The sequence below is a fragment of the Tachypleus tridentatus genome, chromosome 12 (assembly GCF_004210375.1).
Source record: "Tachypleus tridentatus isolate NWPU-2018 chromosome 12, ASM421037v1, whole genome shotgun sequence".
Taxonomy (NCBI): Eukaryota; Metazoa; Arthropoda; class Merostomata; order Xiphosura; family Limulidae; genus Tachypleus; species Tachypleus tridentatus.
In genome coordinates, this window is record NC_134836.1 from 90,609,213 (window position 1) to 90,897,570 (window position 288,358).

General features: G+C 33.8%; 2 protein-coding genes and 1 long non-coding RNA gene across 15 annotated transcripts; 2 read left to right on the forward strand and 1 right to left on the reverse strand.

Moving 5' to 3' along the window:
• Positions 1-1,861: 1,861 nt before the first annotated feature.
• On the forward strand, positions 1,862-152,900 carry LOC143233971 (protein FAM117B-like). Of its 6 annotated transcripts, XR_013018452.1 has the most exons (9): positions 5,727-6,192; positions 124,974-125,131; positions 133,616-133,699; positions 137,038-137,370; positions 138,315-138,380; positions 139,016-139,226; positions 139,839-139,968; positions 145,250-147,215; positions 149,816-152,900. XR_013018452.1 is itself a non-coding variant. In XM_076470917.1 (8 exons), exons 1-8 carry the CDS (start codon positions 1,932-1,934, stop codon positions 145,440-145,442), a joined length of 1,194 nt encoding a protein of 397 aa, XP_076327032.1. In that variant the 5' UTR covers positions 1,862-1,931; the 3' UTR covers positions 145,443-152,900. The 6 variants fall into 6 exon arrangements, 5 of the variants coding, with proteins under 5 accessions (XP_076327032.1, XP_076327030.1, XP_076327031.1 ...); XM_076470917.1 differs by lacking the exon at positions 5,727-6,192 and adding an exon at positions 1,862-1,950 and having other exon boundaries at positions 145,250-152,900; XM_076470915.1 differs by having other exon boundaries at positions 145,250-152,900.
• Positions 152,901-165,126: 12,226 nt separating this feature from the next.
• On the reverse strand, positions 165,127-200,313 carry LOC143233973 (plasma membrane ascorbate-dependent reductase CYBRD1-like). Of its 8 annotated transcripts, none has more exons than XM_076470927.1 (6): positions 185,639-186,092; positions 174,114-174,340; positions 172,918-173,114; positions 169,703-169,872; positions 168,397-168,478; positions 165,127-165,658 (listed from the first exon to the last, which is right to left on the reverse strand). In XM_076470927.1, the coding sequence occupies exons 1-6, from the start codon at positions 185,647-185,649 to the stop codon at positions 165,638-165,640; spliced, it is 708 nt and encodes a 235-aa protein (XP_076327042.1). In that variant the 5' UTR covers positions 185,650-186,092; the 3' UTR covers positions 165,127-165,637. The 8 variants fall into 8 exon arrangements, with proteins under 8 accessions (XP_076327042.1, XP_076327041.1, XP_076327040.1 ...); XM_076470926.1 differs by lacking the exons at positions 165,127-165,658; positions 185,639-186,092 and adding exons at positions 177,043-177,157; positions 200,155-200,302 and having other exon boundaries at positions 165,866-168,478; XM_076470925.1 differs by lacking the exons at positions 165,127-165,658; positions 185,639-186,092 and adding exons at positions 177,043-177,157; positions 193,945-194,271 and having other exon boundaries at positions 165,866-168,478.
• LOC143233974 (uncharacterized) lies at positions 183,803-194,360 on the forward strand. The gene is made up of 3 exons (XR_013018454.1): positions 183,803-183,881; positions 188,100-188,401; positions 194,225-194,360. It is a non-coding gene; the product is annotated as an uncharacterized LOC143233974 (long non-coding RNA).
• Positions 200,314-288,358: the final 88,045 nt, after the last annotated feature.

Consider the following 288,358-nt stretch of genomic DNA (forward strand, 5'->3'; position numbering starts at 1 on the left):
AATAAATGACTTTAACCAATCCAGTGTATGAGAGCAATGATTTCCTATCGCCCCTTTCAATAGCCATGTGACACAGAAATCCATAACCATTGCATTCGGCCACTGGGCTATCATGTATATATATGGAATGGGTAAATACGTATTTCAACAGTTGAATGGACATGCCTTGGCTTTTCCAAATGGAGATCTGTTTTGTTTATGTTGTGTACTATTGTCCGAGACACGTGGACGGATTTTTGGCTGACCTTTGCTTTGAAGGATTCTCACTTGTTACAAGACGTTGCAATTTACTTACTGTTGTAAGGATACAACTCACTGGAGGAGGTGTTTTGCTGTAGTATCTTGGTAACAAAAGCTGACACACATTCTTTTGTTTGGCACTGAACTGCTAATTTTTTACAAACGCTGCGCTTTTTTATTTTTATGAGCACCAAGTTTATCCATATTTATTGTTTTCCGTTAAGTACAAAGGATATCCCGGTCTTGGAAATTGAAAAACCTCAACTTGAACACATTATTAAGATCTGAATGTATGGATATTTTGCATCAGAAAGGGCTGTTACACACATTTCTCAAAGATGATTTCATTTTAGTGGCGTCACAATACCTACGACACACCAAAAAATTATACATTCCGTTTCAAAGTGACTTTATTGAACTGCGGGTTAATTCAGTGAGGGATTTACAACACTAAAATCCAGGACTCTATTCAACGCGGTGGATACAACTGATATTCTAAACATTTTTTGTTTCAATAGCGAAACTTGTGGTTTCTCATACTATCCAAACAAGTAGCTTGCTAATTTGCATACTTATTTACTGACTGTTTTAATATAACATACTCAACCATCTGTTTACCTGAGTCTTTGGGCGTCTGACATGGCACTTTAGGCTGGTTGCAGTGTGAGGCACTTTTTAGGTTAAAAATACGAATACAAATTCCTTCGCGATTAAATGTTTTCATTATTAGTCCACAAATATCATATACATTTAAGTGAAATATAGTTTTTAAAACTATTACTTTACTTGATGGATGAGGGCAATGCTCCAGATTACTTCTGTTGTCCTTCTGTACGAATTTTTTATGGAGGACTTTGAAGTTTCCATTCTCCAATTTTTTTATCTTTGTCTCAACATCGTTTAACAGTTTCGCTTCTTGGATATTCTTATTGAGAAAAAGATGTAATAAAGATCTCCAGTCATAACTCTACTTTGACAGAATTGCGTATCGAATATTAGGAGTTTGCTTTGAACCAAACATGCAGTTGCTAAACATCTTGTACGTGGCGCCAGGATCACTTCTGCATGACACACACAATTGTATGAGTATGTTTGTTTCTTTTGAATTTCGCGCAAAGCTACACAAGGGCTGTCTGCACTAGTCGTCCCTAATTCAGCAGTGTAAGACGAGAAGGAAGATAACTAGTCATCACCACCCACCACCAACTCTTGGGCTACTCTTTTACCAACGAATAGTGGAACTGACCGTATAACACCCCACGGCTGAAAGGGCGAGTATGTTCAGTGCGACGGGAATTCGAACCCGCAACCCTAAGATTACAAGTCGAGTGCCCTAACCATCTGACTATGCTGAAATAGCTTATATAAAATATGATAGATCCTCAGTATAATATAGAGATAATTATCCCCCCTAAAGGAAACTGAAATCAGCATGAACAATTTAATAAGATAAAGAGAAACAGTTGAGTTAATATTACATGTCACTGTCGATGTTTTCATATAGTGATCCCCCCCTAAATAAGGTTAACTGGCAATACAAAAAAAAAACAAACAAAAAACATCAACTTAAGAGATCCCCGTGACAGAAATGAGGCAGTCCTGAGCTCTGGTGGTCGTTCGATTATCTGTACGTCATCAGCACAAGCTAGTGTCAGACCTCTACAGGAGAAAATTGTGCCGTACGGTGACAAATGCCGGCAAAGAATGCAGGTGAGTGGCTATACTGTGATTAAGAATTTCTTCATATATTAGAACCATTGACACTGAAACAAATAAAATAACTTTAGCCTAAGATAAGATTTAAAGTTTAAGAAGTAAAGACAATTGCCTTTTCCTGAATGCGTACTAAATGTTGCCGTTAAAGAGATCCTGGTCTACCTGGTAAAACTGTGACGATGGGATTTTTAGATAGGAAAGACGTTCTTTACTGGTAGAGCAGTACTTAAGGATATTATTTCTGTACTGATTATACATGTATAGCTAGGAATGTGAATGATTTAAAAAAATAACCAATAAGAGTTTTGTTTTCCACGTGTATAACCTTATTAGAATGATTAAAGAATAAAACAAAGAAAACTAACAAATATAGCTTGTAGTGAAAAGATAAGCGAGTTGTGGTTTTGGTTAATTTGTAACCATCGTAACAATGATGAATTGTTGCTTTTCTTACCATTTTTAAATATTTACGTAAAGAAAGTAAGATATTTATTAAGATTAATTAAATGTGTACAAGATAATACCGAATCAAATAAAACCGGAACTGTATTCGTTAAAATTACCTGATTGAATACACACACATACGTATATTGTTTAACGTATGTATATATATATATATATATTAAGAAAAAAATCAAATACTTTATTGACCTCATGCATAGCGAAAAATTGAGGGGGCGTTTTCTCGTGTCAAGTTATCGCGAGGAGTAGTACATGTGTATGGACCACACAGAGAGCTCGCACACTCGAATTAAGAGATTTTCGTGATAACAATTGGAGTTTCTCGCGAACCGCTTCTGCTTTGGTTATTGAGACAGATTATATTCAGATTGTCCACCTGAAGATCCATGGCAAGAACAGTTATGACAAGTTCAAGCCTTATGATACGATATTTACAATGTTTGGAATTCCATTTTAATATATTTTTTTCTCGATTTGTGTTAATCTCGTCCAACTTTACTCAAACATTCGTTAAAATATATTAACATGCTGTTCGCAAGAAATCAAAATAAGCTTCAATATTGGATTACACTAATAATTATATTAATAGCTTAATATAAGTTTATATTGTAATTTTGTACTGTTGCTTCATTTTTTGTATTGTGATTAAAACTTTTCTCAGCGCCTGAAATTGCACTGCAGACGAATGTTTCTCAATACTCTATTATACGCTGCAGAACGAACGACGCCTAGAATAGTTTCGCGAAGTGAATGACGTCATACGAAAGATAATCGGTTGGCTTCTCTCGCTACATAAGCAGTTTGTTATACCTCGTACTATTTACTAAAGTATTTATAGGACCTAATACTTTTATTCCCATTTTTTATTGTTTCACGGCTTCTTTTTTTTAACATATACTTAGAAGGTTTATAATTATTTTACTCGCTTCGTTTTGGAGTTAATTTGTACCGTAACTCATGGCTCACATACTGTTACCTTGAAGTCCCCACTTAAAAACAAACAAACAGAAAACGTTAATGATTTAGTGATATATTATTAGTAGTATATCACTATATACATATATACATTATTAGTACTAATTAATTATTGATCGTTTTAACACTTAGGAAGGATTATAAATGTCCTACTTTATATTGTGAAAGGACAAGATAATCTTTACTGTTTTAATAGATTCCATTCTACATAATTCTTATATATTCTGTTTTTCTATATACTTATAGTTAAATATCCACTAGCTACTCAAAATACGAAAGTTAGTAAAAGCGTCGATATTAATTATATGGCTTGATCATAATATATACATTACGTGCATAAGTGTGTGTATATATATATATAGAACTTTGTTCTTTTATGTGTGCACGGGAATAGCATAGTCAAATCACAGCCGAAAACAGCGTTAACGACAAGAGCACCCAACTGATGAAACAATGTATTTTATTTAATCTTTATAATTAGAAACGTCAGAAAACTGCACTTAAGTATGCTGATTTCTAGGTTGATTTTTATTTCGCTCCAGGTACGTGACTTGCTCTAATCGGAAGTTATTATTGATAGAAAAGCACGTAAGTTAACTTTCATATAACGGAAGAAGTTGATTCAATGGTGTTTCCAAACTTTACAAAGGAAATAATAAAATATTATAAAAGTACTAACAAAAGGAACGTAATATAAATACATTGCACGCATACAAAGTTTACCTTGTTACTTTCTCACATGTTCTCGCAATCCCCATCGTATGAAATAATTAGTTTAATGTTAGTCTCTCGGTGGGGCTAAGTTCATGGATCTATAGTACTAAAATCTAGGGCTCAATTCATCGTGGTGGACATAGCTATAAACTAAAATTTTTTGCTTTAATAGCAAAGCCTGTGATTTCTCGTATTTTCAAAAGAAGTACTTTCCCTAAATCGAGAATTTACGTGTGCTTTCGTAAAAGAAGCAAACGATAATTTAATGGATACCATTTTTTGTGCTTTTCGTTTTTAAAAAATTGATATGAAATTGTTAAATTGATAACAAAATGCTTAACTTTAAAACTTTGACAACTGAGTTATTATACTAGTATAACATAGACGAATGTTCAGATTCTATGTGTATACATAAGCAATTTAAAAAAATTCTTTGTACATTTGGGAGAGCAGAATGTAGGCTAGGCTTACTTTATAAATTTTTGTTGGCAAGGTTAGTTTTGCATTGGAGGACCGAAGAACGAATACTGTGTAATAAAAATTTAATACATATTAAATATGATATTTATAATCCACCAACATTATATGTAAACTATACTTACGTTTTATTCGACCTTCAATTTTAGATTAAAGTATTTGAATGTTTAAAACTTGTCACGTTCCTTAATATTTTGCACACATTTTGCTTCTGTGTTAAAATAAACCTGTCAGTCTTAGCACAATATTCTCGTAGGAGTACCTTTCATGTTTGAAGGAAACGGTAAGGTTTACACACAGAAAGAACCACGTTTGAAAAAAACCTTTCTCGTACACAGCTATAAAGAGTCTGATGTGGCTTTGTTATAAGAAAACATAAACACAATCTATAAAGAGACTTGTTTTCTTATTAGTGAAAAGTTATAGAATGGGAAATCTGTAGGATGTATGGGATTTTGATCATAAATCTCTGTAGCACATATTGCTGTTTTAATAACTATGTGCTGCAAGTAATTTGTTAACTTTTGATATATGTTTGCTTTTAGTAATTAATAACTTTCTAAGGCAATGGTCATTTGTATTAGATGTTTCATGACATTTTATGGTTTAGAATACCGTTCTTTAAGCTGTAAATTTTGCATGTTCTTTATTATTTTCATGCGAATATTATATTGTTATTTTTTAGGTAAACGTTTTTAACTTTCGAGGGTTATTTTCCACTAGAGGATATTTGATATTTACTACAACAGATATATCTTTAGGACATTCATTTCATCTCGTGATTGCATCAATGATCTTCTTCCCCTGGTGAGAAAAGTGGAAACGCCAAGGTCGTCCGAGCATTGTTTATATTGTAGTGCGTTCATTGATAAATGGAGAAGATCACTGTACCAAATACGCATGATACATTAAATGATAAGAATAGACCTTCTGCTGATTAATGTGAAAACATATAATTGACTTTAAAAAAAATCACTTTATTTCATTAAGCTTTCACACTAATGTGAAAATAGTCTAATTTCTGCAGCACAAACCTGTCAATGCATAAGGGTCGACATCCAATAGACGCTGTCACTGGAGCCACGTGATCAGTAGTGCGCCGCATTCACTATCATGTAACTAACGCTAGTTTGTAAATTGACAGTACGGGAACAGGGTTAGGACGAAGTGTGGTGATTTTTAAGGAACGGTTTTGAAGTGATAACACTACCAATTTTTATCCCGCTTGTATGTGCCTACGTAATACAGTTTAATATTATATTTGAAACTTAGTTATAAGTATACATTTCTAAGTATATTAATATAATTTATATTGCTTGTATTTTATCATGTCGAACCAAACACCACAGAGAGTTCGTAGGACTGGTTCTCCTAGCTCAACAAAGCAGGGCCCCTTAAAAGCAACTGTGCCTGTATCATTAATGAAACAGACTACTAACGTTAGCCCAACAAGATCGATAAATAAAAAAACTAGCCCCTCACATTCTCCTACTTCTAATAAAACCAGTGATGGAATAAAGCTTAAAGCAAGACAGTCACCTGATATTATTAGGATAGGTGTAGGCCTATCGGTCGATCGGCGCAGCCCAGGATCACCAGGTTACCAAGGTAGGCCTAGGCTAAGTCTCCAAGTTTTAATTTAATAAAATAAAAGCCGTTACATTTTGGGAACTCGTAATTCTTATTTAGTCTTTCTTATGTTTAAGTTCTGTGTTTATGTGCAAGAGAGCTATCACAAAGATGTGTAACTTTTTTATTAACATATTCATAAATTAGTAAGTCTAATAGCAAAAATCACGCCCAGTGACTGTCACTTGAACTTTAGGCCACATTACTAATAGTGTGTATTTTATGAATCGCACTGTGTTTATAAATTTCGTATTGCCCAAGTCTGGATACTGGTATTAATCTTGTTAAAATAAAACAATGAGTTTTTGTAAAAATAATAAAGAAATATAGCCCTCTATAATATTACAACTTACAGTTTGTTTGATGAATGCTGCCATATAGTATAATTGATTTTGAAGTAAGTTGTATGGAAGTTTAGTTTATGAAGTTTTGAAATAACTGTTGAAGCACCAATAATTATGTAATTGTCAAAATTAACATAGCAAGCTAAATTTTTATAAAATTATGAGAGTTTGTTTTAAAAAACTTGAGAGCCAAAATATATGGGAAGTGTACTTATTTGCTATATAATTTTTTTACTTTAAGTAATTTTTTATGATGAAAAGTCAAATTGGCCATAAGAAAACTACAGGTTAACTTAAATGATTAATAAAATAAATAGCATTTTATCTTTTCTCACATTAAGCTGGTTATTAGTATTAACACTAAATTAAGGATCAGTGTGTAAGGAAAAATAAAGTTGAAATATGCTAAATTATTTTTGTATGAATGTTATTTACATTTTCAGTGAATATTTTGTACATGTAGGCAAGAGTGGAGTGTGGTCACACTTATTAAGTTGTACCTATATATATTTACAATTTTTTATTAAAGGTGTGAAATGCCTTATACCATAATACTATTAACATCCATCATTATGAAAGAATTTTACAAATATTTTCTGATTAGAGATTATTCTCTTCTAACAAGTTTGTAATAGCTTTACATCAAAATATGCCTGAGTTTGTCATAAGTTTAAGTTTTGGCCTGATAACTTTGAATTTAGATGTCTGTATAACCTGTTATAATATGTAGACTTGGTTATGTTCATAATATTTAACACAGCATAACCTGTGAATAGTAAGGGACTATTTTGTACTTCAAGATTGCCCTGGTATATGCACCCTTGATAGGATTAATGTCTTAATGCAAGCATAATTTAGATTTGTTTTTCATATGTATGCAATGTATGATTTCCAATCGTGTTTGAAATACTGTACTTTACATCAACTGTTTTTAATTTCATTATTTTGTTAATAAGCACATATTTAGTAAGAACTTTTAATATATTGTATGTATTAGAATTATTAATGGTTTATTTTTATTAGTATGGATTAGGTAAAATAAGTGTGACTTAGTTCTTTTGTATTTGGGGTTTTAACATTAAAGTGAGTACTTACATAATGTAGGCAATATTGTGTTTATATGGGACTGACCACTTTTTGAGTGTTATAGTGCCTAACAGTTTAGTTATGTAGTTAGTTTTAGATGTTAGCAGTTCTATATGTATGCTTAAAGCATTTTTCAAAGCTCTAGAGATAATTTGTAAATCTAGATTGACATAATAACATAACATTAAAGGACAACAAGCATCCTTTTTGTCCATCTTGGCCATTCTATCCACTAAATTAAACACTCCAAAAAAGCAATTCAAATCATTTCCTTCCCCTTAAACTTTCCTAAATTAATTGCATCTACCATAATGTTGCAAGTGGATTCTTGCTTGCCAATAAATGGCTAAGAAAGTTGACACTGTGAGATTTTGTGGGCCTTTCATAATTTTACTTTTCACAGAAAAGATCATGTAAATGGTTCTCTTTCAAAACATTCTAAACATTAAATTGCACAAAAAACTGTGCATGTTTGTTTTTGTCTTACATAGATATAACTTGTACCAAATTGAAATATTAATTCAAAATTTTCTTGAACCAAGAGGACCAGGAGGACTTGTTTTATACCACTCTGAGTTAAACTAGCATCTCAGCTTCTAAATCAGAGATATTTGGTAACCCCTTTACTATATATGCTTTATACAGATTTAGGTCTGAAAAATTGAAAAGTATCTCTTCCATAAAAAAACAAGCAAACCTGTCTGATGGTAAATTACTGTTAAAAACAAGTAACACACACACACACACACACACACACACACACACACAAGAAATGTTTTATGAGTGCATAAGTGATTATGGGTGAAACTTGAACAGATGTAAATTACATAGGATGACCACTTCATTCAGCTGTGACTTAAAGTGTACCAATTTAGAGGAAGTATTTGACTCATTGAAATTTTGATGTTCTGTTACCTCATACACATATGTTTGTACATGTATGATAAGCAGTGATCATTTCCTAAGTTGGGTAACTTACAAGATGATAGAAGGCATATTTGAACAAAACATCACAATAGAATTAAATATATTCTTTTGTATCTATGTATCTATCCAATAAAAATGTAGAATAATTCAAACTAGACATATTAATGTTCTTATACAAGAAATTTCAAGTTTGGAACTTTATCCAAAAAAATATTTATTTAACAGTAACATATGGATAACAAGAGGCATTTTGGCTCTTCAAGACAGTCTTTACACAGCCACCATTGTAAAAAGTTGAATTTGAACTTGGATATCATTTTTATCCCAAAATTATGTGTTGTTCTCTTGCACTCTTGTATGTGCCTCTACTATTGTTGACTGCAACTCATTCCATTTTGTGACATTTTAAATTTGTGTTTATTAACCTACAACACTAAACTTTAGGGTTTGGTTCTCTTCAGTTGACAGATCAAAAATGGTGCATTGTGTGATTTTGTGCTAAAGAACACCATTCTTCAGAATACAACACAGAAATCAAGAGGCTATTCTCCCATTTACCTTTTAGATAATCTTTTGAACTTCAATAAGATTATCTTTTACCCCTTATTCTCTCTCCCTTGAAAAATAAAGCAAACAAACAAACCTGAATCTATCCCTATTAGATAACTTTCCATCCATGGAATCATTCCATTAATTCTTCTTTGAACTAGCAGACCAAAACCTTACACAGCAGTCTTTATTGCAGTGGAACCAATGATTTGTACAGACAGGTAATTATATCTTTTGATGTGTAATCAATATGATTATAAATATATCCCAAAATTAAATTAGGTTTAATTATTATTAGCAATAGAGCAATGCTTCTATTGCTTGACTGACTAATCTGTTATTGTGTCAAGATTTTTTTGCATTGAGTGAATTCCCATCTAAATTTTGTAAAAGCCCATGTGTGTTAACTCACACTTGATTTCTTGAAATTGGAGGAGTCAAAAAACAAAAATGCATTCATTCAAATACAATAATTTGATTACTGTTTGCATATTATGAGTTTTATGATGGGGATACGAGGGGTTTTGAGAGGGGTTGCCATGAAGCTCTGTAAGTGTAGTAAATGTTTGTATAATATACCTTAAGTAAAGATGTGGGGTCAGCTAGCCTAAAGCCAAGTGCATAAACTTTATCATGAAAGTAGAAATATTGATTAAATTTTAAACTTAATTTATGAATAAACCTATTTTCTGTGATATTACCAACATGCTTATTAAAACACAGACCTCTTTAATGAACAGACACTCTAAATTTAGAATTCAACAAATGTTTTTTAGTTTTGTTGTCTGTACATTTCATTTCACACTTTCAGTACCCAGACTAACAACAGTATTAGCTTATACTTTGGTTGCTAAGCAACAGAACATAAACACCATTGCTGAACATAGTGATACCAAAATGCACTGGCTTTTCTATATTTTAGAAGTTGTTAACCTATCTGAATTTTGTTAATTATTCTGAGTATGCCACAAAGTCAGTTCATGAATGATCTTAATGTTTATTGGCTTACAAAGGAATTTACTGACCTTTGACTGCCTCGACTGCATTTTCTGCTTCTTTGTTGATCAAGCTGCATTTCACAAAATTTATTTATTTCAGTCAGTCATGATATGTTAGTGAACTTAAGCGAGCTTAATTGAAATTGTGATAAGAGCTGGATTTAAGATTTTTTAAAATAATTTATTTATTTATAGCTTTTGTTTAGAGAATGATGGACCAATAAGTTTTGGTGTTGCCTCAAAACACTTATGGTAAAAACAGTAATAATAAGAAATGCTAATTTTTTATTAATTTATTATTTTTGTGACATTTATCAAGTTAATAGTAATTTTGATTACTGGGTGGTTGGAAATATTGACAACCAGTATTATTGAGAAACATTGCTTTTGATTAGTTGATCATTTTCTCTGACATTAATAGATTTAACAATACTAATAATTTTGAATTGATTGATTATTTTTTTTGACACTAATTGATATTTTGGATAATTTAGTTAATCATCCAGCTCTTCATATTATTTTTTTTTACATTAATTGATATTTTTGATAATTTAGTTAATCATCCAGCTCTTCATACAGGTCATTATGATACATACTGTATATAAATGATTTTATGAAATGCCTCAATGATGTATTTATGTCTATAAATTATGGCAGGTGTCCAATAATTGAGCAACCAATATCAAGCCAAGGAGTCCAACTGTGTAACATTAAAAAATTAAGAGTTGGTTATTGTGCCACTTAAGTTTAATAAATGTTTATCATGTAATGATTCTTGTGAGTTGTTGGTAGATTATAATGTAAGCACAAATCTACAGTGTAGGTAGGCTTATTTGTCATACATATTTTCCTGAAATGTTGTGCTTAGTACTAGTGACATCATTAAAGGCTTGGTAACATATTTTAAAAATTGTGGTTTAAGATATTTATAAGTTGTTTAAGAATTGTTTTTTAATATCAGTAGAACTTTAACTTGTAGACATTTCAATATTTAATTGTAACGTAAAGTTGTGTTACTATTTTTGGCCGTACGTGCTGTGTATGTCCAATATGTAGACCATAATCATTATGAATGCTTCATGACATGAAAGTGATCAATTAATGTTTTCATATGCTGAAGGGTTGCACAACCTTTATCACAAGAATAGTATATTAGAAACAAAATACTTCTCTCTCTCTCTCTCTTTATTTTTATTTTTTTTAATTCAGTTGTCATAAACAGCTTCAAAACAAGACTCTTGGCTTTATTCCAAGTTCTATACAGTCTCTGGAAATGTAATTGTAATGCAAGAGATAACCTATCCTATTCTAAAAAACAGTGCAATAGCCTGTAGTTATTAAATTCTGTAGGGCTGATCTAAAGCATAATGTTTCATTAGTGAAATCATGTGAAGAAGAAAGAATGGATTGTATATTGTAGTTACAGCTTGATGCAAAACGAACACATACCTGAAGTAACAAACATATATGTGAAGCTTTAAATGTATTGTGTATAAATGTTTATATGTTCCAATTTTTATCCACCCTATTACCAGATTGGTCTGTTCAGGCAGTGGTTAGTTAGTAGTAATGTTTTAACATTATTGTATGTTTTTCTCTTCATGTATAGATGTAAAAATTCTAAGGTTTGGATATGCATTTGTGGTTGCAAATTAACTTAGGCATAATTTTGTGTTTTTAGTATAAAATGTAGTTTTATTAAATTCTTTCTTGCACATTTAAAAGGGTGGAACATGATATGTAGTATTGTATTTCAGGTGTGCTGTGATTTATCTAATGCAGTACATGTATTGTGTAGGCTTCTTTTATATAAATGTATGAAATTTTAGTTGAAATTATTTTAACTTAAGAGGTTTTTCTGTGAAAGTTTAGAAAATATTTTCCAATATTTAATGAGTTTTATAAGGAAAATAAGCTGCTGTAGTAATTTTGTTACAAAATGTTTATTATTAATTTATAAGTGTTCATATAATTAATTTGGAAATTAACCAGTATATAGTATGATATCACAGTTATAAACACTTTCTTTACAAGTTGCATAATTTAAAAAGTATGTGAATATTATTAATTGAGATATTTTTATTTTATAAACAAATGCATGCATGAAAAAGCTCATGAACTTAGTTGGAATATTATTTTCTGTCATATTGAAGTTATCTGTGTCGGAAGTTCATGTTTCATCATCCATATAATGTAACATTTCAACATAATCATTTTATTCTGATGTCTGTGATATATACCACAACAGTAGCTGGAGTGGCTCATATTTCATTACCTATGGATTTTGTACAGCATTTGTATTAGTATAAAGAAAAGGGCAGTATAGTTTTGTTAATACTAATATTTGATTGAAATATCTTTTTATTTATCAATTATATTTGATTTTTTTTCAGTATTACCATTCAAAATAAGTTTGAGTGTTGTTATACCAGGACCAGAATAATTTTGTTTTTGATAAAATTACAGTACATGTATTTTGCATTTTCCTATAATCACATTATTAATTTAAGTATTAATAAGAATTTATGATAATAAATAAGGAACGCTGTGCGAGTTTTTGCTATCACTATGCCTGTACATGTACTGCATATGCACAATTCTAATATTGTTAACTATTAATGCAAATTCAAAAATATAAAGTAAAGGGAAATGATACATATTTTTATGAACTTACTGAGTGTGTGTGTGTGTGTGTGTGTGACACTAATTGTAATGAAAGGTCATGTAGCTCTTACATGTGCACTGTATATTAACTTACAGAATTGTATTTCTTTTTGTATACTTAATATTATTACTGGTTTTGTTTAGTGGAGAACTGTGTATTAAAATGGTTATTTTTTAAGTGTTTGTGAAAAACATATGGGTTTTTGTTGCTGTTTTTGTCAATCATTACTAGTAGTTTAATCATCTGTTGTTGAATAATTTTTTCTTCTATTTCTTTCAACCATGCTTTTTTTTTTTACAATTCTCAAATAACTTTAGTTAACTTTACTGATACATGGTTGGAGCCAATTACTGAGTTGTTAATAATTAAAGGTCTAAGACAGAATATTATGATTGCATTATTCATTCTACTTTTTTAAGGCATGTGACAGTGAATGAAAATTCTGGACAATGAAAGTGATTTAAATTCTTTGTCCTTGATGCTGTTTTCTTTTATTACTACAGGATTTGCTCTAGGATTAACTAATGTATGTATACCTATTAAAGATAAGGTATGGTAGATTTGAAAATGACAAAAAAATTTGAACCACTAGCAGTTTGAAAACTTGAACATTTCTTCTAGAGTAAAGAAGACAGTTCAATTTGTCAAAATGCAATTAGTTTTTATCATTTTTTTTGTAATGTGCATATGTGCATGTCTGCAGAAACATCAAAATCTAGGTTTATCATGTTGTGATGTTTCTAAATTATGTTGTCAAATTATGATGCTGTGGTTGTGGAAGAAAGGGTAAAAAGGGCCTTCTGGATATTAATTTGACAAGCAAAACATCATCTAAGATGTTTTTACACACCTATGATTTAAGATTTTTACTAGGTGTATTTAAGAACAGTGCATAAAATAAAAAACTTGCAGTTCACTCCAGTGTGTAGTTTTGATCATGAATACTAGGCCTGTTTTGATTTCATTACTTCATTAACCTTTGGTGTTTAACACTGGAAAATATTTTCATTTCAGTTTGCTGTTTAGTTGAGAAAATTTAAATAGTTTATAATACTCTGATGCTCTCATGACATATAGTTTGTAGCTGAACATTGTAAATATGATGTTTCAAATGTAATTAGGTCTGTTACAAATTAAGTGATATTTTACCTCTAATTTGTAGAAGCAGTTACACTAACTGGATCAATTTGTGTAAAATTAAAGACTTAAGTATCAGATAGTGGTGTATGTATATATCTTAGCCTTCTTTGTTACACTTTTGACTACCATTGAAGGGGAGGGGTGTGTGTGTATGTGTAAATTATAAGAATAATTTAGACAAGAAGTGTTTCAATAAAAATATCCATTATGCCTTTACAAGTACTAACTAGTTCATCTGCAGCCTGCAATTACTTCATCAAGGTAAAGTATGACTTCATGCAAGGATGAGTCATTGCTGTTTTATATTATACATCGTGATGGTTTTTAACATTTCATATAAAATTAAGTAATTAGGTCTTTTAGCTTTCAAGTGTTGTAATTACATGTGCATTTTTAAGAGATAATTGCATGAAATCAAAAGCTTAAAATTATAAGTACTTTATCGTAGACACATATTTCAAAGAACAGTTCTGTGTATCTTATACTTTATTCAATATGCAATTTTACAATGTGTCTGTACATTTAGAACTAAAGTGTGTGTGTGTGTGTAGAGGTACTTTTAAGACTTGTTAAGTATTAAAATGTGTTGCAATTTATAGTATTTTTTGTTTTGTCTTTTATTAAAATTAATAATATTCCTGTGTAACAAAATAATATATAAACTGAACAAGACAATCCTGAATATTTTATAATTTAAAATTGTAATTATATCCCACTTGTCACTAACAAAATAATTTTTTATACATGTGTATTACCACAGTCATTTTTACACATTTTTTTAAATTTGTAGAATAACAGTTGTCTTGTATGTGCATTTCTAAGTACTAGTAATATATTTTGACCAAGATGTATAGTACGAGTATATGCTAAATCTGAATAGAATGGTTGATGACAGAGTTTGACTTGATACAATGAACTAAGAGTGCTTTGCATGTATTAAATCTTCATGCTGTTAGATTTTTGAATGAGATGGAGTATATAGTGTGATTGTTGTTATATGCAACCTTTTTTTCCATTGGCTACATGTATGTTTTTCAGTATGCTAAATTATCTGTTTATCTTAATTTTCTCATTCATTCCAACTATCAAGTGTACATGCGTCTCATCATTTCTGCCTGCCATTATTTACTAATATATTTAGAGCATTGTTGGTAGGAAAAATTTATTGATATGGTTTCATATTTTATGATATTTATAACTACAGTTCTGTTGTTGTCAGATTTGCTGTGTGTTGTTTTTCTTGAGATGGTAATTCACATCTGCACATAGTTTAGCTAACTTCCTCACACATCTGACAGGGATTTGCATGCCACTAGCTTTGAGATAACTTTCATCTGACTTCACATGATTAACATGAATTGCTCTGCTGCTTAATAACATCATTATGTTACAAAAGTCATACATTAACAGAAGTGTGATATCCTATATGTTAAGTAACTTTTCATGTGCAATTGCACTTGTGGTGACTTCATGCTTTTCTTCACTGAACAACTCAGATATATTTAAACTTTAAGATTTTACTGAGATTTGCACATTTAATGAAAATTGTTTCATTATACTTGTTCCACATGAATTTATAGGCTAATGTGAGATCAACCTATCCCTGTGTTAGTGATGAAGTTACTTACACAGGAAATATTTCGACATGAGATTTAGGAGGCTTGCTGAGAATGACAGGATGACCATTATTTAAAGAATTGTGGATCCATTATACAGACTGGACCTTCATTCTTCTTGATTTGACGTTGAGAGTGAGGAAAATGACTTTGATCATCTGTTTTCCCCCTCCTAGCATTACCTTTGGTACCTCAGTATAAGGAGAGCTCTCAAACTTCTTTTCTATTTCAAGATTTAATATCTCTGATATTTTCTACCCTTTTCTTTCTCCTGTGTCTTTTGACACTCAACATTTCTTGTTTCATAATTCTAACCCTTACATTTATTTTGTTTTTCTCCTTCTCCTGACATTAGTGTTTATGCTGACATATTTCTAGATCAACTTCATACACATAATCTTGTACCTCACCCTTTTTGTTTGCCCAGCTTGTGTGTTATGGCTTATAACCATTTTGATTTTCCTTTGCTTGATTTCCAGTCTTTGGAATCTTTCTTGCCTGTTTTGGGAGCAGATTCCTTATCAAGTGTTTTGCTCTCTACTTCTAATTTTTCTCATCTTCTATGTGCCTTATTACCATTTTATGTTGCCTCTCCTCCCAACACCTTAATACTGACGTGTTCCATTCCACTCCCTTTACAAGTTGTCAGGGGAATATTATTCTGTTTTGTTTTCTACTGTGGTCCATTCTACATCTTCTGCTCTTTTGATACTTACTTGGTTCTTCTGTTGTTGGATATGTTAGGAAGGGATACTATTCTCTCCCTCTCAAGTATATACCTGCATTTTTACTTTACCCCTGATCTTTATTTTGCCCCCTTTTCTTGGCATGGGAGTCTTTAGTGGTATTTTTGATACACTTGTGTCACAGACTGAGGCAGCTCATCACCAACCCTCCCTGGCTTTTATAGTTTCTTGCTTATGTCAACTGCTTCATTCTACTCCAGTTTCTCAACCAAGTTTCTCTACCCCTTGCCTTTAGTTTCCTACTTCCAACTCTAGATTGCTAGTGATGATCTACTTAGTTTGGGACTTTGGGGGGGGGGGCATTTATTATGGTTTGCATAACCTTTTGGTTATGTTTAAAAGCTGACAGATGGTTTCTTCAAGTTCTTGCTCATGAGCTGTATCTCCACTTCTCTCACACTTCATTGTCACCCAATTTTCTTCTCCCTCCAATGTTGCCATCTTCAATGTTTTTAGGAGGCAGTGTCAGATTTTCTTGACAAAACATTGAGTGTGAGTATACAATCCTCCTCTGGATTTTTTACCCTTGTCTCTTTGTGGTCCCAAATATAACTGGACACTGGTGTTTAGTTATCAATCTTTCTTCTTGGATACGTTAGGATTGTCCCACACTTATGGATGGAAATTATTTTTTTTCTGTTGGCCTTTTTCATTTAGATTGTTGATCACTGAGTCAATGTTTTTGAACATTCTTCCACATTCTGATTGCCCAACCCTCCTGACATTTTGTATGCTTCATTTACCTTAATTGTGTCTTGCAGTTTCTATCTTTTTTTTTTTTTTGGTATAGTTTGGCCCTGTATGTTTTCAACCATGTCATAAGAGCCTTTGATTTACATCTTTATTGACTGGGTTTTATAATTCAATTTTTACATGGACATTTGGTTCACTATCAGGAAGAATCCTTTTTCTTGCACTTCTCTTCTTCAAGAAGTTGCTTATTTGGGTGGCTAATTAATGTTTTCAAATCCTTTCTTACACCCACTTAATATTTTGTATAACAAGAAATTTTTCTTCAACTCTTCTCTCAACTATGTCCAACCCTTTTCTCTTTGTTAGCTATGAAGTTACTGGTCACCAAGATTCACATCTCTCATTCTGTGCAAAAGGTTATTTCTGGCTTCTCTGGAGTCACTTATCCCTTTAGGTCATACACATGTGCACATACTGCAGTAAACATTGCAAGGTTAGTGTGATTCTTTGTTGTGGACAATTCACCTTCCTTTTCCTCTACATTAAAGAAATATCTTGGTGACTGGACCAGCCAAACACCACTTCTTGAGTTCTCTTGCCTCCTCTGAGACATAGTAGCAGATTTAAGGTTGTGTGTGTTTGGGAACTAATAATTTTTGTGAGTTGTACATCCCATTTAATTTTACAAAGAATAAAATTATCTGTGAGCCCCCATTAAGAACATAGGCCCTGGAGTTGAGCTCCCCTCTAGCCTCTAACCAAATACACCATTGTTTAGACCAGAACTTAATCTACTCACCAGTGCTTTTCTCACAGTTTTGGGGGCATCTCTGAATAACATCCTAACTATCGGCACTTGAACATAGGACAAGTGCTCTCTTTACTTCATTGTGCTTCAACTTCTTGCTGTCTGTCAGGCATGTTCTCATCTTCTACTCCTTCTAGTAGATCATTTGGTTATAATCCATTCTGACAGTTCTATAGTTGTTTTATACATCAATCATCAGAGGGGCATTCTGTAAAGGACACTATGTTTTCAGACTTTGGACTTTTAATTGGGCCCAGTTTTAGCATGTCATACCTATGGAATGGTATTGGCTCCCTCAAGCTTTCACGTTTACCACTGCTCTCAACTACAAAATTCTGCTTTTTAATCTTCTGTTCCTCATCCCTCAGCTGGGGCTGTTGATGCTCTCAGCCAGGACTAATCTCATCTTTTTCTCTATGCTTATTCAAATTTCCATTTATTACCTTGAGTCCATGTGTTTCCTTTGGATACTTTTGGAAAGGAACTTATCTTAGTAAGATTTGCACCAACATTTCCAACAATTCATTGTGAGAGTCTAGCTAAGTTGTGTACAGAAGTGAATTATCATCTCAAAATTTAACATTTTTATTACCACAGAAAGATATTTTTCATAGATGTCTTGCTCATATTCCCTCATCTGGTGCACTTCTAATTTTCTTGCCTTGTTGAAGAATGAAGTTACCATGAGTACAAGTGTATAGCAGGTGTTATTGCACATGAATGAATGTCATCATGCAAGAGTACAATTCATGTTAAATTAGGTGGTAGTTGCCTCAAACGTAATGTTCTGTAATTCTTCTTTTTGATAATAGTTTTGGCAGTTCTTTTTTCAGGTGTTGAGTTTGCTTTTATTGGAATATTTTCTTGTAATCCTTCTTTTGATGGGCATTCAGTTTGTTGATCGGTTTTCTCAATTTTCATGGTTGCTCATATCGTTTAGATATTTACATTTAACAAGTTTTTTTTCCAGTCCATATTAATGTAACTTCTTTGCTATTCAACTCAGACAGCTGGCTAATTCAGATATTTTATGTGAAAGTGTAATGTTGGCAGAACTAATGTACTTAGTATTTGTACTGCACTTCTCTTGTTGGGCCATTTTCTTGTTTCATATTGATTTTTTTTCCATGTTTTTCCTAACACTAAATGCATTTTTTAAGGTAACTACATATATTACAAGGTATTTATTATTAATATACAAAGGATATTTTACTCATTTCTTAAACCAACTCAGTTCTGGTGTAACTTGCTGGATGATGACATTTAGGATGCTTTTTTTGCCTACTTTATTCATCCAGGCATTGTATTTCTGTGGTTTATGCCATAAAGTTTGAAGGTAACTGCATTTCTGTTGTATTTGCTAACCTTTCATACTTCTTGGCAAGAATACGTTGTATTTGCCAGTTGATTTATTTCCAGAATTTGTTGCTGTTTATTAAGCAACTGGTTTTACATTATCACTTACAAAGAGGAATTTTGTAGTAGCATGGCTTGGATCTATACCCTTTCCTTTTTTATTTTTTTTTCCTCTTTTAGTGTTTCATAAAAGACACTTTTAGAATTGAATTGAAGTTTTTTCCAAGCATTTTAATTCTCTTGATATCCAGATAAATAAGCTCCACCTAGATAAAGAATCATCTGTTCCAAAAACTTGTGTTATTTTACTTGTATCAACTTTGGATCTGCTTTTAAGAGCTTCAGAGTATCTAGGAACCCTGCAGTAGAGTCAGGGCATCTATTCTTTTAATTTTATAGGATTTGTTTATTTGACCAAGGGTCAGTTTTTAAACTGTTATTTTTGGCTTTTGTTTCATTGGTTTACATACAGTAGTAGAGCTCTTTTCTGTGTTTGATGCTCACATTAATGAAACAGTAGCTTACTAATTTATATACAGTTGACTGAAAGCAAAATATTTTTTACTTTTAATGCTAACAGGTAAATAACAAATATGTAGTTCCTAATCGTGTCAGAAATATGAACAGAAGGTTATATATTGGTACATGATGTGCCCGAGATATCAAACTGACAGTATACAGATAGGAAGGGTATGTGCTTTTAGGATCAATTGAATACTGCAAGTATTATTTTCAACAGTTGTACGCACAATTTACATCATTTAGAATTTGGAATTTCGAAAATTCCAAGTTGTCATCTAGAATACTAAGTGCCTAATTTGGAACTCTTATTAGTACAATTTTGCAGATTTATTTCCAGCTCATTGGTAAAGCAATATAAAAGTGGCTCATAGATTATAGATCCAGTTGTGTTCTGCTGATAAAAATAAAATTGGATGGTTCAGGAACAAAAAATATTTGAGAACCACTGGTTTAACTAATATTATAAAAGAACTTAACCATGGAAGGATATAAGCATTTTGCTGAGTATTATGAGTTCTGAAATTTAAATTTTATTATCTTTTATTTAATGTTTGAAATCCTTAGTTCTCCCTTATTCTGTTTATGTTGTAATTTCTGTGATTTAAAAAGAGATGAAATCAACATATTATAAATGAATATTGGTTATGATTTAATACTGTAGACTGTATTAATATCTTGTAAATGTTACATTTAAAAAAATTATTTTGAAAACACATGTCTTGGCTTTTTTATGATATTAACTTACTGCAGACAAAGAAAAGGTCAAGTATACAAGCAATTGGTTTTTGTTCAGTATGTGGCTTATGGTTTAAAATGTGTATAAGTAACATGAATATGGGACTCTTAAAAATATCCAGTTTATTCTGATTCTCACTAATTCTGTTTCATCTATTAGCTTTCAAGATCTGTGGATACAGATAATAAACACTACAATACTTGAACTGGTGTTTTTTAAATTTTATTTTTTACCAGTTCATAACCTCAAAAGGTCATTTATTCTTCAGAATGTAGTTTTATGGAGAATCTGATAGAAAAATTCAAACAACACTTTTCAACTAAATATAAAATACACATTCAATTTAGGTTGTTTTCAAAATGTGTATATATATTGTTATGTAATTTAAGTACATTAAAATATACACAAATAATTTAGTTTAGGCTTATTATATATATTTTCTCCTTTGTGTTCCTTTATTTTTTTCTTCTTTTGATTAAAACTTTATTTTAGTTGTATTTACTCTTATGATTATAGAAAAACAATGTTTTAATAATCTTCAACAATGAAACAACAACAAAAATACACTTCTTACTTTATTCTCCTTTTGTGACTCCTGGTAATTGTTATAGTTGCATAATTCTAATTAAACTTATTTAACTACTGTTATTATTTATACACTTTTAGTTCTATATATTTAAAGTGGGAAAAAAATGTAAAATATGTTTGAAAATTAATTTGTTTCATATCACAAACACCAAAAAAGGAATATATAAAATTGTAGTTCTTTCAGTTTTAGGTATGCTCAAAGTTCATTCATTGAAATATTTTGCTGGAATATGTCAACTTTTTGTTTTTTGAAAACTAATATGAAATTTATCTAAATTATTTGTTTTGCCAATTTAGAATTCCAAAATTCATTAACACTTCACATGTTCTAAAAGATATATTACATTTTTAGAATTCTAATTTAATAAATTGTTAATAGAATAAAATATTTTTGTGCATTGTTTTTGTAGTTCTAATATAATGGTAATTACAAAAAGCAAATTTTTTTCTTTCATAAATGAAAACATTTTCCTTAAAGTTCCCTTTTTAGGCTTATCCAGTAATCTGCTAGATTTTTAGGAGAGTGACATGGAATGAAAAACTGTTTCAGCTATATAGCATTTTAGTAACTCTCATTTGTTCATTGGAAACTAAACAGTTGAAAGCTTTACTGGAATGTTTAATGCATTTGGGATGATTACAAACAAAAAAAATCACTTAGTAGTGTGGGTTTGTAAAAAAAAATATCATTCACAATCTTTGTTTCTGGCATTGTTAAAGATTATGGAAATAAACTGTTTTTCTATAATAGTAGGATAATGTATAATTAGAGTAGTTTTAATAAAAGAAATGATAACGGAATATAAAAGAAGAGAAAGTACAGTTGATAAGCTTAAATTTTTTATTTCTTAGTTTTATTTCTCTTTTCTATAATAATAATAATGAAGAGTTTTAATAAAAAAAGATACAGTATGATACAGTTGATAAGCTTAAATTTTTTTATTTCTTAGTACATTTTTTTAAATAACTTGAATGTTTATTTTATGTTTAATTGAAAAGTCATATTTGGGCATCCACTATAGACTTTTTAGGATTACATTCTGAAGAGAGTGATTTTTGAGGTCACAAAACCAGTAAAATATAATAAAAAAAAAAAAGAAAATACTGTTGTGTTTTGTTATTTATAATATTTTTCTTAAATAAAATTTGTAGTATTCATATCTAATTAAACATGTATTGTATCTTTGTTATTCTTCTGGAAAGTTAGGAAATGCATGTACATGTACATATTGCATAAGGACATTTACTTTTCATGTGGAGATTTTGTGTACAAATTCACACTAGGCTGTACTTTGTTGAAAACCCTCAATAGCTCTGAATATAAATATGGGGTCGTAAAGATATGACGTTGGAAAATAAAGGAAGAAAGCTTGATGATATTCCGTTGAAGGAGGTGTAATGCACAACTAGCATCTTTGGCATGTCAAGGTTAAGTCAACCAGTTTGACTAGTATGTTGATACTGGTCTAGATGTATATACCTTTAAAGCTTGTAGAAAACCAAGGCAGACAAAGAATGTGATGAATTAGTATGATACATATGCTCTTCAAAAAATGTTTTTGAAAGTTGTTACTCATAAAGTTCCTATATTATAAGCTAATCTGTTTGTTCATTTGTGTAATATTTAAATGTTATGTTAATAGGCCCAAAATTTGTGTATGGTTTTTCAAGTATTTTTGGTTTTCGTTGTCATAAGTAAAGCAGTGTATACATACATACATACAGACACATATGCACACACATGCATACATATAAGTAGTACATGTAAATATTTTCCTGTGAGGGAAGTGTATTTTAAGTATTTGAGTAAACTTAAAACAAGGTGCAGATTGTAAAATGAAGCTTAAGAAGTGCTTGTAAATGTGGAATATTTGTACACTTACAGAACCTCTGCTGGGTTTCTTTGTTTATCTACAGTGTCATATAGGTGTTTCATTTGAGAATAACTGTCTTTTCATTACACAATCTGGAGTAGAAGTCATATTAATTTGCATATATTTTTTATAGTTTAAATAGCAATGTAATACTTGCTCATAGAGCCATTTCTAAGTGATAGAGCTGTTTGAGTTGATAATGGTCGAAAAGATAAGTTGGATTAGTTTTGTGTTTTTTTTACTTGAAAGTGGAAAATGTTTGTAAGCTGTAAAGTAATACATATAAATATAAGTAATTTCAACAAACAAAATAGATTAACCTTGTATATGTGGAATCAGATTATTCACATTATGAAAGAGATCATCCTTTATTTGCTACTTTGTGAATTAAAATTATTTATAATTGTTGGGATCTATCTGTCCATATATTTATCTAAAGTAGAGCTGAGGATTTAATTGTATTTGCTAATTAAGTAAATATTGGCTCCACATTAATTGGTTACTTTTAATTAATTACTTGGTAAAGAGTTCCTCAACCAAGGTAAGTGTAAGCAAAGTTATAATAATATAAAAAAGTTGACAACAAATGTTGCTAGCTGTTTGTCTTCTCTCTAGTCAGCAGCTTCAAAAAAAGAAAGTTGGCATGCCAGTTTTCTTCCCTTTAGTTGACAGTCCAACAACAACATAAACAAGTTAGCAGCAGTTGCTACCTGTCAGTTATCTTCCCTCTGGTCAATCACTCATCATTTGTGACAGTAGCAGATAGTATTAGTAGCTTTACCTTAACAAAAATGGGATAAATAAATGTGGTGGCAATATTTTGATTAATTGGTTATTTTAGTAATGTTTGATATGTTAGAATTTAAATTAACCAGTTGAAATAATTGTAAACAGTAATAATTGGTAACAGACTAATTTTGATTAATTCACCAGTTTGTGCCACTGATCACAGCTTGTAGGTAATTAATTTTATTCCCTATAGCTAATAAAGTGTAACACTCGTATCCTGTACACTGTCTTTTATAGCATACCCACTAAGTTATATACATATTTTATACTGAATAACTTGTTCAGTTTTACATTTGTCTTAAATTTGAAACACACTGTAATAATCTAGCAAATCAATTTCAGTAAGTAAAATCTAAATAAAATTGCTTTTATCCTCTGAATATTTGTGTATAACTTAGTGTCCACATTTATTAGATGTTGTGTATATATGTATGCACATGCATACTGCTAGACTTGGGTCATAGTATTGTTATGGTTGTTGTAGTACATGTACTGTTATGATGATTGACTTGTTTAGCACATGTATTTGGTACATGGTAAATTATCAACCATTTTTCAATGTATTGTATCCATGGAAGTAGAACTTGCACAGCAGAATGTGTAGGGCATAATGAACTGTGATACCAAACCCAAAGTTCTCAATACAATTCAGAGTAATACATTCATCCACAAAATGAAGACTAATATTATTAAAGAGAATTCTAGAACCAATTAAACTTGTATCTTGTTGGACATTTATGCCAAAATTAAATATTTGAAGCAGAGACAAAGGCTCACAAATAACACAAAAGTGTTCAGCTACTCACCCTCAGTATCAATGATTATTTTCACAAAAAAGATTGTTGGTAAAACTAGAATAAGAGGGTCACTCAGTAGAATGCATAGAATGCAGTGTTGATTATATTTGGTTCTCAGAAAAATACGAAAATGTGCTTATAAGCCCATTGTCATCAATAGATGCAGCCCATTCTGAGGAATAATATTTTGCATATGTTCACCAAGTTTCAATGAGCTCTGATTATTTTTGGCTTTCTTATATTTATGTACTTTACACTGGTCTTTGTGAAGTGGAACTATTAAAAGGGTTGAAGTAAATGCTGTTTGGAGTGTAAGCAGTTTTATGTAATTGTTAGGACCTGAGAAACATTTGCTACTAATGGGTATATTCTTTTAAACTGATTTCAGTTTGTGTCAAAGTATTATGGAAATAGCTTCAGATACTTGATCAGACAAGTTTACAAACATGCCACGATGTTTGAAATGACTATGTGACTTGTGTGGATTTATTTTATTGTGAAAAATAAACAGCATTTGTTATTGTAGTGAGAAATTTATCATGTATGGGAAAATTAAATTGTCATAATGTTTTTTTAAGAACATGATTGCACATGAATTTCTGCAGAAATAAAGCTACTCAAAGAAATGTCATATAAATATCATAATGAAATATTACCCATACATTCGTGTTATTCCTGTTTTAAATTGCTACTACACCTGTAGAGCATGTAACACAGTTGTGTTACTACAGTGTCTATAAGATGTGAATGAATGAAAAATTTCAGAAATCACATATTTAATTCTTCACTACTTACAAACAATAAGGAAATAGCCATAATGACTTAACGCTATTGGAGACCAGTTTGTATGTACTGTTAGAAGTATTCTCCTGTTCTTCTCCATTTCTGTGTTTAATAGCCAGTAGAATCAAGAATTTGTGACCGAAGCACTGTGGGAAGGAAAGTCAACAGGTTTATTTCACTCTCTGCTGAGCTTCCCATAAAATTATTCTACTAGTCTCTGAAGAGGAACTTTTTACATATTCATTAAACTTAGTTAGACATGTAGCAATACTATCAAAACATTAACGTAATTGATGTTATGTTAGTTATGTTTTACATGAAGGAAAAACATGATATTTAAATTATCAAGAAGCCTTTCTATCTTCATCATTAAGTTATTTTTTGTATTAGTTTTATTCTTAAAAATTCTAGTCATTATTAATCTTACTTTCCCACACAGTCGTATGTGTGTGTAATGCTAAAGGACACCACCTTTTGAAGAAAGGAGCCTTCAGTCTTCTTCCTGGAAGTATAAAAAAAGGGCTTGCACAGCAGAATATGTAGGACAGCAACGTGCTTTGAAACAAAACCCACATTTCCCAACACAGTTCAGAGTAATGCACTTTAATATCTACCAAATGAAGTCTAAGGTTACTAAGGAAAATTATCCAACGGGAAAAAAACAAAAAATATCACTATGAAGCTCGACATATCCTGCAGTACAATTATAATTAAAATGTATATGAAGTACACAAAGGCTCTCAAGCAAAATGGATGAATCTGAGTATTCAGTGACTATTTTAATGAGAAACTACAATTACAGCGACTCCATATCCATTAAGTACTCTATTGCAGGTTTGGTGGTGGTGATTTTTTTTGTCTTTGGCTGTACTCGTGTGTAGTTTTTGAAGCCAATACTCATGTACAGGGAAGATCTATGGAAAATTTGTCAAGATGTGTTGTCTTAGATTAATCTTGTTGTTTTTTGCAAAAGCTTGTTACATTAAAAATTGCAATGTAAGTTAGCTAATGGCATACAATCATGGCCATTCTATTGGGTGTAATAGATGATTCAGTTATAAGTGGCCTGGCATTGCCAGGTTGGTAAGGCATTCAACTCACAGCCTGACGGTCGTGGGTGTGAATCTCCATTACATCAAATAACTTTACTCTTTCCGCTGTGGAGTTGTTATAACGTGATAGTCAATCGCACTATTTATTGGTAAAAGAGTAGCCCAAGAGTTGGTAGTGGGTGGTGATGACTAGTTGCCTTCCCCATAGTCTTATACTACTAAATTAGGGATGGCTACCACAGGTAGTCCTCATGTAGCTTTACACATAATTCAACAAAGAGTTATAAGTGCATTATGAGATCTGAAACATTGTTCTTAAGAATGATAATTATAGATTTGGAGTTTAATTAGAATAGCTAATTGTATATTATTTAACCATCAATAAAAATTTATTTGAGCTTTGTAAAAATGTGCTTTCATAGAAATTTTTTTGTGGTTATTGAGATGTTACAGAGAATAAGCTGAAATATGGTACAAATGTATTTCTGTGCTTCATTTAGTTTAATGATAAAAGAAACTACTAAGTGATTAGAATGTAGTCTATCTTCAAGGAAGGAAGGGTAGTAGTTATCTGTTTGTCAGTGCATCCTGGGATGGTCTTTATAAATACATTTGTATTTGTCTGAATAACTTTAGTGTGTGTGTGTACAGTTTTTCATATTTTTCTTGTTTATCTTGATTCTTTAATGTGAACTTTCTGCTACCTAATCAGGCTTTTGTCCAGCTTAACTGTAAATATAGCTGATTGCTGTAAATCATAACATAATGATACTCCAGATGATGCTTGTAAAAATGATCTGAGTTCTAGACTTTCTGCTGTCCATTTTTTCAGTGTCTTAAGTTATTGTGCATTTGGTGATGTCAGTTTTATACTATATTCTTAATAAATATATAGGTATTTTAATACTTACCAGTTTAAAATTAGGTTTTTCATAACAAAATATTTAGGAGACATTCACAATTTTTACTGTTTTCCAAAGCATTCATAATGTTCTGTAAGCATGGGTAAAAAAGAAGAGGTGTCTGTACACCTGTAGAAAAAATACAGAAAGGATGTAACTTGCTATCAATAAATAACTTGCAAACTTATGGATCAGTAACATTATAGGCAAATCTTGTCATATTAGGTACCTCTATGTTCCTTTGTACCTAATTTATAAAGAAAAATGTCTGATAAAAGCTCTTCAGAAAATTTCAACATTTTATGTATATGTTTCAATGAGAGGGACATCAAATAATGTACATTTTTTGTACATAAGTAAATGTCAAACATTATGAACAGTTCATTAGAAAATGGTTAACATTCTGTTATAGTAGTGTTATCAGTAATTCTGATAATGTTAAAGATATCACAGTTAAACTTTGTGTTAGTCCTCATTTGTGTGTGAAGTTAAATGTTAATTTTAGTAAGCTTGCAAATAAACTGTTAACAAACAGAATATGGAACTAATCTGACCACAAAATTAATCCAAAATATATAATGATTTTAAACAAATATTGCAACAGAACAAAAAAGAACTAATTTGTTAATTTTAGCTTCTCTCTTCATCAATAAATATGTAACTCATGTAAGAGAAAGCATAGTAATTCTGGAGAATTACAGTTGTGTAAGGCAAGTGCATGTACATTACTAAGTTACACATGCAACAGCAGTTAGTACAAAGTGGGTAAAAAAGGGGAAGTTTGTGTTTTTGAGAATTAATTTTTGAGGGTTATGTTAAAAGAACAACATGATATAGGTTAGAATATTATGTTTAATTTTCACTTTCATGTGTGTTGATAGGAAATGAAACACACATTCCAGTCTGTGATAATAATATTAGTGTTTGTTATGTTTCTGAAGTTTTGGCTTTGCTAGTATTTCCACTTTCAAAATCTTATAATTAATTGTTTTAGTGCTATAGTTTTTGTTTGTAAGGCAAAGTATATGTATTGCAATAGTAAATTGTAACATAGATTGGAATAGAACTTGAAAGGCAGTATAATTTACTATATTTAGCATATGAAGAGGATACAAAAAAAGCAGTTTTATATTAGATGTTGTGAAGTGGGAACATGAAAGGGTTTGAAAATAAATGTACTATTTGGAATTTAAGTGGCTTCATGTAATATTTCAGTACTAAAAATGTACTGTTAACAGTTCCCCTTTCAAGAGAGTCTGACATTAACTGGATGTTATGGAAGTGGCCTCACTTATCCAGTCAGTGAGTTTGTTGAATGACTGCATAACTTAACTGGATATATTTTATGTAGAAAGTACCAACAATTACTATTATTCTGAAGAGAACATATTAATTTGATGAACATAATTTTTTTTTGTTAAGAACCTGATTGCATAATAATTTGTACAGAAATAAACTTGTGCAAAGAAATGCTGTAAAAATCATTATGAAATACTATCCATACATGTATTCTACTTCTGCTGTAAATTACTGCTATACATGGAGTGTTTTTTAGGATATTAAGTGTTTAAAAAACATTCCATATATTTAAAATAACCATTCACTATGTGTGTGTGTGTATTTTTGTGTTATCTAAATTTGCTATATCATTCATAAAAGATATGAATAAATAAAGATTATCAGAAACCATGTGTTTGATTTTCCCCTACCTACCAAGAATAGGGAAACACCCAAAATTACTTATTATAGAAGACCTGTTTGTATATAGTGTAGAAACAGATAGCATCCTTATGTTCAATAGCATCTAGAATTTTTTACTAAAGCATTTTGGGAAGGAAAGTCCACTGAGTTTTTCCATGTACTTCTTGGAATAGGCTCTGAACATAATTTTTTTCATACTCATTAAATCTCATTATACGTGTAGGAAAACTTGCAACAAATTAATTTGTTAGATGTTTGTTAGTTGTATCATTTTACAAGCAGCTTGAAAATCATACTGTTTAAATTTTCAAGAAGCTTTCATATTTTTGTTATAAACTCCTTTTTTCATGTTAATTTCATCATTAAAAATACTAGTCATTACTTATCTTAATTTTCCACACAAAAATCAATGTATGCACATGTGTGCATACACACAGATCAAAGTGTAAAATTTTGATACAGCAGTATATAATATTTCCTTGTGAATTTTCATAATGGAATCTTGTTTCTATTAAAGGTGCTTTTGGAAAATATCATTGAGCTATCCTTCTCCAAGATAATCACTCCTAACTTTCAACACATTTGCTTTCCAGTTAGTCTGAATTGAAGGGTCTTTGCTGTATTGGTTTCAGTTTGATTTACAAAGTCATAATTAGAACCACACGCACGCACACTGTATCAAAAGTATTCGGTGATTGAAATATCAAATGTACAAATTATATAAAAGACACTGACTTTGTAAGTTGCCAGAATCTGCTCTCTAATTTAAATATATGTATGTATACATGTATATTTAGCAGCAGACAAGGATCAACTGGACCCCCAACAGAACTTAAACCTTAAGGTGCTAGTAAGAATATCGGTACTAATTTTATTTTGTGAAGCACAATGAATTTTTAGATATTGCACATGATCTCATTAAAAACTTGATCACCACCTCTGAAATGCCTAGGATTCTATTTATATTATTACTTGTTATTGCCTAGGAATATTTTCATAACTTTCCATGGCACTTAATATATAATTTATTTATGGACTTAAGTTTGGTTAATTTTGGTAGCAAAAGCATAAAGTGGTCATCAGATTTCTGTAGCAGGAGAACATTTTCTTAATTTATGACCTGTTTCTGTAGTCAGTGCTCATTGATAAAGGTAACATCATAAATCAGCATTTCAGCAACTTGATTTTGATGTGCCTACATGCAACTGACACAGCAGACAGTCTTCATTTATCACCTATGTGGATATAATGTGAACATAATGAAGATGGATGATCAGTACTTGCATACTGGCTAACTAAATTAATTGTTGATGTGTTCTTATACACACATATTTATTAGTAGCAAAGATAATTGTTTTACTTTGTAAAATACTTGTACACATACTTTCAAAATAATCAAGCAGAGTCAGATCTTTTTTTTTTAAAATCTAAGGGTTAGTGTTGTTGGGTCATAGAGAGTAGTTTAGACTAAAATAATTAGTGTTATATTTACATCAATAAAGTTCATAACAATTACACATAAATATGTTTTATCATTCTTTTTAATGAATAAGAGCTTTAATGAAGGGAAGTGAATTGTAATTACATTTACTCTGTTTTGTTTAAAGTTCAGGTTATATTTGTGAAAGTTATTACCAAAGTTATTGATTTAATAAAGACATTTTCAGTACATACATGTACATCTGCAAGTTTTATTGACAATAGTAAATTAGTTAAGCATGAGAATGGAGGATTTGGATTTTTCAGATATGTTCTCTTAAGCATGTGATATAAATCAGTGTCCAAAATATGTGTAATCTTTGGATATAGTCAGTATTAAATTAGTTTTCAGAGTTCTGTAGGCATTATCAACAGAATTAAATGCATTAAGAATTTCACAAGTTTGTGCAAATTTGGTTTATATATTCACGTGCTATGGGAAGCCATTTCCTTACCAAATTTAACATAAATAGGTTATGTTTTTATGTTTAAAATTGGACACCATCATTTTCGATCTTGTGACTTGTTCTTTTTTGCATAGTCGGTATGTACATGAAGTGATGGTTATATCATACTGATACTGGTACTATATTTTGACTGCTCTTTCCCTGTTTGTGGTTATCTTTACTGTTTCTAGTATAAAACAATTTTAGGTGTTTTGGTTGGTTTTTTTCTCTCTTTGTTCAGTCTTTTAAAATATAAGACTCATGCAATATCTTCATTACTGTCTCAAGATTAAGAAAATGTTTGCTATTTAAAAAAAAATCATTGATTTATATCCAGGAAATTGTATTATTTCAACCAGTGTAGAAAGATAAAGTATAGATGAGAAATTAAAATGAATAGGAAAACATAATATACTTAGTGGCATAAAATATGATTGTACTAAAGTGTAAGTAACTGTTGAAATATTTAAGCTAATTGGAATAAGTTGCAGGAATAGATGAACTCCGAACACAAATTTTACCAGAAGAGCGGGTATCATCCTTGTATGAAAAACAATGAAGTATAATGCTGTTTTAATTTTTGGATTACGAAGATCAGTATCACATAATTGTTTCTTTCTGAGGAAGAAATATGTTTAACAATGGGTATTCTTTTACCAGCACATAATGTTGTGGTGTTTTGAAATAGTTTTGATGGGAATGCTTAAAGATTTTCACTTTGAATAAATGATGCTCAAAACATAATAAATTTTTTATATTATTTGTAAGTAAAGTTTGGTGAACAACTTTTCGTATACGATTATTAATGTAATTTCACGATTGATTTATTTATACGTGAAATCAGAAGATGTAGAAAGACACGATTTGAGTGACAACGAAATATGACATAAAATTACAGCAGTGGCCATTAACATAATTATAGCGTATTATTATTGTGTTTTTATTTGTAATTTACTGTAAAGCGATTTTAAAGTAACTATCTAGTTCAAAATCTTATACGTCTTCTTGAAATGCGATAAATTCGCAGTGTGACGTACGGGAAGGTAAATACGGTAATATTTCATCCGCTAGGTGGCGATAGTGATATGAATGTAAAAAAAAACAACAAGTTAATAGATTAACATTTTGACAGCATGATCCTTCCGCAAAGTGGGCTTTAAATTAAAGGCTATATCAGAAAAGAACACGCTTCTCTAAGGGTTTGTTTCTTTGTTCGGTGATATTATCAGTTCTTGTAGACAAGTCGTATTGTCGAAAGCTATTGTGTGACATGCAAGACGGATTGTGGAAATTATGGACAACGACGCTTATGATTGTGTACTTGTCCCTTTCTGTGGTTGTTCAGTAGTTATGAAAAGAAGAGTACGTTGGTCTGCCAGAAATGAGGCATGTTTTAGTGCTAAGTGCGGAATAATTTAAAAGAAACGAAGTGCTCTACAAAACTGGGTTCTCGAGGAGAAGTTTTAAATATTATGCAAGAATTATCAATGTGATTCACTTAGGATGTTATACGTGAAAATGTTAAAATATATATATTATAAATAATTCGTAATGAACAGTAAAAAGCCAGTGTCACTCAGCCATTTCTAGAAGTAGTTTTATATTTTTTGCTTACAAAATAAAATATACTGGGAGCTGTTAGTCTTCACGTTTTGCGACAATCTTCTTTAAGAGGACCAGATGGGGTCTCGTACTTAGCGTTACCTGATTGTGAATCCGAGGGTCCGTGGTTCGCGTCCGTTAAAGTGTGCCCCGCACTTTAGGGCCATGAGTGTATTATAAAAATGACAGTCACATCCCACTGTTCCCTGGAACAAGAGTAACTAACCCAAGAACTAGCTTTGAGTGCTGTCAATTAGCTGTTTTCTGTCTAGTCTGTTAGTTTAAAAAATAGTCCTGGTGTAATGTTGCTGGGAAAATTATAAATCGAATACCGTTTGAAGTAACTAAATAGGTCTCATCTGAAAAAGTTATTTTTTGACAGTTTTCTTCATGTAAATCGCTTGCGTATTAAGATGTGAGTTTTCAAATAAATTTATTGTTTAAGATTTTTAATTTAATAACTCGGGATAAACTTATCACCGATTCTACACCACCATAAGAGGGTGTCGCAACACAGGTTTATAGCGGTAAGCTTTTTTCGTGATCGTTGAGTGTGCTTTCATATATGTTAGAGTCAGTTCTTGGGCGACACACGAGAAAGATGCAGGAATCAGTCCACTGGTGAGAGGTTTGAACAATTCAGCTTTCATGTGTTTCTCAAGAGGGGTTTTCCTGTTTTGGTTATAGGGATCCAATAGTTTTTATCTTGCCGCGTTTTACAGGATATCACACTTATAACACGAACTATCAGACGTGGAACAAAAACTCGTACCCCACTCAGTGAAACTAAAATACGGAAAACATTTATGTAGAATATCTTTACACAAGAGGGCCAGTAACTTAAGTCCCTCGTCTGTATACAAAACTTCGAGCACAAGAGCTGTGTGTGTGTGTGTGTGTACGTATGTAACACTGACATCGTATGTTATTATTCAAGTGTTTCACTTTATATAAAGTGATACAATAAAACAAAAACGTAGTATTAGTGTGTTACTGTATGCACAGGTTTGTCTGTATAGTGTTGACTATGAAACAAGCTATAGCGTTTTTAAGAAGGTAAAGTGGGTGAAAAATATGTCGACTTGGTGCGCATGTTCTCTATAGAACTGATGTTTTGTTGAATCTGTTTTTGTTATATTAGTTGTGAGTTACATGTTGAATTCAAGATATAAGTATTAACCAATAGAAACTGGTTAAGCCTAAATGTTTAAAATGTCTCCCATTTTCGCTTATGTGCTGTATAGGCTTTTTGTGCAATACGTTGATGTTTCTGCTTTTAAATTGGTACACTGTTTGTAATATTTTGCTACATGTGTAGCATCAGTATTAAAATGTATGTGATACACTTTGTGTGTGTTGTTTTTGGTTGTCCCGGATCTTCTCTGAGGAGTTTGTTTATGGAAAACATCATAACTTGATGGTGTCAGTGACTTACGGACAGTAATTACGAAAAGTAACACGTTGTACGTTTTCTTGACCCGAGTACATAAATTGAAGTCTTTTTATATTAAGAATGATCTCTCCAAATAATTAAATACTATGACGTTTACGTGGAAATAATAAACGTATTGAGTCTAATGTGATTTATTTTGTAGCTTGCATGTGAAAGATAACCAACAACCAAACGTGACAGTTGAACTTGTGTCTGTTCCTTGAAGATTTATTTGCTTTGCTTAAATTTGTCATACTTTAATGTTTACACACTAAAAAAAAATTCCATATAAGTAGAGTGACTTCTTGGAGTGAAAAGGGCAGAAGATACGGCACTTGCCAACGTTATGTTATTAAGTTAGAAGTGGTTTTGAGTAGAAGATCTTATTCTGTGTTTATTTATTTCCAGACAAAAAACACTAGGACACAGAAAAAGTATTTCAGTTGCTCAATGTGGGTTGTGTCGAGTGATGCAGAGGACATTGTTTTGGTTTGATTGTCTGATGTATAAAAGTATGCAAGTCTCAGTCGTTTCATTGAGGAAAGTCAGTGGCAGACATAGCTTGCCAGAAAAATATATTTTGCACAAATTACTGATTCTTGAAAAGGTATAGTTAAATGTAACCCTACCAAAAAACTAAATGCTTTATTGTACATTTAGCAACCAGTTTAATTTAACGTTATATTGTATTTAAAAATAGACCTCTAATAATATCCTCAAGAAAACACAGTGATATGATCAAGATTCTATATCAGTTGCTAGTTGGTTATGTTACTAACAAATTAAATATTTAAAGTGACAACTAGGAATCAGACCACTGGTGAGAAGTTTGAGCATTTGAGCTTTCACGTGTTTCTCAAGAGGGTCTTTCCTGTTTTGGTTATAAGATTCCAGTAGTTTTTCTCTCGTTACATTTTACAGCGTATCACACATGTAACTGTAAATAATTATTGCTTGGAACAAATGGTGAACCCAGATTGAAATCGTAAAAGACATAATAAAAAGTTTATCTGATGTTCAACAATTTATTTTTACGTTTTCTAATTTTCCAGTTAATTTAAAAGAAATATGTTGAGCCATATAGATGATTTATTTTCTATAAAATGAAAAAAAAAAATCTGTATCATGAGATTGGCGTATCGTAGAATAATTATTAAACATATCTCCTTAAGGCGAAGAGGGAAAATTTGATAAGTTTGAAGAAGAAAGTTGCTCAAAAGTCTTTATTACCACACATATTTAAGAAAAATCACGACAATTTTTTGAGAACCTTAAAGAACCATTCTTAAAATGAAGGGTTTAGTCGATAAATTATAAATTTAATGAGGCCCGTTACGCGTCACAAACTTTATGGGCGCAGCAATTTTCTCAACGATCGTAAAGAAGCATATAGTAAAGGTGAATAACTGACTCTGTAATCTTCAGTTTGTGTTCTGAAGATTTGGCGTTATTATAATTGCTACCAAGTCACGCTTTGCAAATTTGTATTATTTGCTATTCGAGATGCTCCAGAATGTGCATAATACACTTCTGTTTGTGCACTATCCCTTCAAGCTGAAATGCCATTGACATTTATTAAGATTTTTGTATTTACAAATTTAGCAAGTATGCTGTAAGTATAGAGGTAGACTTTTGCATAAAGGACTAATAAACACGAATAAAGATTTGAAGCTTAACGAATTCGATGCTATTTTTACTGATGGATTTACATTTTACTGTTTTTAGGATACGGGTAGTAGCAAGTAATATCAAAGGGACAGTATTCTGCGTGTTTATCCAAACGTTATCCATTCTTTTAAGTAAAGTTTACCAACGAATGCACAAATTAAATCCATTTTAATGCCTGTGCTTAGGATAAGAAAACAGTGACGTAATTACCATTTGTGGCCTGCAAATTTAAGTAAGGTGTGTGTGTGTACATGTGCGCGTTTCATCATTAGGTGGTAATCTATGTGAAAAAATAAGAACTGATAATATCAGAAACGAGGCATCACGTGTTCCGAGTGTGTGAAAACTCTGGAAATATCGAATATTTTGTGTGGCGATTCGGATTTAGAAAGAAAATATATCAAATTCGTTTTTTTCCCATTTTACTAAATCATTGATGTTCATTCGCTGCATAGTATCTCATAAAATGACCTCGAATTTTGTCTTTTTCAAGTACAGATCTTTAGCTCAGCTCCATCTCTACCGATTTGAGATCTCACCACAGCCCCAGCTATTGATTATTTCTCTACCGATTTGAGATCTCACCACAGCCCCAGCTATTGACTATTTCTCTACCGATTTGAGATCTCGCCACAGCCCCAGCTATTGACTATTTCCTCTTGTTCTTTGGTTTTCAGTAAACACCGATGGAAGTAAGTTTTTTTCTCCAAAGGGCACATTTTTGTTGTATATTGTCGAAAGAGAATATAATCTATGAATCCATTTTAGCTTCAAAATAATTCAGGATTTGACAGTTTTCTGTTTGTTTACTCGCTTCTTATTTTGCTCTCCAGTCTTTGTTCAACCCCCCCCCCCAAAGCCATTGTTAACAGGAATGATTTGTTTCTGAACGACTTCATTGAAATGGCACTCTTGCATGTTTTATTTATGTAATACTATAACTGAAATCTCAGTCGTTTGTTTCACTTTAACATTTCCTACACTTTGATGGTGAATTTTATTTATACTAATAATTTTAAAAAGTCGTTTTCTTATTGGCTACAGAGTCCGGTGAAAGTTATATAATAACTGCGTATTTTTATTTTCAGAACTTAGGGGGGGAGCAGTTAAATATATGTTTGTGTAAGAAAAATTTGATGCTTTTGTGGTTCAGATATATTAGCGACTGTGTAATCCCCCCAATATATATTGTGAGGTATTTTTCGGAATACATAACTATTTACCACAAAAGAGAGTTAGCTGATTCTTAATGAAAATTGTTTAATTGCTTTATACCTGCTATGTCGCCAATAACTTAAACTCTTATTTCAGTATATACTCGCTGAACCTGGCTTAATAACAACTCCAGGTTTCGCAATATTTAACTTACGTAAAAGAAAGCGTGACATTCGGCTGTATTGAATGTTTGAGGTTCCTGTTCTAGAAAGGCTCACCTGTCTTCCTCTACATGGAATGAAACATATCACATTTCCGATGTATTTTTTCTTTCCAACAACTTATAACTATACGGCACCACTTTAGTTTTTGGAAGGCGTATATAACTTGGTACAATACGCCCAGTCTCTCTCTCTTTTTTTGTTAGTTAGAGCCCCCGGTTTCAGGGGTCAGAAGTCAAATATTACAAAAACATGCATTTTGACCTGCAGTTTTCTCATTTTTAATCCCAGTGAAATTTAACAGAAAAATATCTGGTGACAACTGCTGCGTACTAAAACAAATATACATGTGATTAATTCTTTTGATTTTATAGCGATCGTGGGTTAATTTACTTTACAAAAATATTGTATTTATCCGCTCTTTGTCTGTATTTCGATCAGTTCAAATGAAACTATGCAAAAACATACATTGTGAAAACCCCAACACATTAAAGCAGACGTATTTGGGATATATGCAGCTTTCTTTTGATTTGAAATAGGTCAAAGGCAAAGAAATCGCAGAGCGTGTAATTTTGAGCTCCGAACCGAGAGATGTTTGCATATGTAAACGCTTCAAGGGGCTGTATACCTGAGAATGGGTTTTATTTGTTCATAACTTACCTCTAGTTTTTGCTATTGTGAATAAATTTATTTATGCAGAAAGTACTCTATATATTATAATATCACAATTTGATATTTTCCAATGCATCCTTTTTATGAAGAAGTCTCAAGTTGATAGTGTTAGCTGTCCCTTAGAAGTGTACATGAAGTATTTAATGTGTTTATGCCCTGCATTGAATACTGTTCTCACTTGAAATTACTGTAATTTGAGAAGCTCATTGAATAAGGTAGATGGAGGAAGCCATATTTCATTCATGTTCGCAAATGTTTTACTTTCTAATTTTGAATTTATCTTTCTCTCTCTATATTTAATGACTTTTAATATGCAACCTAAACCTAAATATTCCATAATAGACGTTTATTGGCGAATTCTCGTTTCTTAATGGCGTGTATATGACAATAACAAAATATATGTAATAGGTTTAGGTTTTTATCATAGTTATGTAAAGTTAGTATATATATATATATATAATAACAGTATTTGGTTGGCACTGAAAATTATTTACTTTCACTTGTATTATTTATTAACAGGCGTGAGGTCACACGCACGCGTAGTCATATGTGTTGGAATTTGAACTCGGTGCTTTTCCATAGACTTATTCTGTTTTTTATCTTAACTTTAAAATACTTATATAGTTCAAGGGAGAAATGTATTCTACACAGATCATCTGTTTTATTATGTGGATCTATTCTTTCGATTATAACTAAAATCCCTTTCAAGTTTTAAATAAATGGTCAGCAATGTTATCGTTCTTTTAATTTTTATATCTGGTTAATATGTGCAGGCTTTTATGTTTTGTTTCAAGGAAAGCAACCAGATTTAGTAAAATGACAACGGGAGTGGGGCTCATTAGGCTTAATGAAGGAGAATCTACGTTAGTTGGAAGTGTATATCTCCAGAACATGAGATTTTGAAATTGACGCATTCGCGAGATCGAATTTTTCTTTTTGATTTCACACCGTAGCACTGTTGCTTTTACTGAAATACAAAACTCGATATTAAAGCATGATTGTAGATGTCACCGTCATATGAAATAAATCGGAACAGAATGGACTTTGTTACAAGTATGGGTATTCTGACAGATGTCAGTGGCAACTTCTTGGGCAAATGATTCTCGTGCTGGTTTCTCAACAGGAGTCTGTACTCAAAATTTGACCGCCAGAACATGCGCACGAAAGAATCGCGAATGTAATTTGAAAATTGTTAGTAGTTTTTGCTTTAATTAAAATTTTAATTCATTGTTTAGTAAGCCAGGTATTTTCTTACATTTAATCTGTTTACTGTTAGATTGTTGAATGTTGATTTTTTATCACAACAAATTTTGTGCTTCAGAACGACCACGCAATTGACCAAAATGTTGTATTTGTTTGGAAAATATTCTTACTCTAAAAGATGCAACTTTTATTGAGATAATATGCTACTCTTTGTTTGGTGAAACGTCTTCTAATAGAGAAGCTGTAACTTGTAGCTAAGGCTATGTCTAATAGTTTATATTTGATGAATTTAGATAAAAAAATTAAACGAATACTGTGCTTATTTTTGAAAAATTTAAATAGTGTTTGCAGTTAAACCCACTTCTAAGGTTTGCGTGTTTTGTCATTTTTTTCTCGCGAAATAAGAAGCCCTGGCATGGCCAGATGGTTAGGGCACTTGATTCACAGTTTGAGTGTCGCGGACTCGAATACCTCGTCCCACCAAACACGTTCGCCCTTTCAGCCGTAGTGACGTTATAATGATAGTCAACCCCCATCCGTTGGTAAAAGAGTAGCCCAAGAGTTGGCGACGGGTGATAATGACTAGCTGCCTTTTTTCTTGTCTTACACTGCTAAATTAGAGACGGCTGGCACAGGTAGCCCTCGTGTAACTTTGCTCGACATTCAAACCCAATCCCAATTTTTCCGAATAACTTAATACTTTTGAACAATATACTTTGATACTTTATTTTCTGTTCCCCGCTGGTACAGCGGTAAGTCTATGGATTTACAACGCTACAATCAGGGGGTTATTTCCCCTCGGTGGACTCAGCAGAAAGCCCAATATGACTTTGCTATAAGGAAAACACACGTGTTTTTTGTTTTTTTTTTCAAAGCTGTTAGAAGAACACAATCCTAAAGTTTTTTTTCTGTAACAGTTTTTATCCTTATTTTGTATATTTAATTCATACGGCTAACATGATGTTTATTTTTATTTCAAAAAAATACTTGCGGTTATTCCGTTAAGTCGGGAAAAAATTCGCTTACACCTTCTGGTGGTATGCTACTTTCAGAAAATTAAAAAGTTCGAAAAAATGATGTTCAGAATTATCTATCGCTCTGTATTCGACCATAAAAGCCTAAGAAGCTATAGTATTATAATACGCAGCTAGTTGAACGTTTTTTTTTATGATACGGTTGAAAACAAAATAAAAAAACGAACGCGGCAAAAAAGTTTAACCTCACAGTGACACACAAAGATGAAAGGGTTAATTTGAATGAATGACTAATTCCAATGACGTGTAAAACAAGACCACCAAAACAGCATATCATATTTCTTAAATAGCAGTTGGTGTATTTACGAATAGAAAGTGATAGTATTATTTGTTGTGTAATGAGTCATAGATACAAATTCCAAAACTCACTATAAGGTGGCACCACTCGCGCAAATGTATTATATTTTTACGGAATTGGAGCGCAATTTGTTTTCTGTTTTTCACACCTATCAAAAGTCTCCCGCATGTTTTATTGGTGTCTTCTTCTCACGGAATATTTTGTTGTCCCTTCAGTGCTAGAAACGGGAAAAATATGGCGTCTCACAGTTATGTTTTTTTGTATAAGTGTACCAAAGAATACTTTTTGTCTCTCTCTGTGCCAGTACAGGCAGATTTCTTCCGGCGGATGGTAAACAAAAGTAGGCATACGCGAGAAATATAGACATTAGTAAGAAAACGCGAAACAGGTTATGAATGAGTAGAGCCATCTGCTATGAGAACATAGTGTCAACGTTAAACTTATTTTCATTTTAATGTATTTTCTTATGGTATTAAATGTAACATCCAACCTTCAACTAAAAACACAATTAACAGTTCGTTCAAAAAAATTCAACACCAAAAATTCTAAATGGTTGCCTTCATTTTTCTTCTACAGAAAATTCCAGAGGAAGTGGCTAACAAAAACAGGCGAAATACTCCCGCCAGTTTAAGCAGAGTATTACTAGAAACGGTTGCTGTGACCAAATGATGCACTTTAGAAGATGACATCCATCTCATGATATACAGTGTGCATCGTAGCTGAGTACACGTTTCTGTGAGATACTACTCGTGATTTTCAAAATTGTTCAATCTATGGCAAGTTTCTGTTCTGCGCTTCTTTTACTTGACACTGTTGACCTTGCGAATCCTAATATGCTTTCATATTTAATATAATAAAGCACAGTTCAAATGTGACTGTATAAATTTGGGTGTGAAGAGTTGACTGGAATTTTACATCGAAATTAAAAGCACAGAATGTCACACCCATTATCAGTGTACTTAGTGTTTTTTGTAAATTTGTTCGCAAACTCCTTCCACAGATTTGGAGCTAGCAGAACCAGTCTTGGAAGGCAAACTTGAGGTGGCCTGTTTGTTTGTTTGATTTTGAAATTTGCGCAAAGATACACGAGGGCTATCTGCTCTAGCCGTTCCTAATTTAGCAGTGTAAGACTAGAGGAAAGGCAGCTAGCCATTACCGGCCACCGCCAACTCTTGGGCTACTCTTTTACCAAAAAGGAGAGTGGGATTGACCGTAACATTATAACGCCCTTACGGCTGAAAGGGCGAGCTTGTTGGGTGTGACGGAGATTCGAACCCGCGACCCTCAGATTACGAGTCGAGTTCCTTAACCACCTAACCATGCCGGACCTGAGGTGACCTGAAGAAGTCATCTGCTTTAATTACAACGTAATACAGTAGCATCTTGTCTGCCATTCACTTAGTAGACACTAAAGTGTTGTCACATGAGGGTTGCTTGATGTGGCGATTTGTACCGCCATAACGTCAGTGAAACGCGCTCTTGCTATGAATCACGAGAAGAATTATGCAATCTGTAGGTTACGACACAGCATAATATATGAACTTTAAAAGCAAGAAATAAAAATTTGTTACTCCTAATTTTGGCTTTATGTACTCTTGAAACAGAACACTTTTCGGGAACTCTGCAAAGTTACATCTAGTATGTACAAATATTTCTAGTTTTTCTGACATAACTTATTAGCATAGTCATTTTAGTAATTCATTGTCTTGCATTTGTGACTTGTTTTATTAGTCAGTGTAGTATTGTACACCTCTTTTGTACTGAGATGTTACATGAAAAACACAGTTCGGTAAGGACAGAAAGGTTATATATTCCCCAGCTTTTACTTGATGCTCTTTAACGGATTGTCTTGGTCTAGCTTTATTATGGTCCCCCTCTGGGGCAGCGGTAAGTCTTTGGATGTACAACTCAAAGAATCAGAAGCTCGTTTCCTCTCGGTGAACACGGCAAATAACCCAATGTGGCTTTGCTGTACGAATCAGACACACACTTCATTACATTGCTGAAATTGCGTCGATATTTTTTTTAATCCGTGTATTGTAAGAAACATGAAGTGTACATTGCATTTCAAAACGTGAATAATATCCCAAGATTTCCCAGTAATCGAATACTCAATAATAACAACTTATAACAGGAAGTAGAACACTTAATGGCAAGGTGTCAAAGTGAAGATGAAACAAACAATCAATGCAGTGTGATAAACAAGCAAATTAACTCCAAAATAAACACTATCAGAATTAAAGACCGAGAAGAAATAAGTTGTCAGACAGATAGTCTGAAGGATGTCATTTTGTGAAAACGATTTTAACGTTTTACGGATCTAATCACTGCACAATTTCGAACTCGCTGCCGAATAAAAGGTAAAAATTTACAACACAATTACTTAAGTGTCTGTGTTGCTCGATTGTTCTGTCAGCTTTAGTACTGCTGTTGTCTATTCGATTTCATTCTTATAGAGAATAATCCAATGAAGGGAATTTTTTTTTTCGCTAATAACACTGACAGCTTGACACAAAAGGCGCACCGTAGGTAATAACTAATTCACCAGAACCAATTTTCTCTATATATACATGGTGAAATCATTTTTTCTTTTGCGTTAAATCCTTTATAGATTTTTCTAGCTGAATACGTTTTAAAGTTATGCCCATTTTGTATGTTTCGTCGAGAGTGGATTTTTTAATCTTTCTTTGGAAACTATTTATTGTGGCCTGTTGACATTCACTAATTATTGTGTTTCTCACTCGTGAATGTGAAATGTTGCATCAAAATTGAAATAAATTGCCGTACAAATTGGCTTTTATTCGATTTATATTTTGATCAGCATGTTTGGTGTCAACTCGTTAGTTTTTTTTTTTTTTGCCTTAAGCGTCTGCTTGCGGCTGTACGTGGCCACGTGCCTGATTGTTAACTACATAATTACGAATAAATAAATAATCGCTTGTGAGTTTTTTTTACCATAGCTGTTCTTCCCTTTAGTCTCAGCAGTTCAAAATTCGGGATGGCTTAGCTAAGATAGTCCTCGAGTAGCTTTTCGCGGATGTCTGAAAGAAAAAAGAAAAGAAAAATCAGTCGTAATAAATCGAATATGAAATTTGTTCAATAGAAAAATGAGCATCTTAGTCGTATTTTAGAATTCCAATAAACCTGTTGTAATCTTCTAGTTAAGTTACATTTGCAATCTCCTCCACATCGACATGTAAACATTTTGTAAATTAGATGTTTAAGTGAAAAATGTAGAAATCAAAATTTAAAAGTACTAGATTTAATTTTCGCAGAATTACGGATCTGTTTTGTTTTTTTATCTTAATAGCTAAGTTTTATTATTTCTTGAGAAATTGGAGTACAAATGTACAATATGTACGGACTTACAAAGTGGACGCGACAGGATGACGGCAGACAACCAAGTAACCATTGCTGGAAGGCTTGAGACGTCTGATATGAAACAATAACATGTATTGCATCAAATTCTGAACCATGTGCATTTAAGTCCCTTCCCCCTGCCTCCCGTATCGAGTGAATAAGAATTAATAGCTAGAAAGACTAAGTATACTTTGTTCTGTGCTAAACGATTTTTTTTTTATGTGCGCTTTTGTTTGCGTTGCGTTAAAGATAATCAGTAGAGACGAAAATTCTTGATGACGACAACTTTTCGTCATCCCTTCATTCACATGTCGAGCTACTCTCGTCAATATCCGTATGGGCCCGGCATGGCCAAGCGTGTTATGGCGTGCGACTCGTAATCTGAGGGTCGCGGGTTCGCATCCCGGTCGCGCCTAACATGCTCGCCCTTTCAGCCGTGTGGGCGTTATTATGTTACAATCAATCCCACTATTCGTTGGTAAAAGAGTAGCCCAAGAGTTGGCGGTGGGTGGTGATGACTAGCTGCCTTCCCTCTAGTCTTACACTGCTAAATTAGGGACGGCTAGCACAGATAACCCTCGAGTAGCTTTGTGCGAAATTCCAAAACAAACAAACAATATCCGTATGTATTTTATATTTTGTAAAACCTGATTTTGTTGTTTAGTGTTTCTAGTTTCGTTGTGAGATTGCACAACAGTCATCTTTCATTTCTGCATCAGTAAATTGTAATTAATCTAGTACTGCTTTAAAATCATTTGTTGGTTTATTTGGTTATTGTGCATATTTTTGGAATAGTCTCGCTTGCCGTCTGCCAGTTTTATTTTTCAGGTGGTTTCGATAACATGCAACACCGAATTGACTAGCAAAACATTTTGTGAAACACCGTATAACACCAGATGAATAGCAATAATGAAATTAATAGCCACTGTTGTTACTATATCGATAAAAAAACAAAACAGGACAACTAAAGGAAAGCTTTAGACATGAAACTGAATTTTCGTTTCATCGTTATAAGTGGAAGTAGTTTATTCAAAAATTGATAACCTTTAATATTTACAGCTCAAGGGATTCAAGAACCTTGTTTAGTTTTGTTTGAACTTGGACAGGTCGTGGATCAGTGTCGTCTCCGAACTCCGAGATTTAATGGTTTGCGCCCTGTCAACATGAAAAACATACTGCACATACCTTGAAGCCATAGTAATGTTTTAAAAGGTACAGTTGTTTGTTTCAGGGATATCTGCTGTGTACAACGCTGGGACGAGCGTTACAGTGACTCGCTGCTATCTTTTCAAAATTAGGCCCGACGTTCCGCAGATAGCCTTTTATGTGGTTTTGCACAAAAAAATAGCTCTAAACAAATGGAACTCAAATTTGAACTAATCATATGATGATCTTCTCATACATGTTGTTTTACACCAGTAGTTAAAATTATATCCTTTACTCAGTTAGCGATGGTATCCTTTTAGCCACATCCTGTGTTGATTAAATTCGTTGTATTAAATGTTAAAAAAAAAGTGTTTAGGCAAAATAACGTTGTATTCTTTGTTTTGTTTTTATGTCGTAAAACTGAAACATTAATCAGTTAATTTCTATAGTTCACTGTCTAGGTAGTTCATCTTCAAGGGTTAATATACTATAGGAGATTGTTTAAATACCACGAAGCAACTAAGTAATTATTCAAATCTTGGGTACTTTAAAAAATATGGGCATTCATCGAAACTGAAAAGTAAGAAGTACAGTTGTATTTTGCTCTTAAGATAGTGTGATGTAAGTATTGTAAAGTTGTAATTTTTGTTGCAATCTTTAACGAAATCATAAATCCTGCTCTGGTATGAAAATATTTGTTTAAACTTTGCGCTCACTAACGCATACAGAATGCAAATGTATTATTACTGCGCTAGTTAAAAACGCAGCACAGACATTTGTACAAAAACTAGTGCATGTGTTGTGAATATAATTACTCATAGAGGTGTAACCGAGAAAAACAAGTTCTGACGATTTCCTGTGTTAGGAAATATAGCTAAGTGTATTGAATGTATGTATTATACAAAACAGTATTTTCACGCGTATACATTATTATTATTATTTTTTATACAGACATTTCGGAAACATGCAGTGTCGAATTGATATTTTTGTGCTTGTTAAAATACTACAATGAAGAGCTAGCATCTCGTAATAGGAAAGATAAAAAAAAAAAAAATGTTGTAGGCCGTGTAAGGTTCAACATATTTTTAGTACGTATTGTTGTATTATGAAACTCAACGTATTTGAAAGGTACTAATTCGCGATTTCCGTACAAGGAGGAAATGATAATGGATTGTCAGTTAGCTAGGTGTGTATGTATACACGCCCTCTCCAAACGTTCGCTTCATTGTATTCGAAGTTTATTGTGAGGACTACTAGCAAAAACTCTTATGTCGCCCATATCCATAAACCTTGTCTATTTTCTCTCAATTCTGTTTTATTCCTCTGTAAAAGCCTTGCGTGTGCCGTGTATGGCTACTCAAAATTATTTGAAAATGTATGTATAATATCTTAGTAGAAGAAAAATGCAGTAATTCCACCCACCAGCTGTGGGCAACTAAAATGGTTAATTCATTTACGAGTTTATACTGTGTGTGCTTATATAATGTTTTACTGGTGCAATGAACTTTCCACCCAGTTACACCATGTGCTTGCAGTGATAAAGCAATAATTCACCACCAGCTGATGGAACTTGGTAGTATCTTCAATTCATTGGTGTGTGGAAAATGGAAGACTTCGGGAATACACTCGATTATTATACACGCATTGAATAAATGAGTGGCTTTAGTTGTACGAAGAATAGCTTTACGTATAGGTTCTCTCACGCACGCATGTATGACAAAGGCTCACTTCATCGAAAATTTTAATTTCTGATGTTAAAAGGTAATGTTGCGTTCCTGCGGAATATGAAAAAAAAACTTTGATTAAATTGCCATTATAAACACCATAAGAGGAATGTTATATGGTCCGGAAACTAACCAACTGTGCATGTTGATTCATTTTTATTCTTTTAATTTTAAATGTTTTCTGCACTTGCTTGTCTCCCAGTGGCTCAGGTACAAGTCTTATAACGGTTCGGGTTTTGAAATCTGCATAAAACACAGCACACAGTATTTTGTGTAGCTTAGTGTTAACAAACAAACCTGTATATAATTAAATATTCAGAAAAGTTGAGTAAACTGTCATCAGTTTGTTCAGTCCTGTTGGAAAAGAAGTATAACATTGAAACAAGGTGTCCAACAAGTCTGGAGCAATAGTCCATTTGCAATTTTTTTTTTTTTTTAGTTTCAGATACGTGACTAATTATGGCATGCTCGAAGCACAAGAAGGTCGAGTGAATTCTGCTGTCAATCCAAACTTGTTTTGATTTACGAAGACAGTTTATGGAATAAATAATTTTAAAATTTGTTGAAATTCCTATGGGCTCCCCGCTAGAGCAACGGTAAGTCTACGGACTTACAATGCTAAAATCAGGGGTTCGATTCCCCTCGGTGGGCTCAGCAAAGAGCTCGATGTGGCTTTGCTAAAAACAAAACAAAGAAATTCCTTTGGTTCCAGGCTTAAAACATTTTGTATTATAAAAGTAGTAATATCAAAGTGTGGCTTATTAAGGCTCTTGAAGGATTAGCAGCTACAATATAGCTAAGGAGCCTGCAAAGTTTGTATGTAACCCTTTGACGACTGGCGAAAATCTCTCAGGTGTCGTCAAAGTATCTGTTTAATGTAATTCATCAATTCAACTGTTAAAACCGGACTTTCAGTGCAGCTCCGAGTAGCGTCTCTATACCCAACGCACGTATCATTGTTTTTGTAATTTTTATGCTAATCCCAAAGCGTAGGTTTACGTTTGTTAAGTAGTTACCATCAAAGTAGAACATAATCATTTCTCGTCTTCTTTCGTGAATTGTGGGGGTTGTATTGGAATTTCCGAGTAGGTCCCGTGATTTGTCAGCACATCACTATTGCAGGTGTTTTCATTCATGGTATAAATGCATAAAAAAATTAATATGAAATAGTTGTGTAGGTATAGGTAACTAAATCCTTAATGTGACTGCGAATGACACTATAAAGTTACAGCAGCTACTCTCAAAATAGTGATCTGCAAGGAGTGGATCTGTATGCTACTTGAGTGAATAACTAATATCCATAAGACACGTTTATATTTAATTTATTTGATTGGCGGGTCTATAGATATGAGGATGGAGGTAGTTTGGCTCAGGAGGACTCCTGGCAGATTAACTTTAAAATGTCTACATCTTCTCGTAATAAGGCAGGTTCAGACTGGTTCTTTCTCTTCTTTTTGCATGACACAACTAAACTGGTCCCACATGGCTATAAACCGAGAATTTCCTCACTGACTGGTTCCGACTGCACAATAAGGCAAAAGTGACACTTTGAAAATATTCCTACAACTTGTCTTCATCCCCGGTGCTACAGCGGCATGTCTTTCGGACGCGTACTGCTAGATACGGGGTTTCGATATTCATGGTGGCCAGAGCAAAGAGTAGCCCATTGTGTACTTTTGTGCTTAAGTATAACCAACTAATCCTACAACTTTATACTATAGTGTAACGCCGAAACAGTGTTCTTCCATTTTTAATTCTGTTTTATGTCGTATCAAAGAGAAAGTGCTGCAGGTTAATAGTATTATCATAGTTAGTTAGGAGAAAGAACAGCTGTCACAATATTGGGGTTAGAAGCTGTGCTATGGGGAACCCAGTCTCAAAGCATAAGCGAATCTTTCAAGCCACCGGTATGTATAGAGTTGTCACCAACTCCCTCTAATTTTTTCAACCCGTGTGCGGAATTAATATATGTTTTCATGTGTAATGTGCGATTTGGGCTACCATTTTTTTTTGAGGGGGGGAGGTTAAACCATCAACCCTATTGAATCATTAAGCTATCCTGCAATGCTACCAGTTGGTTACTCGTGCTTTAGGCCCATACATTGCTAGGCTCATAAAGAAGTTAAAGTACTGAGACTCCCCAACGTCACTGAGGAAACTGGTTAATATCCGCACTCGTTATCATAAACTTCTATCTTGGATAGCGTTTTTTTTTTTGATAATTTGTTCAGTATGCTAGAAATCTATTCAGATGTGTACAGATATTTATCCAGTTTAAGTCACTTTCCTATCACTTTTATTTTTTATATTAAATTTTTATGGCACGCTTGTAAATGGTATGTTATGAAGGATTTGTGCACACTACACGAATACTCATTTGTGTAAAAAAAAAACTCTTCAAGAATAAATTTATTAAAAACCTTTATTTTATTGAGGTCTCTTCAGTGTAGTTCTCATGGATATAAGCTGATCAGTTTTTGTTAAGTTTATTTTTGAGAGAATAGTAGCTGTAAAAATAATGTTTACACTGTGAGTCTTATTTTCCACAGTTATTTACATTTTTTAGAGTCATTTTCTTTAAAATACTTCACATTAGTACGTGTTTTATTGTTAAGAGCTGGCTCCACAGAAGTTGATTGTCATCAAAGGTGACCCCTTATTTTTTTTCACTTACTAGGACTATTCTAACCCACTTTCATTCTGATTTATACCTTGAATAACACACTCTTGTCTTTTACAGTTGTCAAGTAACTTGTAATGAGTTGGTATTTTTTATTACAATCATCAAGTTGGCTTGCTATTTATGAACAGTCTATTTTTCTTCTGGGGTTATCAATTATAGATTAGAACCTTAAAAGAAAAATATTGCGTAGTGTAAGTTCTGAAACCGGGAAAACATTTTGTTGTCCAGTAACAGAAGTTATTTAATGTTTTTGGTTATAATGAACAGGGATTATTTTGATTCACTATAATTGTAAGTATGAAATGTATATGTCAAAAGTTCAACCACGTTTTCCTTACGAGCAATGCAATGTTAACGGCTCGCACTTAAGTGTTTAAAATTAGCTGTTGCCTAGCAACATGATTTACGTTTTTTTAAGACGGAGAAATTTCATTTTGGACATTCTTTTGTTAAACTTTGTCTCGAAGATTATAGTAAATAAAAAGTGAGATGAATGCCTAATTTAATTTATATGAACATTTGTATCCAAATCTAAATGCAAATTTAAAGTTGCAATTTAAAAGGTTTCTGAGTCGCTCCGGAAATTGAAATTTATTTACAAGGAACATGTGGTTCATTCTTAATGTTTCAGCAATTAGGTGGCACTTGCTTGACAGAAGCTAGTCTGTTGTAGGAACAAAGAACATTAGACTGGCTCGTTTTCAACAACAGGAACTATTAAATTACGTCTGTAGATCAGCATCTGTTTCTGTTGTAGCGTGCATGAGAAACCAACAGAATATAACAAAGAAACCTTTTCGTGCCTCCAGTCAACCTACAAAAAGCTACTATATAATTATATATAGTTTTGACTGTTCGTTGGAACTTTTTTAATATACATAATTTCACGTGTTTGCTCTAGTCCTTTAAATAACCTTGTTTCATTGTCTTTTATAAACTCTTCATTTCCACAGTTTCTATGCTGAAAACAAATATTAGTGTACACTAATCACTTAAGTCGCAGCTGCTGCCTTGTAAAAACTAGCTCATCTGATGGAGATGCTGTTTGAAAAAACAAACAACAGTTTCACTGCTACAGACATTTGGCTTTCATATTTAAATGTGTGAAATAATTTATACGTCCCTTGATGAAAACAGTTTATAGGAAACCGCTTTAGTAATAAACGTTGGCTCGTACATTTTCAATTAGAAAAGAAGAATAACATGAACAAAATTGCATTCATAAATCAAAGAACATTCTTTAGTTTAGAGTTTTAACTGTTCTGTTTATTAACAAGATATCAAACATACTTGTATACTCAACATGATTTATGTATTATATCGGTTGATGCTACAAATAATATATCGTACGAAAAGTAAATAACTTAATGATTTTTTTACAGTGTTGGACCGAAATGTACCCATGTTAGGAAACAAATGTGATCTAATAAATAAACCATGTTAGTAACAAGAGGGTTAATGATTAGAAGTTCTGTGATTTTGAGCATACTGATATTTCACAGCAACCCACAGCTTTAACGTGTGACGGATAAGCTCTCGAGAAAATATGGGATTTAATTATATCGTTTTAATGTTAATTCGATAATTTGATTTAATATTTTAAAAAAATGAACTTGGTATTAGGTGACCGTTTCTTATTCTTGAAATGCCGTGTATCTGGCATGGCTCAGGCTTGTAATCTGAGGGTCGCAGCTTCGAATCCCCGTCCCACCAAACATGCTCGCTTTATCAGCCGTGAGGGTGCTATGATGGCACGACCAATCCCACTATTCGTTAGTAAAAGAGTAGTCCAAGAGTTGGCGGTGGGTGGTGATGACCAGCTGCCTTCCCTCATGTAGCTTTGCGCGAAATTGAAAATAAACAAAACTGTCTGTGTATCATGTACAAAATGCTTTTATACATTAATTTCGTTTTTTTATCTGTTGCGTTTTTCAAGTGCAAAATAGTTTTTGCTACATTTCTTAAAGAAAAATCTAAATTTTCATAGCGCATCATTTTTTGATATTAATTAGTGTTTCACTGGAATATAGGGGCGGCATGTCTAGGTGATTAGGACGATCGACTTCAGACATGCTTGCCTTTTCAGCCTTGGGGGCATTATAATGTGACGGTCAGTTGCACTATTTATTGGTAAAAGAATAACCCGAGACAGCCCTCGTGTAGCTTTGCGCGAAATTCAAAAACAAACAAACACTAGAATATAACGTCAAAACAATATTTATTTTCTAACGAATAGTATCCTTTTTTTAGAAATTCTGTATCATTTTGCCCAGCGATTAGTACGCTGGCTATGGAGACGTTTTTATTTTAGTTAGGCTAAACAACCAAAACCCAATTTTTCGCATTAGAGTCTCGCAGATTTATCGATGTGCTACTGAAAAATAACTATGGAAATGAGGGACTGAGGTTTGCATCTCGTTATCGCCCCTAAATAATTACGCTCTTCACCTTTGAGCTGTTGATGCATTATGAGAGTGGCAGTCAACCACTCAGTTTTGACAGGATTCTATCACTTCAAAATTAGAGACGACTAGCGTAGATAGCTCTTTAATGGCTTTGCCTGAAATCTAGTAAAATTAAAACAACGAAACGACCAATAAATGAAGGCACTCTGAATGTGTTTGAGGTCCCTTTCCAAACCGATGTACATTTCTTGAATTGGATTAACTGCACTGAGGATTATAAGACCAAACTATGCAAAAAAGAAATCAGTAATGTTATTTGTATTTCATATTAATCTATAGCATTGAAGTTTTTTGGAAAGTGAAATGTTATATAATAAGGCTAGGTTTTAAAATCGTCATCTTCCATGTCCTCAGTGAGGATTCGATGTTTTTTGTTTTCTTTATAATGTGTGAATGTATGTTGGTATTTTATCTCTGAAATATAAGAAATTTATTGCTTCTATGATTATTTTTTGAATTTTATGTCTCCATTTTTTTCCTTATTGTTTGTTTTACTTAATGTTCTTTTACTACCTTGTTATACTGTGAACCGTGTTATTAATTTGTCTTTATAGAGCTTTATAAATTTACCTATTTGGATTTCATGATGTCAAGGCTATAGAGATATGGTCCAACTTACATAAGTGCTGATTAAAAATGCTTAATAGAAAGACTGAATCTTAATTAAGATTTATACATCTTGTCAATTTTAAGACAAATTCTGCTTTCATCGATTTTGTCGGGGAGGGGAGTAAGGTCTTTTAGTAGAACGAAAAAATAAAAACTTGAACATTACAAGAAATCGTTAGTTAAAGACCATGTTGTATTTTTGTTTGTTTGTTTTCAGTGTTCTTCTGCAGTTTGTACAAAAGGAGTCTTTGGTTTGGCATCTTTGACTGCAATCCATGTGGTTAGCTGCTGAGTTTTCATTCATGGCAATCAATACCCTTGAATGTTTCTTTTAGAAGCAAATTTATCGAATAATGATAATTATTTAGGAAATGTGAACATTGAATAGTTGATACTGAAAATATGAACATTTAATGTTATAAACATTCATTTTCAAGAGTAATGAGGCATTTTAATATTATACTTGCAACACAATAAAAGTAACGTGTATTTAAACCATTTGTACGTGGACTCCGGCGTGCAAAAGTATTTTCTACGTCTGTCTATCCACATAACCGTTGTCTAATAAAAGAGAGAAAGGCAGAAGGAGGAACATTAGATGTCAACTTATTTCATTGCACATTTCTTGACAGTTATTTTTCCAGTATCTTTTTATTTTTCCTTCTCATCCTTTTGGAATTTGTTTCATATAATGAAATGAGCGTGTTATTTTGGTGCATTTGTTACATATCTTAAACAGAATTGAACTTTTTGGCCAAAAGCGAAGGTTACCGTGACACATGCAGTATTTATTTCCTTGGCATACCGAGATGATTCCCCTTACCCAGAGATACAGGAGATGACTTCCACCAGGGGCACAGCGGAATGCCTGCGGACTCGTACCGCCAGAAACCAGGTTCAATACCCGTGGAGGGCAGAAGACAGATTGCCCATTGTATTACCTTTATGCTTAATTTACAAACTTACGGAGACGGAGGGACGGCGTGCGTATACGTTATTCCTCATGCAGGTTTACTGAGTACTAACAACGTTTTCTAGAAATTCATCGCTACTGTTCATCTTCTTGATTGTATTATTAACTATTTTTAGTATATTATCTGATTGATGTCCTCGAGAGATGGCGACCAGGGTTCGAGAAGTATGCACTTAGGCAGTAACTTGGTAAAATGAGGACATTTAAGTTTCTGCTTAATTTCTTATACTATTTAAGTTTGCAGTTGAAATAAATTTCATCTTATTATACTGCTATTGAATATTCTGAGGAACTGGTACATGAAAGAGCCAGTAGCCTATTGACATGACACAAATAATACTTTTATATGCTAATATACTATTGTTGTGCAGTTGACAGCGCATTCGACTTGCAATCTGAAGTTCTCGAGTTCGAAGTACGTCACTGAACATGCTTGCCCTTTCAGCTGTGGAACTTTATAATTTGACGATCAATTCCACTTTTTGTTAATATAGTAGCTCAAGAGTTGATGGTGAGTGGTGCCGACTAGCTGCCTCCCCTACAGTTTGTCACTTCTAAATTAGGGACGGCTAGCAAAGGTAGCTCTCGGGTAACTCTCCGAAATTCAGGAAACACAAAACTATTGTTGTGCGTGTCGAGGGTGGATTGTAACGTACTACGTTCATATTCACCATTCACAGTGCATGACACTCGGAAGAAGTTTTGTCCATCTTGTGCAGTTAATTACATAAGGTGGTCACGTGAGCTCAAGCAGTATCTTCGTGTGTTAAAATAAATATTAGTATTTATGCAAGACCATAAAAGGAATTAGATGATAGCTGTGAATTTGAACAGAAACGGTGCTTATCTGAAGCGTTTTTTGTTTTGGTGGACTAGTGCAGGGTTAAGTATATATTTTTTGTTTGGAAGCCGTCACTTGGATTGGAAGCTTCTCACTCACAAAATATCTGCTGAATCGTAGTGTTGGTCTTTTCAACACATTTTAAATTTGTTAACACAAGTGGATTGCCTCCAGTTAAAAATATGTTGAAAGTAAGGATTTATTTTTTAAAGTTGCTTATTGAAGTTGCTAGTTAGGTCATACGTCGATTTAAGTTTCTCAGCTTTCAGGAGCCACTTAATAGAATTGCTTCTTTAGATACTTCCGTCACTTTTTTGAAATTTAATGCAAGGTCAACTAATTCAAAGGCTTCTTTGATTATATGTTTATTTTTACATTTTACAAGAGCTTGTCTTGCAGTTTATGAGAATTGATTTGAGCCTTATAATATTTCATCCGTCTGTTTTACCCTCGGAAAACTCGCTAATTGAATGAATGGATTACTTCATTTAGGACTGTTGAGTGTAAGGAAAATTGAATCTCGCAACCTGCCAATAACTGAAATTAATATGTGAGGGCGAGTTTGTTTTATTTTTTCACAGGGAGTTTGGGATAGGTTTTTTGGTTTTGGAATAATTCATTAGAACTCCAGTAATTACATTTATGGAACGTTAAGATTTCAATAACTTTTTTGTCTTTCGTTTCTTTCTTAATTACTTAACAAGAAATTTTTATATCCTACTACACGCACACTGTCATAGCATCGTGTTTTTTTGTTGATCCATTGGCCAGGTTGTGAGAGCGCTCAGCTCATAATCTGCGGGACGTGGGTTGGAATCTTAATACCACCAAACATGCTTTCCCTTTCAGCCGTGGGATCTTTATAATTTGACGATCAATCCCACTGTTCGTTAGAAAAGAGTGGCCCAAGAGTTTGCGGTGGATGGTGGTGGTTAGCTGCCTTTCCTCTAATCTTTTACTGCTGAATTAGGGTTCCAATATCCATGGTGGACAGAGCAGAGTACAGATAGTACTTTATGTACCTTTATGTTTAATAACGAGCAACTTTTACTGCCGAATTAGGGACGACTAGCGCAGATATCCCTCGTGTAGCTTTGCGCGCGAAATTTATAACAAACCAAACCTGTTGATCCAAAATTTATTCATTGACATATTTTATTTATATATCAATCCATCGGTCAATGCGAAGCTGGCCAGCTATTTACATAATTCTTTTATATGCAGAGTGATTAAAAATAAAATACTAGATTATTCTATCTTAAGAATTACCACTTTCGTTTTTTTTGTTTTGAAAGAAACTGAATTTCAACAGCAGTAGGTTAAAGTTTTGTGTTTTTCTCAGGAAAGTATTAACACTGTTTAGGGTGTTTGAAAATTGTGTAATTACTTTTCATTACGTCTTCTGCCACTCTCCATCACCACATTAAGCCTATTCCTGAATGAATATACTTCAAACTTCATCTGTCCTCGAAAATGTTCAATGATCCCTTCATTCTCATCTCTGATGGTCGTTATCATACCATAACATTTCCTTGGCTATTACGGTAGACATTTTTTTTTGTGGAAGCTCTATTGCAAAAACATCTGCTGGTGCAGTTTCGAAGAACTTGTTTGCTGTTTCTACTTTGATGAACAGTTTGTGATTTCGCTTTCAGTAAAAGTGTCTTTTGGAGACCTTTGAGAAAGATATGAAGGTTGGTACTCATCTTATGGAGAGGCATAATAGAACATTCAGGCTAAACAACCTTGTAAAGCAGACTCTAATAGAACACTCCTGCTAAACAACCTTGTAAAGCAGGCTCTAATAGAACATTCGGGCTAAACAACCTTGTAAAGCAGACGTATTCTGAAACAATATTCAGAACCTTTCTTTTCAGCAGTTAAGGCCACCCAAAGATTGATAATAAGAAACATAAATTATTTGACGATTGTAGAGAAAATTGAAGTGCTACTGAAAATACACCACAGAACAGCAAAAGGACTAGTAATTGGCTTCTAGTGAACAATTTATGGTTTCTCATGGGTATTAATGACAGAATTTTTTGATTTATCATATCCAGTAAGGCGGTGAGCTTCTTATATTCAGTGGATATTTCTTGCTACGTTTTATTGATTATTAATTCTACCAAAACTCGTCTTGAAAACAAAAGTGGGTAAAGGTGATGAACTTTAGGCTTTAATGTTTTCACCGTTTTCCGCGTTGTTTGTGGCATATCAGTAATCGAATATCACCTCTTATACTTGCTGTTTAGCTTGTTTTTGGATATATTGAGCAATCACTGCTTTTGTTTCAACATATACAGATGGATGTAATCAAATGAGAAGCTTATTTTGTAGATTCCAAGTTGTCAGGTAAGTTAGGACACTTACTGGTAATAGTAAACCAGTTTATTTTGGGTTGACCTTTTAGTCAAACTGCTGGACATCATGATCACTTACTTTATTGAAATCACCAATATCGTGTTAATGATATAGTTTTCAAACACCCAATATCCTGTTTATATTTCCTTAAATAAAACTTGTAATTCTCAGTGTGCCTTGGGTGAAATTTTGTTTTACAACATGACAAGTAGTTTCTAAGATGTAATAATTTTAAGTATAGCATTGTTTATAATCACCGTGTGCTAAAAGCGGAAGTTTGAGAAAAATCGGGTTGATTATATTTTTAATGTTAAATGTGACAAAATAGTCGAGGAAGGTGTGACTTGGAATATCAAAAGAACTGAAACAATAAATACGGTGTATTAGGCAAATTAAAAATGAGAATCAATATTTGCATTATATTTAGTTGAGAATGAAATATTTTTCGAGGAACAAATTATCGTCTTTCACATATTGTTTGCTTCATTAAAGCTGTATGTGCGAGACTGAAGATGTCCGGGTACTATCTATTAGTAGAGATAAGTGATGCTTCTAAATAAATATTTTGTTCGTCTACCATCGCGTTAAGGTAATATTGTATACAGTAACATAATAGTTGTTTCTGTGGTCGTCACGTGTAGTATAAGAATACGAAAGACAAAAGAAAAAGCTCGGCATGACCCAGGGTAGCGGGTTCGAATCCTCGTCGCATCAAACATGCTCGCCCTTTCAGCCGTGGGGGCGTTATAATGTGACAGTCAATTCCACTATTCCTTGGTAAAAGAGTAGCCCAAGAGTTTGCGGTGGGTGGTGATGATTAGCTGCCTTCTCTCTAGTCTTACTCTGTTAAGTTAGGGACGGCTAGCGCAGATAGCCCTCATGTAGCTTTGCGAGAAATTAAAAACAAATAAAAGGGAAAAGGGTACAGGATCTTAAACAGCCAATTATAGTGAAATAAATAATTAAGATGAAATGAAAGCACACACCCTTAATCAAGCAAACATCATATCAGTAAAATATATTAACTTAGAGTAAAAACGAGTCTAAAATAATCTAGCGTTAAAATTTTGTAAATGGCCGTGGCATGGCCAGGTTGTTAGGGCGCTCGACTTCCCGTCACACCTTACACGCTCGCCCTTTCAGCCGTAGTGACGTTATAATCTAACTGTCGATCCCACTGTTCGTTGGTAAAAGAGTAGCCTAACAGTTGGCGAAGTGGTGGTGATGATGATTAGCTTCCTTCCCTCTAGCCTTAAACTGATAAATTAGAAACGACTGACGCAGATAGCCCTCGTGAAGAAATAGAAACCGATCACCAAAAACGTTCTTTAAATTAACTTCCATTCAGTTATTCTGTGTCAGTGGTAACTAACTGAAGACAGTGCAGGGATAAAATTATTTAAAAAATAAATCTCATTTGTTTTGTACACCCGGTTGAGACTTCTTTGAAAATTCTATAATTTTTTTCACCGACAAAACTCAAAATGTGAAACCACAAATTTGTATGTATTTACGTATTGACCCTATGAACTTTCATACCAATCTACAGGAGGTGAGCTAGTATTGAAAAAGAAGAAAGGGGGCCAATAAAAACCGCAAAACACAAAACATCAAATCTGTATGTATTTCCCTATGGACCTGAGGAATCTCCATACCAAATTTGATGGATGTTCATATACAGGGGGTAAAATTGTGATACAAAACGTAAAAATTCCTATAAAAAACAGCAAGATATAAAATGCAAAACTTAAAATTTGTATGTACTTCCGCATGGACAAAATAAACCTCCTTACCAGTCTTGGCGAAAATTCATCGATGCTATGCAATATACGTACAATAACACAACAGATAGTACTGTTACATTTACATATATAGGCTACAGTGGTTTATAAAGGTGTAAAACGCAATGCGTACACCACAATATTTATTCCAAACAATTCCACTTACGAAATTATAAACTCAGACAAGAGGGAATCTTCAACAGTCGCGACATTTGAAATTCTTTCAGGGAGGATTAGAATAAATTAATGTACGAGACCTTTCCCATCCCTCTTTTTTATATATATTAGTATTCTCTTTGTGCCCCACTGATTCCATGCGTGAAGCGCGCGTTTTCTCAATTCAAATTTTACTACTCATCAGCATTTCTACCAACCCGCCCTCAAATTGAAATTCTTTTAGGCATGATTAGGCTAACTTAATCTGTGAGACCTTTAGGCGTGGTTAAATACATCAATAAAAAGGGTTTGATACCCTAGTCGAAAACTGTCATTAAACCTCAAACCAGTCAAGAGATGACGGAGCTAAAAGTTTATGCTTGAAAAAAGGGAACCAACATCAGAACTCAAGTGTTCTGTGAGCCACTATACCGCGGCTGAAAAAACAGTTGAGAAAGGGGGGAAAATAGTCATTTTATTTATGTGTTTGTTTATTTTATGTTATTTAAAACCAACTTTGACATCAATGTTTTATACCTTAACATTATGAAAAACCAAGAGAAATATAACACTGAAATTTCTCTTGAAAAAAAAAGTATTATTCCAATTGTGGTACAAGAACTATTACAAAAATAAAAGCGCATTGTTTTTTTTTTTACTTTTGCGGTATCCAATCTAAAATGTAAATCAAGCGGTTTGTCTCAAATTAGATTTAGTTTAGTTGCCTAAATTATCTTTTTGTCTCAATTTGTTCTTTAGATATGTCATTTTCCAAAATCCACATTGGCTTGCGAAAAGGTATTGTCCGTCAAGAAGCAATTAATTAAACTTTGTACCAAATTTGATCAAATTCACACCAGAGTGAAAACAGTATTTTCGTTCCGGACGTAAGTGAAAATTAACAATGCAGTTTGATCAGTAAAGTAAAAAATCAGTGGAAAATTTTGTAAACGTATACCGTAAATACCCTCGTATAATGTGCACCTCCCTGATTTTTGGGCTCAAATATGAAATGTACGCTATACGCGGTAACGGTATTTTCCCTTCCTATACATGGGAACAATATTTTCTATTTCTGTAAATTTTTCAGCCTTATTGTTATTTCAACACATTATTCTGACTTAATCATCACTAACTGCTGTCGTATCACCGGAAGTTAAAAAAAGTAAAAAAAAACGTTTCTTTTATGTTTTGATTTTGCATTTGGTCGTAAGATAATTTTACTGTCCTCTGTTACAATACATTCACAGTCATGTTCAATCGTGGTCACCCATCCTTGTTTTATGTGTAGGTCATTGTTTAAACCCACATACTGCAGGTGGTCGTACGTTCAGTTCAGCCTTTGTTTGTTCGTTAAATAATACGGTAATTAGTTGACAGTGGTATACACGCGCACGTGCAGTAACTAATCAAGATAACAGTATGCCTTTCGATACGCATAGGTATAGTTGGGTATTTACGGTGATATGAATTCCAGACAAAAAATATACAACGATAAATCAGTAAGTTGCAAGCTAAATGTGTTGTAAAGGTGAATGTTGTATGTCCACAAACATTGTACATGTGTTCTTCAGAATGTGTATCAGTGTAAAGAAACAAAAAACACGTCATTAAGAAGCTCTTTTGACTCGCTGCCGTTATAGCCAGCACTAATAATATGCGTTCTTTAAACTTCTTCCTTGAAATACTTGAAATGGGGTGATGAACTCTCTGCAGTTTCATCGTGTACAGCCACTAATTTTATACACCTAAGAGCGCTAATACTAACTGCCTATTTTCATGGATTTTTTGAGCAGGTCGTTTGATTGAAGTTGATGTGCACGTGGTGAACAAAGAGTATCCTCCTGCGTAGGCGCGTGCAAAGTAATGATTGCTTAGATGTCTTTCTCATGTTTCTTTCTGCTGGTGATGTGGAAGGCATAGACGTTTAAATACGTGTTTGTTAACCAGAGCGCGCTCGCCCAAAATTGATAGATATTTTGTTCAGGATAGGTGGTTGTCATGACAACATGCTTATTTTTTTGTGCTTTTAAAGTTTCAGTTTAAGCAATTTTAGGCTTTGTATGTACGGGAGTAATTTTGCACTAAGGCTGTCGAGTTTTTATTTTATTCAGTACAACAAGAGTCACGAGTTTAGCTCAAGGTGTATATATTCAATTTGATAAAAGGCAGCAGAAGCAGACAAAATAAAAACTTATTTAGGAATATAATATATGTACAGGCTACATCCTGAACTTACATTAATGTTATCTGAACTACTAAATACCTTTCGTAGATGTAAAGATGTGTTTGGAAAGAACGTGTGCTGTCACATTGAGAACTAAGAAAGTCGAAAATATACATATTAATTTCGCTGTCCAGAAATTAGAACAGACACGCTGTTTTCGAAGCTACTTGTCCTGGATGTACGAATTGGACTTCAGTACTGAACGAACTGTTTAAGTATGGATAAAATGTATATGGCCATTTTACATTCATTGTGAGAAATAAAAGGAGTTTCAACTCAGACTCGTGCAGGGTCGTGTTTGGAAGGCCCATGGTTTGAGTGCAGTGCTGTTGAATTATGAACACCAGTTGGTTAGAGAGTGACAGTCTTTTTGTTCGCTTTAAAGTCTGACAAAGCTCTTGTGGCGACGGGTGGTGCTGACTAGCTGCATTCCTTTTGGTCAGTAGTATAAAATTAGGGTCAGCTATATTTGACCCATAGGTGTCTCGGACGCGGCCATTTAACTCGCTTGTTGCAAAGTTCAGGTTTAAAATGTAACATAAAAGGGTACAGTTGGTCCTCTTAGATGATCAGGATTTTGCGGAATGTAATTCGACTGTTCAGAGAGAGCAAGGGATTCAGTTCGTGCTATGAAAATATATCCCACTTGCATCAGTACTCCAGCATCTTGTACGATAGATGGTTTGAAAGCTTCATGGAGCTGTTGACAAACTTTGATTTTTCCCGTCAGAACCTGTCAGGGTAAAGAAAAAAAAATCAAGAGTTACGATGAGACATGAAGTGTTGCTCTTAAGAAAAGTTTTTTTAAAATAATTTTTTGTTTGTAATTCTGTAAAGTTATAACGTCAGAACAGCTTTTAACATAGCATTTTAGGACAACATAGGATCTTTTGGTCCATCTCGATTGTTCTACACGCTAAACTAGAATAACTTTGTAAATAAAAAAACAAACTTTAAAGTCAACCCTTATAATTAATATACTTTTCAAGCTTTTTCTTAAACTCATTTAAATTTACTGCCTCTGCAACTTCTAAAGGCAACCCATTTCAAAGGCCAATCAAACTGTTAGAAAAATAAAACTGTCTTAGCCGAAGACTCCTACTCTGTCAAAATTTACACTTGTGCCCCTAGTCCTACTATTCTCACTGTTCAGTATGAAAAAAAAGATGATGCACCAACACTATAAATTCCCTTCACAGTCTTAAACACCTTAATCATGTCTCCCCGAATTCTTCTTTTTTCAAGATAAAACAATTTGAGAGATTTCAGTTTTTCCTTGTTTGACAACCCAGGCGCCACTTTAGTAACCCTCATCTGAACCTTTTCCAACAATTCGATGCTTTTTCTAAGGTAAGGAGCCAACGACTGAACACAATACTCCAAATGTGGCTTAACAAGGAAAGTATATCCTCTTTAGACTTGTATTCAGTATTTCTGTAGATAAAATCTAGTCCCCCGCTGGTACAGCGCTAAGTCTACGGATTTACAATTCATAAATCAGGGGCTCGATTCCTCTCGGTGGACTCGGCAGATAGCCCAATGTGGCTTTGCTATAAGAACACACACACTCACACAAACAAACAAAAACTAAAATCTGTTTGCCCTTCCACTAGCAACAACGCACTGCTTGTATGGCTTTAGTGACTACTCAACTATTACTTCAAGATCCCTTTCTTTCATAACATTAAGGTTATTCCCATCCAATATTTACTTATAATTGAAATGATTATAACCCACATGCATTATCTTGCGTTTATTTTAATTAAAACCCATCTGCCGTTTATTTTCCAAACTCATTAAATGATCTAAATCCTTTTGTAAATCAGCAGCATCCTTTTCACAACTCGTAACACCTAAGACCTTAATATCATCTGCAAATTTAAGTAATTGATTGATTATTCCTTTATTTATGTCACTGATGTAAATCGAAAAGAGGGTCGTACGACTGAGCCCTGAGTTACCCCACATATGACATTAATACAGTTTCAGTGAACTCCATTTGTAACAACCTTCTGCTTTCTTCCATCCGGCTTTTGTTCGATTGAATTAGTTAACGTTATTCCTTAAATGTATAGAGTTAAGTTTCTTTACAAGCCTTGTCAAATGCTTTCTGAAAATCCAGATACACCAAATCTACACCATTTACCCTCATCTACCTAAGCAGTAAAATTTTCAAAGAATATCAAAAGATTTGTAAAGCAGGATTTGCCCTTAGTGAATCCATGTTGACTATCCATTAAAATGGTTTGTTTGTTTTGAAATTTGCGCAAAGCTGCTCGAGGGCTATCTGCGCTAGCCGTCCCTAATTTAGCAGTGTAAGACTAGAGGGAAGGTAGCTAGTAATCACCACCTACTACTAACTTTTGGCATACTCTTTTACCAACGAATAGTGGGATTGACCGTCAAATTATAACGCCCTCACGGCTGAAAGGGCGAGCATGTTGTTTGGTGCGACCGGGATTTGAACCCGCGACCCTTGGATTACGATTCGAACGCCTTAACACGTTTGACCGTGCCGGGCCCCCCCCATTAAGATGGTGAACTTTGTTAAATGAATTTCAAAGTATCTTTTACCAGACTTTCCGGGCCCGGCATGGCCAAGCGTGTTAAGGCGTGCGACTCGTAATCTGAGGGTCGCGGGTTCGCATCCCGGTCGCGCTAAACATGCTCGCCCTCCCAGCCGTGGGGGCGTTATAATGTGACGGTCAATCCCACTATTCGTTGGTAAAAGAGTAGCCCAAGAGTTGGCGGTGGTTGGTGATGAATAGCTGCCTTCCCTCTAGTATTACACTGCTAAATTAGGAACGGTTAGCACAGATAGCTCTCGAGTAGCTTTGTGCGAAATTCCAAACAAACCAGACTTTCCGAAACATTTCCCAGGACTGATGGAAAACTCAATATGGCATACAAACAAGCGCGTGCAGTAACATATGCGTGTGTTACGTAGCGTATTGTGTACTGTAGTAAAATATATAGATACTAATCTAGTTCGTGCAGTCGCTGTGTTTTAAGATTGCAACTTCAGCGGGCATATATACCAAATGGATTTGATGATTAATAGGTTAATCTACTAAAAAGCACAAAAAACTTTGCGAAAATCAGTTTAATAACCTAATATATTTGTATTTAAAGAAAGCGAGCCTTCGGGTAATAATACACTTGTACGCCATACTACTTTTTTGTATTCATTCAAGGAAAATAATTTCATTCGCGATATTAAAATTGTGCATACATCTGGCTTGGGGCACTTGCATGATATCATAAACTTCTGGGCCAGTAGAAACAAGATAAAGAAACAAATAAGAGTTAAAAGTATACGGGTGAAAAATGTTACTGTTAACAAAAAAATTACATTAATTTCTTGTATAGTTGTGGAGAAAAAGATGACGTTAGCAAAAGCCACCCATTTATTTTGATTATGTAGCACATTTGTAGTATTGTGATTTTTATCATGTATTCGGAGTTCATTGTTCCTCAAGATATTTTTTTAATCTTTTGAATTAACTATAGCATTATGTCATGGTGAAGGGAAAGCTGCTATCTTCAACAGTTTGCCTAATTAGAAAAATGTCATATCACTCTCCGTTTTGTTCTGTAATTTAGTTGTTACTGTTTTGTCCTTCAACATCCAAATCTTTAGTTATTAGCGGCTTATAGAACGGTTCTGACTTTTTCAAATGGAAACTTTTTGCCTTTAGCTCAATCATCTCTTAACTGATTTGAGATTTAATTACTGTTTCGGGACTCAGGAGGTCAAACCCTTTCGACTGATGTGTTTGACCTCATCAAAGGTCCTATAGATTAATCTACTTGAATCCTGTGTGGTTGAGATCCTGGTGGAGTATTGAAATCGAATCGGAGATACGCGGACTGCACTCTTGACATTACTTGCACATAAAAATATTGCTAATAAAGAGTGTTAGATTAATTTACTCTAAACCTGCCCAAAAGAATTTCAAGTTACGCGGCTATTGAATATTCCCTCTTGTTTTTAATAGATGTTATAGAAAAATGTCCTTAGTTGTTTTTCTTTTCTTTCCCTAGAAATTTAGAAGTTTGACCAGAAAATCATTTTCTGACGTGGGTCGAAATTCAACTTTTCCAGTTTCTAGCTTATTGATTGTTTGACAACTGGATACAAGCAAGATCTCTGTAATGAGGTTTTCTGAAGTAATGTTTAATAAAGGGGCCTGAGACTAGAAATCAGGAGTCTCCTGCTGGGCACCATGCCTCAAAACATCAAAAGAGATGAGTGCATTAATAATAACTTATAAATTGGAAAACTAAAGATAAATATTTATCTACATATACCAATTTTACATTGAAGTTTGTTAGCGCACTGAATCGCATCCTACAAGATGTGAATAAGACAAACTAATAGATCCTACTCTTTGGGTTTGGTTCAAATAAGTTTAAACAAACAAAAAATTAAAAATAAGGAATTTTCAAAATATAGCTTATCAGAACATGTGATTTCTTAAAATTGTGCGAGGAATTAGAATTATAATTTTCGAAAATTTGAAAACTTTCGTATTACATAAAACAAGCAAAAGTACCTGCCATCAGTAACTGGAAAAGTTTAAATTAATTTATTAATTTAAATTAGTTCATGGATTTTAAACAGGTTAACTGTCTTGCATGATTGGTTTTACGCAAGAGACAAAGCTCTGATTTATGTGTACAGCCCACCGCGAAAGGAATTGTTGAGCATTTCGGTCATGTTAATATTAGCCGTTCAACAATAAAATATGGTAAATCTTTATTTGTATTGTTTAAGTTACGTCACATTTTGAAATATGAATGATAATATAAGTAATTCATAACAGTTTGATGTAGAATATCTTGTTTGCAAAATTAAAATATAGCTTTAGCATTATCCTTGCCTGTTCTCTTGTCATTCGATAAGTGGATATTGAAGTGTGACCGCGTGCACAGCTTTTCAAACAGAAGACAGGTAAACGCTTGGTCAGATACACACACACACACACACACACACACACACACACACACAATATATCAAAGTTTCAAAAATTACTTATGTACTGAGACTGCTGAGGACATATTTTTATAAAATATTATTAGTTCGACATTAAATATGTTGGAGGAAATAGTTCTTTAACGTTTGTGTTATTTTCTTATTTACCTTAAATCTTTTTAAAGCAAAACTTCGTTTTTTTTAGTACAAAATGTAACTGGATTATAACATTTGAAGAAGGTTAACTGTAACTGTAATACTGGTTAATTAAAATCGTTATTTAAGGCGCATCACAACCGTTTAATTTCGTACAAGAGAATCTCCTTTGGTGAATAGTATAAAATTGACAAATTAGAAAATAAATAAAATAGCAATCTGTGTGAAAAACACTTCTCAATAGGCTTATTGGTTATGTTTTCATTATCTCACTGATACATTGAGCTCACATAAAATGGGGTAACTTGCCATCTGTAGCATAGGCTACTTTTTCATTCTGTTGAAAAAATTATTTGTTTAGTGTCGTAGCGTGTGAGAAATTTAGTGTTGTTGTGATGTATAAAGATGCCTCATGCTAACCATCCGTAGATGCGTTTCACGTGGTTCTGAGCACCCTCTTTCTCTTACTTACTTAATGTATTTCCACTAAGAAATTTTAAATAGAGAAATAAATTGATACATTAATATATGTATTGTGGGAATAGGCAAATATTTATATCTTTACGAAAGGTGGAAGAAAAAATATTATTACTGGTTTCATCGGTAATATGGTTTTGTGATTAGAATTAAAATAAAACTAGATGTACGCTCCCCTGGGTCTACTAAAGTGTTCTGATTCAAGAGTAAATAAAACCAAAATTAAGAGGAAAATTTTTATTTCTTATATTTGGAGCTCTTATACTATACTGTGTTGTGGGCTACAGAGTGCATAATTCTTCTCGTGATTCATGGCGTTTTACTGACGTCACGATTATAAAAATAGCAGAGTAAGCGTTCGTTATGTGACGTCATTTTAGTGTCTACTGAGTGACAGAGAAACAACACACTACTGTATTGTGGTGAGAGTGCTTAAAACAGGTGACTCTTTCAAGCGGTCTTCGACCCTCTCTCAGGGAAATAAACATATAAATGTTTTAGTATAACTTATTTATAGTCCACGAAGTTTAAAATTTGTTGCGTTCAAATAATATAAAATTGTTAGGCATTACGCTTTGGTCCCCCTCCCTCCCAAACAAACACACGCACATCAGCCACAAGTATAGAAAAGATAGCATTGTTTTTGTCTTGTACAGTATTTTTATGACCTACTTAAATGAAGTCGTTCAGAAATAGGAACGAACATTTATTAAATGACCTAAAAGTAGCTATAGCGCTATATTATTACTACATATGTTTTTAAGAATGAATGAAACTGGATAACACCTTGATGATAATCTCAGGATAGATCGGTCTGGCGTTTGTTTGTTTGTTTTTGAATTTCGCGCAAAGCTACTCGAGGGCTGTCTGCGCTAGCCGTCCCTAATTTAGCAGTGTAAGACTAGAGGGAAGGCAGCTAGTCATCACCACCCACCGCCAACTCTTGGGCTACTCTTTTACCAACGAATAGTGGGATTGATTGTCACATAATAACGCCACACGGCTGAAAGGGCGAGCATGTTTGGTGCGACCGGGATTCGAACCCGCGACCCTCGGATTACGAGTCGAACGCCTGAACACGCTTGGCTATGCCGGGGTCCGGGTCTGACATAGCTTCGTGATTAGAGCACTCAAATCGCAATCAGTAGATCGCTGGTTTGATTACCCGTCCCAGTACATATTCGCCTTTTCAGTGGTATGAACGTTATAAGAAACGATAAATCCCACTAGCTGTATTTCTTCTAAGTTATTTCATTTAATTTATCTGCTTAAAACACAATAAACACTATAAAAACTAAAACAGTCAAACAGGAACACTATAAAAAAACAGATTATATAATGGTATCGTATTTTTAAAAACATTTGTAATTTGAACAACTTGTTAAATTAATATACGAGGTTTATTGTACTTATCATTACACATTTCGTTTTGTAGAGATCGGATAAAGAAAAATGTGCTGGGAGAGCTGAGGAGCTATATGAAACTTGTATTAGGTGTCCTCATTTTCAACTTAGTCCATCAAAATACCGTTAAGGCGATTTACCGATATATTTTGGAACATTGAACAAATGTAACATTCACAAATGTTCTGTATTTGTGACTCATGCAAAATAAATAACTTGCAATCGGGACGTGGAACGCAGAATCGACAAGGGTTTAGCAAGCAAGTTATGGCATATAGTTACAGACACGTGTTTACGTAGCCATTCTGCGAATGATTCATGGTTTAAACATACAAGACTCTTGTTTAAAATAAAAATTATCCTGTCGTATTAATAGCCACAAAATTGACATTTTTTTTTTAGCCTATTCCTTTTAGATTATTTTCAGAAGATCCTACAGTAAGTTGTGCAACTAAATTAATAGTCTAGGAAGTAAGGTGTAATGGAGAATTTTATACTCGAAAGGATTTTTTATACTTGTCAAAACCCGATTATGCTCAATAATCTGACAGATACTGTAAATTTAATTTTCATATTTCGTTTCATAAGATGGCTAGATCCCACCAGTAGCTCATTTTTGTTTTTTTGGGCAGCAGCATATTCCATTTTTATATGTGAGAATTTTGTTATTACCAATGAAAAAAACGTGTTTATTCCTGTCCTTTACTCTTATCTGTTATGAAAATATAAGCGCCGAATTTTGATTTTCTGAAGTATTGCTATAGTACATTCCCATGCATTATGTGTCGCTAGTACATTAAGAAATAAAGAAGTTTTCTTAAGGAAGACGGGTTTCAACGCGTATCTCACTAGGTGGTGCTGTGAGCTGACTTTGGCATTTGAGGCATTGCTCTACTTCTGATGCATAAATCTGTAGTTTCTATGGGGAACTCGACACATCGAAAGAGCGATTTATCTAGATGCTATACATTTAGAAGGATAATACGTTGCTCTAACATTATTACTGTGATTTAGACAAATTATTTGAAATAGCAGTAAATTTAGATTTTTCGAGTGTTTTCTTGATGATTTTCCATTCAGAGATTTAATACGGAAAAGTACACGACGATACGTTGTTTTTCCGCTTTTTCTTTCTTTTTTATTTGTAATATTTAGTTTGTAAAATGTATTTGCAAAAGTCTTTGATGTTGACAGATTTCTTGCAATAATGAAACGGTTTCATAGTTTAAAAAGAGCACGCTTAAAATGTATCTTTTCTTGTTTGACAAGAGAACTATTATTACATTCATCTTTGAGATCTAAAAATAAAAAGTTTTTTATTATGAAAATCCAATCCGCTGTTTATCATCGAAGTTGTCTCGAGACACTTTATAGTATGAAATGCGGTTAAGGGTTCTTTTGTACCAAATGATCTGTTGAAAGCTGGCTGAAAACAACTAACTATATTGTATATTTGTTGTATTGATTTTGCTATAAAAGTTACAACAGTAGAATTATTAGTACGTTTGAAGCATTTAGAGGAAAGATGGAATTGTTAACTGGTAATACCAGCTGCTGATTTACTTAATGGATTGTCCCTCACTGGGACAACGATAAGTCAACGGATTTACGACGCTAAAATCAGGGGTTCGATTCCCATTAAAAAGAAAAATCGTGAAAAAGTTTTTTAATCAGAATCATTGTGTTTTAAAACTGGTTGATGAACTATTATACGGAGCTTAAATATAAAGTATAACTTTTGAATCCTGGTACGACAAAAAATATGTAGTCAACAAATAATAGCAATAGTATCTCTGTGTGTGTTGGTGTGTTAGTACATTCATTGCTTAATTTTTAGTTGTATTACATGTTCACTTAAGATTTTATTTTTACACAGGCTTTCAGGTGTACTGTTTCACAGTTATCTCTTGGCTCTAAGTTGCGTGTACTGTAGTGCTGGTTTATTTATTTTTGAGCGTTTAGTTGTCATGTTTTAATATGCGAATCTCTCTGTTTTTACAGCTTGCAGATTTTTTCCTTGGTGTTTACTAAACTAATGCGTATTTTAATTAACATTTCTTATATTTGAATATATGAATATTGCTACAGAGACAAACGTGTATACTTTCGCTCCAGCAAGTGACACAGCGCTATACCTGCAGACTTGTAACGCTAAAAACAGGGTTTCGATGACATTTGTGGGCAGAGCACAGATAGCAAGCACATTGTATAGCTGTGTGCGTAACTACAAACAAAACATATTCTTGCCGCAAAATTGATGGCGTACGTATATTGTGTATGAAGTTTTAGAACAACAGAACAACAAAAAACTTTATCGGTTTTTGGTGGTAAAGTTTGTACAGGAAAAGTAAAAAGAACTAAGGTATAACTTCTATTCATTCAAAGTTGGTAAAACACGTTGTTTTTCCATGTAGTAATTTATGTCAGTATGGTATATACGAGGGCTGTTCAAAAAATACGCGGACTGTTTGAATTGCGCGGCTCCAGTTGGTTCCAGGGGAATTCGCTTGGTGTCGCTAGGTTTGCACAGATCAGCTGATTACGACGCCATTTCCCGATTGCAGATATCTTCATTTGTGTATTAGCTACGCGGTTTTAAGTGAAGTGCGATTTTTTCGTTTGGCGGATTTCAGAATGAATGACCTGAAGGAGCAACGACTCACCGTGAAATTTTGTGTTAAACTTGGGAACTCTGCGACTGAAACTTTTGCTATGCTTAACACGGCTTACGGTGATGTTGCTATGAAGCGTACGGCATGTTTCAAGTGGCATGAACGTTTTAAGGATGGTCGACAGTCCATTGAAGATGATGAGCGTCCTGGACGTCCTTCCACGTCAACTGACGACCCACATGTCGACAAAATCAACACCCTGGTGCGGGCAAATCGACGTCTGACTGTCAGGGAGCTTGCTGATGAGTGTGGGATATCAGTTGGTTCTTGTTACGAGATTTTGACCAAAAAATTGAAGATGCACCGCGTTGCTGCGAAATTCAGCCCTCAGAACTCGTGAGTTTTTGGCCAAACACTCGATCACTGTTCTTCCCCACCCCCCTACTCACCTGACCTTGCTCCTTACGATTTTTTCTTGTTCCCCAAACTCAAAAGACCCTTTAAAGGAAGAAAATTTGAGACGATTCCCGAGATTAAGGCAAATGCGACGAAGGAGCTGGAGGACATTACAAAAGAAGCGTACCAGGACTGTTTCAACAAGTGGAAACACCGTTGGGATAAGTGTGTGCGTTGGGGAGGAGAGTACTTTGAAGGAGTCACAGACCTGTAACTACTAAATAAAGTACATTTTGTTTTATGACGTCAGTCCGCGTATTATTTGAACAGCCCTCGTAAATACATATACATTTCTAATTAAGCATGCAGACACGTCGCTCTTCGTATAACATTAGTATAGAATTACAATATTTCATGGAAGAGCATACCTCATGACACTTTTACAATTATAGTACGAAATTTATTCATCAGGTAGAAAACTAAGCTTCATAATAAGTATTAGAAACACGGCACGAAACTGTTGTAATAATCAAAACCTGGTTGATTATATACCACCACTTACTGTCGGCTTTATGTATATATGCTTTTGTAGCTTTGTGTAATCTAAATATATATATTTAATATATAAAGAAAAAAATGTCTAGTAATTATCACGTGCAGCTGCTCTGATGTGATCAATAGGATATCGTTTAACTACAGGAAAATAAATTAAATTATTTGTTATTACAAGCTATAACTTCTGGTAATTACCACTCCCGTTATTTTTTCTATTTTAACTGTTCTTTGCTTCACCTTTATCTTAAATGTACGTGCCCCCTTGCCTAAACGAAAACAAAACAACTTGCAGCTGTACTAGATAGGTAGTTAACCTATAAACGGTTAGACATGTTTTTGTTTAGTTTAATAGGTAAGTGTATTGTACGTTAATTATATGTCGTATAACAATATTGCCCTCGGCTCACTAACTTTACTAAATAGATCATATTTTGTGACGAATGGGGAAAAATATTTCGACTAATCATAATTCGACTGATGCATTTCACTTCATAGTCACGTGTTTCTAAAATGAAAGGCTGCCTTTATTGTCATACAAATAGGCTTAGGAGATAAATCGAAAAGCTTTTTCTGTCGATATACGTTAACGTTACTCACAAATATTATTCGACAATTTAAGTACTAACTACTATGTATCATTGAGTACAATAGCTATTAAAGTTCTTTTATTAGTAGATTCAAGCAGTCGCCCGGCATGGCCAAGTGGTTAAAGTATTCGACTCGTAATCCGAGGGTCGCGGGTTTGAATCCCCGCCACACTAAACATGCTTGACCTTTCAACCGTGGGGGCGCTATATTGTTTCGGTCAATCCCACTATTCGTTGGTAAAAGAGCAGCCAACAGTTGGCGGTGGGTGGTGACGACTAGCTGCCTTCCCCCTAGTGTTACACTGCTAAATTAGGAATGGTTAGCGCAGATAGCCCTCGAGTAGCTTTACGCGAAATTCAAAACAAACTAAACCAAACCAGATTCAAGCAGATAAATTATCTGATTAAAAAGTTTTCAGAAAACGCTATTCTATTTTTTGAAATTTTCTTTATAGTGGGAAAATTAAATATTTGTGCTTGATTTTTAGTAATACATTCAAATAAAATATCCCTAGTAATCTGTAGAGTACTTCAAACAGATAAAGGTAAACTAAGACACTTCCCTCTCCTGAGATTCTGGTATAAACGTCTTCAGCTTTGAAGTATACACAGACTAGAGAGAAGGCAGTCAGTCAGCAGCACCTGTCGCTACATGGGCTTTGTTTGGCTCCTTGAACCGAAAAATAGAATTGATTTTCGCTTTTATAAAACAACCACAGTTGAAAGTACGGTTCGTATCTGGCAACATCACGTATCAAACTACAAACAGTTTGATCCACAGTTCAACACGTTATCCAGTGGGCGAGGCCTGACCCTTCACATCAGAGGTGTAAGGTTTTTATAAACGCACAGTTCTGTGTTTCGAACAAGTGAGGTCGCTCTCAAGACAGTTCCAGACTTCTAAACAAAAATGAACAATTTTGGTTTTTCCTTAAAAGTAAACTTAACCGTAACATAATTCTTCCATTAAATATAAAAATACACAGTGTCTCACGTTATTTCGACTTCTTAACTACTTATACTAAATCTGAAGCATTAAATATTTCTAGACTTCTTTTTTATTACAAGTTTAAAAAGGAAACGTATAACAAGGACGTAGTTTAGAAATCACTTCTTAACAATACGCAATCTGTACCTCTGTTCAAACGACTGCCTGTCGTGTAACTAGTGGATGGGTGTATACCCAGAATTAGTTTCCTTGACCTGCCCACGTGTACTGCAATTTTCCGTATCAAAGGAAATGTTTTTTATTAGAACGCGATTTAAGCATCAGGTCTTAAAAATAAATCTGTTCAGTGTGTGTACTTTTAAAACTAATCGTTGTGTAGACTTCCTCGGGTACTTAACGAAGTCCCGTTTCTTATACTGTTTCATAGGAACACCATTTACGGACAGCACTTGTATAGTTTATGTACTTGATGGAGTGTCGCATCGACTTCCCACAGAACGAACAACTTAAATCATATGTAATTTCCTTTGTGGTTTCTGTTTCCCACGTTACCAAAATACCCAAAAGGAGACTGATATTTAAGAAAAGCGTTTCTAGTGTCTGCTAAAAGAAACGACAGCAACAAAAAATGGATTTTTGTATAACAGTCATAGGCACTTCACAATGTTATAATGGGAAAAATTCGTAATACAGATGTGAGTTAAACTGAATTTTTGTTTACCCAAAAATAACACGTACTGATTTGTAGGGAAGCATACAAAAGTATAATTAATAATTGTAACTGAAAGTGTACTGCTGGACTGTATTTAACTCGTGTTGTTAACTTTAATATAAAATCTGTAGAGGAAATTTGCTCGAAAGACAGTTTTATTTTGTATATTATTTTATCCAGCTGAGTATTATATTACATTAGTGCCGCCCAGTCACATAAAACTCGATTAACGTTTTCCTTGTAAGCTTTCGTTATGAAGTAATTTCGTCATAACAACGTCATTTAGACGTTTTAAAAGTACATTTTCTGTTACCAAACGGATGTCACGTTGACGAGTGTTATTTCTACATATACACGATGTATCATGAATAACAGATTTTATAGGCTTACCTTTCGTATGACCGTATCGTAAAAAAAACATTTATTATACAGTAGTAATTCAAACAACAATTCTAAAGATATTATATTAGATAAGATATACTGAGCTTTACGCGTGTATTGATGTAATACAATGCTATAAATGCTTATGTTAACACTCCTACGAAAAGTGGCTATTTCATTTAAATACAAATTTATTAGCCTAATATTAATAACCTTTCAAGTTGCTCTGGGGCCTATTAGGCCCCACTTTTCGTAGGAGTGTTAATGCCACTTCAGAAAGTAATTTGTAATAAATCTCATTCCAGGCCTTAAAATATGTTTTCAGACATATCAATATTTCTTAACGATTTTATAGAAACGCTGTTTAAAACATCACAGCATCAGATTAAAGGTAATAATTTAACATTTTTTCCAACCAAACCTTGCTATGCTCAATATTATATTTTAAACCATCTTAACATCTTCGTTCTGAAAATAATGTACAGGGTGGCCCGTAAGTCGCTAGCCACCCATATGTTATTATATGAGTTGAAGGCAGCTGTTACCGCGGCATTTGGAACAATAACCCCTGCTATGTTGAGGAAAATGTCTCGCAGAACATGGCGTCGCATAATATTATGCAGCGAGAATGAAGGACAGCACACAGATACACTGGAAACATAAGATATATGGATCGGTAGGGACTTACGGGCCACCCTGTATTTTAATATAAACAAAATACCGTGGTTTGACATTTTGAAAGTTATCTAAATAAAGATTCAGACAAACCTACATGCATAATTGATTACATATTCCTTATTAATATAATGGAAATATGAAAACTGAGCGTGTGGCGGCGGGTAAAAGTATAGATTTATGAATTAGTTGTTGTTTTTTTTTAATGTCCAGAATGTTATATATTAATGAATAAACAGTTTTTACATTACAGATTAGTGCAAATTAATAAGTTAAGATGTTTCTTACATCTAGAGATTATTGCTGATTAATGAATTTCTTTTCTGTATGTGCAGATTAGTACAGAGTAATGAATTAATGTTTTTTGTTGTATAGATTAATACAGATAAATGAATTAACATTTTTTTTATATGTACAGTAGTTACGGTGTTAAACGTGTAGTGGTAAGTGGTCCAACCCCGATTATTACATCAAGATAATACTGTTGTTATGATACATCTGTAAGGTGTTTTGCTGATTCATTTTTGTATTTCATAATTGTCTTCAACATAAAGTTGAAAAGAAAAAGTGTTGGTTTTGATCTGTTTTTAACAATTTAATTTAAAGTAAAATTAATGTGTTGGGCTACTATGATCATAATAAAATTTCTTACGTAAATTAACTAAATTTTAAGTAATTATAAATAAACGTGTATAGTTGTTTTTTAAAAAAAAGTCTTTAAAGTATTGGAATACGATACCATAATACAAGTTACAAGCTGATTAAGATAAAAATGACACGACAGTTAACATTAAAATTATATGACCTTTGATGCATATAAATCTAGAAACCGTGCATTTGAGTCATAATTCTTACATCTATGTCTTCCCTCTTGTTAAAATTGGTCTTACATCTATGTCTTCCCTCTTGTTAAAATTGGCTTTTTTCTTTTTTTTTAACCATATAATTTTCATTGTCGGCAGGCCTCAGTGTTTTATGTGGTTAATCTTTCTGTAATCATGAATAGTCAATCCAAATTAATATTCTTTTCCACCATTCATATTTATTATTCAGTTTGTGTTGTTGGATAAATAACGAGTGAGTGTTGACCGCCTGTAACCTAATTGTTGCGTGAAAAGCTTGTTTTTAATGTGAAATTGTGCACAGAAAATGAATCTGACATGTACCAGTGGATTACAACCTTGAGATTAATCTCTTAGTATTCTGAATTAAGTGATAAGAATGTTTCTTTTATTACTGGCACACCAACTTTTAGAATAGAAAGATACTTAATCTTAGAAGGGGGTGGGAATAGGTTTTACGTATTTGCTCGTTGCATGAGTTGTCTAACGAACTGTAATGGAAATTCATTAAACAATAGCATATCTTTAAGTTATCCTTTCAAAGGAATTTAAGCGAATAGACATGTGAGATAAAAAGTTCTACAATAGTTTAAAGTGATTAATAGGTTAAAATCGTGATAATGTTGATGTGTAATGACTTGTATTTGTTTTGAATATATATAGTTTTCCATGTATGTGTTTTAGATCATACCTTTCTAAAGTACGATAATATAAATATGATATTTATCAGATAAGAGATTAGTTTGCTCTTTCAGTTTCCACTGTCATGATTCTGTTAATTTTTATGGATGCTGTATCAAGCAGAAACTTTTTTTTGGTTTTTTATGGGATGGAGAAGATTCACGTACATATACGGTAATAATACAACCAGTGTAATAATAATGCACGAGTGATTTAAGAACTAACAAGACACAACAAACCTCACAACTTACGCAGTCCAAAGGACAAACAAATAACCTCGTTTTGTCAGTTCTTTAAACATTATGCTTTGTAATGCTGCTGTGTCACTACTGTTTTTATGAATTTGCACAAAGTACTTATTCTTTAAGAGTCCCAGTCGTGAAAAATAGACCCCCAATTTTTTTTTTTTTGGGGTCAGAGCCTAAAACGGACTGGAGTCTGCGTTAACTGTAATATAATAATACAATCTGAAAATGCTTCTTTTTCTCATTGAGAAAATCTACTCATAAGTGAAATCAATAAAATGCCTTTCCAGAAACACAAACATAGAAGTAAAGGGGGCTGACTGCTTCACCTGTGGTGTTTGTAGATGTTGCTAACCTTTGGAATCATGTTCGAATAAAACAAATCAAATTAAATATAAGTCAAGAAGTGGTGTTGAAAATGGAGAAAGGAAAGTAATTAGAACGACAAGTGACCTCTCTGGTGCAGGTTATAAAAACCAAGGTGTATGATATTGATTCTGGAGAAGATGGAAACGTGAAACCTCTAAAATCATTACTGCTTTATACAGCTGTGTCTTTTTAGTACTTCATAAATTTTAAATCTGAAAAAAAGATTCTGAATAATAGTCAAGATAGTTTATTTACACCAATAATGTTTGAAAATTTGGAGCGACGCTTAGAGGGGTGTCTTTCTTGTGTTGCTGTTTCTTATTAAGTACAAAGCTACACAAAATGCTATCTGTGATATGCTCACCACGGGTATAGAAACCCGGTTTCCAGCGGTTTATCGGCGGACATACCACTGTGCCATTGGAATGATTTTACTGTTCATTCTGATACGCTTACGTAAGCTTTGTAAAACAACATAAAAAAGTTTTCGGTCTTTAGGGATCGAGTACATGTGGTATTGATGAATATTAAAAACATGTTAGACGAGTTATTGGATAAAATTTGCTTGAGAATTTGTTGACAGCTAGTCAACAAAACAGTTTTAAATAAGAAAGGACAAGAATGACTTCTCTACCCCATAATTAAGCAGTTTTGTTTTAAAATGTTCAGCTGAATAGGATCGTGTATGTTTAAATGGAAATAAAATTTGCAGTTATGATTCTTTGTCCATTTTATATCAAATGTAAGTATAATAAATATATATAAATACATATATATATGTGTGTGTGTGTGTGGTTCATTGTCCGATATTCACAGGAGTCTGCTATTTGCGTAAAATGGACAAAGTGCAAATGATTACAGATATAAAAATTCATTAACACATGTAAACCGACAAACCACACGTGCAGATAAGTAGAATAGGTTGAGTACAGCATTCTTACAGCAGGTACAATTGTGCTGAATATAGATGGTGCCATACGTGAGCGTGCCACTTCTTATCACTTAACTAAATCAAACCATGTACAAATACCAAGTACTTGTAATTTCACACACAATTAAATCATTCCGGTAGCCTGTTTTTAAAGAGCTGTAGATAACACGTCAGGTTTTGGGGCTTAATGGGCAAAATTGAGACTAGCTGAACAATATGTGTGCCCTTAACTTTAGCTGTAAAATTACGTGAACCAGCTGTTTTTCTCTTTTGAATCTTTGAAATCTGTGTCCTCTCTAGGTTATCAGCACATGTGCATTTACTACTCTCCCATTATGAAGAGGATGTGTGTTAGTTAAATGGTGTTAGAGTAAGTGCTCTTTGATTAACTAATTGTGGGCGGCTACAGTCACTGTGTATTCACGAAACAGGAGCTGACAGATATTTTGATTCTGTTGCCATTCCAGGCATGACCTTAAACTTATGTCTTCCAGTGATGATCAAAGGTATTCTTATAACGCCCTCCCTGACTCATTTATTTCGATTATATGGCACAGGAAACATTCATAACAGGTCATTCTCTTTAGTCGCGTACTTAGGTTGAAGGCTGTACCACCATATCATGGTAACGTCTTAAAACAGTTTCTCTATAGTTCCGCATCAGAAAGGGCCTGGTATACTTTATGTAAGCACGGTCAATTGGATATATGCTTTTAGTAAACAAAGAAGTAAATATGATGGACTAAAAGTAAATTTTGTATGTTTGTCTGTGGAACAAAGCTACACAATGAATTCTTTGTGTTCTCTTCACCACGGATATCGAAACCCGATTTTTAGTGTCATGATACCAGAGATTTACCGCCAAGTCACTTAGAGCTAAATGAAACATAAATACCACTATCTTATTTATTTTTTTCACTGTTTTTGCTACAGCGGTAATTTCATTATGCTATAAAATTAAGCATATCAAATAACACTTATGCAAATAGTAAATTCAATCTTCTCAATAATATCGCGCCCATTAATTACAAGAATCCATTAATGCTGATGGATAACAGATTAGAGAATACCTATTGGTAACATAAAGTGCTTACCATTAACACGTTTCTGTTAGGCACGGCAAAACATCAGTTACTACCTACCGACGAGTGTACATAATGTAAGAAATGCTTTATCGAGGAATTTCCTTCTTGTAAAGCAACGTCTAAAACTATGGATCATCCTTCAAGCATTAAGGAAATATAATAATAATGCTTTGAGTAAAATCAGTTTTTTCTTAAAGTGATTTGTATGTTGTTAAGCCCAAAAGTACTCGGTAGGCTGTGTTTTGGTTATCCCTGGTATCGAAACCCGAATTTTTGCGTTTTAAACCCTCTGAATCGCCACCAAGCCATCAGGAAGCAAATAGAAAAGCAATTGATTTTGTAGCCAGCTTTTTGTTTTTCTCCAATTCAGTTCTTTCTCGAACTTGCACGATCATACCTGTCTTTAAAAAAAAAAAAAAAGAGAAGATGAGTGAGAATGGTTCTTCTTGTGCCAACATTCAATCTGAACTATCGTTTTAGGAAAGGAGCCTTCAATGAAAGTGTGCGACTAAAATAAATCAAACTTGTTGAGACCGGTTTGAATTCACACATCATGCAAAAATAGTTCAAGTTTGAGTTGAACCTGTTCCATTACCAGAGAGCGTTCACTGACGTCGCCTTCTTAGCCCCTCCCATTAACCAATCGAAATGTGTCTAGTGTAAACCATAACTGTAATTGTATTTATTCTCGAAATTGTGGGGGCCCCCCACCAGTACAGCGGTAAGTCTACGGATTTACAACGTTAAAATCAGTGGCTCGATTCCTCTCGGTGGGTTCAGCACATAGCTCGTTGTGGCTGTGCTGTAAGAAAACACAAACACACAAATTATGGGATTATTAGATATACGTAACTGTTTTCATATTAATTATCTTAAGAGATTAATCATGTTTTAAAAATTCGAAAAAATGGTTTGTGTCAAATTTAGCATATTTCGAGACAGAAATGTTTCAATATTTAAAGTTGATGACGAGGAATTTATTTTTTAGAAAAGAAAAAAGGTTTTAAGAAAAGTTTTATTATAAATGTATGACGTTTCGGCATGACTGGGTACCTGAATATGACGTAATGTTGTCGAAACGAGTTACTTTTATAATAATTTTTGTTCATTACCCAATCATGGGTCGCGGGCTCGAATCCCAGTCACACCAAACACCAATCCCTCTATTCGTTGATGAGTGTCCCAGGAGTTGGCGGTGGATGGTGATGACTAACTGCCTTCCCTCTAGTCTTACTTTGCTAAATTAGGGACGACTAGCGCATATAGCTCTCGTGTAGCTTTGCGCGAAATTCAAACCAAACCAAACCATTACCCTAGTCAACCCGTCTCTAAACTTGTTTCGAAATACCTTACATGGTGAATATGACAGGACAGATAGGTACTGTGTGCGAGAGTACTTAAACTCCTGACACCTCGTTACAAACGATTTACTATTAATAAAATTCAAGTAACACACGCCCATACGAACCAGACGCCACTAGGTTACTTGGTGATTAAGCCAATTCCACATTTTTTTTCTCCATCACTTTAAGACACCATATGCGTTGAAGATTACATAGTAGATTTTCTTGCTGACTAGAGAAGTAGTGGAATGTTCAACAGTTTATTTCACAGACAACACTTCAAAATTACACATTATTTACTCCATTCTCCCCAAAGGTGCTTTATCTAAATGATGTCCGCATGAGGAACCCCATTTTGAGTATAATTCAGGAAACTGGAGTAACGTTTTCGGTTTCATGTTATGTTCAAGTAAATACAGCAGTACGTTTCCGAACATACAGTGCTAAAATCATAAGTTCTATTCCCTCACCTTTAACATTGACACAACTACGTGTTAAGATAGTAATACGAACTTCCATTATGAAATCGGGTAATGCAGCAAACCGGAGTCTCAGAATTAAATTGTAAGGACAAAATGTTAGTAATAATGGGAAAAAATGTATTCACAATGTTTTTAGTTTTTAATGTAAGTCTGTGTATGTGTTTTCTTAGAGCAAAGCCACATGGGGCTATCTGCTGAGTTTATCGAGGGAAATCGAACCCCTGATTTTAGCGTTGTAAATCCGTAGACTTACCGCTGTACTAACGGGGGGCTTTAAATGTAAGAATCTGGAGTTTGTAAAGGAAGTACCACCGGTTTATAGTGTGAGTGTTTCAACAAGTCGATTGCCAAAGCTAATTGTTGGGATAAAACAGAAATAATTATTTAGCGAAATGTAGTTGTTTCTTTGCGATGAGGCAAAAGATTTTAAACAACGTATAGAAGTGTAGAAGTTACCTGCTGCTTTCAGGCCTTTATTGTAAGTAAAAACATCCCACAGAATGTTGAAATATACAGGTCTATAACCAAGTTTTCATTTTAAAAACATTCGTTTTTTTTTTTTTTTTCATAATTACACATAGTGCAGTAGAAACTTTACACTACACCGAGTTTCACATTTAGTTTATTTATCCTTCGAAAAAAGACAGAATGGGCAGACGTTGTGATTGTTATTACTTGTTACTAGAGTTTAGGAAGAATATTGGAAGATAAGTAACTACGAACACGTGGCTAGTACGGAGTTAAATATTAGTGATTACATAAACACCATTACGCCAGTCTGGTCTGTAAGATGTTAGAAATACTGTTTGAGTTATTAATACATAAGTACATATTGATACATAGTCATCGAAACCATATAATGAGTGTAAGTACGATAAAGAAAGTTGCGGTTAAATATGAAATTCGAATCCTACAGTAAGCACGTAAAATATTTTCAAACAATTAGTCAGACTTTATAGTTTGATACAGGAAGCTACGAGAGTCTGCATACAGTCGACAGCACGTGGATGTGACAATTAAATGGCGTACTACGCCTGTGCTGACAAAGCGATATCTACAGTTCGGTAGCTTGTGTAGTATTACGTCGTAGTAAGACTTTTTAAACAAATCTTTCTTTACCAGTCATGCGCAGTTTTCCTGTTTAGAAGAGTAGTAGAATTTCGTCTGCACGCTGCTGCAAAAGAGATGCTTTATATGTATGTGGACATTTGATAAGTGATCGCTAAAGTTAGCGTTTAGATTGATGAAATTTGATATTGTACGAAAGGCCTAGTCGGCATTTGCTTAAGTTATAAAATCTGTAGTTGAAATGCTGTGCATTCTTTTATACCGGGAAACATTTATAAGGCTAGTAAAAATAGTTTTATTAAAATTATTGCGACATTCTATAATGTAATATTACAAACATTATGGATTGTTTAAAGATACCTGCTTATATGGATGTGACTTGTCTGTTGAATGTTTCAAAATTGGAAGTTTAAAAGATAAAAAGACACAGTGGCGGCGCCAGGATATTTTCGTGGGGGGGGGGCTGAGGTAAACTGTGGAGGGGCTTCCCAAAATGTCATCAATATAAAGTATAGATGGTAAATTATAATAATGTAAATACGAAGGTACATTTTAGAAAGGTGCTATTTTGAACTGCGTTTTCAATGCAGTTTTCATTGGAAACTCATACTCTGATTAATAATTCATTATTACAGATTAGAAATAATTTGTTTATAAAAATATGTGTATATGTACTAGAGGAAGCTTACCTAAATTCCACCCAAGGTAATACATAATAATAAAGAAAATCAAGATTAGCTAAGATTGAACATTTAATATACCATTAAGAGTAAAGCTACAAATCAAAAGAAATATAACATAAAGACATAGTTTACATAGCAGAAACGAATTATTCCATGTGAAGTTAATACACTCTGAGGAAAAGTAAGGTCACTATCAGGCTAACTATCTTTCATCATGTTTGTGATTGTGATATTGTTCTTATTATCATAAGTGTGACAGGCACCTGTTACAATAATGTAACTACTACATTACATTAAATTAGGCACCTCTAAATAGCCCAATGACAATTTCAAAATTCATTCTAGAATTGTTTAGATATGTTATTTGGTCAGTTAACATGTAAGGTTATTATCTAACCATAAGTATACCATTAATTGGATTGTAAGTCACAATTTTAAGTGTATGCCACAATCATCAGTACAATTTTGGATGGCTGAGGACACAACACCGGCTAAATGCTTCATAGTTTTGACCCATACACAATACACTCATACATGCATTCTATGTTTTACTTTTTAATAAAAGATAAATGAATTGAATGGGTAAATACCTGTGGAACCTTTGGTTTATCAAGTAAAATCCCTGATGATCTGTTGTAACTTGAAATCAACGTGGTTGTCTAATCTTTGTCAAAGCTCAAGATAGAATGGCATTACACAGGAAGCGGCAATACAGCTTATGAGGTTCAGTGCATTCAGTACGTTGCTATGGGACGCATGACACATACTTCCGTTTTAATGAAGACGTTGAGTTCTGCAGATCTATGTCTTTTTTATGTTAATTGTTACGCAACAACGACGATTGTGTTTTTCATATTTTATGAATATATGTAGGTAACAACATTGGGGAGGCTGATGGCGGGGCTTGGCTCATTTGAGGGGTTCAAGCCTCCCAAGCCCCTCCACTTGGCGCCGCCACTGAAAAGACACTATCACACACACACACACACGAAGAAATTTGAGAAAAAATGTCTGAAGCCTTGGCTTTCGGGTAGATGACAGCCGTTGTGTTTACAAATATGTTGTTTACTGTAACTGGTTTAAGATGCAACTAACACAGAAAACATCGGGTGTTGTCAGTTACGTCCACATACATAATATTAGCATCACAAATCTAGGGTTTTCGATGTGGTAAGTATGAAACCGTAACAAGAGATTGGACCATGTGTTTTATTGTGTGTAGAATTCGTGACAAAAATTATCTGTTTACGAAAGGAAGTGTTTATGGATACATAAAATGTGTCCATCACGCAATTTGTTTTTTGCGTAAAATCTTGTATAACCTATTTTATGTTCCTATTGGTAGAAAATAATTACTCTCTCACTAGAGAAAAGAAATTAAGGAATAATTTGGGACAATAATAAAAAATTAGGGCGAACATGTGCTTCAACAAGTAATACACCGAAATTACTTTTAAGCTAACATTGTATCGAAGATTAGGTTTGAGGGACCGAAGAACTACTGTCAGAAAAATACCTAAAATGATCCTTTTAAGAGTTTTGTTTTATAATGGTTTGTAATACTTAAAAGTAGAAAGGAAATTCTGTGAATAGTTCCATATGTGTTTAGATGTACACTGTTGTTAATGTATTATTACAGTTCGTTGATTGTACACAAGAATTACATCGCCTTTTTAAATGGTAACGTGTAAGAAGGTCCTCTTGCAAATAATTCGTGTCATTGTTTCGTATATCGTTGTATAGTTATATGGTCCCATTTCTTAAGGTTTTTCTCAGTTTTTTATTATACACTCTTTAGAATGGATTGCTTGTGGTGTAAATAATTGCAGGCGTACGCGGAGGGTTGAGTACGTTACACTGAAACGATTTTGACTGTGCATGTAATTTCGTCACTTGACAATCACAGCCAACATAAAGTCACTGTGTAAAAGAACGTATGCGAACTAGATAACGAACGACATTACTTGGTGGATCGAAGGAAGAGAGATACTACCGAAAATAGAACACTTTGGGAAAAAAAGGTTTGTAACAGTTATTTGTATCGAAAAATGTTCATACACTAAATTCATGAAGATATATTTTAACAAATAACGAGTAATTTCAAGTAATTGTCCAATTCGTTATCTGTACAAATGAGTTTCTTACAGTAAATACAAAAGAGAAAAAGAGAGAACATTGATATACTGCTATTTAGTGCTTGCGTTAAATAAAATAGTAAGTACAAGTTTATCAATGTTAGGGTATGATATATTGTTCTAAGTGTCCCTTCTTATTTCACACAACTCAGCTGAGGTTTTTGTCTCTATTTTACCATTTTTTAGCTTCCATATCAACCCTATACAGCCGTAATAAAATCTTGAATATCGCTTTAACACAGTTGCATGCTTGGAATCAACGTTTTGCTGTAAGGTTGGTTCTCGCCCAACATGATGGATAACAATCTGCTTGTAGCTGTCCGTAACTAGGATGTTATTTGGTGAGATTTCCAACGGTACATACATAAGTGGAAATCAGCGAGTCTTTTGGTATTTTAATAAGCTTCGCCGTTGTATGCTAACCATAATACTGTTCTCTTCTTTGCCATCAAACAAACTCTCGTTCATTGTTGACAGAAAAATGTGGAGTCCAAACTGAAATAGCACCCTTCTCCAGCTTTGTTTATCCCACTTTTTGAAGCTTGTCTATTTTCTTTTCGTTTTTTTAAATTTTTACTCAGCAGTAACGTATCCACTTAGGCCATTTCTTGGTAATTCGTATCTTACCGTTCTTGAGTTAAAAAATAAATTATGTACTGGATTATCCTCTGTAAGTTACTTGACATCACTTTCGAAGAGTTTGGGATCTCTATTCCCATCTTGCTGACTGGTAAGTCTGAAGGCTTATAACGCTAATGAAGTAAAAAAAGGTTTTTGATACCCATGATGGGTAAATTACAGATAACCCATTAAATAATTTGATGACTAACAAACTGCTAGACTATCTATTGTTAACAGTACTAGTTTCACGTGTTCTCCACATAATTTCTGTATAGTCACTGAAACATGAAGCTTCGCCCCAGTTTGTCGCATGGTCTAGTCTTCATTAGGGAAAGAAAAAAAAACCAAAAAACTTTGATTTATACGTGTTTGTCACTAGGCATCTCCGTTCTGATGCCAGGGGTACAGTTTTTACGCCACTTCTTGAAACAGTATGGCTGCTTGTACTTAATTGTATACATATTGTGCTGGTGTTGCACTATGATTGATTTAATGATAGCCAGTCATTGTAACCTATATCTACACGTCAGTTTCTCTGGTGCACTTTATTTTTATACAATAGAAAGGGATCTGTCCAATAATATTTGCAATTTATATCGATTTGGTTAATTCTTTCTATAACTAAAGGTGCTTCCGCAGGGTTCCCCCAATTTTTTTTGAGAGTAAATAAAACTGACATTAAGATTAAAAATATTTTTAATTTTTGCTTTTGAAGTTCGTATGTTTTGCTGTATTGTAGTCTACAGAGTGCATAATATTTCTCGAGGTTTCTGGCATGCAAACGTTTTACTAAAGTCGCTACAGTACAAATTGTAACGTTAAGCGTCCCTTATTTGACGCCATTTTAGTGTCTGTTGACTGACTGACAAACAACACACTACCGTATAGTGGTCCGAGTGTTTAAAACGGGTATCCCATACAAGCGGCCTTCGGTCCACTTTCGGGGAAATTATTTTCGCTACTTTATATGTTTAAATTCTTTCCATCTTTTGTACTTCAGAACTTCACGAGAGCGTTTTCTCATTCACATTTAACGAATTTCATGCACGTTGGGACATCATAGAACGAAAAAAGCATTGCTTGGAAATACAGCAGAACGTCTGTAATTGTCATCCTTAAATTGCCCAAGAAGTTATAGTTGGGTAAAAACGACGATCCTGTTCGAGAAATTATGTAATCAATTGTCCTATTTTTTCTTTTCAATATATTTTTACGGATGTAGGTGATAGCATATTTATTTCACTATTACTTTACAAATAGTCCGGCATGGCCAGGTGGTTAGGGCGTTCGATTCGTAATCTGAGGGTCGCGGGTTCGAATCCCCATCACATCAAATATGCTCGCCTTTCAGCTGTGGGTATGTCATAAAGTGACCGTCAATCCTACTATTCGTTGGTGAAAGAGTAACCCAAGAGTAAAAGACATGTTAGAACCAGGTGTTAATGTAATTGTTATAAATCGTTCTATCCAGCGGAGTGTTGTCGCAAATAATTCACACACAACGTGAATTAAATTGTTTCTTTGTACGCTCGTGAATTTCTCCCACAGTTTTGGAACCAGCAAGACCCGAGCATGAATTAAATGTGGGAGAAGGGGTTCAGTCATTGCTCCGAATATGGAATCTGATTTTTAAGTTCCTGGTCCCTTGGAAATCCCCAGAACTTTAGAATTAACTGTTGATAATGGGGGGGGGGTGCTCACTACCTTAATGCCTATGTGAAACATGAAGTAAACCTTTTAACCCCACAGTAAAGCAAAGGTATTTTATCCGGCTGTCTTAAATAAGGGCACTTTTTCTTCTGTGCAGTGGTGCGTGCTTAAAAGGCTTGCCACTTTTCTGCACTGACTTGAAGCAAAAAAATACAAAATATAATTGTTATTTTCCATTGCACATGGTAGTTTTGTAAACAGAAATTCTAAAAATTAACTAAGTAACGCGTAATTTCTAATTGACATGAATTACTTTGCATTCATCTTTAACGAAACCGACTGAAGGAGGACTGGTGATACGACTGATCAAAACTCAGTATCAAAGTTGGTATTCAAGTAGTGTCTTCATTAAAGTATGTGGATAAAAGTGTGGTTAATGTGAAGAAAACGGAGTTTTTTATTTTGTATGTGGAGAATGCTGTTGTGTGTGTGTATAAATAAGGTTGTCGTATATACGAATAAAATTATTATAACAAGTCCTGTACAAGATGTTTTTATGTAGAATATGGTTACATTTGGTTATTAGGGACTTAATAAAAATGTACCGAAAACATATTTAATATAAAAAAATGCCGTAATTTCCTCTTCATTTACCACATTGCTAAACCAAGAGTGTTGGGTGTTTAACAGAAAAACTTGGTGACGGACAGAATGTTCTAAGTAATACCGATTGCGTAGTGTGTTGAAATATGGGTTTGAAATGGCCAAAATTTTACGTGAGCGTAATGGGGGAAAAACGTACGGTTAATGTAAGAGGGGAATTTGGGCTACTTAAGCGTTTTTTTTCTTCTATGTGGGTTTATTTTATTGTTTTTTACCTGTTTACATGTTTTTAAAACAAGAAATAAGCACGTGATAGCTTTGTGGTCACTTTGAAGATGTTCTTGTTGTGGTCTGTTTTTAATTCGTATATTTCAATTTTCATGTTAATCTGTTATTACTCAATTTTTATATTTAAGAATAATAAATTGTTATCTTTGATATGAACAAGATCGTCTCAAACCTTGAAATCTGAGCCCATGAAAATTCGTTACTTTTGTTTCGGTTCTTACGGAACCTTTGTTGTTTTTTTTAATTAATGTACCTGTAGTTTCTATAGATATTTTAAAACATGTTTAAACAGTCGGACAATCACTTAGTGAGCAGTAGTATAAATAATCCAAGTTTTATTAAACAAGGTAAAGCATTGCAAGGTAGTGAGAGAATAAATTTTGTCAATTTTCGATTGTCATCTCTCCTTGCTCGTACATCAAAGAACAAGCCAACATTATGGACCACGCCCACCGAGAGGGAGGGGAGGCTAAAAAATTTTTTTTAGGTTCTAAATTAGTGAGGTGATATTTAAATATATGAAAATTTTGAAAAGCAATTAACAAAATCTCATTCGGGTACCTTTCTCCAACTGTTGTGTAGGCCTTTGCGTATGGTATGAAAAATCATTATTGAGAAGCTAAAATCGATTAAAAAGTAATTCCCTTCCACTTTTGCCCAAGACAGTATGGTTGGTCTAGAAACACTGACAGTTGGAAATCTCCAAGTTCGCACTTTGAACTTTGACACTACAAATAATCACTTTACCAGACAGAAGGCCAAGAAGATAAACTTTCAATTGACATAATTAATCGGCTCATCATGCCCAGGTTGGTTAAGGCGTTCGAGTGGTAATCTGAAGGTTGCAGGTTCAAATTTCCGTCGCACCAAACATGCTCGCCCTTTCAGCTGTGGGAGCATTATAATGTGATGGTAAGTCCCACTATTTGTTGGTAAAAAAAAAAAAGTAGCCCAAGAGTTGGCAGTGGGTGGTGATAACTAGCTGCCTTCCCTCTAGTCTTACAGTGCTAAATTAGGGACGGCTAGCGCAGGGACGTGTAGTTTTGCGCGAAATTCAAAAAAACAAACAAATATAATTTTGTGTGTTTTTGATTTCCCCGGGGCAACAAAACTCGAGAAACAAATAAACAACAAATGTGTATATCAATTAGACTGTTGAAACGAAGGTTGTGCACATGCGTGAAAGTGTGGCGACTACTGACTTTGCATATTGTACCAAAAACGACAGTTTTTGCTTCATTTTTTTCTATCAAAACGCTAAGTACGTAAACTACACATAATTAAACAAATTTTTCATCGTGAAACTCGTTGCATGTTTATCTTTTTCTTTTATTTTTCTATTATTAAAAACGAAGAACAGAAAAACATTGAGAAATAAAATAACTTCAAAAGAAGCAAAGGACAAAAAACATTCCTACAAATAGATTGCCTGCACTGGTGTCGGTTGTTTACCAGGCCGGCAAACTGGTACAGCATTGCTTAATATATTGCGTCTGTGTAATACCGCTTCATTTTTCTCTGGATTTGGGACATAAGGCACATTCGACAATTATTAACCACTGAGTACATTACACCTTGATGTTGTTCTGTGTTTTGAAAACGAGTTGACCAGTGTGTTTATAAAAAAAAAAAAAAAAAAGTTTAGAACACTTTATTAAAGAATAGATTTTTCTCTGTGTATGTACATTAGACTTCAAACATTTATAAATGTGTAAATATTTATTGTGAGGTTTCGTTATTGTTTTATTTTATTTATCCTTACAAGTACTTTTGAATAAATAAATAATGTATACATATTTGCATTACGCTCATTACTTACCATGATGTTTATGCCGGGATTTTAATATGTTCAGATTAAACAGCTGTTACACGCAAAAACCACTGGATACTGGTTTGTTTTTTTGCCGTTTTCTTGTTACTAATCGGTTATCAATAGGGTCTTCACTCTAGTAGTCATCGATTCCGTTTAGAACCTATAGAGGCAATTGTATAAATTTCTAGAGGTTATGGCCTTTGGGCTAAACTCGTGGAGTTTCCGATCAGCAAAGAAAATATAATGAAACTAGTGTACATTGTGATTACAGCCATGGAACTTTAAAATACAAATGTTTAGTCAATCAAAATATAATTTCAAAACAGTCTAACGCATATAAAATCCGATGTATGTCATGTCACTCTTGATTTCTCGAAACAAGAGTCTTAAAAGCCAAAATGCATTTATCCAGAAAGAATACGAGGGCTGTTCAAAAAATACGCGGACAGACGTCATAAAACAAAATGTACTTTATTTAGAAGTTACAGGTCTGGGACTCCTTCAAAGTACTCTCCTCCCCAACGCACACACTTATCCCAACGGTGTTTCCACTTGTTGAAACAGTCCTGGTACGCTTCTTTTGTAATGTCCTCCAGCTCCTTCGTCGCATTTGCCTTAATCTCGGGAATCGTCTCAAATCTTCTTCCTTTAAAGGGTCTTTTGAGTTTGGGGAACAAGAAAAAATCGTAAGGAGCAAGGTCAGGTGAGTAGAGGGGGTGGGGAAGAACAGTGATCGAGTGTTTGGCCAAAAACTCACGAGTTCTGAGGGCTGAATTTCGCAGCAACGCGGTGCATCTTCAATTTTTTGGTCAAAATCTCGTAACCAGATCCAACTGATATCCCACACTCTTCAGCAAGCTCCCTGACAGTCAGACGTCGATTTGCCCGCACCAGGGTGTTGATTTTGTCGACATGTGGGTCGTCAGTTGACGTGGAAGGACGTCCAGGACGCTCATCATCTTCAATGGACTGTCGACCATCCTTAAAACGTTCATGTTACTTGAAACATGCCGTACGCTTCATAGCAACATCACCGTAAGCCGTGTTAAGCATAGCGAAAGTTTCAGTCGCAGATTTTCCAAGTTTAACGAAAAAAATCGCACTTCACTTAAAACCGCGTAGCTAATACACAAATGAAGATATCTGCAATCGGGAAATGGCGTCGCAATCAGCTGATCTGTGCGAAACTAGCGACACCAAGCGGATTCCCCTGGAACCAACTAGAGCCGCGCAATTCAAACAGTCCGCGTATTTTTTGAACAGCCCTCGTAGTTCGATTATTGTCTGCCTGTTACGATTTTAATGACGGGGGTGCAAGGGGGTCGTGAAACATTAGAAGTATAAGTGAGTGTTTGTATAATAAGCTTAAAGATGTAGTGTGGGGTCACCTAACCTAGAGCTAAGTGCATACAATTTATCATGAAAGTAAAAACTTGGATTGTATATGAAATAAGCTATTTTATGTTGCATCACCAACGTTTTTAATAATAATTAAAAAAAGGCCTGTTTAATTAGCGGAGACTCTGATTTAATAAATCTATATAAATGTAATAATACTGTTTTCGACGGATGTTTACCAAAATTGGTATAGCGGTTTATTAGGTCCATAAATTGGTATGGCGGTACGTTAGGTCCGTAAAGGGTTACGTACAAAATATAAGTTTTGCGGTTTGTGTTGGCGTTTTTGCATTTTCGCGTTATTTACCACTACTTTACCTTCTGAGGAGATAGAAACAAATTTACGGTTTTACATTTTGTGTTTTGCAGGTTTTTTATGGGCATTTTTTTACAATTGCATATCAGGGAAGCAGCTTTTCATGTTCTAAGATAATCTTTCATTAAACGTGAATTTACATAACATCCGTCTATAGGACGAATACTCCAGCCAGAAAATTTGTTTGTTTGTTTGGAATTAAGCACAAAGCTACATAACGGGTTATCTGTACTCTGCTTACCGCGGGTATCGAAACGAGATTTTTAGCGGTATGAGTCCAGAGACACTACTGCGACATTGGGGGACCCAGCGAAACAGTAATTTTTTTTTCTTCCAGTTTTGTTGTCTGTGCATCTAATGTTGGACGGGCTACTATTACGTTATCTATAACGTATGCTATTACGTTAATGTACTACTACTTTAACTTTCAAGAAAACATTTAAAATAAATTATTTAATCTGCCATGTGTTAAGCATATATGATTCCATCTATTGTCGGCTCGGCATGACCAGGTGGTGAGGGCACTTGATTCGTAACATGATGGTCGCGGGTTCGAATCATCGTCAGAACATCATACTCGCTCTTTCTACCGTGGGGGCGTTATAATGTTAGTCAGTCTTACTACTCGTTGGCGGTGGGTGGTGATCACTGGCTGCCTTCCCTCTAGTCTTGCACATTAAATTAGGAACGGCTAGCACAGTAGCCCTCGTGTAGCTTTGCGCGAAATTCAGAACAAAGCAAACCATTTATTGTCTTTGTCACAGAGACTTTCATGTCATCATACGTTTAAGGTACCATGGCGGTATTGCTGGCTTTTTATATAAATTTAAAAATATCGTACAACCTTTGAGCCCATTTTTTTACTTTGCAGTGTATTTTATTCATTGAAAATGCAGTTAATTACCGAGTTAAAATAGTAATTGGCACAAATGCCTTGCTTAATCATAAAATATGGAAGTACAGAGGTACCTCGGTTCTCGAATGACTCCCTTCTCGAACAATTAGGTTTTTGAACATATTGTTTGAGAAAAAAATGTTTCGGTTGTCGAACATTAACTCGGTTCCGGAACCAAGCTGTCGTGGCCCGAAATAACCCGACTGATGACCCGAACGACCCTTCGGCCATTTTCGGCCCACGCCAAGCTTGCCCAAAACATTTTATCCGCACCTGTCGCTCAGTCCACACCCCCACTAAAATCTGCTGTGAACGTTCTCATTTTTTTTTCTTTTTCTAAATTTTCTGATGAAATAAGCCACCATGGGGTCAAAGAAGGATAATTAAAGCAGCAAACCAAAAATAAAAATTGTTAGAGCCACAATAGAGGTGAAAAAAGATTTCATAGCGAAGTATGAGAGTGATGTTCGCGTGTCTGACCTTCTTACACAGTTTGGTATGGTAAAGTTTACAGTCTGCACCATGCTGAAAAATAAAGAGGTCATCAAATGAGCTAATGTTGCAAAAGGAGTGACAGTGCTTACCAAACAAAGATTACAAACAATGGAAGAGGTAGAAAAACTTGTTGATTTGGGTAAACGAAAAACAGTTAGCTGGGGATAGCATTTCTGAGATCATCATTTGTAAGCAAGCAAAGCATTTGCATGCTAACCTTCTGTAAAACACCCCTGGAACGAGTGTTGATACAAGTGATGCCTTTAAGGTTAGTAGGGGGTGGTTTGAAAAATTTAGGAAGAGAAGTGGCATACATAGTGTGGTGAGACATGGGGAGGGTGCCAGTTCTAACAAAGACGCTGCTGATAAATTTGTTAGGGAATTTAAGGACTATGTAGAAGCTGAGGCTTTTATTCTCCAACAAGTGTTCAACTGTGATAAGATAGGTCACTTTTGGAAGAAAATGCCAAAGAGGACCTACTTCACCAAGGAGGAGAAGTTACTGCTAGGACACAAGCCAATGAAGGACAGGCTAACTCTATTATTATGTAGTAATGCAAGTGGGGACTTAAAACTTAAGCCTTTGCTTGTGTACCATTCTGAGAACCCGAGGGTTTTTAAGAAAAATAATGTCCAGAAAAGTAAACTAAATGTCATGTGGAGGGCTAATAGTAAAGCATGGGTAACCAGGCAATTTTTTATGGAGTGGGTCCATGAAGTGTTTGCCCCAAGTGTAAAGAATTGCTTCACAGAAAAATAGTTGCCACTCAAGACCCTTCTTGTGGTGGACAATGCAGCTGTCCACCCACCAGGTTTGGAGGACTGGTTGGTGGAGGAGTACAGTTTCATTACGGTGAAACTCTTGCCCCCTAACACGACTCCTCTCATTCAGCGCATGGACCAGCAGGTCATATCGAACTTTAAAAAACTCTAAACCAAAGCACCGTTTCAAAGGTGCTTGGAAGTGACCTCTGACACAGAGTTAACCCTCAGAGAGTTCTGGAAAAATCACTTTAATATCCTCCATTGCTTGAGAATCATAGACAAAGCCTGGATGGAAGTGTTTTTGAGGACCATGAACTCAGCCTGGAAGAAATTGTGGCCAGACTCAATAGCAGATAGAGACTTTGAAGGCTTTGAGGCTGAGCCTGTTTTCGAGGATATTGTCTCTCTAGGCAAGTGTATATGTGAGTGGTGATGATGTGGAGGAGTTGGTGGAAGGCCACAACACTGAGCTTACCACGGAAGAACTCCAAGACCTTCAGAAGGAGCAGCAACTGAGGAAGTGTGTTTAGATGAGGAAGAGGGAAGAGAGGATGTTCCTAGTTCACTAATCAAGGAAATGTGTGGAAAATGGGGAGAGTTACAAAGTTTTGTGGAAATATTTCACCCTGACAAAGTTGTAGCAAACTGCAGCATAAACCTTTTCAATGACAATGCCAGTTCTTACTTCAGAAACATTTTAAAATGCAGGCAGAAACAAACCTCATTAGACAAGTTTTAGTGAGAAATAGGTCCAGTGAGTCTCAAGCAGGTTGTAGCAGTGCAAAGAGACAGAAAAGAGAAAGAACCCCAGAAGGAGAGTTACCTAATGTTTTTATGGAAGGTGACTCCCCTTCCAAACAATAATAACCCTCCTACTCTCCACCTTCCTCACCACCTTTCACTTACGCCATCAGCTCTCCTCAGCACAGGTAAAGTGCAGTTAAATTTTCATTTATTGTTTTTTTATTGTGTATATAGTTTTTGTGGTTGACTTTATGCATGTAAGCATTATTATACAGGTATAAATAAGCGATATTTTTACTTAAAATGCGTCATAATGCGTAATTTTTGGAGGTCTGTAACGGATTCGGTTTTCGAACAGCCTTCTGGAACGGATTAAGTTCGAGAACCGAGGTACCACTGTATCTCTCTCTCTCTCTGTGTGTGTGTTTGTGTGTGTGTAAAACGTGGGATAGTGCGGGCATTTATTAACTGTAAGGTGTTTCCCAAAATCGTGCAGAAGGATGTCGAATTACTAAGTTTTAAGTGTTTTCTAACGATTTCCATTATATTCAAAAGCGTGGAAAAGGTAAGAATTGTCGAACATGTTTTTTATGATATCAAAATTAATAACAGCGTACGACCTATCATATTGTTCATCACGTATAGTTGACGTTTAGGCTTTCTATATCCGTTATTTAATGGTAACATTATTATAGTTGAAAAAGAAGTAAAAATCGTAATTAAGTGATGCATTAATATCTGTAATGTAAAACGAGAGAGGATTATATCATGTTTATTGTTCTTGTTATAAGACATTAGTATTATTTTATTTTCATTGTTACGTTATGTTCCCAGTTTTTCCGGGTTTTAAGAAGTAGTGTGTAATAGCTTCTTAACTATGTCGGACGTAAAATTGTTGGAATAGTTATACAATCTTCCCTATTTTAAATAGTAATCCGAGGTTCACGTGTTCGAATCCCCGTCACACCAAACATGCTCGCCCCTTCACCCGTGGGGATATTATAATGTTACCGTCAATCCCACTGTTCGTTGGTAAAAGAGTAACCTAAGAGTTGGCGGTGGGTGGTGACCGCTAGCTGCCTTGTAGTCTTACACTGTTAAATTAGAGACGGCTGGCGCAGATAGCCCCTTGAGTGGCTTTGCGCGAAATTCAAAACCAAACCCTCTCTTAAAACTATTACTTAAGGACTGAATGAAGGATGTAGCATTAAAAATGTAGTGTAGCTAATCGTACTATCTTGAAACAAATATAATTAATTATAATCATGCGTGCTAGCAAAAATAACATTTAATATTATTATTGCAACAGATCTTATTCTGAAACTGAAATAAACAAATAATAATGTATTTTCTTTTGATATCGAAAAGAAACAAACTCGCGCTTTGTAGAGGTAAATTTTTAAAAAAGTGACGCCTAACCTTGTTTTTTGTTGTTTTTTTACATACGAGTAGATGAAAGCGTGCTCACTCTCATGTAATACCACGAACAGGCACGCGTGCGTGTTTGCGATAACCTTCACCTTGATCTGTGTGACTGTACTGTGCAGTGAAGTAGTAATTGTTTGCTTCCACCCGCGGCAGCCTGCCAGGACATAGTAAAAAAATGTTGCCCAGTTTCGTGCAGTGGTTGCGAAGATTTGCTAGCCTGCATGGCGGCATTTGTTGTATTTTCATTATCCCTACGTGCATACTAAAATTGGTGAGAACGAGTCCTGAAAAAGAGCGCCAGTTGGTCGAATAACTGCGCATGCTCATGCTGTGACATATTATGTGTACGCACCTTAGCGATGGGTACAGTCTCATGGCAGGGCAAGAGACCGTTGAGGGTCCACTTTAGGCTCGTAAAAATGAGGCATCACCACCCTTTTAGGAACGGAAGGAAAAGGGAAATAGACAGCGTATCCGTATTTGTTTCGGTCCACGTAACTGGCCTTGGCAGTCAAAGAAATCCACCCGCCTTTTGCAACCACATAGACTGACGTAGCAAGTCTTGACGTTGGATATGCGTGAGTTAATTTTTTTTTCTTTATTCATGTTAAAATATAAGCAGTAAACAACGCGCGTGCCAGTTTGACGCTATTATTCTTATGCATATATGTTGTGAGTGTTATAAATTGTATGATTCTTTGCTTTTAAGATAAAGGAATGCAAAATAGGGAAAGGAGATGATTATAATTTTCCTCATAGAAGTATGTGTATATGTGTGAGTGTGTGTCATGACATGACCACCAGATGTTTATCAATTACCAGAATATTATTTCATTAACTCTAGATAATGTGGAGAAATTATTAGTTAACAATGTATCACAAGGTTTATTATCAGTAACTCGTCGATCTTACACTCCAGTCGTGATACTTTTGAACTTTCCATCCCTTTATAATTTGGAGTTAGGTCTGGGGTCCATGTTCGAGCCCCATTACTACAATATATAATAATAATAAAACAACAAGAGCTCATCCTATACACTTTGAAGCCGTAGAGACGTTATAAGAGTGAAGGTCATATTCAGTAAGAGTAACTCATGAGTTGACGGTGGCTAGTATCTTCCCTCTCATTTTATTACTTCAAAATTAGGGACAGCTAGCTTAGGTAGTTCTTGAATATTTGTGCGCGACAGTCAAGAAAAATGAGGGTTATAAGGATGCCAGTTAAATCCCACTGTTCGGTCGGATAATAGTGATCGAAAAGTTATCGATTTACTGCTATCCATTTCATATATCAGTTCAAACCTAGGAACGGCTGCGCAGATAGCCCTCGAGTAGCTTTGAGCGAATGTTCGAAAACGAACTTGATATTCCGACGAAAATTAAGAATGTTGCCGTGTCTATTGGTAAACGAAACTAACTGGTCTTTATACGTGCGTTTACCACTGTGTGAACGGAGGTTATTGGGAACATTTTTTAAATTATTTTACTGGTTACAAAAAAAAAAAAGAAAGAAAAAGGAAAACGAAGGATTGAGGAGTTAATTTCGTAAAGTACTGGTTAAGGTTCTGAAGAAAAAAATGTTGGTTCAAGTTAAGTTCACGATGACGTCACTCGGTTTGAAGATCGTGGAGGGTAACATTGCTAAGAAAAGTTGCCATAATTGTAAATCGTCCTTTTGTGTTTGTGAGACCATAAAGCATTCGTAGATTATTTCGTAGCTTGGTGATAATAGTGTGAATGTCGGTTTTGTATTAATTTCTGTCTGTGTATGTTACAGTCATAATCTCAGATAGTACTTTCACGTCACACGAACTTCTGTGACAGCCACCCAATACATGGCGCAGATAGCCTAGTTGCTTTGCACCATAAAACACCAAACCAACCAACCCAATACATACTTTATACCCAATGGATGGACATAACCTGTATTCACTCTTCTAACTGTATTACTTCAAATCAACAGGGTCTTGTATCTGGGAACAGCTGGTATAGGTATTAATATTTTTATTGATAAGCAGAGAGCAACGTTTTGACCTTTCTAGGTCATCTTCGCGTCGAAACGTTGTTCTCTGCTTATCAGTAAGTGTTAACACCCATACCTGCCGATCTGAGATACATTATTTCAAGTGGATTTCTCGTCATCAAGAATTACTTCACCAGTAGGGACTTGCACCTCACGCGATTGTGTGATTTCTGTCCAGTATGGACTTAACTCCAAATACCTTCTATAACGCCTATCTAATACGAACTTGTGTCTCACATACACTTTGTAACTTCCAACCAGTGTGAACGTACGTCCAACGTAACGCTTCTGTAACCGCTTAGAGTATGGGTTTGCGTCTTGCACTCACTTCAGTAATTGTTTACAGTATGGTCTTACCACACATTTATGTAACGGTTATTAATGCATGTTGTCTGATAGCAATAATCCCATGGTTTCTAATCGATACTACTGTCTTCAGCCTCTTGGTATATCATTATGGTGCGATTGGTCTAAATGGATTGGTTCTTTCTGTTTAATTGTTGTACTCGGACAAATACGTAAATCTAACGCTAAGAAACCAGTGGCAAATGAACGCATAGAACAGAGAGCAAGAGGTGTAAAAAGAAAACTGAAAACATAAATAGACTTGTGTTACGATGAGAAAATTAAGACAGTTATTTCCTTCCAGAAATTAGAATAACAGCTTGAATAGGCCCAAGACATAGTAAATAACAGGTTTATTTTCCATTGAAGCTGTTCGGATTCAAAATAGTATATCATTTTGTTTTCTAATCATACGAACAAACCCCGTTGGTGTCTTATTAACCCTGTATTATATGGGTGGATAGCGCCACTGATACTGTCGTACGACATGTACACTTTCTAAGTTGTAAGGTGTAGACACATGCAGATTTTCATATGAATGTTTTTTTTTTCTTTTTGTTTTTTTTTCATGGTAGAGCTGAATCAACTAGGCTAGTCTCTCGCGCGTTCTTAAAGTAAATAAGCTTAATAAATAATAATATTAATGGAGCAAGTACTTAATATAGTCTAAAAATTAAAATAATACTAAAAAAAACATGGTATTATTTAGGTACACGATATATGTCTTATAAATGCATAGCCGTTACGACACATTTTTGTTCATGTTATTTGCTTAAGAAAAACAATAACTCCATTCGTTAAATATTATAAATAATTGTTTTTAAAATTCAGTTTTTATCGATTGTACATAGAAACATTTTTGTTTATTTCTTCACATCGTTTAAGTATGTTTGTCTGGCGTCTTAAGTTGGCATAAAGTAACTGAGGCTAATTTCTTCACAATGTTTTACCAGGTTTACCTGACATCGTAAGTTGTTGTATGCTACCTGATGACGTCAGATAAACCTAGTGAAACGTTGTGAATAAATAAAAGTTTATACAACCGATAACAACTTGTGTGAACAATTCCATTTGATCTTTACATCTGACCAGAGCTTGAAGTTGTACAGAGTTCGTGAAGAATAGAGCACGATCTGGGTCATAATTCCCTCTTCCTATTGATAAGAAATTTGCTTCACAAACATAAACTGCATTAACAAAAGGGAGAAGGAATGTTCGTTACTTTGTAATAATTGTTTTTACTCTTTATTAAGTGGTTCTTTAAGAGATTTTGACCCAATCAGGCTTGAACTATGGTTCATGTTTTCGCACTCTTTAGTTCTAATGTTTCTTGTGGCTATTGAGGAAAGGTAATAGATGTCAGAACTGGACAAACACTGAGAAGATTGGTGACTGACTCATATTTGGTACATTAGGGTCCAAAGTGGGAACCTTTTAGAACACGACATTAAACAGCTCATTTGTACACTAGACACCCAGGACAAGGTCCTGAAAAGAAGATTACATCAGTTAATGCCTGCTGTTTTCATAACATTAAGATATGCTAAACCACTATTTGTGGATTAGCAAACAACAATAAGTAGGAAACGGACTTCATGAGGCCGTTTCTCGAAGAGAATCCCCCCTTCTAGTCTGAAGGCTTATAACACCATAAACCAGCTTTTGATACAGGCGGGTGGAACAGCACAGATAACCATCGTAGTGCTTTACTCTTAGTAACAAGTAAACAAACTATTCCTGACCAGACGACCCATCTCAGCCTTTACAGTTGACAGCGTGGTGGCTCTTTTGAAGTTATGGAGATTAACAACAATGACGTTGGGCGTCTCTAGTGTTTGCTTACGAGCCAGCATTCCGTTGCTGGGTGGTTTTAGTTGATGAGCAAAAGATGAACACCAAGCAGTAAGCTCCGTTCATTATTTTTTGTTTTGTTTTTTGTTTTAAACCTTTTGTTATTTAGTATTTAGTTATTTTAAAGAATTAGACGTTCATTTACTGAAGGTATAGTAAGTTAGTTTATGTAGCACAGTTGTTTGGTACGACATTTGACCGTTGTGGTATCTATCATACCATTTCCATTTTTCCCCGTTGATATACTGTTCCTGTTACTCTTTTCGTAGGAAAAGTAATTTAGACGGATTTGATAAAGAAGTCACTGTGTAAGCTGGTACATCTGTAAGAACTTTGCCAGTCAGCTATGACGTTAGTCGAAATTATGTGTTAAAACTGAGGGAATAAGTTGTTTTTTTTTTTAATGTGAGCATTGTAGTTTAGTGTCTCTAACAGTGACGTGTATTTGATATAGAAGGAAGCTCGTATATTATGGAGACATAATATGATTGAGTAAATAACGGAAAAATTTGGTTAACTCGTCCGTTATTATTATTACTTTTTAAATGATATTTTCTCGTATTATGCTCTACAAATGTTTTGAAATGGCTTTGAGACCACTTTACTAATACGTGACATTTGGTCAGTTGGCAAGTTTTTGTTGTTGTCTAGTAAACTATGCCGCGATAGCAGAAGAACGGTGAAGTCGTTTTGCACAAACTATCTGTTGTGAGCCTAATCTTCGCATGGTGTTATATACAAACTATCTGTTGTAAGCCTAATCTTCGACTAGTCTTATACACAAATGAACTATTTTAAGCCTAATCTTCGACTAGATGACATTGTATGTTGGTATTCCGCGTTCTCTAAACACTTTTCTTCTTTTTTTTTTAACCAACACCTTCAGTTGTTGTGGAAATTTCTTGATGTTTGTATATTTTTTTTTAATGATGGTGATTTATATAGTTACCCTAAAGTAAATGCACGGTAATATTGTTCAGAAGCTTTTCGTTCAACAGATCGGTGCTGTATATGGGTTGTTCAAACATGCACAGACTATTGAAAATGAAAGAGTAACTGTTACCATTCGCAATTTTCCATGCGTGAACGTGGCTTGCTGTTTACCGAGTATACCTTGTTCTTGTCAATCATTGTTTTCAAGAGTGGTCCACATAAACCTGGCTTTGAAAATGTCTTAAAGTTCATAACTTCGATATAAGACATGCTAATCAAACTTTAATCTCTTCATTACAAACTGATAAACTAGATATCCAGTGTCTTGTGATTATTGAAAGGTTAACGTTAACAAGATCTGTGACAAACTCAAGTTATCTTGTGAATTTTTATCGTATTTCAAGATTACTGTGAACTTCAGTGCACCAGAAGCAATTTATTTGTTTTTTTTTAGTCAGAATATACTTTGAAACAGTATTTTTCAAACTGTGGGACGGGCTTGTGTTCTCTTGGAATATTCTTGAAGTAAATCTTGAAGCGAAATATTAAGTGTTAAAGAAACATATATTTTGATGTTTTAAGGTTGTTTATTTCTTGTATTATAATATCTTTTATACATCACTATGCACCACAGTAATTGAATAAGTTTTAACTATTTAAATACATAAGTATTTTTAATAAAAAGTTTACTTTAAACGTATAACCATTTCGGGCTTAAATTCCTATGAATAACTTAGTATCAAAAGTACGTTGTGTAGAACAGAACTAAAAACGATTATTTGTAAGATTGGCCTCTTTTGTTATATATATCGAAACATCCTGCCCAAAATGTTAACACATCTTTTACAGGTGACTGTCTAAGCTTAATGAATCTACGTAGTTTCTACTGTTATAACAAATCCATCAGGAGAGGCTTCTAGCGTTCGATCCTGATAGTTCATCAGAACAGAACTTCTGTCCAGTAAGCTGGTGTTCCGCTTTAGATGTCGTCCAGTCTCGGTTTTCACTTCTCAAACAAACTATATTCGTAGGACGAGGACTTAAAACTCGGTCATTAAAAGAACGTAAAGCTAAATAAATACAGAGTAATAAAAAGTTCTCTTCTGGAATTAGAGGTTGTGCAGATGTTTGCTGCAGGCATGTATTAAGTTAAATAATCCATTTATATTTGAACAGTGTCAGCAACATATTTTTCTGCTCTTTTTCTTGGAGTCTTTGCTAGGACAACTTAATAATAGGGTTGGGCTGGGTTTGTTAGTCAAGACCGGCTACACCCTCTGTGACGTCTATTACTTAAGTTTTAGGTGTTCTTAAGGTTTAACGTGTCATTTTGTTGGAATCATTGGTAGTGCTGACATGACAGCTACATGACGATTCTATATCAAAATCCTTCGCAGTCAATATTGAACGTGGCGATGAAAATCCTATTTGATTATTTTGTTTAGAGAATTAATCGTAGTAATATATTCCACTGCAAAATTTTTAGTTACAAAATAATAATAATAATGATTCACATGAAATACCAAATTAGAAGCAGCCCATAAAGAATTTTAGCCCTAAACGTTTTAGTATAAATTCATTAATATACTAAGTTACAATGTAAAACGAACTCGTGCTCTGCTATAGTCCATATCTTTTAAGACGAGTGATTTAGTATTACTTACAAAATACTTATGACCGTGGGGGCGTAATACTGTGACGGTCAACTTCACTATTCGTTGGTAAAAGAGTAGTCTAAGAGTTGCTCTAGTCTTACACTGCTAAATTAGCGACGACTAGCACAGATAGCCCTCGTGAAGCTTTGCTCGAAATTCAAAACGAAATACTCATAAAATTAATTGATTACTAAGGATCATATTTTGGTGTTACAGTCCACACTGAGATATGGTATAACTGAAGAGCAAATATAAAATCATTTATTTGTAAAAAAATATTTATGTAAAATAATCATATTATTAATAGTAAAAAGTCTAATTATATCCTTGCACGATTTATCTAACTATGGTTTGTATATTTTTTGTTTTTTTCTTTTATAGTGGACTAGTGCATATTGAATTTAGGTTTGAAAATATGCACAACTGTTTTGGATAATAACCTGAAAAAAACATATTAATAGTCCGCGGGCCTAAATGGAGTACCTAGCCCAAATTTAAAATCAGTACACCCCCTTTTCTTCTGCAGAAAAAGGTTTAACCACTTATTTGACATGTATTCATCTTTTGAAAAAATTACCTGAATTAATTCGGGCAAATTATTTCTCGTCCTTTTTTTGTTTTTTATTTGCTCGACTTATCCGATTATTATCACGTACTACAATCAGTAGTCGCTAGATGGCAGTGAAAATGTTTCTGTTGATCTCTATCTGATACATTTTTAATTATGGTTTGGTTTGTTTCGCGCAAAGCTACACGAGGGCTATCTGCGCTAGCCGTCTTTAATTTAGCAGTATAAGACTAGAGGGAAGGCTGTTAGTTATCATCACTCACCGCCATCTCTTGGGCTACTCTTTAACCAACGAATAGTGGGATTGCCCGAACATTATAACTAACGCCCCCACAGCTGAAGGTGCGAGCATGGTTGTTGTGACGGGGATTCGAACCCGCAACCCTCAGATTACGAGTTGAGTTCCATAACCACCTGGCCAACCGGGCCTTTTAATTATGATTCATAAGTACTAGAAAAAAAATCCTGTTTTTCTTTATATTTTCATTAAAATAATATATATTGCGTATAAATCCAGATAGATAGCATTTACTTATCGAGTAAATTTTGTGCAAAATGTTAATAACTGATCGTAATTTTTTTATTCACTGATATTTAAGTATAGGCTACCATGAGAAATGATTGGGTATGAACACTGAAATAGGAAAAAAAACGACCACGTCATATTGCATGAAATAAAACATTTTAAATTGGTTTCACGTGTTTCTGCATCCATTTTTCTTTGTCTTGTATATTATTTTCTTTATTGTTTTATACAAATTCGAATGCTTACTCTTGAATCTGATGTTATACACCAGGCAGAAAATATTCTGTAATTATGTATTTATTTCACTCGCCTACAGAATATAAAAAATCAAAACGGCTAATTTAAAGGTGTATTTTAGAGCTTTGTAAACCAAGCTTTTGACCTGAAGCAGGTGGGAAGAGAATGGAGAGGTGTTTTGTTGCAAGGTGTAGCACGAACTTGATGTTCTTTTCCTGAGAAAACAATGGTTCAAGCAGGTGAATAACGTAATTGAAGACCCCGAGTCGACCTTACGTTAGTTTTGTTATATGCTGACCTCGGGATTCCCTACTATGATACTTGTCACACAAAACGTGTAATATTTTTCAAATACACAGGTAGCCACTAGTATCTGAGTATTTACTTGTTACTTAGTTTTCAAAGTTTGTAGTAATTGTATTCTTCCCTCTCTTTTTAATCCTTCTAAATGTATATTCTTTTGAATACACTCAACAACTAAATCATTTGAAGGACTTACTAACCGTAGAAAATACAAAGAAATGTTTGAAAAATATATTTCTACTGTCACAATTTTCGCTAATGTCACACTAGTGTACTTGTTCGTACATGCATGAAGAGTATCAGTATAGATCTCCTGAAGATGACCTAAGATGGTGTCGAAACGTTGTTCTCTGCTTTATTTTGGTAAAAGTGTTATTACCCATACCAGCCGTTCTGAGATACATTTTTACTTCAAATGGGTTTTTCTTCATCACAAAGTACTCTACTGTTGTATGTCGTTACTGTTGTAACTATTTCGCATGGCGTGGATGTATCTTCACCATAACTGGTATGGAGATGGAGATTCATTGGGTTCATAAAGAGATACATACAAGTTTTTAGTTTTTATTGCCGTTTTTCTTATTTATCATGAATTTACGTAACACTTGTTCAGGGGCCGGGTAGTCCAAATGATGTGTGTGTGTGTGAACTTTCATTTGATACCGACTTTAACTACAATCTACAAAAATTTGTACTTACCAGCTACCAAATAAAATTTCCGATTTAGATTTTCCGTACGCGTTGTTATGATTACTTTCATTTACCGATTTGATGTATTTCGACAATTTATAAAAGTTTGACATGATTTCTTAATGCCTAGCTAGTTTAACACACACACGTATGAGAGACATCTTTTCTGTGACTTTCCTCAGTAAGTAGGTTGTTAATTCCGGTAGTGGTATGTTTTCCGGCTATTTTATGTTTATTTCATAATGTACATGTGCTTTGTTTCGTTTATTTTGAATTTCGCGCAAAGCTACACAAGGGCTATCTGCGCACGTGTACTTGGGCATATACGCCTAAAACGTATTGTTCATAGTTGAACAGGAGAAAAAGTACTTTATTTGAAAACAGTGTAAGAACTAATCTTTTAGATAGCAGGTAGTGTCAGCGTCACGGGTTAATAAGTCTAAGATCTAGTGTTCGATTCGTCGTTTTAGACAAAGCACAGGTAGTATATTGCGTAGCTTTGTGCTATAACAAATAGATAGCGTGAAAATGTCTGTATCTGTAGTAAATCAGTTTTTGTAAAAGCAAAGGTCCAACTGTTGTGAAGTCTTTCTTGAATACATAATTATTCGATTATCTGTTTCTTAGGCTATAGACTGTGAAAGCTCGATTAAAATGCGACACATAATTTGATAGTTAAAACTTGTTTGAGTCGGTTGTATTTTCGATAATGTGTTTCAAGAGTTTGATAAGAGATAGTTTGTACTTGATGTCATCTTTTTTCTGTCGGACACGTTTAACTGTACGAACAGACAAGAGTAGAAAATACTGACGAATTTTACTTTTTTAATATCATTAAGGTTCATAGTTATTTTTTCCCTAAAAAGCCACATGTATTTTTATTTAAATTCATATATTTCTTTGATGTTTCTCAAAGTGTGTTTTGGACTTTTCTGTGGCCTGGCATGGCTTAACGCGTAAGGCATGCGACTCGTAATCTGCGGGTCGCATCAAACATGCTCGCCCTCCCAGCCGTGGGGGCGTTATAATGTGACGGTCAATCCCACTATTCGTTGGTAAAAGAGTAGCCCAAGAGTTGGCGGTGGGTGGTGATGACTAGCTGCCTTCCCTCTAGTCTTACACTGCTAAATTAGGGACGGCTAGCACAGATAGCCCTCGAGTAGCTTTGTGCGAAATTCCAAAAAAACAAACAAGACTTTTCTGTATATTCTAAGTTACACACTGTATCATTGAGGGGAAGATATTTTAGTTAGGAAACCTATGGGATACTCATTAAAGTCGTTAAAATGAAAGTTTCTGATAAAATAGTTAATTCACATAAGTTACATACGCAAAGTGATGCACTTCACTGCCAAACCAATTTTCTAGCTCTGCATAGCCAGGTGGTTAAGGTAGTAGACTCGTAATCTGAGGATCGCGGGTTCGAATCCCCGTCACACTAAACATGGTCGCCCTTTCAGCCGTGGGGGGCGTTATAATGGTTACGATCAATCCCACTATCTGTTGGTAAAAGAGTAGCCCAATAGTTGGCTGTGGTTAGTAATGACTAGTTGCCTTCTCTCTGGTCTTAAACTGCAAAATTAGGGACGGCTGATGCAGATAGCTATTGTGCAGCTTTGCGAGAAAAATGAAACAAACTAATTTTCTTTGCACTCGATGCGTCGCATAGATATATTGTAAATCACTTCTCCGCTTGGGACTTTAAATAATAGATACTACATAAAAAGTAAAAGCCATTTAATATATACTTGGACATACTGAAGGAAATTAATGCTGTAAACATATTCGATTCCGTAACAAGAATGGTATAGTTGAAATTACAATCATTTAAAAAATATTTCACATTTAGATTTTGTCATTGTAAATAGTTTACACCTGATTCGTGGTTATTACCCGCTTCACATACATATTACTTTGAACAACAGGTAAAAAAAAAATGGCCTTGTTTAGAGAGTATACACACAGTTCGTTACCTGACTAGCTTTTTTTTTTTTTTTTTTAACTGGGACCAACATCTATTATCGGGTTGAACCACCTTTTACCTCAGTAATAACTTGGACTCAATTACAAGTTGTTTGAACATTTATTTTGTAGTAAGTTATTCGTCCAAGGGGCTGGTCAGAATTGGTTCACAGCTGCCAGAAGATGAAAACAGTAACAAATGTGTGACATTTGAGCGCTTTCCAAAATGGCTCAATTCGAGTGAGATTTTGTTGTTACATCGATTATTTGCTGTCGTGTTGTTCAAAACAATATTGGACAGCCCCGAGTGCTGTGAGTTGTTTTAGTGTCGTCGTGGAAGCGTCGTTGAAATTAAATATTGTAGGATTAGTTTGATCAGTAACAACGTTAGGCACACACTGGATGGTATTTGCCCTCTCAAAGAGATCGGAAAGACCCCCCTTTTTTTTTTTCGTGTCATAAGAACATTTCTCTTACAATTTCGGTTTCTGGTAGTGTTGAAACTGGTTTTCTCACTACTTTTTCTTAACTTCCAATTCTGAAGAACTTGATTCATGGAATCACCTCACAAATTTTAAGTCGTGTACTGTCAACAGATTTACTTCTTACAAGGCGCTCTTCTTCACATTTGAAATTAACGGTTTCGAAATTGCTTTCGATTGCCGTTTGTTATAATGCTTTTCACGTGGTATGTTTGAAAATGTATTTACTTCACTTTGGATAAAAATCACCAATCAGGTCAATGCCTCGTGTATCTAACAAGCCTCACTAGTCATTTTTTCTCTTGGCCAGTTACCAGGGGTTAGCAACCACAGTTTGTCGAATAGGAGACAATTTTTATATCAGTTGACACTCCCAATAGACTAAGTGTAATGATAAGCGAGTTTGAACAGATGTAGTCCTTTGGTTAACGATCACTCTAGTCTGTTATGCTTCTCTTTAAGTGTTTCAGATCTGTGATTTTACTCATTGTTTTTAGAGTAATTATAGCGTTACTGATTGCACATATTTCTATACTTGGTGTTAACTGTGTATTACATATATAATCAGAATATTTCACGCATGCGATGTTTAGCGTCTTTAGCGTCAAAGCAAAGGGTTCTGAAAAAAGTAGCAATTTTCTGTATACATCACCAATAAAGATACTTCTGTTAAAATATATAAATATAATGACGGTAAATAAAATTATTTGTTATAAGGTTTGAGGTTAGTCATAATTATCAATGTAAAACACCAAAAGATCTGTTTTATTACTGAGTATTACTAGTGAATTGATATTTTTTAAATGTTTTTTTAATGTGTTAAATGGCTTTCGTTTGTATCTTACAGCAAAACGGATGTTATTTCTGTACGTCAAGTTGCCATCTGGCATTGATTTATTATTATTTTGGTGTATCGTGATTAAGGCGCTCGACTCACAATCTGAGAGTCGGGGGTTTGAATCCACATTACCGAACATGCTAGACCTATCAGTTATGGGGGCGTTGTGATGTCGCGGTCATTTCTACTATTCGTTGATAAAGAAAAGTAGTTCAAGAGTTGGCGGTGTGTGGTATTCACTCTTTGCCTTTCCTATAGTTTATCACTGCTAAGTTAGGGGTGGCTAGCCCAGACAACTCTCGTATAGCTTTGTGCGAAATTCAAAATAAATTAAATCTTTTGTTGTTAACTCTCCATAATTGTTGTTCATAGTCTAACAGAATAATCACAGTGGTTTGTTTGAATATTTCTAGTGTTCGCACAAACTTACTCAAAGCCTAATTCCCATCGTTATTCCTTGTCTTGGTATTGTTTGATCGACAAAAAGGATTTGACTGTCACTCTTGCATATCTCATCCGCCGAAATGCGGAGTATAATGTTTTTGCAACAATGGGTTGCGATCTATGAACTCTGTTTGATTCACAGTTCAGGCATACTAACTCTTTGGTCACGCCGTGTACCAGATACAGTGTAAAAAATGTATTTTATAGCAGTGTAGCTGGATTCATACAGTAGTTAAGTTGTCCTTTAATCTAAAGTGTAGAATTGAAGATACAGTACTAGATATTAGTTTGATCGTGGAAAATGAAAACATAAATCGTACTGTTTTGTGATACTTAACAGAGACTGCAATTTTCATTGTTTTAAACTACTCCATGGCTCAGTATTCTGTATATATACTAAAATGATTTTTGGAATCTCACCACGTTGCTACGTCTGACTATTGTGAATTTTTACAGTAGCCTTGTGGTGTAGTTCAGCTTCCATTGTAAAATGCTCCAGCGTTAGGCTTTTCTGTACTCTGTATTGTGTACGAGGACGACTGTTTTCCAGCGCCTGTTTCGATGCTTCGATCATACAAAAATCCACAGAGGACTTCGTATGGAATAGCATGAACACCTATTTCATTTTCCGGCAACTTGTGTTAAGGGACAGTTAAACGGATATGGCAGGTAAACAACTAATGTACACAAGACGTGTATCGATTTTTCAGACTACAGACTAAGATACTGTTTGATTACGTTGCGTAATGTTGCCTGGGGCACATGGATAGTATTTTGCTACTGAACTTTGTGGATTCTCACATGTGACAAGACACTGCAATTTTTGCTTTGTTTTTGTTTGTTACTGGTGGTGTACGACTTGTTATGGGTCTCTTTCTGATGGTCTAGGTGCTCCAGGTTGATCCTTCTTTCTTTGTGTTATTGTACTACTACTTACACGGAATATATTAGTTGTAGAAATTGAAAATCTCCGGTCTGGTTAAGTTTTTATGGTCTCAGTGTACGAATATTTTAATTACAAAAACGTTATATCAAGGAAACTCCAGATAATTTCAAAATGAAGTTCTGATACTGGTGTTCTACCGTCAAGTGTGTTTGTGACGTGATATGTATATTCAAATTTGTTTTCATATTAATTCATTTAACTCTCTGTATATTCTAAAGTACAGTGAAAAAGAGACTGAAGCTAGAAACAGAATTGAATGGCATTGCACATTTTCCCCAATAATATGTAAACACAAAGGTTTTTTATTTTGCAGATTTTGTCGCAGTTACAAAATCAAATATTCTACTGATGAAGTAAAAACAGACTGAAAAAAAGAAACTTAACCAAGTAAATCAGCATGTAAATAACCAGCAGAGAGACATAGTTGTGTTTATCTTTTTGTGTGTGTTATACAGTACAACCAGGTTTAAGTGATGTCCCAAGTTTTATGAAACAAACTTCATGCATTCACAAAGTATTACAACGAATCGTGTAGCTTCGAATGGGTGGTGTATTTTTAACATGGTGAGGTCAGTAGTTCCCAGTCGGCTTCTGTACCGGTTTTCATATGTGGACTGTATGCCAGCTGAATCCGTCAGAACATAATAACGCTTTGTATTTATACTGGAGATAATGAGCTGTTTGCTATTCAGATTTTTATCATGAAACTTGTTGTGTATCAAAATATAAATAGCCCAAGCAACAACATTTATTTCGACCAGCAGTGATTAACATATATAATTTCAGTATAGGTAGTTCCGTGGACGTATTTAATTTATACACAAGTTCAAATGAACGCTAGAAGCATTTTAAAGCTGTGGTTGCGTTAGGCGGACATTTTATTATGTTTTTATTACAAGGGAGGGAAAAAGCTTTTGTTGCTGATCCTCTTTTCAAAAATATTACACTAAAAATTCTATAGATGAAGCTCATTGTAGCAGACTGTGCGAGGCTTAATGGTTTGTGTGTAGTGGTGGCACATCGAGACGTGGTGTTAATCAAATACGCTTCTCACTTTCAGCTTTGGGAGCGTTATAGGAGTGACAATCAATGCCGCTATTATATTGAATGTGGTCTATTCAGGAGGTGAGTACTGCTATGTTGTGCTTATTTTGAAATGAGGAGCGACTGTGTCTAAACCATGGGGTAAAGGGTTTTTTACTATACCGTTTAATCTACTTTGTGTATAAAACGTTGTTCAGTTGAAATAGTTAATTTTTTATATTCTTTATTGTATTAAACACTTTCGTTTGGGAAAACCTCATTAGCAATCACACAGTATTTTAAGACATTTACAGAGGATGTAAGTCAGATATATTCAAAGCACAAATATCATGTGAGATCTCTTGCTGCCACACATTTGTCTGACCTGGATTTCTGCATGAGAGTAGAATTTGGTTCTAAATCAGTTGTTGTATTGATATAAACATCCAAATGTATATGATTAAATTGCCATATTGGTCGCCATTGTGTCACTTGTTTTTCTTTATGGGAAAATCCGTCTTTCTCTATCTCTCTCTCATTTACACACACTCATTCAAAGAATATCGCTTTTTCAGTCATTTTAAATTAATCTAACAAACAAGAATGACTATTATCAGTCTGTATGAGATTTGGTTGTTGCACCATATTTATAGTAATAAAGGTGTTGAATGTTAGTTAAATACACCTACGAAATATTCCAAAAACTTCTGATATTAATGTACTAGGATGTAATTTGTGTGTGTAGATACGTATTTGATTATCACGTTTGTAAATTTAGCTTCCTTTCTACTAATGTTCTTCGCCTGTTTTGGAAATCTCGACATATAGACATCGTAAACTTTGGACATTTCTGGTTTATTTGTTTGAAATTCTGATTTTTATTTTCATTAATATAATCGATATCACGTTTGTGATACCTTGATAAATCAGCTATGAAGTTTCTTCATACGTTAAATGGAACTTAACATTGTTAATTCTTGTTTTACTTAATACAAAACAGAACAATATTCATTCAGCGTTCTTTATATCTTAAAACGAAGTTATTTGTTCTGTATGTACCACATAAACTCTCCTTGTGTATCACTTTTGCTCGTGCTTCTTTACACCAGAATGCCGCGTAGTAACAGGATTAGTCGTCTGAAACAAGTTCACATTCGTTTAACTTTACATCATTACTGACTTTTTACACTGGCAGTCCAGAAGCAGTACAGTTGTAGACGGAGGGGAAAGGGGACTTGTTTTATGATGTAACCCCACACTTGTACTGAATAATTTTATTTTTACGATGTATTGTTGTGACTTGTATCGGCTTGATGCTTAATATAATTATTCTCCTGCATGTTCAAAAATCCTTGGATAGATCTGGTTGTTCTAATTAATCTGCTCGGGATACTTTTCAAGGTCAAAATCTGGGATTTTGAGCGAACAGTTTCTGAAAAATGGTATTGGTGATTTGGAATCAGATCCAGGATTTACATTTTTAGTGACAAGAATATACAATTACTCGATTTATAAAACAAAACAAAACAAAATCATTATGTTCCTGCTGACTAAAACATTCTACATGGTTATAAGAATGTGTTAATTGAGCTTTGTGTGTGTGTGTGTGTGTGTTTATCCTTGGCCGTTTATACGTGTAGAAATGTCGTAGATTGGCCTTACGCCCTGTGCACAGAACGTACTCCACATAAAAGAACCACTATGGCCATTCATAGCACAATCACGTTCGATTTATCCGTCTCCTTACCTCCTGACTCATATTCATTCATCACTCCTAAACCTGGTGAAGTGACAGTCTTTAAGATTATTACTGAATGGCCCTTACTATCTTCGAAGATGACGTGTGTCCTAAACCTGCTGGAGTACCTACATTCATGATGAATAGCCTTACAGATGATTTATGAGTTTGTACCCGGATGTAGTAAAGTCATTTAAATCTTTTTACAAATATGATTTTTTGTCCCTCTAGTGGTTGTAAGAAGTGAACATTTTTTAAATATTGTACCGTCATGTTCTTGTATCCCTTGTTTGTTACTAATTTTATTGTAATTAAATTTCGCACAGACAGATATTGCTTTATTTTAGGTATCAATTTTCCGTGTTTCCTTTACGTTATTCATGACTTTTTTTTCTCTTTTTTACTATATGAAGTACCTCCTTGGCGTGTACGGGGATATGCCGTATTTTTACTGAAGTTCATGCTGGCGGAGATATGAGGTGTCAATATATTTTTGGCGGATCAGTGTATGTTAGCAAGTTGGCCAAGTTTTCTAATTTATCTATTAGTCGCGCTATGTAATTCCGATAATGCTTTACACTCTTACCATCACACTGGCGGGAAAATGTACGACACCCTCGATTTTATTCATAGGTAGGAAAACAACTTAGTGTTTACTTATTGATAAATGACATATATGAAAAAAAAAATAAAACACAGTTTCACCTGGCGTTTTAATCGTTAGAATCTCAGCAGTCTTCACTATTCAGTCCAGTTGCCCCACTCCTTGCATTCAAAGTCAACCTACTGAAGCATTCTTTTGTTTGTTAAAACGTGCAGTTTTTCACTTCTGTGTCACGTTTATCTGAATATTGCTCAGATTTGAATTTTTCATCAGATTCTTTTCAGCAACGCGTTTCCACATTGGCGTGGACAACTCTAAGACGTTTTTGAAACTTTTTTGAAATCTCATAAGTTAAATATTTAACACATCAAAAACTGGAGAAACGTATATAGAATTCTGCAGATGTCACGAGTGCTTGTTGAAGATTGGACACTATGATAACGTTACAAAGGTAACTAAGAACTAGTTAGTGTCGGTGGTTTTTGAATACAGTTGGAACATTGTTTTACGTTAATATTCACTATCGTTTTGTCATAACATCACTTCGTCAGTCGTTTCATTTATGTTTAAGACTCATAACGTAGCTAAAGTAATGTGTAGAATTATAAATGGACTTTTCCCTCTGTTAAAATACTTTTATTGTGAGCTTTAGGTCCTCTTACCACAACCTTCATCGCATTGTTGCCCGGTGTAGGCTTTGGTGAGAGGGCGTAAATAGCCAGGTAATTAAGGCACTCGAGTCATAATCCGAGGGTTCAAATTCCCATCACAATAAACATGTTTGCCCCTTCAGCCGAGGCGAATTTATAACGTGACGGTCAATCCCACGATGCGTTTGTAAAAGAGTAGTCCAAGAGTTTTGGCGGTGGGTGGTGATGACCAGCAAAATTAGGGACGGCTAGCGCAGATGGCTCTCGTATAGCTATGCGCGTAATTAGAAAAAACAAACAAACAAAAATGTTATGGTACAACGATATAGTGTGAAGCTGCTTCTTGCTGTATCTATGAATAATCAAATAACTAATATGAACTTAAGGTTTTCGGTTTTAGGACTTGAAGTATTCTTTTAAACTTGTTCTATTGAAGGCTTGGTCTTAGACCTAATTTACTGTAAGTTGCTGGAATCGTCACACGTGTAAAATTCTTTCTTACTTCTTGATTATGAAAATGAAACCTGGTTTATTTTTCTATGAATTTCTTGTTTCGTGAGATTCGCATATGATACATATGTAAACTAAACTGAAATAGTTATGTTGACAAGAGGATGAAACATTTCCTTTTCCAGCTTTTCGTTGTACGTATCCAAAGATTATATACACTGAATTAAATTAGTCTAAGCCTAAAATGGTACAGAAAACGAAATAGAATTTTAATCATAATTTATATTGCGCTCATCCTACTTATTAACAACAGAAATTGTTAAGTGATATTCATGACAGCCGTTGAAAAATTAGGTTTATACGGCTTCTCAGGTAGGTCTTGATTACTTGAAACTTAAAGGTACTATAATATCTGTTACTATTATGCTAGTTTTAAGTATTACGACCTAACAAACTTTGTTCAAAATATCCGTATACACAGCATGAACACGTGTATTACATTGAAGGATATTTATTAACTGTTTTGTTTTTATTTTAGTTATTTGTATTCTGTCTCTCTCTCTCTAGTATTTGGGTATATTTATTTGTTTTTCCAGGAGGGTCAGGTACACTAGACTTTGTATTCTCTGCTCTCTGGTATGGTTTGTTTTGAATTTCGCGCAAAGCTACACGAGAGCTATTTGTGCTAACCGACCCTAATTTTGCAGTGTAAGACTAGAGGAAAGACAACTAGTCATCGCCACCCACCGTCAACTCCTGGGCTACTTTTACCAACGAATAGTGGGATTATCGAACGCTATAACGCCCCTACGGCTAAAAAGGCGAGCATGTTTGGTGTGACGGGGATTTAAACCCGTGACCCTCGGATTACGAGTGGAGTGCCTTAACCACCTGGCCATGCCGGGCTGCTCTCTAGTATAGCCTGGTATTTCACAAGAGTAAAATGACTTCGAATTACATCTAGTGGTTTAATTCTAATTGTATCTAATTAATTATATAGGTGTGTGTGTGTGTGTGTGTGTGTGTAATACCGTGAACTTCGAGATGCGCAATCTGAAAAACAACAACAACAACAAAACTATTCAGTTTCATAGTTAACCAAAGTATTTATCAAAAGAGGTTTCTTATGAACGTCATTTTTTCATAATATTTCTTCTCTTGAAAAATAAAACCTAAATAATTCGGAAACTGCATTAAGTAATAGGTGTTAAAGCTGCATCGCTTACTTATTCGGTCCACGTGTTCTGTAATGTGTAAAACTGTTCATTATTATAGTAAACAACAATAGGGTGAAGGGGAGGGTTCTTCCGAAAACACCTGAAGCCGGTCGTGGCTCACTGGTTATCGTATACAGTCTGATAAGGAAGGTAACTGGGGATATATGAGAGATGTAACCCCTGTTCGCTAACCTCGGATGGAAAGTGAAACTGCAGTCAAAATTAAAACGTAAAACTTAGCAACAAATCTGGACGCGAAACCGAAATTGTTCTACTAAGAACAGAAACGAAACATCTAAGAAATGGTTTTAAATTTTCATAGCCATAATATTATATATTCCTATTATTCCCAAGTGTTTTACTGTACCTTAAAACATCGTATTACTATTAGAATACATTTCCTAGTTTTGCGTACTGTATAAGAATGAAGTACCACCACGAAATTGAGGAAACGTTCTTGAATCCAATAGACCAAGGGAAGACAAGGAAAAGCTGTATTTGACATTCAGTAATCTAGTCTGTATTTAAATATGGTAAATTTTAATGAGGAGGGCTAGCTTTCGCTTAAAATTACTTTTAATCTACATATATTTATTGTTGTTGCTAATAATAATAGGTTATCCAGTAAAAGTACCTTGTAATTTTTGCCGACATCTTATAAATATGTGCTCAATCAAAAGATGTACTTATTTTGTACACTTCATAGTGTGCTCGCACACACACATCGGAGTTACTTTTAAAGTAGAATAAAACGAGTTTAACCTGGTTTTTCAAATGCAGATGCACACTTATAGAGGTAGTGCTGTCGTCTCCATACATATTGATTCTTCCACATATACAGTATACGCACTTTTATACCCTTCTCTCTTATTTCCCTCGACAACTACACATACGTCGTCCACCTCCTTCGGAAAAATTATTATAGCAATCAATTTCGTAGTAACCTCTCAAGTAAAGCGCTAACCACGAGAAGTGATCGTTATGCGCAGTTTCAGTTTAGGGTTTTGTCCAATCTCAGTCATTAAAAGTTAGCAAGCCGTGTAAAATGTCCGCCTTGTACCTCAACTTCATTTAACAAACGTGTCGCTCACTGGCTTATTTAATTTGTCCATTCCTCTTCGTGGCACTAGATCAGGGAACTCCGTGTCTGAGTTTAATTGTATTTTCACGTGATTTTAAGATACTAGATAACTGATGGAAGAAGTGCACTTAAAGTGCGCGTGTGCTCAAGTACAGAGTTGGTTTCTTTTCTTTTTTTTAGTTTTCTACCATTTTATTCATCTTAAACGTGTTTCCATTAGCCTAGTCAAGAAGTAACTTAGTTATGTGTGTACGCTCACATCGTCTCGCATTCTGACTTATGAAGCTCCTTCCAACTTACGTACATTTCATTTTAAAAGACATCTTGAGAGGAATCTGTTCTTCCGTTTTTGGTTTTACCCTTATGATTACATTGATTTCCATTAAAATCAGAATTTCATTTCGACATCGATAATATGGTTTAAGAGCAGCTCAAGCAGTTTCTTGCATGTTGTGTGGGAGCCAGGTTTGGAGAGTGGTCTTATATGAATAGGTATTTACAAAGGAAAACTAAAGATTACTCTTATTTCTTCGCAGCAGCTGAACTTGTTTGCTTATTGTTTTTTGGCATTTAGAAAATTGTGTGTTTCGAAAGAAAGATTGCTGCAAATGGCGCGAGTTCTGAAGAATCATAAATTTTATACTGACAGTAAGTCTGAAGAATTTATAATTTTATTACATATATCTTTGGTTCGGCCACATTTGAGGTATTATGTTCATTCATGGACATCTTACTTTAGGAAAAACGTTGAAAAACAATTTTGAAAGTGTTCAGAGGAGGTCTAGAAGGATGCTATCTGGGATGGAAGATTGTCATGCGATGACAGGTGAAGATCTCTTGACATTTTCTCCCGAAAGAAAGAAGAGTTAGAGGGGATCTGATTAAGGGAATTGACAGCTCAATGCATCATCATTTTTCACACCTCATGGTGAGAATGGTAGGACTAGGGGATATATGGAATACAATTATAAATATTGACACGGTACGATCCACTTTAATCTCAATCATCCTTATTTTCCTAACAGGGTGGGTGACCTTTGAAAGGGTTTGTCTAGAGATGAGAAGGGTGCAGTTCATTGAGGAGAGACTAAAGGAGGGCTTACTAAATATTTTAGTGATAATGGCTGATCCTGAGTGTTTTATTTGGAAGTTTAGTGAAAGAAACGGTCTAAATGGATCAACAAATCAATTGCTGCCTTTACTATTGTATATAAATATCTAGTAAATATTGACTGCGTCTGTTTCTGTTGGCCATTATTTTCGTTTTGCATGTTTCAGATATAAAAGTTTAGTGGATAGATGTGTGTGTGAAAAAGTATCTCATATTTTTGTTAATAGATGTGTATACCAAGCTTAAATCAAAGTGAGCATGAACAATTTTTGTTGGTAAATAAAACTTTTTATTGTATTTCATTGTTCTGTATACCAGTTAAGGTTTTATATCTATTTGTGAACTACATATGTGTAATAATGTATTTTAGTTACTCATCAGAACCAAACAGTCACCGAAGAAAATTGTTGCTTGACAAAAACCTATTTATTCTCAATTCATCAAATTATTTTGTACCTTTGGGGTCGTCCACATATTGTGTCATTTTCAATAATTCGTGTTTTTCGTTTATATACAAAAGTAAGGTTAAATTTTTCAGTTCTTATGATTTTTTACACAGGGCACTCCCCATCAGTTATTAACGGAATTAAAATCAAGCTTGGTCTTTCGAGAGGTACAGTGAAAAATTTATTAAATTAAAATTTTAAAACCCGGGCTTTGATTCCCGCGGTGGACAGAGAAGATTATTTGTTGTAGAAGTAAACTACACTGAACTAACAAAATTAAGTTGGAAACGTCCTTGTTTAAAATATCCTGTTAAAAACTAGGTCAGACAACATTTAAAATTACACAATATACAGACTTTATTTAAGGCACCAGTCCTTACCTAAGTGTCTCTGTATGGTTTGGAAGATCACAGATTATCAGGAAATAAACAGCAGTGAAATATTTTACCAGTATATATTTTTTCATATTTCATCATAAAAAAAAAACCATGACCTGAAAATTAAAATAAACGCTGGTGCCGACTAGTTATATATTTTTTAAATAATTTTCTAAAACCATGGACCTGAATCTTTATTTGGAATCAACTTCGAATTATTAAATATTATTGACTGTTTATTTATATTTAGTTCATGTTTATTGTTAGAGTATTTAATTAGTTTAATGTTGTTCCAGTTAACAGTGTGATTTGTGAAAGAAGGTTATTCAACTTAAGTTCAGATAAAGCCGATTCATTAATTTTGTTTTTCTGTCTGTAATTTATGTTAATCAAGTATACACTTTACGTTTAAATATATTTTACAAGAAAAAAAAAAAGATATATTAGTGTCAGCACCATTTTGCTAATTTTTGATTAAAATTTTGCTTCTAAAGACTAGGTAAGGTATGGTGCTGTCAGACTTGGCATGGTCAGGTGGTTAGGGCGCTAAACTCGCAACCTAAGAATTGTGGGCTCAAATTCCCGTCCAACCAAACATGCTCACCCTTTCAGCCGTAGGGGCGTTTAAATATGACAGTCAATTCGGTGTTAAAAGAGTAGCTCGTGTAGCTTTGAGCGAAATTAAAAAACAAACAAACAGACGAAGAAACTGTCATTTCCGTTTACCAAGTTTCTTACACAACAGAGACATTGAACTGCAGGCTGACAAGACTGCTTGTATGTTACACACGAATACAGATATTTGCGTATCATGTGACTGGTTAATAAATGTGTGTGTGTGTGTGTAGTATATAAATAATATAAAGTTTGTTCTCATTTTTAACATTCAAGAATAATTTCAATTCAAAAACTGTTTGTAATTTATACTCGTTAAAACTATTTAGGTTCCGGCATGGCCAGGTGGTTAGGCAATCGATGGTAATCCGAGGGTCGCAGATTCCAATCCCCGTTACACCAAACATGCTCCCACTTTCAGCGGTGGGGACGTTATAAAGTTTACAGTCAATCCCACTATTCGTTGGAAAAGAGTAGCCCAAATATGTTCGTCCTTTCACCCTGGGGGTGTTGTAAAGTTACGGTCAATCCTTCTATTCATTGGTACTCCAAGAGTGTGTTGGGTTTTGATGACTAGCTGCTTTTTCTCTAGTCTTACACTCCTAAATTAGGTATGGCTAGTGCAGATAGCCCTCGTGTAGCTTTGCGCGAACTTAAAACAACAAAAACTCTCTTGATGCTTCGTTTCATTTTCTTACAAGGGTTCGTAGTTTGTTTAAAAAAAGTTAGTTTCAAATCGAACATCTCTCGAATGCCTTAAATCACATTCGTACTCTTGCTCTACGCTTCGAATATTATGTACATTTGGTATTCAAGTGTTCGACCTGCGGATATCGTAACACTGTTGCGCGCGAAACTGTGAATATTACAGGTAGCAGAAATATTTTAGATGTGTTACTCGTTCATTGACGTTGAAAGGTTCTAATTTTAATGACCAGCTAGAAGAATAGCATGTCAGTGGAAAACAACCGAACTATCCATGCAGCAATACTTAAAATATTCGAATATAAGAGGGATTGTTCTTATAGTTCTTTCAATTGATTGTCACTATAGAAAATACAAAAAAGAAATGAAGCTAAAGGTATAGGCTGTTGTGAAATACGTGTATGTCAAAGATTATGTTACTTTCATGCTGTGAAAAGTTCATATGTAGAGTCCTGAATGAGTATTATCTTAATTTCTCTCTCATATTAGTGTATTGCTAAATATATTTGGATTTGGCATTTCATTAAATGCTGGTTGAAATGGGACACGTGCTGTCGCGTCCGTTGATTCGTGTTCAATAGTTTCTAGAGAGTGTCTGAAAAGTCTGGAACCATAGATTTTTCTGATTTCAGATAAGTGACTTATAATGGCGTTTTTAAAACATAAGAAGGTCGAATTAATTCAGCTGATAATCGAAACTTGTTTCGAATTAAAAGAGCAGCATGTGGAACACATTCTGCGAAATTCATTGAAGTTCCTATGGTTCTCAGTTTTTCGGAAACTCTAAAGTACTTTAAAAACTGTCGTTTTCTTCTGTTCGTGGTTACTGTGCCTAACCTTTATAGAATAGTTTCAAGTAAGGCAATTATTTATATATAAATTCTTGTCCTTCGATAATAAAAATTTTAAAAGTAATTTTAAATACCCGCACAAAAATATATGTAAATATCAATGAATCAGTAAATATATTCTGGAGATTAAAGTTAGTTTAGTTTGGCTAGCAAAGTTCTTTTATTTCAGTGTTTCCATTTGTGTACTTAAAGAAAATTAATTACTGTAAAGTTCCGCGCAAGATTCTACTGGCCAAGTTTTGTTTTTAAAAAAAAATGGAATGGTGTGAACGCCATTTATAATCTGGCGAAGCCTAGTTATAATTAACTATACTTACCATAAGACACTACTGTTAGGCCAATTATATTTTTAAACACTAAATTCTATATCTGGTGTACTGGACATTTCAAGAATTAGAAGTCTTCTAATTATTGAAAATGCCTATGGTTCTAGATATAGAATTCAATAATATCTTATGACAAAGTATAATTACATATAAAGTAATACTGATTTGATAGTTGCTACACAAGCAACGTAGTAATATGTTAGAGCATTTGACAAGTAGGGAAATGAGTGTGTTGTATGCTCTTTTGTTAGCGTGTCCTGAGGGTAAACTGATATTCTACAAAGCCCTGTTTCATAGTGGCTGTGTGAACTGCTTTTATACAGAAAAATCTTATTTCATCCATGTTGTTCGGGTGTTTTTGTATGGTTAATCACTCTAATACAAAAACAAACACAAGAAAAACATGAAATGGGAATTATTTATCGATGACTTCTATAATGTTTAGTTAATAATATGAGAAGTGCAGGTGCACATTTTAATTTCCAGAAGAATGATATCTAATAAATACACGCGCGTGTGCGTGTGTGATGTAGAGATTTAAATCTGATAACAGTTCTCGAAGAAAGTTTTTTATTGGTCTTTACCCTTATTGGGATTTGTAAATTATTCATAAAACTGATAAAAAAATATCTTACCAAGTTAATCTAGTTCACACCATAACAGTTGTTGTTTGTATTATTTCTTGTTATAACACCTCAATCACTATTGTGCTGCTTTTCAGTGGCACAGCGGTGTGTTTGCGGACCTACAATACTATAAACCAGGTTTCGATATCCGTGGTGGGTAGCGCACAAATAGCCCATTTACTAGCTCTGTGCTTAATTACAAAACAAGCAAACTATTATGCCTGTCGTATCTCAGTCGGCCTAATGAATCCTGATATTAAACGAAAGGCCTCGTCGATACTTGATATGGTAGGTATAGGTATATTGTTATATATATATTTTAAGCTTTTTGAATTAGAATTAACATATACACCGATATTTAATAAACCAAGGTAGAAATATTCTGATTGTATTCACTCGATGTTTTTTTTTTTAAATGAGGTATAATTTAAATGTAAATATGTATAGAAACTTGTTATTGTGTATTATTTGTTATTATTTTTACATTTTGTGCATCTGGCGTTTCTCGGTACCTGTAACTGGGAGACTATATTCATATATATAGTTTAGTTTACCCATAAATACAATTATTTTGTTTTGTGACTTGTCACACTCCTGTATTTATTGGATGTCTGTAATAATTATAGATCTATATACACGATATTGGCAAACGTATTAAATATTATTATGGCGTTGATTTTAAAGCTTTGGAAAATACGTTGTATAAATCAACAATGTTCGTAATTGCTTAGCCCCATCATAAAAAAACACGATTTAACACGAGAAACGAGTGTTATTTTGGTCTGGGTAAATCGAGCGATGGTAACTAATGCAGTCACTCCTTGGTTAGACCTGAAATTCAACCTTTACACTTACGGCTCAAACTAATTTCCAACTATACCAGTTTTTTTTTTTTTTTTTCTTTTCTTTTGCTTTTAGTCTTCTTCTATGGTGTCATACACCGCTCTAATGACTGAGCACTTGCATTTAAATTGTATCCCATGACAATACATGACAATAAAGTGATTTAGATTTTAAGCCAGACATACACACAAATATTTACTTATACGTAAGTTATGGTTTACTCATGTTAGAGTTTGGTATATTACCTTAGATCTTGAAAGTTATAGACAAGTTTCAACAGCCCCCCCCCCCCAACCCTAGCGGCACAGCGGAATGTCTTTGGAATAACGACATTAGAATCCGTGTTTCAATATCCTTAGTGGGCAGAGTACAGATAGCCCATTGTGTAGTTTTATGCTTGATTACAAACAACTAAACAGTTTCAATAGCCCCTTTCAGTAACAGCAGCTAGTTACAACGTTCCACTGTTACGTGAACTATAGACGCAGATGTGTTTTTGAAAGTTCTCGGTGATGATTTACCTGGAAGTACCTAAAGCGTTGAATTGAACATTTTGAATGTTGTTATACTTAATATTATCAATTTTATTGTCACTAACCAATTTTGTTGTAACTAAAGGAAGCTTCGTGCATAGATAAGGAATTATCCAAGTAGATACTGTATCTAATTTAATACTTTATTGTAGTTACGTATATGCGATGCCGTTAAAGAGACGGAAAACAAATAGAATGTATTGATTCGTTAGCTTGGTCCCCTCGTTTGTTTTCGGCCATAATTCTATTAGCATCTCACGGAATAGGGCTAACTTAGAAGATTTAAGCTATCTTAAATCTGTATATTAAGCTAATTATGCTAAATGATTCACACAATAATAGCAATATATGATTAATGAAAAAATTTTAACTTTTACTTTTCGTAAGACTAACACGATTGATTTGTTTGTTTTGATTTTCGCGCTAAGCTACAGGAGGACTATCTGCGCTAGTCGTCCCTAATTTTGCAGTTTAAGACTAGAGGGAAGGCAGCCAGTCATCACCACCTACCGCCAACTCTTGGGCTACTCTTTTACCAACGAATAGTGGGACTGACCCACACGTTATAACTCCCAAACTGAAAGGGCGAGCATGTTTGATGCGACGGAGATTCGAAACCGCGACCCTCAGATTACGAGTTGAGTGCCTTAACCACCTGGCTATGCCGGGCTAATATATTTACAGAATGTTTTAGCTGAATGTGGGAATAGTTGCGTTGTAGTTGAATGCACGTGCTGTGATCAAAGAAGGTCAGTTTATATTTTGTGATACTATCAAAATATTTGACTGATATTCCAAAAATCACTATTGCAGAACAGATTATAAGAAGCGACAGTTTTAGGCGCTAATTGATCAAGGTGTGTTTGTGTACCTTTAATATAAAATAGACAGCAAATGTTAACACATTGATATGTATGTGTGGTCTTAATATTTCAGAGAAAATATACATTATTAATAATTAATATAATGATAGGTATATGCTTTATATCGAAAATGAAATGAGAACATATTGACATGTACTACTAAACTCGTATTTTGAGTGTTTGTGTAAATCATGTGGTATGCTAATGTATATAAGGTAAATAAAGGTTTGTATACTATATATACTGAGATTATACAAAGAAATAACCCAAATGACCTTCAAAAAGAAATGCGTTTTGGGTGTAATTGGTGGTTTGAATGTTCGTGACATACCAACCTTCCCACTCGCATCTGTTGTAAATCCATTGTATGTAATGTACTGGAGGAATCAACCCATCCACCCCAAAATTAGTTCAGTTCTCTGTCTGTGTGAACTTTTGAAACGTGTCATGAAATGAAGCCGCTCATCCGACATTAGGTCCTTCAACCGAGATTTCAGTGAAAGTTCAAGACTACGTGCATATTACTATGCATCAGAAAAGTTCATTCTACTGGATTTTGGGTACAATATTCAACCCACAAGCTGCTTATTTGCAGACAGGCATGAATGCACGCAGTCGGCTGTCATGGTGAATTGAGCATCAAAAGTGGTATGAAGAGCAATGGGAAGGGCAGCAAATGTAGTGATCAATCTAGTTATTTGTTGTTTTCTTTGGAAGATATGTCCGATTTGGATGGAAACGGAGAGAATACTTTGGATGTGAGCGTAATGTACCAGCTACACAAACTTGTGGGTACCATCATGGTGTGGGCTGTTTTTTTAGTTGACCTGGAAGGGTAATTCAGTAGTATTTATTTTATCATGTGTTTTATGAATGTCATGGCATTTAGTGTAATATTTTGGGCAACGCTACACAGTTCCGAATATCCACCCTTCTATGAGTAGGGTCATACATTTTTCAGCAGGATGACGTGTCGTTTCATGACGCCCATCGTCCAACAATGGCTTTTATTAACTCGCAGAAATTCAACACAGTTAAATACAGACCTCGAATTCTTGCAGTATTTGGAGTTTCAAAAGAATTATTGGTTTATTCCACCAGAAAGTTTGGTGTGATTTTTTTTTTTAAGAGTGTAGATTAAATACAGATCAGAGCTTGATGCTATAGTTGTTATGCTTTTGGTGTTATGGTGTATAGTGAAGATATTCTTATACAGTTATTTGAGTAAACTGTACACAAGTGATAAAACCTAAATGAGAATGCTTAGAATAAATACTAAGTAACACTAATTAACAAATACATCTGAACGATTTCAAAATAAACAAGTAGTACTGAAAAAATTCGAGAAGTTTCTAACGCGCGCACATACAAGTTAATATGCCATTCCTTTCTCTCGATAATGTAAATGCAAAGCGTAATTCGTTGCTCTTGCAAAATAAATAAAATGCCATTTTTCATTCACTATGTCCAGGTAACTTTTGGATTTAATGTGGAAATAAAATCAGATTTAAAAAAAAATCATAGTATAGAAATGCTCGTATTGTTTGTGTGAATACTAATATTGAAGTGGACACTTTGCTTTCTTTCAGTGATTGTGCGGTAATTAAAAGTGAATCAAAATAACAATAAATGTCATAATTGTTTGAACCTCATTTTGTGTTCAGAATAAAATGCCACAGGTGTGATTCAACCTCATCCTGTATACAGAGTAAAATGTCACGGCATTGTTTGAACCACACCTTGTGCTTTATACAAGTTGGTTAGTTAAAATAACTTATTGAAAAACGAATTATACCCTGGAAATAAATACTTGTAAACATTATTGGCATGTTATGCTTGTTACAATGTCCCTTTTTATGTAGTTTCTTTATTTGATCTTTTTGAAGGAATGATAGACTCAGTATGTACGTATTTCTTCTGGTTTATTTCAGCAGAGAAGTCAAAGACGTTGAACATTAAGTCCGTTAGTGCTGCCCCCTACATTCGACGAACCGCTTCTCTGGATACCATTTACCTGGCTGGTCAGTGGCCGCGTGACTGCCACTATCACAGCTATTATGTCCGACATATGATGGACAGAGCCACACAGGTAAAAACACTAAACAATAACACATACTCTTAATTTCTGAAGGAAAAAAAAACAACATAATAGAAACAAAGACGGATTAAGGTTACATTAAAATATATGTTACTAAAAACATCGTACAACATTTGAAGTGATTCTGTTTTTGCTTTTAAATTAATAACAGCAGCGTATATTTGCAGCGTAGGGAAAATACCTGTGTAGTTATGTGGATTATAATAATTCATCCTACACAATATTCGTGGTGTTTAAATAACATCTCAAATTCCTATTTAATTTGGACCCTTTTGGTTTATTTCATTATTGTTAAGCGCAAATCTAAATAGTGAGATTAACCGTCACTTATAACGCCCCCATGGCGTTAGGGCGAGCATATTTGATGTGAGAGATACGAAAACAAGATAAAATATCAATTTTTTTGTATTTAATTCAAAAATTACTGGTTGGAGTTAAAATGTGTTTACTGGTTTGGTTTATTTTGAATTTTATCGCAAAGCTACACGAGGGCTTTCTGCGCTAACCGTCTCTAATTTAGTAATGTAAGATTAGAAGGGAGACAGCTAGTTGTCACTACCCACTGCCAACTCTTGGGCTACTATTTTACCAACCAATAGTGGGATTGACCGTCACAATATAACGCCTCCACGGCCGAAAGGGCGAGCATGTTTGGTGTGACGGGATTCAATCCCGTGACCATCGAATTACGAGTTCAATGCCTTATCCACCTGGCCATGCTGGGCCTGTTTTCTGCTGAAGATTACAATATCCAGTTTGGAACTGATCTAAAATACTGAGTGAAATTGCTAATTTTTTTTTTTGCGTGTGATCTCAGCGGTATTTAACGGGGTAACTATAGTTCTGGTGGGGGTTTTGTTGACGTTCTTCTGTGTGGCTCGTATGTTAGTATGATAACGTGTGTCATGGACCCAGAAATGATTTAGTGCATAAATAGTTTAGAAGGACATAATCATGAAGCCGATCAGATAAAACCACTTTGGGGTGTATTCATTTACTCATGCTTACCTTATAATGTAAAACCTTTAAGCAAAAGAAAGATTAATTTAAAAAAAAACACACGATTTATTATTTAATTACTTTTTTATATGTAGGGTTAACAATTTTATATTTTTAATGTACATACATTATGATATATAATTTAGTGCTAGTGATTAGCATGGTTATTTTTAATGTACTTTTAATTGTTCTATTTTGCTTGACTTGTAATCTGAGGGGTTACCGCAGGGGTGTTATGTAACGGTCAATCCTACTATTCGTTAGTGAAAGAGTAGCCTAAGAGTCGGCGGTAGGTGGTGATGACTAGCTGCCTTCCTTCTAGCTTTACACTGCTAAATTAGGGATGGCTAGCACAGATAGCCCTTGTGTAACTTTGCATGAAATTCGAAACAAACAAATCATAACTTATCCAGTTTTACAAAACAAGTTCGTTCAAAAGCAATTTTTGCAGTCATACGTTGTAATTAAAACTTCAACTGTTATTGTGTTAACTCTTATGTATGTTAAAACTCCTGACACATTGTATATCTAATGTGTTATTGAGTAATCTAGATATTTAGAATTGGCTCAATTTATCAGTTTATAAATGGTGTGAGAATGAAGTTGACAGAGGCCACCCCAGGCAGAAGCCAGTAATGAAGTGTAGTACCTTTTGGGAACCATTTGGACACTCCCTTGTGGTATTCAGCTTGATGACAGTCTAGAGTAAAGTTCTGATCTGATATTAAATGTGAAGCTATCAGAAAACGTGCATATTTGATTATCATTTATCCATGTAGCGGTGATTATACCGTTAAGATCGAATCAAGATAAAGCCTGTAGGCAGAATGTGATTAGTTCAAACAGTGATAAATGTCTAGAGATGTAAACTTTCCATATTTGAATGATTATTTGGCATCTAAAAATCAATGCATGTGAGTACCTTGTTTGTTATTCTTTGTTGAAGAGCTCAAATGTGCTCCACACTAGCACAAGGAACGGTCAATTGAGGTTGAACCCAGATGCAACAAAAGTGTATTAATGGATAAAACAACTTATATGAATGTAACTCTGTGTGATATGTGACATGAATTTGTTTTTGCTGTATGCAAATTCCCATCCTCAAAATGAGTCGAAGAACCTCTTAAGTTCTTTCTCGTCACTTTTTATTGAACAAAATAACAGAATCTTGAAAGAATAATAAATATTAATTGTCCTTTGGTAAAACAATAACAACAGAAAACTTGGTCTGGCTAATTTGTTTATTCAGCATAATAAATGATCAATTTTGATATTAAGTTTTCTATAGTTCGTTTATCTTTGAACTCGGAATCGGAGTATGACGTTTGGGGGGAGAGGTAGCTTTCTTAATTATTATATGCAATAAACAGGCTTTACTTTCTTTATTTACCATTTTCTACAATTATATTGTAATATTCATTCTGCTTTTATAACCACATTCACATACCTGACTTTGTGCAAAACCTGTATCTCATGGGCCTCAGTGGTACGGAAGCAAAACGAAGAGTGGCAGGTATATATATAATGAAACGGGGTGTGTGTACTTTGCTAGGTAGATCTTGGGTTTAACGAACAATAAGTAGTATGTATATGTGATCAGACGTCTATTGCTCCTTGAGGCATATTTACAAGCACTAGTTTGTAGCATAGGAATTGAAGGGTTTCTTCTTTTAAATTATAATTTAATATTTTGTGAATATACAACGAACCTCACTGATTTTTTGATGGGAAAACTTTCTTTTTCAAAATGTGCATGCATGTGCATTTATATGACAAAATGTGCTCTAATTTTGTGGACAGACAAAAACTGAGCATTGTTGTAGTAAACTTGAATTACTGGTGTTGAAATTAAAATATGAAGCTATAAGTTAACTCACTTAGAACTCATTTCTAAGAGTATCTGTTAGATGTAGAACATATAGATTTATCAGTAAATACAAGTGGCAGGAAAAAGAGATCATGGCAAAAAATAAATTACGTTTGCTTATGGTTAAAACAAACTTACATACAATATTCATAAGTAAGGCCATGTAATAAATCTTTTTTTATCAGGTTTAATATTTGTTTTTTTAAGTCCACTGAATGCTCAGTTTGATTTTATTATTATTTAATTTGCCATCTTTCTAGCAACTGTTCATCTCTTTCCTGATAAAGTAATATATATTGATGAGGCCAAACATTTATGTTTAATGTTTAGGCAATTACTGATAAATATATTTTTAAAACAATGAAAGAAAAATTGTACCAGTAGAATACAAAATCCATCCACACATGCCAAGAATAAACTCAGTTTCTTTTACGTTGCGTCCCACACTGATATAGCGGTAAGTTTTTGGATTTACAACACTAAACTCCTGTTTGATTTCCCATCGTTGGACCCGGAAGATAGCCTGATGTGACTTTGCTATAAGAAACGCACATACTTTTAAATGAAATAAAAGTAGTTTTTATTTAAACCTAGAGATAAAATTGTTGGTTAAATTTAGAGACAAAAATAGTAAAATAACATTTAATTCTTACATATTGTTTGTTTGTTTTCTTGTTCCTAATAAAACTACACAATGTGCTTTCTGTACAATGCTTGCCATGGGTATTGAAATTCTGTTCTTAGCGTTACACACTTTCAGCCTTACTGTGAATCCATGGAGGTGGGGGTGGTTTTTGCACAGAAATAATTCAAGAAACAACTATTACATACTATTCAGTAAATTCTATATTGTTTTATGTAAATGTTTAATTAATGCTAAGAGTTAAATAGAAAATGAAAAGTGGGAAATTTGTTTTATTCACAGTTGTGTTGAGAAGAACAATGTTGACACTTAACGGAAAGTAAAACTACAGTAAAATCATCTGTTAATAAGTTAATTAGGACTGCAATGCTGTTTATATTTTATAGTTATTGGTTAGAAACTGCACTTAAGTTGGATAATCACTGAAGATAGAATTGAAAGGAAATGTTTATAAAAAATATAACAGCTAAATTCATTTGTTAACCAATAAATGTTTAAAATAAACTTTGCAACTCTCTGGTTAGTATTATTTAATGTAATTTTTTTCTCAATACATTTCTCAATTGTTATCATTCAAAAACTATTATGCCTAAGTTCAGTTGAAAACAAATTATATCCATTGGTCCTTTTAGTGGATGAATACGAGGCTGTATGGCTCAGTGTAGCCAGGTGGTTTGGGCACTTGATGCATAATCTGAGTGCCATGGGTTTGAATTCTCATCACACCAAACATGGTCATCCCTTCAGTCATGGGATCATTATAATGTGCAGTCAATCCCACTATTTGTCTGTAATTGAGTTGTCCAAGAGTTGGCAGTGGTCTTCCACTGCTAAGTTAGAAATTGTTGGCACAGATAGCCCTTGTGTAACTTTGCGAGATAGTTGAAAACAAACAAATGAGGCTGTGATGTGTTACATGAGTTGTAATTTTCACATTTTGAAAAATATAAGATTTCATGTTGAAACTCTTAAATGAGATTATGAATTCAGCAAGATTTTTTTACAAACTCGATACTGTTACTACTATCTGTGACTTTCAGAAGAATCTGGATGCCTATAAAGTTAAATGGTCAATTTTATTAAACTCTTGTACACTCTTGAGTAAAATTAAGAAAAAGATAGAATGAGAGAAGAAAAAATGGCTTCAATGTCTTTTTGTTGTTCACTTAGGAGCATTTAATGCAACTCATTTCTTCTCATGTCTGCAGTTGTAGTTTATTTCTGATATGATCATCAATTCTTTTATTCACATTAAAGGACTCATTTCTGAAATGAAATGCCACCAGAGGGCATTATGATATTGCTTAAATAACTCCAAGCAGTATTCAAGGTTTTAATATTTCACCAGCTGGGTTTGAAAAAGAATTCTATCTATTTCATAAGATAGAATAATGTGCACGCTGGTTATACATGTTTTGTTGTTGTTGTTTTTTTTTTGGGGGGGGGATGTTTGCAATGGATGAGACATGGTCAACATGATTTAAATGAATTATTTCTGTTTTATTTTCAGAAAATATCTTCATGTGCATCTTGGATATATAGTTTGAATCTTATGAAAGAAGATGGCTGACCTCAAAAACATGACACTATTCTTGAGCAGTTTTTGGTGGTCTTTTAAGTTTTGAATTCTTTACTGGTGCTCTAGTTTTACTTGAACAGTCATCAGTAAAAAATGAATTGGGTTTAATTGTGAGAGAATGTTTTTCATCACCTTTTTTAACCAGTTCTTACTATAATGAATGTATTGTGTATGTCAGTATCTATGTACACAACCAAAACTCCTACAGCATGTATTAAATGGCACCACAAATAAAAATCCATAAAAATTTTGCACTTTGGGTATTCAAGAGATTTAGACAATTATAAAAATGGCTTATTTGTAACAGCCATTTCTGTATAACAGGATGCAATTTAAAATAAAAGTACTGTTCTCACAACAAGAACTCTACTCTCACTAGGAAAGGGTTTGATTATGGAGGTATTTTTTAAATGTAGTACTGACAAAATGGAGTTCTTGAGAAAAACTTTTTTATATATATAAAACATTACAGTTTATTATAAGTAAAATTTATGGATATTTTGAGCTCTGTACACCAAATCATTTTGATTCATTGAGTTGTGTATGATTAAAGAGCACAATATGAATACTACCCTCTCCCCCAAAAATCCTTTTTTAAAAAATGTGTATTTTTTTCTAAATGTTTTTTATGAATGGTGTGATTATACAAACAGCTGCTTTTAATTCATAAAGTGTTTAGAAAAATAAGTTCCCTATGTAGTATTACATGGTCTTATAACATGTACGAGTTTTATGTTATGAAAGAATTACATCTATGAAGAGAAATAAACAAGTAAATTAATGTGGGTAGTTTTGCTTATATTTGTTACTAGTTTTCAAATATTTGTTTTTCATGAATTCTTTGAAATTGTTTTTAGTATAACTGTCCATTTGTTATTGGAATGTTTTAAGGCATTTATATGGTCTGGTATGGCTAGTGGTTAGATTCCTTGACTCGCAGTAGATTGTAGGTTCAAATCCCTGTTACACCGAATATGCTTGCCTTTTTAACTGTGGGGGCAGTATACAGCATCTTGCAAAGATATTCACCCCATAACAATAATGTTCAGCTTTGGTGAAATACAAATAATGCAAATAACTTTTTTTAATCTGCTAAATACTTTTAATAAAAATTCAAAACTTTAATGATCAAACATAACAATGTTATGTGTGAAGGAGGTTAAATGTCAACAAATCCTGCAAAAAATAAAAGTGGAAATTTGCTGAGTGCATAAGTATTCAGTTTTCTAAATCAGTTCTTGGTGGAAGCTCTTTTGGCAGCAGTTATTGCTGTGAGTCTTTTTAGGTAGGTCTCTACCAGCTTTGTTCATTGGGATGGTGTAATTTTTCCCCATTGCTTGACTGACACAGGTTTTCCTCCTCTAGCATCAGCTTTCTTTTTTGCCATAAATCTTTCCTTCAGTCGTGACAAGCTTCCTAGCCCCTGCTAATTGAGAAGTATCCCTACCACTATATGTGACAGTTGTGATGGTGTTGACTGAGTGATGTGCTGTGTTGGGCTTGTATGAGACATAACATTTTGAATTTAGATCAAAAGGCTTAATTTTTGTTTCGTCTGGTCATAAAATCTTCTGGCATGTATCTGCAGTATTATTTTCATGCCTTGTTGCAAATTCTATTCCAGATTTTAAATGTTTCTTTTTCAGTAATGACCACTTCTTTCTTGTCACTTACCCATCCAAGCCAACTGTATATAGGGACTGGGATATTATTGTTGTATGAAAACTGACTCCCATCTCAGAAATGAGTCTTTGCAAATTTTTCAAAATCATTGCTGGCTTCCCAGTTGATAAAAGAGTATCTCAAGAGTTGGTGGTGGGTGGTTTTTATAAGTTGTCTTCTATCTTGTCTGTCACTATTAAATTAGGGAAGATTAGTACAGATACTCCTTGTATAACTTTGGTCGAAATTCAAAACAAAACAAACCAAACTGACCTCAGTGACAAGAAGAACCAACTCACTTTATTGATGGTGATTAAGAGAAACATCATCCAGGTAATTTCAGATACAAATATCACAATCTGACTAAATCATTGATAAGTGTGGTGATGTTAAGTGTTAAAGTGAACCTCTTTTTATTCTTTCCCATTTACAGCTTTTTTTACTGCTTTTCCTGAGTATATAGGATAATGGTGAAAATTTTATTGTTTCATATTTTAAGTTTTCTTTAATTGTGGATTTAGCAGCACATTTATGATGAAAAAAAAAAACACCAATGGGCACAAACTGCTTTGCATAGATAGTAGAAGTTTACTCAGTCCATACAGTCCAACTTTGTATAGGAATATTGTTGATGTATAAACACTGACTTGCATCTCAGAAATGGATCTTTACAAATCTTTCAAAATTGTTTATTGCTTTCCCAGCTGCTTACTTTGGAAGGGTTGCCTGATCTGGGTAATTTATGTAATTGGTGAGCATTTTCACCTTCGTTTTGTACTTCAAATTGTATGTTATTTATATTTTTTGTATTTAACACTTTGAAGAGCAGTTTGAAACTAGGCCATCTTTATGAATCATAATGTCATGAAAATGTTACTACAAGGTAAAAGAACTTTATGGTCAGCACTCATTGATGAAAGCTTTATTCCCCTAAGCTTATAATACTTGAGTCACTTTGAAGCTAACTTCTAACTGAAATGATCAACAAAAGGTCTTTCAGAAAATCAAATAAATAAGTGATTGAATTCATTGAAAACAAAATCATAAATAGTTCAATCACATTTTTCTCTTTAACTGAGCACAATACCAATATCAGGAGAGAGAGAGATAACATTTTAACTCCCAAGTTGTTCTTTCCTAATTTGCTGGAATACAGGATCTGGTTAGAAAATTTTATAACTTTCAAATGATGTTCACAAGTAGACATTTTAATGTATTTGTTTTGAAACAATGTATTCAGTATAATGCCTTAACTCTCACAAACACCAATGAAGTACTAAGATCACCTAATCACATAGACTAAAATATTTGTATTTATAAGCAAGCTATAGTTTTTGAAATATATTTGTTTTCTGTCTTAAAATTTGCTTTTGAACTTTGTTAAAACCCCTAGGATAAAATCTATGGTTACAAGTATTTCAGTCCCCCACTAGTACAGCTGTAACTCTACGGGTTTACAATGTTAAATTAGGAGTTTGATTCCTCTCAGTGGACTCAGCAGATAACCCGATGTGGCTTTGCTATAAGAAAACACAAGTATTTCAAAGAAAACTACAACATATTATGGTTTTCCCATAGTTGTTTTTTTGTAATTTATTATGACTAAATTTCTTGAAAAAGTAAAAAAACCCAAAAAACAAAAGTACAATGTACTTGTATGGTTTTTAACTGTTTAATAATGCTGGAACATTTATGTAACTGGTGGACAATATTTTGCAATTTCAGACAGATGAGTGGGATGAATCAGATAGGAAGAAAGGACCACAAAGAAAGTCTACTGGTAATGGAGGAGACCAGTTAGAAATGAAGGTATCATTTGTCCTTCTCTGTGTTTTTGAGTTTAAAAAGGATGATTAATAAAGGTGTGAAAGTAGGTTGGTTATTCTAGTGAAGAACTTTATTCACTTTAAATCATATTACTGCATTAAAATAAACATTCTCTTCTGTATAAAGATGATTTTTGAATATTGTACTATGTGGCTAAACCTGTGCTACATTTCTGAACATTTTTATACCAAAATCCTGTTTTTTTTTAAGAATATTGGTCAGATAGAATAGTTTTTATATATGGTTTTCTGTTAATTGTGCCTTGAGAAAAAAAATTGTATTTTTTTAGAAATATCTTACAAATCACTACATAAATAATTTACATATGTAATATTTAATTTCCTTACTCTTACTTCAACATATTTGCTTTTGTTACATGATTAACATAATCAGAATATTAAATTTTAACTTAAGGCATGCTGTTAAGATTCCCTTTTATTGAAGTATTTTAAATCATGTTGCCAAGGAGACAGTGTCCAACAGTATGTCACAGAAGCTGTACAAACATTTTTGCAAATTTTGGACAACTTTTATTAAAAATGTTTAACATGAAGAAAATGTAATTTTTCAAGAACTAATTGAGATTAATTTTGTATCATAAAGTTAACAAAAAAATTCTTTAAGGATGCATCAAACTACAATACGTGCAAATTGTCACAAGTTCCATCAGATGAACTTTCCCTCCTAAAGCCCGATTGGGATGTATTTGTTATTTTTAACCTAAGTAGCTGTCATTGCTCAAAACTTCAATTCTCAAGCTGCTATGTGTTAAATCTAAAATGAAGTTAAGATCAACCATTATAGGACAAGTTTCAACACTTTCACATTTTCTTCAGTTCAGAATGAAGAGGACGTGTGACATTATTGAAACTTGTTATTCCATAATGGTGAATCTTCTAAATATGTTGTTTATTTACCTACTGTCGTTACATACTGAATGTTTTTAACGTATATCAAGTAATGTGCTTAAACATGGTCACTAGAAGAAACCAATAAGAAACAAAAACATTAACGTGTTTCAAGTTTCCTTATTATAGCATTACATCCAATGTTTTAATTATTAATTCACTGGAAAGTTTCAGAGCTGGTATTTGAAAAAGAAACAATTATCACCTGCTACCTACTGTATTCTTTTAATTTAGGGAAAGAGGTTATTGCAGTAGTATAAGATTTATTAATCAATTTGACATACAAAATGTTTTGTATAATTTAGTAGTTTATGTTTTATATACAGTTAATCTGTTTTATTATTATTATTTTATATTTAATGAGTGATTGTAATTAATGCTAAATGAATTGAAATCTTAAATTATTTTTATAGCTGTATAGAAAATGCACAGAAAAATTAATCAATAAGTAGATATGTGTATATTATGAAGGTATGTAGAGACAGTTTACAGTTTACAACATATTGAGTAAATGTAAATTATTCAGACTGACATGTACAATAGGTACAACATGCAAATATTTTTTTACATACCTACTTGAACATTGTGTTACAAATAATTTTTCATAGTATTTACTGTCTGTGTAAAATTTTTATAGTGTGTAAGGTTAGATGATACAAACATGCATTTAACAGAGGTACAGTAAGTAGATGTATATCATAAACACGTCTCAAACAGAATGAGATGCACGGATACGAGTAAACTTACAAATACAAATGGAGCAAGTAACTTTGGATGTGTAACTACAAGAGATAGGGCCCTTCATGGCTAGGTGGTTAAGGCGTTCAACTTGTAATCTGAGTCGCGGGTTCGAATTCCCGTCACACCAAATGTGCTCGCCGTTTCAACTGTGGAAGTATTATAATGTGACGGTCAATCCCACTATTCGTTGGTAAAAAGATTAGCCTAAGAGTTAGTGGTGGGTGGTGACGACTAGCTGTCTTCCCTCTAGTCTTACACTGTTAAATCGGGATGACTAGCGCAGATAGCCCTCGTTTGGCTTTACAAAAATTCAGAACAAACCAAACCGATCAAGAGGTAGACTTGTATAATCAGATCCAAAATAAGTAAAATTGAGGTGTTGACACACAATACGTAGGGGATATTTGTCTGTAAGTACAATAGGTGTGTTTAGATACCTTGATGAAGCAGATGGAAACATGAGTGCTACTGAGAAGAATACAATCATGGAAAGTAGACTTATAGATACACATGCAGACGGTGGTGTGGTTGAGTCATGGTGGACCAGGTTGCTACTCAGGAATGTCTTTTTAAGAAGTTATGCATATTTGACTTTGTGATTTCTTTTATCAGTACATTGATTAAATAAAAAAACAAAGTAAACAATGTCAGCTTTGTATGAACAAATGGAATATGTGTAAAGCACTAAATAGAAGAAAAAATCCTTCTGTACTTTTAATTTAAAACTGTAAATTGAAATTTTACTGATGAGAGATTGTTCCATCTCATTCATTTTTGAAAACCTTGTAGTGAAGGCACTTTTATTTTACAGTGAAATATATATATATATATTTAACTAAGCCACTGACAAAAGGTACTTTACGAGTAGATACATAAATAATAAAATAATGTAGTGACATAGATGTAGAAGGTAAATGCAGATGTGTAGGTGAAGTAAATAAACCTAGATATTTACAGTCGGGCACCACAGGTAAACTTAACATGCACATGAGATACAGTGATGTCAGTAGATTCATGATGTGCTAAAAACATGTAGGTCCAAGAATTCTTGATAAAACTGAAATAGAAACCCTTGAAAGCAGATTGTTCCTGAAGAAGAAAGGTCCACTTTTCAAAAGAGCTTGGGTTATAAGGGTTTCTATTTCAGTGATGTCAGTAAATTAAAACCTACACAGTGCATATATGCAAGTCTAAAAGATGGTATAGTATGTAATATAAACTGTGCATTCTCCATCTACCTGCTGTAGTTATTTTTGTAGGTTTCCTTCAGGTATTTAGTTTTAGAAATTATTTTCAGACAATTAAAACTTGCATAAATATTTTGAATATTTAATTAAAACTATTTTTGTTTGAAAAAACAAACAAAGAAGCAAATAATGCTGAAGTAAGTTCTTATTAAAAAGTAGTACAGATTTACAGGAAATTGCATTTTCTGAGAAATCTTCATTCATTATAAACTACATATACTGTAAAATATATTTATATTTTACAAACTATAAATATTTTATGGTACATTTCTAAACTTGAAAGACTCCTTTCTTGGTGTAATAAATAACTAGAATAAGAAAACTAAATAATAAATTTCTAAAGCTAGTTTATTACTAACATTATGCCACAATTTTTACTTGTAAAAAAACAAAAGAAATTCAATATCATTTCATTTTGCTATAGTACATCCGCCAAAGACTTCAACGGACCACCAAAAGCATTCATGGCCCAGGAGGCTACAGCTCGCACCTGAGGCTCAGTCCTTTTCAAGGAGACCATTCTGCCATATCAATCTCTACTCCTGCTGGTAACAATAATGGTTCCCTTTGCCCATCATCGCGGTCCACAACAGCATTACCTACTAGCACTTCACCTTATCAACTGTTGTATAGTGTCCCCACACATGGTGGGCCTACAGGGACAGTTGGCAAGCCTCACACAGGCCCAATTCCAATTCCTCACATTCCAAAGACTCCCTTTCCCCGCATACTCAGTAGTGTTGAAGGTTTAAATCAAGTAAGTAGATATGTGCTGTTATTCTTTATGTTAAACTTCTAGAACAAAATAACAAATGTAGCAGTTAAACATATAAATGTATATATAGCAAGTTGACTTGGATATGTAGATAAAGCAATTTAACCTAGATATAAATACTAGAGTGCAATTAGATTTACATGTATAGGTAGTCTAACAAGTATGATAAATGATGCACATTCTGCTGTAAAGTTCTTTAAGGAATGTGTAGAAAGTGTTTTCAGATGCAAGTAACTTTCAAACAGTGTAGAAATAAACATTTTTGGTTGTATTGTCTTAAATCTGTATTGTAAATTATAAAGAGCTGATGCTGAATGTGTGTGTGTGTCACTAGCTTTTGTGCATCAATTTTAAGTGTTGTGAAATTACCTAAATTGTGAAAGATATGATGTAATATATAAAACAGTAAATTGCATTACATCTTTCACAGTTTGGGTAATTTCACAACACTTAAAATTGTGAAAGATATGAAACAATAAATTGCATTGTATGGTCTCTATAGAAGTTGTAGAACAAGATAGTATCATGTGTTTTTGTATATTAATTTTAGGTTTGACTTTAATATTTTATTGTTGTAGCTTTAACTTATGGCATGCATGCACACACACACACACACACACATGAATGCATGCATGCACACTAGACTGGTAATAGAGAACTTGCAAAGTTTTTATACACACACTTCAGTATTGATATACTTCATATATTTAGTTAGTGGAAATTCATGAAGTGCTGATACATTAGCTGTCAGTAAAGGAAACAAAAGTTGGACTGATTTTTGTTTATTCTTTTATCTCTACAGTTACATTTATGACCTCACACACACAGTCTCAAACCTAAAGAGACTGAAAGTTAATAATAGTTTCACATGTTCAAATTATAGTTTTAGTAATTCCTCTCTTTTTACATATATTGCATCGTATCAGGAGATAGAAAGATTAGTTCTCAAGGGAATCTCAGGGAATGACGTTGGAGATGTAGAGCTTGAGAGGGTAAGTGAAATTAATATTGTATAAAAATGAGGAAAACATGAAAAAACCAAATTATAACAATATAGTTTGTATTTTTTGGTTTTCAAACTCTTGTATAATTTTACTTATCTATGATAATTATTTTGAATGTTGTTACTTGTATTTTGCCAAATATTCACCTACATATTTTTAAATAATGTGTGATCATATTTTCTACTAATATTAAAGTAGCTGATACATATTTTTGTGTAATGCCTGCATTTAAAGTGAATGTATGGATACTTTTTTATGGTTGTGCTGTGTTATGGTAATGTAATTTAATATAACTGTTGTTGTTGTTTTGTTTTTTTTCATGTGAAGCTCTAATTTGCCTGGATTTTCTGCCCCCCCCCCTCCCCCCCCACTAGCACTGCAGTAAGGCTACTGATTTACAATGCTAAAATGAGGTGTTCGATTTCCTGGGTGGGCTCAGCAGATAGCCCGATGTGGCTTTGTTATAAGAAAAACACCCACCCTGGCTTTTCTGTTGAAATTATAATAAAATTGGTTACTAGATGACTGTTCACAATTTTTATTTTGGCAGAGTAGAATAATGCTATGTAGGGAACACCAAGCATTATATGAGTTTTTTTGAGATTCAGCTTCATGTTTTGTAGGATCTAGATCCTCCTCCAGATGGCCACCGAGCCCCTATTGCTGATCTCTTCAGATCCACTACAGCCATATCCACACGAAATGTGGACACACAAACTCCCTCTGGTAGAGGAGAGAGTTGCCCTAGTAGTGGTGCAACTAGTCGCAGCCAGTCAGTCTCACCAGTTATTCCATTTTTAGGCCAAATGGACAGCTCTCAGCCTGTCAGTAGAGGTTAGTCAAGTGTATGTTTCTCAGTTGTATGTTGTTTACATGTAGAAAACTAAAAGTTGTGGAAAACTGAATGCTGTATTAGTCAGTTTAGGTTTGAAGAAGGCTTTGTGTGCCTAAATGTTATTGAATCTTCTTAATATGTAAAGACTGAACAGTTAAAATGTTGTGAAAAACAAGTTTTTTTGCTAATTTTTAACAGTGTTTTAACTTTTCACTCTGTAAGTGAATCTTATTGATTTGTACAGTTATTATTGAAAATACTGTTAAATATGAATAATATTAATGAAGTTTCTAAAGTGAAAAAAGTTTAAATTCATTTTATGTTAAAAGATATTGTTACATACACACTTATAACCAGTTTATAAATGAGGTAAGATACTTATCACTTAAAAAAACAAATATTTAACTAAAACATGTTTAAACAACATGTAGTCTTTCAAAAGCTTTTCAAAAGAAATGCTGAAGAAATAACATTTATACATAGATAAAAATAAAATGAGTGGTTAGTTACACTGTTTTTGCTGTACCTTTATTCAGATCTTCAGGATCAGTAGTAACATATTTTATGAGTTATACCTGAATAAATATTGGTCTTTTTTTGTGTGCTTTCAGAGAGTAGTACAAGTGCCTCACCTGATCCAGATTACAGTTTTAAATTTGGCACAAGTCCTTGTATTAATAGGTTCTTGGCCAGAGAACCTCCAGATGGGTGTGAAAAAGTAAAAATTGTAGAGGAACGTAGGTAAGTTTTCAGAAATGCATTTTCATCAGAAACACAAGTTGAAGTAAAATTTAGCAGAATGGTTAATGAATTCTATTTCACAGCTTTCTAACATCATTGTACTTATTTTGTTAGTAACATATATGTTAGATATTCTTATCTGGGTTGTCATAAGATTTACTAGTAGTTCTACTGTATACTGTACATGTAAGGTTTTACAAATAAAAGTGTACTATCTTTTGATGTACGAAACAATATAAATTATCGTGTTGCCTAGTAACAAAGGTTTCTAGAAGGTGCAGAAGTATTTATTGTCTTTCATATTTCAAATTTTAAAGTTTTTCTTACACTGATTTTACAATTGATTTATGTCTTAATGATTGTCTTTATATCATAAAGCAAAAATAGATACACCATTTTTTAAAATGATATAAATTTTACCATGGGCATGATAATTAGATAATCATGTGTGAATTCATGAGTTGAGATAATTCGTTGAAAATTAAAATACATTCAACTGCTGGTATTAGTATAATCTGCAGATAAGATAAAATTAGACACAAGAACTTAATTTTGTCTAGTGGTTTTTCAATAACTCAAGGATGGACACGTAGAGGGGACTGGTAAGAACAGTGATAGCCAAAAGTCATTATCAGAGTTAGTAGTCAGTATCTCATTGAAATACATAGAAAAGAAAATTGAGTTCTTTGAAACCAATTTCAGGTCCATGTGATTAGTCGAAGTAAAAGGTGGACATTTGTTTTGTTCAGTGAAACACATTTGCGTATGCAACTAAAATAATTATAAGAAAGCCACCTTAACATATTTGAACCAAAAAGGAATCTGCTACTGATAAAAGTAAGGTAAACACATATATTCTTATGATTTAACTCACTATCAGATCCACAGACTTGAATGGTCTTCATGACGTATCAAAATATCTAAGCAATATAAGCTGAACAGCAGTTGAAGTATGGGAATGAGTAGTCAAGAAATGTTTGTGATCTTAATATAGCAAAAATATATAGTATTGTCAAGGTGGTGTAAGAAGTGAATTTGATCTGTTGCAGAAGTGTATTCATATACATGGTTTTCTTGAGTGAGGAAACATGCTATATTGATATAATAATAAGTTGGTAGCAATGATTTCCAAGCATAACAAAGAGTTTTAAGTTAGAAGGGGTTTAAAGATAAAACACTTTATTATGCTTGTAAATTGTTGTTTGCCAGCTTATTGTGCACATGGTTTCCTTTGGTTCTTGTGACATGTCCTATAATACAGAACATTAATTATTGGTCTGATTCAGTTTGCTTAAGTAGATTTCTTGACCTCAATATTTCAACCTTTCCACAGCTTGTATTTCTTGGATAATTTTGTGTTATAAAACACTCTATGAGGATGTTCCTAATATCTGATTTAAAATCTGATTGGTACACTTGAAACTGTGGATTTGGTATTACAGTAAATGATGAAAACATTTCTTCTTTTACTTTATTTAATAGTATATTTTTTAAGGAAATAGGATAAAAAAGTTAAAATAATCAAATAGTATCATAACCTGCATTATATACTTTATTATTTAAAGGGTCAATGATGTTAAAATGATTACACTTATCTTACATGCATTTGCAAAATATCTTGTATTAACACTGGGTTTGTAACTAATACATAACGATGCTGTACTTTAATACAACTATAATTAAACATGTAATTTAACAAAACCAAACCTGAAATAACTATGCAGTTGAACAAGATAACATGTATTGAATCTAGATAGTTTATAACTCTTCAAAATACCTAAACAAATTTATATTTATATAAATAAATTAGCAGTGGTAACTGTGTAATTAATTCTACATCTAATTATCTGTTTTACTTAAGTATGTGTTGTTTTTTGCAATAAGGGCTTGGTCTCTGTGACCGATCTTGTAACCGTTTTGTGCTTGTTATAGTTCTTGTACTATTACTTCTAAATTATTAAGTATATGTTAATAACATTTGGCATATTATCATTAAACATAATGTTGCTTTCATTTACAAAATATCAAATTTGTTAGTAAGTCTTAAGGTTTATTAAGCAGTGTTTTTTATTAAGGCCTTTTTATTTCTTTTTGCATGTTGCCTATCCAACATGCAATTTTTATTTAAAATTAAAAATACTTTTTTGCTTCAAAATTTTCATATTTCACATGCAAAATCTTTATATTGTCCATGCAGTTTTATCAAACACTTCTTGAGAAAAAATCTATATCTGTTATTTTCACTTGCAAATCTCTTTATGGGTTTAATACAATTAACTGATCTCATAACTATCATACAAAATTAGGAAATAAATTATGTTTGTTTCATTCTAGGATGACAATAGATTATGACACAAAAACATAAATATTTAGACTAAATAGCTTAAATCATTATACATTTATATATATTTATTACTTTTATTATATTGACTTTTCAGCCATGCTTGGCTAACAATACAGAAGTTAAAGTAATGTAATGTATTCTGTATCCAATAATACAAAACTGATCTTTAGCCTTTACAAAGTGACCCTGTCTTGACTCTTTGTTTAGTGGACAACTAATCTTTTGTAATGTACTGTCACATTTCAGTTATTATACATTATATATTATGACTATTAAGAAACAAGTTATCAAACTTATTTTTCTTAAGATATAGAACAGTAAATAAAGAATTTATAATTTAAAAAATAAACAATTATTTCTTCTAGCTATGAGCTTTGTACTCAGGTTGCTGCATGATGTGGATTGCTAAGCCTTTTAAAATTTTACAAATGAAAGATATAAAATGAAATGTACAGTTAAATAACAAAAAAAATCATAAATTACTGTATCGACACCACAGAATTCAACTATAATCTATCAAGCTTAAATTGCTGTATTTGGGTTTAAAAAAATGAACAAAAAACAAATATGAAATTTCAGTGAGACTGAAGACACATCCCTACCTCCTTGAAATTTGGTTTAAAAGAATTAAGTAATCTCCTAACACATTAAAATAGCTGAGAGAAAACCACTAGAATGAGGTTTTTATTTTATTTTCTAGCTTGTCAGTATTGGTAATTTGAGTTTTTAATGTGTATGAAACTATAGACTTAGTATTTTGACATCACAACAAATCTAATTTCAACCAGTGCTGCATTAAAAATACCAAATGATACACAAAAATCAACGTTTTTTAATATTAATTTTTAATTTAAAAAATTGAATAATGTATTATGTTGAATTTTGATTTGTAATTTACAATTTGGTACCAAACTTATTGACATAAATTCATGAAGTTTTAGTTCAATAAAATTTTGAATGCAAGTCAACAAATGAGATAGCCTTTGACCTGTGACACGTATGGAAAGGGTTAATAGAGCATACAAACTTGTATGTCATTATAACAGATTTAGATTTTAGTTTCCTTATTTTCTCTTGCCTTTGTGTGTATCTTTCACTGTTTATGTATATTCTGTTTAATTCAACACTGTGATTTACTATTGTTTTTGTCTTTATTCTACAACAGGCTTAGACCTTGTTTCAATTGAATGCAATTCCTCTGTAACAGTTTTGTAGATTGTAATATCCAATTTCCACACGTGTAACAAAATACACTAGTTTTCCACATTATTCATCTTGAAGATTTTTTTAAAACAGTATAAATCAACAAGGTTTAATTTTTAATTATAATACTGCTATAAATGATTTTTTTTTAATTGACATCTGACAATTAACTATTGCAAAAATTGTAACACAAGCACTGAAGTATAAGTGAAGTAACACCACCCTGTGTTTACTAACTGTTAACTAGATTTACTCATTTTTGCTCGTGGTGGCAATATTAAATATTTAACTGTTCAAACTTAGCTATTTTGTTTCATATTGAGTTTTCACCAATATATTGCCAAGAAATCTGACCCTATAGTGAGTTAAAAAGAATAAAGATAAAATGATAAACAGTTAAGTACATGCAACTGACTTTGTTGTACCAAATATGTACAATATAAAATCAAGAGTCATAAGTAATTGTGCAGTAAAGCTGCCAGTAAGGAAATTTATCAATATACATGGAAGGTGCACTTACTCCTTATCTGATATCAGACACTTGATGGTAAAATGTTGAAGTTGGGGCTTTAGTTTGTAGAAGCACTTATGATGAAAACATGTAGTAATTAAAACATGAATATTTTAGTATAATGAAAGATAAAAGAGATTTAAAATGGCTCTTTGTAATGAAAAATTTGTTTATTAAAAACATAAAGTTGGAGAGCAAGTATGTGACTTTCAGACTTTTCTTAAACATTATCTGTAGAGACAGTTAATTTATACACAACAGGTTTTACACAGGTCTGATCAACTTAAATTTTAGCTGGATTGTTGAAAACTTCTTGACATTGGGCAAAATCGGTTTTGTCATGGAATATAAAAAAACTTTTAAACTCCTTAAATTTGTCAAAAATATTTTGAATAACATCAGAGGAGTATTAAATAATTCTAAAGTTCTAACACTACTCAAAGTTATATTATTTACCTATGTTTAAAAACTTTGGGAAAAACATTGCTAACTAACAGTAGGTAGTGTCAGTTATCAACCATAATACTTTGAATTTTATTGGTATATCGATGATATGGAGCATGAATGAACTCTCTGCTATTAAAACTGAGTTAGAATTCAATTTCATCATAAATGGTTTATATGTGGACCAATGTATGGTAATTATATGAAATAGTTATGTCAATTACACTTTGAAAATTAAAAGAATGTCCTGCATAAACCTTTCAGAATTGTAATGGCCTGGTGCACTTTTTAAGACTTGTGCAGAGTGGTTTGACATGCATGAGGAACCCTTTAATCATCTGTTCTGGGCTGCTGAAATGGCAGATTTTAAATCAGTAAATATTACTTTGCTGATTAGTTAATACAGTTTTTAAATCGAGGGTGCAGGTTTTATATTAATGAAAAAATATTAGTTTCAAAATAATAAGTATTTAACTTCAAGGACTAAAGGTCTAACGTAAGATGTTTTGAAGAAATATTATTTTTTTATTATTATTATAGTTTCCATTACCAGCGAAATAAAATTAACCATGGCTTATTGATGTGTGTTTTGTTATTAATACATAAATCTTACTACATAGTTGAAAAGTAACTTGTAAATGTGGAAGATTTAACTTCTCTCATTGATACTTTAAGAAACAACTTGATATACTTATTAAGTGTAGAAGCCTTGCAGTTTATAGTAGTTTATGAATAGTTCAATATTCAGTAACCTTTTTCTCTTTTGACTGCTTTTTCAGGAATACATCAAGTTTTGTGGAATCCCAGGGGTATAGACCCATCAAACCTAGTGAGAAATTTGTTCTTTTGCCCAGCCAAAGTTCTGCATTTTATCCACTGTACAAGAATTATGTATCACCTTCAACATCAGACAGTGCTCTGCAGCAGTTGGCCTCATCTTCTCACTCACTGGCTGAGGAGAAGCAGCAATGACCTATCTGAGACTCCTCATGTATTCTACCGTTTCCACACTACTACTTTGTTTTCTTCTTCTGGTGAAACCTGTAATCTTTGTTATGGTTGGCTTTTGAGAAGCCTTAATTTAAACAAATATTCAGTGGTTGATGTGCGTAGTCACAATTTGGGACGAAGGTGTTTCTCCATCTTGCCACCATCAGTTCTTCCTTTGTAGTCATCTGCAGATACAAATAATGGCTGTGAAATGTCCTTTAACAATTCACTGTTCACCCCCTGTTTTTATGGTGACCACATTCTCTTCAGCTTGTGACTGTGATGTTTAAACAACCAAATAAGTTACTGTTATTTTTAACTTTAAGATAAAGGAAAATTGAATCTGTACAACCTTGAGGGTCGTGGATTTTTATTCAAGTTGACAGTCTGTACATTTTGTTATAAATAGTGCCACACTTATACAAGAAAGTTGTATTTATGGTATATTTTACTTTCTCTAAAACCACAAGAGTGAAACACTAAACTTTGAGTTTTTTCACATATTACCTTACTGCCTGCATATGTTGATAACATTAGGCAATCAGTGACTTCAGTTCAGTTAGGAATGACTTTGCATGATTTGTTTAACTCATTGGATTTTAAAGCATTCATATGATAGAAATTTGTTCTGAAAATACTTGAAGTTTTATTTACATTAATATCGGATTTCTATCAGTATGAACTATCATGTTCTGGATTTTTTTTCTGTCCTAAGTGTATATTTCTACATAAGCATAAGATTTAGAGTGAGAATTGTTACTCTAGTTAAGAAAAAAAATACAAATGTTGTTATACATAAGTTTGCAAATATAAGAAAACTAATTGAACATTCTAATTTGAAAAGTATAACAACTTAGAAAAGATAGCATTGATCAAATAAATACAAAATATTGTGTGCATTGTGTGTTATCTACTCTTGTTAAGGCCTAATCCTATGTTTACATATTCTGTCTTGACCACCACATTTTTTATATCGCACATCTTCACCAATTGTGTTATAGAATGTATGACGTAACACTTAATATCTGTGTGTATGAAATGTATATCGAACTTAAAGAAGAAAACAAAAAATCTGTATAATATAGTGTAATACATATCTCTACAAAGAAAAAAGATGTATGTTGATGAACATCCACATACACAAATATATATATATATTATATATAAAGTTATCTCAGGTTTAGCTACTGTCATTAGGTCAGCATTTACACACACATTTTTTAGCAGTTTGTTTATCTTGAACTTGCAATTTGGTGAATTGTTTGACAACACTGTATCCAAACTCTTAAAAGGTGCAGTAGTTTAAAAGATGTTTTTGATAGCACAATTATATTCCTTTTGTTATGATTTTATGTATCTTTAGAGAGAGAAAAAAAATCTGGTTTGTAAAATGTTTTTTGTTTTTTTTCAAGTTTTGAATTACTGGCTTTCATGCATAACAGCTTATATTGAAAACCACATCAGTCTAATGAATGGAAAGAAATTTTCGACTCATTACATCCCTAACTTATTCTGTTAAATCTCTTCTTACTTAGCTCCTCAACAAAAATAGTACAAATTCTCTTAATGTTTTTTTTTTAATATTTTCAAATATACTAATTTCGTACTTCATGTATAAACTCTTGTTGATTGCTTGTGATGATTGTTTTTGTTGTTGTAAGACTGCTTCAAACAGGTCTTTTTTCTCTTTCATGTGATCACAGATTATCTTTCCAACTTATTCATGCCAGGTCAGGAAACATCTCAAGATTAGAGGTAACAATGAGGCAGTATTGGAGGCTCTAATAGTAATAGTTGATTTTTTTTTTCCAGTTGTTTCATTGGGATTTTTTATTTTTTCATACAATATGTTAGTGATTAATGTTTTATATTTGATGAAAAGAGATCAGTTCCAACTGAGTAGGAAAAAAGTTAGTAAATAAACATTTTCCTTCTTTTGTCATGGCATATCACTTGACGATAGATATGTCAGTCTGTATTGGTGTTATTATCTTTACCTTTACTATGGTATTCAACGACTCAGTGTATAACTTTACACATTTTACCACAAGATACCAAATTACATAAATTATCGTTGTGCTTCAATAAACAAAGGTTTCTATTTGTGTAAATTTACAAGTTAATATGCTGTCGTATTTTCACTTGATGGAATCGATGATTTCGAGTCATATTTGCTGTCACTGTAATGACTGAGTGAAGTAAATCTGAAAATTGAAAGATGTGATCTGTAGTGTGACGACAGGTTAGTGATAAAAACAGGGGTTAAAATACATGCCTTAAAAACATAAAAAAATGATACTGTTCAAACACCTTGCCATATGAGTCATTGAGAATTGTTAGAATTAATTATCTATCACTTGAGTCAAGGAGTAGGTTAAAACCACATGTTTCTTAAGTAATCTTATTATGGTTCTAAGTTTACATATTTGACTGTTTACTATGTATGAAGAACACAAATGTAAGTAACTCTAAATTAAATTGGAAAGTAATATGTTAGAGATAACATAATTAAAAAAATACAAAGAATTTGTTTATTTTAAAATATCAGTACCAATAATATTATAAATTCTGTTAATTGTATATGCAGTTAGTTCTTTTTCCTCATTTTAAGTCTAACAAGAATGTTACACACTAATTAAAAAGTGGGACAGCACAAAACCCTCATAAATATTTGATGAAATGAAAAACGTTTTGAGAAAAGTATAGTATTTTATCATGTAGGTAGTGTCAGGAAGAAATTGTGATGATTAGTAAACATGACAGTGCAGTTATTGCACTGTATAAATGAGTTCTGCTCACAGAAAACCATTAAAGTTTTATATTTAATAAATTCTGTTATTTCTGATAATATTCATCCATTATGCTCTTAATAAGTTGGTGCCATAAACTAACTATATGATAATTCACAACTATACATCTCAAATTAACAAATATTAATGCAATAGTAAGAAAGAAATATTTTTTGTTTGCCAAGAAATTTAGTTGTTAAAGAAAATGAGATGTGAAAATTGTCAAAATTGGTTCTACAGGGGGAAAATTTGTCTGAAATTTCAGGCATTTTATTAGAAATTCTAAATGTTTGTTGCCAAGTGTTAAAGAGAAGTGATGTATGATTTAATAGTAGCAAGAAATTTAGCCTGTTATTTAATTAAAAACAGTTAAGGTATTTAAAGCTCTTTCATAGATGTTATGTTTCAAGTTGTTTTCTTTTATCAAAGTGTCACATTACAAATGCTAATGATGTCCACAAAAATTAAACTTTTGACTTCTTTAAAAATGAAAAGTTAGATTCTACTGAAACTGTTTATATCCATGTCATACCTTTCACAAATGGTAGATTATCCACAAATAACTAATGACAACAACATTGTTTATATAAATATTTCAGTATTGAGATTAGAATACAAATTAATATATCTAGCACACAGATTTCAACTTGATTTGTTTTTTCAAGCCAGATTAAGTCATTTATCCTAATTTTCAGTACTAAGTCAGTTAAGGCTTTTCTCTTTGACATTTCTGTTTGTATTACACATAGTGTGCATGTTTGAAATTCCCAACAAATTTTAAAGGTATTTATAGTAATCAACATAAATATATTTTCTTTAGTGTGGGAGGTCTAGTTTAGAAACTTGCACCTAAACAGCAGATTTGTGCCCAAAGTGTTTTATTCACAGTACTTTAGCCCCTGTTTAACGAAACTGATATCTTTTTGAGAAACCTGCAGACACGTTTACGAGTTACTGATTTACTAAGGTATTGTGCAACTACCAGATAATTGTCAATTATGGACGATTTGTGTCAAAGATATTAAGTGTATGTACAAGTCAGAATCTTGAAGTGTTATGTTAAAGTTTTTATTTTGATCTCTATTTTAGATCGTACATACCTTTAACATCGTGCTTTTAATGTAACACATGATTGTAGACTCCAAACTCAACACAAAACCGCTCCACCTCAGTTATGAATCACTTATGAAATTGTTACTGTCAGTGCCAATAGAATAGATGCTGTCGGCAGGGGGAACAAAGTGAATTGTTAATATTAAAGCTATTGACTCAGGGCATGTGAGGTGAAACAAAATATATTTTGTAAAGGTACCATACTTACATGGTTTCTTTAATGTAAGTAGTGCAAGGACATGGACAATAGTGTATTTTGGTGTGTGTGTGATACATACTGACTTGTTTGATTTCTGAAGTTAATTGCTGCTTCAGTGTTCCTCCTGTCATGGTTGTGTCTGAAAAACCATCTTTTACCACCTTAAGTTGTACAGGGAATAAAACATGTAATTTTTACGTACTGGAGGAATGCCTTCAGAACCTGTAACAGAAAAGTTTATTTTTCCATCTTAGGTGACAGTGCACCATGATTTGAGTGACCTTACGAATATGTACATAGTTCTATATGATGGAATGCATGTGTAAAAACTTTGGTCAATGAGTACAAACTTCGGTGTTAATGGCATGTGGATGACATCGGCCCCTGCTTCCATTACTTAACGCACACACCTTACATGATGACTGAAAGCATGCCAAACTCCAGAGAATATGCTACCCTAAGTTATCTGCTATTTATAATAAAGGTCAGTCATGTATTGAACCTCTAAATGTATTATCACAAACAGCAAGTCTGAGAGCTTGCAAGTACAGACTGTTCCCTCCTTCATTTAAGTGTAGCAGAAAACCTAGGGTATAAAATAATTATAGTCACCGTGTCTTGCTGGCTATGTTTTTGTTTTTTGCTACTACTTAAGAACAAGTTAAAATTATGTTAAAGTGTTCATGTTTCAGTTAGTTATTTTATAGCTCTTCTATTTATAGATTTGTGTTTCTTATTTTTCAGAACAATGTTTTTCAAGTGACATGAATTGAATATTAAAAGGAACTTTTTTTAAAATTCATACAAGTTTCAAACGATTTTATATAGTGAAACTATTATTATATTCACAATATTTCACCAGGTTTACCTGATGTTACCAGGCAAGATACAAGAGCTTGTACCTTGCCTTAATGATGCCAGGTAAACCTGGTGAAAAGTTGAAATAAAAGAATAGTTTTAATTGTGTACAATCAATAAAAACTTGTGTAAATGTTTTTCAAGGTTTTATTTTGTGAGTTAAGAAGCAAGAAAATTTGTATTTATTGTTGTTGTTTTTTTATAGATATCTTGCTATTAAATATGTAGTCTTTAAAATTACAGTTTGAGGTGTGATTAAGTTTATTATTGCATAGACATATGTCACTTAGATATGTTGGTAAATATTAAGAATGTTTCATTTTTTTCTGTAGGAATTTTTGTAGTTAATTAATAAACTGTTAATTGTCATTTAGGTTTTCTGCTCGTTCATTGTTAGTAGTGTATTTAGCTTTGTCTGTATGTAGTGATAACCAGTCATATTGTGAGCTGTACAGATAAGGTACAAATTTTCATATATATATATATATATGCCTTAGAAAGAAAACATAATATCTTTCTTTTCTTGTAAGCACTATTCTGTTTCTCATGTATCCTTTAAAATTGATTTAGCTGCTATATCTAGACACACTTTCCTCCTTGGATTGTATGGTATAAAATTTAATATAATTTTTTAAATATGCACTTTGAACGAAAGACCATTGAGCCTTAAAATCACTGTGAGCTATGCTGTGAGACTAAGACAATGTTAGAATTCAAATGCAACTTCTTTATCTTCAGGAACCAAGGACTGGAGTTAATACAACCACAAAATTTTCAAGTGAACATATTTTAGCATACCATAAAATCAGTAATTACTACCAAAATGCTAAAATGCATAATAAAATTAAATTTTGAAAAATTCAGTCTGATACTTTTGTTTTTTATAAAATTACTAGACAAAATTAGGGTTATGAAAGTAGGGTATTCCAAATACCAGAAAGAAAGGTGTAAAAGTAAAGACAAGTTAAATATATAGCATAATTAGATTTCAAAGATAGCGTTTTGATATAGAATTCAATGTTAGGACCATGAAAGGATTACCAGAATAAGATTTCCATGTATAAACACACTTGTATACCGTCCTTTTCTGGAACATTGTCAGTGTAGAAGCCTTTGTTTTTAGTTTTAGTGCATGAATCTCTAATGTGTTTGGTCACAAAGAAAGTTGCATTGTGAGAGTTACTTACAATGAAAAATGTTTTCTGTGTATGTCAAAATGACTAATGAATTCGATTCAAGATGGAATTAAAGTGATTCTGTGTAGTTCGTGTTTTGTTGTTGTTGTATTTGTGGAACAGTTTCTTTTTGCTTAAGCTTAAGAAATATTTTGATAGTTCTTTGAAACCAAATCCTGTTAGAACTCAGTGTTTCCTGCCATAAATAATTACCCCGGTGAATAAAAAGAGAAAAAGAAATGAGAACTGTTTTGGGAAATCCTGTAAATGCCAATCATTGGGAGGTATGAACAATCTCCTGTTTATTTGTCATAAAATGGAATAGTCCATTTTATACTACTAAAATGAGGAATACAGTTTTACATCAATATTAAAATAAAAATGCTCATCTACAAAAATGTGAAAAAGAGAACTGTATACAAAGGCCACCCAATTTTAAATATTCTTTGTACTTTAAAGGAGCATGAACTATTATTCCTATCCGAATTACGAATGTTACTAGAATTAAAACGTGGTTTATTAATGATAAAGAAATAAAGTGTATTTATAGTGATTATTGTGTTTGTTGAACTTCCAAAGTTAAGGTTTGATGCTGTTTTATTTCCATTTCTTAGTTTGGGCTTCACATTCCTGATTTCATATTTTCCCATATTATCCAGTTCGTCTATTATAATTTAACAATTATCGATTTTTTTTGTTTGTGCTTTTTTTTTCCCAAATAGTATTAATTAATGTGTATGAAATATGAGAACTTGTCCATGTATTAATCCAATTTGTTCTGATCTTATGCATTTAGTCTTTTTTTTTCTCTGTATGAATGTTGCATATTTATAGTACTATTTGAAAAACAATGTCACATAAGTTATAGCAAATACTAGTAGGACTAGTATATACTGATTGATACTCATGAAGGGTGAACTGTATGTGTGAAATATGGTAGCTTGAAAAACGATTGATAAGCCTGCTACGTTTTCTAAAGTGTCTGTTGTGTTATTTTTGTAACACCTTTAACCTATTATTAGTTCTTTTTCTGAGTTGTATATGTATTGTAGTTATATTTCACTGCAATATTTTGGTTGTTGCATATATTATGACCTGTATTACCAGTTGTTTTTTGTTGTGATAATTATTCCTTGTCATTTTTGTGTCAGAAAATTAAAATGTTAGTAGCTTCTTGTCTTCATTTTTTTTTTTCCAGCTAGTATTATACATAACTCCTTAAAAGGATATTTTTTTTTGGTAGATATTAAGTACTGTTAGTTTATGTATTCCTTTCTTGCTACATAAAACTTATTTCAGTCATCAAGTTTCTGTCTGTAAAGCCTGTTTTCAATGCTACCAAAAGCATATACTTGCACAGAACAGTAACATAACCACAATGTAAACAGTTATGTTCATTTTAGGTTATTAAAACAAAAAATTGAAGCTGAAATTTTAAAAATAGAAAATCAATTTCGTAAGACAAAGAAGACCTATTTCAAAGTAGTATATATCGAAAAATCTTACAACTAACCAGGTGTTGCAAAAATTAACTGATTATTTGTGTTTTAGTAAAAGTGGATTTTAATGTAATTTTTTTACCTTTGTCATTTACAACCGATTTATGTTTAACATGTTAATATATATTATCCAAATCACAGAAGCATTAAACTAATTGCAAACTATTTGAGTAATATGTCATAAGTATTACATTAGAAGTTTAAAGAAAGCTAGATATTACTGTATTATTTAAAATATATTTTCCACTCTGCAGTTAAATGTTTTGACTTCATAACGTTACTACTGGTCATGTATAAAATATTAAAGTAATGATTTTTTTCAAAATGCAAGTTTTTCTTTTCATATTAATTTGAAAAAATGAGACTAGCCGCTTGTATTTTTAATTTAAATTGAAGTTCAATTATATTTACAGATAATTTAAGGGCAAAAGGGACCTGTTTATTCATCTAGGCCATCCCATCTACTGTATTAAAGTGAAAACAAAAGGGAATCCTCAATATCTGTGGTACTTAATTCTTTGGGGCGGGATTAGAGTAAATTAATCTACGAGACCTCTATTATTTTTACTAGCTATATTTTTGTGCGCTACCAATACCCATTATGGAGCGTGAGTATACCTGGTGGAATTTTATTACTCATCAGAACCTCCTACCGACCTACCCTCAAATTGAAAATCCTTTAGGCAGGATTAGAGTAAATTAATTCGAGACATTGGGCGGTGTCAAATACATTGGTCAAAAGGGTTTGACTTCCCGAGTCCAAAACTGGACTTTAAATTGGTACAAAGGTATGAGATAAAAGTTTGTACTTAAAAATAATAATAATAATTTTAAAAAATCTGAGCCTTGCTATAAGCCTTATATACCTTGGCTGTTAAAACACTCAATCAGCCCTTGTCATTCAAATATTTATCAATCCTTCTCTTAAATCAGTTGCTTCTATCGAATCTTAAGATCATATGCCCTGGTAGAACAATGAAGCTGTTTTAGCTGAAGATGACTTCTACTTTGCTAAAATTTATATTTGTGTCCCCTGATCTTACCATTAAATATGATGAAAAATGATGGAACACCACTATTAATCTTAAACACCTCAATCAGATGTTCTCTAACTGTTCTTTCTTTCAAGGGCCCCAGCATGGCCAAGTGATTAAAGCACTCGACCCGTAACCTGAGGGTCACGGGTTCGAATCCCCGTTATACCAAACGTGCTCGCCTTTTCAGCCGTGGGAGCGTTATAATGTGACGATCAGTCCCATTATTTGTTGATGAAAGAGTTGGCGGTGATAATTAGTTGCCTTCCCTCTAGTGTTACACTGCTAAATTAGGGATGGTTAGCGCAGGTAACCCTTGTGTAGCTTTGCGCGAAATTCAAAACAAATCAAACTTTCTTTCAAGAGAAAACTATTTCAGAGACCTTAACCTATTCTTATATAACTTTTTCATCCTAGTAGCTTTCCTCTGCACCTTTCTCAACAATTCTGTGAGTTTTCTAAGGTGAGGAACCCAAGACTGCACTCAGTACTCCAGATGAGGTCTAAATGATTATTATATGTAGTGTGACATTGTAATCGTTTTAATCTTGTATTCAGTATTGTTGTAGATACAATATAAAATTTTGTTTTCCCTAGGCCCGGTATGGTCAAGCGTGTTAAGGCGTGCGACTCGTAATCTGAGGGTCGCGGTTTCGCATTCCCGTCGCGCCGAACATGCTCGCCCTCCCAGCCGTGGGGGCGTTATAATGTGACGGTCAATCCCACTATTCGTTGGTAAAAGAGTAGCCCAAGAGTTGGCGGTGGGTGGTGATGACTAGCTGCCTTCCCTCTAGTCTTACACTGCTAAATTAGGGACGGCTAGCACAGATAGCCCTCGAGTAGCTTTGTGCGAAATTCAAAAACAATCAAAAAACTATTTTCCCTGCCACTAAAACAACACATTGCATGGGTGGTTTAAGAGATTCTAATGTTGGTTTAAGTGGAAAACTACTATATAATTTCTTTATCAGCGCTTTATCCATCACAGGTACTGAAATCTGGTTTTTAGTATGTAAGCTTACTGCTTAATTTTTGGCTGGAAGGGGACAGCTAAGAGAATGAAATTAACTATAAACGGTGTTGTATCTCCTACGCAATTTTTCAATTTCCAAAAATTTCGATATCTTGTAAAGGGAGAAAAATATTCAATATTTTAAATAATTATCTAAAGTTTTAAACAACTTTCTTTATTCTGATTGTTTGTCTCGATCAAATGAAATTTCGAAAATAATGTGGTGAAAAAATAAATATGAATTATTCCAAAACTTTAAACTTTGAAACGGTTTTATCTGCAACACCATTAGTAGGATCTAACTTAAATATATGTAAATAAGAAAGATAAAGTGAATTCTTTTAACGATATTTCAAACTCATAATAGCTATGTATGTCTGCGAAATTATAGTAAGATCTACATTTTACTGATAAGAATGAGAAAAACACCAAACTTAAAGGCTCAAACTGGAAGTCCGTTACCTGCGATGGATAGACCGTCCGTTATGTAGCTTTGTAATTATGATAAACAAACGAACAAAACAATTTACGACGTATGAACGCAAAGCGTCTTTTCAAACTGCTGATTAAACCAAAAGAAAATTTGATGAAATATCGTGGCACAAAAATTGCGAGTCAACGTTTCTGTAAGACGGTGTGTACTGTTAAAAAAAATGACATGGAGGTTAGAGCGATTTACTTGCAATCTGCGTGTTCGAATCCCTGCTACCAAGCAGACTCGCACTTTCAGTTGTGGTGCGCTATAATGTAACGGTGAATTACATTTTAATTAGCACTTCGAAATATTATATATTCCCCCCACGATTGAATTCCAAACGAATATTCACGTATCCACAACGACCAATTTACGGCATCAATTTTTCAGGGACGTGACGTACAATATATCCAGACATTTCTTTACAAAATTATTATAAAATTTAACATATCGTCCTTTTTTACTTCCAATTTATTCTTGTAACAGTTTCTAACAAGTGCTAATGTTCGGAGACAACTGTACTATAGGTGTAGTAAAAAGGAAAATGAAATATATTACATTTACAAGTTAAATTGCCTAAACTACTTCACGCATTAGTACTATATTAAACTAGTAGAATATACGTTTTTTTACTTTTAATTCCTGAAGAATGTTATTATCAAATTGAAAATACAAGACGAATCATTAATTTCTTTAAAAATGAGCGTAAAGTAGTACTGGTACACAACCAGTTTCCATTGTTTACTAGGGTAAGTCAGTAGTATGAACAACAAAATAGCCCATAATTTTTAATCCAGTCTCTTTATACAGATAGTGTTATGTACTATTGTTTTGTTTGTTATGAAGTATCAGCTTACACAACAGCGGACTATTTGTGCTGTGCCCACAATGTTTATGGAAACCCGAATTTTAACACAGCTACTGGGGATATAGTAAATTTAATATGTGTGTTTTCTTATAGCAAAGCCGCATTGGGCTATCTGCTGAGTCCACCGAGAAGAATCGAAACCCTGATTTTAGCATTGTAAATCCGTGGACTTACCGCTGTACCAGCGGGGAACACATTAAAATAAAAATTTACTTTCAAATTTCTTTTATTGTTAAGTTAACGCTTTTATTAGATCCATTTGTGTATTTTAATAGCGTAGTAGCTTTTTTGTTTGTAAATATGTTTGCGACGCATAACGCATTCTTCATTTTTTCTCGCGAATTTCATCAATATTGCTAAGATGCACAAGTAGTTCTCCACTTCCAATGACCTTCCAATGTTTTCTAACCAACTGATGGACCAGTTTAGACAAGACACTGACTACAGAAAACAGCCAACTTTCTTGAGGTGTTAAATAAAATGAGAATTACCAAAATATGCTGCATTTTTAGTAAAAAATCCTCAAGCGTTGTTATCGACACATGACAGGTAAAATATGCTAACCATTGGGCGATGACATAATGTCACAAGGTAATTAATGGACCGATAATTGTTTACATCACTAATACATTACGAGACGACATAAAGAATCAAACGATGAGCCTGTACAAATATGTTACATGGTTTTTGTATTACATTGTTTTTATCTGAAATTTTTATGTAAAAAAGTTTATCTTGATAGGTACGTTCAGAGGCAGCTTTAGAACATTTAGAAAAAAAAATCTGTGCTCTCAATATTTTCATCATTTCTTCATCTGCAAAGTGTGAAAAAAGGAAAAACTCCATTGAAGAGGAAGTTAGAAGCATCTCAGCTTCAGATGGTATATTATGTTTGTTTTTAGTGAAAATGCAATGTTTAGTTACCGTCTAATCGTGACTGACTGATCACTAAGAATCCAAGGTCCATTACTGTCACTTTTGCAGAATGTTATGGAGTTTGAATAAGTGTGAGAAGTATCAAAACACTTCTTTATTTTAAATGTTTAGATTACATAACTGGTGTTCTGTTTAAAGCACTTAAGGACGTTATGTTCAACAAGAACACAATTTGAATACTTCAATAACTTGTACATCTACAAGAATGATTGGTTCAAAAGGAAACTGAAACTAAGGAGAGGACCCCTAGTGGCACAGCGGCATGCCTGCGGACTTACAACACTAACAAATGAATTTCGATACCCGCGATGGGAATAGCGCAAACAGTCTCTTCGGTAGCTTTGTGCTTAATTACAAACAAATGAATTCATTTTTATTCTCCGAAAACTTTCAAATGTCTACGTCAGATGTTTGAACCACCTCATAATTTCGTGTTTGGAATACTTTTGTAAATTTTGAAACATTTTTTTCCGGGGGGATGTTTGAACGTTTAAAACAAAATAACTAATAACGAAATTATACATGAAAGATTGCTTCGAGTAATGGATCTCATGGTTTTGAGCATGTGAACTTGAAGAATGAAATATTCAACAAAGTTTGACCGTGATGTTTTTGTCCAAACACTTAGTTAAAATATGTATGGCCACTGCTTGGAAAACTCATAAATTCATCCATTATGACTAGTAACATTCTATCGCACAGATATTTTTTTTTCAAAAATGTTTTAATTCACCATAAGTAAAACAGGTGGTTCCATTGTTTTTCGTGGTGACGAAATGCAATCTTTTTGTTAACCTGAAGATGACCTAAAAACGTCAAAATGTTCTTCTATACTTTATTTTAATAAAAATGTTAATACCCATACCAGCTGTCTTTAGAATACCTTTCATTGTTTTGTGTTTATTGTTTCAAGCGTTTAAAGTAACTTATTTTTGACATATTTTTTGTAACTGAAACTGACCTTTCAACAGTTTTATTTACTGTGCTGCTATCGTTATGATGCGATATCTTGACATACGACGATTTCAATGTTTTTCTTTTTTGGTAACCTTTATTTTGCTTTCGATTATTACGTTTAAATCAGGTGATTTTTATTGATGTATTTTAAGTTTCTCAATTTCATCTTGCTCTTTGAAGATAAGCTGCAAATCTTTTTTTTTTTTTTTTGATGACGAGAAACCCACTTGAAATAAAAATGTATCTCAGAACCTGAAGATGATCTAGGAAGGTCGAAACGTCGTTCTCTCCTTATCAATAAAAGTGTTAAAACCCATACTAACCGTTCTGAGATACAAGTTGCAAATCTATATACTAATTTTAAGCAAAACTATCGTTTAACATGCAGAACATTTCTGCCTATATCAAATAATTTGTAACCATAATGACATTAATTTTTATTATTTTGTGATCACTTTTATTGTATGGAAAATACCTGTACGTAAACGCTGAAATATATTTCAAATTCATTTGGTGTCTGCAAAAATAAACAACTTGTCAATAATATTCGACTTTGGTGTATTTTATTAACAAATTCCCCTAAGGGAATGTTGAATGGTCGATATTTTTTATTTAGTACTGTGTCACAAATGATAATTTTTGAAACAATGTCTTAGAAAACTAAAATTCTTAATTTCATGTGAAGAGAAGGCTGAATTAAATATTATAAATGAACAGTTATTAGCACTTTTTGCCTTCAGATGGCACAGCAGTTAGTTTGAAAACTTAACTCTTAAAGACGTTAACCAAAGATTGATCTTTATATGCAAAAACGATGACCGAAGGAGGTCGAAACGTTGTTCGCTCTTCTATGTAAAAGTGTTTTCTCAGCCCAAACGAGCCGTTTTTGCATATAAATTTCTCAACAAGTGGGTTTCTCGTCGTCTGATTGATCTGCATTATACAAAGGAAACTCAGTTGGCAGTCTGTTGTCTTAAAACTGACAGATTCAGTACCTCTTCAGGTTTTACTATCTGTCTGCACGAGATAAAGAAGCAAAAAAATAATGCTATATATTAATTTTAAACATAAGATTTTAATCATAAGCAAGATACTGCCCTGTTCTTTAATTTTCGTACACTATTTCACTTCAGTCAGTAATTAGAAAGTGGAGAGAAGCAGTTATATCATTACCATTGTATATACAGGTATATCGTGCTTTCTACCTCCTATAGTCATGTTTCCAAATGGCTCAGCCTTAAGCTTGAAGACTTATAACGTTAAAACAGTGGTTTTATACCTTTTGTAAGCACAGCAAAGGTATCCTATTGTGTGACTTTGTGCTTAATTATTCACAAACAAACGAACAAAGTTGCATATAAATAAAATAAATCGGTTATTTTACTTTTGGTGTTGTAAAGGCGATGACACGTTATTGGAAGAGTCATTAAGGTAATCTTGTTTTAATTGCTTTGATGACACCATAATATCATTTGTTGACCGAGTCTGACATTGACTAAATATAACGGTTGACCAATGTTGTGAGAGAATAAAGGTCACAAAGTGAAGTTATCAATAGGACAAATAAAACAATTTTTACCTGTTATATTCCGGAACGCTTCATGTGAACAGTTTCACTAGGAGGCCGCAAATTGAAGACTTAGATTTAAGATCATTGTGATTAGTTCGAAGAAAGTCTCTCCCGAGAGAGAAAATGTTTTGGGACCAGATACAGCCCAGTAGGTGCGACTGCTTATTGTGTATAGAAGTATGTACATTATATTTTCTGTTTAGTTATTTTAATTTCATCGATTTTATTCAGACTCTTAAAACTTGTTTATTGTCTGATATACAGACTATAGTATTTGTGGTTACAACGTTTCACCAGGAACTACAGCTACATGAAGTGAACCGATAAACTAGCGGTTGGATACACTCGTATTTGATTGATTGAGTTTAACAGGATTGCAGGACATAAAAAAAAGATGTTGCAAATGACAATCCAGCAAAATATTTTTATTGTTAAATGTTATATATCTTAAAAATCACAACTAATATTTAGTCTTTACTACTAGCTTCTCCATTGTAGGTATGATGAAATTTATAATATGTATTGGACTGATTACTTACATTTAACCCCAAATGCGTTTTTGTTTGAATGGAAGGGCATTGCACTATTGATCCTGGATGGCCATAACCATCTTTTTGTTTCCTTGATACATTTGTATTGTACAAAGATTAATTATGAAGGTTAACCTTTTCAAAGTGCTATGCTTTTAACCCTATTTTTAATGAGGATTATAGTCATATAGACTATTTTGGGATCATCTTTATAATTCTTATTAAAAACGTATTAAACATGTGATAGATGACCCATGATATAAGTACAATCTGAGCTCTGGCTAAGTATGTCAGTGTAAAGATTCTAATTTCTTCCTCGTTGTCTTGTGTGCTCAGATGTAAGTACCACGTTGTTTCTGCTTATTCGTACAGTATTTCTCCTCTTGATGATCTCACAGGCTTAGAGTTGAACAATAACCTTCTCTCTTTTTTTTTTTTTTTCTCTGTAGGTGACAGGCAACTGTACTTAGGATGAATGGATCTAAACTAATTGAGCTGTATAGTTTATATGACGAAGCCACACTTTTTTTAGGGTTAGGTGAATAATATTTCTAATTTTTCTTTATTACAGAACTTGTAAAGGTTGTTTGATCACCAACTAAAGCAAGGAGGTGTGGGGCATTGCAGAAAAACACTTAACAATAACAACACAAATATTCTGATTTTAATTGTAGTTATTACTTACATAAGTTTTGTAATGCTCCAATATTTTGCCAGACTTGGATACAACAGTTCTCTGCCGATAAGATTTCCACACAAATATACTTAGCAATGACGTACCTGACAGTTGTTAGGATTATGTATTAATGTTTCTAATCAAGCACTTTCTTACAGTTTAAGAAAATATACAGTGTTTGTTAAGTAGATTAGATATTATCCAGTATGTAAATGTCAGAGAAGCGCTACACACTCCCAGTGGAAGAAAGCAAAGAATTCCATTGCTATTTATTTCGGTATTTCTACGTCTCAGTATAAACTATTCAGGCCAAACGTATATATATATATATATATACTAGGGCTCGATGAAATTTCGAAGGTTGTGTTGCTGTTTAAATTTCGCGCAAAGTTACACGAGGGCTATTTGCGCTAGTCGGCCCCAATTTAACAGTGTAAGACTAGAGGGAAGGGAGATAGTCATCACCACCCACCACTATGCCTTGGGCTACTATTTTACCAACGAATAGTGGGATTCACCGTCACATTATAACGCATCCCTGGCTGAGAGGACCATCATGTTTGGTGTGATAGGTTTCGAACCCGCGCCCCTCAGATTACGAGTAGAGCGCCCTAACCATTGGCATGAACTTCGAAGGTAACACCAATCTTTGATAAAGAATGTCTTTTTTTATGTTATCATTAAATCCCTTGTCGTCTATGCAGAAGAAGAAATTACATGTCATCATTATTTAATAGCAGTGAGGTTGATTTTCGAGAACAATCAACTTATTTACATGTAATTATGTCGTACAGTCTATCTTATTTCAAGGATTCTTCCTATTTGATAATAATCAATCATTTAGGGTGGTTAGTTGTTTCTCAGATTCTCCAGCCTTAACTACACGGTCAGAAGAAAAAAGTAAATCATTCCCTTGAAAAATTCTATGTTACCCACAGACATTGAGTAACTTTAGTTTTTTACTTTGTTTGTATCTTTTATGAAGGAATATTTAATAGTATTATAATAATATAATTAGACATTTTCTAATGAAATACAACAAGATATTGTATTAAATATGTATTACATAGAAAAGTGAAAGAAGTAGAAAAATCGTGCTGTTTAATTAATTTATACATATGCTTAAAACTGCATAACATGTAAGATAAATCTAATAGCAGAAATTTCAACCTTGAAATAACATAAAAGAAAATGTAATGGTATTTTAAGATCATTAGTTTTAACTAGGACAGATGGAGTCTTTATTTTATTAAGTATACATTACGACTTCCTGGATGTAAATTGTAAAGCTTATTTAGCACAGTCAATAGATTGTGTTTGTTATCAAGAAAAGTTCTGAGTCTTAGGTATAAGAGTTCATCAGTCGCAGCTACAAATAAATTAATTTCTTTTCCATTATTGTAAACGTATTGAAGTGAATTTTTATTAATAGAAAAGGTTCGTATTTCAGAATAAGTCCAAGTAATCAAGAACCTTGCACTGTCCAAAGCAGATTTGTTTTTAATGCTTGATAGCACCTACTAAACCAATTATGTTTGTTGTATTCGACTGGTTACACCGATATTCACCAGAAAAAGATCAAGCACCAACAAAATGCTGGTTCTGTTGGTATTATTCGGATAATAATTTGTAAACGCAGAGAAAAAAAATAAAATGGTTTCTTTGTTTGTAGAAACTATAAGGTTAACCTGTTTTACATAATTATTTCTACTGGCTGCTAAGTGAAGGAGTTTTCAAAAGTTTCACATCAGGGACAGAGAAGATCAAAGCGACACCTGGAGTAAGAGAGTCAGGAAGACATCCTATTTTTATGCTAGACCAAAGTCCTTGTGCAGAATCTCATAATACAAAGATTCATCATTTTGTGGAGTATTCAAATAGCAAAAATAATAAAACCATATTTACTTGAGCTATAGTAAGACAATAAATTTACGTTTTAGATACATTAGTTCACAACTGTGATTTTAACTTTGAACGTGAAGTTTGCAACAAACTTACTTTTAAAAGCTATGTCTATGTACTAATAGTGTTTACATTAAATTTAATCAAGGTCTTAGTCCGCTTCTCAAAAACCAACGAATTCTTGCATAAAGGGTTCGACAACATCAAGCAAATCTTATGTAAAAACAATCATATCTATTTCATTAAATAAGTAGTTCTGACATACGACGTATCTAACTGTGCAGTTTTTGTACATTGCTATACATTCTTTACATGTTAAATAGCAATTATCCCTTCTTTCACCTAACCCTAAAGAAGCTGTCTCATTTGAGTTTCATCTTTTGAGATAGAGAAGTCACATAACGTTTTAGTTTCATAGAATGCCACCAGAGGGTAGATAGTTCCAGTGCTAGCTACTACGGTTGTTATCTCCAATTTGCTGTACTAGGGGACAGATAGTTACAAACTAAAGAGAGCTGTTTAAATTACGTGTATGTGTAACTGCAAGAGCATATATTTTATTATGTAGTTTGTTTGCACACTACCAGAGGGTTGTGTTAATATCGAATGTGAAGTTGTGTTATACAAGTATACTACGATAATTATTGCTATGATATCAATTTATGCATCATCGTTATGACCAAGTTTATATTTTTGAAGTTGCTTCGTTCAGAAGTGGTTCGGAGGACTAAATTAACCGCTTGCCTTATTTCATTGAACATATCCATTTCTTCAACTGATAAGACTTTTTAAACCATGGTTTTATTTATATTAGTTCTTTGGATGTAAAAATTGTATTTCTTTATTGAAAGCATCAAATTCAAGGTTACGTTTGTTCTAGTAGAAGGAAGCTCGTTACTGGTGCAAGTTAAAGAACATAAAAATATAATAGCACTGATAAATCAAGTGTATTAAAGCATGTTTCAGGTGAATGTCATATAGTCATCTATTCATATCTTAAGATCTTTAAAAAGGTTAATGATGAACAAGGTTTCGTACAAAATACAGCTTATTATTTCATAAGCTGAGGACATAAATGAACCAGGATAGTTCAGCTTATAAATTTCTGTGCATTTTATAAATATCAAATATGGATAATACAAACATTTGGAAGACTCATAACTGGTTGTCACCTTTGATGATACTTCATTTTGGTCACATGTCAATGATGCATTGGACATAATGTTTTCAAACTAGTCGGCTGTTTACAGTAGTTCTTCTATTTAAGCACTGTGATGAATTTATAATTTTACTATTTTAGCTGGAACATTGTTCAAATGTATACTTTTCCATATTGGTTTAGTTTCTCGTGTTAAATGTAGTTCCATTATAACATTAACTTCATTAGTTCCGTTTCTTATGAAGTCTCTGGGTGATAAAAGATAAGAATGGACACTCATGTGGAGTTGACGTGAACCTTTTGCACTTCACACAAGGATAAAAAATCCAGCTTTTGCAGTGTATTTGTAGATAAGCTTTTACCGGTTATTATCAGTTAATTAATTAGAAATAAAAGGAAATATTTATTATTTACCGAAGTTGAATTTCACTTTACCAGCTATTATTCGTACAACTAATTCTTCTATCGTTGATCGTTCTGTTGTAATAAGAAACTTCTGAGAAATACAGCGAGTTCAGGCTTAGACCCCGCATCTTGACAGACTCTAAACAGGCCCTAAATAGCTTGGGATGTGCATTTGTAGTCTATTGTCGGTTTAAACTCGTGATGTTGTTTTTCTTCCGTAGAGAGTTTACTTCTTTGAAACGTTGTGTTATTTAGTTCTATCTCATTTAGCAATCTTGTTGAAACATTTCTTTTCAGAAAGGGCTGTGACCTCCTGCTATAAGCTTGTCTGTGGTGACGCTGCACCACTGATTTATCACGAGTTCGCTCTAAGCCAAATAGGTAAGTACTGAACTTGTCTACAGGGGCCGCCACGGCTCGCAGTAGCACAGGAGAATATTTCCAGTAAAGAGCGATTTATGTGTGACACACACAGTTGCCATGCTAAGTAAATTTATAAGTAAACAATGTTTTCATTAACTATTTATTACTTCAAATGCTTGCTATACAACCACAACGTTTAATTATTGTGCTGAAATTTTAATCCTCAAATTCCACAGAAAGAATTTCAATCTTTTCAGCATAATGTCTTGTCTAACGAATTAATATCCTATAGCATATATAATAATTATATAATGAAAGTAATCGCTAAGTATCAGTGTCTTTTATTTAACGTCGCGTGAAACAAGCTACCAGTTACCATGTAATGAAAATATTCGTTCATGTTTCTTCTTGTTACTTAAGTATAGTTGGGAAATATGGTTACTGGCTATAGATTTAATGTAACAAAATCGACGAATGCAATATTATAACACTATTTCAAACACAGTACAATACAATATGGCCAGCTTTTTTATACTTTCTCTTCATTCTGCAACAACTGACAAATAAGAAAAACAGTTAAGAAGTTTGTTTTCGAATATGATTCCAAATAATGGCTTAACTGGGATTTCACTCTGCGTTTTTGTATAACTGTTTCCTTCAATCAAATAACAAAAAATGCTGTAGAGTACAGAGGAAAAAGTGTGAGAAACAACGTCCTAGTTCAACTTAACCCGCGATTCTTGAAATAAATCTAATATATAATAATAGCAATAAAATCGTTGTCTAGTGTTATAACAACAATATAAGATGCAGTGTGAAATAAACAAATATTATGATATACTTCCATTACGTGCGAGACAGTAAACCACCACCATCACCACCAGATGTTGTTATCATACTTAAAATCACTTGACTTTAATAAAAGTATAAGTTAAATACTAATACAAACCACAATTTCTAACATAATAATAATAATACCATATCAGCAATACTTTTAAAAAAGGTACATTTGTTAACAAACTTTTGATAGACTTTAAAACAATGTTTCCATGAAGGACTATCTGTGCTTTGTCCATCACGGATATCGAACCCCATTTCTAGTGGTATAACTCCGCAGACACACGGCTGTGCCACTGATGGGCTTGTAACTTTAGAAATAGCAATGATATATTTTAAGCAACCTTTAGTATTTACTTGTTTGGGTTGTCTGTTCTGTGTTCACCGCTAGTATCGAAACAAGGAGTTAGTGCCATAAACCATCGTACTTATCGCTGAGTAACTGACAGGAGGGTAACCTTTGGAAGAATAAATTATTTCAGCGAGTTTGTTTAAATCACCTCGGTTATCAGCGCATTCTCTGACTTGTTATTATTAACCAATAAAGTAAAACTGTTCACTGGTTTTAGTTTCACGACAGTTTTGTTTTCGTAACTTTTATAAAGAATAAAAGTGTTTCAATAAAGTTATGAAATCAAGAGGTCCCTTCGATCGGTTAAAAATTATTCCACTTCATAAAATGTAGTAATTTGAAATCAAAATATTAACTATTTGTAAGCGCTATTTTAAAACTTTGTAGATCTAATAGTCAATGAGTTGTGATGTTTATATTCAAAATTACAAACGTCTCGCTTAACAAATGGTTGTTTGCGATACTTTTCTACCAGTTTTAATTAAATTAATAGACCTTGCCAATTTTATCTCATTTTAAAAGAAAACTAGATTATATAACCAAAAAACTAAGTGATTCTTTCAAATGACATAAGCAAATGATAAATAAAAATAATTATAAGTATACATACTTTTACCAAACAAGCTGTTAACTCTATAGTCTTAGTTCAAAAGACTGAGCGGCTTTATTAGTATAGTTTCTCAAGTCGTTCGCAGTTTCGGGTAATATAATGTAGCAATGCAACGACTAAGTGATCACCCTTATTTAGTGATTCATTGAGTGCCCAGTTGTTGTTCTCACAACGTAAACATACACGGAATATTAGCTTCTTAAATTTAGTTGAAGTGAGTGCAACCTTTAGAGTCATTATTTAATTGTAAATATTCAAATAATGTAAAAATTAGATTTCAGAGTTTTTTAGGTTCTTTAAGAGTAATTAATAGATAATGGACTCCCTGTATTGTGTCTGTAATTGGAATCAAACTTGGAATTCTAACGTCATAACCTCTCAAATTTATGGCTGAATTTTCTGGAAGGACTTTAGATTGTAAGAAAAGTTATTATAGTGTCTATAATTCGGTGATATTAAGGGTAATGTGACGGATTTCGCTGATCATGAAATGGAGTCAGTAGAAAATTAGTGTTGATTTCAGATTTATCAGACGGTTAAAGTAATATTAGTCAGATACGCTAATGTTAAAATCAGTTGCGGGTAAAAACATCCTCGTACAGACTAATCTTAAAATCAGGGATGAAGTTGAATTTGGAAGTATAATAACACTATGTAACACAAATTTTGTTCATGGATAGTATGTGTTATTTCTTAATTGCTTATGTTGTAAAAGTACAGGAAATGGCCATTATTCCCTTCAAACTTTGTTTTTGTGACCTGGATAATGAAATTTAGAAATTAGCCTATTTTCCACATACAAACAGACAAATTTGCACATTTTCATTTACATAAGGTCTGAATAAAACAACATATGAATCAAGATTTACATGTATTTATACTATAGCTATACAAAAATGAACAAAAATGTTTAGAAGTGAGTAGTTTTCAAGATTTACGACTCTAATGTAAATCACTTTCACGTATCAGCCCCCAAATATAGTCTCCCATCATTTTTTTGTTATACGCTCCCAGGTCACAAAAGCAAAGTTTGAAGATAAAAATAGGTCTTTTCCATTTACTTTAGGTATAAGCAGTTGGGAAATAACACTTTCTGTCCAGGAACAAGAAAAAGTAAAAATGTTGTTACATAGTGTTATTATTATAAGATCACCGTTGTGATGAGAAACATTTAAATGTCATTTTTTTTCTGTAATGATAATAACGTATATTTCTTACTAGGACTGTAATATTAATGTTATTGATTATTACCAGTATACAAAACAATTTATTACTATTACAGGAAGTTTAAGATTATGCTCTATATTTAATTATTATGCAAGAACTTATGCCTAAGATCTGTTGGTCTTGAACTGTCAAGTAAATGGGCCACGAAAGTGATTGGTTTATGGTCAGAGTTCAATGGTTGTTTAGAGCAACACTTATATTATAGTTCGATTAAAACGAATACAGGGTTAGCTGTGACGTTCATTATCGTAGGAGCACAGCTTTGTGGTTCAATTAACAGCGAATAGTTGACAGTTTTGGCAGCACTAGTGCGACATATCAGTTAATAGTGAGTGTAGCATAACGCTTAAAACTATTATTTCGTATCAGAAAGGTGATCAAAATGCCCACCAGTAGTATAGAAACACCTAGAACGTTGATAACTAACGCCTGTTCTGATAGGTCTTTGTAGTTTTCCTTTTTGTCTTCTCCACTGTGAAAAAAATACAGCATTTCACTTAGACGGGCATTAAAATCCAACATATGAATTTATAAATACACCAGTAGTGTTGTATTTCATTTAAGTAAACATAACTTTAAAAAATGCTAAAAGTATATGTTAATACGCTTACGTTTGTCTGTCTGGAATTTTTCTCACAAATTTTTCGATCAAACACTACAAGTCTCTTATCGTTAGAAAGGCCTTTTTCCGAGGATCTAGAAATGCATATTGATTTTAATTTAGAATTACCTTAACTATTATTTTGTTTCTCGAACCTTTCAGTAAAACCAATGTGATACACGATACACAATGTTGTTGTCATCACGTCACTGCTGGCTTCTATTTGAACCTTAGTGTTTCATCTGCAAAGTATTTCACAGAAACAACACCTAATACAGGTGTAGTTTTGTAAAACAAAGTGAACATTTAACAAAATATAATTTCTATAGGATTTCTTGAATCATTTAGATGTAAAAAATACATGCGTAGCGTCTTCAAAAACCATATGACTATCGTATTGTGAAGAGTGTCCATACGTTTCTGTATACTTAAATAAGTTTGCCTTCATTACAGTTCCATGTAAACGGTTTTAAATACGCTTGCTTCACTTTTAGATTATAGTTTTTGTATAAATTTAGTGTTTACTGGGATTTTATATTCGATTACAAGTTTTTCCAAATGGTACTTATTTTTTGTTGATTCTGGAGTGTATGATAACAGTAGTCTAGTGTTTTATTGTTGGTTGTTTCATTGCATTTCGAATTGTTAAGTGGCTTTCGCTTATGTTGTTAGTTGAGAATTCTCCTTCCAACTGACTTACCTTGAGCTATTTACCACAAAACTAGTTATTTCAATTGATTTGCCTTAAGTTTCTCTTCCTTCATCACATCTAATTAATCCTTTTTAAATGCCATAGTTTTTATCTTGACACCTGTGGTTATTTCACACAAGTTATCATAAGCTATGCAGACAATGTAATTGATTTGCCATACGATGAGTTAACTCAAGAAATACATAACGAAACCAAATAGACAATTCTAGACTATCTATCTCTGCACAGTAAGTTAACCCATGTGAGCGTTTTCGTTTGCCTGTCTTCTAAGCACCTAATCATTACAAGAAATTAATTTTCTTTTATCTAAACTTCAGCCATATATTAACATATACTACTAATCATGTTTATCACACCTTCATGATTTAACTAATATACCTTACCTTAGTCTTTGGCGAGCTGTCTGCATCAAGCCAGTCAGGCATGCTGCTATGGCCATACCAAAAATGATTAGTCCAAATGTAATGTGAGTTGGTAACAGACGCTGTCGAAATTTAGCACTGGCATTGTCACAGCACAGGAGTACCAAAAATGATACGAACCCTACGAGAAACTAAAGAAAATATGATAGTTACGATACTTTGCAAGTCTGAAGTTTTCACATTTTATTTTTTCCTATCTTTGATATGAAAGTTCGATGCTGATTTTTAAACTAAAACTTAATGAATGGTGAGGATAATTTTATTCTACACTTTGACCCATTTTAGTTTTAGTTTCACAATAAATACATTTGTTTGGGTATTTCTAAAGCTCAAGTGACCTCAAAATTTCCCAGCACACTTGACGAACAATCCACAATTGTTTACAATTCATCTAGTAAATGAGGTTAGGGATGAAACCTCTTTCATTATGTAGATATTTATATAAAGTGAATAAATACTGTTAATTCAAAAACATGGGTTTTATTAGAATTTGCTATTATAGTGTAATAACGTTATCAAAATAAATCATTCGCAATGATATAAAAATTGTAACGTTTTTTAATGGTTTGGTGTAATATAAAAAATGTAACATACATTTTATTGTCTAAATTTCTTTGACTTTGTGTTTAGTGTATAACCTACTACCTCAACAATATCTCATGATTGTTGACTGTAAATTGTTGGAAGTTACTAATTTTTTTAATCGTGGAAAACATTTTCAACACAGTTGAAAGTAAAAGATCACTCTTCTAATTTCATGAAATTATGGGACTATTTGTAGATAAGCACAAGGATAGCAGAAATGTATGTATTTCTCAGAATGGATAGGAAGAACTATATTAACAACATATATAGCCTCTGAGGATTTCATCGCAAGCAAAACACCGGCAATTTCACACACCTGGTTCACGATATACATCAACTAATTCTGAGACAACTCTTTTCGATAACAGTTTAAAACAATTCGTTGTTGTTTTGAAGTAAACACAAAAGGCTATCTGTGTTTTGCCCACCACGGGTATCAAAACCCTGTTTTTAGCGTTGTAAATCTGCAGACATACCGTTGAGCCACTGGGGGGCTAAGAACAACTCGAATAAACTACTGAATCTGTGAATCGCTCCGACCAAACTTATAGACTTGTTTCTAAAGCATAGAATTACTTGTTCGAGTTACCTGTAGTACAGTTTTAGTAGTTTCAGAGTTTTTGCACAAAACTATACAAGAACGTAGCTATGGGTAACTGTAAATAGCACCTACCGCCAACTGTTAGGTTACTCTTATTTGACTGGATATTAGGATTTGACTGTCAGTCTTATAGCGCATTCAGGGTCACAAAGTGTAAGCCTATTTTTACGGCAACGAACTGTGAATTTGTGCGCGCTAAGTACTAATCAACGCTCAGTTCGTTCAGTAGAGAAATGTTTTGATATTCTTTATTTCAACTATCAACCAAATATGCTACTCATATTTACAGAAAATATGTGTTGACACTGAAACAGAAAGAATTTAACTTGCATAATAATAGCTTGATATGATATTATATAACTATAATTATGTGGAAGTTTACTACTTTTAAGATAGGTGTCGCCGATGTGCAGATGAAGATGTATTCATCGTTTGAGAAACGGATGTTTAAATCGAGATTTTTAAGAAAACAGGAAACAGAAAAACAAACAACTTTAGATATGATTATTATTTCCAACAGTTTTTCACATCCCAAAGTCATAAAGAGAATTTCCAAAATTATAAAATATATGGTAGTTAATGTTGAGTAAGAAACGAGAAATGAATTTTCACGTTATACGAGCCTAGCAATAAATCTGAGGTCTTAGAACGTCAAAAACTGGATTTCAATACACTTTATAGGCACAGCACAGGCAGATCATTTTATATCTTTGTGCTTGACAATGAAACAAACAGGTCTGAAGAAATTCTATGAAACTAGAAAATGCATTTTTTAAAATAATCTGTTAAAGATATTGTCTTAGGATGTATTCTGTAACGTAATGAAACATTGTGTAATCACGGAATGCAATTTGTCATTTCGCTAAATATTCTAAAACGTTAAAATAGAATACATTTCGTTGCTGCAAGAAATTTGCAGTGGTTTTAGAACTCGTTACATCATTTCATTAAATTCTGCTATATCATAGTGCAATTTGTGCTACCTTGTAATATATGTTGGTTCGAGAGTTCAAGGCCCGGCAATTCTACGTGTATTAAGGCGCTCGACTCGTAATCTGAGGGTCGCGGATTCGAATCCCAGTCGCTCAAAACATGCTCGCCCTTTCAGCCGCGGGGGCGTTATAATGTGACGGCCAATCCCACTTTTCGTTTGTAAAGAGTAGCCTAATATTTGGTGGTGGGTGGTGATGACTAGCTGCCTTCTTTCTAGTGTTACACTGCAAAATTAGGGACGGCAAGCTTTGCGCAAAATTCAATACCAAAGTCGAGAGTTCATATTTTTTTTGAAGATATATTATTTAATTATTAAAATATCTTAAATGTATGCTTGTTTTTGAATTTCGCACAAAGCTGCTCGAGGGCTATCTGTGCTAGCCGTCCCTAATTTAGCAGTGTAAGACTAGAGGGAAGGCAGCTAGTCATCACCACCCACCGCCAACTCTTGGGCTACTCTTTTACCAACGAATAGTGGGATTGACCGTCACATTATAACGCCCCCACGGCTGAAAGGGCGAGCATGTTTGGCGCGACGGGGATGCGAACCCGCGACCCTCAGATTACGAGTCGCACGCCTTACTTAATACGCTTGGCCATGCCGGGCCATCTTAAATGTTTATCTAAGAGCCATTTGTCCAAAAACGTCTTTCGTCTCCTAATTTTATCTCTAAAATGCATGTCTATAAGTGAAATATGCGAGTAAACAGTGAATTTAATTTCAACTGTAATTACATAATATGAGGGCCAGACGTACCTAGAGGATAATGCGTCGAGCTGTGGTTCAACTCTCTCGGTTTCGAGATGCACATTTTTAGGTAAGAGTGTTACAGAAGAAGTGACAGTCAATCCCGTTATTTAGTTTGGTGAGCGCTAGATGCCTTTGTCTAATTTTTCTAATATTAATAATGAAGTTAAAATCACTCCATGTGCTGTAGAATATTTTAAAACCGAAAATATCGTTCATTTCGCTATGTAAGGAGATCGGTCAACTCACCTGGAGAGCAAACATCCCTACAGTAGCAAGACCAATCCAGGAATGAAGACTGTAGAAATGTGTAGAGGATTCTTTAGCTTGGATCGCTGCCACCAGGCCGACTGTTACTGATGATATGGCTAAGATGAACAAGGACGAATGGACCACTTTGGTGTAAATTTTCTTACAACAAGAGAAACAACGGTATGCAAGGATTGCTATCAGAAGAAAGAAATGATAAGCAAAGGAAGAGAAAGAATTAACTTTTCTTAGTTACAGTTCTTTAATATAATATAGTTAAACGTATATTTAAGTAACTGTATAGAACACAAGAACACCGTAAGAAATACACCTGCTGCATGTTCATGTGTTTGTTTAAAACAATGGATTTTTTTTTAGGTGATGAAGTTCGTTTAATAAAGGAAATGTTATGTGTGCAGGTTTTTTTTAGTATATTTGTGTGTTAGAGCCCCACAAAATGAATGTTATTCCTCGTATGGCATTCGTCTTGAATATACTAACAAGATTATGGGAAATCTGAATTCGTGTCCCATGGGGCGCTGTTTCCGTTCATTGAAGCTACCATTTCTTTCTATTCATAGACTGCATCATTAGAATGATGTGACGTCAGCTGAACGAAGCTATCTCGTTATTCGTCATGCTGTCGAATGGTATTTTTTAACATGTACTTCCATTTTCACTTATGACCTTAGTTATCCTTATTGCCAAAGGTCAAGCAGGGCATAGTTTTTAGTGTGCCCACACTGTGAATTCGTGGACAGTTGCTGCAAAACTGCCTTCTAGAGTTCGGTGTCGTAGATGTGCTGTAAGAATGACGGTCAAAGGTCAATGAAGAGTAGCCCAGACGTTAACGGTGAGCAACGACTATGAGCAAATAATATTTAGCGCAGCTTTGCGCCAACATTTTAAAATAAACTTAAAGGGAAAAAGTCAAACGGGCCATGTGATAGCATGTAGCCTGGATGAATAGGCCAATAAACTTTATTAGAACTCTCTATGTAGGTCTTTTTCATCTTTTAGATATTTTCCAAATTTAAAGGCATAGCTTCTTACCTGTTTGTGTATGATTATTTATCAGTCTTTAAGCATTTAAATAACTAAAACTAGGCATAATAAATAACATTTTTCTTAAAAAAAAACAAATTGAATTTTAATCGATTTTATTAAATAGCACAATAAGTTACAGTTTCACTAACCTTGTCCGTTAAAGAAGATAAACCCGCCTATCATTAGAACGTAATGTAAGTTAAACTGCTTAGAAACATCTTGGGTCCAGGCAACACCACCTCCATAGTGAATGATCCAGAAGAGACAAAGTCCAAGTACTCCAAACAATAATACCTGGGCAACAGTAATCAAAAGGCCATACCCACATTTCACCATTATCAGGACTTCTGATTTAGTTCCAGAATTTTTGTTATTCCTTAGGAAAAAACATATCAAATCATTGAAAACTTCCTGAATAACTAAAAACCTATTTGATTTATATAGGCAAGTTTGAGTATGATTTTTCTTTGCTATATTTCAGAGTGATATATAATATTTCTTATCTTGTGCACAGTTTCTTCAGTTTTTTCAACAACAAGATTCCAATGGTTTTTAAATGATTTTAACTGGTACTTATCACAGACAAACGAAACCGTTTATCTAATAGAAATTACAGCTAAACTAAGCTTTTTAATAAGTACAAAACACATTTAACACAATTGTTTAACTAGTACAAATATCAGATGAACTCAACTGTTGAATAAGTACAAATCACATATAAACTATACTGTTTATCAATGACTTCAATATAAACATTACTGTTTATCTGAAACGTTTGTGATTTGATAAGTGGTAAAGAAAACAAGATTAAAATACTGCTTTAATTAATAAGGTAGACTGACTTACACCAACATTGGATTCCCTTGTTACTGAAACAGACATTATAAACCAACATTGATTGTTTCTTGTTACAATAAGCAACAAGGAACAGTTAATGATGGCTTATAATGTCTTGTTTGAGTAACAAGGAATAATCAATGTTGGTTTATAATATATATATATCCTGTTTGAGTAACAAGGAACAATCAATGTTGGTTTATAATGTCCTGTTTGGGTAACAAGGAACAATCAACGTTGGTTTATAATGTCCTATTTCAGTGAGGACGTTCAATATCTGGTTTTATATTTATTGACCTTTTTTTTCAAAATTAAGAGGGAAAACTTTTTATGAGATAAAATTAATGTTCATTTTGTCTGGGGCCCGGCATGGCCAAGCGCGTTAAGGCATGCGACTCGTAATCTGCGGGTCGCACCAAACATGCTCGCTCTCCCAGCCGTGGGGGCGTTATAATGTGACGGTCAATCCCACCAAACAAACAAACGAACATTTTGTCTGTAGTAAGTCTTTTTTTTAATTTTAAATACAAATTTTGATAATTATATTGAATTCTGTGGTAAAACATATTCTCGTCAATGGAAATCATTATCATCTAATACAAAAATTGTCTGGGTTTATGTTTTCCTTTTTTTTCTTCTTTTTTCTGTATAGTGAACCAGAGAAGTATCTTCTCGACAATGCATTGTTGGCGTTATGCCAGTTAATGAACACAATTTCAATGTTTTGTATTTTTTTCATGAATTTAAACATTTGGAAATACTTTAACTTTCGAGGAAGACGACAAAGAGAATACATTCATGTTGAAATTTCAAGGTTACTGTGCTTTTCAGAATAACGGTCGTGGTAATCACGAATTAGCTGAAAAAATCAACTTCACAAATGGTCGGTATATATACTGTGCTAATTGTAAACAGATTTCATGTTATTCAACAGTTCATAGCAAAATATACGTTAGGACAACGAAATCAGCTATTGCTTTGATTCAAAGACTTCGTATGTTAGTAACTTTTCTTGAATACTTAAAAGAAGAAATTCGCAAAACGAAGTAATACATTATTTTGTATTTTTATAAAACATGAACCTTTTTCATAGTTGATCAGCTTTATAACTTAGGTGTTTTGATGTTTTGTACATGATGTTCTGATATTGTAATTGTCTTTGATTTCATAATATGTTTTTAATATTTAAAACGGTTTAAGATTATTTCAACTTAACCAGAAAAATAACAAATATATAATATTTGATTTAATTGTACGGAAACATGCAGCTGATACACACGTAGAGGAATGATAATTACGAATTGGTGAAACATGTCATTCCAGAAAATACTAAAGAAAAGCGAATAAGTTTTAACAGTGTATTAGTTTTGTATTCGTTCTAAACAAATCAATATATATTGTTTTATGTTATCATAAACTTGTCAATGTATGATTGTGTTATACTCTTTCAAATGTTCTATTATTTTTCACAATTCAGCCACATTTTTTCTACCACCGATTACCTTTTTAGTATCCACATACTTCTATCCAGGTTTAATAATATTCATATCGAAACGTTTTACCAATATTATTTCACCACTTTGAATGCATACATGGAGTCAAAGTTTTGTTGGAAGATGAATTCCTGCCAACAGGTCTTGTTTCTGAGAAGAAATGACATAAAACGGATAACAATCTGTCCTTACCTTTCAGCAGTCATGGTGCCATCGATTTTGTGTAGGTTTGAAACGATAGTGGCTGAGATGCAGCCAACACTAGTTTTTTTATTTGTCTCTCCCTGTAGATGTTGTACATTGATCATAACATTGTTCTTCCCTCTGCTTTCGAGCAAACTATTGTTGATAAATAATTATAATTTACATTATGATTCGTATGTAAAGAGCGCCCCCTCCAGTCTTGCTCATTCTATTGTTTGAAGTTTCAAGTTTCCCTAAGGAGTAGTATCTCATATCCACTGAAGCCATCTTACTGTTTGGGGGTAACACTTACACCTGTAGTTATTTCTAGCTCGTTGGTAAGATCTCTTCTGGAATAAAGTGCATTGCACAAGGATCATACCCTTAGTTACTGAATGTCTTTTTTTGAAAGTTAGGACTTTCTACCTCGATTTTTTTCCATTTTATGAAATAATAGTTCTGCACTCTCTATTCAGAATTTCCATATAGTTTTTACTCAGCCAGTACTATGATTTGTGACTGTTTGTCATATAGCATTTCTATTCTTAATAACATTTTCACTTACCTTAGTGCTGATAGGAATTTTATGACTGCCTGTATGGCATTTTGTTATTGGGTGAATGGTAGCCAAGCACAGTGTTCATTCAGTTGATTGTTGTCTGGTGCAGAGGAAAAGAATCCTATAATATTTAGCATTTTGTATTCACTTTATTTGGTGTTTCCACAATTATATCTAACACTGTAAGTGAACATGCTTTCAAAATTTATTTGTCGAGCAAATTTCACTGAGAATAACATAATTAGTTTCAAATTTTAAACTTTCTATTCATTTTTCCCCGAAAAAAAGCCAGGTTTAAGTTGAGAAAAGTGCTAGGGTTATTAGATTTCTTGTATTACATCTTATGAACTTTTTTTTGTCTTATATGTTTTCTGTTCTCCGGTGGCACAGCGGTATGTCTACAGACTTACAACGCTAGAAATTGCGATTCGATACCCGTAGTAGGCAGAACACAAATAGCTTATTGTGTAGCTTTGCGCTTAACTTTAAACAAACAACTATGTTTTCTAATTATCGTTCTTACTTATTTTATTTAATTCATTTCTGTCTATTCATTCAAAAAGTGAATTATTTAAAATGTTTGTATTTTTGTGTCGTATCTAAGCATTTATAGAAATACGCAGTACAAACATTTTAAATTTGTTGTTGTTTATGGCTTTGAACCAGATACAACAGATTCAGAAACTGTGTATCGTTAAGGCGTGCGCTTCGTAATCTGAGGGTCGCGGGTTCGCGCCCGAGTCGTGCCAAAACATGCTCGCCCTCCCAGCCGTGGGGGCGTTATAATGTGACGGTCAATCCCACTATTTGTTGGTAAAAGAGTAGCTCAAGAGTTGGTGGTGGGTGGTGATGACTAGCTGCCTTCCCTCTAGTCTTACACTGCAAAATTAGGGACGGCTAGCACAGATAGCCCTCGAGTAGCTTTGTGCGAAATTCCAAAACAAACAAACAAATGCTTTTATTTACCTATACGTTCTAAATCGTTATATCCACTAGCGCACTAGAGTCGTAGCTGTGAGTATTGTCTTATTAGCGCAGTTTACGTTGGGTTCCAAAATTAATCAAACTACCTTTTATTACGTGCGTGGCTTTAATAATATTAAAAGCAATCTACGAAAATTTGCGTTAGGTTCAATTATCAATATTTTTCCTCAAACGATTCTTGTGAAAATTTATTTTTCCGTTCTTTGTGATAGAAGAGCATGTGTTGTAATAAATCTTGTACAATATGAGCCTACCTTCACCCTGCCATCTTCGAGTTCAAAATTAACATATAAACGATGTGTTTCGGTGGTTTGCCATTTTTCAACGTCATCTACTGTTTGAGACTCGAAATATACATTTATACACAACGTTTTCCTTGTTTGGGAAGATTAATTCCAGGATTAAATGTTAAATTACACTTCAGTTAGATCTTAAATATTAACGTATTAATTTAAAGTCACGTCGAGTAGAACATGGACATCGTTTTGTGGCTCTTTTGTTTGTCTTCCAGTGGCTTAGTAGAGGGCGCTGTTATCTACCCTACCTTTTCTCCAGCTCATCGGTTAAAAACATCCAAAACAAACAACCTTTAATTAATTTCTCGTGCAAGTAAAGATAAAAAAATAGAGAGAAATAACGTGTATAGAAATATATATATTAGAATATTTCCTGCAAATTTTAAATTAATTAAGCACTTAATGTACGATATGCTCAACCAATAACTACATTTTAAACTTAGTTTTGGAAAAATACCATTAATGGTAGAATAATTTCCAACAATAAGTTTTCAAAACACTTCCAAAATGTATCATTTGTAATATAATATAATATAATATAATATAACATAACATAACATAGACATAACATAAAATAACATAACATAACATAATGTAGCCGTTCAGCGTATGGATAACACATAAAAGGGTTAAATACGAATGCACCCTAATGCCACACATCAAGTGCCCTCAAGGGTACGTGTAAGATTTAGTGACAATCATCCAACGTCTCACCAGTTATAAACGAACAAACACACACAAACTTTTACCAGTTAATGTTTTAAAATATAATTAGAATATCATATAAGTTTTCCCAACTATATATACAGTCATGTGAAAAAGGTAGGACATCCTAAGAAAGCCTGTGTATTTTTGTTACATGTTTGGATATATAGATATTTAATCTCAATTTCAACAATACTGAGAGATTATAGGAATATAACTAAACAATTAAAACTGAAGAAAAGACTTTTCAAATCTTCTGTAAATGTAATTCTACAAAAATGCATATTCTAACTGACGAAAACGTTCGGACACCCTACCCCCTAATAGCTATTGTTACCTTCTTTGGCTGAAATAACTGCAGTGAGACGCTTCTTGCAGCCATCTACCAGTCTCTGACATCGGTCTGAAGAAAGTGTGTCTCACTCCTCAATGCAGAATTCTTTCAGCTGTGAGATGTTTGAGGGGTTTCTTGCACGTATAGCCCGTTTCAAGTCACCCACAGCATCTCAATGGGATTGAGATCTGGGCTTTGACTCAGCCATTTCAGAACTCTCTATTTCTTTGTTTTCAGCCAGTCCTTGGCGGATTTACTGGTATGTTTTGGGTCATTGTCGTGTTGCAGGGTCCGGTTCCGCGTGAGCTTTAATTTTCTTACAGATGGACTCACATGATCCTCAAGCACCCTCTGATACACAGTAAAATTCATGGTGGATTCTACGATTGTGAGCTGTCCAAATCCTGCTTCAGCAAAGCAGCCCCAAACCATGACACTTCCACCTCCATGCTTCACAGTTGGTATGAGGTTCTTTTCCTGGAATACTGTATTTGGTTTATGTCAAACATATCATCTGTTCTTGTGTCCAAATAATTCAAATTTGGACTTACTTGTCCGAAGAACATTATTCCAGAAGTCCTGGTCTTTGTCTACATTCTCTCTGGCAAACTTCAGTCTGGCCTTGATATTTCTCTGAGAGAGCAAAGGTTTCCTCCTTGCACACCTCCCATGCAAGTTAAACTTGTGCAGTCTCTTTCTGATTGTAAAGACATGCACATTCACATCAACAGTAGCCAGAGCCTGCTGTAGGTCCCGTGATGACATGTTAGGGTGTTTGGAGACCTCTTTCAGCATCTTGCGGTCTGCTGTCGGGGTGAACTTGCTTGGACGGCCAGATCTGGGCATGTTGGCAGTTGTTTTGAAAGCCCTCCACTTGTTGACTATTTGCCGGACAGTGGAATGGCTAATTTCAAAATCTTTTGGGATCTTTTAAAATCCTTTACTAGACTCTTACGCTGCTACAGTTTTCTTTCTGAAGGCCTCAGACAGCTCTTTTGCTCTCACCATGGTGCTCACTCTCACTTCAACAGTCAGGAGCACACCAAACTAAATGTCTGAGGTTTAAATATGGCAAGCCTCATTCACAATGCTGAGTAACGATCTTCTAATCATGTGCACCTGGTGTGATACACCAGTGTGTGAATTGAGCCATTTTAAGTGGTAATAAATGTTGGGGTGTCCTAACTTTTTTCTCAGTTAGAATATGCATTTTTGTAGAATTACATTTACAGAAGATCTTGAAAAGTCTTTTCTTCAGGTTTAATTGTTTAGTTATATTCCTATAATCTCTCAGTGTTGTTAAAATTTAGATTAAATATCTATATATCCAAAAATGTTACAAAAATACACAGGCTTTCATAGGGTGTCCTAACTTTTTCACATGACTGTATATATACATTGATTACAAAATGGTAATACCGAAAAAACAAAATACCTTATCAACTTAACTGCAGTCTACCAAATTAGTAAATAAGTAAATTTATGTCACAAATAATCAGTGAATACACAACGACAATAAATAATAAATAAGGGTAGTTTATTTTAACATCAAACATGAAATAATGTGAAGTTATTTTCTCAAATAAGTGATTTATATTGAAAAAACTTTATATTTATTGACACGGATTCGTAAAACAAAAGACAGTTCGAATTTATGACAGTAGATCAATGAGGTTTAAAATCACTATCATAGCAAATGTGAACGGAGTTCGCAGTGACGGACATCAGAACTAGCAGGTTAGAATAATGCGTGATTCCTCTCCTACGTTATCTTTTATCTACCTTGTTATTAAGTTAAGTACATTTTTATATCTTGAGGACCAGCATGTAATTCATTCATGACACTCGTAAATATGAAACACCAGATAACTCTCTTTTACTGTTTATAAATATGAGTTTAAAGCTTATAACATTTACTGACTTAGTGATATTAAGGAGACTTTTAAATGAACAATTCACAAAGATTACTATGTCGTTAGTAAACATAAAAGTTTTCCACCAAATAAAGGGAAGTTTGAATATATAAACACGAAAAATTACTAGTATAGAGACGATGGCTGTCTGTAGGCAAATGGTCTAAATTCCATATAGACAATCATATATGGGCCCGGCATGGCCAAGTGTGTTAAGGCGTTTGACTCGTAATCCGAGGGTCGCGGGTTCGAATCCCCATCACACCAAAAATGCTCGCCCCTTCAGCCGTGGTGGCGTTATAATGTGAGGGTCAATCCCATTATTCGTTGGTAAAAGAGTAGCCCAAGAGTTGGCGATGGATAGTGATGACTAGTTGCATTTCCTCTGGTCTTACACTACTAGATTAGGGACGGCTAACGCAGATAACCCTCGTGTAGCTTTGCGCGAAATTCAAAACAAAAAATTATTTACGCTACGTGCATTTGTGTGGTCGCAATGATAGCACCAGGTCCAACAACCAGAATGTAACATCTATAACTGAAATCTCATGTTTTTGTCGTCACATTTCTAGGATCTACATACTGTACTATTTTATGTCCACATTATTCTATATTAAATAATTATCAGATAAAAAAGGCCATGATCTTAATGTTTATGCTTTAAACCTTGGAAAATTTACCATTTAGGCTTTTATTTTCGTTCCCCGTTGGTACAACTGTAAGTCTTCGGATTTACAACGCTAAAATCAGGGGTTTGATTCCCCTCGGTGGATTCAGCATACAGCCCAATGTGGCTTTGCTATAAGAAAACACACACATGCTTTTGTTTTCTGAATACAACATGACGACGTCTACTTTTGAGTTTATTTTTCCCTTATATTGGTTTGAGAACATTCTAAACGTTAATTTTTTGATAACTTTATTATAGGGAACGTTGGGTTCTATTATTCTAATAATTAGGGACCTTTAATTGAGTTTATTGTTCACGTATTTATTGGACTAACTGAAGGAGACATAAGTTTTGATTGCACGTATTCGTAATATCGCGATAATTTGTTTATTTTCCTAAGGGAGCATACGGACGCCAAAAATTTTTTTTTTTCATGAGAGCCTATCTAGAAAGTTCACATGTTAAGTTAAATCCATGGAGCTGGAGCAAAACTCCGGGTTCAATAGTACAAGCGACACATAGAAGCCGGTGCTGAACTCCGGTTTCTGTTGCATAAATTAATGAGATTTTTCACGAAATTTTTTTGTACGGGATGCCAGTTCATCGTAGGTTAACCCCTAGCTATCCACTGGCACCAATTGTACAGCTGGGTAGAATAAAGCAATCGAGGTATATATGAACATATGAACGTGCCTCAAGTAAGCCTTTCGCACCCTTCCACCTACTTGTCCAAAGCACTAGCCACTGAGTTACGGACTTACCCGCTTTCTCCTTCAGACTGCACACGTGGTCATTTATAATGGTTACATTTACATGTCGATAATATATGTAGTTATTTTAAACAGAGATACATCTAATTCATAGTGAAAATGTGTTGGTCAGTTAAATGAAATACTTTAGAAATATTAACCAGATTAACAGGAGACAGTCCGAGTGACCTTCTGTCTCTAACACCTTATTTTAGATATAGTTTTCATTCAGCTGTATAGGAAATCCATCAACAATATTCTTCCTATCGATTGCGTGTTTAGAAGTTTTACAGAATATATTGACACTTTTACATGTTAGTTACTTTGAAAATGGTTTAATAAAGTAATAGTGAACCGGTTTAACTTATTAACCACCATTAGATTTACCTCTCGTTGGTTTACAGTTTTGGTATAAATAGTTAGTGCTAGTAATACAAGAGATACGTATATGGTATAACATTATGGTATTAGTTAAGCTCCATTAATTTTGACCAACCACTTTATTTGTCATATTAACAATTATCGTGGCTTCTCTTTCTAAGCCTTATTATTAATATTATTTAACTTTCTAGAGGCTTATCGTGTTTACTTTTGACTTTTATAGAAGATGTAACTTGTTTTATAAATGTCATAGGTTGGTTAAAGTTGGAGAATGTTACATTGACAGTGTTGTTGAAGCGGGAATAGTTGGGTCAGTAGACATACCTATAGTTGTTCTATTTTAATTACCTATCTTGTTTGTTTGAAGTTAAGCACAAAGTAATACAATGAGCTGTCTGTGCTCTGCCCACCACGGGTATAGAAATCCGAATTATGGCGCTGCAAGTCCGCAGACATTCCGCTTTGCCACTGGGGGGCAATTACTTATTTATTGTACGGTTCATATATTCATTTAATTTCGTATCTACTATTTTGTATCTTTAAAAAGTAGTTGTTTTTTTGGCGGTACCCTTGATAATTGACTCTATACTTAAATAGCAACACGTATTGTAGCAGTTTATCACAGATGCCAAGCTTCTCCAAAATTACATTGTCGGAGTTGTTTAATGGGTTTTAATTAGTCGCAAGGCGTTTACAGGAAACATTACGAAAGTTTCGCTTATACACGATTATACTGTGGTCACGTTGTACATTGAACATAGAAACAACGACGGTTGCTTGAAACCAATGTCTGGTGTTTGTATGTTTTGTAAGGTATGCTTTATTTTTACCTTCATCAACAGTATTGGTTAAGATTTGTAATACGTATAACTATTCTTATTGTACTTTTACTATTCAGTTTGTTTTACATTGCTAGCTTATGGTAAGAACTTAGGACTAGTCCAGATCTACTTATAGTGCCGTTTCTTTGTTAAATTGTTTTTTTGAATTTCTTGCAAAGCTACACGAGGGCTATCTGCGCTAGCCGTCCCTAATTGAGCAGTGTAATATTAAAGAGAAGACAGCTATTTATCACTACCCACCGCCAACTCTTGGGCTACTATTTTACCAACGAATAGTGGGATTGACTGTTACATTATAACACCCCCATGGCTGAAAGGGCAAGCATGTTTAGTGCGACGGGGATTGAAACCCGTGATCGTCAGATTACGAGTCGAGTGCCTTAACCACCTGGTCATGCCGGGCCCTTATGGTGCTGAACCTCAGAGGATGGTACTGAGTTTACGACTGAACTAATAGATAATTAATGGCGGGGGTACCCAGCTGACGAAACAGTCCATTTTAATCCTTATAAGTAAAAGCGTGAAAAAGTATATTCAATTAGCATTACTCATTAAGAAGTTGATTTTTAGTTTCGCTCTAAATGGGATGATTAGTCTGATCGGAAGGCAGTATTAATGGTATATAAACTTTCATACGATTCTTCTGTCTTTTATCTTTTATCTTTCTTTCAAAAGCCAAAAGAGAAAAAGAGGAAAGAAAGAAGCAAGGAAAGAATTACCACCGAAATAATTTTATTATAACTAAACATTTGGAATTTTAATGACATTGGAGGTCCGGCATGGGCAGGTGGGTTAAGGAGTTCAACTCGTAATCTTAGGGTGCAGGTTCGAATCCCCATCGCACCAAACATGCTCGCCCTTTCAACCGTGGGGGCGTTATAATGTAACGGTCAATCCCACTATTCGTTGGTAAAAGAGTAGCCCAACAGTTGGCGGTGGGTGGTGATGACTAGCTGCATTCCCTCTAGTCTTACATTGCTAAATTAGGGACGGCTAACGCATATAGCTTTTGTGTAGCTTTGCGCGAAATTCCAAGCAAACAAACAACAATGATTTTTGGCGTAATTATCTATTAATATTAATCATCTCGAAACTAATTCAGTTCATTAAAACTTTTTTCTTTGTATCATTCATACACAAGCATCCTGGATGAGCTTTAAACTCGACAAAATAAGTAATCTATTTTTATGACCGCTTTTTCAGATATATATCTTAAACAGTACAGACACACTGTAGTGATTTCTATAGACTGGGAAGTTGTAAGTATGTTTGTAACTTAGAGTTTGTGTCTTATCGTTTTAATCATACAGTTTTAGCAGATGGTAATTACAATTGAAACGTTGCTCCAAGTAAGCATTCTCAAAGAATGTTACACCTAAGACGTGGTAATTATATTAGGTATATAATTATGACTTTCATTTCTGAAGCAGGATAAATGTCTCAAACATCGTAATGAATTTCTAAGCTTTGTAGTTTATCAGTTGTACAAACTTAGTTTATGATTACAACTTTTATGTTTAATATATAATTTAAAATCAATGATTTATATATACATGTATATATACTACAGAAAAAAACAGATAACTCTGTAGCTTCAGGGCCTAATTACACACCACCGTATATATACACTAAATTCTAGAAAACTTTCGCTGTACTGATATTAAAGTCTAGTAAATTTTCGCTGCACTAATTAGTTCAGTATTATTTACGAACGGAAGAAATACTTACATGACGCTCATCAAAAGTCAGCGACGTCTAGATGAAAAATTCAACTTTTTTTGCGGTTCACTGATCTGGCTCTGTCTTCAAACGATCAGATACACTCATGAACAATGTACTACTAGGTGTTCACATCACGTCTGGCGATTCCGCCCTTCGTGAATTTAACTATTTTACAAAAACAGTGCGCAAAACTTTTAAATCAATTGCGACCTAACTAACTCCTTGCTCTTCAAAGACACGAATAAACAAGCAAATCTTTGTAGAAACTCCTTTTGGTGTGCTCGTCGATATTAATGTGATAGAGCTTTCTCATGCGGCGTTTACACGCCCTTTATTCAGGGGAACTGAAACATCTATCCTGTCTATTTTAGAAATGAGAGTTATCCCGAGCGCTTATGATGTTGGCATTTTGCCGCACTAAAATTGGTCCAAGTTGTTCTAGAGAGTGTGTTGAGATGCTCTGTCGGTTCTGATGCGACTGTCTCATACAGTCTAATAAAATTAAAATTCGCAATTCATCTCAGACGTACTGCAATGACAACTTGTAATTAACAGTTTGTTGAATAGGGTATTAATGTTAAGGGCAGACATAACTGAAAGACTACAGATGTGAACCATTACTTTAGTTTGTTGACCACAGCCAAGCTTAAAAAAAAAACATTTTTTGGAATGGGATATTTGTAAAATTCCTTGGTGAAATTACTGTTAAGTCAGAGGGCATGTCGTTATGACATATGTTTGTTCCCATATAATTTTGATTTGAATTTTCTCACCAAAGTTAGTGTTTAAAAAAGAAATAAAAAGTGGACATTATCAAACCAGTCTTTATCTACGTAATGTAAATAAATAAAAATCAAGTACAGATGTTATTTTCATGTATACATAATCAGCAACTGAAGTTATTAAGCGTTTTTAACCTTATAGACAATGTACATATAATAATTACTGAACCATATCTATAAATAGTTTAAAAAGCAATACTGTTTAGTACTTTTACACTCATTATGTCATAAAAATAGTTTTAATAACATAAATTCTTACTTTATACGTATGTGTTATCTTATAGCAAAGCCACAACGGGTTATCTGCTGACCCCACCGAAGGAATTGAACCACTGATTTTAGCGTTGTAAATCCGTAGACTTACTACCGTAACAGCATGGGGACTACTTTATGCGATGGTGATGGATGATGGAAAGTTAACTGTATAGCTTACATTTTACTGAATACTTTACCTTTTTTTTTTTTCTTGCACATAAATACTACTCCGCCCCCTAGACACGGCAGTATGTCTGTGGAGTTACAATGATAGAAACCGGCTTTCGATACACTTAGTGGGCAGAGCACAAATAGCCTATCATGTAGCTTTGTTTTTAATTTCAGACGATTAGTTTGGTTTGTTTTGAATTTCGCACAAAGCTACACGAAGGCTATCTGCGCTAGCCGTCCGTAATTTTGCAGTGTAAGACTAGAGGGAAGGCAGCTAGTCATCACCACCCACCATCAACTCTTGAGCTACTCTTTTACCAACGAATAGTGCGGTTCACTGTCACATTATAACGTCCCCATGGTTGAAAGGGTGAGCATGTTTGGTGCGACGGGGATTCGAACCCGCAACCTTCAGATTACAAGTCATGTACCTTAACCACCTGGCCACGCCGGGTCACATATGTATTGAAAAAAATAACTTCAGAATAAGATGAAGTATGGTATTCCTTAGAAAACAAATGAAAACTGATTGTTTCTATGATCCAACGCGAAACGGAATACATGGTCGTGTATTTACAAGAATGATACCAATTTGTGTGTGTGTTACTGATTCCCCATAGACGGTTCTAAATGTACTACTTTGCACAAATCAAACTGCAACCACACATTCTCAGGCATACTGGTAATTACATCATGGGCCTAAGCTTTAGGAACTATTCGCCCCCAAGTGGCACAGCGGTATGCCTGCGGACTCACACCACTAGAAACCGAGCTTCGGTACCCGTGGTGGACAGAGCACACATAGCCCGTTGTGTAGCTTTGTGCTTAATTACAAACAGGAACTATTCAGCTTCACGAGCTAATAGAAAAATTCATGCACATGTCTTCTACACTGTCAGTTGGTTACCTTTTAGTAAATAAAGCGCTATTGTCCAGCTGTTACGTATATTTACCTGGTGTTGTTTTTTTGTTTTTTGAATAACTAGAGTGAAAAATAAGTGTTCTGTTTACATGTGTTTATAAGGTCCACCTAGTGCTCTGTGATACGAATGTTGACTCCTCCAATTTTAATCAGTTTTCTTAAAAAATAAAAATTATTACTTTAACCAATCCTATGTATTCTAGCTGCTAAACACCACTCATTTCATTTAAATATTTTATCACTGAATTAAGAAAAATATTGGTATTCTATATTTTCAACCTGTGTAAAACGGTTGGGTCTGATACTTTAAGGTGTGTATCTTTGTCCTTTCTTATAGCAAAGCTACATTGAACTATCTGCTGTGTCCACCGGGAGGAATCGAGCCACTAATTTTGGTGTTGTAACTTCGAAGACTTACCGCTGTCAGAGAAAGTGACATACTTTAAGGTTCCGGCTTAGAATTGTTAACCAGAGAGAGGACATTCATCAAGTAATCCGTGCCATCTATATAATTACTCTAAAATCGATATCGGAATTGATCAATACACTTGAGAAAAAAAAACATTTATAGATGAAATTGCGAAGCGGATTCAATGATATTTCGCGACTCGAACATTAGACATTCTACAATGCAAACCGGTAAGCTAACCATTACGCTACCAGACCTGAAAAGTTAGAATTTGTGTTTGATATATAACAGTATTTTGTTTCTGTTGGAGCCTTCTATTTACAGTGGAATTCAAATGCCTACAAGCATTCATCTATCCGCACGTGGTTGTTTACGTATGCAATTGAACACTGAAACATTCTGACGTAGTGTGTTGAATAGGATGTGAATAATAACTATATAAAGCGAAGGAAACAGAACAAAGCACTTTGAATGAGTAAACCAGCCACTGACGCCAATGGTTTATGCGCCATTTTGTAATGCTGTTGTAATAAGATGAGATCTGTGTACACATGTATTGTGGGCGTCACCATACTAAATATATGTTGTTGTTTTCTAACTATGAATTTTAGGTCGATCTGATCGAGTCATTACAATTCAGTATAATTATAAATAATGATCAGAGATTCAAAATATATTTATGACATTCCAAGAACCTATTCGAAGTTAAGAAGGGTGTATGATAATGTATTAGTAACAACTGCTCCATCTAGTGTCGACGAGTTCTTTTGCTAAATGCTAGGATTCATCAGATAAACTCAGATACAACAGACGTAGCGAAGTGTGTTGTATAATGTCATTTAGATGGCACATAAATTACTTGTCTAGCGTGTTGAACTGCAGACAGTTAAAATTAATGTACGAACGGTAAGAATTTAATAAAATTAAAGAGAGAGGATATTGTATCACTCGGTTCTCTATAAATAAGATACTAAAGTGTGTTTTGTAATATAATTTGGATGGTACATAAATTACTTGTCTAACGTGTTGGCTTGTAAACAGTTAAAAATGACAACCTGAACGGTAAGCATTTAAATAGGGGATATAATACGACTGTTTTAGGTAGCGTAATTCTTCCCCTTAGTGGCATAGTGGTATGTTTGCGTGCTTACAACACTAACAACCGGGTTTCGATTCCATTGCGTAGCTTTGTACCTAACTTCAAATAACCAAATTTCCAATGTAGAAACATCAGGGACAATTAAGTGTTCGTATCACCTTTCAGACTCTGAAAATAGAGTCGGTAACCTTGAAATGACTCCGAGTCTACAAAATGATAAGAAGCTCCAGTCTAGAGCAAACTAGATGGTCTTTTATTTCTGTAGAGCAGACAAGTGAAGAAACAAACCAAAAATAAATAAATATATATATATATACCAACATATTTTGAACTTATGAGAAATCTACTTATCAGTTGTTTTTGTTTATTTGTTTTTTGAAATTTGCGCAAAAACGTTCACACAATCATGTGCCAAAGGATGCCAGTTTGTTTGTTCATTTGGTTTGTTTGGAATTTCGTGCAAAGCTACACGAGGGCTATCTGTGCTAGCCGTCCCTAATTTAGCAGTGTAAGACTAGAGGGAAGGCAGCTAGTCATCACCACACACCGCCAATTCTTGAGCTACTCTTTTACCAACGAATAGTGGGACTGACATTATAACGCTCCCATGGATAAAAGGGGGAGCATATTTGGTGTGATGGGGATTCGAACCCGCGACCCTCGGATAACGAGTCGAGTGCCTTAACCATCTCGCCATGTCGAGCCTGTCAGTTGGTTACTTGGCAGACAGAAAATGTTATATATGAGTCTTATGTAATAAGTATTTGTAATGTCTATGATTTAAAGATTTTTAGTTGAAATATCGTCAAGATACTGCATATATCTTGTAGTTCTGAGAATTATGAACTCGGAATTATAAATTCAAAAATTTTGCTAAAACATCCAAAAGAGCCTATCTAATTCATCATTGATGATATGACGTTAATTTTTGATATGTTTGTACTGTAAACAAATTGGTGACATAATTATTTGTATGAATGTTTAATTTCATTTCGTTTGTCATTTTAAGTGTTTTTTGTATCTATGAATCGTTGCGTTAACGGATGAGCGTTTCTTCTAATAGACAAATTTTTATAAGCGTATGGATATTTTGTGTATTCGTAAGCTGTGTAGAGCTTAAAAACAAACAATTATTTTGTACTTTTTGTGTCACTACTCACTCTGCGTTTTGTCTGTCTCAGACATTATCCTTAACGTGATGGGTTATATGCAAGCTTATATATCTTACATATTCTTATTCAAAATTAATTTTTTCACTGATCTAAACTCCTTCACCTGGTAGCATCTCGTCAGTTATTATTGGATATTGAGTTGGCCCGGCATGGCCAGGTGGGTTAAGGCGTTCAACTCCCCGTCAAACTAAACATGCTCACCCTTTCAGTCGTAGAGGCGTTATAATATTACGGTCAATCCCACTATTTGTTTGTAAAAGAGTAGCCCAAGAATTGGAGGTGGGTGATGATGACTAGCTGCCTTCTCTCTAGTCTCACACTGCTAAATTAGGGACGGCTAGCGCAGATAACTATCGAATAGTTTTCGCGAACTCAAAAAACAAACAAACAAACAAATTGGACATTGAGTTAAGGACATCGCTAATAGTGTGGGTGCCAAATTGTTAACTGAATGTATTCTACTAATCACAGATTTAGGTTTCTTTTGTTTTAACTTATAAAAATAGTATGCAATTCTGATCCATTTATTTTATAGAAATGGTTTTATTTAGTTATATGTTGCCTTTTCGTCCTGAATTATATATATTTATATATATATATTTCAGCGCAAAGCTACATAATGGCCTATTTGCGCTTTCTACATCACAAGAATCTAATCCCGGATTCAAGCAATGTAAATCCGTAAACTTACTGATCCATCGGAGATGGAGAACTATAGAGATATTAATAATACTTATTCAAATATTACAACAAACCTTTCTTTTTTTAACAATGTGTAAAATATACGACATTTTTATATTGTTTTAACAGTAATTTGTTTTAACAGAATCATGTTTTATTAGGATTTACCTACGTGGGACCATTTAGAAAAGCTGGTCTATACCGATAATGCAGACCTGCAGTGGTTCATTGTCTTCAAATTTTTACATGTTCCATAGAAATTCCTGTATGCTGAATTCGAGAGTGATATTTATTTTTTTTATCCATCATGTACATATTTTTCTCAGAACGCCATATGCATTTTTACGCAAATAAGCGAATAATTTTCCTTGAATTTGGGTCGCATTTCGTTATGATTGTACAACATAAAACTTGTTGTAATACCATGATATCGTAAGAAGTGAGCATAAAAAATGAAACTGATTTTTAGAAAACGGATTATGATAAAAAAATATACTGCTGGCAGTAATGTCTCATATTTTGTGGATATGTCTGAACAAAACTGACAAGACCGATGCTGTGTAAGTTTTAACTTGTTTGCTTGTTTTCATAAAATTCGCGCTTTGCTACTTTAGCTGCCCTTAATTATCTTAGTAATAGACTACAGAGTATGTAGTTGGTCAACACTACCCATCGCTAACTACTAGACTCCTCCTTATTAATGAAGAGTGGGATTAATTGTATTATCATAAAGCCCTCATAGCAGCATTCAAAATTATTTAAAATATTATAACCAAATTTAGTGATTGGTTTTGTTTGTTTTGAATTTTGCGCAAAGCTACGCGATGTAAGAGTCTTATAGGTCATTCTAGAACACAAACATAATAATAAAAAAATGTTCATTGGGTTAAACGAAATCATAACTTGATCGATCAAAGTAAGAGTTTTGTTTTCTTCCACATTTGCCAAAAAAAAAGAAAGAAAAAATAACATTATTTTCGAAATCTATGCAGCAGAATTATGGAAAATTTATTGTTAAAACCCAAACCCAAACAACTTTTATCAAGTTTAAATTAGGCGTATGTAATTGTTCACCAAGAAAGTGTGGTGATTGTTGAAATAGATCAGAGAAACGTATGGAATACGACTCGGCCCTTCTTAATTTGTATTTTCGACTTTGGTAAAGCTAATTAAGCATCAAAAGCATTAAGAATAAAGATGTAGTACAGGTTCATGATACTTAATCTAAACATTTACACTTTTTTAACATGACATCTTCATGATCAAAAACTTTCTATTGCATTCTTATAGGATCATTTTGTCGTGTAGCAGGGAATTATATTTACTAAAATAGTTTCATGTGATTCCTTGTTCACGGTTAAACTTTTTTTTGATGTCAAAAACAGCAACAAGATCAATAACAAAACAACAATAATAGAACAATAAGAAAAAATAACAATAGCAGAACAATAAGAAAAGACAACAATAACAGAACAATAGGAAAAAACAATAGCAGAACAATAGGAAAAACAACAATAACAGAACAATAGGAAAAAACAATAGCAGAACAATAAGAAAAAGACAAAATAACAGAACAATAAGAAAAAACAAGATCAAGGAACTATATCAAACAACAACAACGAGAACAATAGCAAAATACAAAAACACCAAAAATAATAGAAAAAAATAATAACAAGAAACAAAACAAAAAAAACAATTGAGGTTTAAGCAGCAAACATACGAACCATGCTTCATAACAGTGGCATACTACCATCTAAAGTGTTTCACTTAAATCTTTGTCCAGGTAACTGATTATTTGGAATTAAGCCCAAAGCTATACAATGGGCTATCTGTGATCTACCCACTAAACTTGACTAAGGTATCGAAACTCGGTTTCTAGCTGTCAACCTAAACGAATTTTATAAAATTATTTGTCTAAACTTATTGCCATGCGATGCGTAAAATATATGTACATAAATATCGTAGGAGACGCAATTATTACTAAGTTTGAAAACTCAAAAGGAAGTTTAGGGAAACACAACAAAACAGGATTACCAAAGTTGGATTATAAGGTTAGGAGAAGAAAATGCACGTCTAATGATAAATATTAGGATATTCGAAGTGCGAACACGTGTTTCTGTAACACACGATCAAGTTATTTGTTTTCTTGTTTATTGTTAAGCACAAAACTACACTAGGGCGTATCTGTGCTGTGCCCACTTCAAATTTTGAACCCCGGTTTTTAGTGTTATAAGCCTTGAAGCTGAGCTACTTGGGGTGATCAAAATAAGCTACGTACTTAGAGTGAAACTAGCGTGCTATTATAATTGCTAATGAAATATATTTTGCTGACGTATCTACATAAAAAGTTTATAACACATCGATTCATCATTTAGGCACCCTTGCTTTTAAAAGTATTTTCGGCCATAAATCCTATACAATCTTACAAGGTAACATTATTCACGGTTACTTGTTTGCAGTACAGAAAGGCAACAAGGAATTGTTGCAAGTCAAACTGACCAAACTAAAGCAGGCAATAAGATTATTTCATGTTTTGAGGGTGCCATTCACGTTAAGTCATTTCGCTTGGCTATTTGGATCAAATATATACCCATCCTTCGTAGTTTACCCCGTTGGCCTTATAGAAAAACGTTTAGAACAGTTTTTATGGTAATATTTATGTACACTACACATCTAGTAATCCACATGCACACTAACACCTATTTAAAATTATTTATTAGATGTTTAGATGTCACTCACATTTCAAAACTTGTTTTAAAGCTCCATATAAAAAGTTGTTGCGTTAGGAGGCACAGAGGTAAATAGACTCTTCTATACTTACAAAAAAATCGTCCACCTAAGTTTCGAAAGATAACTTTATGCTTTCTGCTTTTCACACAGGACTTCTTTCTGTATTAGTAAACAAAGGTAGGCAAGTCACGTCTATCTCAACAATGTGTAAATCTTGAAAATTATAGAAGTATCCTTTCGTTTCGCTTGATCCTGTAAATGTTAGATCTTTAAACACTGCTGGATCAGTTCTTGTTAATCTAAACACTACACTTATTTGTTATAAGACACGTAAAGATATGGATGCTAATTCGACTCAATCTTCTCTTTAGAAAGATGGAAAGATGTAATTTCACAACTAAAAAGGAAATAGAAATACTGGGTGTTTCCTCTTCACAAGACGCAAGGTGTAAATACAGCGCCTCTATTAAGTGTAACCGAGAAGAAAACCTTCGCGGACTCGTCCAGGTGCAGGTCGGTTTTCTTCTCTCTACTTGCCATTCACCCTCAGCAAATCTTCAATGCCATATCTCGGGGCAAGATGAAATTCCAACCAACCCAACTCATAAAAACCCGAGGCGGGAAAATAAAAAGTCTTTGAAGGTGTTCGATTTTTATAACTCTACTCTCGACACCTTGTTCCTGGTATGCAGAGTGTAGACTCGTATATGACAAGGTACCGACGATTAAGGCTAAGCTGTATAATGTGTATATATATATATATATATATATTCTAAACCAATAGAGTTTCCACAGGTAAACGAAACGAACCCGACATTGATAAACATGCCCTGAGGTCTTGACGAGCTTAGGACGTCTGCCACTGTTTTCTCCAGGGAGCCCATGTGTCCTTTATAAAAAGTTTTAACGAAGCTCAGCCAACGCAAGAAGTCTATAAATAAAGCTGGTTACCGCTCCATTAACAACCGTTCCCAAAGTACGTTGTTACCTTGTAACTTCGGTTTAATGCTACGTAATCCATTTCACAAGTTGCACAAGCTGATTTTGCAAATAACTTCGATGCTGAAGTCGTTGCAATAATATCGATAATATTAGACTGCTTTAAAAATATGAGAATACCGAGATTTGGTACAACTACCTTGAAAGAGATTAGATATAGTCGTACATTTGTGGTAGTGAAGAGTCTGACGTAAACCTATGTGGTTTGAGATGCCTCTGGATTTATTTCAGTTTTTTTTTTCTTCTTATTTAAGATTGTAATTCATATTCCCGAGTTTGGATAATATTTCAGACTAAAATGATATGAAATCTTTCTTTCTATGGAGAGGGGGGTGAGAAGACAAATATAAAAAAAAATTAAATCCCTAAACGACGCTGTATTTCAAAACCTGAATACATAACAGTACTTTGTAGCCGATAATTAATTATCTGAATTATTCATTAAGAAAATATAGTTTTTTTAGATGCTGTATTTATTATTTTTTGGCAATAAAGAAATATGTGGATCGACTTTGCCACTGCAAATTTGTACTTTACGATAAATCGAACAAAACATTAACCAGATGGTTGTTTCAACCACAGAGTTATTGTTGGGGTCTTAAAATCCACATGGAATTTTTAAAAACTTTTTTTTTAATGCTAATATATTTATGCGTCAAAGGACCTTCTGGATTTTCGAATCAGTAATAACACACAAGTCACACGAAAGTAAATTTTAAACAAGAATACCAGCAACACAGTAATTAACTCCAGTAATCACTGTTTCAGTTTTCTATGTGTATGTGCAATTTACAAAGAAGTGGCTGATCTCATAAAATATTTTGGGTTTGTTTGTTTTTTAATTTCGCGCAAAGCCATGCGAGAGTCATCTGCGTTAGCCGTCCCTAATTTTGCAGTGTAAGACTAGAGGGAAGGAAGCTAGTCATCGCCACCCACCTCCAACTCTTGGGCTACTTTTTTACAAATGAATAGTGGGATTGGCCGTCACATTATAACGCTCCCACGGCTGAAAGGGCAAGAATGTTTGATATGACGAGGATTCGAACCCGCGACCCTCATATTAGTCGCGTGCCTTAACCACCTGGCCATGCCGGGCAGAATATTTTGGAACAAGCATAAGAATTGTAATATTTAGTTTTTGTTTATTGTAGTTTCGCCTAAAGTTTCTCATGGGCTACCTCTGTTAGCTGTCCCTAATTCAGAAGAGACGGAATAGAGCATACATGTCCGCAGGAAAGGGCAAGAGGGAGGATCTTCCCTCTTAAATTTCACACAAAAATTACACATATTATGGCGTAACTTACCATCGTAGTTATACTAAATATTTTTAGTAACTGGAATTAAAATTGTAAACTTATGTTTACGTTTAAGCAAATAGAAAGAGAAGTCAGTTAGTCAATACCACCGACCCGTAAATCTTGGGCTACTCTTTACAAACGAATAATGGGATTGACCGTCAGGTTCTAGCGTCTTCACAGCTCCAAGGACGAGCATGTTTGTCGACAGGAATTTGAACTCGCTTCCCACGTGTTCTATCTAGCAGGCCGTGCCAAACCCTCTTTAAAGTTATACTCTCCGTAAAAATAGTAAGTAATTTTTAACCTTACGTTTCTGGTTACCATTTGTTTATCATTTATTTCTATATTTATATTAAACTTAAATATGAAGCTCAAAGCATCATTCCATACAGTCTCTACATTATACTGGTTTCGGGGAATTTTCTCATTAATAGTCCTGTATAAGGACAGATAGGAAGACAAGAATTAGTCTTCTTATAGTGACGAGTAAGTGATCGAATAATAGGTTAAGCTTCCAGTATATTATTTAATTTCTTAAATATCTTGTTGTTTAATAATATCAGAATACTAGTATGAAGGCTAATGTATCCTAGAAATCCTCACTGTGGTAGGTAGAATATAGCTAAAAATACCATTCGCGTAATATAGAGTTCACCGTGATAAAAAACGTAACCATATTTATCAGTTTGTTATTTTCCATGGCTCATGATGAAGGATGAAGTTCCTCGAAATCAGTATAACTCAGTGATAAATTACGAATAGAATGATAAAAATCTTAAGGTTATTTTTTGGTATCTTAAAGAACTTGTTATGAATGCCATAATAATAGTTTAGTGTTATAACGCTACATATTTTCCTTAAATATCCGCTGTAAACATAGGCCCACCATGGTGACATAACAGATATACAACTTTGTTTTAATGTAAATTCGCTTCTGGTTATGTCTCTGTTTGTGTGTTGTTGTTTTTTAAAGGAAGCACGTCACGATGTCATGGCAACAAGTAACAGAAACAGACTTATATGACAGTGTTTAATAAACATTGACTGAGTCACCATACTATATTGGTTTAGTTTGTTTTGAAAATCGCGCAAAGCTACGCGAGGACTATCTGCGTTAGCCGTCCCTAATTTAGCAGTGTAAGACTAGAGGGAAGGCAGCTAGTCATCACCACCCACCGTCAACTCTTTGGCTACTCTTTTACTAACGAATAGTGGAATTAACCGTCACTTTATAACGCCCCCACGGCTGAAACGGCGAGCATGTTTGGTTTGACGGGGATTCGAACCCGCCACCTTCGGATTACGAGTCGAATATCTTAACCACCTGGCCATGCCGGGCCGAGTGTAATGGAAAGCATATTCTGTTCATTTACTTAGCAAGCATTCTTGTTTGTTCAGTAACAATTTAGAGCAAATTATAAATAAAATGCACAGTAATTCTATCTATGCAACAATACTTTACGGTGTAACAATAATGAATTTATAAAAGAAACCGTTTTAATCATACTGTCTGTGAACAACGAATATTGTAAGTGCCGCAAACATTTAGTGAGTTATAACAAAGGAAAGGAACAACAAAAGTATTTTGTATAAAATACAAGAGTTTGTTTATAACGACCACGACAAGGTCGAGACTAAGAGAATGAGGAAGTGATTAAGGTGCCATTTTGTTCTCCCCATCTCCATCATGGTACAGCGATCACTGTTATTATGTGAAAAGGAAGCGGATTGGTCGTTTAATGGGAAGGGAAGATACTGAATAACATACTCGTAACCACGTTCTCTGATCGTGTTGACAATAGAAATGAAAACTGATTACGAGCACGTGACATGCACGTAACCATCAGTTACAGAAACCAGCATGTTGAACAACACCTACTTCAATGTATTTTTGTGCTTTCAGAAAGAAGGAAGAAATTGTGAGCTGATGACCAAACTTTTCTGATGCGTTCCTCACATTATTCTAATAATGCTTCACTACTTTCAGACGTACAGTTGAAATTACTTAATACGACAGTAACAACAATGTAATAAACGACAAACAGAATTATTTTGCAGCTTCTCGGGTGTGTAACTGTTAAACTTACACAGACTTTGAGCGGCTACGCTCACTACTGTTCTAGCACAAGTTGTGATGTTACAGTGTAGCTGGTTACCAATGAGAAACCGTACAGAGTAACAGTGTTTATATTTATACAAAAACAATAATGTATCGTAAGATTAGATAAGAGAGAATTAAAGATGACACCGTCGCTTAATTCTGCACTAATCAATGAACTATTGAAATCGAGAGTTTTCTATATGGGCCATGCATGGCCAGGTAGTTGGGGCATTCGACTCGTAATATGAAGGTCGCGGGTTCGAATCATCGTCAGACCAAACATCATAGTCCGTTCAGACTTGGGGGCATTATGATGTTTTGGTCAATCCACGATTTGTTGGTAAAAGAGTAGTCCAAGATTTGGCGGTGGGTGGTGATGACTAGCTGCCTTCTCTTTAGTCTTATACTGTTAAATTAGGGACGGCTAGCGCAGATAGTCCTCGTATAGTTTTGTACGAAATTTAAGAAAACAAACCTTTCTGTGCAAAACTAAATTGATCTCCTTGTAGTCTTTAAAAGAGTCAGTGAACTTTTGTAATTATTAAAAGTTTGAAGGTGAAACAAGAAAACCTACTATATCTGCACTTTAACAGAGGGTACGTTTTTATTTTATTAAGACTGTGTAAAGATATTGGATTTCCTCGACTTTTACAAATCTCCTGTTACATGCAGCTTCAGAATTCAATCGTTTTGTTAAGGATTTTAAGACCTATAGTAAATGTAAATCACTGTATGTGCTTTTGGATTCCAACCGACAATATTAAAATAAATGTTTGGATTTATCTGTTTATAATTAAGCATAAACCTACATAATGATCTATCTGTGCCCTGCCCATCCCAGTATCGAAACCCAATTTCTAGCGTTGTAAAATGTTTAGAAAAAGCCACGTTTTGACCATCTAGTTCAGCCTCTTGGAAAGCAGGGTTGTGGTATGGACGTACTAATTATCAACTATTTCTGTCAATACGCTCATAATCGGTATTGAAACTGGTAGATAATCAGGTAATAGGGACTGACCCAATTGATCAAAATGTGGTTGTTGTAAGCCACAGTGATACTACAACTTTAGTAACCATTTAACACTTTCTTAAAATAGTCTTGAATGAAACCAACACTAAAGTGCAAATTAACCTTTATTAAAAGTAATGGAAATAAACACTTGACTTTCAAATTTTAAAATTCTTTTTTTTAAATCTTTGAATAATATTCCCTCAGATGTGTTCTGTCTGCCATATGATATCTTTCAAATATTCATATATTTGTACTTATAAGACGAAGCTCGGCATGTCCAGGGCATTCGACTCATAATCTGAGGGTCGCGGGTTCGAATCCCTGTCACACCAAACATGCTCCCCCTTTCAGCCATGGGGGAATTATAGTATGACGGTTGGTAAAAGAGTATCCCAAGAGTTGGCGGGGAGGTGGTAATGATTTGCTGTTTTCCCTCTAGTCTTACACTATTAAATTAGGGACGGCTGGCGCAGATAGTCTTTGTGTAGCTTTGTGCGAAATTCCAAACACAAACAAATTTATAAGATGAACAACAGGATAAAAAAGAACACACAGAAATATATGAGAATCGATAATTTGTTACAATATACTTTTTATCGATCCACCAATAGATGGCGTTTTGTAGATATAAAAGGCAGTATTTTACCCAAATTGTTCCTCCAATCTCTAAACCTGAGATTTGAGATCCTGAACTTGTAGAACAATCATTTACAAGGATTCTTTGAACTTGTTTTATTTTATATTAAATATATATTAACGCTGCATTAAAGAAAAAATCTAAATTGTGTGAACTATAACGTTTTATGTCGTTTCTGTCAATAATGTCAATTGTTTATGATCTATAGTTCACTCTTCAATCTTTACCCAAAATGAGCAAAAAAGTAAACTTACTTTGTGGCCATTACAATACTGAAGAGATAAGTCCAAAAGTTTTATTTTCATATACAGCTTCTTAGATTTAGGAACATGGATATCCTGTGTCTTTTGTACGCTCCTTCCTTTTACCGCTTCATAGGGTGCAGTGCTAACAGTTTCCTCATGGAGGTTTGGACATAATGATTTTAAGTTGCCACATAATGGCTCATTGCCGAACATCCCACGTGATCACTCTTTTTTATATTCATTGGTTTAACGTATGGTTTGAGGGTGTGATTTAAAATTATTCTTGTGGAACCATTACCGTGTAAACTTTTAAGTAAAAAAATACATAAAAGAAGGTTTATATATATATATAATATTAAAAAAGAGAGAGATAGTGTCTCTTTTCTTTTCTTTCTATTTTTAACTTTCAGATGGTCACATTTTATGTGCCTACGTCCATAATAACTGTATTTACTACACATTATAAACACAGAAGTATTTGCGATAGGTGAACAGTTATTTATATTAGGGTACAGGCTTAGAATGCCAGTAGTTTTGATTTTACAATGATGTGTTACATGTTGTTTGCAATCTTGAAACCTACATGACTGACTGATTCATTATAAAAGAAAGTGATTAAATATCTGTAGTCCAATTTTTTTATAAGGGATACAACGCAGTGTAATATCCTGTACCAGTTATATATAATAAAAGTGTTATTATCCGGCATCTTAGTTTCCGAAAAGCTCTGGTAAACCTTGTATTTCAATATATTTACATACAAATACTTAGTGTAGTCATTTAGTAACTATTTAGTAGCTAAGTTACATTTTGTGACTTGACAAACTTGAACCTTAAACTGGCAAACTTTCTCCAGGACATATAATTGGTGATACATTACAACATATTGTTTTACTTTAATTAAAATACTGTATACTTATAAATGTTTTACAGAGTTTAATGTTTTTTTTCTTACAACGCTTAATATTGTTTGAAGCTGTTATTGTTAGAGGCGATGTAGAAATACTGTGCTTTAGAAAATTAACAAAGTCACAGTTTTTGCTATAAAATATCATAAAGAAATACCTTCGTAACCGTAATTTTCGTTTATCAGATACTTTGTGGGTCCGATGAATACTGGACAGAAAAGTTTTTACTGTACTTCAAACTGCTACATAGCTTTCAGTACACACCTAAAATATAGATGATTAGATATGATCTTGACTACAACTAAGCCTAAAGCACAGATTTATAATTATGTAACTTTCACTCCAAATTATCTGTTCCGTTAGCAAATCTAAAGCTCAAAACAAAAATAAGAATTAGAGCTCGCATGGATTTATCGCGAAAAAATTAATTTAAATGACGTTTTTTGAATACATTATGAACTTATTTTTTCATTTGTTTACGCTATCAAACGATCGAAACTGTATTTTCATCACTAAAGCAGTATCAGTATTACGTTTTTAAATTTTAATATTAATATGTGAAATTACATTATTTACTGACAGTAATACGTACAAAACACTACCTAAAACACCATATCTAAACAGTTATATGAAAACTTTGTTTTTATACACAATTAAGAGTAACTTATACCATTTCCGGTGGGTGAGCAATAGAGGTTCACCACTACTGTCTTGATAAAACAAAACGTTGTGCTATATATATATTTTTATTAAAATTACAAGTTACAGTGAGTAAGATTTGTTGTTTTTTAAACAGGCACGTCGTTACGGTCACTCGTGTTGCTTTTTATACACAATTAAGAGTAACTTATACCATTTCCGGTGGGTGAGCAATAGAGGTTCACCACTACTGTCTTGATAAAACAAAACGTTGTGCTATATATATATTTTTATTAAAATTACAAGTTACAGTGAGTAAGATTTGTTGTTTTTTAAACAGGCACGTCGTTACGGTCACTCGTGTTGCTTGCGATCTCGAAACCTACATGACTGATTAATTCATTATAAAAGGAATTGGGTAAATATCTGTAGTCGAATTTTTTCGTAGTTTTTATTTTTCAAAACTACAGCTAAGCCTAAAGCACAGATGTATAACTAGCCGATTTTTCTCGAGTACACAAGTCTTAATGGTAAAGAACGTTTTTTACCATTAAATCATGTGTAATTGAGAATGATCTCACCAGTGATCGAAACGTTGTGTCTGTTTAAAAACAAATCTCACTGTAAAAGCTGTAACTTGTAATAAAATATACTTTTTAGTAAGTAAACTCAAAACAAAGCTATTGTGATGTACAACTGTTACAGGACGAACATCTTTTAAAACTGGCGAGGCGTAATTATAGCAAACTATGCTTGTTATAAGAAATGTCAGGCCTATTATATTTTTAATACTACATTTTTTTAACCTAGTCTCTTGAGAATTTTCAAGAATTAGAAGAGCATGTAATAGTTATATAAACGGTTTTACGACCACTATTGCGTTTATTATATCCCACAAGAAACCAGATTAAGAATACAATGTTAAACATATAATAGACCCAGCATAATGTCTTATGACAATTGTAACTAATTGTGGTGTACAAATTTCAATTTTTTATGTTCATAAGTTATTCCTTTGCAATTTATACAAAAACAAATGCTGGTATTATTATTTGAAATAATAAGATAAAAATATAATGGCAGGTTTGTAAGGTTTGATTTCCCTCACGTGACATAACATCACTGAGAAAACAAAAAACCCTCTTATTACATTTGTAAATATCACACGTTTTCACGAGTTCTTCACTTATAGCTGAAGTTAGTTATATCTTCATATTTAATCTAATGTGCTTTAGTATTACTTTTTGTTATGGATAGATATTTAATTTACAATTAACCACAGCATCTTGGATTCATGGGCTAATAACTATATATGCAAAATGTGCAACAACTCCCCATGTGTATAAATAATCACAGATACCAGCTGTTAATAATGATGAGTGTCTATTATCAGTTATTCCCTGTTATGACAGCTTGCAGTTAATGTTCTTGCATGAAGGAATAAAGTTAATATTAACTTTCGACCAGAGCGAGCCACCTACTCAGATCAAAAGCAAAAATGAGCTCAGTAATGAGCATAGCTAATTAAGTATACTGTTATTGCGGTCTTATTTGAAAGATTAGAATTCATTGTTTCATTAGTTAGGACCCTCGCTGTTAAAAGTATTTTTTAAACTTCGTAATATCTCACGAAGTTATGGCTGTAGATTAAGGTTAATCCTAAATACGTATTATAAGCTAGCAATTTAACGCATAATGATAAAAAATATTATAATGAAAATAGATATATTAAACATTTAAACAATGCAGATGGAAGCCTTTGACAATACAGTATTTTAGTTTGAAAACAGTTTGTAATAAGTATAAGATATAGATAGATCTAACAATATATGAAGGTTATTATTAAATAAAATCGCTAAACTTTAAAATGACAATTTTAAGTTGATTTTTGTATTTTAGTTATGAAAGTTACGTGACTTCAAAGGCGATTATTTAAGTAACTTTTTCACAATTTTTAATTTGAAAAATAAGAAAAACCCTGAAAATAAAAGTACACTTTAGAATTACTCACAGTTTTTAAACCTGTGTGTACATAGCTTTTAAAATAAAATAGTCTTAAATTCAAGTGAAATGTTTAGCTATTTATCTGTGAAGGAAGTTATGTTACATATTTATTTGTGTAATTTACTGAAAGTATTAATACAACGTTTAAATCTAATCTAATAGGAAGTATTAACGTGTTGGGCCAGCATGCATGGCCAGCTGGTTAGGGGCGCTCGATTCCCTACTCTAAGAGTAGCGGGTTCGAATCCCCATCACCCAAACATGCTCGCTCTTTCAACCATGGGGCGTTTTAATGTAACGATCAATCCCACTATTCGTTGGTACAAGAGCAGCCCAAGAGTTGGCGGTGGATGATGATGACTAGCTAGCTGCCTTCCACATAGTGTTTACACTACTAATTAGGGACGGCTAGCGTAGGTAGCCTTCGTGTAACTTTGCGTGGAATTCAAACAGTATTAAAGGAAATCTTGGCTTCTTCTAGGTTTTTGTATTATGCCAACATTTTAAAGATTATATTCGAGATATTCACAGCAGTTTGTTCTTTTTTTCGTTACTAACTTCATGTAATATAAGCATCCTTAAAGAAGAGTCTTCGTAAATTTCAACAAATACCAAAGGTGCCATATTTGTTTTTCTGTAGCTCTATTGAGCGAGATTTGTTTCTAAAGTTAGGTAAGGATTCTTCTAAAGATTCGCTAACTTTTACTTTTTAATGGAAAAAATACGATAAAAGTTTGAAATAATTTTGCTCTTTTTTAATCAAAATTTTCTTATTAATTATCGATTATTTTTTAGTGTGGAATGTTTGGAATTATTAAACTAATCGATATTTACACTAATATCGAATTTGTTTAGAAATTCCGCATTGTCCTGCCATCTAGTGAACTATTGGGCAACTGAACATTTTATTTGAAAAATTAAAATATTATATGGTAGTGTGATTTCTAGCTGCATTCAGCATCTTAGTATATTTTTCAGTAGCACACACACATATATATAAGAGAACCAAAGTTTTCTTAAGTTATAACTGTTTAATAAGATTTAAATATGACGTTTTTTGACCCATGTTTATTATAATATGATTTTTGCAATGAAGAAATGCAACACTAAATTGAAAATAATGAGTACACTGTTAGTTGTATTTTGTTATACAGAAGAAAAGATTGATGTCCAAAAACAAAAAAGATATGCGCTAAATGTTAACAGCAACCAAATAGAAAAAAAAGTTCATTCGAATTAACAGACTTTTTCTTTTATAAACAACTGGATTCTCGACGCTTACTACGTAATAATGAATTTCAGCCTTTGATAATTAGTATGTAGAGTATATCTTTATTCAGAAATAATTAAAAAATAATTTTTTATAATTGTTTCATGCCATTTCTATATGCAGTTAATCACATATGTGTTGAACGGATATTTCGAGGTTCTAACCTGTGCTAATATTTTACGTAGGTGAAGGGTACATAATATAACGTTCGTTCAACCTAGAGTGTATCTCTTTCTGTATTTGAGTTCCTATAAGGCAGTTTACTCACACAGGTGCTACAGAAGCTTGGCTTGGCCTAAGAGTTAATTTAGATCATTAGTTCAAGCATACATGTAAAAACGGCTGGTATGGCTGGAGAAAGCACTAATAGAGGAGCGAACAATGTTTCGACCTTCTTCGGTCGTCATCATGTTCACAAAGAAAGAAAGGGTTACTGACCGGTAGCTGACCATATGTTTGAAGACGGTTGTGTAATTGAGTGTAGGAATGTAGAGGACGTGCTGAGATGTTGGATATATTTATTAATATAGGTATAAAGGTGTTTTTTTGTATTGGTTTATTTTGGGCTTTAGTTGTTGTATAAGTAAGGCTTCTTTAATTTTGCGTTTGTTTATGTTTATAACCTTCATGTTCAACAACCACAACTATATACAAACAAATGGCCTAAGCATGGGCAACCCAGTATCACCAGTTCTAGCCAATATTTTTATGACACAAGTTGAAACACAAGCAATTAGCACAGCATTACATCTACCACTATACTGGTACAGATATGTAGACGACACGATTGCGGGATTCACATCTACAGAACACACACTTAATTTTTTCAATCACATAAACTCTATACATCCCAACATTAATTTCACATGTGAACAGGAAGAAATCAATCAAATATCATTTCTTAACCTCAAAATTACAAAACCGATACACAATTTAAAACAGAAATCCACTGAAAAATCACCCATACTGGACTATACAATCCTTGGGACTCAACATAGCAAGAAACTAGATAAACATAGCCATAAAACTATGCTCACCAGATAAAATTAACGACGAATTAGACAAAATAAAACAATATGTCATCAACATTAATAAGTTTCCTCCACAAACCATAGAAAACATTATACGTACACACTTAGATAAAAAGCAAAATCAACTAACATAAGTAAATATACTCCACGAATTAAAAAATCACGAAACCATATACTGCTGCTTATCATATATTCCCGACATCAGCAGAAAAATAACCAACATTTGGCAAAAACTGGTAACAAAATATGACATTCCAATTAATACCAAATTTATTCAAAAACCAGGCACAAAACTAAGGTCTATACTGTGTAAAACTACACTGACAAACACCACACCAACATTATTTATAAAATACAATGTGATAACTGTCACGACTTCTGTATTGGAGAAACAAGTAGAAAAATGGAAACCAGATTCAAAAACAAAAAGTAACTTTCACGTTTTCGAGCACTGCAAATCAAATAAACACAACGTAACCATAATACTAAATAAAGAAACAAACATAAACAAACGCAAAAGTAAATAAGCCTTACTTATACAACAACTCAAGCCCAAAATAAACCAATACAAAGGAACACCTTTATATCTATATTAATAAATATAATCAAACATCTAAGCACGCCCTCTACATTCCTATACTCAGTTACACAACCCCCTTCAAACATGTGGTCAGCTATCGGTCAGTTATCTCTTTCTTTCTTTATGAACCTGATGATGACCGAAGAAGGTCAAAACGTTGTTCGCTTCTCTACATAAAAATATTCTCAACCCAAACCAGCCAGTTTTACATATATATTTTTCCCTAGAAGTGGGTTTTCTCGTCATCATTGAATGTTAGTTCAAATATGTAACATATAGACGTGTGGCTTGTTTCCAATTTCTAGCAAACCAACTCAAGGGCCATTTGCGCTAGCTATTCATAGTTTAGCAGTGATAGACTAGAAGGAGGGCTGTCACTCAACGTCATCCACCACCAACTCTTTGGCTACTCTTTTACCAACCCTCCTCCCTTTATGACCGAAAGATTGAGCGTGTTCGGTGACAGAGATTCAAACCCGCGACCCGCAAATTAAGAGTCCACCTCCGTAACCACATGGCCATGTTGAGCGACGTCAGTTCTCTCCGTTATGGGTTCAGACTTTGGAATTTTAGAGCTGTAGATATCTACAGAAATTCTCAGCCACATTTTCATGTGCAACAAGGAAACTGAAGTTCGACAACGAGAAATCCTTTCAGTATCGAGCAGACTTGGCCTGGAAACAGTGACCCGTAGATGTGGATATTGAAACTCATGTAGTTTCTCTACCCTGATGCACAAATGGTTTAATTACAGGTACAGATGGAATAAAACAAGTGATGACGTATCCACTCGCACGCTGAATGTTTGTAAATGCTGGTACTGTGCAACACTGAAACATATGCTTACAGCTGCAGTGTTTGTGAAACACTGGTGCCGTTACTTGTGTGGTACGGACCTAACCATTCAGTTGGACCATACATCACTGAAATGGCCGATCAACTTAAAAAAAAAAAAAACAACTCAGTAGGAATAATTGTACATTTTATAACAAATCTGCAAGAGTTCAACTTTGTTGTACAGCAGTGACAGCACATAAATACCAATGGATTGTCTTGTCAACCCAGGAGATCATATTTGTTTATTGAATAACTAAGTTTCTGGACACTGTGAAGAGGCTGAGGTCCATCATGGTAATAGCAAATAATAGAGAAAGATACTAGAAGAGCAAATTTTTCACTTGGATGGACACCTTGGATGATCAATCAGAATCCTTGGGAAAAGCAGCTGAGGGATTCTGACGTAGTTTGAGCACCACATGCTGTGCAATAAGGTAGCATGTGCATGTTCATCCCGAAGTGACTGATGTAGTTCTGAAACATATAGAATTTTGCAGCCATACAGTCAGTTACGAGTGCACTATTCCATGCTGTACATTTAACCTAGCCCACGTGGTAGCCAACTTATGATACAGCTAATGAATTCAAAGCTTTAGTGCAGGGAGTTATTTGGGATTTGCGTAATGTAAGCTCTGATCATGAGCACATCGGAGCCTTCCGGGCATGCGATACACACACAGATTAGTCAAAATGTTGTTTATATCATTTGTTTACAATCTATCAATCCGTATGGGGCATCTTAGTGTGATATACAGATTGACTCTTTGAGTGACATTACGTCACAATAAAACTGATAACTAATTTTTAAGGGCATGGTGAGCTCTGGTATCGATTGAAAGGCCTTATCAGCAGCAGTTTGCACTACACCAAATGAGCAGTTGATATTTTTCTTACTGGGAACCGGTATAGGGCCAGTAAAAAAGAAAAGGTAAACAGTATGACGTTGGACCCGGCATGGTGTGGTTGTGGGGCCCCCCGGACTCGAAAATAACGGGTTGCAGGCTCAAACCATTTACTGAACATGCTCACTCTTTGAACTGTGGAGGTGATATAAAGTGGGGGTTAATTTTACTTTTCGTTGGTAAAGGGTGGTCCAAGAATTGACTGTGGATGGTGATGACTAGCTGTCTTCACTCTACTCTATTACTTCTAAATTAGAAACGGTTAGCATAGTTAGGCCTTGAGTAGTGTTACGCAAAGTTCAACAAACAAACTTATTGTGACGCTAAGTAATGTTTGTTACACAGACAGTTAATGTACAAACAACACTTCATCTGGCGTTTTGAACTACAGTAATTAACAAAACAGCAAATTACTCATGAATATAAAAATATATCAGAAATTTGTTTCCTTGAAGTGAAGCTACACAAAGGATTATCTGTGCTCTTCCAAGCATGAATATCAAAACTCGATTTCCAGCATTGTAAGTCCAGAAACATGTTCTACGGATGGGAGGAATGCATTAGAAATACACTTAACCTTATTTTGGTTATCAAAGAAATTGATGATTCGTGAAAACAATTTATTTCTAATTATTTACTAACGTCTGCAATTGGCGGAGTAAGTTGTTTTAGTATACATATTTATGCCCAAATGGCACAGCAGTATCTCTGAGAACGTAAGAATCCGGGGTTCGATACTCGTGGTGGACAGAGCATAGACATCCCATGGTGTTGCTTTGTGTTTCACATTAAATATATACAAATTTAATGTTATTATTTTAAAATCTGTAAACGCAAACTAATTATAATCATAAAATTAAATTCTAACACTTTTCAATGTTTAACTAAGAAATCAGGTACTGCAACAGACGTTACAAATTAACTAAGAAATCAGGTACTGCAACAGACGTTACAAATTTAAAGTAGAAAGCTTTTCTTTTTCGCAGTTAATTTGCTTTTACCTCTGGTTTTCTGTCAAGTTGCTGAAACTGCTGTGGTTAGCACGTACATTACATGTGACACTTTAATTTGTTTCGGTGTTTCCAAAATAGGGAAAAAATTGTTAATGCTCAGATCAACATTGACTAACAAGAAATGCACTTAAAGTGTCAATATAGGTGTTGTTAGTGTGCAATAAATATTTTAAAATGTCGGGCATAGGTGTTTTTAGTGTGCAATAAGTATCTTAAAGTGTCAGCATAGATGTTGTTAGTGTGCAATAAATATTTTAAAATATCGGGCATAGGTGTTTTTAGTGTGCAATAAATATTTTAAAATGTCGGGCATAGGGGTTTTTAGTGTGCAATAAGTATCTGAAAGTGTCAGCATAGATGTTGTTAGTGTGTAACAAATATTTTAAAATGTCGGGCATAGGTGTTTTTAGTGTGCAATAAATATTTTAAAATGTCGGGCATAGATGTTGTTTGTGTGCAATAAATATCTTAAAATGTCAGGTACAGGTGTTGTTAGTGTGCAATAAATACATACTAACTACGAACAGTAATAAACATGGCATGGGTAGATTTGTCACGTATTAAAATTTTCCTCCGTTGTTTGGAATTAAGCACAAAGCTGCACAATGGGCTATCTGTGCTCTGCCCACCACGGTATCGAAACCCGGTTTTTAGCAGTGTGAGCCCGCAAACTGCTGTGCCACTGGAGACATTTATTTCGGACGACTTTTTTGTTTTTTACTTTCGTGCAAAGCTACACGAGGGCTGTCTGCCTACTTTAGCAAAGGGAAGGTAACTAGTCATCACCACACACCGCCAACTCTTAGGCTACTCTTTTACCAAATTTACTTAATTTAGCAGTGTAAGACGAGAGGAAAGGCAACAAGTCATCACCACCCACTGCTAACTTTTGGGCAAATTTTTTTACCAACAATTAGTGGGATTGATCGTAACATTATAACGCCCCCACGGCTGAAAGGGCGAGCATGTTTGATGTGACGGGATTTCGAACGAGATTCCGATTTATTATTTTACATACGTTACGTATTACAATTTCAAATAACCGGAATTTTGAATTTGAATTAAGATGTTAATTGAATGTCGAAATGTATTAAATTTATGATATACGCAATTTTCTTTCTTAAAACGAATATATAGTAATAAAAAACAATAATATAAATTATGAAAACGTTTATTTCAAATAGTTATTAAAATATTGGTTTATAATTATAAACCTAAAATTTACAAACTTACACACAACAGTCAGGCTTTTATCTGATCTGGGATCTAATATTTTATCGATGGTCCAGGTATACCACGAGCAAATTAATTCTAAGTTGATATTGTTACACCTCGCTTAAGTTAAGGCTGTCTTTTCTTGGGTGGTCTCACACCCTTACAAACTGACTCTTTACCGACAAAGATAGTTAATGTCCTCGTAGAAATACTAACGTCTAAAGTTAATTCACTGAAGTTGCACGACTTGTATTGTTCGAAATCTATCAATGTTCCTGGTCAAATTCTGTAGTTTTTCAATTAATAAGCGTTAATAATAATTATAGCTTACAAGGCTCATAATATACTTACTGTAGCTGGCGTCTTGTAGTGGCTTGCTTTTATATACCAATTACGCAAGATTATCAACTGCTCAACATTGTATCTCAGAACGGCTGGTATGGACATTATCACTTTTATTAATAAGTAGAGAAGAACGTTTCAACCTTCCTAAGTCATCTTCTTAACCTGAAGGTGACCTAAGTGGGTTTCTCGTCATCAAGAATGCTCAACATTGTTCGAAGACACGCTAGTGTTTTCGTAAACCATATATTGTTGATTCTTGCTCTCGAGAATCTTCCACAAATTTAGAGAACAGGCGGGACTTGCGCAATACACATCCAACAATACATGCCACATGCATAAAAAAACTACATTGAAATAAAAGTAGGTTTTAAAATAAATGTATAACAGTAAAACTGTTACACGTGCAAGGAAACACATTATACCAATATAATAGTAAACTGACAAAGATTTATAAGTATAATGAATGCCGTGTGGAATTTTTTATAATCTCTTTGGCTCTTATAAGCTTTCAGCGGCAAGTCAGAGGACTTATAACCTAAAGCTCGGGATTTGATAGCTGCGGTGGGCATAACACAGATAGCTCATTATGTTTTTTGTGCTTAATAACAAAGAAACTATATATACGATTGTATCCTAACACAACAGCTGAATAAAAATCACTGATACATTAAAACAATGTTAGGCCACTAAAAGTTGCATAAGTGTGATTTACCAGGTGCTACTTAATACACTGTACTTTTAAGACACAAACACGTTTTTCTGATTATGTTATGTCAAGCGTTCTAGGACTTGTTAATTTGTATCGAACAATCCTGTGTATACCATTTTTTTAACATCAAAAATTACCTTTCTAATATACGAGTTGTTTTGAATACATAATTTTTGGCTGTGGAAGATTTAAATAGTTTCTACGTTTTTAAAATTTTTTTGCCTGTGATTGATGAGAGTTTTACTCACAACGTAAAAATACAAGAAGAGGGAAGAGTCGTTGAAAATAAATACAGAACGCTCATGTTTTCCCACTTATTTATTCCGAAGAGCGTAAACGCGATTATGGAAACATAGATAAGAAATGTGTTCATAGTTCTAGAGTAAATAAAAGACTTATTTTAATAATAATATTTTATTATATACACAAAAATATTATTCTCATAATTTAATATATGGTGAACTACATGTGCTATCAGTTAACAAAAACGTTTAGACACGTGCAGATTCACATTTATTGTTACATGTGCTGAGGTTTCCAGCCAACATCAATATACACGCCATTGTTATGAGTAGTTTTATTTTATTGGAGAGTATTGTACATGGCTCGGCATGGTCACGTGGGATAAGGCGTTCGACTCGTAATTCGAGTTCGCGCGTTCGAATCCCCGTTGCACCAAACATGCTCGTCCTTTCAGCTGTGGGGACGTTATAAAGCGACAGTCAATCCCACTATTCGTTGGTAAAAGAGTAGTCCAAGATTTGGCGATAGGTGGTGATGAATAGCTGCCTTCCCTCTAGTATTACACTGCAAAAGTAGGGACGGCTAGCACAGATAGCCCTCGTGTAGGTTTGCGCGAAATTCAAAAAGAAGGTTAAACAATAAGTATTGTACGTTATTTGTAGGTTCCGAAACACTGCAATGAACTGTGTTTGTTGTGTTAAAGTTCCAAACGCTGGTAGGTCTCAAATCGGATTAGAATATATACAGTTATTGATTTCTGCCTCGTTTCTCCAGATTTGAAATCCGAAACCTAGTCTTGGACTAGTTCTAATCTACAAACGGAAACACTCCAATTCATTTTACGATTGCCACTCGAAGTAAAAATGTATTCTCAAGACGACCTAAGGTTAATAAAGAAGGTGACCTAAGAAGGTCGAAACGTTGTTCCGTACTTTATTTTAATTAAAGAAACTGTTTGACTTCCTGCGTAAATTTCATTACTTCACACCAGTTATTTCCAAAATAATAAGCTTCATAATGTCCAGTGATATATAGGAAACAGGGGAACCATCCCCCTCACTTTCCAATATGTCCCAATAAAAATGATCAAAATTAGGAAAATCACTCTTAGAAAAAGCAGAAGTTAATCCAGAAGTCAAGCATTAGACAAGGACTATAGTGGGTGTGCCTATGGTACCTATTTCCTTGTTTCATTTAGGCAAACAAATCTTGGGCATTTTCAATACACCCCTCACAGCTTTGAGGTGTAAATGATGCATAAAGCTCAAAAACTTTCTCTACCCATCAACAAGGTTTCGGCATCCTTTTTTTTATTGAAATTAAACATTGATTATACGGATTTACAATTTTAAAAATATCGTGGTTCTCCAAGTAGCCCTTTGCAAAATGTTAATGTCCTTTCTTACTTAAGAAGACCAAAACTAAATACAGTATTTAAGTGACTTTGAATCATTGTAATTATTAATACATTCTAGAATTATTTTAGATTTAGTTATTGCTCGTAATAGAACGTCGCTTTTTCGCCTTGAGTGACTTTTTTCATACTATTACTCCGAGGTTCATTCTTCAGTTACGTTATTGTGTTTGTATATCAAACGCATTGCCTTGCATTTGCTGTAATTTTGTAACATTTTGTTCTATTAACAAAATAGCCCAAATAATTCTTTAGTAACTCTACATTTTATTAATGCCCATACCAAATCATCCAAATAATTCTTTAGTAACTCTACATTATTAATGTCCATACCAAATCATCCACATCATTCTTTAGTAACTCTACATTATTAATGCACATATCAAATCGTCCACATCATTCTTTAGTAACTCTACATTATTAATGCCCATACCAAATCATCTAAATAATTCTTTAGTAACTCTACATTATTAATTTCCTTACCAAATCATCCACATCATTCTTTAGTAACTCTACATTATTAATTCCCATACGAAATTATCCACATCATTTTTTAGTAACTCTACATTATTAATGCACATACCAAATCATCCAGATCATTCTTTAGTAACTCTACATTATAAATGCCCATACAAAATCATCTAAATAGTTATTTAGTAATTCCACATTATTAATTCCCATACCAAATCATCCACATCATTCTTTAGTGACCCTACATTATTAATGCCCATACCAAATCATCTAAATAATTCTTTAGTAACTCTACATTATTAATTCCCATACGAAATCATCCACATCATTCTTTAGTAACTCTACATTATTAATGCACATACCAAATCGTCCACATCATTCTTTAGAATATCTACATTATTAATTCCCATACCAAATCATCCACATCATTCTTTAGTAACTCTACATTATTAATTCCCATACGAAATCATCCACATCATTCTTTAGTAACTCTACATTATTAATTCCCATGCGAAATCATCCACATCATTCTTTAGTAACTCTACATTATTAATGCCAATACCAAATCATCCACATCATTCTTTAGTAACTCTACATTATTAATGCACATACCAAATCATCCAGATCATTCTTTAGTAACTCTACATTATAAATGCCCATACCAAATTATCTAAATAGTTCTTTAGTAATTCCACATTATTAATGCCCATACCAAATAATCCACATCATTCTTTAGTAACTCTACATTATTAATTCCCATACCAAATCATTCACATCATTCTTTAGTAATTCTACATTATTAATGCCTATACCAAATCATCCACATCATTCTTTAGTAACTCTACATTATTAATGCACATACCAAATCATCCAGATCATTCTTTAGTAACTCTACATTATAAATGCCCATACCAAATCATCCAGATCATTCTTTAGTAACTCTACATTATAAATGCCCATACAAAATCATCTAAATAGTTCTTTAGTAATTCCACATTATTAATGCCCATACCAAATCGTCCACATCATTCTTTAGTGACTCTACATTATTAATGCCCATACCAAATCATATAAATAATTCTTTAGTAACTCTACATTATTAATTCCATACCAAATCATCCACATCATTCTTTAGTAACTCTACATTATTAATGCCCATACCAAATCATCCACATCATTCTTTAGTAACTCTACATTATAAATGCCCATACCAAATCATCCAGATCATTCTTTAGTAACTCTACATTATAAATGCCCATACAAAATCATCTAAATAGTTCTTTAGTAATTCCACATTATTAATGCCCATACCAAATCGTCCATATCATTCTTTAGTGACTCTACATTATTAATGCCCATACCAAATCATCTAAATAATTCTTTAGTAACTCTACATTATTAATTCCATACCAAATCATCCACATCATTCTTTAGTAACTCTACATTATTAATGCCCATACCAAATCATCCACATCATTGTTTAGTAACGCTACATTATTAACGCCCATTTTTGTAAACTACACTGAAGAAGCTGGGTGTATCAGAGGGATTGGTCAAGTAAGTCATAACCCTAGTGCAACTGGAGAAAATCAAATGTATTAATTCATGTTTAACAGCAGCACATTGGCTTAAATTACCGTAACACTTATACGGATATTCTCATTGTCAACATGCAAATGTTATTATCAGTTAATAAAGTGAAATCACATTTTTCAAGTTTATACTGTGATTTTGAAATTGATGTTCAGAACTTCGTTCGTTTTTGGTGCTTGCAGAAAATGTGTTACTTCTACTGTGTCTTCATAATAGACTATCTGTGCTGTGCCAATCACGAGTATCGAAACCCTTATAAGCCTTCGGACTTACCTCTGTGCCACTGGGAGACAACTTTATTCTGATCCTATGAGCTATGAAGTTTGGAGTTTCTTGGAATTTTCAAGCATGTCTCTTCCATAAGGTAACTTTCTCACATCTACTAGCTTGCCTTATAGGAATATAAACTTCGTCTTTCACTACTTAAAATAGTAGAATAGTTTGATTTGGTATTATAATAACTATAAAAGTCTATTCCATATTAAAAATTGTCTTTTTTTAAATTAAAGTTTACGTCTTAAGAGGTTTCACTGAGAATAAAGCGAAATGCTCATTCCAACGGCGAATTAATCAAAGTGTTAAAACCAACAGTACCATTATCATTATTTTTTCTACCTAAGTCACCTCATTTTACTTACTTATAATGTTCGCTGTTCGTTTTATTTTTAACTTGCTTTTAATGAAGGGAAATACTGAATATTCACATCAAGGATCTGACATGAAAAGGAGACTTAGGTGCTACAAACACAAAGGGCCACCATAGTAAAAAACAACACTTATATTTTTTTTATAATTAGTTGTGGTGATATGTAAATGTTTCACTTTAGTGTGGTGTAAACCATTATTTCACACAGGTCTGTTTTACTCGCTTATAACTGGCGAATCTTTGGATCGATTATTATTAAATCTGCGTCTCGATGAATGCATAGTCTTTTTTGCTCCTTTTTGTGAAACAAATGTGATTAACGGAGTTATAAACGGTACAAGAAGGTTTGCGTGTTTCTACTTACGTAATAAAAGTAAATAACGTTTAGTTTGGGTTCAAAACATTAACATTTTTTGTTACGGCTAGTTTTAAGTAATCATAATGATGCTTCTAGATTTATCTATTTATTCTAAAAGCTATTTTGTTAGTATGATCAGCTTTACTATTTCGTAAGGTGAAAGATTATTTTTAATTATCTGTGGTACCAGTGAATTATATCCGCGTGCGACTTATTTATGACGTCATATTCATATCTTGAAAATGAAGAAAAATAAAGTTCTCCGTGACGGGAAATAGAGGCGAAACGGGAAAATCATGACCCCTATTGCAAATCCACATGCACACAGGATGAAAATTTCGCAAAGTGGGGGTTTGCACATTGCATAATAATAAAGTTTTACCAATATCATATAAGCAAGAGTTCCATTATAGTATGATATGCTACATATAAAGCAAAAGTGTCGAAATTTTTGTCACCCCACTAAATCCTATGTTATTTCCGTGTGGTGAACGGATACATAAACTCGTGATACTTATACGATTGTTTGTTTGTTTTGTTTTTTGAATTTCACGCAAAGCTACATAAGGATTTTCTGCGCTAGCCGTCCCTAATTTAGAAGTGTAAGATTAGAGGGAAGGCAGTTAGTCATCACCATCCACCGCCAACTCTTGGGCGACTCTTTTACCAATGAATAATGGGATTGACCGTAACATTATAACGTCCCCACGGCTAAAAGAGAGAGCATGTTTGTTGCGAAGGGTATTCGAACTCGCGACCCTCATATTACGAGTCGAACACCTTAACTCACCTTGCCATGTCGAGCCCTATTTATACGAAGTTTAGACATTGTCTCTGGTGTCGGGGTGTTTACTTTTAAAACGTTTTTTTCAGTTATTCTACATAGGTCAAAGCAATTTAAAAAAATTCAATAGGTCGCGAAGTTTAATAAATAGAAATATCTTTTCTCAGAATTGCATCATGTAACTAATTATTTTAGATTAACAATTGTTGGATCCAGAAATAACTATATAATTATATTTTAATTTTTAATGACCTTAAAAATTTATAAATTGCACCACATTGTGATAAAGTGTTATATACAGTCAAGAAGTTATTTACATAGTCTGTTTAACAGTTTTCTAATATTTTATTTTGTTCATGTATTTGCTATGTAAACATTGAAGATTTTATTAATTAAAATGCTTTGTTTTCTTTTCTGAGGAAGAAACATCATCAACGTTTCATGATCGTCTTGAAAGATCAAATTAAAATACATCACCATGTTTAATATATTGTTTCAATTAAAACAACGTTCATGAGGGAACAGTGAAGAACGTTGCGGATAAAAAGATCAAAGTAAAATATACCACCATGCTTGATTTATTATTTGAATTAAAATAACGTTTATGAGCGAACAATGAAAGAAAGTTGCGAATAAAAAAGACATTTGTAACTAAACCTAAATGATAGCTCTTTATGTATAAGGATATTTCAACGTCATTGTTGGTTTTAAAACATACTTTCCCTATTTTTATTATATATACACCATAAGAATGCTCCATAGATGGCGCTGTTAAACCTACAAGGTTGCAATTCAGATTAACCTGTAAAACGTTAAGGATGAGGCAGCAATAATATTATTTTTATATTTGTTGTATATACCTATTTATCAATGTTGAAGTCTTAACTTTGTAGGCTTACGTTTTTAATTTTTAGGAAAAACTCACAAGAAAAGCAGTTTTATTACGTTTTTGCGAAATAAAATACAAAAAAACGCACGCAGCACAGCCATCAGTATTTTCGTTTAGTGATATAAGTGATAAATAGTCGGACGTTAAGGAGATCTGTTGGTTTTATTTTCTACCAGGAAGATTGCAAAGTATACTTAAGGTACTTGTGATGGAACCAAAAAAAAAATTGTTGGTCCTGTTTAATGATAATTGTTTCTGGGGCACAAATGAACACAAAGATCTATCTAGGTTTAATGTTAAAGTTAGGGTTAATGCTACAATATATACAAGTGCTACCCAGGTATTAATTTTAATCCTACAGCAGATATGTGTAAAATTTATATATATATAGGTAGTAACGTCAATCCCGTAGGAGGTATATGTGAAATTTAATCTTAGTTGCTCATAATAATGCTTTTATTACATAAGTTTGTTTAGTGTTTCACAACTTCGTTTGAAGAAATCAGAACAAAACCAGACCAAAGAGAAGTACTGGATGTTGTTTTAAAGGTAATTAACAAAATTACAAATGTATTTCGGTCTTAAGTTACTTGGTCTCAAAAACATGTATTAAAATCATATCTTCCAGATTTGGACAAAGAACATTGTTTCTTTTATTTTGTCAGCCATCGTAATCTGAGGGTTGCGGGTTTGAATCCCCGACACACCAAATACGCTCACCCTTTCAGCCGTCGGGGCGTTATAAGTTACAGTCAATCCCACTATTCGTTAGTAAGAGAGTAGCCTAAGAGTTAGCGCGGATGGGGACGCCTAGCTGCCTTCCCTCTAGTCTTACACTAGCACAGGCAGCTCTCGTGCAGCTTTACGCGAAAAATTAAAAAAGACACAAGCAAAGCCTGAGATTGTGGGGTTATATTTAGTTTCCGAATTTCATGTTTTATGCCAGTTTCAAAAGGTTTGCAATTTTTCTCAGTAGTAAATAATAGTGATAAAGTAACTAATAATGTTTTATTAATGTTCACCTTAATTCTGGCTTGTATATGACTCATATAAAACCTATAAAAATTATATTGCACGCCATAATTTTGTGCAAGTTGATAACACTGAACCTGTTATATATTCCAGCCAAGCTGAAGAAGAGTTTTGGTATTGTGCGAAAGATCTCGTCGGCACTGGATATGATTGATAAAATGTGGTGGACGTAGTTTTATATTCTTCTTTAGTTTCATTTATGCGTTCTTAGAATTTACTTAATGACCTCAAGTGCTGTTCGAAATTTCACTGTAAAAGCAAAATAAAACGTACTGTTTATCATTTCTACGAAACAGAAATAAAGGAAAGTTATTTAACACAAGTTTCGATAAGACGAATAACGATGATTTCAACTGTTTCCTTTTGATGCGTCCGGCATGGCTAAGCGCGTTAAGGCGTGCGACTCGTAATTCGAGGGTCGCGGGTTCGCATCCCTGTCGCGCCAAACATGCTCGCCCTTTCAGCCGTGGGGGCGTTATAATGTGACGGTCAATCCCACTATTCGTTGGTAAAAGAGTAGCCTAAGAGTTGGCGGTGGGTGGTGATGACTAGCTGCCTTCCCTCTAGTCTTATACTACTAAATTAGGGACGGCTAGCGCAGATAGCCCTCGTGAAGCGTTGCGTGAAATTCAAAAACAAACATACAAACCCTTTTGATGCCACTTTTCTACAGTAACGTCGAAGAAAATGTTTAGACTGAAAAAAATCAGACTATTGTGATAAGTCCTGCACGAAAATGTTAAAAACAGATATATTTTTAAGCCATGTATATTTGAAAACAAAAGAGCTGCAGAAATACGCTATTACCGATTGATATGTTCGTTAATACTCAATCTGCTTGAAATATTCCTAAGTTTCTGCAGTTAAAGAAATTAAAGAACAGCTAGTCATAAAATTTGAAATACGAGGTGTGTTAAAAAAATACGCGGACTGACGTCATAAAACAAAATGTACTTCATTTAAAAGTTACAGGTCTGGGACCCATTCAAAGTACTCTCCTCCCCAACGCACACACTTATCCCAACAGTGTTTCCACTTGTTGAAACAGTCCTGGTACGCTTCTTTTGTAATGTCCTCCAGCTCCTTCGTCGCATTTGCCTTAATCTCGGGAATCGTCTCAAATCTTCTTCCTTTCAAGGGTCTTTTGAGTTTGGGGAACAAGAAAAAATCACAAGGAGCAAAATCAGGTGAGTAGGGGGGGGGTGGGGAAGAACAGTGATCGAGTGTTTGGCCAAAAACTCACGAGTTCTGAGGGCTGAATTTCGCAGCAACGCGGTGCATCTTCAATTTTTCGGTCAAAATCTCGTAACAAGATCCAACTGATATCCCACACTCTTCAGCAAGCTTCCTGACAGTCAGACGTCGATTTGCTTGCACCAGGATGTTGATTTTGTCGACGTGTGGGTCGTCAGTTGACGTGGAAGAACGTCCAGGGCGCTCATAATCTTCAATGGACTGTCGACCATCCTTAAAACTTTCATGCCTCTTGAAACATGCCGTACGCTTCATAGCAACGTCACCGTAAGCCGTGTTAAGCATAGCAAAAGTTTCAGTCGCAGATTTTCCAAGTTTAACACTAAATTTCACAGCAAGTCGTTGCTCCTTCAGGTCATTCATTCTGAAATCCGCCAAACGAAAAAATCGCACTTCATTTAAAACCGCGTAGCTAATACACAAATGAAGATATCTGCAATCGGGAAATGGCGTCGTAATCAGTTGATATTTGCAAACCTAGCGACACCAAGCGGATTCCCCTGTAACCAACTGGAGCCGCGCAATTCAAACAGTCCGCGTATTTTTTGAACAGCCCTCGTATGTATGTAACTGTTAGTAATATCATTAGAGCGTGGCATAGAAACTATGTCTGTGAGATGAAGATTAGCCTGAACAGTTAAACTCTAACGCTTTGAAGTCATAAAAGTTTCAATATTGGGAGACAGTAAACCACAATATAGCAATAAATAAGTAACGTTACTTTTAATTCTAAGTAAACTAAGTGAGCGCCTAAAGAAGCTTATGGAAGTAAAGACTGAATTAACATTTTTATATCTAGCATTGCATATGAACTTTATATTTTTATCGGACACTTTAAATTTAATTTACCTTTAAGAAAATGAATGTGTTTTGTCAACACCAAAGGAACTAATTTAAAAACGTAAAGCTTTAAAATATTATTAACGGTATTTTTATGTGCTGGGTTTTCATTTGATAAGTTACTTTCATAGCACAATGAACGTCTCCATTCGCTATAATGCAGTTAGGGATGCATTCGTTTTATTTCTGTTTTCAATGAGCAGTCATAGAAAACCCATTTATGTCGTTGCTGTACAAATATCGTTGAATAAATAATCGCGAATCTCTAGCATGTATTATTCATTCGTTAAGAAAAAGATTTAAGTGGATACTTAAAATAATTCATTGATTTCGTATCACATAAATGCTCACTTACACTTGAAAATGCATACTTTGGAATTAATCTCGTCTGCTCTAAAAGAAGAATTTGACCGTCACACTTATAACTCATCTACGGGGCCCGGCGTGGCCAGTTGTTTAGGGACGCTCAACTGATAATATGAGGGTCCAAAGTTCGAATCCCTGTCACGCCTAAACATGCTCGCCCTTTCAGCCGTGGGGGCGTTATAATGTGACGGTCAATCCCACTATTCGTAGTAAAAGAGTAGCTCAAGAGTTGGCGGTGGGTGGTGATGACTAGCTGCCTTCCTTTAGTCTTACACTGCTAAATTAGGGACGGCTAGCACAGATAGGCCTTGTGTAGCTTTGCGCGAAATTAAGGAAACAAAAAACATCAAAGGCTTCAAAAAGGTGGAAAGTGTTTTAGCTGCAATAGGATATAAAGTTTAATCTTCGAATTTACATTCCGGGCATGCTAACCCTTAAGGCTACGACCGACACCTCGCTTGGAGAAACGTTGACTAATATGATACGAATAAATTAAATTTTATTTACTCGGAACTGTTTGATATAAAGTTAATGGGTTCATCATTGAACCTGATTTACGAGGTTTGTTCAAAAAATACGCGGACTGACGTCATAAAACAAAACATACTTTATTTAGAAGTTACAGGTCTGGGACCCCTTCAAAGTACTCTCCTCCCCAACGCACACACTTATCCCAACAGTGTTTCCACTTGTTGAAACAGTCCTGGTACGCTTCTTTTGTAATGTCCTCCAGCTCCTTCGTCGCATTTGCCTTAATCTCGGGAATCGTCTCAAATCTTCTTCCTTTAAAGGGTCTTTTGAGTTTGGGAAACAAAAACAAAATCGCAAGGAGCAAAGTCAGGTGAGTAGGGGGGGGGGAAGAACAGTGATCGAGTGTTTGGCCAAAAACTCACGAGTTCTGAGGGCACACATTTCGCAGCAACGCGGTGCATCTTCAATTTTTCGGTCAAAATCTCGTAACAAGATCCAACTGATATCCCACACTCTTCAGTAAGCTCCCTGGCAGTCAGACGTCGATTTGCCCGCACCAGGGTGTTGATTTTGTCGACGTTTGGGTCGTCAGTTGACGTGGAAGGACGTCCAGGACGCTCATCATCTTCAATGGACTGTCGACCATCCTTAAAACTTTCATGCCACTTGAAACATGCCGTACGCTTCATAGCAACATCACCGTAAGCCGTGTTAAGCATAGCAAAAGTTTCAGTCGCAGATTTTCCAAGTTTAACACTAAATTTCACAGCAAGTCGTTGCTCCTTCAGGTCATTCATTCTGAAATCCGCCAAACGAAAAAATCGCACTTCACTTAAAACCGCGTAGCTAATACACAAATGAAGATATCTGCAATCGGGAAATGGCGTCGTAATCAGCTGATCTGTGCAAACCTAGCGAAACCAAGCGGATTCCCCTGTAACCAACTGGAGCCGCGCAATTCAAACAGTCCGCGTATTTTTTGAACAGCCCTCGTACTTACGTTAAATTAGAAAAAGATATTATGTGCAGCAGATAATAAGTAATTAAGCTAAATGGTTTTTACTACCCTAAAAATAAGACACGTTAATGGTTATTTATTTGAGTTTTAAGTTCCGTTTTGTTAAAACATTTTGAGATTTTTCGTGATGTAAACCAAATGAAAGAAGGAATATTGTTCAGCTTGTTAGAATTGCTAATGATCTTTAGCATAGAAGTGAACTATTTCACCACGTAAAAAATTATACTTTCATTATTATATTTTCGTACAAATCACTAAAGACCTATACCTTACAATACGAACTTTACAACTTACATTTTAGGGATTGAAAGTACGTCAATAGCCTTTTAGCTTATCTTTTGTGAAGCTTTTATTAAGACGCTTTAAGAAAGAGGCTTTTAGATTACTTGTTATGAAGCGACAGTGTAGCAAGAGTATTTAACTAAGGTATTGTTAGGGGGCAGTACGGTATCAGAATACGTATTATGGGGTGACGGTGTCTTAAGAACATTTAACTAAGTTTTTCGTTAGGTAGCAGTACGGGCGATAAGGTTTGGCTTGTTTTGAATTTCTCGCAAAGCTACTCGAGAGCTATCTGCGCTAGCCGTCCCTGATTTAGTAGAGTAAGACTATAAATGGAAGGCAGTTAGTCATCACCACCTACCATCAACCCTTGGGCTACTCTTTTACCAACGAATAGTGGGATTGACCGTCACATTATAACGCCTCCACGGCTGAAATGGCGAGCATGTTTAGTGTGACGGCGATTCGAACCCCCGACCCTAGGATAACAAGAGTAGAGTAAGAACCACTAAACACTAAGCGCACGAATCGTTATAAGCACTTGCTGTATTTCCTTCCAGAAACGTATTTACTAAAATAATGTCATTAACCTGTATTATTATTAAAATAAACTTAGGGACAGAATGGTACTCTGTAAAAATACTGATTATTTTACAAACAATGGAGACAGTATTAAATTGATTATCTACCAGAAGTTTAGAAAAAATTAAGCATTAGGTTTGGATGAAACACAATAAACTACTTAAATAAATTTAGTTTGGATTGTTAGTTTCTTTTCGTAAGTCGCTACTTTCTTTTTTTAATTCTTACAGTGAGACAATGTACATAATTATTTCTTATATTTACTCAGACGTTTTGTAGTTTTATACAAAGTAAATAATGAAATTCATACATTGAAAAAACAACAACAACGTAAGTCAGTTGTTCTGTTTACCAAACTGACAGACTAGCAGTGATGTGAAAGTCAAGGCATGACGTCACAGCAGAATATAAAGGACGTAGCTGAGATCTAACGTTTACAAATTAGAATCTTATATATACATTTGTGTAAGATAGAGTTTTTTTTCCATTTTTGATTTTCAAAAGCTTTCATGAAGATTAAATTATTAAAATATTAACGTTCGATTGTTATTAAGATTTTTTTATATATTTCTTCTTGTATTAAAGATACTTCTTTTCAGTTTTAAAGGAAATGATGTCTTCTGGGTAACAAGAAATCTCGAAAGCTGATTTTCTCTTTTTTATGTATTTTGTTTCAGATTACAGTTAGTAAGGCTGACTTCTTATGAACTAGGCTCGTAGCTATTAATTAAAATTATATGGCTTCCCTTTCACTGACCATTTCTTACACTTATTTATTTTCATTAGAAACGTTATGTGTACAGATCAGTTGTAACTTTCAAGAAATATTAACACGTATAATTTGGTACCTTTATTAACTTTTGAGTCTATTGACTTAAGTGTATTTATAAGAGTCTAAACATACATAGTAGACCAACGAAAAACTTGTCATCTAGATTTTTGCTTGTATTTTAGGTATTAGTTTAATTTTAAAAAAATATTTACACGAGAAACTGGTAACTGATAGTTTCTGGATTTGACTAACGTCATGTATTATTATTATTACGATCAGATGTAAAACTAAGGTCAACCCCTTAAAAATTCACGAATATCTTACATGGCTTCTTTTACAATCTTCAGAAATGGTACATTGATTTATGGTATTCTTGTATAGGAGTTACAGGTAACATTTCGAAAAGAAATAACAAGGAAAAAGCAAGACTTTTGAACATAAAATTCCATATCTAAAGAGTCTTATTGAGTTCTGAAGAGTAATATTGGGTTCTGAAGAGTCTTATTGGGTTCTGAAGAGTCTTATTGAGTTCTGAAGAGTCATATTGAGTTCTGAAGAATCTTATTGGGTTCTGAAGAGTCATATTGAGTTCTGAAGAGTCATATTGGGTTCTGAAGAGTCTTATTGGTTGCTTTTTATTTTAAACTCATTCGCATATTCATGGAAAATTTATTGAAATAATCGTATGCCAGTTGTTTTCTTAAAAATCCTTGTGACAGACTGAAAATTACTTTATCCCAGAGTTTATACTTTATGAACAGGCGTTCAGTAAAACTGGGTAATTACATCTGAGCGAAGTCGACGCAAGTTCTCTTTATTCATTTGATAGGAAGTGTCCATGTAGGGTTAACTTTTCTGTCATACTAATGTTGTTTCTTTTAGTTTTTTAAATAGGAATAAAAACTAGCTATTAGTTGTTTTATTAATGTTGAACTTATCTAATACTACAGTTTAAGAGACACTTTGTTAAAAGTGTAAAAATTATAGTAATTAGTATATTAAAGAAATGTGGGTCGTTAAAATATTTGATTTGATTTAACAAGTTGAAAAGAAGGAATTCGTTCACCTATAATGAGGTAATTAGCTGCCCTTTAGGAAAATATAAAAGGATAACGAACTGAAAAGAAAACAACCTTTCTTTCGCTTTTTCTCTTGAGAATGAAATTGTTCACTTCTTATGAGACAGAAAATGTTTTTGAAAGAGGTCTTAAATGCGTTATTTAATTTATATTACCATCTAGATCTTTTTTATAAACTTCTGTATGGATTGTTGTTGTTTTAAATCAAGCACAAAGCTACACAATGGGCGAGCTGTGGTCTACCCACCACGGGTATCGAAACCCGGTTTTTAACGTTGTAAGTCTACAGACATATCGCTGAGCCACTGGGGGACTTCTGTATGGATTGAACAACAAAATATATAAATAATAACCGGCGAACTAATAACCAATGAAGAAAAAATAAAGAAACATTGAAAGTGAAAACTGTAGATGAAATCAATTACACTTTACGCCATAACTGGAAAAAAAAAATGATCAAAATATCTGTATACATGTGCTACGCCACATCGACCTGTTCCATAGTTTATTTCTTGTTGAGTGTAGAACTTTGAGAAAATCATGCGATGATGTTCCGATTAATTAAATGTTATGAAAGATTTTAAAAATTACAAATGGAAACAAAAGTGCACAGATAAGAGTTTAGATATGAAGGCCCAAAACATTTGTCAAGATACTAAGTTTTCACACTAGACACCTTTGGATAACAGTAAGATGAAGAATGAACTATGCTGATTTAAAAGTAACATCGTATACATATATCCTTTAAAGGTTTCATTGTGTGGACAATATGCACTGATATAACTTGGACAACGTGGGATTTGACAGCAACCTTTGTAAAGCCCACGACACCGGACTGCCATTTTACTGAAAAATTTAACGCGAAAAATGGATCTTTGAAACTACAATCTGACACACTACACACTAGATTACGGTCGTTTATTGACAAAAATAATTGAAAACAAGTTAATATCAAAAACTATAACTCATTAGCGGAAGTGATTTTAAATAATAAAACTAAAATTATGTTATTGAAATATAAATGGATTATTTTAATTAACTCATTAGATTTTGTCGTTTTGTTACACATTATAAATGAGACTAGGAAAAGAAAATTATTCCGAAAAGTTATTTGAAAAGATACCCAGTAAAAGAGAAGGATTTTGTATGATTGACCATACGTTTAACAAAACCATGTGGTTAAGACACTCGACTCGTAATCCGAGGGTCGCGGGTTCGAATCCCCGTTACACCAAACATACTCGCCCTTTCGCCCGTGGAGGCGTTATAACGTGACGGTCAATCCCACTATTCGTTTGTAAAAGAGTATCCCAAGAATTGGCGGTGGGTGGTTATGACCAGCTGTCTTCCCTCTAGTCTTACACTAGGGACAGCTATCGCAGATAGCCTTCTTGTAGCTTTGCAAGAAATTCAAAACAAATCAAACTAAACCAATCATCCGATGTAATACGAAATGTTGACCAGCAAATCTAAACAATTGGTCTTTAATAGTCTGAATCTGGCATTCTGTGATTAGTGTTTAAATGTATACTTATATTTTGCGCTTGAAAAAGGCGAATTGGAAATATAACTCGAAGAACAGGATATAAGTAACTTTTTTTTATAACTATCGATGTTTCTGGTTAACTAAATGAATATATGTATGTGTATATATACATAAAGCAAAATCATAAGTTGCTCCAAAGAGGCTCAGTGGTAAATCCCAATAACCCTAAAAACGGGGTTTCTTTACCCGTAGTGGATACAGTATAGGTGTCCCATTGTGTAGCTTTGCGCTTTACAACAAACAAACCTTACTTGACAAAACACAAATAGTTTATGATAACAAAAAGAAATTTTTTCGACACATTAGGAAAATGTGTAAAACTACATAACTTGGATAAATTATTTTTTGTTCTCTTACTAGTAATGTGTATCGGAAGCTAGCGTCATAAAACATTGGAATCAGATCCATTACGCCTTATCTATGCGAACGTGTATGATATACCACAAATCTGTGTCAGTAAACTCATTAATGTTAGCTCTGGAAAAAAACATACTGAATGAAAATTTTAACAAACGTATTAGGACTAACTTTTCAAAACTATCCCACAGTGGCGCAGCGGAATGTCTGTAGACTTACAACGCTATAATCCAGGTTTAGATACCCGTATTAGGTAAGAGCACAGATAGCCAATTGTGTAGCCTTGTGCTTAACTTTAAAACAAACAAACAACTTTTACAAAAGTATATGGTATTCTCCATTCTAATCACAACAGACTTTCTAGCTTAAGGAAACAATTTATGTTGTTGATACTAAAGCCATGGATGATACTGAAAAAACTGTCATTTGTTGACCGTATTTAAATATTCTAAGTAACTTATTCTTTTTGACTATTTTAACTGCAATATTCTTCATTAGGTTAACTGATCTAGTTGTTATATGAAACTTAGTTTCTCTTGCTTTATATTTTTCCCCATATTTTGTTATGAGTCTGTGCGCTTGTTTCGAATTCCATTCATTTTTATTCTTTGCTATGGTTTAAGAAAGTCTACTTATAGTTATTTGTTATTTCAACTCTCTTGGTTTAAGCGATGCACGTGTAAGATAAATTCTCTAATTATAAGCTTTAATCTTAAATTGTTTTCTGACTAAAATCATCATGTCTATAATTTTAATACACAACAAATATACCGTACATGTTATTTGAATTAGTATGGAAAAATTTCAGTGCCTTATTGCAACCAAATAGAAGTCTTGCACGTTTAAGAAACCCCTAAAGGACTTTATTCTGTGTCACTAAAATATATTATCTTATGAGGTTCTGGAGTTAGTTCTGTTGTAATTAAAACGTATTCACTTAGGGGATCTAGAGTTTGTGTTATTGCAATTAAAGCGTATTTACTTAGGGGTTGCTATTAAAGTTCAGAACGTGAAACATAAAATAACATTACAAAATACACCTTATGGCTACTAGAAGAAATGGATGCAGCTTCAAGATGGGAGAAAACGGTAACTCTAGTTAAGGTAAGAGATATAAGTGAGTCGTGTGCATTTTTAAATTAGTGACAAATCAATAATAAGTATTAAACATTAAAAAAGATAAAGCAAAGAGAGTTTTTGATAATCATGTGACCTTAGTAAACTAATAGAAGTTGGAAGATTTACATTGTAATTAGTTAGAACCCAAAAGATTTAATAATGAAAAAAAAGCTTTTTTTGTTTGTTGAATCTCGCACAAAACTACACAAGAGCCAACTGCGCTAGCCGTTTCTAATTCAACAGTTTAAGACTAGAGGGAAAGCAGACAGTAAAACTATTCAACGCCAACTCTTGGTTTACTTTTAACCGTCACATTATAATGCCTTGACGGCTGAAAGGGCAAGCATGTTCGGCGATGGGGATTCAAACCTTGCAGGATGCAAGGAGAGCACCTTAATGACAGGGCCATGTTAGGTCTGAAACAGTCCAGTAAAGAAAGGAAACAAACCGAAAACATTTATGTAGGAAGGTCAATCAGTCGAAACTCCTTCTACTACAACAAGGTTCTGAACCAGTCGTGAACCCAGTATTCAGTCATGCTTAGCTTATTTGTTAAAACTGTAACTAAATAAACAGTTAATTAACCGGTGCGAAAGATGGCTCCATCCAATTTCGCAGAAGGACACATAATTTCCAGAAAGTTAAATGATGTATCGTTCTTGTCTCTGAATGGTATATTATCATCTATGATGGACTGAAAATCTATTTTTGCAACAGAATATACATTATCAGATAATGGATAAGTAGAGGCTTGAAATAAGTTTGCGACACGTTCATGCCACGTGTGTAAGTTCTCTCTAAAACGCCACTACGACAACTACCTCATTTTCCAATAACTTGGTTCACGACACTTCAACAAGTGTAGCATATAAGACTGATAAATGCATGATAACTATTAAATGATACTTACCAATTACAGTGGTGAAAATGTGATTGCTCACTTGGCAGCTTAAGGGCTTGGAACACAAAGCTAGCAAAACTGGTGACGAGCTAAACTTGTAGAGTACTTCTTTTAGCCCATGACTGTGAGGGAACTTCACAATAAGCTCTCAATAGGATAAAAAAGTTTACACTTCATATTGTTGTATATTATATACAGTGTATTAATAAAACAGGTAATCTCTAATGCGGGATAATTTACCGATAAAGAAGGGTAAGAAATCTTTGCTTTGGATAATCTAACACAACTTACATTACTAACATTGTTTGTTGTTTACAAACCGCTCTATTCACTACAGATGATTTTCGAGTTTCCCTTAATGACTGCTCAAATTTTGATAAGTTAACATTGAAAATAGTTGCAGTTAGCGATTCCTTCAACGACTTATTGTGGTTAAACAAGTTTCAGTCAGCTGGTCTCCATAGAGCTTTCCAAAATGTTAGGCCCAGCATGGCCAGGTGGTTAAGACACTTGTCTCATAATCTGAGGATCGCGGGTTCGAGCACCCGTCACACCAAACATGCTCGCCCTTTCAGCCGTGTGGGCGTTATAATGTGATGGTCAATCCCACTATTCGTTGGTACAAGAGTAGCCCAAGAGTTGGCGGTGGGTGGTGATGACTAGCTGCCTTCCCTCTAGTCTTACACTGCTAAATTAGGGACGGCTAGCACAGATAGCCCTCGAGTAGCTTTGTGCGAAATTCCAAAAACCAAACCTTGTTTTCATTCTCTCTCCTTCTCTATATCACTTTGGGTTTTACATAAGTCAGGAAGTGTACATCCAATAATCTGTTAGTTTTTCCAAGCTACTCTTGACCCATAAGAACTTCTTTACACACTGTCTATTTACAACTAATTAGAAAGGGAATTCTTGTTTAATTTCTAACAGCTTCACTTAATGTGAAGCGCAGTTTTACTTTTATCTCGAAGTTGTTTTGATTTACACAACTGTTTGTTGCTTTTATTTTTTGTATTTCGCGCGAAGGTACACGAAGCTTATCTGCGCTAGAAGTCCCTAATTTAGCAGTGTAAGACTAGAGGGAAGGCAGCTAGTCATCACTACCCACCACCAACTCTTGGGCTACTCTTTTATCATTTTTGTCACGACCAAACAGGTAAGATTTCAAGTATGGACGACCTGTACGATTATTACATAAATCAATACGCTTTCGTTAAATCTAGTTTTAGCCTTAGTAGAAGTTATGACAATAATATTTGTCAAGAAAAGACACTCCAGCTGTGTTATAAGTTTGAGGGGCTATAGAGGTATCTCTTTTCCACTATAATTGCAATGTGACTGAAAATATAAAAAAAAGGAATATTTAGTTAATTTTTTCCACCAGGTTTTTCTTATCAACCTTATTCTTGACCAAGTTTTTATTTTTCTTTCTCCTGGTGGCTCAGCGGTACATATGATAACTTATAAGGCTAAAACTCGGGTTTTGATACTCGTGGTGGGCGGAGCACAAAGAGACTGTGAGGAATACATTAAACAAAGAAGTAGATGGGGAAATAAATGTAGAACTTATTTTAGTGGCTACTGGTTATAAAACTACTTTAGAAATGCAATTTTGTTATTTTTATCTAGAAATACACCGAGGTATAGACTGAAAATTAAACTCATATAGGAATATACGAAAGGATTAGATTCATGAGCAATTGAATCAAGGAATCTATTAAAAGATTAGACTCACTAGCAGGTTCGTCTAGAATTATTTCCAAAACAATGGACTCCTGAACCAGCTCATCTAGAAATGTATAACATTACAGCATGCGTATGACTCTAATCAGCATTCGTATTACAATTGTGAGGTTGTAGCTGGATGTAGTAACAAAAATGTCTAGTTTATGAAACATAATTAGTTCTTATGTCTTCATGAGAGATATCGTTAAAAGAAACAGAAAATGTAGAAAAAAGTGTTTATAAATACGTGGTGATTGTTATATATAGGCTGCCTCAATTAAAGTTAGTTGTCAGAATGTGATAATTCTTGTAAACATACTAAAGTGAGATGGCCAAGCGTGTTAAGTAATCTTAGGGTCGCGGGTTCGCATCCTCGTCGCGCCACACATGCTCGCCCTTTCAACTGTGAGGGCGTTATAATGTGACGATCAATCACACTATTCGTTGGGAAAAGAGTAGCTCAAGAGTTGGCGGTGGGTGGTGATGACTAGCTGCCTTCCCTCTAGTCTTACACTGCTAAATTAGGGACGGCTAGCACAGATTGGCCTTGTGTAGCTTTGCGTGAAATTAAGGAAACAAAAAACATCAAAGGCTCCAAAAAGGTGGTGTGTGTTTTAGCTTCAATAGGATATAAAGTTTAATCCTCAAATTTACATTTCGGGCATGCTAACCCTTAAGGGTACGACCGACACCTCGCTTAAAGAAACGTTGACTAATATGATACGAATAAATTATATTTTATTTACTCGGAACTGTTTGATATAAAGTTAATGGGTTCATCATTGAACCTGATTTACTTACGTTAAATTAGAAAGAGATATTTTGTACAGCAGATAATAAGTAATTAAGCTAAATTAGGGAAAAAATTTTAACAAAATATGTAAGGAGGATATTAAATTGGAAGTTTTGATTACAAACAATGACAGAGAAGATTAACAAAACAAAGAAGCGAGTGGTTATAAAGGTTACAAATACAAGAAAAAATTGTTTTTTTTTTTGTAAATTATTAACCTTCAATTATTTCCTACTAAATGAGATTCTCCACAGTGGCACATAGTTTACTATGTCTGTGGACTTAGAAAACTAAAACTCGTGTTTCGATACCCTTAGTGGGCAGAGGAGAGATCACCGATTGTGTAACTTTGTGCACAACTTCAAACAAACAAACAAACCTACTAACTTGGATTCGATTCTGGGTACTCCTGGTGGAATACTGTTGCGTTATCCATATTCAGGTACTTTTATGACCGTTCCTCTATATGCGTTAAAATTATTCTGAACGTTTTTCACTTAACGTTTAAAGACTATACAGATATTAAATATGGTTCTGTCGAGTTGGAATTGGGCATTTCTATATTTTTTACTTTACTCTAATTAATTAAGTTGTGTTTGTCTTCGAATATATTACGCTAATATTTGAAAAGTTATAGCCCCTGAGCGATTGCCATGAGTTTTAGAAGTAAAAAAACAAAAAAAACTTAACATAATTTAAATGGAAAAAAAAACGCAGTTTGACAAGCGTGAATGATTTCATGTTGACGTTTAGATTGTAGAAAGTTTCGTTTTTCGTAACAACAAAAACGAATCAGAATACAAAACATTCCTGCAGATAAGCAAGGATTTAGAAAGTAACATATTAATTAAATAAAGAGCCTTAAAACGTAACTGAATCCTTAATACACACTGGTCATAATTAAATAAACTTTAATTACAACGTTATTATATTATAAATTCTAAGAGATTTGTGATATTCATCACTCTAATGTTACCGCTGTACTAGTGTATCAATTGTTTCACCTCCTTTTGAGTCATGTTTTTGTTTCTTTGTGTGGTGTTTGGTATAGAGTTATAAGAAATATTAGAAACGTCAGTGATTTATTGCAAAGCGTTTATTTGTAGTCACTTCTAAGCACATAAACAGAGTCATATAAACAAAGAGCCATTTAAACAAAGATTTATTTAAACAAAGAGTTATGAATAGAGTTATACAAACAAAGAGTTAAAGGAGGAAAATAAATACACAAGTTATTCTAATGAATACAAATTATATGAATACTTTTGAAATGTATTTTTTGTCAATTAACACAACTCTTGGCTATGTATCAATTACAACGTGATTTGCAAAACATTGGATTTATAAAGTTTGCTGCTGTACTTACTCTGACAGTCTTTTGAATATAAATATATATGTGTGTATGTTCGCTTAATATTAGTCATTAATTATTCTTGCATTGTATTCAATGGAAATGTAGAGTGAATTTCGCGTAACAGTTTACTGAAGTGTCTTGTGATGCTATGGTTACTATGATTACTATTCCCGTCTTTCGCGTAATCAGCGCACGTGGGAGTACCACAAAAAAGTTCGTTTAGAAATATATTATAGAGTAGATGTGAGAGCAACTTAATACATAAATATATCAAGGAATAGACTCAAGAGTAAGCTTATCTAAAAATATATCAAGGAATAGACTCAAGAGTAAGCTTATCTAAAAATATATCAAGGAATAGACTCAAGAGTAAGTTTATCTAAAAATATATCAAGGAATAGACTCAAGAGTAAGTTTATCTGAAAATATATCAAGGAACAGACTCAAGAGTAAGCTTATCTAAAAATATATCAAGGAATAGACTCAAGAGTAAGCTTATCTAAAAATATATCAAGGAATAGACTCAAGAGTAAGTTTATCTGAAAATATATCAAGGAACAGACTCAAGAGTAAGCTTATCTAAAAATATATCAAGGAATAGACTCAAGAGTAAGCTTATCTAAAAATATATCAAGGAATAGACTCAAGAGTAAGCTTATCTAAAAATATATCAAGGAATAGACTCAAGAGTAAGTTTATCTAAAAATATATCAAGGAATAGACTCAAGAGTAAGTTTATCTAAAAATATATCAAGGAATAGACTCAAGAGTAAGCTTATCTAAAAATATATCAAGGAATAGACTCAAGAGTAAGTTTATCTGAAAATATATCAAGGAACAGACTCAAGAGTAAGCTTATCTAAAAATATATCAAGGAATAGACTCAAGAGTAAGCTTATCTAAAAATATATCAAGGAATAGACTCAAGAGTAAGCTTATCTAAAAATATATCAAGGAATAGACTCAAGAGTAAGCTTATCTAAAATATATCAAGGAATAGACTCAAGAGTAAGTTTATCTAAAAATATATCAAGGAATAGACTCAAGAGTAAGCTTATCTAAAAATATATCAAGGAATAGACTCAAGAGTAAGCTTATCTAAAAATATATCAAGGAATAGACTCAAGAGTAAGCTTATCTAAAAATATATCAAGGAATAGACTCAAGAGTAAGTTTATCTAAAAATATATCAAGGAATAGACTCAAGAGTAAGCTTATCTAAAAATATATCAAGGAATAGACTCAAGAGTAAGCTCATCTAAAAATATATGAAAGGATTAAATTCACGAACAAGTTCATTGATAAATATATTAAATATTTTAAAAGAGCAAATCAATCCAGGAATGTATTAAAAGATTAGACTCACTAATGAGTTCGTCCATATTAATATCAAAACATTAAACTGAAGAGCTAGTTCATTTGGAATTGGTCCGGCATGGCCAATTGGTTAGGACATTCGTTTCGTAATCTACGGGTCGCGGGTTCGAATCCCCGTCATACCAAATGTGTTCGCCCTTTCAGCCGTGAGTGCGTTATAATGTGACGGTCAATCCCACTATTCGTTGGTAAAAGAATAGCCAAACAGTTGGCGGTGGGTGGTGATGATTAGCTGCCTACCCTCTAGTCTTAAACTGTTAAATAAGGGACGGCTAGCGCAGAGAGCCCTTAAGTAGCTTTGCGCGACATTCCACAAAATAAATACTCTTATAGTGCTAGCTGCAGTTTTGAGGCACCAGGTCTCAAATACTGAGTTCCTAGATTCTCAACCGTCCACTTTAACCATTAGCCTACGTCCAGTCGATGCCTACTAAACATGACCAGGTGCTTTGGTTTGGTTTGTTTTGAATTTCGCGCAAAGCTACTCGAGAGCTATCTGCGCTAGCCATTCCTAATTTAGCAGTTAGTCATCACCACCTACCATCAACCCTTGGGCTACTCTTTTACCAACGAATAGTGGTATTGACAGTCACATTATAACGCCCTTACGGCTGAAAGCATGTTTGGTGTGACGGGGATTCGAACCCGCGACCCTCGGATTACGAGTCGAGAGCTTTAACCACTTGATCATACCGGGGCCCAACTGCTTTGTTTATTTATATTCCATATCGTAATGCAGTAGCCACCCTGTGATTCACGTAACTACTGGAAAGTTTACTGTTTGACACGTAATCATCTAAACAGATACAAATAAAAATGATTTATGAAGTCCGATTAAACAAACTAGTGAATATTTTCTAACATTTAAGCAACAGTTGTTTATGCTGCTGCGGTATTCTCAGGTATTCTGATGTCCCTCAGGAGATCTTATTAGGAAATACAGCACTGAGCAGAGCTGAATACTTTTGTCTCTGACTAGGTTTTAGATAAATTAATTCTGTATACGTTATATAACACAATCAAACAATGTTTACACTCTCAAACATAATTAAAACAATGCGTCTATGGCTAAAGCAAATCATCTTTACTGAAGAGAAATGTCTATTTCTTAAGGAAAAGTTATTCTTTAAAAATAAGTGCATTAGCCAAGTCATTCCCACTAAAATGTTTCCCGCTGAGACAGCAATACGTCTTCGGGTTTACAATGCTAAAATAAGGGGTTCGATTTCTCTCAGTGTACTCAGCAGATAGCCCGATGTGGCTTTGCTATAAGAAAAACACACGCACTGAAACAAATGCTCTCTCCGGGCATCAGTCAACTTGCCAGTGAAACGTCTAACCTTTCGCTCAGCATGTGCAAGGTAAATGACTCAGAAAAATAGGTAAAAATAGATGGAATTTCGCGACTTTCTTGATCGATGCTCGTTGTGAAAGCTTTATATATATATGGATAAATGAAAACTCAGAGAATTTCTGTACTCATAAAAAAATAAAAAAGAGAGAGTGGGTGACAGGTGATACGCTTCCATTCGAGCCTAATATTACTACGGAAGTAATTCATGTCATTTCAATTTTAATTTTCTGAGCAATAATTTTGATGTTAATTGTAATATTTTTATAGTAGGAGTTGAAATCAACACATGGTATTTATCTCCATATCTATATATATATTTGATTTAAAGAAAAATTGTTTCAAATTGAATATCTTGTTTTGCTATTGTAATATTTAATTATTTAAAAATAAAATTTCGAAATCTTTTATCATAAATTAATCTTCATCCGTTGATGTATTATTCACCAAACACTGATTCTCGTCACAGATGATCATGTTTGACAGTTCTTTCCTTTATATGATCACAATGGAAAATACATCTCGTTCTGTAATTTGAATGATACGTGCTGATAGAGCACAACATTACAAAACGTATTCGATTCTGGAACTGGAAATATTCTAATAGATGACCGCAAGGCAACATGCATCTGGTTCCACAAAACTTTTTCGAATGAATAGAAAACAGGGAAAAACAAATAAAGAATAAAGAAACCGCTTCCTAGATACGTTTGTGGGAAATCTCCGTTGTGCTGTGGAGGTCAGTTTTGTCATACATTCCGGTTTACTCGATCCCGTTGTTTACTTTAAGTAAAAAAAAAAGAAAACGTAATATCTTCTAACTTCAATGAAACCTGTTCTCAGAAATTGAACCAAAGTGCGTTTATTTGCGATGTTGTAGCTTTGATAATAAAAAACAAAACTTATATCGCACAGATAGGTTAATAGAGACATAATAACGAACGTCGACACTGCGCAGGATCCAATGATAAAAGTTAGCAACAAAGGTTGTTCTGCCTTAAAAAGTTTTATCAAACCAATCCCCTATGTGAAAAAATAATCCTTTTAATACAAGAGGGAGCTATGTAGAACGTGAAAGATTATTAGTTTATCCACCACACGCACAGTAAAAACAGGATATTTCAAAATTATTCTTGATTAAAAAATAAATAAATAAATTGCATACCTATTTCACTGAGGTACTGCAAATTTATAGTAACTAAGTAAAGTATTTAGTTTTAAAATGTCTGGCGCCGGGGTGTCCAGGTGGTTAGGAGGGGCTTAACTAGCTGTCTTTTCTCTAGCGTCACACCAAATGTGGTCGCCCTTTCAGCTGTGGGGGCGTTATAATGTGACGGTCAATCCCACTATTTGTTGTAGAAGAGTAGCCTAAGAGTTGGTGTTGGGTGGTGATGACTAGTTGCCCTCCCTCTAGTTTTACACTACTAAATTAGGGACAGCTAGCGCGGATAGCCCTCGTGTAGCTTTGCGCGAAATTCCAAACAGACCAAACGAACAAACAAACAGGAAGAGCATATAATAGTAAGGCATCCTTTGACACATGATTCTGTGAACGTTTGAGTTAAATGGATATTATAAAACATAAGAATATCCTAAACATTAATGCTAATTCTTAAGTATTAAAACTTAACGCCCCTCGCTAGTACAGCGGTAAGTCTACGGATTTACAACGCTAAAATCAGGGGTTCTATTTCCCTCGGTGGGCTCAACAGATAGACCGATGTGGCTTTGCTATAAGAAAACACAAATATTAAAACTTAAAATGCTATTTGAGCTAATTTAAATACACACAACACAAAATCAGTCATTAGATATGTAGGTCACAGTAATAAATCACTATATATATATTTGAAATACAATCACATATAACAAGGGCCCGGCATAGTCAGGTGGTTAAGGCACTCGACCTGTAATCCGAGTGTCGCAGGCTCGAATTCTTGTCACACCAAACATACTCGCCCTTTCAGCCGTGGGGGCGTTATAGTGTATCGACTAATTCCACTTTTCTTTGGTAAAAGAGTAGCCCAAGAGTTGATGGTGGGTGGTGATGACTAGCTGCCTTCCCTTTAGTCTTACACTGCTAAATTAGGGACGCCTAGCGTAGATAGCCCTCGTGTAGCTTTGCGCGAAATAAAAACAAACAAACATATAGCAAGACATAGAACAGAATAAAAAAGCTATTTAAGTATTGAATACAGTCACAAACAGTTATTTGGATTAGAAAAAATCATAGATAATTATTTAGATATTGAATATAACGATAAAATACCCAAGCCTGAAACCGCATTTTATTGTTTAATTTGTAATACCATAAGGAGGATGGAGATATAGCTATCGGTAAGAAACTGGTTGTAGAATGCAAATACAGCTATTCGGATCAGATCAGGGTAAGAGCTATCTATCTATTTGGATGGGTAGTATAGTAATATATAATACATTAAAAAGTGAGATAAACTACATTTCAGGATTTATATACAGAGTAAAATCTCAACTACTGTAATCGTTTAATTACACAATATACATACATTTAAAGCTAACTTCCCAAACGTATCGCATTATTGCAGTCAAAGCGAGACAAGATAAATGAGAGATCTTAGCAAGTTTGAAGGTATTTCTTTTTGTTATGGGATGATAAAAAAAAAGACCAAGCTTACCACGTTGACTATGACAGAATACTAGATGATCAATCTTCAACGAGTAGGTGAATGAAGATATCTACTCACTAAGGTAGAAGAAACTGTGAAGTCAGCCGAAGCACGAGACTGTGAAATGTATAAGATAGTAGTCGATCAGAAACGTAATGACTCGTGTAAAATATTTTAATTATTTTATTCCATTAAACTTGTAACCGATTCTTATATTTTTATTATTATGCACGACAAAAATGACAAAACTAAAGGTCTATTACGAATTATATTACATTATAACGAAAAGCGTGGTTATTCAGAAATTCTTGCATTAACTAAAAGTGTTAACCAATGTCATCAATGATTTATTATTTGACAAAGTTGGTGTTCTAACCACGAGCATCAGTTACAAAGTTGGTGTTCTAACCACGAGCATCAGTTACAAAGTTGGTGTTCTAACCACGAGCATCAGTTACGAAGTTGGTGTTCTAACCAAGAACACCAGTTACAAAGTTGGTGTTCTAACCACGAGCATCAGTTACAAAGTTGGTGTTCTAACCTAGGTCATTAGTCACACAGTTGGCGCTTTAACCAAGAACACCAGTTACAAAGATGGTGTTCTAACCACGAGCATCAGTTACAAAGTTGGTGTTCTAACCAAGAACACCAGTTACAAAGTCGGTGTTCTAACCACGAGCATCAGTTACAAAGTTGGTGTTCTAACCACGAGCATCAGTTACAAAGTTGGTGTAATAACCAAGAACACCAGTTACAAAGTCGGTGTTCTAACCACGAGCATCAGTTACAAAGTTGGTGTAATAACCAAGAACACCAGTTACAAAGTTAGTGTTCTAACCAAGAGCATCAGTTACAAAGTTGGTGATCTGACTAAGGTCATTAGTCTCATAGTTGGCGCTCTAATCAAGATCATCAGTTGCAATAAAATATGTCTTCTTATCTTTAATTACTTCAGGTGTTTGATCATGCCACTTTAATGTGATACATTGATACCACTGTTCCTTGTATTGTTCCAGTCTTGTTTAACTGACCTAAAATTCTTTCGGTGTTCTTTAACTTAAAGTCATTGTGTTTATTTTTTTGATAAATGAACCTGTTTTCTACTGAAAATATTTTATTAGTTTCTTGTAAAAAGAAAATAATATATTTAATGTAATATCATTCCAGATTTATGAGTCTCTTTTATACGCTTTTCGATGAATCAGCAATAAGTGAATGGACTTACAACACTAAACTACGGAGCTCGATTCCCTGCGATGGACAGAACGTAGGTAGCTCATTGTGAAATTTTGAGGTAAAACAAATGGTAATGATGGTGTTGATAATAACTGCCGAAAGGGAACTCTGCTAATAAAAAAGAACAGTTATTTCTGAAAAAAAAAGATAAATTCCTCTGCTTGTTGAATAAATTTCTTAAATAGGCTAGACTTAAACGTTTTATGCCAAAGACGATGCTGACTGGTTTATTTTGCTTCAAATTATGGAATCTACAACGAGCCAGTCGACTGGACTAATTGGTGAAGACACTGATCATTTAACGCATTTCTTGTAACTTGTAATACTTGAGGCCTTTGATATCTTCTTCATCATAATGGAGGCAAAAGCTAAGAACATTAACAACAAGAAAACAACGGCTTAGGACACGAAGGAGACCAAACTGAAGTAGAAACTGATGTCTATAATTATATCGTTTATTGAACGTGCAGCTAGAAGGCGTGATGGAACGTCATACCTCTTTTGTATTGGCAAGGGTTTCCCATTAAGAAGTTAAAGACAAGTCAGCAGTTTAGAAGCCAAACTAATCTATTCATAAAGAGTCAATTTAACAGATGAACCCTGGAAACTCGAATGATGAGCTAAAAAAGATTTTCCATATTAAATTCATAAAGAAAGTTGACACTAGTGCCACCTTTACACAAGAAAACTATCTTCCATCAACTGCTGCAACGGTAAAGATATATATATATATGTTTATTTTTAAGAACATATTGTGAAGTTCGTTTGGTTATTTTGAATTTCACGCTAACCTACACGAGGACTAGCTGCACTAGCCGTGCTGAATTTAACAATGTAAGACGAGAGGGAAAGCAGGTAGTCAAAATATTATTATATTTTCGACTATTTAGACAGAGTTTGTTGCTTTGTTTAGCTATTTACTAAACGGATTCAAACTGTAAATACTATTCACAGAGTGAGATCTTTAGAGGTGTTTACTTCATCTAACTTCATCTATCTGGAGCTTTTGTAGAGAAGGGTTCAGAAACTAATCTTTAGTCAATTTAGATTTAAAAAGAAATGTTTTGTTAGTCACTAGCTAAAAGTACACGTGACCATCTTTTTGAGCCGAAGAGAAATTTCTTTGCATGAAAAAAGCAAGATTAATAATAACTAGCCACTGTTATCGCTTCATAATTTCTTTTTGCTCGATACATGAGTTTCGTTCTGTTTGAAGAGTATTTTTTACTTGTTTTTGGTTTTGCTTATGAGTCCAAACGAAATCAGTCTCGGATGACAGTCGCGGTTTGTGTGTTGAAATATCGAACCTGAACTCAAACAGTCACAAAAAATGTTTATCTTAAGGATTGAATTGCTTTATTTTGATCAAATAAACTTGATTTTATTTACATATCGGTGTCGTATTTAGCTGCGCCTACACAAGAGCGATGTAACAATGAGATTTCAAGAATTTACATAGACGAGAAGACTCAGCTTTAGTTTTCTATGCTTTATGGCAACGAACAGGATTCGCACGATAAAAATCTAACGACAACTTAAAACTCTAACACTAAAGAACAGGATTTTTATGCCATGAGAAGGGTGAGATAAAGAACGTTTGAAAATAAAACTAGTGCATCCAAATAAAATTCCAGAAAAAGATATGTTTTGATTATTACACGCCTAATCCTTATAATGCAGTCAACTTTGAGAAGCATTGTAGATCCGGCTCGCAGACAAAGCTGAAAATAAATATCTGGTCTTTACCATTTATTCAAAAAAATGACTAATCTTTTACTTTGTCATTACCGTACGTGTCACCCATCTATTCTGTTGTCGTTAAGGCACTCGACTCGTAATCTGAGGTTCGCGGGTTTGATTCTCCATCACACCAAACATGTTCGCTCTTTCAACCGTAAGGGCGTTATAAGTGACGGTCAATCCCACTATTCGTTGGTAAAAGGGTAGCCCAAGAGTTAGCGGTGGGTGGTGATGACTAGCTGCCTTTCCTCTTGTCTTACTCCGCTAAAATAGGGCAGCTAACGCAGATAGCCCTCGTGTAGCTTTGCGCAAAATTCAGAACAAACCAAACTGTTGTCGTATTTGAACTTTTAAGCTGTTTGTCTAGAGCTGAGCATAAAGCTACACAATAGGCTATTTGTGTTCTGTTCGTCATGGGTATCGAAACCCAGTTTCTGGCTTTGTAAGCCTACAGACATGCCGCTGTGCTTCTGGGCGGTCCTCTACGTTGAACATCGTCTTTCATTGGCTGTCTTTATAATCAAGTATTCTTATAGCTCACGAAACACGCGTGGCCATGTTATCATTAAACAATAATTCATATCAGAATCTCATTTTTCCTTTTTCGAATGTTATCGACTAATCCTCTACTTACTGTATATTTACTTTGATTAACTATTCATGTCAATTTATTTAACGTATTCTGAAATTAGATGTATATACACGCGTGTTAATATTTTTATTTGACTCACAAGCGATTTCTTACGGTTACGGCAACTGTAACCAATTATTTTGCTCTAAGGACTAGTAACAACAAAATTTACCTTTTGTTCTATAAGTGGCGGAGCTGCAAGCTAAATATATTCATTATTTAGTTATATTCCTTTCGTCAAGTGGCAGTGAATGGTAATTTTCAGCCATATTCCTTTCGTCAAGTAGCAGTGAATAGCGATTTTCAACCACATTTCGTTCGTCGAGTGGCAGTGAATAGTGATTTTCAACCATATTCCTTTTGTCAAGTGGCAGAGAATAGTGATTTTCAACCATATTATTTCGTCAAGTGGTAATGAATGGTGATTTTCAACAGAACAAATGAACATGTTTTATTACAGGTACCTTCGAGACAGAAAGCTGTAGAACTGTTGAATATTTAATTACACTTACACACACATATATATATATTTCGTAGCTGCAATGTCTTCAGCAACATCTGAAAAGAGTACAGTATGTGTTATTAAGATGCGAAAAAATTCACAGTGTTAATTATTTGCCTATACTGTTTCTTGTACAAATGCACTATCTTTTGACACAGAGATTACACATGCTTACCGGAAAGTAGAGCGGTGGACAAATAATAACGTCAAAAGAGATATCACGTTATTAAATTGCTAGCGGACCCCTTGTCATGGTTCCTTAGGGAGTTAAAATTCGTGGCTGAATAAACACAAGCAGAGGCTGAAACGAAGTCTCTTGAAAGCCTTGCTCCTTGAGCACTGTGTAGGAAATTAAGTTACGTGCTTCAACCTAGATCAGGTTTGGCTATGTGGTGCTTACAATCCAAATGGAATAACAACGTTTTATGGTTCTCTTGCCGACTTACTCCTTATGAAGTGAGTACCTACACGTCTTGAGTGACATCTAAGTTCACCAGTATGTCTGAATAACGTTTTTGTTTTATTCATTTTGTACTCTGTATTACGTACGGGAATAAATTCGTACGTTCTGCTTCTAATAATAGTGTGTGTATATATTTTTAATTACCAGGTAAGTGGTTAGAATTATTTATGCATTTATTAATTCTCTGAATAATTGTAAGAGCATACGCATGTCTTTAAAACAATGAAATGAAATATTATAGTACAAAGTACTATTTTTCATAACTCATTTTCGTGGTTTGGTTTGGAATTTCATACAATTGTTTGTTTGTTTTTGAATTTCGCACAAAGTTACTCGAGAGCTATCTGTGCTAGCCGTCCCTAATTTAGCAGTGTAAGACTAGAGGGAAGGCAGCTAGTTATCACCACCCACCGCCAACTCTTGGGCTACTCTTTTACCAACGAATAGTGGAAATGACCGTCACATTATAACGCCCCACGGCTGAAAGGGCGAGCATGTATAGCGCGACAGGGATGCGAACCCGCGACCCTCAGTTTACGAGTCGCACGCCTTAACACGCTTGGCCATACCGGGCCCTATTTCATACAAAGCTATTCAAAGACTATCTTCGCCGTTACTATTTTAGACTTATAGAAAAAAAGCAGCTACTCAATACCACCCAACACCAATAACGCTTGGGCTACACTTTCACCAACGAATATTGGGATTGACCGACACATAATAACGCCACCACAACTGAAAGAGCGAGCATGTTCGGTGAGGGGGTTCGCACCTATGACCTATTTCAGAGTGTCTATTGTTTTCGTCTATTTCTTATTAACGTATGAGTAAGGGTGGAACGAACCAAAACGTTGTAATGCTGTAAGTCATCATATTATCCACATAGAAGTTATTTGTCTGTCGGCAGTCACACTTGATCCACCTTATATATTTTTATTTGTTAATTTTTAGTTTTAGAACTCACACGTTAAAGATATTATATGAATATATTAATTAATTCTGAATTAAATTTGGGTAATAGGAAGTTGTTTACGATTCTCAGTGCTAAATCGACGTTCTCACACGAGAATTTCGACGCCATATCATACACAACAAGATTGTTACAGCAGTAAATCTACGGATTTACAACTCTAAAATCAGCGGTTCGATTCCCTTCCTCGGTGGACTCAGCAGATAGCCCGATGTCACTTTGCTATAAACACACATAAAATATGATTATTTAATTTTTAGCCTTGGTATGACCTACTGGTTAGGATGCTCGACTCCTCTAACTCTGCGAGTGGTGGGTTCAAACTCCGTTAGCAAACATGCTAGTTCTTTAACCTATTGACTGCCAAGTATTTCAGCTGCTACGGCAACTCCGAACGAAGTTTAAAATACAACTCTAATGATTCTTCATTTTGTAACTTTTTTCGTGACGCCATTTTGATTCGAAAGTGAAACAATTTGTAAGTAGGTCAAATGCGTGTATGGTGCTGATATCTAGCGTTGAAGTTAGGTAGTATTGAGAACGAATTAACTTGTCCGTGGCACTGTGTTACCAATCGGCTTGGACGAGTTATCTCGTCTACGGCACTGAACAGGTTAAGGTTTCTGTCGAGGCCAGGTACCCGAGTGTAAACAAAAAAAAATGACTACTACAAATAGTTGACCAGCTGACTCAAATACTAAGTGGGACAAAGGTCAGATTAAAACAAAAAATATTTTAAAAACGTAAGACGTTCAAGGGGTAGAATAAACACTTTTATAGTCCATCCCCTATGTTTACATTTTTAAAGTATATTTCACGTGCGGACATAACATATATGCATGCGTTTATATACATAAACACATTTTTACATGCATACATAAAATTAAGTCTCCCGCTGATACAGCAGTAAGTCTGTGGTCTTACAACGCTTAAATCAGCGGTTCAATTCTTTTCGGTGGACTCAGCTATAAGAAAACACACATACATAAAATTAATGTGTATTTATGATGAAAACCAGGATCTTTTTATGTATTGTCATTTAAATAGTATAAAATAAACAAATAACAAACTACTGAATTATAGCCCATAATTTACGAAGAAACAACACGTTTATATATTTGGCGTTTTCAAATAGTTCACCTCAGATGAGGATTACGGTGACTGTTGTTGTTTGGAGTTTATTGGTGCAAAGCAACGAGACTAAATGCACCAATTACCGTGGCGAATACACTCTTCAGGTTTATCCCAAACTTTCTCTTTTACATTAGAAGATGATTATTGTGCTCTAACCAGAAAGAGTGACTAAAGTCAGTGCCATGCTATTCGAACCAGTTTTATTCAATTCGAACGATGGATAATAGGATTATCGTCTTGGAAGACCAACATTCTAGGGTGGAGATGTTCAGGTGCATTCTGTTTTCTCTTATAAGATAAGATAGTTACAAGACTATATACTGGACATGTGGTTTTTTCCCACATTATTATACCACCTCCAGCACAATGATATAAGTAGTTTGAAGTGTTATGTTTCAGAACTGTTGTATATCGTCTTCTGGCACTACATTAACTCTTAAACTGCAGTCCTCAGCGATTGATACTACTATCTACAATATTCCCGCTGTTTAAGGGTTCATACAGGTTGACTTTTTTACGATTTTGCTACACTCGCATGTCACTTTCCTTTCGACTTTATTAAAGTTTTCCTTATTTCTATCTCAGAAAGTAACCCGTACCAAATTTAAACATAACATTTACCTTGTTATTACTATATTACAATAACAAGTAAGTACAATAAGGTTTAGAAATAGTTTTGGTTCTTTCTTACTGACAGTATATTTTCCATTGCGTCTCTCTCGCGTTGTTTTTACGTATACCTTCACATTTCCCGGTTTTTCTTTCTTATTGGTGGGCGTTCAACTCGTAATCTAGGATCACGGCTTTCAATCTCCGTCGCACCAAACATGCCTCCCCACTGTAGTGTTATAATGTGATGGTCAATCACACATTTCCTTGGTAAAAGAGTAGCCTAAGAGTTGGCGGTGGGTGATGATGACTAGCTTCCTTCCTTCTAGTTTTACACTGCTAACTTAGCGCAAATAGGCCTCGTGTAGCTTTGCGCGAAATTCCAAGATCAAATTAAATTAATTCTTGTTGGTTACCTTGGCTAGTATATATCTTTCTCCAAACCATGCCAAACACAAGTATTTTCCTTATATCGTTTATCTTTTTAAAGTATCTTATAATCCTAGGGGTACTCGAATTTGGAAAGGAGTCCGCTTTCTTAATAATTTTTAACTAGTTAAAGTTAAAATCTCTTAATCTCTTAGAGATTGATCAAAACCGGCCACTTTCTCACCTTTATTAACTTCAGACGATTCTTACATCAAACTTTATAACATTAACTTGTACCGTCAGTACAGGTTCATCAGACCCCTCCGCAAGCTTTAGCCATTCACTTTCTGCAAAGTAAGGTCGAAGTACTGGTGATGTTGAGATATTCTGTTTACAGATGAGATAAGTAGTTTTAGGACTAGTTTTTGGTCACAATAACAATATTCTGTTTATATATGAGAAAAGCAGCTATAGGACTAGTTATTGGTTACAATAACAATATTTTGTTTACATATGAGACAGTTTTAGGATTAGTTTTTGGTTATAATAACAATATTTTGTTTGCATATGAAAAAACAATTTTAGGACTAATTAGTGATTAGAATAACAATATTTCTTTACATGTGAGACAAACAGTTTTAGGTCTAATTATTAGTTACAATAACAATATTTTGTTTACGCAAGAGACAAACAGTTTTAGGACTAGTTATGGGTTATAATAACAATATTTTATTTACATATGAGACAAACAGTTTTAGGACTAATTATTGGCTACAATAACAATATTTTGTTAGGAAATTGTCTGATTACTGCCTGTTTAATCGTCTTATTTCTCAAGAGATCTCAAACACAATTTAGAACAGAAATAATCAAACAACTAAAAGTGCACACCAGCTCCATTCCACTTCAAATCTGTGATCTTCTCAAAGTTCATAAACAATACTTCCCTTTCCGTCACAAGGTTAACTACAGGAATCCGTCAGACTACTTCCTAACTTATAGATAACTTAATTCTTATAGATATCATATCACCATTAATAGATAAAACACCTTCACATGTTAGGAACTCAGCCCACGAAACCATTTCGACGTATTCAGTTTCTAAACTAAAATAGCGGCTTCTGGCATACCACAAATTCTCCGCCAACAGCTTTAAGACGATAAAAATCTTTCCCATAATAAAACATAGAACGTTCTATATCAACGTAATCCATTTCCAACTTGAAGATAAATACTATCAAGGAAAAGAAGGCTTAACATTGCTCGCCCTCCCTATCACTAATACAAGGTAATTTCTACAAGGAACATTACAAAACAAACGATAACAAAATAGACACTTTATTCTGCAAGATTTGGCTCAGATATGTTGACAATGCATTCGTTGTACGGACAAGCACACTATAGTATAGACAAGATTCAAGAATTATTAAGCCAGCTGAAAAAACAACATTCCACAGTGCAGTTCACAATGGAAATGGAAAGATAACATAATCTCATTCCTTTATGTAATGGTTACAAACACACGTAACCGATGAAGAACAAGATTTTACAGAGAACTAAGAGGTATGAGCAAATATCTCTCCTGGCGAGCTAATCAGCCCAATATGTTACCTAGTCTTCAGAACGAACAAGATTTTTAATACCTAAGAAGCTAAACGAAAAGGTAGAAACATTATTACAAGCATTTGTTGTATTGTAAGCATTCTTAGCAACGGATAACCGAAATATATGATAAAAATATATAAAATAAACACCAAGAATTGAAAGAAAGAAAATGTAAAACGTACAGCCAGGCTTATCTGAAAACTTAGAGGATACATAAAGCCAGAACATAATTTAAAAACCACAAAACAATACCACCATTGTTAACACACTTGCAACAACTGTGTCTAGAGTATTTGTTTGGTTTCTTTTGAATTTCGCGCAAAGCTACACGAGGGCTATCTGCGCTAGCCGTCCCTAATTTTACAGTGTAAGACTAGAGGGAAGGCAGTTAGTCATTACCACCTACAGCCAACTCTTAGGCTACTCTTTTACTAACGAATAGTGGGATTGATCGTCACAAAATAACGCCCTCATGGCTGAAGGGCGAGCATATTTGGTGTGACAGGGATTTGAACCCACGACCCTCAGAATACGAGTCGAGTGCCTTAACCACCTGGACATGCCGGGCCTGCGCCTAAAGTAAGCAGAAACTAAACCGATACGAAAAGGCACGAGTGATATCCAACAGAGTTAAGAACAACAATGGATAACTTGAATGCAATGAATGCTTCAGACTCTCATCTAAAAGCGTCTTAGTGAAATATAAAATAACAAAGCATCGTAAATAAAAAAAAGGTCTATTGTATTAAATTGTCTACGATAAAACAGTATCATCAGAGTAAGTAATTGTATTCTACAAAAAAATGTTTGAAACACCGAAAAGCACGGAAATAGCAGACTCTTATTCATCAGTAAAGTTTCTCACGTGCGCAATAAATTATCTATCTATTGTGTCATGATATTAATGCTATCATAACTGAGGTCTTATCATTCGCTAGAACAATGTTAGAGGTACGAAAAGTTAATAAAACTGATATTATCAGTTCATCGATCTCTATGGTTCAATTTAATTGGAAAAACTTAGTATTTAGCTTTGCTGTAGGAAGGTGATCTTTTCCACGAGTCTACAGTAGAGAACTAAACAACCTACGCGAAAATAGAAAAACGAAAATTCTTGATGACAAGAAGTCCACTTGAAATAAATATGTATCTCAAAACGGATGGTATGGGTATTTAACAATTTTATTGATAAAACTGTTAATACCCATACCATCCGTTCTGAGATACATCTTTACAGAAAAAGAAAACATATTTGTTTTCGAAAATGTGACATCTATGAATAACAAAGTCCAATGTGACTTGTTCTAGTTTATATTGATTCATACAAAACGTATGAAAAACAGGAAGTTAGTAAATTTGGCTAAGCAATACGAAACAACAGAAACCACACATTAAAGTCTATGATAACATTTCTTTGTTGTCAAGCACAAAGCTAAATAATGATATATCAGTGCTGTGTTCACCATTGGTTTCAAAGCACTTTTTTTTTAACGTTATAAACCTTCAGACGTAACCCTGAGCCACTGGAAAGGGGGAGCTGTCTATAAGATTACGTCACCCACCAATTATCAATGAAAATTAAATATAAAGACCTTAAAGAACTATACGTGTAAGTAATTCGACAATTCGACCAGCAAGTTGAAATTTGATTCGTGGTGACTTAAAGAATTGGGTGATTTTATTAGTTTAGGCTCACCAAATCACATTATTATTGAGGCAATACAAGGTGAACTTCAAAGATTTCTCCTTCGCAATTATTAATAATATACCTCTTGCCAAACAATGTCAATTACGATATGAAAACAAAACAAGAAAACTACTAAAATCAACAAACGTTAGAGTCATACATGCAGAAGACGACGTAAAGATTCAGTAAGGAAATGGTAGCAAACAGTCAATAGTTGGTCTTTAGTAAACTGTTATAAATATTCTTTAAACAAATGACAGCTGTGACACAATGTGACAAGTACCAAAAACGTTGCTTCATTGGTAGTCTCTGATACTGTGCTTGGCTTACCCTCACGCCATCTATGTATAAATGAGCCTTTAGGAGGTAGCTGCTGCTACATGTTTCCTATAATTTGATGCACAGGATAATTTTCATCTAGGAGCCGTTTGGCAGGCATTATTCATGTCGGCCAAGCCTTTGTGTGGAACTCTCTATACAACAGGTTCATGCTAAACTGTTAATTAGCTAAATACTATACAAGTTAAAGGTTATAAGATATGGTCGTTTACAAAATTAATGATAAATTAAGGGCACTGTTTAGCACACTTGATTTTCTTTATGTTCAGGCACTAAACATTATTGGCTTCTGCAGTTAGTTTATATTTTCCTCTATTTATACAGTGTTGGCCAGAATGGTTGCACATTTTCTGGTTAATATTGATTGTAGATACCTCTTCTGGCAAAATAATAGTGTTTGATCAATCTTTAATTCACTGTTTTTGGATATCTTGGAATGATTGTGTTCATGGTTTTCATGTCGTAAGGTGTTTCAAGGTTATTTCAACTTTGACGTGTTAACATGGTCAAGACACGGTCATTTCGGGGCGGTAGGTTTACTGCGTCTACCAGTAGATTTTCTTTAAACATTTCCTGTAGTCTGATGATGTTTCAGGATTCATGGCTCATTACACTTGAGGTACCATACTGTTATTGCAATGTCCATTTGCTTTCTGGACAGTTGAACAGCTTGACCCCCTTCAACTTCTAGCACATGACGAGGCATGAATCTCACCAAAAATAGAGAAACTTTCTGAACAAAGCGTTGATACTTTTCGAAAAAAATTATACCAAAATAACACTCTTTTGTACAAAACAGGTGTGTATGTAAGTTTTGACAAACAAATACTCAAAACTACTTACACAGACCAGAGTAACAATTCGTACATGTTTGTCCAATCATACGCTACATTCTCTGTTGCTACTCAGGCATTTACGCAATAACTACTCCATACATGTGGACAACAACATCAACAAAGGACAGTTTGCACACATTTTGGCCAAGACTGTAGGTAGGCTCATTGCTTACTTCAAATTTATGGTTATTTTATATGAGTTTGAAGCCTCTCAGTGGTGAATCTAATATAACTTAAAGACCATGTAGGACATTAATACTCATGTATATATGTATATAACATTTGAAGTTTTGAATGCACCTATTCGATCTTTAAACACAAAACATTGTGTCTGTGCATGTGTGTTTCCTCATAGCAAAGCCACATCGGGCTATTTGTTGAGTGCACAGAGGGGAATCGAAACCCTGATTTTAGCGTTGTAAATCTATAAATTTACCGCTGTACCAGCAGGGGAACAACATCGTGTCAACATACTTTCAGGGATAAAGACATATCTTAATTTAACTATTGGTTAAGATGGATGCTATTATTTAATATAGTTGATTTGTAATTAAAATTACTTGTTTGCTTTTTTTATGGTGGTCATAAAGCAATTTTTTGTTTCATAAAGTAGTACAATTTTATTGCTTGGATCTTCCCAACATTTAATTTGTCACGAATAATATGATTTATAACGCCTATTTGAAGGGTAGTTTCAATAAAGAATGTTTTGATGTTTTCGAGATCTTTAAGAAAGAAATCACATACACTGGCTATTTTGTACGTTCGATTGATTGAGTGTTTGGTATTAAGTACAAAGCTACTACACAATGGACTATCTGTGCTTTAACTACCACGAGTGTCGAAACCCGCTTTCTAGCGTTAAGTTCACAGATATACCGCTGTTTCATTTGAGGGCGCGTAGGTTCGACGAATTAACAGTTTTTAACAGGTTCCTCTTGAAAGAAACTAAAACAATACTTTCAAAATTAAAATAGAAATCTATAAAGTTCTACCTTAGGAGACAGTTTACATTCATATGTTTCGAATATATTATGAATAAAAGCGCCAATAAATGGTAGAACAGTGATATTGTTAACGTTCGATTATCTGCACAAAGTGTAGATAACTCGTTGTGCAATTTTACAATAAGAAAACAACAACAACAAAAAATCGTCCCCTGGTGGCTCAGTGGTAAGTTTGAGAATTATAATACTAAAAATTTATGTTTAGATACCCATGGTGGGGAGAATATAAATAGTCCATTGTGTACTATCGTGTCTAACAACAAAAAAAATATATTAGTTTTAAAACAAAGTATTAAACTACACTATGTAACACAAATTTTGTTCCTGGATAGTATGTGTTGTTTCTTAATTGCTTGTGTTGTAAAAGTACAGAAAATGGCCATTATTCCCTTCAAACTTTGCTTTTGTGACGTGGATAATGAAATTTAGAAATTAACCTATTTTATATGTAAAAACGGACAAATTTGCACATTTTCATTTACGTAAGATTTAAACAAACCAACATATGGATCAAGATTTACACGAATTTATACTAAAGTTATATAAAAATGAACAAAAATGTTTAGAAGTGAGTAGTTTTTCGAGATTTGCGACTGTAATGTAAATAACTTTCACGTATCAGCTCCCAAATATAGTCTTCCATCATGTTTTCTTTATATGCTCTTTCGTAGCAGTGTTTGCAGCCCAGTATATCTTGGTGGAAGCGTTCGCCATGCTCCTCTGAGTATGCTCGCACGTTCTTCTTCAATTTATCAAGATGTGCGTCAAAGATATGGACTTTCAGGGACATCCTGCAGCCTATTTTACCATAGTTCTTCACCAGAGACTCAACCAGTTCCACATAATTTTCGGCCTTGTGATTGCCCAAAGCGACAAAGCTGCTCCAAGCTTTTTTTATTCTTCCTATTGAGCTTCTTGGAAATTTCTGTGCACTCCAGGATCTTCTTTATTCATGGTCCAACGAAGACACTAGCTTTGACCTTTGACTCAGACAGCTTGGGGAAGAAGTCTCGAAGGTACTTGAAAACTGTAGACTTCTTATCAAGAGCTGTAACAAATTGTTTCATAAGACCCAATTTTATGTGCAATGATGGGAACAACACAATTAGTGGCTCACACTTTACATTGTGCCTTCCCACAGAGAACTCGGTCCGTTGTGGCCAGTGCTTCCTGTTGTAGTGCTCTGCGGTGTCCATGCTGTCCCAAAGGCAAAGATAACAGGGAAACTTGGTAAAGACTCCTTGGATATGTCTATGTGTTCACTTAGGCAGCTAGAACTAAACTGAAGTTGTGAGTGGTGAAATAAGGTGCCCAGGGTTTGTTTTGATCCCTGACAGACACGCTGAAATAGGTCTTGTAGGCTTCATACACTAAGGCAGATGCTGTCACAGAATACTTTTTCGCTTTTGTCTTGATAAATTGGCCACATACATAGGGGAATACGTTTGGAGAATGCTTGCAGCTTCTTGATACCATCCCTGCTAAAATAAGATAGGTCTATGTGTTCACTTAGTTAGCTAGAACTAAAACAAAGTTCTAAAATTCTAAAAGGTTCTTAAAAATTATCATAAGTTCTACAACATTCTAGAAATTTTTTGAAAATTCTTGTAAGTTCGAGAAAAATTTTTATCAGCTACTCAGCACTGAATCTACATAGAATCTTCTGGAAAATGGGTAAATTTGAAAAGATCATTACCCAGGTCACAAAAGTAAAGTTTGAAGAGAAAAAATAGGTATTTTCCATTTACTTTAGGTATAAGCAATTGAGAAATAACACTTTCTGTCCAGGAACAAGAAAAAGTAAAATTTTTGTTACACAGTGTTATTTTCAGTAAATTTAACACAATAAAAATGTCAACATTTCCATGTCTCTGTGAAGGTATGATTTGTTTGTTTTTTAATTTTGCGCAAAGCTAAATAGGGCTATCTGTGCTAACTGTCCCTAATTTAGTAGGGTTAGACTAAAGGGAAGGCAGATATTCATTACCGCTCACTATCAACTATTGGGGTACTCTTTTACCAACGAATAGTGGGACTGACAGCTACTTATAACACTCCCACGGCTGAAAGGGCAAACATGTTTTTGTGAAATGGGGATTCGAACCCACGACCCTTAGACTGCGAATCGTGCGCCATAACCATCTGATCATGCCAGGCCTCTGTCGAGTTTACTTGGGCATTCATTAAATTTTTTGATTGTTTAACCAGAAAAGAAGGCCCAGTATGGCCAGGGTGTAAAAGCACTCGACTCCGAGGGTTGTGGGTTCGAATCCTCGTCGCACTAAATATTCTCGCCCTTTCAGCCGTGGTGGCGTTATAATGTGACGATCAATCCCACTATTCGTTGGTAAAAGAGCAGCTCAAGAGGTGGCGGTGGGTGGTGATACCTCTAGCTTTACACTGCCCCCCGCTAGTACAGCGGTAAGTCGACAGACTTATAACGCTAAAATCAGGGGTTCGATTTCCCTGGGTGGATTCAGTAGATAGCCCGATGTGGCTTTGCTATAAGAAAAACTCACCCACCCACACCCTAGCTCTACACTGCTAAAGTAGAGACGGCTAGCGCAGATAGCCTTCGTGTAGTTTTGCGCGAAATTGAAAAGAAACCAAACAAACTAAACCAAGAAAAGAAGATAGACTTTCGTAACAATGCTATAAAATATTTTAATGTTAAATTATCATAAGCATTTCGAAGCATAAATCCAATGGAATAAGTCTGCAAAATCGCTAAAGTTAATAACTTATAGTGTACATTTAAGGATATGAGGGACTTAATGGAAGGACTATAGCAGAGTCATCTCAGCGAGACATAATTTTTTTCTACGATAAATGTCCAAATATGTAGTCGTTTCCCTTATACCCAGTCTACTTCCTTATGATACCCATTTCTGTGTGGTTTATTACTTTGTTGTTCATTATTTTTATGCAATATTGAAGGATAATATTATACTGTAATTGTTGTGATTCAAGTTGCTAACCATCTGTTATTAATCCAAAAGAATAAGTTGAAATTGGAAATGTTATTTATATATATATATGTGCTGAATTTTAATTATTTTCGTAGTTATCTCTAATAGGTTCTTTGTCAGAATTAATTGATTAAAAAGGCCTTAAAATAATTATAATGATTATTTCATACCTAGAAAGTCATGATAACAAATACAATTAAAAAGCAGTGTGCTATATATAAATAAACATATTTAAAAAAAGCTTTAGTTGAAAAATATTCACATGACTGGAGAAAAAAATATGAGATGGAAATTATAGCTCTGATATATAGGGCGAATCTAAGTTATATATGTACAACATATATAAATATATACATACTGAACACTTCTTGCATGCTTTTCTCCCCTTCTTATTCTGCAATCCGTTTTTCCTGAAGGGCTCGGCTTGGTCAGGTAGCTAAGGCAGTCGACTCATAATCCGCAGGTCGCAGGTTTGAATCCCCGTTACATTAAACATGCTCGTCGCTTCAGCAGCGGGGGGTGTTATGATGTTTACGATCAATCCCACTCTTCATTGAGCAAAGAGTAGCTCAGGTCGAAGTGTTGTTTTTTTTCGATTTCTTTGCGAAGTTTCACCTTCCACACCATCGTTTTCAGTAGCATGTTATGAACAACTTTTTTCTTTTGTTTCTTAAATTCTTTACTTGGAAAAAATATATTAGACTTACCAATGACATTTACTTTTATTTGCTACTCATCTTGTTAAATATGTTCAATAACCAAATAAGAAATGAGAAAAATAACCCTTTTACCAAATCAGAATGAACATTACTGGACACATCTGTTGTGAATGAAATAACATGTCATCGTGTGTTGTTTTTTCTATTTTTTACTCATGATAAAGTGTTTCTAAAAGGACTAATTAAAAAGATCAGTTCTATAGAATATGAGATGAAGTTAATTCATGTTTCTTTCCCATTATAACCTTAATGTCAACTAGCCTGGGGTCAACCAGTATTTTTTGTAAGCCTAGAAATTTTACATCTGGGATGAGTACAGCATCGGGGATTCGAGAACTCGCGAGCTTTAGACTGCAAAGCAAGCACCCTAACCACAAGACCATGTCAGGCCCTTCTTCATTCATACAACCAGAAAAAAAAGAAAGTATATCAACCACTGCATAACAGCTTTTGAACAAACATAAAAACAAAGCGTAAGTTTGTCACTATAGTATCTTGTTTAACTATTCTATCTTATGACACATCTTTTTAAGCCGAAACCTACCGGGAAGAATTTGTTCTTAACTTTTATCATTTAAGAAATACCACAAAACGCAGGTTTCGTTTTCAGGAAACTAATCAGAATAGCACATTCACCTTTATTTTTTCCTGAACTTCGAAATGATTTATTAATGAAATAACAATAGATATTTTACGTGATTTGTTACAGAAATTCCAAACATTAAGTGTATTAACATTTTATTGCAATAGTTATACATTAATATAATAGTCGAGTGAATTACTTTCAGACTATTACGCAATGCTATTTAGTACTTATGAATTTTGAGCAGCTGTGAAATAGTGTCTGTAGGATAAAACATCATGATTTAATACATTTTCAATAAATCTAGATATGGTTTTAATGTTTCTGATTTACAATTTTTTACACTGTAATTATTCTTATTTGGACCCAGTGTTAGTCTTATAGTATGAATTAAACTTATTTAAATGTGTTTTATTTTTTAATAAAGTTTTTACTTTACTTCCCAGTTAGATGGCGCAATTTTGATTTATTCGTAGACTTTTGAGCCAGTGCAAAACAAATTCTAACTTAATAATTAGCTTACAATGACTGACATTGAAGTGGTCGCATAATTATCATTTTGTTACACCATCAACTGTTTTAACCTTGTTGCTAAGTTTACTAAACATTAAAGTGAATGTACACAATAAATTAATTACAAAAATTATTCTAATATGTGTCAGTGAGTCATAAATAAACTGAAACGATTTCAAATGAAAGTAATTTACGTACGTGATATCGAACCATTAAAATGTTTCGTATTTAAATCTTAAGAGATTCACAGATCACAAAAGTAACATTAACAAGTGAATTACCAATGTAATTCAAATGTTATTACTTTAATTAGTGATTTTTAATGTTTACCGTAAATCTACCTTTACGTATTATACAAATCTGTATCAAATTGATAATTCGTTTATATATATATATACATTACATGAAGCTATTAATTAAGGTTTGAAAGCACATATACAAGATTCTCACTTAAAAATGTGTAATTCACACTTTTTATGCGCATTTAGTGCATATTGTTTATTAATATTCTTGGTGACTTATGATTTTATATTTCAGTCACGTCTTTTGCTATTAGAACGTTTAAATATAGGCAATGGTTTTACACTGATTTTTAATAACATAATATATGACAAACAATATACATTCAAGAGAACCAACAAATAACACATCTTTAGCTTCCTTTTGTCGTTCTACACTTATATGCAAATAATGTGTGTGGTCAAATGTTATACAACTGTACAAATTTTCAGTATGCTGGACTATTGGTCGAAGAGTCCAAGATTCGAGACGTCATGTTGCTGAATACGCTTCACACTTTCAGTTGTAAGGATAAAAGTCAATCTCATATTTGTTCAAAGACGAGGGCTAGGTTCTCTGGTCAGTAGTTCAAAACCTGAGACAACTTTACCAGAACGATATTGGTTTGTGGCGTAACCTATCTGTGCATAAAGACGTTGTTCAATTTGATAATCCCTGTTTCTCTTCTTCTAGTTTTAGCATATTTATAATAAGTTTTAGGGACAGTAATTTTAGCACACGATAATCTCGTATGGAAATATCGTGAAATAATCGGTTACCAATAAACCCGTTCAATAGACTGTGATCAAAGGAGCAGTTTTTAAACTGAACAACTTGGTTGACTTTTGGCCTCACCTTATCAATGAGCAAGCATACTTCTATACGGCGACCTTTAATACAACTGATTTATTTGTCGTTTTTTGCATTTACACTCTTTCACTGATGTTAGCAGTTAACTTGTAACAATACTGGTATAATATTGCAAGGACAAGTAAATTAAAACTACATTTGATGTTATTGAATAAAGAAACTCGATTTTCATGCGTGTAAAAATACTGTAGAGAGCGTTTTGTGGATAGACTCTGAGAATTAATATGTATCAGAATATGGCTGATTTATACAGAATGGACATTTAGAGTCTTCATACATTGGTAATTAGCGAAGTTTCATTTTGTTCAAATAACCATGAAATATTCGATCAATCAAATAAACAGTAAGACAGGTTTTGTATTAATGTTTATTGATATGGTCAAACTGTTGATGTACAAATTCGTAAGTGCTCTGAGGTTTTGTATGCCCAGCGATTTGTTTGTTTGCAGTTAAGCTACAAGATATCGTATACATATATATAAATTACAGTATATGTTAAAACGTCAATTAATATTTCAAGCCACTACCTACTAGAAGTAATAAATTATTTTTTAGTAATAAGACTGTATTTCTAACGTGCTTCATGTAATTTGGGAAACCAAAATGATTTAGGTATTGCGTAATTGGATTTCAAGGAAGGCAAACTTGAGTTTGATAAGGCTGTACGATGGTTCTGTATGACACTGTTCTTTTCTGTTCTGACATATTACAACTGTATGGTATTTCTATGCGAGCCTGCCTTTATCTGCTTTGACATATGAAAACTGTATGGTGATTTGAAATGACGCTGTCCTAATCTGTTTTGACATATTAAAGTTATATGATCTTTGTATATAACATTATCTGTTCTGACTTTACGGTTTTCTCTATGACAATGTTTTTTTCTATTCAGACATTTATATATTTTGTTACCTGAAGATTTCAGTATTTTTTAAATTAAACTGCTGTTACTTGGAGAAAGTTATATATATATATTTGTTACAGACGAAAATAAAATCGCTTACTGGTTTATGGGTTGGAGTAATGACATATTCACTACGTAAGGTTTATTTGCATTAGGTAACTTTTTTTATCGTGCTCAGTGTTGTTAATATGTGTTTATAATTGATGTCGTTAACTTTATTTAGTTATTTCTCAAACAGGGTTACCTTTAAGTATTCTTTTACACTGTTTGTGTGATACTTCAATGGTTGATTTAATAAATATTTTTCTAGTGCGATTCCAAGGAGTTTTATGACGTTCCTGAATTTTGAAACTACTTTTCATTAAAGTCGCAAATAATTATTAATTGGTTGGTTTGTATTGCCGGCGAGTACGTGGTTGTTGGACAATAAGTGTAAGGATAAGATACGAGAGGATAAAATGTCATGCAGTTTCTCATTAGTTATGCTATACAATATATTATAATTGATAAATGTCTGTGTTTCTCATTGGTTATGTTATCTAATACATTATAATTAATAAATGTCTGTGTTTCTCATTGGTTATGTTATCTAATACATTATAATTAATAAATGTACTGTGTTTTTCATTGGTTATGCTATCCAATACATTATAATTAATAACTGTAATAGTAGTAGCGTTTCTCTAGAAATATGTAATAACATACACATAGGATATTTAATTTTACAGGTGTTTGGAAACGTTTTTCTATAGGAGTACCACTAGCTATAGAACTCAGTTTAATTACTTAGATATAACTGTCAGTAAACTGACAGAAAATTAACTTTCATTGTTATTCACACTACCAGTTTCGTGTCACTGATGACAACCAACAATTATACATGTATTCAGGTTCGAGTGAATAAATTTGCGTTGCTAACACATAATCCTCGTAAAGAACATTCAACATTCTGCGACTTTTATTAGTCCCCCCAAAAGTACAGCTGTAAGTCCACGAAGTTACAACGCTAAAATCAGGAGTTCGATTCCCCTTGGTGGACTCAGAAGATAACCCGCTGGATTTTATATAAGAAGACACACACTTTTATTATTGTACTCATATTAAAGGTATATTGGTGAACTATCTTGTGGTTTAACATTTCCTTTTTTCGGTTTTCGGTGTTGGAATGTTCTCTTTCTAATGTTTTATCATATAATCCTTTTCGATTTTTATCATATTATACATAATTTACGGGTTGTATACAAATATCTCATTCTGGAAAGTTGAAGTGTTGATAGAGATATCTTGGGTATTTTACTTTGTTAGGGGTTATTCATTTCTGATTCTCGAAAGTAGCGAAGTTTTGCCTAAATATGTAATTTTATATTCTCTGTAACTAAGCAAGCATACAAAGTGTTACCGGCTCAAAGCACTTCCCGAAGCTCGTTGTTAATTACGACAAATATATGGTTTGTAATGTAATATAGTTATATTAATACATACATATCCGAAACATATTAAATAAATTAAAGAGTACAAACAGAGTTAGATCTGTTGCCGTTAGAATGCTTTTAAACTTTTGTAAATATAACACGAACAACTATAATATTCTTAAGTGCAAGGCTATAAACTGTTCTTAGAAAATGTAAGTGCACTGTGATGACATTAATATATCTTAAATTGTAACCAGCGGGAAAACGTAATCAAAATTTAAATGAAAACAATTTTTACATCTAAAGTAAGTAACCTATTAGAATTTGGGTCTTACCTCAGAGAGAATCATAAAGCCTGATAAAATTCTAAGGAACTGAAAACCAGGAGTTACTGTGTGTCGGAAGCAGCAGTTTCTATTCACTAAGCATAACAATATGTTCAATTATTTCTGGTCTAAATTTTCACACGTTAAGAACAACTTTTATATAGTAAAGGAACTTTTATGATTGCTTTGTTTGTTTGTTGTTTGAATTTCGAGCAAGGCTACACGAAGGCTATCTGCACTAGCCGTCCCTAATTTAGCAGTGTAAGATAAAAAGAAGGCAGCCAGTCATCACCACCCACCGCCAACTTTTGAGCTACTCTTTTACTTTACTAACTAATAATGGGATTGATTATCACATTAGAATGATCCCACGGCTGAAAGGGCGTGCACGTTTAGTGTGACGGAGATTCGAACCTACGAACCTCAGATTACGAGTCGAGTGTCCTAACCACCCTTTAGTTTCATGAACTCTCAATCTACAATCTATAGCCATAATTGTGACCTGTGGAGTAAAATATATTCAATTAAGTGTTATTTAACGTCAAACAAATATGAGTTTGATTAGTTGATGGTGTCGGGTATGTCATAATGGATTATCAGTTAGAGACTTCACTATTTGTGTCGTATTTTCATACACACACACACAAATTCCTACAAGCGTCTGAGACGAGAATATTCTATTAGAGTGATGGTTAAATCCAAATGTTCTATTAATCAGGAGTACGTCAAGAATTGACGTTAACTACTGTTAACCAGCTGCTTTCTTTCTAGTCTATCAATTCCGATTTAGGGACGGCTATTTACAAATAGTTTTTTTTAGCTTTGCGGGAAAATTCAGAATCATAGGAATAAAAATAATGTTTTGTATTCTCAAGCAAATTTCACAACTGGAAACGCAATTAATATTTCGCTAAAGAAAATCATGAATGCAATAGGCACAACTTTCCAAATGTTTTTTTGTAATCAATATCCTTTGAAAAACAAACCTAAAGACAAATAATTGTCATTAGAAAAAAACACGACATCACACGATTCTGAAAGCATCGTATTTTAAATTTTGCTAGGTACATGGATAAAAACTAATATCGATTTATACTTAAAAATGTTTGCATTCAAACATTCAGATATGTTGAGGTTTTTAGATTTGATGGATTAATATTTAGTGTTCCAGTACTTCCCTGTTCTTATATTTTAGAATAATACCTTTCTATATGGTGCAATAATCCAACAGAAAAATAGCAACAACAACTTCTGCTGCTGGTAGCTGATAATAACCTCACGTCCAGGCTACATGGAGCGTGGCATTGATGCCTAGGTCCATTTATTCTCTTGTAACTGCGTCACGTTTTGGCTCGGAGAGAGAATGAAGTTATCTTCTACTGACGTTGAAGATAATATTCAAACCTGAAAGAAATCTTCTAAGCTAAAGAAGGTTTCAGACTGATGTATTTTTGGACACGTAACAAGACTAAAGAGTTTCGGTCTTGGCGGAATATATGCCAAGTGCACAAACGGATTACGAAAATAAGAAAATCTTTTCATCTCGAATTCAAAAGTCTCTAAACTATCAAAATTGTTTCCTAAAGACAGTACATCACTGATACTCGGACACTGTTCAAAACAATATATCACTGATACTTGACCATTGTTCAAGACGGTGCATTGCTTATATTGGAGCATTGTTAAGACAATACATCACTGACACTGGAGCATTGTTCAAAACAATACATCACTGATACTAGAGCATTGTTCAAAACAATACATCACTGATACTAGAGCATTGTTAATTGTGGAAATCTATCATCACGTTGTTTTCTTCGTTGAAACATAAATGTTTTGTCTACTGCCGATTCTAAAAATCAGACTACTTGTGCTACGAAGTCTGTTTAGATTAAGTTATTGTTAATAATTTACAATGAAAAATAAGTTAATTATATAAATCTGAATTAATATAATTAAAAATAACATTATACATTATAAGACAACGACAGCAAATGGTTTAATAAAACGTATGGAAATACTGGATATTATATATTAATACAATAAAGGACAAAAATTAATAGAACTCATTGAGTCGTACTACAGCTGTGAATTAACTTTCGGAATTAACATCAGAAATATATCACAATGTTATTTTCATAGATTGGGAAACTTAGGTTTGTAATGATTGTACACATTAAAAGAAAGTAAAAAATTTCCATAAGAGTAACTGGTTTGGTTTGCAAAGCTATTTGAGGGCTACTGAGAGTGGCCACCCCTAATTTAGCACTGACTCTCTAAAATAAAGTAGCTAATAATGACCCACTTCCAGTTCTTGGGCTGTTATTTCACCAACAAGCCAATGGCTGAAAGGACTGGCATCTTCGGTGACGAAGATTCGAACCTGCGATTGTGTTTGATTCAGATTATGAATCAGACACAAAGTTAAGTTTTAAGACTCATAATGCTAAAAAGGGATTTCGATACCGTGGTGATTATAGCGTAGAAGGCCCATTGTGTAGTTTTGCGGTTAGCAACAAACAAACAAAATTATCTGAAAGTTAAAATTCGAAGACAATGAAAAGTTTGAAGAGGAATAGATTTTCTTCATGGTGACGTAAAATTTATTACTCGCATTTGTGTATATATCGCTACAGCATTCAATTGTGTTATGGTTAGATAGGTTTGAGTCTGGAAAACACAATACGTGTTGCTTTGAAATTGCATATTTGTGTTGCTTAGAAACACAAATAATGTCAATTATATATGTGCACGTGGCGTTGAAAAAGGACTGATCTACTCTTTCAAACTTTGACACTCGATGCCAGTAAATGTGTGAAATTTCACACCTTTAACGACATAAATTATACGCAAGGTAATCAAAGTTGTTTTGTTTAAGAGTGAATTAAACCAAAACTAAGAGTACCCAATATTTTTATTTCTTATTTTGAAGTTCATATGTCATTGCATCCTAGATGCATAATTCTTATCGTAATTTATGGCATGCACACGTTTTACTGATGTCACGACAGTACGTATTGTAACAGTAAGTGTCCTTTATGTGACGTCATTTTAGTGTATACTGACTGACTGACATATAACACGCTAATGTGAGAGGTTAAAACAGGTGACTCCTCTAGGAGGTTTTCAACCCCCTTTCGGAAATATAAACAATAGGAACCATATACATATGAAGGGTGTGAAGGTTCACTTTTTAGGCTCTCTTCTATATATACTTAATGAGTTATGTAGTGTGAAATATACAATAAATTAAACAGTTATCAACGGGATATGTTATTTAAAATCGAAAGTTAGACTTAGAGTAAACGCTGAAATGTACTAACTGAGATATTGAATCTAATGTTTGTATTATAATGAATTTGTTTATTATACTATTGTAATTTGTCAGTTTATTAAGGAAGGACTTAATGTTTGATATGATATTAACGAGTTGCTCTTACTTGAAGTTGTTTCAATTTATTTGATTTGATGAAACACGTTGAAGTTAGTTTTAGAATTCATTTCTCTCTATTTACTTAACATACTTAACGACAGTGCTACAATAATGGCTTAAAAAACAAACAAAAGCATGTGTCAATTACAAATGTATTATCAAGTTAAAGTTGAATGTTTCGTAATGACTTGAAAGACTAGAAAAAATTCACAACACTGGCAACTGATCAGAAAATATTAAATCGACAGTTTACAGAAAAATGAAACTGATTTAAACGCGTAACAAGAAATGCAGACATGTTTAATTACATTTGTTAGGGCAAAGTAAGTCTAAAATAAAGATATTACAGCTAAGAACAGATAAAAGTACAAACAAGAAACATTCAAATAATCTTTAAGCAGTAAGGCCATTGTTTTAGACAAATCGTTTCCACTGTATATCTGAAAGCCATATAAAAGCCACATTTATGAATAATCATTGCAATAAGATACTAATAGTATATTAATTCAGACTGTGTTAATTTTAGTCTCAACTTATTTGGTTTACTTGACAGTTAACACCAAAACTGTGGTCAATTAGATCCCTCCTGCCAAGTTTGGTTCCGTTAACACCAAAAAATCCTCTGCCAAGTTTGGTTCCTTCTTGATGACGAGAAACACACTTGCCGATAGTAAAATGTCCCCTTCTTGATGACGAGAAAGGCTGATATGGGTATTAACAGTTTTATTCATAAAGCAGAGAACAACGTTTCGACCTTCCTAGGTTGTTGTTCTCTGATTTGTTAGTAAAAATATTAATATCCATATCAGCAGTTCTGAGATACGTTTTTATTCTCCCTTCCCTACAAAGGGTGTACGAAATGGGCCTTACCATCCGTGAAAGACTAACTCAGGCATATTGTAGGTTTGAAAGAATCTCTGAATCCAAATATGGTAAAGGAGTTTTGTTTCTCGGAGCTCAGTGAGCATTTTGTTTGTAAGTAAACTAACTTAAACTAATGGGATATCGTGGCCGGATACAGTGAGTGATTGACACAATGGGATTTATCTTCAGGTACGGACCCCCACTGAGGTAGCTATCCTATCTTAATTCATGTTATTTATTCGTGAACTTCTGCTGAGAACTAAGGGATCAAACGTGGCACAAATGATCAGGCGCTACGGGTGGATTTCTTAACAGGGTCTGTTTTCTGATACGGACCCCTTCTTGAAGTAATTTTAGAAATGATTGGATATAATTTGGAAGCTAAATCGGCACATTAAGATATTTGTAAATCACAAGGGGATCTTTTAACCTCACAACAGAGCACGGTAATCGTTCGAAGTTATGTAACCAATCAAATGAATTATCTAAAGATATTTAAAAAAGAGATTAAAATTAGGATAAAGAGTCGAGTTTAGTTTGTTTTGAATTTCGCGCAAAGTTACACGAGGCCTATCTGCGCTAGCCGTTCCTAATTTAACAGAGTAAAACTAGAAGATTTGATTTGTTTTAAATTTCGCACAAAAGTACACGAAGCCTATCTGCGCTATCCGTCCCTAATTTAGCAGTGTAAGACTAGAGGGATGCAGCTAGTCATTACCATTCACCGCCAACTCTTGGATTACCCTTTTATCAACAAATAGTGAGATTTACCGTAACATTATAACGCCCCCACGGCTGAAATGGCGAGCATGTTTTGTTGTGACAGGGATTCGAACTCACGACCCTCAGATTACGAGTCGAACGCCTTAACCCACCCGGCCATGCGGGGCCGTCGAGTTAGGACAGTGGATATACCATTTAATACTTAACCATTTACTTGGTGAAATAAATAATGCACTTTATCGTATTTCTTAAATAATAAAAAATCCCAAAACACGATAAAAACGTAACTTTGATTCTAGAAGGATGTAATGTAAAATAGAATAGTCAAACAAGGTAACAGCATTTAACTTTCTTCTTTTATAAAAGTGAAAAAAAAGGTCACCCATTTCCCACCGTATTTGGGTTTTCGAATGACAAAATAAAACAAGTTAGGATAACTAAATTCATAGCATACACTTACAGTGCTAAGTATTTTATTAAAATAGTTGATTTTCGAACCAAACTTTATGATTAAAATTTTTGTCGTATACCTTACAAAAGTATCATGATCAAAAATCTCCCATTTGCTTTGCTCCAATGAGCTGATATATATATATATATATATCTTTTCAGTTGGTTTTGTAAATTTAATGAGTTTCAGTTATTACATGCTCTTGTTATAAAGAATGGTGGATAAAGCTGAACACTCTATTTTGTTTTCTAAATAAAGAACTTACAGACAAAAAAGTTACTTTAACAATCTAAAGAAATCGTTGATGCGGAACTGATATTAAAAAAAAACTAAAAAACACAAAACACTTGGGACTTAGTTGGCAAACGAGATGCCCAGTAAAACGAATTATGGAGGGAAAATGGAACCCAAGGAATATTTAAGTGTGATCTTTATTCAAAATTGTATAACTTGTGATTATAAAAAAATGTAAGATTTCGGATGAAAAGGGAAAAAACGAAAACGTCGATGAGTAACCGTATAATAAAAATAATACTCACTAATATTGTAACATTTGAGGTAAAGCAAAGGAGAGTAATAAAAATAATACTCACTAATATTGTAACATTTGAGGTAAAGCAAAGGAGTGTAATACTCAAATATAATACTCACTAATATTGTAACATTTGAGGTAAAGCAAAGTAATAAAAATAATACTCACTAATATTGTGTAATAAAAATAATAATCTCACTAATATTGTAACATTTGAGGTAAAGCAAAGGAGTGTAATAAAAATAATACTCACTAATATTGTAACATTTGAGGTAAAGCAAAGGAGTGTAATAAAAATAATACTCACTAATATTGTAACATTTGAGGTAAAGCAAAGGAGTGTAATAAAAATAATACTCACTAATATTGTAACATTTGAGGTAAAGCAAAGGAGTGTAATAAAAATAATACTCACTAATATTGTAACATTTGAGGTAAAGCATTATTTCCATATGGATTCTTTTCATTTTCATTTATCAGGAATAGCAAAGAATAACGATAATAGAAATCTCAGAAAAACGTTTCTTTTAGTGTATAGTAACTTTATCTTTAAAACTCCTCATTGCAATGGAAACGACAAATATCTAACAAAACAAGCCCCTCGCTAGTACAGCGGTATGTCTCCGGATTTAAAACGCTAAAATCAGGGGTTCGATTTCCCTCGGTGGGCTGAGCAGATAGCCCTTTGTGGCTTTGCTGTAAGAAAAAACACACACTAACAAAACAAATGAGGTCTTTAATGTAAATAAATTTATAAAACAATCGAAGATGACATAGTTTTATAGTTTGTTATTAACCTGTAAATGAAATCAATCACCTTTATAACAGTACATCCGATAAAAATTCAATGATTAAAGACAAGAGAAACAAACAATCCTGATCAAGTTAAATGTTATAATGAGGAATATTCCAAGGTCGAACATGAATCACTATGACGCAGAAACTTTAGTAAAATAGGGATTAGTGTGGTGCTTAAACATTAGGTGAACAAAGACCAATGTGGTGCTTAAACATTAGTTGAACAAGGATCAGTGCGGTGATCAAACATTATTTGAACAAGAATCACTATAATGCTCAAACTTTAGTTGACTAAAGATCGCTATAGTGTCCAAACATTAGTAAAGCAAGGATCAATATGGTAACCAAGCATTAGCAGGTTTTGTTATGCTCAGCAATAGTAAAGACTAAAGACAAATAACAATAACTTACGCATCTGATTATTCACGAAAGTAATATATATTAGCATTCAAACAAAAGAAGTTCTAATGTGGTTTTATTTAAGTGGTACTTATGATAAAAAGGTAAATATTTGTTCATATATTTCTTATTAAGCTAAAACATTCCAGATAGGTTATTTGTGCTGTGCCTAAAGCGAGTATTATAATCTGATTTTTAGCGCTATATAAGCTATCAGACTTGCCATGATCAACCAGGGGGGGGGTTTATAAATTTTAATGACTGAGATAGTTTGTTTGGAATTAAGTAAAAAGCTACGCGCAAAGGACTTTCTGTGTTTTGACCACCGAGAGTATCGAACCCGATTTATAGTGCTAGGAGTCCGCAAACATATCGCTGTGACACTAGGGACTAATAATAGTAAATAATAGATATATCAATATTTAATATCGCTCTTGTTTAAAAAACGTATAAGGAAAGAAATGGAACTCATTCAACAACTTGAAGCAATAGTAAAATAATCGCAGAAATGGCTCTTATTTTAATTCAAACTACACAGAACTCGAATTTTTTTTACGTTTAAGCCTGTAAATTTATCGCTGGTTCAACGGTGGACAATCGCGGAAAAAATACTGTAAAAATATTATTGTTTGTTTTGAATTTCGCGCAAAGCTACATGAAGACTATCTGCGCTATCCATCCCTAATTTAGCAGTGTAATATTAGAGGGAAAGTATCTAGCCATCACCATCCATCATCAACCCTTAGGCTATTATTTTACCTACGAATAGTGAGATTGACCATTACATTATAACGCCACCACGGCTGAAAAGGCGATCATGTTTGGTGTGACATGTTTATTGGAGAGGTATAATGTTAATGATGTGAAAAATGTATTGTGTACCTTCTATACCAGGATAATATCTTTACAAACATTCAAGGTTATGCTCTTCAGAACTTTTATTAATATGCATTATGCACCCATTATTTCAAGAGAAATGTGGCAGACAATAAAAAATAAACATTTTAAACACAAAAATTACCATAATTGCTATCGAAGAAGAACACTTGTTTGCATAATATACTTCTTCCATGCATACGGGATAGTGCCACAAAATATCGAAATGTGCCAAGAGTAAAGGTTGTCACACAAATGTAGTTTCGAGGTGCAAGGCCAGAACATACCACAGGTAAGTTATTGCACATTTGAAGGATCCCAAAGTTTAAAAAGTATTAAAATAAAAGCCTCATACATAAAACAGCACACAAGCACCGTATTGTACTTTTGGAAGATCCAAAAGACCAAAAGTTATTATAATTAAAGCCTCGTACAAAAAGCAGTACACAAGCACCGTATTGTACCTTTGAAGAATACAAAAGGTTAGCGGCTCGGCATGGCCCGGTTGTCAAGGCACACGACTCATAACCTGAGGGTCGCTGGTTCGAATCCCCATCACACCAAACATGCTCGCCCTTTCAGTCGTAGGGGCGTTATAATGTGATGGTCAATCCCACTATTCTTTGGTAAAAGAGTAGCGCAAGAGTTGACGGTGGGTGATTAGCTTTGCGCGAAATTCATAACAAACAAACCAAATGGTTAGAAGGTATTAAAAACAAGTATTGTACATAGGGCATCAAACAAACGTCGTTATTGCAGCTTCTATCCGAAATATTTTAAATACTGGCAAATGCTCAGCTGAAAAGCATGTTGTGATGGTCCTCATGAGTTTTCCACAACATCATTTAGGTCTAGACACAGACTGAGAATAGCAACCAATATCGACAATAAAATTATCATGTTAGTATCAGTGAAATTGAAATAGCGCCTTGAACACGGCTACCATTTGCTTGCCACCATTTTGTGTTACTATTAATTTGTTCATGCATTTAGTATTACTGTTGTGGAACGATTTTAGTTTTGTTGTTTGTTTGTTATTGTTTACACCTTTGTAACCGTCATTCTTGGTGTGGTGTGTATCCCATATTAATAAACGTTTCGAAATGAACAAACTTGGAGCAGATCTTTATATGACCAAAACAATCCATCATAGTACTGTAAGATCGAGAAACATGATTCGATGTCGATTCATCTTTTAGGAAGATAATGGTTTGAAACACATAGTAAATGTGTTAAGACTCTAAATGACCAATGGGGTCGGAAATATCATAATGGTTAAACGTTTGGGTTCTGTGTATGGTGATTAAATTTCATGGTCTAGTGTCCGTCGTTAACGAAAATTAACAACTATCTTCTTATCTTATTTCATTTGTGAATTACCGTATTTTCCGGTTAATAAGCCGAATCGCCGAATAAGCCGAGGCCAATTTTCAGCTCTGAAAATGAGGGTTTTTTGCTTATTACCGCCCAATAAGCCGAAGCCATTTTTAAGTAGAGACAAGTTTCTTCAAAATGATTTCTTAGTCTCGTTTCAGCGTCAGCATGCATGTTGTGTGTGATCATTGGCGTTCTGTAGTAAAGCAGAACGTGTCGTATTGAGACAGAGATGGAATCAATATGTCATTCGTTATTGGCTCCACTCACTGTAATTAGGTAACCAATGAAATTTCAGAAACAACGTTTCACTGTAGTCTTAACGTGCTTTGCTGATGGGACAAAATTACCTCCTATGGTAATTTTCAAAAGAAAAACATTTCCTAAGAAGAAGAAATTTCCGAAAGGAGTGATCGGCAATAATCCGACCCCCAAAAATCAGGTCCAAAATTTAGGGCCAGAAATTCGGCTTATTAGGCGGAAAATACGGTAGTTGTTTGCCAATGAACTGCCAAATCATTCATCAAAGAGTTAGAAATAATGACGAAAATGGTGAGAAAAATGATAAAAAGAGCAGAAAGTACGTTTTCGTCAACATTTTGTGATATGAAAATTAACTTAGTTATACTACAGTGACGTGTTGATAAATATATATGCAAAAACGGCTCGTTTGGGTTGAAAAAATATTTTACATAGAAGAGCGAACAACGTTTCGACCTTCTATATAAAATATTTTCTCAGCCCAAACGAGCCGTTTTTGCATATATATTTCTACAAGTTGGGTTTTCTCGTCATCACTGATGACGTGTTGATAGTTTATACTGTTATTTGTTGCCACCCAACCAATCAGAAAAGTTTCGCAAAAGTATGCTCATTAATAGTCGTGTGTCCATCCACACAAGAAATGTTTCACGACGAGCGTGTAAAAGTTTTGGCTACTCACGGACGCTTTATGCAACAAATTGCAGCAAAGCTCCATGTTTCAATAGGAGATGCATCAAACTGAAACTGTTAATAATGGAAGTAGTCGAAACCTGAACTGATGCTCAGTATCTCAGGGTATCTCTTTCCGAGCTAGAGAACGGTCAAGTGAAGATCTTTCCAGACACCTTGCTGTAAATACAACTATAAACGTTACTTCTAGAACAGTGAGACGAATATTAGCACGAAGTCACGAACTGGTTTCAACGCACGTGTAGTTTCTATAAACCCGCTGTTGAGAAGAAGTAATCAAACTAACGCTTGAAACGGGTATTGACTCAAACACAGTGAAATGAGCAAAGCAAGAAACTTATATAGATTACGAATAGGTCCAAGCTAAGATTATTTGGCAACAATAAAAGAAATCTTCTTCAATAGCTGAGAGAACATAGTCGATGCACAAAATCCACAAGAGTGAATCTCTGTCATTGGTGTAGGAAATCTACACAAAAGTGATGGCACCCTGACTGCTGCCAAGTACAGCAGTTTTGATTCAACATACTAGTACCTCAGGAACACGACTGGCATGGAATTTATTTTTCAGGAAAATAATGATATCAAATACATATGAAAATGTGGTATCGAGTGTAAAGATACCGATGAAGTCAGAAATGGCATAGCTTTATAGCATGTTCGGATTGTGGGTACAATGATTCAAGTGTCGAGGTCCCTTGCTAAAAAAAAAGCATTAGAGTTGTGAAGGTCAAACCCAAGTGATCAATTAGTTAAGAGTTGTCGAAGCTTGATGGTAAATGCTGTTGTGAAAATTCTAAACCAAGTAAACATTCTGAGTTGATAAACTTTGCAACAAAATGCTAACTAGATTTAAACTAGTTATAAGGATTGGTTGATTGATATTGGTATTTTATGCCACAAAGAAGCTAGGCTATCTGCACCAAACGTCCAGTAATTAAAGTAAAATTAGTAAAAGTAATAAAAGTAAAAAAAAAGTTATAAGGAATGAAGAAAATGACACTTATATTGTTCTTAAAGTGTCTTTTCCTGAAACGTTTCTTTGTATACGTAAGCTAAAAGTTCCATACATTTGTGTCTACCCGATTAAAAGTGTCAATAAATAAATAAATTAGAAAAGATTGAACGCTACTAGCAAAATAATAATAAGAAACCGAATAACTTTAACATTCATAGAATTGAGGGTCACGGGTTCAATTCCCTTTAACACCAAACACACTTGCCCTTTAAGCTATGAGGGTATCATATGATGCTCAATTCCACTATTTGTTGGTAAAAAAAAAGAGTAGCCCAAGAGTTGGCAGTGGGTGGTAATGACTAGCTGCCATTCCCTCTAGCCTTACGCTGATAAATTAGGGACGGCTGGCGAAGACAATCCTCGACAGCTTTGCGCGAAGTTTAAAAGTAACTCCATATAATTTATTTCCAATGCTCTATCTTTAAAGTTAAGTATCAATAAATGAAACATAGATTCCATAATGTGTTTCTATATTCTATTAGCTAGAAGTAATGGTTAGGATACTAGGATCGCAGTGTAAGGACAGAGGGTGTTTGATCATATCCTCAAACATGCTCACTCTTTCAGTCGTGGGAGTGTTATAATATTAGATCAATCTCAGTATTTGTTGGTAAAGTGTAGTTCAATAGTTGGTGGCAAGGGGTGTTGTCCAACTACCTTCTATCAAGTACATTATTTCAAAATTAAGGACATCTCGAATATTTTTGCACGAAATTGAAAACAAACACATAGGATCTACTAGTTTATTTGTTTTTGAATTTCGCATAAAGCTACTCGAGGTTTATCTGTGCTAGGCGTCCCTAATTTAGCAGTGTAAGAATAGAGGGAAGGCAGCTAGTCAGCACCACCAACCGCCAACTCTTGGGCTACTCTTTTACCAACGAATAGTGAGATTGACCGTCACATGATAACGCCCCCACGGGTGAAAGGGCGAGTATGTTTGGCGCGACGGGGATGTGAACCCGCGACCCTCAGATTACGAGTCACACGCCTTAACACGCTTGGCCATGTCGGGCCGGGATCTACCAGTAAAAGTTTCGATCTTTCCGATTGCAGCTACAAACATGCAGCCAGTCAGTGTTAAATAAAATAGCCGAGTATTACTATAAGCACAGAAAAAATAAATGTTTCCAAAACTAAGCTAGTTTTATTCTCCAAATCAACAAAAACCTTTAAAAATCCTCTCGAAATATGCTTGCACAAAATTCTATTACGTATCGTCATATCCGCAAAAGTTCTTTGGGTAACGTATGACTCAAAATTAACTTGAAAAAAATCATACGAACCAAATCAGAACAAAATATAGCAGTGAGTAAGCTATGTAAATAGATTTACAGGTAGAAACACAAGAGTCACACAGAAAATGCCCCTAAATGTTATAACCAATACATACAACCTGTAGTAGAATACGGCTCTTCTGATTGGACTAATGTAGCATAAACACATATTAAAAAAATTATAGAATATACAAAATGCAATAATGACCATAACTTTCATGCTTACAAAAAAAATAAACCTGAAGTTCGTACTCAAATACGCTAGTACGCAAACAATTCGCGACAGATTCATAGATTACGCTTTAAAACGTTTTGAAAAAAAAATATTCACAGACCTCAATAGATTGATATATCATAAACACACTTCTGTCTCTATCCTATCAATTCTTAGTGTAGGAAAACGTCCACTGCACTAAACCATGAAAGATCGTTTAGAATTAGGTACGATATGTGTATTTAAAATATGTTAAATATGCATCAAGTAACTGATTCAAGTGTTTGTTTTGTTATTATTCATAAATCTACACAAAAGGTTACCTGTGCTCTGCTCACCACGGGTATTGAAACCCAATTTCTAGAAGTATGGGCCAGTAGACACGGTGTCACTGGAGGAGTACTTCAAGTGAAAAAAAGGATGTTTTACCATGGAACTGTTGGTGATTTCAAAGTAAAGTAGTGATATTACATTAAATGCTATAAGCATTTTATTCATGTATATGGCTTTGAAGAGAGAAGTGGAAAAAGTGTTTTACATAGTGGTTGATCTCTAATTTCTTGAATACTGCTATAAACATTGACGGTTTATGATATAATACTAAATGTGGTAGACAAAGGTGTGGATAAAACGTGACCACCCTAGGTCGCGAACATCGACCGAATACTTGTCCAGACTCAGACAGCCGAAATTTCTTTGTTACATTATTGGTGGGTTTAGAACTATATAATTTGACGCACAGAGCAATCAACAAAAACTGCCGTTTATTTTAAGTATGTAATTTATTAGAATCATTCATATTTTAAGCGTTTTAAAAAAATTGACAGCTTTAACCGATATTAGAAATTTGTTTTTACAATTACTAAAACTTCTGAGGTATACACAACGGTTATACACACTGAACTAACTACGCCAACAAACACAGAGGTGTGTCTATGGATTTAAACGCCAAAAGCCGGATTTCAATATATTTGGTTCGCAGAGCACAGACAGCCTATTGTGTTTCAGTAGATACAAAAGTTACCTTACATATAATATGCATCATACTTTATAACATACAGTATTTACACACTAAATTTATATATAATAGATTAATATTTGCTTTCTGAATGGGTCAATGTTAAGCCTGAGGGCGTATAATGTTAAAAATCGGGTTTTGATACCAGAAGTTGACAGAGCACAGGAAGACCCTAGTATAACATCATGTTTAATTACAAATAAATAAACAAAGATACATAAGCGTGTTTATATTAAACATCTTTAAGGTTTTTTCATTCCAATCAATTTTTAATAGTAGATATAATTTAAAATGTTTTTATCAATATTTGGTCGAAGAAATAAAAGTTTAGTAATCTGGATAAATATATCTTCTGGAAATTAAAATCAAACAAACACAATGTGTTTAAATAGTACAGAAAAAATTAAATACAGTTTTTTAGATAGTAACTCACTCGTTTTGAATTTCGCGCAGAGCTATACAAGGGATATCTGCGCTAGCCGTTCCTAATTTTGCAGTGTAAGACTAGAGGGAAGGCAGCTAGTCATCACCACCCACCGCTAACTCTTGGGCTATATTTTTACCAGTAAATATTGGGATTCACCGTCCCATTATAACACCCCCACGGCTGAAAGGGCGAGCATGTTCAGTGTGACGGGGATTCGAACCCACGACCGTCACATTACAAGTCGAGTGCCTTATCTACCTGGCCCGATAGGGCCAAGTAGTTCACTGTGTAATCGAATAAAAAACTAATTCAGGATACAGTAAGTTGTATTGATGTAACGTCTAAGATAACGAAACATCAACTCATGATTAGAGATTGTGCAGTATTTTATAGCAATAAATGTGGTAATACTGTATTCACATCTTTCTATACTGGCCCATTACAGACTTCCTGATTAATAGCTGTGCTCACCATAAAGCCTGATTTTCTTTCATAGCTTACTGATATAGTTTTTTTTTGAGGTTTTATGTGTTGGAAGCTGAGGTGGCTCAGTTATCTTACAGCATGTCATAAGTTCCATGGTTGATAATCTATTAGACACAATTTTGGATTGGAAGTTAATGTAGAACTAGTAAAGGAAGACACGATTTAAATGATTAAGACTTATTGTGATATAATATCAATAGAATAAGTTTTCTTTTATTTATCAAATAAGTATGTTGTGATGCACTTTATCAACATACAGAAAATAACTCTCATAGTTCCATTACTTTATATGACGTAGTTTGACCAATACGATTGCTTTTTTACTTTTATCTTTAGATTTTCTTTTTTGTTGAGTGTTTTTATTTCAGTTCAAACAAGAACTTTGTGTACGTAATATTCCAAGATATTATCAAAATTATGCCAAACGTTCGCTTGTCTGTATATAGAGGTGGTCAAAAACAACCAAATAAGTTGAGGAATCGCCTTATTTTAAGTAAATTGAATAATGCATTTAATTTTTACATTACCATATTTAACGTTTACTATGATGTGTCTCCCAGTGGGTCAACAATAGGTTCACGGACTTACAACGCTAGAATCCTGGATTTAGTTCCCGCAATGGACAGAGAGCACATAGCCCACTGTGTAGCTTCGAGAAAATGGAACTAAGCAAATAAACACGACAACTTGTCAAAGTTTTAAATAATCATTTTCTCTATTTCTCATCTGGAAATGTCAACGTAATAAGCATCGTATTACTGTAAGTCTACCATTTCTAATAACGTAGATGACATTTTAAACACAGTTCCTTGGATTTCTTAATTAATCCATAAATGAAATTAATTTGAATATTCTGCAATAGTAGTTTCGCTTAATGAGTATTTAATATTTTAATTTGTAATGGTGATTTCGTATTATCAATACATAAATAAAAGTAATGTGTGTGTGTGTGTTTTTTTTTATAGCAAAGCCACATCGGGCTATCTGCTGAACCCACCGAGGGGAATGGAACCCCTGATTTTAGCGTTGTAGATCTGTAGACTTACCGCTATCCTAGCTGAGAGCTATAAAGGTAATATAGCGTCATTTTACGTTGAATGTTATTGTTTTAGTAACACTAATTATAAGATTGCACTAATAATTACACTAAAAACGGGACTTTTATTTTACTGTGGTTTAAACTACATTATTACCTATGGTACGTTGGACGTTATTGCTATAGCAACACTAATTATAAGACTGTACTGATATTACCATTTAAAAGCAACTTTTTATTTATTAAGGTTTAGATGATATTATTACGTACTAAATGCTTATTAAAGTAATATGTATGGCATATTACTAACAATAATATCACTTGTAAATACTATGAGGATTCGAACCTGCCACCCTCAGACTACACGTCAAGTGTCTTAACCACCTGGCCTTGAAAAATAAGTATTGAACGAAAAAAAACATAAGTCAAATAAACCAGTTAGCAGCAAATAGAAATAAAGTTTTAGTCTTAGATGAACGAAGATAAAATTATTGAATTAAGGTCCTATGAGCAACCGGTACTGATGTTTGAGAAACAGCATAGTTAGTGGTTTTGTTCTATGCAAATGAATATTATCCATTTAACCAGAAAAAAGATATGCTCATCTTACTTATTTCCATGTTGATATACTCTGACAGCCTATAATACAATAGTAAAACACTATAGTTCTTTTTTCATTATTTTTTGCAATGTATTAGGCACAGCAATATACAAATAGTATTTAAAAAAAACGTTATGAAGACCCTATAATATTCTTGTTTATTTTACTTCCATATCCATGATATCAATGTGTGAACTAGAAAGGTGAGTTTGTATGTAATAGAGCATATTCAAGTAAAAAAATAGAAGTTACACTTCATCAGAAGCCATTGTAGCACAGTATTGTTGTTAAAATAAGCATTTACCACATTTAAAATTTAGTTGCGTATTAAATACGTATCTTCTCGTTTTGCGTTCCGACGTGCCTTTTTCACAAGTATTACACCCATATCTCTTTAATTATTTTATTTGCGTTACCAGGGAAAGTAAAAATAAATTTTGGGATATTGTTTGAAAATACATTGTTTTAACTTTAAATAATCGTATTGTATGGAAAACAACTTTTATTTAGTAACTGCTAATTTATTATTATTATTCTTTATTCATTTAAATCAACATTTTACTTTTTTACAAGGATCCATTCATGTTAGCTATGAAACCTTCAAAAACTCACTATGTGAGTAATATCTAACAATTTTAAAATATACACATTCAGTGTATTCCTACGTTACTACACGACATGGACAGGTGGTTAAAGAACTCGACACGTAATCCCCGTCACACCAAATATGCTCGTCCTTTCAGCCGTGGGGACGTTATAAAGTTCGATCAATCCCACTATTCGTTGGTTAATGAGTAGCCCGAGAGTTTGCGATGGGTGGTGATGATCAAATGCCTTCCTCTAGTCTTACACTGCTCAATTAAGGACGGCTACCGCAGAAAGCACTTAAACCAAACCAATCCTACGTTACTTATATGGTAGAATTAAAATGTTTATTATGTTGTAATAACTGTAAATATGTTTTATCTTTTGCATATTTCACACATTTAAACACCCACAAATACAGATATATGTATGTATAATTACCAGCGCAAGATATGAGTTTTAATAACTATAAGCACTATTCAAGAATATTCTGAAGACAAAAATCTGGCTATTTTTTATATGACAAAACTCTACGTGCACATGTGCACAGAAATATACGATAAAGAAAGAGTGGTATTTGCAGGACTTCTGTAAAAGTATTCTAACATGTATCATTTATATTTATGTGGAACGACTTCTAGGTCTATCAAGTAATATGGTTTCTCTGATTTTTGTGCATATTTTTAGCCAAAGCAACATGTAATGGTTTTACCATTCTTTTTTTCCATAGAACGCAGCCGCTTCGCGGTGATTTCCACGAGCGGAATGTCTGTCTGTTATTTTGTGTGATCCAGTAGCATCTAAACCATAGGTTGAGGAGAACACCACAGCTACGACGTCTACATCTAACGTTTAACTTTCTGCTTTTCACGATTCTTCAAATAACTAAATAGTTTGACATCTCAGTGTTGACTTGTGGCAGGAAATGATAAAATGAATTCCAAGACCATTTACAACACTCAAAATGTCCTTATCTTTAAAGGAAATATAAAACCTAAATTTATTAGTGAAACATAACTCACAGTACCGCTGTTTTTATAGCATGAGAAACTTAGGATATACGATGATATATGTAAATTACATAACCTATTATAGTTCCTCGCTGGTACAGCGGTAAGTCAACGGATTTACAACGTTAAAATCAGTGGTTAAATTTCTCTCAGTGGACTCAGTTAAAAGAAAACACGCACACAAAGCATCAGAACGATGTAAAGTTGTAAACCATTCTTGAAGACAGAACTCACACGTTTTTTTTTTTGTTTCTTTCACACTAATTAAACAGATTCTGCGTTTCCTGAAAACATTTATTTCATTACACTACTAGGACACATAAATAACACAATGTAACACAAATTTTGTTCCTAGAAAGTTTGTTACTTCATAATTGCTTATGTTGTAAAAATACAGAAAATGGTCACTATTCTCTCCAAAGTTTGGTTTTGTGACCTGGATAATGAAATTTAGAAATTAACCTATTTTCTACGTAAAACGGGCAATTTTGCACATTTTCATTTACATAAGGTCTGAATAAAACAACATATGAATCAAGATTTACATGCATTTATACTAAAGTTATACAAACATGAACAAAAATGCTTATATGTGAGTACTTTTTCGAGATTTGCAACTATAATGTAAATAACTTTCACTTATAAGCCCCCAAATATAGTCTCCCATCATGGTTTTGTTATACGCTGTCAGGTCACAAACGCAAAGTTTGAAGAGAAAAATAGGTCTTTTCCATTTACTTTAGGTATAAGCAGTTGGGAAATAACACTTTCTGTCCAGGAACAAGAAAAAGTAAAAATTTTGTTACATAGTGTAATTCATTGAAGACATAATTAATGTGTCTGGCGTGATCCTGGGGATTTCGTGCCCGAACTGCAAGATCGAGGTTCGTGATTCTCGTCTAAATACCGCATAAACGTCCTCTGCACGCTGGGTTCACGAATGTGTTTAAAGACAAGCATAACCCTAGAGTTGGCAGTGGGTGATGTTAACTCGATTCCTGACCTCAAAATTAACACTTTTAGCGCAGATATCTTTTCGTGTGGCCTTGAGCAAACATTGTGACACTAACTCATAAAAATGCACTTATTTGAACCGAGTAATATTATGTCAGTAAACTTTGTATCGCCTACGTAACAGTATTAGCATGATAAAGGACCAGGACGTAGTTTGTGAAAAATGATTCAATTTCGTCGAATTTTATCCCACGAAATCTAGTTATACTATACTCACGAACATAAAACTCCCCATCTTATTAATTTCTTACTGAATAATTTGATTTAACTAAATATTGTATGCAGTATATATACACACTACATGGCCAAAAGTATATGGACACCTGACCATCACATCAATATGTGCTTGTCGAACATCTCATACCAAAACCATGGACATTAATATGGAGTTGGTCTCCCTTTCTGCTATAATAGCCACCACTATTCTGGAAAGGCTTGTTACTAGATTTTTGAGCATGGCTGCCGGGATCCGCTCTTATTCAGTCACAAGAGCATTAGTGAAATCGGACACTGATGTCGGGCGATAAGGACTGGCTCGCACTCGGCATTCCAATTCATCCTAAAGGTGTTTGATGAGGTTGAGGTCAGGGCTCTGTGCAGGCCAGTCAAGTTCTTCCACACCAACCTGGGCAAACCATGTCTTCATGGACCTCGCTTTGTGCACGGGGACATTGTCATGCTGAAACAAAAAAAATGAGCCTTCCCCAAAGTGTTTCCACAGAGTTGGATGCACACAATTTTCTAGAATGTCACTGTATGCTGTAGCATTAAGATTTACCTTCATTGGAACTAAATAGCCTAGCCTAAAGCATGAAAAACAGCCCCAGACCATTATTCCTCCTCCACAAAACTTTACAATTGGCACTATGCATTCAACCAGGTAGCATTCTTTTGGCATTCGCCAAACCCAGATTCGTTCTTCAGACTGCCAGATAGTGAAGTGTAATTCACCACTTTAGAGAATGCATTTTTACTGCTCCAGAATTTAATGGCAGTGTGCTTTACCCCACTCCAGCCGACGCTTGACATTGAACATGGTGATCTTAGGCTTGTGTGCGGCTGCTCAGCCATAGAAACTCAGTTCATAAAGCTCCCGAAGAACAGTTTTTGTGGTGAAGTTGCTTTCAGAGGCAGTTTGGAACTCGGTAGTGAGTGTTGCAACTTTGGACAGACAATTTTGTACGTGTTACGTGCTTCAGCACTCGGCGATCCTGTTCTGTGAGTTTGTATGTGGCCTACCGCTTCTTGGCTGAGCTGTTGTTGCTCCTAGATATTTTCACTTCACAATAACAGCACTTATAGTTGACCGGGATAGCTCTAGCAGAGCAGAAATTTGATGAACTGACTTGTGGGAAAGGTGGCATTCTTTGACAGTGCTACGTTGAAAGTCACTGAGCTCTTCAGTACAACTCATTCTATTGCCAATGTTTGTGTATGGAGATTGTATGGCTGTATTGTTGATTTTATGCATCTGTTAGCAACGGGTGTGGCTGAAATAGCCGAGCCCATTAATTAGAAAAAATGTCCACATGTAGTGTATATCTTGTTGTTTCAGAAGTGGCTATTAAAAAGACTCTGATTGCATATTATTAGTCTAAAAGTGATTTTAGGTATAGTTGATAAAAATATTAATCTAAAACAATTTTATCACACACGTCATCAGATATTGTTGGTAACGATATGAGAATAAAAAGATTTTATCGCACACATTATCAAGTGTTGTTTAAAATACTTATCTAAAAGCAATTTTATTACTCACGCCGTCAGATATTGGTAACAATATGAGACTAAAAGTGATATTTATCACACATGTTGTCAGGTACTGTTGGTAAAAATATTAATCTGAAAGCGATTTTATCACACACGTTATCAGGTATTACTGATAAAGTAAATGGAATTTTCGTTTCCTTTTTCAGAGATGAGACTCAAAAACGTGTACGAGAATGTATTGCAGACGTTGCTTGAAAGGAAAACTTCGATTAAAAGTAAACACAAATTTGTAGCTAGTTTGTGAAATATGAGATTTGATATTAAAGTTCAATTTTGAAAGTAAACATTGATGACCCTACAGCATATGAGATAATAACATATCTTATTGTTTAAGTTTCTATTAAATTCAAAGGCTTGGACAAACAAAATATTAAAGTTATTGAAACATACACATAATTATATCAAATTTATATAGATAGTAGACAAAAACTAAGTTTTGAAACTTTTGGAGCGAGTCAGGAACATTGGAACTTGTTATTAAAGTTTCAGAATCCTGCACTTCCTCACATGCACACATCTGTTTATTTTTTAAAGACATTTACTAAATAATTTGTTACTTTTTTCACAGATCGAGCTACACAAATAACTGCAAGTTTCAGAGGTTGTAATTTAAACTGCTGCTGAAGATATGGTTGAGAAAGTTATATTAAAATGATTTTGAATAAGCAAATCGATGACATACACATCCGATATAAAGTCGCGTTGGTTTGGCATGTATCTGAACTACATTTTAACAGTTTTTGGTTTGATGTATGTCATGCTATGTTAACGAAAACTTATTGTTTTGGGGAAAGGAATGTAGCAGTTTTTGATAACGCAAAATATTAATAATTTAATTGATAAATATGTGTTGATATAAGATATTTAAATAATTGAAAGCAAAAAGATATCTTGTGCTCAATCACATTGAAAAACAAAGGAAGGTGGATCGTATTGAGGTACCAGGATCGACCAGAAATAGTTGATTTTCTAACAAAACTACTCGGGGGTGATCTATGCTAGCTATCTTTAATTTCAAAGTGATAAATACAGAGAATTCAAGTACACAATATTATCCACGCCAACTTTTTGGACATTCTTTACCATGGAACGCATAGTAGTAATTGACCGTCCCTTATGACTTCTTTACAGCTGAAAGTGTGTACATATTCGGCGACAGTTTCCTATATCGCAATTCAAAGAGTGTGAGCTGAGCGCCCTAATATCCAGGCTTTGTCAGATCTTTTCAGAAAGAGACCTGTAACTCCAGTTTTGGCAAGCAAAGTATGGCATATTGTAACAGTTGAGAGAGAATCCACGAATGCTACAGATGTGAAGTAATTGTTTAATCAAGTTCCAAAAAAAAATAGGTATTTACGTCAATTGTTGAGTAATAACAACTGATAAAACATTTTTTAGAAATCTTCTTTGATCAATAACAAAATAATGTTTGTCTCTTAAAACATAGGGTAGTCCAAAGTTATCATTTCTATTATAAAATTTAACAACAAACTAACTGAGGAAATATAACCTTGCAATATTTAATATTTTGTAGACAACTTCAAATGGGTTTTATTGACATGAAACTAAGCTGATGCGCGTGCACCATTAGTGTTTCTCATCATGCCTAACCGATATTCAATTTCATCACACGTTCGCTACAGTTATAACGGTGATGGTGTACGTTATCTTGTCTTTAGTTACGTGATGTTTGCTATAGGTGTACGATATACGATATATCCTAACATACCCCCTATTTATTTTTTGTACCAGTGTCTGTAATTATGCTACGCCACAATCACTGACTTGGCCTATGCAAGCCAAATTGTGCATTGATCCTTATCTTGCACGGTTGCCATTTTACAGGGTAACACTATTTACTCGAGTAAAAACAAATAAAAAAACAACAAACAAATGAAACAAGCAACAAGAACAAACAAACACGTGTAAATAAACAAATTTTAAGTTGAACCACAAGAGTTTAAAACTGCTTGGTTGTATTTCCCTAGTTATTGGAATTATTAAATTTTAAAACAGGAAATATTATTTTGGGCCACCCTGTACTATCATCGCTTTTGTTTTTGATACTTACTGCAGTAATTTTTATACTTGTTTTGCGATTTAAAATTAAAGTTCACATCTTATATTAATTCACTGAAAACAGAATTCGACACCGTTGATAGGCACAGCGCTGTGTAGATTTGTGCTTAAAACTATCAAAGGTGTATTTGTTTGTCCACGAACTTCTCTTACAATTTTCGAGGTAGCAGAATTACCTTGGTATTCAGATTCAAGGAGGCGCTGGTGGCTTTAACTTTATATAACGTTGTAGTGTAGCTCCTCTAAACCCGAATATGGCATCAAATGTTTTATTTCTGGTCCATGTCAGGGTCCCACTGGCATCAAGTTTAAAACTATAATCATATCTCCAGTTATAAATTAGTTGGGTCAAACTTGGCACATGAACTCACGTGGAATGAGTGGGTGATTAAACTTGGCACAGGTGGTAAGGTGTCACTAGGAGATGTTTCAAAGTTTTGTTTTCGATCACGGACTCCTCTACCCATTAGGATAACTATAAAAATAACTGGAGATTATGTAGGAGCATAATCAGTACCCTGGAGTTTCTATAAATCATGAGAGGATTCTTCAAACCTCGCATACAAAGCAACACTTACAAGGATAATGGATTTATCATAAATCAGATGCAGTAAACTGGTAATTAAAACTTGATTAACGAAAGACAATAAATTTATCATAAATCAGGTGTGATGAATTGGAGATTTAATTGTGATTTGTTTGATAATTTAATTATCTCGTTTAACTTCAGTTAAATTCGAACACGATGTGCAGTGAGTATTTCGTCAAAGCTGTTTGTGTTGCAAAAAAACGTATAAACGTTTATTACCACGGGTTACATTTATCATGTTGTTCACTAATGGTACGAGTCCTCTATGGTAGGTCCATCTTATTATAACTATTTATTTTTTCGTATTGTTATTGAAGTCTGTCCTGATTTATTTGTGACGAAATTGTTAATGTTTATGTAGTCAATAAGTGGAATATTTCTTTTTATTATTAGTATTGGCGTTTAAACTTGTGCTTTGTAAACATGGAAAACTTCTATTTCAACTGGAAATTTCATGTACATATATATATACATTAAAAAGAACTTATAAATATGATTGAATGAGAATGAAAATCAGCAAAGAATTTTGTGAACTGGGAAAGTTTGGAGCGGACATACGAATAGGTTTTTTTTGGGTTCATTAGAACCAAAATATAGTGTTTTAATTTTCACTTTGGAAGTGCATGCTCAAATAACTTGTCCTCATACAAAATTTGTAAAATATTTATTGTAAATACTTTTAAACATAAATAATCAAAGGCTATCTGTGACCTTATTACCATTAATTGTTTTGTGCTTCGGTTATTTTCTGATCTTAAGTTCTTCTTTCTTTAGTTGACTTTATACAAAAACAGGTTTACTAACTTTTGAGTTGTTTTGAGCTGTTATACTATGACGTTTTTACGAGTTTTTTTGAAACATCCACCAAACGAATCTTTTGGCTGATAGAATAAACTTCGTTTTCAGTTTTTGAAATGATAAATTGGATTTAATTATGCAGCTGAAATTAGTTTTGTTGTTAAATCCTTTAGAAATAATTATTTTTAACTTCAAATGTAATTATTTTTATGCAGTAAGAGAATAATAGACAATAATTAAATTTATTCTTCCAACGTACAATATTATATTTTATTACCTACATCTGTTTATTGAGTATCATACAATGAGATGTTTCAAAACTAATTTAATTTTCAAGATAATTGTCGATACCTAAGTTTCTTTAAAGAACATCAGGTCTGACTTGGTTGTTGTTGAACGCTAAGTTACACAATGAGGTATCTGTGTTCTATAAACTACGGGGATTGAAACCTAATTTATAGTGTCTAAAGCCTGCAATCTTACCACTAACAGTCGTCCGTTGGTATAGAGTGGTAAGTCTAAGGATTTATAACGTCAAAATCAGGGGTTCGATTCCTCTCGCTGGATACAGCCGATAGCTTCATCTGGCTTTGCTATAAGAAACACACACACTTATTTTTGAGCAACTAGAAGTCAGACCATATGGTATTTAAAATAAAGTATCCGACGATTTTTGTTTTGCTAAGAGGCCTTCGAAATATATAGTTAATAGAAAGATTGGGTTTGTTTCTGCTACGAGGAGAAAAACCAAGATCTAAAAAATAATAATTAATTATATTTTTGATAATTTTAATATTTTTGGAATACTTTGTAAACATCGGAATTTTAATACTACTACTAAGTTAAACGACGGGTTTCGCTAGTTAAATTAATATTCATGAAAACATTACGTTAAAAATTAAATATCTTTAAACAGTATTGTGCGTAATAAAATTTCAGTAACTCTATGCTTTAGGCCACAACACATGCTCAGTAATACAATTCAGCAATTGTTATGATTTTGTTTACTTATTTTTTGAATTTCGCGCAAAGATACACGAAGGTTATCTGCGCTACTCGTCCCCAATTTAACAGTGTAAGATTAAAGGGAAGAAAGGTAGTCATCATAATCCACCGCTAAGTCTTGGGCTACTCTTTTACTAATAAATAGTGCGATTTACCGATATATTATAATGCCTCCACGGCTCCAAGAGCGAGCATATTTGGTGTGAAGGGGATTCGAATCCACAACCCTCAAATTACGCATCGAGTGTCCTAACCACCTTGTCATGCAGGGCTAGTTCACATATTGTATATTCAGTTAATTACGATTGGGTAAATCTGTATTTACTCGTATCGAAGATGCAGATAAGTTGGAATTCTATGTTTACTTGTACCTTTCGATTGAAATTTATATCCAGATAAGGATATAAATGTTTATCGAAAGATATGAGACATGGGAAGTAAAATCTATGTTAATCTATATTATTTGTTTGTCAATTAGTGTGCTGATAGACAGCTGATCTAAAGTTAACCTCTGACAGGTTTTTATGTACGTGGAGGCCGAATTTTTTACATTAAGTGTCTGTGAGTTGTTGGTGATAAATATCAACAGTAAACGGACAGCACATAATCCACTTGTTTTGAAATAATATATTAAAATAATTTCGAGCACACATGTAATGGATTCATTATCATATATTATTTTAATATCGATGTTTGCTTCAGTTAAATATAAATTTATAAACGCGTGTAACTTATACTGTTGTATATTTATTGCGAAATTCCCACCTTTTCAGCAAAATTGTAAAAGGTTCTCGAGAGTAAGAATAAAAAATGTACTTTCAAATTTATAAAAGGTAACCAATATAATGAAGAGAGACATTATATATTGTTGGTTTACTACATTTAGTATGCTATAAACCTCGGAAACTATAACTGTGATAAACGTTTATTAATCTAAAACTACAGATATTTGACGAGGAACGTCTGTAGTTTTCGGACAATACAAACTGCTTAACTAAGCGGATTAACATCGAACGTTAGTATTTTTTATGAAAACATTATGTAACTTCAGCGATGAAAAACTTACATGCGATCAACGAAGAGCTTGTTAGCTTCCTGTTAAGTGAATTGTGCCTCTATCAACTCAAAACTAATTCACTCGTTGTGAGCCCTCAATGAGATACCAAGAAATTCCGAATCGGATAAAAGACTCAATATTTTTTCTAAGGTTTGAAAACTTTTGTATAAAACTCATTATTTGTAATACGTATTTGTAATAACCGTTATTATAAATTGTATTATTGTTTGTATATTACAATATATTTGCAATTAGAAAGATAACTGTGCGTATCAATCTTGTTAGGAAACATTATGAATATGATACATTTCTACACATAATTAACTTCTAAATTTAAATTACAATTGAACTCAGTTTCAGCCTATTTGAAATTGTAATACATAACATAATGAATTGGAGGAGATAAATTTTAATGTTTAACGGTACGTACAAAAACTTGTTTCACTATTGGTTATCACAGTTGTATCTAAAGCCTTAAATAATATTCTTTTCTTGCTAAAGTCCACATTGACTGGACCAGATATTTCAGAATCCAACTGACAAGACTAATTACTATTCTGTACTCCGTTTCTTACTTCACAGATTGTAATAAATTTTCCCAGTGTGTTACCATGATTGTATTCACTCATTTACCTTAGAACACTCTCTGGCAAGACAAATTATTTTCCTTTATCTCTGTTATTACAATACCAATGTGAGCTTCATTTAAAATATTACCCGTTACGGGGTAAACTAGCACTCATTCTGTCGAACTTCACTTTCACCAATTTAACGTTTTCTCGTTTAATTTTCTTTTTTTGCACTCACTTGGACACTCGTACATATATAATACACACTGCCCAATGAGGTTTACAATTTTCTAGCCATCTAGTGATAACAATATTACACACAACGAGAAAACTTAGAAGCTTCGAGTAAGGTGACGTTAACAATGTTACAAAACTATGGTACAACAGTTAAAAGGTACACATAATTTACGACTCTTACCGAGTTACGTAACGAAATTTGTCATAGCTATCGCCTTTAAGATAATTACTTCTAACAATCTTGTTATGAAACATAAATAATCATTAAATATTATATCACTATATGAGCAAAATATGGATGTATATTTAACATCTTCTCACGTGTCACTGTTTTGCTTGTTTGATATCAAGCTAAGAGCTACAAAGTTACTTATTTGTGCTCTGTCCACCACAGCCATCCAAGCCCGATTTTTAGGGTCATAAGTACAAAACATTATTGCTGAGGTGCTGGTTGGGCTGTTGTTTTCTATTAAGACGAATAGAATAAATAAAATTTCCTATTTTTTGTGTTATTTGCATATCATTTAGTTACGAAACGTTTTGTGTTTTGAAAGCCAAAATGGATTCATTGTACCAGTAGATCCTTAACATCTCTGTAATTGGC

Coding starts and splice junctions, on each gene's coding strand:
- LOC143233973 (XM_076470921.1), bottom strand. Junction 173,115..174,113: donor TATCTTCTTTAACGGACAAG/GTTAGTGAAACT, acceptor TTCTTCTGATAG/CAATCCTTGCATACCGTTGT. Junction 169,873..172,917: donor TAGGGATGTTTGCTCTCCAG/GTGAGTTGACCG, acceptor TATTTTCTTTAG/TTTCTCGTAGGGTTCGTATC.
- LOC143233971 (XM_076470915.1), top strand. CDS start 5,913: ATGTCGAACCAAACACCACAGAGAGTTCGTAGGACTGGTTCTCCTAGC. Junction 133,700..137,037: donor GAGACCAGTTAGAAATGAAG/GTATCATTTGTC, acceptor ATTTTGCTATAG/TACATCCGCCAAAGACTTCA. Junction 139,969..145,249: donor AAAATTGTAGAGGAACGTAG/GTAAGTTTTCAG, acceptor CTGCTTTTTCAG/GAATACATCAAGTTTTGTGG.